This window comes from Epargyreus clarus, unplaced genomic scaffold (assembly GCF_041222505.1).
Source record: "Epargyreus clarus isolate Ecla_fem2 unplaced genomic scaffold, WU_Ecla_fem_2.2 ptg000005l, whole genome shotgun sequence".
Classification (NCBI taxonomy): domain Eukaryota; kingdom Metazoa; phylum Arthropoda; class Insecta; order Lepidoptera; family Hesperiidae; genus Epargyreus; species Epargyreus clarus.
Window position 1 is genome coordinate 15,918,714 of NW_027332213.1, and position 235,645 is coordinate 16,154,358.

Sequence of the window (235,645 nt, forward strand, 5' to 3'; positions counted from 1 at the left end):
TAAAAAAACCTAAAGTTCTTAAAAAATATAGGCTGACAATTACGATGATCGAGACGTCTATGAACGACCCAAATACACAGGAAAATAATGCATGTAATCATACAATCACCACATCGTGAGTGAGACGTTTATACTGTTATATCATACATACTTTACATATCACAAATTTAACATTTACAGTTATTGTTAGAGCAGTGTTCCCAAGCAAGTGGTCAGCGGCGGCGTTAAAATCAAGTGGACCACTCCACGTTAAATGGTAACATAATTGTTAAAAAGTTTAAGTACCATTGTGATAGTGCTTCACACGAAGCTTCATTTTCGAAAGGTCTTTCCTGTAACATTATATGTGATTGGAGGAAATACACCAATAGTTATACAATATCTTTACGGCGCGGTCATTTTAAACAAATTATGAAATAGCTTTGTCATTGCCCGTAAAACTAATGATTAGAAATCAACGATGATACAACACGACAAGTAGGTATAGCCCGCGCCAAACTGCTAGTCCGCTCTGAACTACTCTGAAATTGTTACGACCAGGAGTACAATTGCTGTGGCGACGCGATTCATTTCTATATTCAGAGCGGACTAGCAGTTTTATGCGGACTATATCTATACGATATATAATTATACGAGCGCTAGTAAGCTAATACGCAAGCGACATCCCGCACCAACGAAAGTTGCCGGCTATCGTTGGCAGTCGCTCACAAAAGGCGATGAAAGTTGGCGGCAGTCGCTGACGACAGCTAGCGACAGTCAGTGACGTTTATCAACGCCTGCGGGAGACTTGCGCCAACTGCCAACTGTCTTTAGCAACTGTACCCAAACGTAAGGACGTTCAAAACCTAGAATAGTATATTCTAAGACCATAAAAATAGGAATCAATGTTGCATAAATTGCATTTGATTTTGAACCTGTCCTGTCATTGATTATTGTTTTATTTATTTATATCTATAATTTACACTAATACATTAGTTTACTGTTTTCCTCAGGTAGGAATCTTATCTGGGGTTGATTTTAAATGTCCAGGTTACCACCAGGTAAAACGCATGCTCGCATACTATTATTATACTAGTTCTAGGAAAAAGGCATAAAAATGATATATCCGAAATCTGTTATTGAATTAACTGAAATAATTTATAAAGATAACAAAAATACACAGGCCGAATAAACTATTTAGTTCACTCTATTTGTGTTCAATCGAGCGCGTTTTCATGCAAATTGGGTTGAAGCCAAATAAATATGTCAAATTGTTTTTCAGTTGGTTAAATAATCGTCGTCGCTAACACAATATTAATATATCAGCTGGGTACGTATCTCTTTTCAAAGTAAGAGGGGCGTAGCCCACTAATAATGAGAGAGTAGTAGATAGACTTCACACATTCTTGTAAAAAAAAGTTTAAGAATTCACAAAAGCGCTGCTTTCTCATAATTTTTCTCTTCACAGTTTAAGATGATGAAGATGAAGAAATGTTGTAGACTCAAATTATGATTCATTTCTACACATAACTGAAAATTCAGAGGTGCATGCCTGGGGTCGTACCTCGAACCCTAGATTGATGGCCGAGTTTCTAATCACAAGGCTATCTCTAATTTTTACTATATGCTCTACACTACCCTACACACTCTCTAGACTCACTCTACACTGCTCTAGACTTATGAATCGTAATTAAATAATTTTATAATTTACTAGCTGACCCGGCAAACGTGTTGCGATATAAATAAAAAAATGTTAAGGGTGAACAACCCTTATTTTTAGGGGTATGAAAAATTGATAGTAGCCGATTCTCAGACCTACTGAATATGCATATAAAATTTGGTGAAAATCGGTAACCCGTTTCAGAGGAGTACGGTAACTAACATTGTGACACGAGATTTTAATATATATAATAATACAAATAAAATACCTATTATATTTTATTATTTTTAATAACATCTAGTGAACTGACAATAGGGTCAATCATGAGGTCATCTATCTGGGATCGCAAAAATTCGGACAGAAGCAATTCCAATCACAATAAACATTACGTATCCAAATTACACAATTGTTTTTATGGACCTAACTTTCTATAAGGTGTCATTCAAGATTGCCCTCCAACACCACGGTGTTAACACGGTGTCGTCATCGATGGCTACCATAAATTACATAATAACACACGTTTGGCATTAAAGGGTAATTGTCAAATTTCGTGTTAAAGGAATTGGAAATGTACTACAAGAAATATAAAAAGTTATATATTCAAAGGTTAGATTCCGGAGGCACCCCTGCCAGGCCTATTTCTGTCAAATAACAACAGTGTTAAGTGCTGCTGTGTTTTTATGATTTAACGAATGTGGTAAGGAACAGACACTTATACGAGGTTTTCAATTTAAAGAGCTACGGACGACAGATCATATCGACAATCATCGCCGACTGTATCCTTCTATCGCTAGCGACCATTAGAGAGGTGACACACAAGAAACAATATGCCGGCGACAGGCAGAGACCTCCGACAATTGCCGCCGACTGTCGCTGAGACTCAAATGTAGACCTCAAATGTAGCAACGCATCTATTCTACAATAGGATACTAATAATATTCTACAATATTTTCTAATATTACTTAATGCCCACAATATTTCCTAAACCTTCATATAGATGGACCTATATACTTCATAGAAAATGTACGCATTTTATCCAATGACAAGGATAATACAATTACCCTGTAGTTAAAACCCATTACATTTTTTACACCATTCCATAACAGTGCAATCATATATGAATTACCTAGAGATTTGCAGCTTTTTTACTATTGATTACTACACATCCTTTAATTAACCTGATGCTACTAATGAAGCACTTTTAGGCCAAGGTGTCACTTAACTGGTACAAGTTCTGATACAAATTAAGGACAGCATGTAGAACGTTATAGAAATTATATCTATTATTTATCATTACGGTACGGCAAAGGAAAATATTATGAAGATTCCTAAGAGCTTTAAGAGTTCTTTAAATAGAAATAGTTCTGAAAGGTGTGTGAAGTCTACTCCGCATATGGCTACAGTGGACTAAGACCTAAATTCTTCTCATTCTAAGAGTGCCCATACACGCCAATGAGACAGCAAACACCAGATGAGCTTGAAACCGACATTATTACAAACTATTTAAAACAGGAATTTATGTTATTATGTCTTTTTATGGAATCTCCGTAACTCAGTGGGTGACGCGAAGTTTCCGATTAAATATAATATTCCGATTAATAAACAGTAACGTTAGGCATCATAGACGAATCTTACTTGCCGTATTATATTCATGAGTTTGTAGATACATATCTACCTAAATATAATCAGTCCTACTAATATTATAAAGTTTGTGAGGACGGATGTATGTTTGTTTGTTCTTGTATAAAATAAATCCAAGTTGCTGTGAATCATACACATGTTACCTCCACAAAGTTTATATTTTTAACACACTCATACGACACACCCACGCCATTTAATTTATCAACTCGTATTACATAAGGTTCAAGAACTCAAGCGTGATATATGATAACCATGAACATAAGTAAATATTAGTTTTAGTTGCATTCTTACCGTACGCGTATTCAAAGCCTTCAACCATGTAAAAACATTGTGCGAAATCGTAAAGTTTGTTTTAAGTTCCTTTTGAATCTTTGAGATCTATTCATACTCTCAGTAACATGTTACTTAAATTCAATTCAATGTTTGTTAGTTTTCAAAGAAAACAGACAACATGCCAAGTGACGTCATGTAATTGGAAGTATTCAGAACCCTTACCATGAGTTTTTACGTTTTGACAAATATTACTGTTTTGGTATTTGTTTACGTATTGGCCCATACTATTTCCAAGTTATGATATAATCCGCTAAGGGCGCTGATTGGAAATTGTATGGGCAAATACGTAACTCATGGTAAGGGTACAGACCACTGTTCCAGAAATAATATTCGCTCATAAGTAGTAAAAGATTTTGTTTAAAATTTTTTTGGGTGCAGAATTTTAGGGCACTTTGTAAGAGTTTTAGTACATATCAATGATAGCACTTAAACAAATTATCTGTACATCTGCACGCACAACATCCGTCCCCCGCTATAAATATAATTTGATATGTTTTCCCAAATGCGTAAAATGGAATACATTTCAAAAACACGTGTCGTTTGAAGTCACTTAGATTTTCTTGTATTGATATGACATGGCTTCTAACGCCATTGAACATCTATAATCAGCCTCCGATAAGATTAGCTCCCTATCTGAGGTTGGCAAAAGATGCGGTGCTGCCCCTGAGGACTAATTTCAACCTCGGATAAATATGTCCCTTACCACAACCCTTAAACCAGAACACAGCAGCGCTTAACACTGCAGTCATTAGGCAGAAATAGATGTAGCGGTGGTGACATCCCACTTACCATCAGGTGGACTGCATGCTCGTTTGCTACTCACGTCATAAGCGAATCATTTGTCAGCAAAACTTATTAGCTAGTCGTTTTACTTGTAAGAAAACTCCCAGTTCTAGGTTCACATATAGTTTATTTCCATAAATACACCTACACTGATCACTTAAACTATTCCAACACTTTCTAATTAAACTCACAGTAATTTGTTACGGTATAAATTTATCTTTCGTTTATGGTATAGGAGTAGCAGTTCACCTGATGGTAAGCATACCGCCTATGGACATCTGTAATCAACCCTAGATAGGATTAAATATTTCTCCCGGAAGTCGGCCACAGATGCGCCGCTACCCCTGAGTACTAAGCTGGAACGTCTCGGAAAAGTCTGTCTCCCTTACCACACCCTTCAAACCGGAACACAGCAGCGCCTGTAACACTGCTGTTATTAGGTAGAAATAGGTATGGCGGTGGTGCCGCCGGAGTCGAACCACAAAGGGTTCTACCTTACTACCTTCGTCTAATGTGAAACTGTTAAAATTTTAAATAAAAGAACATACTGTAAGTGATGATTTTAAGGTGGTAGAACCCTTTGGGATTTGACTCCAGAGCCTAATTATACTCCCTAACAGAATTATGAAACGTTACTATGCTCCACTTTGAGGTAGGTTTAATAAGAGAGAAATACTTGTATGAGACATTCTACCAACCTTGAATTGAACTTTAATCGTATTTGTAAATGATAACATGTCCATGGGAAGCAATGGCCACTTGCCAACAGATGGATTCTCGTTTCTTACTTCATTTTCACAAAAACTTACGTGTAACATTGTCATTAATGTTTGCAAAAACAGTTGTAAGAAACTTATCTCTATCGTACCAAAGTACAGTCAGCTTCACTAATACGTCAAAAGTAGTTGGACACCGTAATTGCAAAATGGCTAACGTCACTAATATGACTTGTCACTGTTCAGCTACTTTTGACACTGTAGTGTTCATCGACTATTGAAACTTTGAGACGCTCATCTAATTATGGCTCGTTGTGTTGAGCTACTAATGAGCGCTTGGGTTTATAAGTATTTTTGAAACCTTAAACTGTCCATCTACTTTTGGAGCTGACTGTACATATATACAAAAACTAATTCAATTATGCTCGGCGATCGTCAAAGACATATTTGCGAGTAAATATCACTAATTTAATATAAATGAGGAAGTAAAACTCATTTTACGCCGTAAGCTCCATTAGGTTTTTGTTCAATAAACCTACAAAATTTAACCTTATGTTAAAAGGTGGTAGACGCAGAATAGTTCGACTGAGGAGGTATAGACCGCGCCAAACTTCTAGTCCGCTTTGAAATTGTTGCGCGCAGGTTTAGTTAGCATATACTCCGTATATTGAGGGCACACTAACGCAGCTATGTACCTTAATTGCAGCTATGTAAATTAAAAGAAATTAAAAAACGCATATCGTGAGTACCCGTTACATAATAAAATGTCTCAATTCCGCGGTAATTTTAGTCTAAAAAATTGGTTACAGATGTCCATTGGCGGCGGTGACCACTTACCATTAAGTGGACTGCTTGCTCATTTGCCACTACTAAAGAAACATACCTTCATTAGAATACCGACCATCTCCAACAACTCACCCTTCCTATAGATATTTGCAGCATTTATCGCAGAATGAGGAGCATCACCTGTTTTAAAGAAGATCATATTTGCAACATTTTAAAAAACAATGAATTAATTATGAATATAAATTATTTATTAATTTATAAATATTTTTATTAGTATCTAGTTTAATTTATTTTATTTTAATTCCTGTTTAATTTCATGTTTAAATATATTTAGTAACACTGTAATATTTGTATGTAAATAAAATATAAAGTAAAATATACTTTATTTATTTGTGTAAATAAAGTATATTTTATTAATTAACGTAATTAGCTTTCAACCGATTTTTATTTAATAATGCATTGTAGTTGTTGATTGATAGCTTTAATCTAGATTACGTCCAAGCTTCAGGCTAAATTCAATTATATTATACAATCGGCCAAAGCTTATGTATTTCTTTTGACGTCTGCCTGACCTATCCGCCTGCCGCATGTAGAGGTCTGGCATTACAACTAAATTATCTGCTTATAATAATGTGTAGGGTTGGCACTGCTTACGAATATTTATATAATTTCATTTTTTTACGTCTGCTTGACCTATACGCCTGCCGGCACATGTACAACACTGGCATTACAACTAAATTATCTGCTTATAATAATATGTAGGGTTGGCACTAGTTACGAATATTCATATAATTTAATTTTTTGACGTCTGCTTGACCTACGCGTGCCAGCCGCATGTAGAGGTCTGGTATTACAACTAAATTATCTGCTTATAATAATGTATAGGGTTGGCACTCGTTGAGTGTGCTCACATAATTTAGTTTTTTTACTGTGAAACTTAGATGAATAAAATACATAGATTGATCACTCCTAACAATAAAGTGTAACCAGTTTTGAGAATTGAAATTGTTGCGTAAATAAATTTTGTCCCTAAAATGTCCCTAAAATGTTTGAAATACTTATTTATTTATTACGAAAATTACGTAGTATTAGTCCATCTGTGGCTTAATTCAATTTCAAGGCGGTGAAGTATCTTTCTATTTTACTTATGAAAGAGATAAAACAGTTATTTTGTTAATGAATATGGTTCTAATACCATCTTAATTATTCTCATGGTTGCATCGTAAAGTACTGACTTAATTTTCGGAGGATTTTTTAAGTGACTTTTCCGAGACATTCCAGCTTAGTCCTCAGGGATAGCCTTATCTATGGCCGACCTCAACTAAAAATTAAATCGTATCTGGGGTTGATTACTGATATCCAATTGCCCATGGTCTGCTGTGGGCACTTACAATCGTACATGTAGTTAATTCACTACTCTATCAGTTAAACTCATCTGCTGCTCCTATATTATAAAAAAAGCACGACGTAAAGATATAAACAGAAGCCCTAGAGCAAAGCCTCCGAAAACTCAATTTCCATGCACGCTAAGCCTCATTTCTATGCACTCCCTCATTACGGTACTCTTGGCCAACGGTGGCGATCACTGGTAATAGCAGGGCAAGTGTCGTACAGAGAAGTCTTGCATCATTTTTGTATACATATTTGACACTAATTGGCAATGAAACCAATCTGTTCTATTGTTTGATGTACGAGTACATTTAATGTTATTAGATTGGCCAATAAATCTTATCTGTTTGATATAAGAGTATGATTTGTGTTAGAGTATATAGTTGTCGTGCTTGTCTAATATAATCAGCGTAAAGTGTGAATCAATGAAGAAGGTTGGTTTACTTCGCAGGCTCTACCGCGTCACCTGTTTCTGCCCCATAGCAAATTTTAAGCGTTAATGTGTGCACTTTTGAAGGGGATGATAAGGGAGATCCATTTATATGAGGCATGTTAAGTTGGTTCTCAAGAGTAGCAACACTTTTGTAACCTTAGCTAAATTAGTACGCACTCACAGAATATTAAAACCTTTTAGCGTTTAATTGTAAGATTTCAACGTGTTCAATATCCTCAAAACATCTAAAACATGATATCTAAAACCAACAACACTAACCACACACACCACAAACTTACACCACCACATATAACCATGACATTTACTAAGTATTTCCTTGTCAATGTAACCACATTTAAAGATATAAAAAAGTTGATAACAGTTCACATGTTGAAGAATGGCCATTTCTACTAATTATCGATTCTGTGGGTAATTAAGGTTTCGTAATAGAATCGAATGTCGTACTTGTACGACACACGCACTATACAGGGAGAGACCGATGTTCAGATAACTTCGTGCCTCCATTCCCAACCATGGCACGAATTCACGCCAAATCCGCCTCTAATATAATAGGGTGGCAGCCTTTTTTTCATTTCGAGGGGGAAACCTTCAAAAGGTACCCGACGACGTGGGAGCGACGCCGGGTTATGTGGGGTTTTTACCGCACAAAAACACCCCAGGTGGCCGTCCTCAGCGCTTGTTGGAGAACTACGGGATCTCCGAGGCAACGAAACCTGGAGTCCTCCAAGCGCGATGCCCAGATTGGGCTCTACCCTGGGGGAGCGTTCGCTCCTCCCATAACATCTGGTGATTATGCGACCACACATACCGCCGTCCTTCCCGAGTTCGCTGGCGGTTCGAGCTCCCACTCTTGCTGCCCGCAACCCCGGAAGCCCCCTTTTAGTCACCTCTTACGACAGGCAGGGGATACCGTAAACCTATTCTAGTCCCGGAACTACAGCGACAAATAGGTTGTCAGCCTAGGTGTCATAACATAGTTGACATGAACTTACATCATAGAAAAGAAGTAGTCTAGTGGGAATCGGTGGGTTGGAGGTTCGAATCCCTGGCACGCAAATCTGATTTTTGAAGATTCATATATTAGAAAGTACTGATCACTGGTCATCAATAAGAAGGCGCGTGTATTTAATGATTAGTTAATTCGTTTATGAGGAAACCCACACGCAAGTATTAAATTAAAATTTAACGTTAACTTGCTTGTCACTTATAAGGGAACCTACACGGCATATTTATAAAAAAGTTCTTAAATTGTCCATTCAGGTGATTCTTTTAAATATATGGTAATTAGGTATATGAACCATGACTTAAAGTAACTTTCTTCAATTTATGCATAGAAAATTACAACAAAATAAAAACTATAATAGTAACACAGCAAGTTAATATAATCAACTTGTAAAAATGTTTCATTAAAATTTTTACTTTTCATTATCTACTTTGAAAGAAATTTTCCTGTTTTAATAAAAAGCTCCGGCGAAGTACAATAGCTTTTATAGCGCCAGTAACTACAGAAAGCTTTTATTCTTATCCTAACGAGCTAACTTAACGATATTAGAGTCTGCAGTGGTCAAGGAACAGTTCTATTGGTAGCGATAAACGAGTGAAACTAGATTTTGTATCACAAACTTTTATTTAACTCACGCTTTTTACACTCACGGCCCCACACTAGGATTCCCTGTGTCGTGGGTGCTATGGACACACATACGCAAACACAAACACCCAGACCCAGAAACAGACATCTAAATCATTTTTATATTTGTCTGGCTGGGGATCGAACCCGGGACCCTCCGCACGTCAGACGGTATTGTGACAGCTCCGCCACGTGGGTTCCACACGCCATCTTAAAATTATATATGTGAGGTAATCTTACACCTGAGTTTTGGTTTTAACTCCAATCGATTAAGCTGAAACTTGGCATATTCGTTTAATTTGGATGAGAATATATGGTTAGCTTACGCCATTCTAAAATTGATATGATGGACACCCTAATGATATGGCGTACCAGTATTTTTAATGCGCCCATATTCGCTCATATTTTTATTCGGGTGTCAAATGAAAGAATTTTTGAGCAGTATACGACAAAAACTTGCATTTAAAATCTTTTTTGAATACAAATATATTTTAACTAGACATTTTATGTAATAGAAGATTCAGTACACCTAAAGGTAAGTGGTAACTGGCGCTCATGGACGTATAATGTACCATAAATAGGATTACTGTAATACTTACTTGGGAAACGTTTCAGTTGAAACGTCTTGTATAAGTGCGTTTCCTTACCACACCTTTCAAACTAGAGATATCTCATCGCGCATCGCTTGTGTTGAGACAAGTGTGCTGCAAACCACGCTACAACACCCAGGGGAGGTCTGCTTGCACTGGTTCATAGTTTCTTACTCCTTACAACAATCCAATATTCTTAAGTCGTAAAATTTAATTGGTCAAGTCGAAATTCTATACCTACTTCAATGCGATGTAATGAACAGGTAAATATGATAAAGGTATATAGAAGTAACAGTGATAGCCTCGTGGTAAGTAAATCAGCGTCTCAATCAGAAGGTTAGAGGTTCGAATTTCACACGTGCACATTTCCTAACGCCTGAGAGTGGGGAATGTACCCAACAGTGGGACAGTAATAAGATTGTTTTAATGATAATGATGATGATAACTTAATTAATGCGCAAATCAATTCCTGTGTTTCCCTGGAATGGCGCTTAATACTGCAAAAATAGTTAAGGCGGTAGGACTCCAAAGTCAAACCACTAAAGATTCTACCACCCTAATACTAATTCAATTACTTTAACATAGAATTCTACTTTGCTGTAACAATAATTACACTGGAGACTTAACCAACTTAACTGTATAAAACTTTACAAAGCATCTACTAACCTCTAATGGATAAACTTTTCATTTTCTTATAACATAAAAGGATTTTTTCTATGCTTTCATTATTTTATAATGAAAAGAGTTGAAGTAGGTAGTTTATATAAATCTTAAAACATTTTTAAAAATTCTTAAGGATATACTTATTCATCATATTTTTATTAAACAAGAGGAGTAATATAAGAGAAACTGTTTGATCTGGTGCCTACATCACCCTTCCTACATCGCATCATTCGCTAAAGGATGAAGTTCCATCCACAACAACTGGACCCGTGACGGTACTCTACGGTTCGGTTTGCACGGTTATTTTGCAAAATCTGGAATGAACTTCCTCCTGAGGTATTCCCGGAGCGCTATGACATGGGGCTCTTCAAGAGGGGTACAAAAAGCCGACGATGCATTGGCGACTCTTCTGGTGTCGCAAATTTCCATAGGCGACGGTGACTGCTTTCGACTAAGAAGCCCGTCTGCCTTATCGTTGGGTATAAATATAAAAACTAAATATGTGTCCCACTGCTGGGCACAGGTCTCCTTTAAGAATGAGTGCAGTTTAGGCCATATATCATCGTTCTGGTCATCTGCGGGTTGGTAGACTTTACGAACCTTTCAGAACCTTATTTAAAGAACTCTCAGGCGTGTAATATATCTTCACAATGTTTTCCTACACCCTTATAATTAGCAATAAGTAACTTCAATACATAATTACATACATCACGAACTCGAGTTTCGAAAATAAACCACGATTGAGAGATCGAGTGTCTACTTATCCTGCGCTACTATAACTTTTGCTTCGCAAACGCCTGCTAGAAATGTCTGCCTCGCCAAACCTCTAACTTTACATACATAGCTAGAACATAGCTGCCTTTAACATTCCTTTCATAAGCCGAACCATTGAGGCACATTCCAGTATTCAAAATATATTTCCTAGCAACATATTAAAAATAACTACAACAATAAAAGTCGGTACATTGTTTGATGTTTTTCATGTTAAAAGCAAGATGCAAAGCGGTCATGTTAACCGGGCGATGAACTAGGGAATGTGGTTATGGTGTAGAGGAAGGATATGGCTGCCGTGGCCGCAACCTTGCCCGCGTGTCCATCTGATAAATACATACTTTGTAGTGTGGCCATAACGATTCTACATATCGGACATTCGGCGTCAACCTATTATTGTCCCATTGTTCGGCACGGGTCTTCTATCAGAGTGAGAAGAATTGGGTCATAGTCCACCGCGCTGGACAAGTGCGAATTGGTAGACTTCACAAACCTTTGAGATTTCTTTATGGACTTCCTCACGATGTTCTCCTTCACCATTTTAGCAAGTGATTACTACTTTTCAACAATAAAGTATATATAATATCATGAAATAGTATTATGAACATTAAGCGGTTTTTAATGCGCAATTAATTTGACAAACACTGGTGCGTCTGCGCGCGTGTCTGGAATTCGAACCTCACCCCCACCGATTGAGAGGCCGAGTTTCTACCATTAAGCTACCACTACCTATGTCGAACATTGCATCTTATTTTATATTACATTGTTTTTAATATACTTGTTAAGTTTCGTACATTATATAGCTATGACCTTTATGTTTATAATATTAATTAAGTTCTTATCAATATTTTTGTAATCATTTTTTATAACATTGCATAAGGATGTAAATCTAATGGTGACATAAAAGTTATATTGCAGAGAACCGGCATGATATAATAAACCCAAGACATATTTGAAAATTATTTCGAAATAAGGTATTTCTTTTATTACTTATATCCTTTTCAATTGACGGCCCAAATATGTTAACAATTGTTAATAAGCGTACTTATTAATACACTAAAACTGAGGTCATGTAGGTCTAGAAATGTAACATGTCTTTTTTCATGTTCTCCTTTCTCCCTTTTTTTCATTTTATTTTATTTCCTATTTATTATTCTTTTTTTTTTAGTATAGTTGTACCGCCTTCAATTTTTCTGCACATCCCTAAGGTTGACTGGGAGAAAATGCTATTTAGCATTAAGTCCGCCTTTTGCACCACACTGTTTTTAACATGGTCAATAAAGAGTAAATAAATAAATATTTTACGCACATTATCCTTACCTATATAAAATATATGGTTGAAAGGTGACAGGACCTAAATGGTCGACTAAGTACTTGTAGGAACCACATACTTCTAGTGTGAAGCAGTTCCGTATACAATAGTGTGGATGCTGGCTGTTATAGACATCTAGCTTAGCCCTTAGTATAACGCATCGATCATTATCGTCGTTGTCTATCCATTACTGTACCCCTGCTGGGCATTGGTGTGCTCTCAAAGTGAGAGGGGTTCAATCCACCGCGCTGGCTAAGATATTGAAATCCTATTCTATATGGAGTTGGCTTCAAATGACTTCTGACTGTATTTTTTTTTATAATATTGGAGTAGCAGATAAGTGGCTACTGCCGCCCATGGACATGTGTAATGTGATAGGATTAGATATTCCTACCTGAGGTCGGCCACAGAAGCGCCGCTACCCCTGAAGACTAAGACGGAACGCCTCGGAAAAGTATGTCTCCCTTACCACACCCTCCAAAACCGCACACAGCAGCGCTTAACACTGCTGTTATTAGGCAGAAATAGGTGTGGTGGTGGTACCGCCGGAGTCGAACCACAAAGAGTTCTACCACCTTCTATCTATGGCACATCTATCAAAATAAATCAATATCGGGAATGTCCTAAATATTACTAATAGATGTGGATTCTAGCGTCATGGAGTCAAAATCCTTATTGCTGTTAAGGCAACTCGTGACTCATAATTACAGAGAACAATATAAGTGCCTGAAAAATATGTACATTACTTTTCCCTATATGTACGGGAAAATTAAAAATTATGTTATTACACCTCATTACTGCGGCAAATTACAGATATTGACTGCACATCCGGAAAGGCAGATGTCCTCAAAGATATGAAAGAAATATATTTTTACGTTAAATCGATAATACTGGAAATAATATTAAAAGAATACGTTTTAATACTATTTTTAAATTACTATTATAATTAATATATTTTACAGAACTTCAGTTCTTAAACCACATTTCCTTACCTATGTACCTACCTATAGTGCCTACTATTTACGCGTCTTGTATATTTTAAGTTCTTAATAATATTTTCAAATGGGACTTTAACTATCTATCACTATTACCATTATTTTGTTACAAAACTTTTGATTGACTTAGTTACCCAAAACCCTACTCACACTCATATATTATGACAGACAATTTAATTGTACTATAATTAAAATTTAAAACCTGTTCCCTACTAACGTCTAATAAATTTCCCGAAGCTCCATAATGTGAAACTTTACAAAAGAGCAAATAAATAATTGATATGTACATTTTAATGCAACAAATAGCAATTTAGTCTATTTAAGTCTTTTCCATAATTATATCTATATAATGTCTTAACTCGTTTTATACAAAGCCGTATCGAAACCATTGGTACTTTGAGAAAACTTAACTAAACACCTTCACTTTTTAAGTCAACTATGTGTCATTATTTTTTATATGAACATAAATTAAACAATTTAGATGCTAATGCAAGTATAACGCTAATTTCGCTCTGTTTATTTAAAATAATTCAATAAATAATTAAAGCGTATAATTTTGACGCACTCTATATTAATTAAGAGCATTCTTTTCCCGCCGAATACTTAAGACACTTTCACGGCGTTATTAATTACCAAACAGTACATTAGGATATGCGAACGTTCAGTTTTCAGCATCCACGTAACTTAATTGTTCGGTTTGTTATAAAATTAAATTAGAACATAATTATATGAGATGGTGCACGGTATCGGTTAGAGGGGGGCCTACATATATAGAGAAGACGCGACAGCCTAACAGCAACAGTGCCAGACGCGCATCACGACACATTTTACTTTAAAACTTATCGCACAACCGTCAGTGGATTTATTATCTGTGTTTCGGATTCTGTGATTTTGACGGTGAGTAATTCGCGCCAATGTGCATTGGATAATACGAGAATTAAATTTAAAAAATAATATTTCATTTTTACAATTAATTTATTTTTAAAAATAAAAAATAATTTCTGATAAAACAATTATTCTTATTTGTGCGTAACAAACAACTGTTATTAGAAGCACCTAGCAATTTTCAAATCGTGATTTATATAATTGTGGAAAACCAAACAATTGTCTATGGTTTTCAGAACTAATTTACTGACCGCAATAAAAAGTTTTTTATAGAATTTGATTAGAATAAATAAAGTTGTACGAGACAATGTGGAACTAGTAAAGTAACGAAAGTAATCTTTCACAGACATAATCGTCGGAGCAACGATAAGATGGCTCATATAAAACTTGTGGTAAGTTTTTCATATTATAAATTAACTCTACGCTTTTTTATTTTTATTAACCCATTAAAATTAACTATCGCAATGCTAACGGGTTTCTTATCAAGATAAAAAAGATAAAGATAATAATATTTTAATCAGTGGAACCACTGGTGTAATTTTAAAAATGTTAAATTTTAAATAATAAAACGCAATTCCTGTACATAACGAATTTATTATATTGCTTATTAATCTATAATTAAATTATTACGCAATGGAGGGAAACGGGAAATAAATGTATAAGAATGCTTTAATGTCCAAAACATGTTTAATCGTCAGACATAAATTATTAAACGTATTTAAATATAAGAATTTAACACAATTAATATATAATTACATATTAATTAAAACATTGAAATCTAAACATAAATTTGCCAATTGTCTAGAAACCCTCCCCAGTACTTGTCTATGAATTATGCCTAAAACTTTAAATATTTTTGCCACAGTAATAAACTTTGTTTATAATAAATTAATATATGTATAATGTATCCCTAACGTGCACTTCCGGGTCTGGTAACACACTCCAATTAATGTTGCTGTTAAAAACTGAAAGATGAGATAATACGGCTGTTTAAAATGCATGTATTCATACAATCTGCATGTATGAATTTAAAAATGTACTAAAACGGCAACGGGCGGAACATACAAATTATTTATGTAAATCTTGTAAAGGGTTTAATTAAAAATGGATATGTGCTTTTTATCATTAAGATATATTATTTTTTATATAGTTTATCTTACTATTACTCATATATGTATGTCAGTCGGTTTTTAAAAGGCTAGGCTAGTTCTCAGAGATGCCTTAGACTAAACAGACCTTATTGCTTATTTATTAATTGTTGAATTTCATAAAACACTGGTCAGTTAGAACAACTCAACCTATGGGAAGGTCCGACGTTCGAATCCAAGGATGCACGTCTAAATTTTAAAATTATATGCGAATTACAAATGATTTTCACTTGCCATAACAGTGAATAAAAATATCTTGAGGAAATCTATACTCATGATGAATCTTTAAAAAAAATCTTAAGGTTGTATGAAGTCTATCAATGGACTATACCCTTAAACCTTTTCAAAATAAATGGAGACCCGTACCCATAAGAAGGACAGTCATGGTCGACAAAGAATTCCATGCCCTATAGTGATTAATTAACACATAGTCCTATGTAACAGAAACCATGATCGTGTATTAAGATCAATGGCTTCCGTGACCAACAAATTGCTATGGTGGAACCACACGCACTTACACCATACTGTGCACGTATTATTGTTAGGAAATTAATATAAATAGCGTATACCGCATGCGGGCTACTCTGCGCTACTTTCGCAACTGCATCGTTTAGAAACTATTTTATTTATCACCTCACTATCATTCTATTAAATACATTTTAAAATTTACGTAAAGTATGGTTATGTAGTTAATAATGAAGCAAATTCGAAGTGCCTTAACAAATTCCTATGATTTTTTCATGAACATATCTGAATGAAGGTACGATAAGAAGGTTTACGTAAGAGTTGTAGTAAGTTGTTTTTAATACTAGACAAGCTCGATTTCTTATTTTTATTTCCAACTTGCTTTTTGCATACCTCGATGGAATATATTGGACAATATTGTATTATTGTAAGAACTCTTACCTAGCTATATTCATGCAAATAAATAATTCATTGATCGAACTCTACTCTGTCCCACTGCTAGGCATGTCTCTGCAACTTCATTCTAAAGTCATGTATGAATTTTAGAAAATATCTTTCAGACACAACTAATGTACAATTCCTTTGTAGTTTCTTAACATGTAAATGAATTTTATGTAGAATAATGTTGTTTGTAATCATTTAGATATGCTCCATAAACACACAATGAGTATTGTTATATAAATCTTAGAAGGCACAGAATAGCGCTCGGAATAATAATAAAATAAACAATCAAGACTTAATTAACAAGTGTAATTAATAACTCGAAGCCTGTTTATGTCAGGTTATTTTTAATAGATACTAACATATTATAACTGTAACACTTTTTTAGAAAACTCTTAGACGTATAGTTTAAAATTAAATTTTCTTCACGTTGTTTTCCTTCCTTGATATAGTAAGTGATACTTAATTAATTACTTGGGATTTGAACCTCGGACTCTTCGATGTAGAGGTTGAATTTCAAACCAGTCGACTGCATTCCTCCTCATAAAATTACTCCAAGTGACGAGGGAAGGAGGTCTCATAAAATTAATTTTATTTCGTAGCATTCCATCATTGTAAAACAACTACCACTTACTTAAATATGTATTGAGTACCCATAAAAGGAAAAATGCAGAAGTTTCTGCCATAATCGTAGTTACTCGAACTTAAACCTTGGGTAGATTAAAGCTCACTCGAGAATATTAAAGGAAATGTTAATAATATGTCGGAAGCTCCTTCATAAGATAGGAATCTGGTATTTATAACAACAGTATTAATAACCAATAAAAATACTCTATAAGGTTAGACATATAAATATCAATTGTTATTTTATGTGAGAATCTGCAACATAATAACAATTACAATTATACAGCACATACCTACATTAGGTAGCTTTATATTCCTTTCTTACAATATGATGTGTTTGATATTACGAAATGGGAAGAAATATTTTATCTGAGTCAGTCTGCAGATGAAATCTCGAACTTATCTATGATCATTATCATACCATATATATTAAAATACAATCTTGCGAACTCAGAACTTAATAGAATACAAATAATATACATATCATCACGTTTTCTATAAAATACTTAAAATTATGAATATGTTACATACATAGAATTGAGGTCACTATGCCAAGTTTCAAAGTAAGCATTTTTAAACTCATAATTATATTATTATTACATCGCAAAATTTATAAAAATACAAATATTTTAAAATTATAATTTTACACAGAGCTAAAGAAATTTTGATAGTTTTTATGTAGTGTACTTAGATAACTTTATTTAGGGTATTATAGGGTAATAACCCAAAAATGTGTATGGGCCTACGAATATTAAAAAAACTACATATCATACAAAGATTCCGGCATACGTCCTCGCGTAGACAGGCGAAGGGTAGACCACACCATGATTGTCAGCGTACACAATAGCAGCGCTAAGTGCCGAGTGGCGTTGCATCACACCAATTTGTGGCGTTGCGTCACGCCACCACGCGGCGACGCCGGGTCTTAGCGTACCTTAGGTCGAGATCTGGAAACTGTTATAGTATCTAGTCCTATTGATGTCTTACAAATATTTTATACAAAAAACGACCATAATCAGAAATTTTCCATTTTCCATTTATGATCGTATTAAACCTATTGACTAAGCTACCAAGATAGTTGAAAAATAAAAGTGAATTGGGTTTTGTGCTATTTTGTATTTATCTATTTATAAATAATTACATTTCACGAAGGTCACACAAAGTATAGATTTAGTTTGACAAGTATTTATTTTTTCCTAAAAAAAATCCAATATTTTATTTGCGTTTTTACGAGCACTTAAATCCTTGTATTATTTTATATCATTGTAAAGTAAATTGTAATATAATATTTACCCACTTTATCAGACCCCAATATTATGATGGGTAAATTACAAATATGAATATTTATACCTCTATTATCATATTAATAAGTCATATGATATTAATGGAAAGTTGTGGCAACGTATAACAATACATTACATAATAATTGCAGTAGGAATAGAATTTGCTGTACATAATAATGTGGAGATAAAAGTCTCTAACTAATATGGTTTTTATTTTTAGCCTCCGATGCAATGTGTTAAAAGGTTTTGTATGTCCGCCTTTGACATCGTAACTTTGAAATAGTTTGATTTTAATGCCTTCTCTACTCAAGGTTGTATTTACTAGGAGTAGATTATATTCTCAAAGACTTTTTAGCTGTTTTTCATTAAATAAAATACTTAGGTCTTATAATAGCGTGATCTATGTTTTAATATCGTTTTGTTCTCTACATTTCTTTATTTGTTCTTTGTATTTTTGGACTCCGTAAACTGGTCAAAATATGTAAATATTTTTTTAAAATAAGTCATGAGCCAAAAGTTGTCGACCCCTGCCCTACAACTTGACCCTATTGGCAATGTGGAGCACGCCGGACACTCCGCGCATCGCGGTCCGACCGAGAATAAAGCCTTCTTTCTAAGTTAATAGCCCTTCATCGTTGAACATTTACCAAGTATAATCGTATATATACTATTGTTAGCTATTTTTACTTCTATTAACAATATTCAATAACATAATCTAATACTTAATCTTTAATACTAATAATACTGATTGCCGCTAAGTCCTTTTGCCAACTACTTTTATCCGACAAATATTAATACATAGTTATTAAATAAAATGTTAATAAACTCTATTATTAATTCGTGCTATATAAAATTTTTCATGTAATTAAAAAAAAACTAAGCAGACTTACTCTTTTAAACCTTACATAAACTAATAGAAGAATATAAACTGCAAATAGTAAAGCTGTAGTAGTTTTATTACAACGAAAAAGTAGAAAACATCGTAAAAAAAAATATCTTCAAGCGTAGAGGTCATCCTCGTCCGTTATGTAGAACACGTGTCGGACAAAAAGGCAGTACCTCGTTAAACATGAACAAAGGCTTCAACGGACTGTCATTAGCATAAATCATTAAAAAACGAAAATGTGACAAAACTAGGTTTAAACTAAATTCAAAAATATTTGTTGTATCTATGTAGCAATCATGTTTCTTTTTCTAAAAAATATAAATGATTAATGTCATGACCTCAGATTTTCTTCTTTCTGCTAAACACGATCTGTCTAACGATAAAATGTCAAGAGACGCTTTATACTTTTAATGAAACTTTAACTTTGATCTCGTACTTACTTTGACGTCATAACGTTGTCTTTGACAGTGTTCAGAGTTAATTGAATTCTTGATATGAGCTAAAACTCCATAATAGAATAGTAGCTATGATACATATAAGTTAGTAACATTGACTCTGCTGTTTTCATGTTTCGTCGACTTGCTGCGTTTGGTCGCACTATCAAACCCACACGTTTTAGCAACTGCATTAATGCTGCATCACATATTTCATATTTTGCATATTTCGCAATGAAGCATTAATGCAGTCGCATATTTTAGTAGCTGCATCGAGTGTCTAAAAATAGTTAACGGCGATCAAACGTGCGCAGGGTGTAACATTCAATCTTTGCTTCTAGCTTACGAAAAGCAGCTAAAACGTTAATCGGTGAAGCATATCTGCTGAGGTTTATTTGCAGCTAAAATTAAATTTTTCATTCTCGAGGTAATAATAAGCAATAGAAAGTAAGAAGGCCAAGGTCATACAATATTTCCGCGGTGACGTAACACAGATTGCGTGGACGTTTGCCCATTACAGCACGCGCGGTAAATTCAAATGGAATAGCAAAACTATGTAAAACCTCCGGCTATTTACTGTTTTGTTTGCCGAAGTTACTTCATGTTAGTATTTGGCCACTACGTGCATTTTCTCTTCTATTTAGCACAACGGAACACATTTACTTAGGCCTTATCTGTGCTTTCTGCGTTATAACGTCAGAGTTTAAGCTACCGTGTTTTGGTTTGAAGTTTGTGGTAGAATAGAGATGCTTATACAAGACTCCAACGTAGTTATTAACTCAACTGCGGCCGATAAATTAAGACTCTAAATTTACCTAGGGTTGATTACAGATGTCAAAGCAGCCTCGTTTACAACTTCTATAATAACAAAAAACGTGTAATGCATAAACTATTGTTTTATCAATTTTATTTTACTAACTAAAAGCCACTAGTTCGTCAGGTCTGGCGCGTTATCGCTGTGTATAATTAAATTATCGAAAATGCATAATAAATAATCACTTTATTGTAAAAGGTTATCTGTGTAGCACTAATTTTATGAATATTTTAAATGGCAAAAATGCAGTAGCTTATACATAATGGGAAGCACATTTAAATCATATGAGATAAGCACTAAAGAAAAATAATCAACTGTAACGATAATTAAACTAATCTTTTCAATCGAATCTTAATGCTCATCAAAGCAAGTTACTTCAGGTTAAAAAGTACTCGATTCTTATTAAATCTTTTCTCACGATTAAGATCAATGTGAAAACATACATAGATTAAGCCACTTAAAGCTTCCTCCTATAGAAACGTCGATTCTTTATCTTACCGCAGAAAAATACAAAGTTCACTGTATGCTCATTATCGAAGCTTCCTAGATTCATCATTAAACCTAATGGTTACTTTACCTCGTTGATTCTAAAATTGTATAATGCACATACTTTTGTATTCGCAAATAGCTTTTGACAAAATGTGACTAAAAGTTTCCGCGTTTCTGATAATCAAATAGTTCTTAACAAACAATTAGTGTAAAAACAATTAAAGACAAATGTCTAAAACATAAACAATTCGATGTATATGTTAGTATGCGATAGTTTTATTGCCAAAGACAAATAGGTCCGCCAAGGCGGAACTTTGGGTCCTGTATTGTTTAATGTATACAGCGTGACAGTTGCATAATGAACATCATTATACGTGTATGTATACAAATTATTAAAATCCATCATGTGTTCTGATAGCGTGATATCATTAATTATCCCACCTAACGCCATTGTCGCAAAACCTAAGTGTTCTCATTCACTCGCATTAATAATTTGCGTTTAGGCAGTTTCTCCACTTTCTTACAAGCACAGACAATGTAGAGGCGACAATTCTCTAATGTGCCATTGTCGGTGTTTTGGTGATCATCATTAGAGCTGGTGCGTTGACATCGATGCATAGGCTAGTGCTTAGATCGTTTGCGGTTTCGTAATTCATTCGTAAAAGTGGAAGTTCACTTTCGATATTAAAGTTCGTTTGTGAGTCTGAAAGTGAAGAGTCTGACATTTAGTTTTTTGCTTTGACTATTTAGATTACAATTTCGTTCTCAATGTTTACACGTTTATACCCGTTCCGTTATGCATAAAACTTTCTATTTAACAAATTAGTTTTATGGTGCTCAAATTACAATATCAACTTACTATTATAATTAATTTAAATGAAATATTATGCGTGTTGTTCTTTTTAAAATCTATGAAAAGGACTTAGATAGCGTATCGTGATACTTTCGCAATTAAATTTATTGAAATAACAGCACAAGATGGATAAAAAATTAACATAAAATTATATTAAATACGACGCACTGCCGCAAGTAACAGCCTAGCTCTTTTCAATAGCTATTTTCTAACATACATATTGATAAATACATAAATCGCAACTACTTTTTATTTTATTAATGGACCAGAAAACCATCAGTAAGATATTAACTCTATGGGTTCCTGCAGACTAGCTACTTTTAGCAGCCACGACGATATAGCTGTTTATCGAAAGCTAAATGCAACGATCCAAAATAAATTAAAATATAATCATAAACACCGCAGATATTAAAGTCCGTTATTAATATTCAATCTATCCAACGTTACCTACCAAAGACGGAAATTTTATCATTTTAGTAGGCAGCAACTGTGAACCTAAAAATGCCTACGAAGGAAAACATTTAATAGAATAATTAAATATAAAGACCGTAAAACGTAAAAAGTCGCGGTGACCGGTGATCTTACTCACTACTTCGAAAACGATAGAACGTAAAAATGCGCGTTTTCTACCACAAACGCACGCACATAATCGCCAAAACATGCTACTTCATTGCAATCGCTAAAACGCGCTAAAAGTATCTAGTCTGCTATAACCGTAACCAACGTTCCTCAATGCGGCCGAGATCCAACAAAAGCTTCATTTATAAAATGCTCTTTCATTTATTTCTCTCGCCGACGCTTTCATCCCCTTTGATCTAACATCTCCGTAAAATATTACGGAGATGAGATCACAAATATGTGATGTTTTGTGTATCTGTATGAAATATCAACTAGAAAGGTCGTGTTATTACACTCGCTAGCTTCAGATTATCTTTCGTGTATATAGAAACGGTGGAAATGATAATTTGTTTCGCGTTATGTGACAATAAATGTTACACATGTATGATAAAAATATTTTTCTGTCTTTTTTTCTTTGTGAGTTTGTGGCAATATGTTTTTTTTATTCAGTGATGTTATTTCATGTTTTAAAACAGTCAACCATAATGCGCTCTTTCCAAAATTATGACTTGAGTTATTATAATAAAATTTGCATAATTATAATAATTTGTCTCTCGATTGCTTATTGAATCTTCATAAAATTTGGAATAATAATTTTATTTATTCAAAGTCTTTACAGGTATTCAAATTGATTTCATTCTAATTTTATGAGTTACGTACGTAGTAACTATTTATTAATCTGTGGTTACGTACAACTTTAATTAAAAATTACATTACTAATTTTCTAAGTGTTTCGGTCATTTTAATATTTTAATTAAAAAATAATATAAAATCGTAAATTGCAACAGACGAGTTAATAAAACCGTAATAACCACATTTTTGACCACAACAACCTATTACGTCACGAATGAAAATGTACCCTTAACGAAGTAATCCATATTGATGAGCAAGAGCCGAATTTATGGCTTATTCCGAGAGAAACTTCACGCTCGCTGATTAAAAGAAAGTGGCGCATGTGACAGTACGTCTACCGAGTACCTAGAAACAATACTAGGCCACGACATAAAACCTGGGTCATAGTTCACACAGCCTATTTACGCGCATAACTTTATGTAATGTTTATCTACGTTAGAATCTCGCGTGTGCAGCGTACATTACTGGTTGTAATTGGCGGTAATTGTAACGCGTGCGCAGTGACCGGCAATGGATGGCGGGCTCGCTGTCACGGTGCGCCGACACTTTTACTTTCGCCGTGTACAGTACGCACGTGACTAATGTTATGTCATTCACATTATTCATATGTTTTGCGTGAATTTAAAATGTTAGAATTTGTCTTACTTTTTTTTGGAATTATGTATGTCGTTTCGGTTTGTGGTTTTGCTGCATGTTATTAGTAGAAACTATTAATATTCATTGTTCATTATGAGTATTACGACCTAATTTTCCGTTTTCATTATAACCTTTTGAAACGTACCCAAAATTAAGACATGCTGGAAGTAACAATGTTACAATCCATTTGATTCTATGTGGTATGTATGTGTGGTTGTACATAATCAACCTATGAACGGTTAGTTTGGTTGCTACATACCGTGTTACATTGAAACATTTCTTCATTACACTTAATCAAAGATCCGAATATAAAAACAGCTTAGTCATAACTCAATTTGCAGAAAAATCATATGACCTTTTAACATTTCCTTAAATCTCTAAAGTGAAAAGTGTCAGAAAAACGGCGCAATTTCATAGGAAAGTGCCGGCGGCATTGTGCGCGGGTTCCGCGAGAGACGCCGCGCGACTTACTTCCTGTGCACGGAAAAACTATTTCATCTTTACCGATGATTGAATGGGTGAACTTGTGAACCTTATACGAAAACGTAAACAATAAATATCACAATACATTTGGCAAGCTCTAGGATTTTTTTAAAGGATAATAATAAATAACTTTTAATGACTATCTTTTTGACGATTTTTGTAGTGTATCTAATGTAACTAATGTTACTTTACCATGTATCCAAATCTTAAATTTGCAATGATAACAATAGATAAAAAACATATCTATTCTAAATCACGGCTTATTTGCAATTTTGACGACTTTTCGGAAAACTAGACTCTATTTGGATATGCACAAGGTAACGCCAAACATATCTTTAAGAAAATCAGTCATTTCCAAATGACAATACAATTTTCATAACCTCAATCTAATTAAATATAGATAACTAGCTTCATTGTTCATCACTCGCATATTTTCGCAATAAAATACGAACTGAACACAAAAGAATTAATAAATAAGATGCTTCGTAATATCCGTCCTGTCATTCGTGGATTGTATCTGAAAATAATTAGAATGCGAGGAACACGGTTGCAAATTGGATTTGCACAATTTGGAACAATACGGCGCCGTTGCGCACTCTGTTCCCATGTGTGTTCCCGTGAGACGTCGCACATTCTAACGTCGGTTTGATGTATGGGGCCTTTGCTATGGGTAGTCTTGCCAAACATTGTGTTAAAAGAGATAGGAACAAATAAACAAAGTATTAAAATAGTATCGTCTATTTTATATAGGTCTTTGTTGGTAATTGAATCAGAAACTACATAACGGGTTCATAAAATAACTACTTTTTTATACGCATTGTTAATAATGATGATTTTTGTTTATGTATCGGACTTTTCAGTTATTAGTTAGTAGTTAGCAAATTTTATTTTTATTTTATCTTTCTACCATACTGCACTAGATGTAAGTTATGTTTAATTTAATTCTATATATAGAAGTGACCCCGAGCGAAAAGTCATTTTTGGTGTCCGATCATATCTGCTAATTGCAACCGGAAATAATTTACTCAGTGTGTTACGAATGCACTTTTACTCATAGCATTTTTTTACTTGTTATGACTTAGTAGAATATGCAATGCAATATAAGGTTTAAAATATTAGATACTAGTCATAGCCCACCGCGCTGGCTAAGAGCGAATTAGGAGACTTTACACTTCTTAGATTTTTTAAGAACACTTAGTTATGTTAATATCCTCACGATGTTTTTGTCATCGTTAAAACAAGTGATAATATATTTCTAACACGAATGTCGATAGACGATCCAGAGGCTGAGTTCCTTCCAACTAGGCTATCACTGCTTTGTATATCCATTTCTCATCAACCTATCACTGTCCCATAGCTGGGCACGCCCTCTCAGAATGAGAAGGATTAGGCATAGTCCACCGCTAGCCAAGTGCGTATTGGTACACTTCACATAGCTTTTGAAAACTTTTTTTATATCCATTACCTACATATTATATAAACAGATGCCCGTCTCCATTCCGTTCTATTCCGTTTATTCCCCGCTGAATCATCTCATCTCGCGCTGACGCAACAAGATGCGTTTACACTACAAATGTCAATGCTCACTAACTTCCGCCTCTCCTCTGAGGCTTTAACGATTTATGGTTATGTGCCTTAACTTTATAGCTTATATGAGTGACATAAAATCATAGTTATAATAGCGTTTTGTGAATCGAGTCATTGAAGTATGTTTGGCGTTTTTGGTTTTGACATTAGTGCTACAAGGCTAAATGCTCACTACTTATCCTGTACGTTAATCAAATAGCTATTACGCCTCTATTAGTACCACTAAGTTCAAAATGAGTTGTGGAATTATCGTGAGACAAATAACACATGAATGTGGTGTTATACTTATACAGTAACATAAAAGCATCAATATTATTTCGTGAATATTTTAGAAGGGCAACTAAGAGATAAAATTTGGAACTATAACAGCCCTGCATGATAACTTTATAAAGCCTCTTTCCAAGGAAAGGTTTATGACCAAGAACGCAGATAGATATGTACGAAAACTCCAAATACATTAAACACATTTTAATATAAATTGATTTTACGTTATGTAACGTTACCGTATGAACGTAACAACAAAACTACAAACTCATTATGAGCGCCCAAGCTTACTAATGACTATTTAAAGAACAAAAACTTACAATCACTTACAATGTACAAATAGTGCTTAGTAAAAAAACAATTAAGGACATTCCGATTCCCACTGTAAATATGGCTACACAATCGCTACAAAGTAATGTAGCGAAAAGAAGTGTTGCCAGTCCACGAAGGGATTTAAATAAATTTGCATGTTCTATCGCTGTACGCCTCCGCCATTGTTCTGTTGCCACACGATGGCGCAATCGACTCGCGGTTTTGCCTCGCTTTTTGGTCACTTTGCCATGTTTAAGGTTTTTTCAAACTTAGTATTCATTTTTTTAGATTTTATTTAAAAACTACATATGCTACTTAAAGATACTACTTATACTACTAAAAGAGATAAAGCAATCAAAAATCCAATAATAAGCTATCTAAAAAAAACATAAAAGATAAAACATATTGACATAAAAATACTAAATAATTTTGACGTAAATACAAAAAGAAGAAACCCCATCTATATTTACGTACAAAATGTATTTAATTCAATTCAATTTAGTAGCTACCATTCATATCTTTTGTTTCTATAAAATTACCTAAGTCTAATACAGAAGCTTGAAAAAGCAATTATTTTAAGAAGACATTAATTTCATTTATGGCTTCTTGAGACTTCCTTACAAACCTTAAAAAGCTCTATTTGCAAAAGCCCTTAAGTCATTAACAGTAATGATTCACGGTCTTTATTTGCGAGTGTTAATGTTCCACTAATGTACTTCTTATCTGAGAGCTATATCATTGTCGCTTGCTAACTTGTAAGCAAATTCATTGTTTCGGCTTAACTGGTTTGTTTTACCAAAGCTTATGGTCATGGCTTTTGTTTATAGTGTTGTACGACATCATTATTGTTGTTGTACATCATTATTAGTGTTGTATTTCATTCGCTTGTTTAAGGGTTATTAATTTTATATTCCATCCACATAACGAATTTCTTTTTAATGTATTTATTTAGTGATGCTAAAATAACATTATCAAATCGATTACTGACATAATTATATAGTGTGATTCCCCTTTTAATACCTTTTCACCTTTTAATACCTTTCAATTTTTAGCGCGTAATTTTAAGAGATCTGCTAACTTATTTATTAAATTCATCCTATATACAAACGATGTATGTATTTATTAACTATTGTGTCTTCACAATTACACAACACTCAACAACTTATTGTAATAAATGCCTTTTTGTTTTTACATGCAATAACGACAAATAATCGCAATACTCGAAAACTTTCCAAAATACCTTCAAATAAACAATACCAAACGGACATCCGTGATGACCAAATTCCTTTATTCTCCTTGATGTAGAGATAAAACAAGTAAAATATCCGAAAGTGAAAATTTACGACATTACAATGCACGCATCGCCTACGAATGTTCGCGTTAAGGTAAAATTCTCGATTTTGGAGTAAACATAAAAAATTTCACTCGTCCGTTTGATCTGGAGACACGTGACTGGTATGTTGATGGTGTAGTAAAAGCGTTGCTCTATTCCTTTAGAAAGTTCACAAGATGCCGCCATCTCGTAAATGGTGAAGAATACTGATTTAAATGAAATAAGGTAACTAAACATGCAGTCCACCTGATTGTAAGTGGATACAGCATGGACATCTTTAATTAACCCCAGGTAGGAGGGTCCTACTTGAGATCGGTCACAGATGCGTTGCGACCTTGACAACTAACTTAGAACGCATCATATCCTACCCCATACATTTACCAATAACGCAATAATGCTGACACTACTGTTATAAAGCAGAAATGGATGAAGTGGTGGTGCCCAAAAGTCTACCTTCAAAGTTACGAACTAAACACAAATATCATAGTACAATAACTTTAATCCATGATTAGTTAACTAGTTTGTAAAGTTTGTCGGTTATTAGTCAACGTTTACGATCAAACGAAGCCTGATCAAAGGGCTCCAATGAGTACCTGCTCAACTAATTATGTTAAAGGGGAACGCGTCCAAAATTCAAAATCGCTTAAAACGATGAATACTAATGCGAAATTACCCAGTTTAATTTGGCTGTCAACTCTGTTTTGTAGTTAAATTAGGCTTGAGGGCTCGTAAATAAAGTTAAATATTGTATTTTTGTGACGTCATCTCTTCTCAACATATTTTACTGTACCCCGTAGTAGACTGAGTAATTATTATATCGGTATTTTTAATAAAATAAAGTCAAAATGGAGCATACTGTCCAACTGATAGCAGACTGACATAGACACTACAGCTCATGTTTATGGTATAAGCCCCAAATAAGATTGGAGTCCTGCCTCTAAGGAATAAGTTAGAACTTTTATATACATGTCTTTGTAATACCACACTACCCACTACCCTTCAAATAAATAATACAGCGTTTAATATTACTGTAAGGTAAATATAATACCAGCATTCAGGTGACTAATAACTTAAGAGACATAGATATCTATTTCGAGTCTTTAGCTTCTTCAATGTAGAAAATATCTTAATCTCAATTGAGGTAATTCCCTTTCAATGAACCTTCATTGATTCAAGGTTCGAACCTTTAACCTAAGGTCCCTGCGGTTAAGGCCACAAACACTTACATACACTCCAATCCTACCCCTTAAGTGAACGATTTAGAAGCAGATGGCAGCGCCGCAGCCTCACCTTGGGCCTGTCGCAACGGTTTGCGTAAAGTCATTAGAAGAGGATAATTGTCGCGCCAGGCACGCACATTCGGCTCGTGACCAAAACTTGGTGCTGCTCGCAGCTCGGTGGGAACTGGGTGACTCGGTCATGTTTCAGAATTTAGATGCGACAAAACTAATTATAACTTAGAGAGGCGCTCTAAATGGAACGGAATATAACGGAGTATCTGAGGTATCACGCATAGACCATTTTAATTACAATGCATGATAAATTAATGATTCCAAGGACACCTTAAATTAGTCGCAGATAAAACGCCCTATGTACACAAAAATACTTGATACGTGTTATACCATCCTTTAATATTAAACATAGCAACGCTACACTGGTGCTCTATGAACAAGAACTCTACCAAGTCTAAACTATAAGTTTGATGGACTTGTTAGGTATCGATTTCTTCAAAAATAGCTACACAGTACGACTCCTTATGCTGTAGTCTCTCGAAATACACATGTACGAGACTCGTAAAACTTAGAACGGAAATCTTATTTAACTGCCTGCCTGGCCGAGTATCAAAATCGAGACCCACTACGTGTCAAACCTATATAGTGATTGAATCAAGCGGGTTATTGTGATAAACCTTTCTATTATTATTACCATAAGTCCTCACAAATTTTCCCAGCTATAAACAATGTCATATGTCGTAATCTGATACCTCATTTCTCCAAGGTCCTAATTCAGAAAATCTTGAGGTCAATTTATTCTTGGCTTGAGTGTAAGTGGCAATTTGCCAATGTATTGTCCGCCGTGCCGCAAAGAAAGGACTCCTTATTGGTGCGAACCTTGGCATTCAAATACATACCTAATATCGGTCTTGTTGGCACTAAATGTTTGCTTTTGGAAAACCCGCTCAACAAAATGTATATAACAATGATAAAGTAACCAGAGTGATATTCTGTCAGATCATTTTATATTCTTTAAGTTAAAACAGTCATTAAATGTTAAATTCGTTATTCTTAAAATCAATAGTGCCGGAGGCGTCATTTTCATGTGTAGAGATGAATGAGATATTTTTAAGGAATACTAATATTATACAAGTAATTCTATATACGACATATTGCTATGACTAATCTTCTTAGGATTAGCGTCTCGAAATTCGAAGTATAATTTTTCGAAACCTGAATTTATTTGTAATCAGTCTTATCACAGGTGCCTATATTCGAATTTGTGTTTCATTTTCGAGTATTTCACAAAATACTGTTAAATTAACTGTCTAAATTTTATTTCTAATCACATGACATTATCCGGCCTGTCCATTTTGTGGGAAATCCCTGTGGAGCGATATATTCTGAACCATATCGAATTTAGCGAATACAGAGTTAAATGTAATTTTTCCGAAATTTAATTTATACCTTTTTCGAATTATACAACGTTATTTATCAAATTGGTCGCTTTTAGAACTACTGTTATACATATCACTATGCCTAACACTGAAAATAATATATTAACTAACTCTACATTTTTTAAAATTGCTTAAAGGTGCTTAAAATAGTATTAATGTTATTTTGCTTGATTACCTACCCAGATTAATTATTTTTATGATGGTTAATACATACTAGTGTATGATTTACATGTCTTTGTACTCGAAAGAAATAACAGTTTATGTACCTTACCTAAATAACAATTTGAAATCGTAACCGACATTTCCGTTTGACTCTTCCAAACACTAAAGTTTACCTTTTTTTTTAAGCTGAAGTATTCTAATGTATTAATGTTAATAATTGTGTCTTTTCCAGTTGGTGGTGACGCTGGTGGCGTGCGCGCTGGCCGCCGCCACTCCTCGGAAGCACAACAAGCGAGATGGTAACCACTCTACACTATTTGTCTTTCACTCAGAAACAACAGCTATCACTCACAAAACATACGAGTACTTTTAATCCTTTTGCCAGTTGCTTTCTAGTGCTTAAAAATAAACATTAAATCGACACTACGAAATCTTAAGTTATGGTGACTCAACACAAAAATTAATACGCTTCTTTTCTATAGCGAAACGAATACCTTACGAGCAGTACCTACTGACGTTCAAAAAAGTGATATCTTAATCAATTTTTATTGAATGAGATTTAAATTTGAAATTACCGTAATAATACAAGTTAATAATTTCATTTTTTATACTTATACCTATAACGTAGCCCTTAATGTAGCTTACTATGTCCAATCATTATCATTTTGACATTGGAAATGAAAGAAACAAAAACAGAAATTGGCACTGATCATAGTGTATGTTTCTGAGTGAAAGGTCCCTCCGGCAGCCTCCGCTACGATCTCGGTCACTGCATGTAAACATTATGTATGTTTGGCCACAATTCATATGCGCACATTATTTAAATTTTGCATTATTGCTTCAAAATTTGCAAACATTTAGTCATTTAAGATTACATGGGCTAAACTTTAAAGTGCTTTATGTAATTGAATATCAATAGCCATTCAGGTTTAGGAGACAAAGTGAAGATTATAAGGCAGACTTGAGGTGTTCCTACTATGCTTGGAAAGTCATCACCACAAGACTCCTATTTGTGGATGATAACAGACGTAAATTTACCGCGGTGATCACATTATCACAACTATAATAATTTGTTTTAAGAAATAAAGACACCAACAAAACTTTATTAAATTTCGTAGCGGAGGACATAGAATTAATTGTTTACATCATAAATTTAAGCGCCGATACCTTTGTTCGCAGCGCCCTTGAGCTCGTCGTACCTGCCCCCGTCCAGCGGAGGCCACCCCTCTTCCTCCTACGGTGCTCCGTCTAGGCCCTCCAGCAGCTATGGCGCCCCCAGGCCCTCGTCCAGCTACGGCGCCCCCAAGCCCTCGTCTAGCTACGGAGCCCCAGCCCCATCATCGAGCTACGGAGCCCCATCTTCAAGTTACGGTGCCCCATCATCTCGTCCATCATCCAGTTACGGAGCACCTAGGCCTTCCGGCTCCTATGGCGCCCCCGCACGACCACCCGCGACCAGCTACGGTGTCCCCACTGGACCCTCCACCTCATACAATGCTCCGAAACCATCGGGTTCTTACGGTGCTCCTAAGCCTTCCAGCACATACGGTGCCCCATCTTCCGGCTCCTTTGGAGGTGGTTCTCTCTCGAGCTCTTACGGTGCTCCAGCGCCATCTAGCTCGTATGGTGCCCCATCATCCGGTGGCTCGTTCAGCGGCGGCTCCTTCGGAGGCGGAGCTCCTTCAAGCTCATACGGAGCACCATCATCCGGCTCCTTCGGAGGTGGAGCTCCTTCAAGCTCATACGGAGCACCATCCTCCGGCTCCTTCGGCGGAGGTTCCCCTTCAAGTTCGTACGGCGCTCCGGCCCCATCTTCCTCCTATGGTACCCCTTCGTCATCTTACGGCGCCCCTTCTTCAGGACATGGTAGCTCCGGCTTCAGCTCGGGCGGCAGCAGCGGTTTCGGTAGCTCCGGCCACGGCAGCAGCGGCTTCGGAAGCAGTGGATTCGGTAGCAGCGGCCCCTCCTCCAGCTACGGCACTCCCGCCATATCCGCTCCCTCCAGCAGCTACGGCACTCCCTCTGGCTCGTACGGCGCCCCGGCCCCATCCAGCAGTTACGGTGCCCCTAGCAGCGGCGGTTCAGGTGGTCATGGCTCTGGCGGACACTCATCGGGCGGCTCCGGCGGATACTCCTCTGGAGGACACGGTTCCGGCGGATACTCGTCTGGAGGCAGTTCCGGTGGCTACTCGTCTGGAGGCGGTTCCGGTGGATACTCCTCCGGAGGACACGGTTCCGGCGGATACTCGTCTGGAGGCAGTTCCGGTGGCTACTCGTCTGGAGGCGGTTCCGGTGGATACTCCTCCGGAGGTCACGGTTCCGGCGGATACTCGTCTGGAGGTAGTTCTGGTGGCTACTCATCTGGAGGCGGTTCTGGTGGATACTCGTCGGGCGGCTCTGGTGGACACGGTTCTGGTGGATACTCTTCAGGCGGACACGGTTCCGGTGGTTACTCGTCGGGAGGCAGCTCCGGTGGATACTCTTCGGGCGGCTCCGGTGGATACTCGTCCGGCGGTTCCGGTGGATACTCTTCGGGTGGTTCCGGGGGATACTCGGGAGGCCACGGCTCCGGCGGACACGGGGGCTCGGGCAGCCATGGGGGCTCGGGCGGCTACTCCGGCGGAGTGCCCGCCACCATCAGTCAAGGCTACGACTCCAACGGCGGCTATGTGTATTAAATTCCTACATTCGATATTCCCATAAATTCCATTTACTGGCTATTAATGTTTTCTACAACTACCGACAGTATCCAAAAGTAATTCGATGACGAATGTATAAGCTAAATCAGAGTTGTTTTGATCAATATTTATATTAGATAACTATAATGTAAGCAAGAAGTGTAAAAGTATCTAAGATAACCATCAAGTCTCTCTATTTATTTAGTCAGCTTCGAGACGCCGGCACGCTCGTACGTTCGTTTCTGAACGATAAGTATTATTATATTATTATTGTAATAAAGAACTGTACAAAATTAGTGTAAGTACGAAAATATTTTGTATAAATTAAAATTTTGTAAATAACAATATGATGTCTTATTTAAAATTTCCTTCTCTTAGTGAAAATAACATGCACTTTACATATTCCATCCATTTAGTAGTAGGTATTGTATCTACTCCACCATAAATTTCTGAAGTAAAACTTTTGAAAAACTGAAATGCTATACTTACCAAGATTAATATTTAACCGATTTCGAAAAGGAGGAGGTTCTGTATTGCCTGTATTTTTAGTACATATTGATGACACTACACTAATATTTATTTCTAATGCATATCATACCGACTAAAGGGGAATTTAGGAAAAGAATAGGCCAACATACTATAAGTTTATTTACGTCGCAGAGTTCACAACATTACACATTTTTACACATTTCAAATATTCAACAAGAACTAGGTATAAGTCAATATAGGTATATCTACTGGCTAACAGTGGACCGATCACTTCCCAAAATTATTGCGATGACTAAACTGAGTTATTAACTAAACTACAGTAAATAATGGAAGATAGTTATTTATTCTGTATAATTAAGTTAATAAAATACTGTGCAAGTATCCATTGAAAAAAATATAATTAGTATTTTTTTAAACGAGTAACTTTTTAAATTTTAATTGTAAATATATTGGCAAATAATCTTTAAATTATGTAGTAAAATTCACAAGATAAATTTGATTTATATTTATTATAGTAGTAATTGAAAGTATGTTATAAAAATATACTATTTTAATTTAATATATTCCTTTTTAATAGTTATTTTAATTTTAAAGAAAGTACATGAATAAAGGAACATACGAGTAGAGTAGTGTCCACAATATATTTTAGGAAGCGACTCCGAAGAACAACAACGATACTAGAGCTACGCTTAAAAATATCTGATATGTATCCAATACACTAGATACTATACATATAATATGATATGTTTACATTTACAGTAGTCACAGAAACATGATATGTATCGGTTCAAAGTCTTAGCGAAGTATATACGAAGTAGGCAGGTGACTAAGTATCACATTAATCGTTAAATATTTGCAATATATCTATAAACTTTCGATCTAAACATTAATAATGTCTATGCATAATATAACGACATACAAATTCGCAAAAGCTAACCATCCAATATAATTCAATACTGATTTTACAAAGAGATTCAAAACACGTCATAAAAGCGTTAAATTTTGAAAATACACCGATTATGTGAAAGAGATGGAGACACTCGGGGAGGATATACAGATAATATACCAATTGAACACCAATACACATTAACCTACTATATTTAATTTCAAAGAAGTGGCACTGGCCAGTGTTCCTGCTTCTGAACTATTATCGACCGAAGACTAAATTCGACCATAGATTACAAATTCATTTGAAAGTGCGGGATCCTTGTATAACACGTACAAAAGTTGCCATCGCATACAACACATCAGGGATGACCGTTATTAGTTGAGTTTTTTGGTAAATCGTTTTAGACTTCGAATCTATTTAAAAATCGATGGTTTACGAAGAATCGTTTGCGTGTATTAGAATAACAATCATTTGCTTATTGCGTGCATTATATTACGACTACATTGATATATAATGTAAATTATACATGTTCAAAGACCTGCACTCTTAATATACTGTCAGTCTTACGCCCATTCGCACGAGCGTTTAAAAAACTTTGCGTTACCGCCGCCCTTGGCGACTTTCTTTATGTATTTGATGTATTCGAATAAACATTTACCGTCCAGAGCTTAAAATCCGACACAAAACTATAAAAGAGCGTCGCGCATTAAAAGCGCAGCGAATTAATTACTCAGACACGTATTTTTAATTCCAACGCTTTTTAATACGCGTTAATAAAACGCCCGTGCGAACGGGGGTTAAGGAATAAAAGTCGCACATTCTTATGGGCGAATTGTTTCTACCTTCAAACTGCACAAGCAGTATAATTGATACATATTACCCAAAGGTAAGAGTAACACGGGAATTGTAACCACCATACTGTTATCTATATAGATATGCAAAGATAGATCCAGACTATCAGTGACAACGCGACACCCTATATATTTAGTAACATTCATTTGAAATACACATAATGTATCGTAATTTTCCCATCAAAGCTCCTCCGATTAGTTACGATTTTACACATTTAAGTTTAATAAAGTTATATTATACGATAAATATTTTATTCTGATAAATTTGTCTAGGAAATAACATAGTTATCAAATTTCCAAATTTGAGAACAGATAGGAATTCCCTAACAACAACAATATATCATCAAAAATCACCGATAATGTGAAACCACCTCTGAGGAATTTTTTTCTTAAAATATACATCTCGTGGAACTAACACTAGCCAAGCGTCCAAATTCGAGATCTGAACTAAAACTTTACCCTAAATTCATAAGGTGGATACTGACCATGAGAATCAAGTGTAATGTAACACGAGTGAATCGACCGAGCGTTACAGGGACAGTGCGCATGCACGTTACTGAAACTCCTCATGTTCACTCAAAATATTAACCTCGTGTAATATGAAATATCGTGTAACGAAGTCGAACTTAAGACGTTCACATTACACTTAAAAGAAGTCAGTGGCCACCTTAATAAATAACCTTTAAACTCATAAAAAATCTCACAAAAATAACACCTGCCACTAAATTGTACTCAAAGTGCATCCTATCGCAATCGTTGCGAAAAATAAGTACATTAATTTGTAACTTAACAATATCAAAACGATATCTAAAAGCAAAATAAAACGCATATTTCGATTAATTAATATACTTAACACTATGGTTATGCTTCTGAAGCGTTAGATTCACTCAAATATTTAACACGTATAAACACCGTTCATACTGGTGCTGCCACAGACCTGACAGGTCTGTGTGCTACTGTGCTCATAACATGATCTATGAAGCACGTAACATACTTTAATATGTGCTCTCTATACTTTAATTGACTTAAATAAGGAATCCTCTTCAGTATAATATAAATAATTATATAATTAGAATATTTTCTCTAACAACAAATATTAATGCCACATTTGATATGTATGAGTTGCTTAGTCAATAGTACATAGTCACATTTAATATCATGATCGCCTACAAAATAAATTCTCTTAAATTCATTAGTATAAGTATATCTACTAAACTATATTGCTTGATGGCTTCCTACAGGTCGCTACCGTAAGGATCCGGCCTCTAGCAGCCTTCGAAGGACCTTCACCAGCCCATTGGCGCATACCTCGGAAACTGTTTAAAAACTTCTCGTGGAAAATCTAATTACTCCTTTATTAAAATCGATGTCAGTAACACTTCATGCTATGAAGAATTATTGCTTAATGGTCGGGAGTGACAGATATTACGTTTTTATGAGTATCTACAGACAGGATGGTGAAGCTCCGAAACGCTTGAGACTAAGGCTTAAGCCGCGTACTCATCAGCGAGTTGTAACCGTACCTGTTACTGTAACCAAATAGCGTGTATCTGTCGTTCGTGGCTCACGAGCAACTCGCAGCCAACCTTCGAATGTCACAAATGGAGCTCGCTGTACCACTCGTGGTTACGGTTCTAATGTGGTCATCGAGTACACATTAGAACGTCATTACTATATCTGTTACAGTTACAACTCGTTAATGAGTACCCGGCGTTACATGTCATTGTGCACTGTGATTCTCGCAACCATATAAAACTGTGCTGTAGAAGTGTCCGTCGACACTCCGAAGTTGAGCCGTCTACAACATTTAATACCCGTTACACTTCGATGTTGCAGTATTGAACTAATGTCCTTTAAAATACTTGAAAATCTCCGAAACTGCTACATTGGTGCAGTTCTACGTAAAACGTCTAAACACTCACATTGGCCGAGCGGAGTCTATGGGATCTAATATAGATACATTTCATACTCGTCTCAGAAAGCCGTTTGCTTGCCGAACGGCTGCACCGGCGGGGGGGCGCTGCTGTTGCCGAAGAGGGGCGTGGGGCCGTCATTGGGGTCGTCTAGGTCGTCGTCATCTGTCTCCAGCGCCGGGTTTATGCGACCCGACTTCTCGTCGGGGCCGACCAGGGTCTGCGCAGCCCCATACAGGCGGCCGGGCACGCCGCCCAGCACAGACATCTGCTCGCCCGCTTCAGACGGCTCGTCCACGCGCCGAATGTCCTCAGGTATGTTGACCACGCAGTTGAAGTAGTCCGACTCTGGGCTCAAGTATCCAGAGTTGAAGAGGAACCTAGAGAGAATGTGCGTACGGTTAAATAAAGTTACGTACACTGCATTAATTAAATAAATACTCCCATTCCAATTCAAAGCGACTTTTGTATTAACCTAAGGTTGACCGCCGTCTGGCTAATGTTGCTTGAGCAATTGCTAGCGATAAATTTCATAGTAGTCAAATATAGCTCATAGTAAACGATAGTAGCCAGTGAACGGTCAGGCAAAAGAAATATCGATAGGGCTTTAGGTACCTGTAATGGGCGCCGCTAATAATGCTAAAGCAGGATGAAATAACACTGATATGTTTCAGACCAAACAAATGCACCAAACACGTCTAGCTCTATGCAGCTCATTACACCTCAAGTAAAATATTTGTTTGTGCAATAAACACAGGATATAAGTAGCCGCCATATATCAATCAGGTATATGAATAAATCTCCGAAACATCGTGGCTCACAAATTGCTTCGCTCCACATTGTTCCTCCCTCGTCACGAGCCTCGACCAGACCTTGCACAATCTCCTTACGAATTTACAATTTTACATGAATACACAGAATAACTATAGACGAAATGGCGAAATAAAGAAGTCACTTGAACTTCGGGCAATTCTGTGAATTCGCGAAGTCGGCAGATTGCTTGCCGATTGCGCGACCTTTGCGCGTCATATAAAAATAAAAAGATCATTAATATTTCTAGGCATTGATACCCAATCTTGCATTAGAAGACTATATTTTTGATTTGATCTTGTATATAAGAATATTTGGAAATCCATCAGCGGTCAAAAATTCGGCCTTCCGAAATTTTTGCATAAAAAACATTACAATCTCATCTGTTTTTGGCTAAAAATATCTTTCTTTTTATCAGAATACGCTAGATGGAAAGTAATACTGTATTTAAATGCCATCTTATTGCGTTTATTTTTACATAGTAAGTTGTGTATGTAAAATAAACGCGCCTTACACACTTTAAGAGCACAACCGACAATTTACAATCAAATCTATGTTTTTCCGCCAATAAAAAGAATAATTGGACTTAAACCTGAGATCCAGTGAACGACTGTGAATTTGGCGTATTCGACTACATAGCTACCACCGTATGCCAGGTTTAAAGATTAACGACAAATTAACGTGAATTATATTTCAAAAATTTGATTCATGTAAAATTGATTAATGTAAAATTTGATGTTATAGTTAGGTAAAGTGGATCCAACGTTTCAATATAAAAGCTCCGTTTAACTAGAGCCCGTCAGAACCAAAAATATCCACTTGTCTTACGTTGTACACTCGAACGTACCTGTACCCTTACCAGGAGTTTTTACGTTTCGACAAATATGACTGTTTTGGTATTTGTTTACGTATTTGCCCATACAAATTCCAATTAGCGCCCCTAGCGGATTGTGTCAGAACTAGGAAATCGTATGGGCCAATACGTAAACAAATACCAAAACAGTCATATTTGTCGAAACGTAAAAACTCCTGGTCAGGGTACTGAGTTGCATCTCATGTTACATGATAGTTATTAGACGTCTGTAACGGGCAGTCGTGCCGCGCGCGCTCTCGCCACTCGCTACCACGTACCACCCTTCACCGCAGCGAATGTACGTGATGGTATAGTCGTGTATAACGTTATGAGAACACAATTGCCGTGCCATCTAAGTACTTCCTAAACTTCCTTTCCTACATATTTCTTTAATATCTTTAATAACACAACGAGGCTACGACGCAACCGTGATGGATGTTAGTTAGTGTTTTTTGGGTATAGTAGATGTCACTCATTTAAAATTTTTGGGTATAATAGATGTTACTCGTCCTTACTCCTTACTAATATTATAAATCCGAAAGTAACTCTGTCTGTGTGTCTGTCTGTCTGTCTGTATGTCTCTTCTTCACGCTTAAACCACTGATCCGATTTTAATGAAATTTTGTACAAAGATAGTCTGAGGCCCGAGAACGGACATAGGATAATTTTTATCCCGGAAATCCCACGGAAACTAGGGATGGCGATCTAAGATCGATTAATCGGAGAATCGTTCTTTTGGATCTTTTGGAAAACGTCGATTATTTTAATCGATATCAGTAAGTATTTAATCGTAAACTATGCATTTGATCAAGTGATGATCTTTAACAAAGTTGTTGTCCATGAGTCAACGAAGGTTTCAGAGTTATAGTTATAGTTACGACCAATATTCGACAAATGGCGCCACTGTCATCCCAATAAAGGTACGAATTTTCAATTTTATGTTATGTTAGTATGTCATATTATTTTGTTTTAAACGCGGGCGAAGCCGCGGGCAAAAACTAGTAACTAAGTAACTTATTAATAAGCTTAACCTAACTTATATAATACAAGGCTCAGCTCTACACCACAGTAGAACATAAGATTTAAACTCTACCCTTGAGAGGGATGCTAGATTCATAAATAGTCGATAAAATATAACGTAATGTTTAATTAGTTATACTAAAAAGGCAATTTAATGAAAGAGCTAAGTACGTGTGTACGTATAAGTACGATAATATACATGAATACTTAAACATCGTTGAGAAAATGTATTTGGATCATGTGCGAAGGCAATTTGCACAAGATGGCGCCGCGATCAAAGGAGAGGAACAAGTACCTCAGACACGTCTCACCGGGGAGTATGCTACTAACTACATAATCGATAATAAGAGATAAGTGCCTACGTCGCCTTTCCTTCATCGCACCACTCGCCGAAGGATGAAGTTCCATCCACATCAACTGGACCCGTGGCGCTCCTCCACGGTTCGGTTTAATAGATCATTTTTGCCGCGTACGTGCAAAATGTGGAATGAACTTCCTCCTGAGGTATTCCCTCAGGACTATGACATGGGGCTCTTCAAGAGGGGTGTAAAAAGAGCTCTCCTTTAAAGCCGGCGATGCATTGGCGACTCCTCTGGTGTTGCAAATGTCCATAGGCGACGGTGACTGCTTTCCATCAGGCAGCCCGTCTGCCTTATCGTTAGGTTACATATAAAAAAAATATATATATATATCGCTTACATAAAGAATAAATTACTTGTAAAGCCATAAGTTTGAGCCATAATTTTGGTAGATCGAAAATAAAGGTATCAATTACTTATAGCTTGAAACAATAATGTTTAACAAATTATAAAATTCTTCCTTATATAGTAGGTGTTTGCAGTACAATTAAAAATGATAATCTAAATGAAAAAAAAAACATTTCAATAATTATTGATTGTAAATTACATGGCTCGTAATGAAACTAATCGCATCTAACATCACACTATTCATGTAGAAAGATAATTATCGCAAATCGCTTTATCGCTAGTAGTGAGTAGGCTTCGAGGGCTAATTGTGTTAGAGCGTACACGAGTACCGCGACAGAGATTAAACAGATTATACATTGTAATGTCAGTTTACATTATATTACATAACGCTATACACAGCCAGTAATTGAAATTAAATCAACGTGAACATTATCAATTTTGCGTAGAGCCTCGTACGCATTTAATTTTCCACTGGATTGTATTAAGATGTTCTTGGTTGTTCAAATTAAATTTATAATCTTAATTACTTACATACTTGCTTATTAAATTATTTGATGTCAAATTATTTGTGTTTCATGACAAATTTTAACAAGTTACTCTAAAACTGTACACTGTAATATGATTTGGAAAAGTAGGTAATTAAATATCGTTTTTAATTACAATGTATTTCTCATTTTCACATAAAAAAAACAAACGAAGTGCTTTATAAAAACTCCTGCGTAATGGAATATTACTTAAAAAATTATATAATCTTTCAGAAGATAAGTGAAAAGATATAATTAAATCTGCTTTCAATTTAACTTACCGTGTTAAATAGAATTATTTTGTTGAAAGAAAACAGAGCTCGAAAAAGATGCTCAAATAAATAAATTATGGGCCGTGTTTGGCGAGATTAAAGGACATCTCGTATTTCTGATTCAAATTAGGCCAATTGGAGCAAACAGAAAATCAAATCAAATTGTGCGATTTACCAAATATTTGATCTCGTTCAAATTTACTGTATATTTATTTGAGCTTTAAGCAAAATTTTCAATAGTATGTCACTTGTCCCAAATTTTGTCAATGCCAATACAGAGGGGGGTAGATCCTAATAAGGCGACATTCGTGTTGAATCTATTATTTCTGTGTCATAACGACAGAGTTAAAAACATGCTAAATCTTTCATACTTACATGGTACACCTGACGTTCAACTAAGGAGTCGGAAGTAACAACGCATACTAGCCGACTTCAGGTAGAACTTCAATCATAGTTGACTTACCATCAGCTGGACTGCATGGACATTGGACATATACCAATGTCAATTCGATATATATATCAATTCGATAGTCTGATCTAAAAAAACTTAATCTTTCATACTCAGTCATTGTGAAGATACGTAATCCTCTGCTAAAACTATAACAATAAGTTCGCATAATAATTACAACTACAGATAGAATCTTTGAACCCCGTTTACATCAGTACCCAGATTAAACAACATTAAGATTATGACCATAAAATGTAAATGTCTTCATAAGACTACATTACCCTTGATTGCCCTTTCCTTACGTTTACTTACCATTTGTTGTAGTTAATTAAACACAAAGGTCGTCACTGACCCTTATTTAAGATAAACAAACCGTAACTTCCCTAATATTACCTTTCCCTAATCTCTTACAATAGGTATACCAACTGACATTGTGTTCTTCTTATCTTCGTATGTATCTTGCCGGGTAATTGAAGCCATATAACAGCAAATAAATTAATTGATGTCTGGGGAAGACCTAGATTACACTCTACCAAATTGTTCCAATGTGGATCAATGGGATACCTATCCATTAACGAAAAAAAAAGTATTAAAAAAAAAAAATATTAAAAAAAATTAAAAATTATACTTACCTTTTATAAAACTTTACACTTTATTACTTAGAATAAAATTATAGAAGTAGCAAACCGGCATGCACTACCCCTGATAGTAAATACTAGCTACTGCCGTAAGATTAGATTCCTACTTGAGGTCGCCCACAAATGCACCGCTTACCCTGAAGACTAAGCTGGAACGCTTAATTATGTCTCGCATAAGTATGTCTCCCTTACCACACCCTTCAAACCACAAAATAGGTGTGGCGGTGGTGCCGCCGCAGTCGAACCGCAGAGGATTGTACCACCTTCAGAATTAACTATTATTAACATAGCCCACTTAGAAAAAACACTTACACAGACAGCCAGGAGATGAACGCGAGCGTGAAGAGCGACATCACCATGGCCATGGTGCGGAAGGGGAAGAGCTGGACCTCTTGCTCGGGGTCCCAGCCAGGGTAGTGGATGAGCGCAGGCAGCCCCAGCAGCTTCTCGCCCCCGGAGAGCCGCACCAGCAGCGCCACGATGTACGCGGCGAGAGAGCCGTACGTGTTGCAGTGCTTCTTGAAGTGCACCACCATCAGCAGTTGGGGGAACAGGATCACGTACACCAGGTCCGAGCACATCGACCTACGACAAAAGGTTAGTTAGTCTTCTTCACTCGCTCACTTCGTTAAATTTAAGTAATCGATTTATAAGTAGTATAACGACACATTTAGTAAGTGCCTTGTAGAACCTATTAAATTAATATAATACAATTAATTTAACAAACAATAAGTAGTAGGTGTGATGTGGTGTGACTGGAATTAATTTCAACCATTCACACGAGGTACGAATCCCAAAAAAAACCCACGCACTTGTTATTTATTATAACCCTATACTTATTTGAAATAAATTATCACCTTACTACAAAAACTACTTACAAAGATGAAAAATTACCGTCATCATGAAGCAATACACTCACATTCGTTGATGTATTAAAAAGTATGCTATTTCCAAATAGAAAAATAGAATAGAATAATAATTTATTCACGGCAAATAAAATGAAAGCAAATAGCACAATTCTCATTCCTATTTATAATGTAAACAGCGATTAAAGAAAATTGACAGCCACGTCTGCCTAGAAGTTGGTACAGCACCTACAGTGGTCATCACTACGTATAGTCTAGCACTATGACTCTGAAAAACACCCTCATTGTAAGGGCGGCATGTTTTCTAGAAGTTAATTTAGTTATTGGGATATAATACTCTCAACCTGTTTTCTAAACCCTTATCCTTGGATGGCTGAAATACAATCATAGGACAATTCAAATGAACCATGTGGAAACCCGCAAAGATAATGACAGGCCCACGTTTCACAACGATATTTGCTTTGTGGCACGTTTTGATGGCACCGATCGCTCATAAACAGTAATGAATGAGTTCAGATTAGGCAGTCGTGAACCAAGGCCCAGTTTGACTGTTCTTGATATAACTCGCTCACGACCAATCATTGTACCATCAGATTCCATGTAATCAAACGTTTCAATTGCCCTAATAATTATTATTTTAATAGTTCTTAAAATACATACGATTACGATATAATTATGCAAAATTCATCATTACCCTGCAATTTGCTTATAATTATAATTGTAATCACTGGTATGCAGTAACGATAAGTAAAACAGTACTATCTATTCTTTATCACAACTTCTTTAAACAACGTAATCGATAGTGAAATATTACCTATAATTTAACAGCTGGATGAAAGAAAGTAGATTACTTTGTTAAGAGAGTGCACCACGTTTATTTCATACATTTAATTTATGTTATACGATTAATCGAATGTTGTAAAGGTCATCAAATCCAATGAAGCGACGGCCAATAAGCGTGACACACCAGCATTAATTAATAGGCCTAGACCAGGCCATGAGAATACTATCTCAACACAACGATCAAATACCGGTAAATGTTTGTCCAAACGAAGGAAATTAAACGAAGTATAAATTATGAAACGCAGAAAAAAGATCAAAATTTGGAGAATTATTTACATTTCAGATCTTATTTTCATTTAATTTTAAGTAGTTTCACATTTCTAAATCGTAGCGGAATAATTAAACACAATACAAACATAAATAACACTTCTTCATCTAATATTCATTGAAGGTTTGTTCTTGGCGGACTACAATAAGAAAACGATGAATAAATAAAGCTAATAATGCCATTTCGCAGATGATTTGCATTTTGTAAAAAAGTCGAGCTAAGGTAAACATGCCTTATTTTTCATACTCATAATTTATTCGCTCGATATTCAATGGATATAAAGAGGCAAAGAAGACTAGCTATTTTTTTGTTCGGCGATCGACGATTCACGGCCGTTAGTAAGAACTAATAATTAATCAATTTTAATCAATTTTGCTTGTCAAAGTTTTGCTTACTTAAGGCAAACTTTTCGATGCTCGATGCAGCTACTAAACGCACAAATCGCAACGCAACCAAACGCACCATTAATACAGTCGCTAAAACGCGCGTTTTTTACTGCAACCGAACGTAGATAGTCGCCAAAGTACAAATCAGCATCGATGCAATCGCCAAAACACGATACCACTGCTAGTAGCTAGTCTACTACGACCGTAAAAGGGACATTATAGTCCTAACATGCGTCTCTATGACGACAGCAATTACACTAATGAGTCACCGGGCGTTACGCATAGTTCTACTAACATGAAACAAGAATCCATTAACACCAGTAACACCTCTTAACAAGCCCATTTCCAGCATGCAACGTTCCACGTACATATTTTCATTCACAAGTGACGTCATAAATGCCCTACGTCATACGGCACTCGCGTGTTACCCCTACACCATATGCTGCTAACTGGGTTGATTGCTAACTGCCTAACAATTCCCTTATTCCGAGCTAACTAGTCCGTTGGCAAGTAAGTAATGCGAAATAAATAATGAGGTTATATAAATTAAAATATGTAGGTAACATAGTTGACATTCATATTTTATTGTCACGTCTTACTTTTTACTGGATTATGAAATTCATCACCAACGTCAATAACATAAATCTTTTTTTTAGATAAATGTAAGGCAAGATACTGGAGCTAGTGCTTCACACTTATTTCCAATATAAATATTACTCCAAAATATCAGTGAAAGAGTACGATTTGAACCCGGACTCCCAGCATGAGAAGCAAATTTCAAACAACTATGTTTGCACAGCCGTGATCTTGTAGAACCGTCGATAGATAAATTTTTAATTCACGTTCAACTTATCTGTATAAGTTTGAAAATAACCCTTCCTTGGTAGTCGGGTAAAAATATAAAGACCAATAATATTTTCTTTTTATATAGAGTGAGCACTTAATATATTTATAGAGCAGTATATACCCCCAGGGTAAATTTACAATTAACAATCGTGCTGGAACAAAAAATAAACCTAGTTTCTATTGAATACCTATACTTATTTCAGTATCCGCACGTAATTGAAATATGAGCACAGTATTTGCTCTCAGTCGAGGATTTTAATTAATCATGCTAGAGTCCGGCTTATGGAGTGTTTGTATAGGGAATTGCCTATCGATTCGTTTTAGCTGTTTAATTATTAAGGAATTAGAAAGAGGGCTTGGATCTCGTTATTTATTCCAATCAACGATAGAAATGTTGGATATTCCACCATGAGCTGCTGAAGTTGTCGCTATTACTCGCTTCCTCTCATGTATATTAGTATTTGTATATTATCGCCTGTTACGACAGGCAGGGGATACCGTAGCCCTATTCTGGTCCCGGAACTACAGGCATAACCTTTATTATTACCTATCCTTATTACATAAAAGTAGACAAGCTGAAGGTGGTAGTACTCTCAGTGGTTCGACTCCGGTGCCACCACCGTCTCACCTATTTCTCCCTATTCACAGTACTGTTAAGCGCTGCTGTGTCCTGGTTTGAAGGGGACATACTTTAACGAGGCGTTCCAGCTTAGTCCTCTGGGGCAGCGGCGCATCTGTGGCGGACCTCAGGTAGGTATATCTAATCTTATCTGGGGTTGATTACATATGTCCGTAGGCGGCAGTAGCCCCTTCCCATCAGGTGGACTGCACGCTCGTCTGCTACTCCTGTGTTCTAAAAAAACGCTATGATTTACGCCAGCGAGTAAAAACATTTAGCGGCCATTATGCGAGAGAGCAACACGACACAATGGAACTATGTCAATGGGCTGGAATAAGTTTCAACTTAAGGCTCACTGCCCATTGTTACGATAGTTGCGTTGGCTACAAGTTTGTCGTTTAAGCTACTAAACAGTCACCTAAACAGCTGCCACTTAATCTAATTTGTTTTTAAGTCGACGAACGATGAAATTATTAGAAAAACCTTTACTTCTAAGTAGGGCCTACATAAACCAACTTTTTAAAAGTCAATTAATTTCATTGCATTACAATGTTTCAGAACAATTTATGTAATACTAATAACTATTTCTACTAACACTACTCGTAGAAATAAGTCTTTTGCTAACAATATGAAACTTTTTAATCTGAAAAATAAATTAATTGTCTTATAAAACACAAAGTAGTTGCTGAGCTTCTCCTATCAGTCGCATTGCAATAATAAATCGTGCGACCAGTTGCTTAAACGATAGTGTCCAAGAGGCGGTCAACCTTAGAGTCATTAGATCATGATAATGCAACACCATTAGTTTTATATGGGATCAACGCACCACGGACAGTTATTTCAACAGCCACTGCACCTGCCATAGCCGAATGTCCCATGTATTGATATGGTGTTGAAGGATAAATGCATGTCATCGTTTATATTAAGACGTGATGCGATGTTGGTGGTTAGATTTTAGCGGCACCGATGTCACACTTATTTCTGTTTTTATTCAAGCCGGTCTGCGCTGTTATATTCTGGCTTGGGTGTGGTATATCAAATATTATAATGGTCGGCGTTACTACTACAGCTACGTGAGCTGAGCTGAAGATTTTTTACCTTTAAGTGTTACATAGCAAAATTGAATTCTAAATTGAAATGAAATGAAATGAAATATATTTATTTGTATAGGCCAACGGCGACATTTACAAATTGTACAGTTGTACGACAGTTACAATATTTTCTTAAACTACTACCGGATCGGAACGCGACCTCTACTGAGAAGATCCGGTAAGAGACTCGTGGGTTTGTCTTTTTTTTAATAATAATTATTCTCTTTTTTTAATGCCGTCTTTTTTTTTGTACATTGAATATCAGATAAAAAATAGGCCACCGTTATTTTTGTGTACATGCTCCTTGTAACTGGTAACAAATATAATGAGAGGTTACTTAGACATGCATTATTTAAGTTTAGAATTATCGGACATTAAAATAAGTATTCTAAAAAAATAAGTAAAATAACTTTTATTCAAAATTAAAATCGTTCTATGCAAATTCTATATTAAATATAAGTAAATCATATATCCAACGTAATAACTAACATTATTTCTATTAACAAGCTGTTGCACTTCAAGTATATTATTTAACTAGTAGTTTCCTTATGGCTTGTTATGAATACTTCGAACAGCTAATAGTTGATCGAAGCCTCATCGACAACTCAATTAAATACTTCCACATATACACACGACATAATATATACCACATCTTTATTTATCATACAATGGATCTGTTCTATCAATAACACTAGCACAACAGATAAGCATCCACATCTATTCAATACATTAATACGAACCCAATCAAGCACGTCATTATCACAAGAATCGATAACACTTAAGTACTTACGGGAAGCGGCAGGTACAGTAATTACTACCTTCCTGATTAAATCTGTCATCTCTGTTATCGACGTATTACCACATAGGAAGGCTCTATTTACATTATAAAGTTCCGTTGAGCTAACTAGAGTTACTTACTGTTTAAATACTCATCTTATTATCAAATCTACTCATTTTACAAATGGGACACACTTCAGATTAATATTGAGTAGTTTTGTGGACAGCGGACTTATATATGATGCGTTAGAAGCTTCCATACAAGACAGTAACCACTTATCCTCGTGTGAACTGCATATTCGTAGATTATTTTTATATAAAAAAAAACAAAAGCTACTACGTAGTCATAGATTAGTAAAGATTACTCACTCCTAACAAGAAAATGTACCCAGTTTTGAAAAATGAAATAGTTGCGTAAAAAAGTTTTGCCACGTCTCCGTGCTAAAATGTCCCTAAAATATTTGAAATTATTATTTATTTATTACTTAAATTACGCAGTATTCGTTATTTATTCGTAAATTTTCTCTAAAATGTTTTTATTTGTCAAGAATTAAAAAAAGAACTTACTAAAATAAGCCGTTTGTGGCTTCATTCAATTTCAAGGAGGCGAAGTATCTTTACTAATCTATGTACGTAGTATAAAAATATATCAGGTTATTTGACTTTCTCCTTACTTACACTATTTCTTTTCCTTTTAATAACCATTCTTGTTGTTATACTAAGAAATACTATCGAACAAGAATAATTAGCATAGTAGGTACACGGTGTGAAACGATGATCATTTCGTCACCACATAACAGCGTACAACGGTAACGACAGATTTTCACGCACGATTGTATGTTCTCTGTATTACACGAATAGAATTGTCAGATCTTAATTATTACGTCAATACATTCCACTTACGTAATTCATACTCAAAATACTGGACAGATTCTTTAAAATATACACTTTGTCATTGTTGGAAAAGAATCGAATAAATGTTTTTTTTTTGTCCCGAACTGCTTGGGTATTGAGACCAAAAATTCCTATGCTACCTCCATAACCGTGGCATTTAAAGTTAGAGTATGGGAAATCCCTCAGTTAATCACCTAATTCACACAAAGCGATGCCTAACTAATTACCAAGTAAAATCTAAACCAACTAAACTATTCCAGAAGTTTGAATATTTTACTGAGGCTGACTCTGTGACTTCTAATTTACATAATTTATAATTTCTAAGACACGAGCCGTACCAATTTAGTCCTCGAACGTAGCAACGCATCTGTTGCTGACCTAAGGCCGGAATCTTATTATATTTGGGCTTGATCACCGATATCCATGACCACTTAGTATCGAGTGAACTGTATTCGCATTTCCTACTTTTACATCATAAAAAAAATTACGCGTCAAAGTTGTTACCATGGTGGTCCTTTGACAGCCCTATTTTAGCCGGCTTGCGAAATCCGTATCACGAGGCGACCATTCGCAGTAATGATCCATAAAGCGGTGACGGGACGAGCTCAGGGTTATTATCGAATGTTACACAACCACAAACATTCACGAGCCCTAACATGGACCTACCAGATATGATCTACACGCATCTGAATATGGAGAAGGGATGAGACAATCACCATACAATATAAAATTATCGTGAGGTTAATGTAATTCGGATATCAACAGATTTCTTTCTTAACTGTCAGTTCAATGTAAGTAAACATACTGAGTTAACGAAGTAGATATGAGAACATGTTTTTTTTTTTTTTAATTTACACTACACTACTCTATTTGAATAGGTAATCGTAAGAAATATTCAACGGTATAAATTCTATGAGACCAAGAGATTAAAAATATATAAGACATTGTCAAGATTTTCATTCAAAAAATTTTTGCCGACATTACACTAACTCTGTAGGTACTCATATTAGATTAGTTAGTAGTCGCCATATATTTCATCTATACTAATTAAATAACCAATTGCTATCTCATAGTATCTCTAAATAGTGGATGACAATTTACTACGAGTATTATAACGTAATTATATATTACTTGTATAAAACTTATACAATGTTAAAAGTTAACGATGTTATAACATAAACAAAAGCATATAGTTGGTACTCACCAGAGGCCGTAGATGGAGGGGATGGTGAGCGCCATGATGGTGGACAGCACGCCCACCACCAGAATGGAGACGCGCATCACCCAGATGATCTCCATCTCCGACGCCCGCTGTCTGAAGATCAGCTTGTACACGTTCCTAGACAAACAATAGATTATAATACATACAAAAATATTATTTCATTATGAAAACTTCGTATTTAAAATAATACAATAAATTATTATTAATTGCTATCAACAATGATATCTACTGTTTTATAAAATAATTTTATTTCCGATTAAGTAATCGCTGATCAGTCTAGTAGTAGCACTTATATGTAAAGTTCATGGTAAAGTATTAGAAAGTTTACATTTGTGGTAAATTTCCAACGAATATATTTTATCCGCCATTGAGGAAAAACGACACGATCACTGGAACGAGATGCCATCGGAACATCTGCAGAATAAGCAACGAGGAAGATGTATCTATCCACCCATTTATTAATACATCATTTATTCAAACGTGGTTTGACTTCGAATGCAATGTCATCATATGTAGGTATTTCTGCGTGAAAAGGGTGAGGTAAATAACACTCTTAGCCCTCAGAGGTAGTCATGCATTTCTGACCGACCTCAGTTACTTCCAACACATACATTGGTAGCTGTTCAATCAGGTATTGTATATTACGTAAGCACCTATATCTATATACATTTTATACAAAATATCACAAATTCGTTGCTTATATCATATAAAAAAATCAAGACACAGTTATTTACCTCGCGAACATAGAAGAAGCGCTGAGCACGCTAGAGTCAGCTGAGGACATGACCGCGGCGGACACGGCGCCCAGACCGAAGAAGGAGACGAAGTCTGGAGTCAGGTGCTGCAGCACCAGGGGCAGGATCATCGACGTCTGGTCGGAGGTCAGCTCGCCGTTCTCCGTCAACGGCCCGTGGAAGTCGGTCTCATTCCACGCTGTCAACAAAAAAATCTAATAGAACCGGCGGTAGCTTGACTTTGGTGTAACTACTACCACTACCGTGACCCCTTATACCGTATCTAAGGTAAATGTATATATGAAAATATATTAAATAAAATTAGATTAGAATACGTTCTAAAAAGTAAATTTGCTATGAAACAATTAAGGACCTACTCAAAGATTCAATTTACGAATGAGAAAACTGTGATTACCTTGAAACTTTCAGTCTCGAAAACTTTTTATTACAATACTACGACTTTGAAGAATAGCAAAAATACTAAGCAGGTTTTCATTATAACTAATGATGCTACACGAAAAACCTGCTTATTACGTTTATTAATGATTAAAATGAGATTTCCGTTCTTCTTAGTAATCATTAAAAAGCGAACACCTCTTCAATCTGTTGTAGATTTGTTTGGAAGGACGCCAACTCGGTCCAGAATTCGTATAACGCCATTATTTGAAATAACTTGAATGTGTTTTTATATTCTGGACGTGATATTTTATGACTATTGATAGCTATTAAAATAGCACTTATCGTATTAACAATTCTAGGGTTTTGACTTTCTTTATTTAGCATTAATCATTACCGACATTCAGTTGTTTTTTTTCAATTTTTTATTAGTTTGCTTCCAAAAACTCATCAAGCATTCATCTATTCTTTATTCATCTACTAATATAAATTACTCATATAATTATTTTCTATACTGAAATGACTGAACATTCAATGTTAAGAAATATATATAAATCACAATAAATAAGATATGTGGCTACTGCCGCCGATGGACAGCTAGGCAGTAGGCGGTAGGCAATCCCAGATAGAATAATATTCCTATTTGAGGTCGGCCACTGATGCGCCGACCTCAAATATCTCACTATCCCTGAGGACTAAGCTGGAACGCCTAGGAAAAGTATGTCTCCCTTAACACAGCCTATAAACCAGAGCACAGCAGCTCTTAACACTGTTGTTATAAAGTAAAAATAAGTGTGGCGGAGGTGCCGCCGGAGTCGAACCACAAAGAGATCTACCACCTTAAGATAATGCGTATTGACTAACCAGTGGCCTTAGCAATGGCACCGATGAGCACGGGCGGTATTGCCATGAAGATACAGCCAATAGCGGCCACGTAGGACAGCACCTGCGCGCGCCCGGCAGTCTTGCTACTCAGCACTCGTTGGAAGTATACCTGGACGACAATACCCGCTCTAGGTTAACCCGAAATAAAGCTTCGAGCATAAGGTTAGTTATAAAAAGCGCATTTTAAGAAAAGGCAACAACCTATTAATTCACTTAAACCACATAAAATGTTGTAAATTATGGAAAAAAGTTACAAAACAATACATACACACTTAGTCAGAGAGAAACTACGAGAATCTTACGTACTCCGTATATGGAAGAATTTATAAAAAAAAAAAGATATATATTTAAATATAGATGCCACTATATTTGGACCATATCATATAAAAAAAACATTGCGTTCTTAATTATCATTGACATTAACTATTTAAATATAAGTCACAAGTAATAATCCCACTAACCTGCCACGGAATACCACCGAAGATGAGCAGCAGACCGTAATCCAGGTAGAACCAGTAATACTCCGAGTCAACCTTGCCTATCCAGTCCACCTCCATGGAGCCGAGCGGCTTGACGTGGTCGTTGGCCCAGGCGAAGGGGATGCACATCCAGAGACCGATGAAGATGCAGAACAGCTGGATGACGTCAGTATACGCGACGGAGTACAACCCTCCGAACAGCGTGTAGAAGACCGCCACGCAGGCGCTGAAGATGACAGACGTACGGTGGTCCATGTCGATGATGACGGCCAGGGTCGCGCCTGTGGACAAGACATCGTAAGCCTATGGAATCGATCCTAATTCTAAAAAAAAATGTAATTTCTTAAGTGCTGGTAGAAAAATAAACAAAAATTACACATTATTATTGTTCTTGCAAATTGTCATATGAAAATTGAGATTGCAGAATATTTACGAAATTTGGTATACATAATACGTGGAGAATTTCGCTTATGGTGACATGATTGTCGTTAGAAGATGCATAATAATAATTAAATAATAAGTATGTTCATCACTTGTGTCGGCCTCCTGTTATTAAATAATGATATTGGCCAAACTTTTGACGCATAAATTTTCTATAGATTTTTTATCAGAGGAATGTATACTTACTGAGATTAAGTTAGATCTAATTTGATATAAGAGTTACATGGTATTCAATTCTCCTCGTTCTCGTTCATATTTCATGAAAATATTTATATCAACAGTCAACACCTATTTCCAGTTCAAAGAAAATATGAAGTAGTTTTCCGGAAGGCGTCATAATAGATTATTTAGTTGAATAGTTCCCGGAATAGCGTCCCCGCCGAGCGCACGCAAAGCTTCGCCAACAAAAGCTCCCCCAGCTTACAACTTCGGGTTAGTATTAAAGCTCGCTAAGTTATTTCTGCCAATCAATCAAACGCAACTTTGTATAACTTTGATTAAAAGTTCCTGCGGTGTTCATATTAGATTGGTATTGGCAGATTCATAAGTGAGTGAGATGAGATTGCAGGCTTTCTCAATCCATGTAACGTTATCATGAATATACAAACAGGGTAAAAATCTCTTCTAAAAGAGTTTAATAATATTTATTAGGATAGATTTACGCCCAGAAGTGGAATAGTGAAGGATCAATAACGATGATGAAAAAATAAACGCAAATAAAATAATTTAATATTTGAGTAAGAGCGTAAATGACCATATCATAATGATGTCCATTATTTGTGTGAAACGTTTTCAAAATGATTACTATCTATATATTTAACTAGTAATAACTATTTAAAACTCAAAGAACTCATAAAGTTCACGGAAAAGAAATAAAACGTTAAAAACATATTTTCAAAATATATATTATAGAACTAAGATGTGTACACCAGTATCTACTTAGATGATTGATAAATTTATATTATGTTGCAAAAGCAGACCAAAGCTAACTCAAATAGAAGCTGGCTCTTTGAAATGCTCGCAACTTGTATGCTCAAAGACTCTCTTCAGTCGTATACGTCACAAATGTATCCTTTAATTAACCTTCAACCAACTGTAGCCTCGATGTTTTCTTTAGAGATAACATCTCTGAAGTTACTCTAAGGGTAAAATTATTTCATTTGAGTTTCAGCTGCAGTGACGTCATTTATGACGGCATTTATATGTCTACCTTAAAGCTGATGTATCATATCCTGATGGCAGTAGCAGTAGTAGATACCACAGCAATATAGACTGAAGGGAAGAAATAAAACACAAAATAATTATAACATAAAATTCTTTTTAGCCTTGCTACAGTATACCATATGTAGATATATACAGATGTTTCATAAGACTCAAAGCATAATAATATCATTAATTCAATGTTTTATAGGTAGGTACATCAGATACATAAAGTAGACCAAAGCGCTAGAGAAACAGTGTTGATTAATTCGCAAAGTTTGCTAATTCAGTGCTTAGATCGGCAATTTTGTACGGCACGAAGCCCCTAATGATCCTGAGTTTCCACCTCATTTGCCGCAAATGAGTTTACCACACATTCAAAATGGAGAATTGTTGGCACAAAGTAAATACCTCAAATACCAAGAAAATCAATAACCAGTTACTTAATGACCTGTGACCTAAATATATTATATTTCTTACTGTATTTTATATATAGTAGTAGCAAACGAGCATGCAGTCCAGCTCATGGTAAGTGGCTACTGCCGCCCATGGATATCTATAATCAATCCCAGTTAGTATTAGATTCCTACCTGAGGTCAGCCACAGATACGCCGCTACCTCTGAGGACTAAGCTGGAACGCCTCAGAAAAGTACGTCTCCCTTACCACACCCCTCAAACCAGAACACAGCAGAGCTTGACACTGCTATTATTAGGTAGAAATAGGTGCAGTGGTGCCGCCTAAGTCGATCCACCAAATGACTCTACCTTCAAATTTTGAACACGATTTTTGAGCAAAACTAAACTGGACATGGACATGGTATACATGATTATCCAGAATCGTTCAATTGCGTATGAAAGCAGGAACTGCTCAGGGTGTAAGAATAGGGCTGAGTAAGCAAAATAGGCTACGAAAACTGTTTATATCAGCACTCTCTTTTGCGTCTTCAATTTTATTCAATAACAACTCCTTTAAAAGTTTCTACCTCAAAATACGGTGGTAATACGTTCTAGATCAACTTACAAATTTTTCAACGTCATCATCAACTTTCGGTACTTCAAAAAGCGTGGGAAGGTCTCGTGGTATAACTGCGTACAATAGTTGTACAAGTCGAATTTCAGCGCTTCTGAACGCAACCTTTGCCCTTTACCGCCCACCCACGCCCACGCGGCGCTACATACAAATTTATATGTATACTGGATACTTTTTAGACTAATTATGGATACTTCTTAAAAGTAAAACCAATATAATAAGCGCAACAAAAGAATGGGAAATCGTTTTAACAATCAGTAATAATCACTGGTAGCTCTATGGCATCTCTATGGCTACTCTATGTGTCACATATTATTTCTCATATCACGTATAATATCTTCGGTTCCTGGTAAGACGAACCTTACGCTTCAAACGGCATTTTGAAAAATTTACCTATATTGTCGTAGTAGAAATATTTTGACCTCTGTATAAAATATTTGATGCTCAGAAGCATTAGGTACGTCCGTTTCTTTGTAAATTACTATTATAGTTCTTGTTTTAAATCGTATTTGGATCTAGGGCGCTCGGGTCGGGACACGACCCTAAAAATATCACATATGCTATACTAACACACAGCGGACCCTGTTTGGGTATGATATGAATTTTAATTTGGCAAAAACCTAGCTACAAAACCTCCACAAATAATGTTCTGGGCCTCTCTTAAATGTAGGCAACGACTGACACAAGAAGCAAGAATTTGAAACAACATTTTCCGTAGACATTAAAGACAAAATTTTAACATTTTTCATGCACTACGATAAAGCAGTTGCAGATGCTTGTAAAAATAATCTCGTGAGTAGCTCTCAGATTAAATATAACGTGGAGTGGCTCCTCTCCGATGTAAATGGAAGTATAGTCGCCCCAGACCTCGTCGGCTCTGAATATTTTACCACCGACTACACTAACCCGACCTTATTCTAACCTTCCAAATATACTATACTTGCATATTTATAAATCATCCCTGAGAATCAAGTGAGCCTTTTGAACTTTCAGACGTGCTTAAGAAATAATTGGTATCAGATGTAAATTGTTGATGTCATTAAATAAAAACATACATATTTAGGTTGTCGTTGAAACGTGGACGACGTGGTGAAACGTTGAAGCATGCAGCTCAACTGATAATAAGTGGTCACTACCACTCCTCTCCCGAGGATTAAAATTAGAAGAGTTTCTCAATATAATCATAAGAGTTAATCAAAATTCATAACTCATGTTACAATGTACCGCTGAGGCTCTAACACGTCGTCCATTACAAAAACCACACGACAGAACGTCTGCTGCTGAATCAATATTGGTCGAATAATTTACTTTCGCAGCTCAACCACGGGATTATATTACCAGTAGACCGAAATTTGCGCATCAAATCTAGAAATCCCTAATTCCCTACCATTACGGTACCTTTTTCGTCATTTTGTTCATAGAAAATGTTAACACTTTTGAAACAAATTATATTTTTACGTCTGCACCTAAACCAGAAAGTACCAGTTTTATAGCATCGAATATTCCATTAGTCAATTCGCAATAAGGGAACGTAGTACAATTCCGAGAAACTAAAGATGAATATTCATTTGTAAGTTAGACACTTTTCCGATACTTTCTGTTCTATTTCACAAAAGACGCTAACTTCGTATTGTAGGAAGATGTCAGAAAAGTGGCGGAATAAGACGCTTATTTGTTATTTGTAATGTTAATGCCAAGAGGTACGTCGGCTCTATTCAATTCTATTTTATCTTGTTTTCTACGAAATAAGCGCACAAAGATATATTACATTCTAGCACAGCGACCGCGACTTTGTCAGTTTTAACTCAAATTGAAAAATGAAAATAATTTCCCGCAAATTAAAATAAGATTTTAAAAAAAAAATTCAATTTGCGCCAAATTATAAACAACCTATTTTTTTTTCAACGTGCCCAATTTCTTGAACAACTAAAATAATGATCAATATGCGACGATTCTTTCGTTACATAATTTTTTTGTTTATCTTGTGATAGATTTTTTGCTACTACAGTATGTCTCTATAGACATACCTATATTTTACCAAGTTCATTATTATATTTCATAAAATAATTTTATCATAATTTATCCCATTCAGTATATTTTACCAACAAACAAATCTTTTATTTTTACTAATCTCAGGAAAATTCGAATCCTCGAAGTTATGCTATAACTATAAAGGAAAGATGAAGCTATGTCTTACAAAAGTGGAGGAAACTGAAAATAACTAGCTTGTAACTCTAAAATAAGATAGATTTAAAAGCAAAGTTCAGCTGAGGGAGGTTGTTCATAAGAGCTGTGCGGCCGCGTAGCTGGAGGGCAGCGGGGGCACCAGGGGTGAGGGCGGGGGTGCCGAGTGACAGCTCAGTAGTTTAGTACAAATGAAAAATACTTAGGAAAAAGCTATTTCCCAAACTTATAATATTGTTATTAATACAAGGTAGATTGTTGACGAAATTCAGGTTAGAGCTCGTGCTACTTTTTCCGCGAAGAAGGAGATAAAGGTCGCTTACAAGAGAAACATAAGAAAGCAAGTTTAATGATACTTAACCATTTTTGCTCCCCCTACTTGTCTCTTTTAGGTATAATTTCTTACCCAAAATCAAGAGTACCAAGAGCTTACATATAACGCGACTACGATCTGCATTGTGCAAAAACATAGAAGTTGTTGTAGATTTTCAAAGAGATGAGTGGCAGATATTACTTACCAATCACCATCAGTTGAATTGCATGATTCATGCTATTTCAATCATATAAAAAAGACTTCACTTACCCAGAGCAGCAAGGATACCCGCCGCCCAGAAAACCTCTCCACAAAGGGCAGGCAGGAACAGCAGACCGCCCATCCGGCTGCCGAAAGAGTCCTGCAGCGGGTCCAGCATGGTCACGTAGCCCTGTTTCCGCATCGGGTTCGCGAAGAATATACCCCCTAGGAACAACAATAATCCTTCAGAAAAATAATAATCTAAATCTAAATTCATAAAGTGGCTTCTTAAATACATCTTCCAAAATTGGCTGATGACCCTTGTAGCGATCACCATACCGGTCTCACGCGCAATGGGTTGCGGATACGAAATAATCAATTTAGATTTCCGTTCTGAGTCCATTTGTTTGTGTACTCATCTTTGTGTTTATCTATAGCACCCACGACACGGATCATAATCCTGGTGTATGAATGTAAAAATCGTTTCATGTCGTATTACCTAAGCCTTAATTGTCTTAATAAAAGTTTAAATTCGTACAAACAAAACATTGAATCAATTCGTTCCACATATCGAGAATAAGTGCCAATGCATGTAAGTTATCAATGTAGAGCTGAATGTTGAGATATTTTCGAAACAATAGACCAACCCGACAAGAGGTTTATGCACAAGAGCCGTCGGACAAAAGGTACGAAAGTATACAATTTACAAAATCGTACAGCTTGAAACAATACTTGCTTGAGCTTCAGTTTGAGAACAAAACAAACTTAAATTAATGCAAACTCAAATGGGGAAGGATATGTGCATTTATAATAATCCTTGAAAATATGGAAAGTTACACTTTGTTCATCAAATTTACAAAAAATATTAAAATAATATACACATACCAAAATATTGCAATTAATTTACAGTTATGTAGTACTGCGGTGGAATATATTTCTATCTATTCCTTAGCCCTTAAACCCCAGTAAACTTTTTCTTGAACAATTTTCTCCTATAATAAATAATTTATAATTTCCATGCGCATATCTATTCTAGAAATAACAACAATTAATAAACATAAATTAACATATTAGGTATACAACTTAAAAAATATTAATCCTTATTAATCCTTACTAATATTATAAATCCGAAAGTAACTCTGTGTGTTGTCAAAAACCACACTGTCTGTCTGTCTGGTTGTCTATTCTTCACGCCTAAACCACTGAACCGATTTTAATGAAATTTTGTACAAAGATAGTCTGAGATCAGAGAAAGGACATTGGTTTTTATCCCGGAAATCCCACGGGAACTAGGGATGGCGATCTAACAACGATTAATCGGAGAATCGAACTCGTGGGCCCAACACATCGATTATTTTTATCGATATTAGTAACGATTGAATCGTAAACTATGCATTTGATCAAGTAATGATCTTTAGCAAAGTTGAAGGTACGAATTTTCAGTTTTATATATGTTAGTATGTTATGTTTGTATATTATTTTCTTTTAAACGCGGGCGAAGCCGTAGACAAAAACTAGTGTAAAATAAATATTTAAATGATCTTCTTCTATTTAGTTTAGATTTAATTTAACTTGCCTAATTTAAGCAATCATAATATGAAACATCAAGAAATCCCCGGATACTATACACATATATAGAACAGACTAGAAATCATATTAATTATGAAACTGCAATTATGTCTGTCAATAGCAGACGAGGCACGTATTCAATCAACACAACATAATTATAGTTACATTCTACATACTATTCGTATACTTATGGCTGCAAATAATTAGCGTGTACTGACCTAGGTTAACTAGAACTAATTATGGACACGTTCTACTGTAGCGGAGATATTATAAGACCTACTCAGATTTTAATATGACGAACTGTGTTGTGCAGCGATCACCATACTTGTGTCACACGCAGAGTGGTAGTAACGGTATGTTCAAACTATTATATTTGATGTACTACCGCCATCTATTTATATAAGGCGACCAAATTAATTCTCAAAGGTGACAGCGCATCAGTGATTGTTTTCAGATAAAACCCCTGTTCAATACGGACTCGAGTATAGATGTCCATGGACGGCAATGATCACCATAAGGTAGAATGAACGCTTGTTTGCTTCTACAGTATTATAAAAAAGGCTCTAACTTTGATTCCCGTTCTTGGCAGACATCCTATTATTATTTCAACCTTAATATAATGATGACAAATATTGACCATTCAGAAAATCCTAGAGTTCGGCTATGAGCGTAGAAAACTTTATAAATTTATGTAAATGTAAAAATACATAAATAATAACAAGTTCATAAAAGAGTCATCAAGTAAAATAAGGTAAAAGATAATATCGCTCCTCCGTTAATTATATCAGGGATTAATTATGAAGATGTCTTCCTCATCTCGTGGTCAATATTAAAATGATAAAAGACTTTCTTGGGATATTTCTGGGCGGCGGAAATCCTATTAGGCACCGCTAGGTACGTTTCCTTCATCTGACAGCGGTATAAAGGACTTAGGATAGGGATTAAGAAGTCTTACAAAGTTCTAACATATATGAATAATATTGAATAATAAGGGTGGTAGAGAACCTAGCTTGTTGGTATAATATATGTTTTATTAGCAAACTACCATCTTTTCCTTAAAATGTCCTTAATACAAGAACAAAGCAGCGATTAAGACTACTGTTATTAGTTTGAAATAGGTGTAGAGGTGGTGCCACCATCATAAGATGGTCATTATATTATGTTTAATAAATAAGACTCCTTTAATCAATATGAAGTGACGTAGCCAATTAACTGATATGTTATATATTAACTGCCAATTAGGAATTTATAGGCTTCAGTGACGAATTATTCTTTCACATAATTTGGTTTACCCGGGGAGGTACCACCGCCACACTTATTCTAACGTGAAGATGGCTGTGACATCAGGTGAACTGCAAATTCTTTTTTTTATTGTATAGATTTCATAGATTTTAAAAATTGTAGAATGATAGTTATGTGCAACTATCATCATATTATTCCGTCTACGTATATTAGATTTGGATATAATATCTACCAATATGAACCTCCCCAGATATTGGTAAGCAGATGTAGAGACTTAAGGGTAAGGTTCCATATCGTTATCCATATCGTGCATATCCATGTAATTACTATTCCAATACTTACCAAACACTAAGGAGAGAGCGTATCCAAACGGTGCCTGGCACCAGACCAGCCCGCTCGTGTAGATGGCCTCCGCTGTGCCGTTGATGTAGCCTCCGCCCACCCATGTCGCTGCAAACAATCAACTTTGCTTAATGCTTATCTAATTCTGTTCATTTTAAATATTCATGTTCAGTTTCTAAGTTTCAGGTTCGAAAGAATCAATATTGATTAATGATTCACTATTTGAGTTTTTAACGAATTACTTTCAGAAATTGACAAAACATCTATTAGTCAGAGATAATACATTCTTAAATGAGGCCTTCTCCATACCTGTCATGGTAAATATGCCGACGAAGAGGCCGATGGACCTCCCGGCCAGCATGACCTCCTCCTCCGAGTCATTGCCCGCAGGCTTCTTCCGGCCCGCCCAGATGCCCACGGCCAGGATCAGCACGTAGAACAGGATGATCGAGATCACGCCCGCTATGTTGATCATCTTGACTTTTTAATGTACCTGCGACAAATCGTAGGAAATACTGTTTAGTAAGATATAAAAGTAATTTTCTGAATGTCCCTCTAATAATCAGAGTAATGAACTATTGACCCTAGGAAAAATGGGTATGTGCCCACCTACTACGTCACTGAACATCCAACGATCTTTGTGGAAAAACAACGATATTCGTTTCAAGGCGATAGAAATTATAGAGTCAAGTAAGAATGACACGGTAGCGGAAGAACTAGATAAGTAGAAAAGTAGCCCTTTATCGTGTTAGTCTCTTGGTCTTTTATGTAAGATAGTATTCGTTCATTCGAATATCTTTGTACCGTTATATTCCAATTTGTACCAAACAGCTGACCTTCATCTCCACTATTGATTTAATAGTGTCCCGCAGTTGTATAAATAATAAAATTATAACATCTCACCTGTTTAGACTTTTTGATAAGCTCTTTTAAGCCCTCCGCAGCCTTCCGCACCCTGCCAACGACGTTTTGCCAGATTTCATTCGCACCAAAGAGCAGTAGAAATACGATCCATCATAAAATATATTAATATATTACTTTAAATATAACACTACTGATATGTCACTCGTATAGTTGTCGCTGTGCCCTATCGAGACGGTCCCGGGTCGTGTCGACGAGCCCTTACATGTTAGGCCTGGTGCGAGCGCAGCTGTCGCCCCACCGAAGGGAGGTTTTCTGCGAGGGGCTATTCCTGGTCCTAAAGCTTAGCCCGCACATGAGCGCGCGTTCCCCCGGCCACAGACATCAAAACCAGTGTCGTTTGCCGCGTTACGTAACCCGTCGTGTCCACATTCCACGAGCTCACGTGTGAGATGTGACAGGTCGTGGCGGGCCGAGTCGGGCGGCGAGGTGCGCCGGGCCGAGCCAATCGATCCCTTGACGTCATTGGTCGCGGCCCGCCGCCACCGCGCATGCCCCGAACCTCCCACTCACCACTCCTACCACGCGACCAGCCACCCTAGGAGTGTTCGTCGTACATTTCGCACCAAAACTAACTGTATCCAAAATTCTCCCGCACGATTTCCGCCTTGTAAGTTGTTCTTGGAGAAAATGTTGCACCCCAAACGGGATGGAGGCGTTGAAATCGTAACGGAATGGTACGGACTCACAATCCCATTGACAAATTGATTGACGAGGGCCACCGTAATGGCTCCGTCTGTGGGATAAAAATAGTCTCAGGGTCCAAAGACCATTACCCACCAAGGAGACCCTGAAGCCACCAATTCGTATACATCACTCTGGCCTATAATAATATTATATTCTTCAATGGTAACCTTTTAGAACCAATTAACCTTTTGTTGGCACTTGGTACATTTTCAATTACTACTAGTTATACGTTTTTCATTGCAGAATCTAGTTTATAGTTGTACTAATTTCACTTTAGGTACTTTTATTTGTGGCGCTTATAAATGGCATAATATAATTATTGCTTTCATACTTTTTTCTTCCTACGAGTAACTATATCTAATCCGCCCGATGATTAATAATGTACCGCAAGCCATACGTTGCGAGCTCATTTGTAATACGCCACATACCCACACATCGTGACTATCATGACCAAAAGACCAAAATATAAAATGGAAAAACAATCTACATCTATGTGAAAAATCAGATGAGTCGCTGTTCCAGAACCTTGCTACTGATTACTTTGGAAGTGCATGAACTTAATTTAGATCAACATTGTACTCTTATGTCTTTTTTCAATCATCCAGGTGTACTTTTTATGAGACTGAAATAGCACGCAGTTCACCTAATAGTAATAGGTCACGGCCATCCATGAACATTTGTAATTAACTCCATATAAATCAAGGGTTTTACCTAAAGACTATCACCCACACGTTACCACTTCTGAGGAGTCTGAGGACTAAGTTGGGCGCCTCATATGTAGAAGATATATCCCATGTTCCAGGCTTACACTTATATTCTACGTCATGGAAACCATGAATACACAGTAGGGATGTTATGGTTATGAACTTTTATTATTATATGATATGATTAATGATTTATTAAAAATATTAGGTATATCGGTTTGGGATTATCCAATAGTTTCGGATACAGCTACGGAGTTCCAAAACATACCAAATACACAACACGGGAAGCTTCAATATAACATAGATCGGAAAAACGTGTTGTGACCCTAATCATTATCAAATAGAATTAGCGAAAGAAATACACGCACACCATATAAAACTGCAAGTGGCTTCCTCATAAACACGTTCGTGGCGACGTGGTTCGTTAATTCTGAAGGGCTGCAACAAGCCCTGCATAAACTAAGCCAAAAGATACCAGTCCTAGTAACACGTAAATCTAGACTTTATACTAAGAGCGAAGAGTTTCGTTTCATATAAGTCGTGTTTGAATTTCGAATCTTTTTAACTGATCTAGTAGTCTGATGATTCTTGATTTGTAGAAATGTACAGCAGCCTATCGCATAAATTAGAATTACAAGCTTCGTATGATCTTGCTACAGATGTAGTATAATGGACGCCATTACTCTTAATAGCAATCCATTTGCAATGTGGTAGAGCCAATGTGGTTCGACCGCGGACGTGCACCGCTACACCTATTTCTATCGAAAAGCAATTCTGCGTTTTGATGGGAGGATGTTCGTCCGTGCGACCATAGTACTCCTCAAGAGTGGCAATTCATCTGTGATTGACTTGAGGTAGAACCGGTTGTATAGTAGTTTGTCACGCATTTAAGCACGTTTGCTACTTAAATATTATGAAAAAACGATCTATGATGGACCCGATTAAGTTACTCATTTTCATTTAATAACATCTGATCGAGATGGAATAAAATGATATAGAATTTCGCACCTAATGGATTTATGGAACGCTTATCATAACACTCTTGAGGTGTGACTTAATTATAAAATAAAGTAAAAAAAAAAACTAAGACAATCCTAAATAATTATAGAGCTAGCAATCAATTTTTAAATTCTCTTGAAAGACGCAAATTTAAAATTGTTGAACGTAATTTTATTCCGTATTTTTTTTATTCAATTTATAAATATTAATTAATAATAAATTATATGAAATAAATTGAAACATAACATGTGCATTGTGCAGTTTGGATAAACCAAACGAGTTGGAGTTCGTTCCATTTTCAAATAGGCCGCAATTGTTGCAATATCTTTCATTTATCTGTCAAATTCATTGTCATTTAGTATTTAGTACGCACGAATTTTTAAGAATTCTCTCAAAATTCCAAGAGTAATTATTAAAAAATACAAAGGTGTTTTTGGTAGAATTTTCCCGAGAAGCACTCACCAAATAATCAATTAACATGCATGACACGGTTAGTTCAATCATACATTTTTAGTTATGAAAAGTCGAAAGGCAATCAACGAACCTGAGTAAATTAAAAATATGCAAAGCAAAAATAATTTAAGCTTAATAAATTTGTTTTTTAATGGAGTATTAAATAAATAGAATTACTAACAAGGATTATGCTGACCGTCTCCATAACTATTAAATGTTTATTTTTATCATCTTCGGATTTTATTACTGTATTCATCATTTACTTGTAAGCTCTTAAGTTCGAACTTTACAGAATGAATTGCCGAAAAGCTCGATTCTTATTAACTTTGTGTCATTAAACCATCATTACCCGCATGGCGAAGCGATAACTATACTGATCGTACACGAAGTGGGTTTCGGGTTCCATCTCCGGCCAATCACGATATCTGTAAATAAAAAATTGTAATTTATTTTCTGGGTCTGGGTTTTAGGGTTCTTGTATTTGTGTGTCCACGTCACTACGCAGAAGAAATTCTTGTGCAGATGAGTATAGAAAGCATTATCTTTTATTTTTTTATTTGTCATCCAGATAGTACGTCTGGCGGATGTGTGGAAGACGTGCAACAAAATCCGCGCGGCGGCGTTCCGCGTGGGGCTCAACCTGTGGGACTGGTACCGCCCGCTCGACCCCGACGGCAACTCACTCATCTCCGGTATGACTCCAATCCAACCTCATCAGCATTGCCAATCATTGATTCATTGCCTCACTAGTATTTCCTCTCGGAATTAGAAGTATTTTAGACTGTAGTTCAACACGTGAGCCAGTGTGAATTGGTAGCAGTGTTGGTAATTTAACAGAGTTTGTGCCTAGAAATTACGAATTTGATACGTCTTAACGACAAAAAAATTATCGCTGAAGGGAATTTTGCGATTTTCTGTACAATTTGGGAGTGCAAAATTGGGTCTTTTTAAATGTATAAATACGGAATTTTAATCGATAATCAATAATCGGGATAATTATCATAACATTCCTGTTTTTTTTCGCATTCGTGTTTCTGTAGAATTAGTTTTAGCGATATTTGATGTTGATCCCACTTATTAGTAGACTTGATATACTTTTGAGAACATTTCATTACAAAATAAAGCGTATAATTAGCACGTAAGGTTTCTTACAAAGGCTTCCCATTTTCATTTCGTTAGTTAATACGACCACAATTAAAAAAAACAAAAGTGTGTCTCGGTTTTAAATCTCGGACCTCAGCATGACAAGCTGAATTTCAAGCCACCTATCTACCACCACCCATGAACCAGCCATCGTCTATTGTCGCAGAGTCAAAGTTCGTGTCGGTGCTAGCGGGCCCCTTGCGCTCGGTGGTGGGGCTGTCGGACGCGGAGATCGCGCAGCTGGCGGACTACTTCCGCGCGCAGGACGGCCGCGTGCTCTACCACCAGCTCTGCCAGATCATACACGGCGAAGGTGAGTTGTTACCACCAGACTGTACATCTGTTAAAGCGGCGACTAAAGGCGGTGTTAAAGGTTACTTATTCCAAATACAACACTACTGTTCTATTGTTTTATTCAATAACCAAAATTGTCAATAAGTAAATAAAGAAATTGACAAATTTCGATAGAGTGAATTTTAAATAATACGCGTTAACTCTAGATAAGTCTTCTCCTACCTTAAGTTTATTATTTGGTATCAGCTACTCGGGAGGAGCAGAGCTACTCTGGAACTACACGTTAAAGCCAAATCTTGTAACTCTTGATACGTACTCTAAATGCTATAAGAGAAATTAACATTTCCAGATTATTCGAATACTATATTAATTTCAAACTATCTACGTTATAATATTAAAATGACCGTGCAACGTGCACTATTACTAGTACGTTACGTCACCATCATTTCTCTAAAATCATCGTTACAAAATGATGTCAAATCATTTCTATTAGATTTTTCGGTTAAGTAGCATTTCTTTGTATAAAATGTCATAAGTACGCATCAATACTAAATTACTAAATTGTGAATGAAATTGTAGATGAAAATTCTCACTGCTATGGAAGTCAATAAAGAAAAATTCCAACTCCCACAGTTTTACACCGGAAAAACTCCAATAATTGTTTTCTAATAATTGGTCTGAAATAAACGAATATAAAAATATTGTTTAATTTCTGTTTTATATATTTTACAAATATCCCAAAAGCAAAGTCTGCATGATTTCCACTCAAAACACTTGCGAGGGTCAACTCTACATAACGCCCCTTCAGCATCGGAAAACGCGCTGCATCGAGAAATATCGAACACTTCAGTAGGAATGAGATGAAAATAACAATGAATGATTCAAGTATTTTGCCTGACGTATGATTATAAGGCGCATTAGGATTTTCACTTTATTTTATATTTGTCTTACATAAATTAACACTAAGACTATTGAGTATTCTAATTCGACTGCTTTCGACTGAAGGGCGATTGCTAAATGGAGTTAAATTATTTTTTATGTTTATAGAAGCTACCTATACGTTGATTTTTTTTTATTAGTATGAATTGGTTTGTCTTAAGGGTACATTTCACAATTATTGTTCTTTGATTCACTTCAAAGAAGCACTTTGATTCACATTGGCTTCAAACGCGACACGGGACCACGATAATATAAAATAAATTAATGAATAAATGTAAATTGTGATATTTAGGCTGTGTATTTTGGTAGGTGAATAAACTGCAGTGATTACACAACCCAACATATAAAATAGAAGAAATAAATACTATAAAAAAATATAATCAGTACGGACTGTGCATGATCTCTAGAAAAGAATTAAGAGATCATGCCCCATCGCATCGCGATTTGATACGGTACGATGGGACATGTCTAGATCAATGCACTTTATGCACAACAGGAACAAATGAAATAAAATAAGATATAAATATTTATAAATACAATAAAATAAGATACATATATAATGTGCATGGATGGTCAGCACAGATTCCCTCAGCCGGCTCTTACGGCACCCACGGGAAGAGTGGGGGAGGCCCTATTCTACAACGCCGGGGCCTCACGGCGGCCTATACGGTGATTAGGGAAGCAGTAGGTCTAACATTGCAGTAATAGTTAATAGACAAATCTAAAACTATTTAAAAAGAGCATTCTAGTATCCAGAAATGTACTCAGTCTGTGAAATAAATAAAAACTGATACAATCGTTCCTTATTGAGCTCTGGCACATCAGCAGTGTCTAGCGTGTGGTAAACCAGAAGTACAACCACTTTGGCTTAATCCGATCTCAGCTGGAACTTTAATCGTATATCTATGACCATTAACAATTCTCATGTTCGTGTGCTACTTCTGTAATATACAGAGTCAAAGTCAGTCCAAGTTTGGGTTGTTTTAAGCTATACCCAATACTTGCGCATTTGACTTTTCACGGCCAGAAATACGATCGAAAACCACGTTTACCAGACGCGGGCGGTCGCGACAAGACATCAGCGGAGTGCCTGCTGGAGGCGTGTCCGCCGCCGCCCGAGCCCGCGTGCCACACGCTGGACGAGTGGCAGCTGCGCCGGCTCTGCTGCCTGCTCGCCACCATCGCAGAGAGGAACATACCGCTCAAACCCTACTTTCAGGACTATGAATTGGTTTGATTTTTTCTTTAAAATTAGAGTTAGCGGGCTTGTACGCGTATATTTGTAGCGATGTTTTTAAGAAATGCCTAAGTAATATTTTGTAATTGAATTATATTCTATACAAAACGTGATCTTTAATTAATAATGATGTTTTAATAATGCGTATAGGTACCACTTGATTGATATCGATTGCACATTAACTTTTTAAAAGAATCGTGAACTATGAATGATATGGAGCATGAGGTAAATGATGAGTCAGCAAATTCTATGTGCTTGCTCGTAATGCGTGACACAAAGTAAAAGGTACCTTAAATAGTTCATATCAATTCAAAAGTAATTTTTAAATGTTACTTTTTAGATACATCGTATGCAAGATGCCAGTATTTTCCTGTAGATTATGCGCTTCTTTTAATGCAATGTGTGTTTTTTTAATCTACCTACATATTCATCGATAATTATTAATAAAAATCTTAAATCATACAAAGACGTAAACAAACATATAAAAATAATTAAATCGGTCTAACACCGAGGCATTATACATTTTATTTTTCTTGAAAGATCCAAAGTTTTGAAAAGCATTTTCCATATTCCAGGTAGCAAAGAATGACGGTCGCATAACATTCGCGCACTTCGCCCGCATCCTGCACTTCATCGGCATCATCGTCTCCCCCGAGGACTTCAACCTGCTGGTGCGGCGCTTCATCAAGGACTCGTACACGCTGGACTACGTGGACTTCCTCAAAGCTGTGGAGGCTGTCAAGAAGGAGGGCATTCAGGGATTAGGGCCGGTGAGTGGGGCAAATGATAACATAGCATTAAATTTTACACTAGTGTTATTTTTTAAATTGTTGCTTCTTTTATAACAAGTAATCAGGTGGACTGCATGCTGATATGCTAATTCTATATTTGAACATAACATTTTGATATCGTGCAGCTTTTACCGTCTAATGTTTACAGTCTAGTTTTGTTCAATGCAACAAACATTTTTAGCCGTATTTTAATTTTACGAACTTTTTCTTATGCAGTGTTTTTTTTACTCCAACTAACCAATTGCGCTGATATTTGATAATAATGCGATATGATAATATTCATTTATATACCCAATTACTCAAACAAAACATTCTCGTTGTTTGTTGTTAATTAATCTCGAAACGATTCTGATGATGTACCCGGTATTTAATTCGTTTTATAGGAAGAATTTATATTTATTACCTTGTAATTGAAGGAAGCCATTAAATGACTCAAACGGCTGACAATTTTGTCAGCCATTTAATGGCTGTCATGGTGTAATTTACGCGGAACAATGCCGTTATGGGGAGCAAAAACACAAAATCGAAGAAAAAGTGTGGAGAAATATCGTTTCGTTCGTAAATGATTTAAAAACTACATTTTTTTTAATATTTTTCAAACACGAAAATAGATGACAGTGACAATTTCAAATGGTGACATTTCTTGTTAGGAGTGAGTAATCTTTACTAATATATGTGTTAAACGTGTCGATTCCAGGCGTACCAGAACCCTAGCGCGGTGATCGACACGAGCCTGCCGAAGCTGGTGCGTCCGGAGATCGCGGCGGGGCGGCCGGCGGCGGCGCTGGGCGGCGCGGACGTGTTCCACCCCGCGCTGCAGCCGCCGCCGCCGCCGCGCGCGCTGCTCGACCTCATGCTGCGGGTGCAGGAGTTTGTCATGCAGCGCCGGGTGCGACCGTCTGAGTTCTTCAGGGTAAGTGGTGGATGTGTGTTGACGTCCGTGCAGATGGTGCGCCAGATATCTTGAATCACGCTATCGAAGTTTTCTGAATGTTGAAACTTGTATTCAACATGGAGCACGGTTGCTTTTCATAAATATTCTAACCAGGTTAGGCTAGATGTTCTTGAAAAGGATTGCGTTCAACTGTCTTTATTTCCTTAAAACTTTTGTACTAAAATTCGACTTCGTACTTCATTCGACTGCTTCATACCAAAACCTTCTACCGTTTGTCTCATCGTAAAACTTATCTAGCAAAAACTTCATTAAGACGGTTTTCCCCTAGTGATCATAAAAAGACTTCGTTCCAATCTTCGATCATTGATTGAAGGTTTCAATTTGCTATTATTTTCCCAAACTTTCTTATTTAAATTTTGTTCAAGTATTTTTCTTTTTCTAAAATGTATCTAGTAATGACTTAATTCAACTCTTTTTTTCTCCTTACACCTCTCGTAAACAAAAACTTTGTTCAATCTCTCTCCGTTTATCTCTTCTCAAAAAATTCCCAAGCAGTTTTCAACAGGTTTTCTCTGTATTTCTCCTGATGTTTGTCACCAGGATCCCAAGCAGTCTTTAACACTTTGTCTCTGTATTCCTCCTGATGTTTGTCCACCGTCCCCAGGACTACGACCCGCTGAACAGCGGTCGCGTGTCGCCGCAGCAGTTCCGGCGCGCGCTGGACGCGATGGGGCTCGGCGCGGTGCTGGCGCCGCGCGAGGCGCTGTGCGTGGCGCGCCACTACACCGACCCCAACGACCCCGAGCGCGTCTGCTGGCGGACCTTCGAGGACGACTGCGACCAGGGTGAGCTTGCTGGCTTAAGGAGTGACAACGTATCGAAGGAGTAGTATGGGAAGATTGTTAGAAGAACGGATTAGTAAATTTGTGTTGTATAGCAGATCATATTTATAAAAGTAAGAAAAGTATTACACACACTTAGTTACACAGTTGACCTAAAATAGTTGGAAATAATTATCATCAGATAATTAATTTAATAAACAGTTCCTCTATCCAGAAATAGAATTAGTTAATTTCGAAGAAAAAGCACACATGTATTATTGCGCCCACGCCATGTTAACCGTTATAAGGATCAAATACTGGAAAGTAAAAATGAACAATCTTTATATTATTCCTAAAGTAAGAAAAAAAAGCATAGAAAAAAGACTATGTTGTAAGAAATATTCTTAATGATTTTTTTATTTATACTTTATAATTGTTGATACATTTTCATACTGAACATTAGATTAAGTAATCCTTTAATATAACTGTTACATTCAATAGTTGTAATCTACACTCAAAGCATTATAACGCTAAGTCTTAAGTGTCGCATTCTCTCGTCAGTGTTCACGCTGAAGGAGCTGGAGAAGCATCCGTCAGCCGTGGCGGGCGCGGCGGCGGGCGCGGTGGCGGCGCTGCCGGCGCGCGGCGCGGCGGACGAGCGCGGGCTTGTCGCGGACCTCGACGCCGCCGCCGCCGCGCTGCTGCGCCTGCGCGCCGCCTGCCGCGAGCGGGCTATTGACTTGCGACCCGCGTTCGGTGATCATGATCAGTGAGTACACTTGATATATTAATAAATAAAAGAATAATAAGTGTACACCATTTGCCGTGTATTTATTTATGTAGGAAACGAACAATTCACAATATCCTATCATCATCACAATATTTGTCTTATAAATGCGCATAAACGAAAAAATACAATTTCCAATATTAAATGGTACAAAAAAAGTTAAAAACAAATTTTACATGATTTCCTTAACTAGCTCGTTAGTTAATAGATTTTTAGCAATAACTATTACTTTAATTCTCTACCATACGAATTAATCGTGTCTGTCTAATAGCCTCAGATCTGAGCTTGTTCAGTTTTGGGCGGAATTTCAAATTTTTGAAAAACTTCACAAGAGAAATTTAAAAATATTACTTGCGCTATAGCTTGACGAGTTTTGGAAAGAAGCGCCACGTATTTTTGAATCACGCTATAAAAGTTTTCTCAACATCTTGCGTATATACGAGCTTCGACCTAGTACTGTCAACGACAGCGTGATCACCTGGCCCGGCAGTAGACCAGGGTGTACAGTGTTTTGTCGTCCGCAGACACAACAACGGGCACGTGTCGCGCGCGGAGGTGCGTCGCGCGCTGGCGCGGGCCGGCGTGCTGCTGGCCGCGCCGCAGCTGCGCGCGCTCGAGGACCGCTACCTCGACAGCTGCGGCTTCAACTACTTCGCGCTGCTCAGAGACGTTAGTGTTGCCAGTTCCTATTCTCCTTATCAGGATCGTCAGGAATTAGCATTAACGATTTTAGTGCGATTTCAGCGTGTATTTTAGTTTTTAAACTATAATTTCAAATCAAAACCCACTTGCAATGTTGTTTGAGCGTTGTTGTCGTTGCACAGCTGGAGGAGCAGCCGGCGGAGAGCGCGCACGTGTCGTCGCGCGCGGCGCCGCGCCGCCCGCCGCCCGCCGCCGCCGCGCACCACACCGACATCGTGCAGATACTGGCCAAGATCAAGGGGAAGGTACGCACGTACAGTGTACACGCACTACATACACACACACAGACACACACACACACACTACATACACAGCGTCGTAGCTAGAGAAATTGACCGCAGCTGCCAGGTATTAATTACTAACTTGGTATAAATTCAAAGTTGGCGACAAAAAATTATCTTTGCAGAAAATAATTCAAACGCGCAAAATTTAAATCATGCCAAAAATGTAACTCTAACTACAACGCTGCTTCGATACTCGGCACATACCCACATGCATATCAAACCATGCAAATCAAAATGAAGACTATTAAGTCTCCAAATAGGAAATATAAATCAGAATCAGTCAGCAATATATTTTATCAAATTTAAAACTAAACTTAAAAGGCGTCATCCACTCCTCAATAAATTAAAGTCACTCATTCACACATGGTACGCGGTGTCACAGATGGTACGCGAGGGCGTCCGTCCGCGCGAGTTCCTGCAACAGTTCGACCCGCGCCGCGAGCTGGTGATCCCGCGCGCGGACTTCTACCGCGGCCTCGCCGCCGCCGGCCTCGCGCTCGCGCCGCTCGAGATGGACACGCTCTGCGAGGTGTACGTAGCGCCGCCTTGTCACTTTGTGCAACTAGGCGTTAGATGGCGCTAGTATTCTGAATCATGCTAGTGAAGTTTTCTAAACATCTTTCATATGTACAAGTTGTGATTGAAGTATTTCTTTTGCCATTGTTCTACGTAATATTCTGCCACTGCTATGCTTATTATCCGAGGATGCCGGCTGACTTACATACGAGACGATTAATTAGTCATGAGTGACAACGCATCTGTCTACCTACAAAGCAAAATCAAAAATATAATAATAATAAATGTATGCGTGTGTATCCATGCTAATATGTTAGGGTGTCAATACTTATGAGTATAATACGTCAATATCATCTACTTATGTTTGTGTCATGTAACTTGTGTGTAGGTTCTGCGCGGCGGGCCGTCGCCGCTACGTGGAGTACGAGCGGTTCTGCGCGACGGTGGGCGAGGCGCTGACGTCATCGGCGCTGGAGCGCGCGCCGCTGCTAGCGCCGGTGCCCCACGCGCCCACCGCGGACTCGCCGCGCAACTTCCTCAACTACGAGGAGCGCGCCGTCGTGTCCGCCGCGCTGGCCAAGCTCGCGCACTACCCCGACCAGCTCTCTAATATACTGGAGGTGTTTAAGGCGAGTTGTCTAATCATAACATTTTTAAGGATATCACCAAGGGGGACAAAAGGGGCAACTAGGGCCTTCCCTAAAGATTCAAAAGATGTCTTAACACTATTTCTATTATGTATTTGGCATCACCACGGGGAACACATCTCACCCTGACGACGCGATGCCCTTTATTGTTTTATATCCCAAGTCAAGTACTTACTTACTAAACTTTTGACTATTGCTTTGCTCATTTATAAATTGTTAAATGCATCCGTAACATAAACAATAACAGCCTTGGAGACCAGTTTTAATACCTATTTGTATTAAAATTACTAAAAGCGGTTTGCGCATTTGTTTTTTAATTTATTTATTCAATTCAATTTTACTCACTAATTATTATACTTTTTTCTATTTTTTAATACTTTTAATCTGGACCTTCTGAGCGCAGACATATAGTAAGTGGGTAAATAAGCGGCCTCTGCGCTTCCAGGAGTGGGGTGTACGAGCCTCGAGGTGTCCCTCTTTACCCGGGCAATTCTCAAGGGATCGACTGCCCCCGGTGTTATGTTCGGCGAAAATTCAGAATAAATGCTAGGGGAGGGGTATTCGCGCTACCCCGAGTGGGTTGAGGGACTCCCCTTCATGGTCACGGGATCCGAGCCCAAGAGCTTCCTAGGGAGCGGGCGCCCGTCAGGAGGACGAGCGTGTAGCGGCGCGATGCCCGTCAGGTGGGAGTGCGGGCCGTCGTCTGCTTCAGCGAACATTCGCACCGACAACGCCCTCACAAACTCCCCTACGATCGAAACCATGAGGTCTCGCGCCACCACATCGTTCCTTACGTGTGGGTAAATGAGAATAAATGTGTATGTGTGTGGTGCAGGACGCGGACGGGGCGCGGTGCGGCTCGGTGAGCGCGGCGGCGGCGGAGCGGGCGCTGGGCGCGCGCGGCCTGCTCGCGGTGCTGTCGCCGCGCGAGCGACAGCTGATATACAAGTGCTTCGGCTTCCCGCGCGGCTGTCGAGACGAGGTACATTGGATTGCTCTAGCTCTCCTGGAGTTAGGGCCTGTCACAGGAGTCTACATAACTGCAGTCTCCTCCCAACCCGCGTGCGTGTGCCATACATGACTGGAAAAGCGTTTATGAACCCATATGATGCAAGTAAAGTAACGAAAATGGTTTCCGAGGTGTTCCAGCTCAGTCCTCAGGGGTAGCGGCGCATCTGTGGCCGACCTTAGGTAAAAATATCTAACCCTATCTGGGGTTGATTACAGATGTCCATGGGCGACAGTAGCCACTTACCATCAGGTGAACTACAAGCTCGTCTGCTACTACTATATTATAAAAAAGAAAAAATGCAACATACAGAGTGCGGATCAAATCCACACGCAGCCACAAACCCCTATAATGACTTAGCAATCCACAACTTGATTTCACTAATTTACAATTAAAATTATTACCTTTCTTTATAAATTATTACAATATAATAGCTTCTTCTACTGTGTGTCTATAAGAGCTTATTCTAGCCTTATTCTACTGTGTTCTAATAAAACACAAATATGAAGCGTTCTTAATTTTTAGATTTGGGAGTTTACTACAACGTTCATAAACGAAAATGACAACTTGCTCATAATTAGATTACATAGGTAGATACTAAATACTTAGTACTCGTTACAAATTTCAACTTTTAAAAACCCGATTGTATGTACAGGTGAACTATCGAGCTTTGTGCAACGCACTAGACTTGTTACACGCCACAGCCAGAGGACAGCCCTGCTGACAGAAACAAGGAACAACAGTACATCCTGGATCGTAATAAAAGTTTTGTCGAGTACCTTATTGCTTGCTTTTTATCTATTATCCTATCCAAAACCCACACACAACACCCACTATCCCTCTTATATTATTATCTTCTAATATTATTAAAACAAATAATTTTAAAGGCAATATTAAAAAAAACAAATACATTTTTGCTACAAACAAGTTTATTCCATTATCAGTAGGCAAAATAAGAAATCTCGGTAAGAAACGGCAACAGCTAATGGTGAAGTAGACTAGGGGATGATGGGTACGCGGGCAACGCAGCCGGCGACTTCGGGGTTATCGCAGACGAGCAGGTGCGGGTTGAAGTGCAGCTGCGCGGGGCACTGCCGGCAGACGGGCTCCGCGGCGCCGTCCACGCAGTAGTAGAACAGCTGGCAGTCGTCGGGGTGCGGCAGCAGGCTGTGCGGCGCGGGCCGCGCGCACGACACCGGCGTCACCGACAGCGCCGCGCAGCGCTCCGGGATGTCCTGCTCTCTCCACCTATAGTTATTGTGGTTAGGGTTGGACAAGAAAAAATCGAAGTAATAATCGATTTTTCTATTTTTACATAAACCAGTTATTAATCGTTTATTTTAGAAGTAATAGATTTCTGAAACTGAAATCTAAATTGGCCGACGTAACGGTCGAACGGCAAAATAAAAAAATCTTATTATGGTTACGACATCTAGTGTGCTATGCATTACCTACCACGTATTCGATTTAATAAAACCGAATAATGCCTACATAAAAATAATCGATTATTACAAAAATCGATTATTTGTTCCCATCCCTAGTTATGGTAACACAAACAGCATAGGAGAGACAGACGCTTACGATATATCGACACATACAAGCTTCGTATTGTGTGCGAGATCCGACAACAAAATAGTAAATCTCTTGAGATCGAAGTAAGAGTTGAAGGTGGAAGAACACTTTGTGGTTCCACTCCGGCGGCACCACCGCCACACCTATTTCTGCCTAATAACAGCAGTGCTAGGCGCTGCTGTGTTTCCGTATACTTTTCCGAGGCGTTCCAGCTTAGTCCTCAAGAGTTGCGGCGCATCTGTGGCTTCTGTGGCCGACCTGAGGTAGGAATATCTAATCCTATCTGAAGTTGAGTACAGATGTCCATGGGCAGAAGTAGCCACTTACCATCAGATGGACTGCATGCTCGTCTGCTAGTCCTATATTATAAAAAAGTATGAAACTGAACTAAAAATATCTTAGGGTTGAAGGCCAGTAGCAATCAGATCTTTACGCATATCTAGGAGCTCGTCAAAATAACTTTATTGGGCTGCATTATTATACTAATACCAATTGTCTATTAAAATTATACCGGACTGGATTTACGAATAGACAAACTTTTTAATTTCCTTTATAATAAGTGTAATATTTACTTACGCATGATCTTGAATTTGTCTACCCTCGACGACACTGCTTGCAAGCCCCGTCACAACTAATATTACCATGAATACACGCATTCTTGACCTGACGAGTTTCCCCAAAGGATAAAAGAAATATTAATTCGCAGCTACGTGTGTTCACAGGGGTGAACTCTTTCAGAGTGAATATTATTCAATTATTAATATTAAATCAGATGATACTTAAACCCACTTCACAATAAACTATTTATGTTGTTATATGAAGTGCCATATTTTCCCTATACCGTTTATTTTATCTATTCAGTAAAGTACCTGCCTTCTTAAGTACAGCCTATGAGAGCATTACCAGGAAGTTATATTGATAGGCTGAATATTAGTATATTTATAAAATATAAATACCTATAACATTTTTTTGGTAAAAGAAATACGGATATTACCTATAATATATCTAGCAGTGGAGTGCACAAAAGTTGCATTGTTGCCTCTTAATCAAGATAGTTAAGTTAGCTAGTTAGCTTGACGTCAATGTAATATTCCAACCATTTTATAGAAATAACATAATTTAATTAGTAACATTACATAACGGGCTCATTAATTAATTGACAAGTTTCATGGAACCATATTTTTAAAACATCTTGAAATATAGCCTAGTTAAGACAGATTTAGACAAAATTAACGACACCTCGATATGCTAAAATCCGTCAGCGCCCGGTTATTAGCTGTTGCCCAAAGCGATTCAGGGCATTGGTTACACGCACTCCCGTCCAACAATATTGGCACCGTGCTGGATCCTATAACTTTGCGTATTTCCATAGGTCTCCGGCTCGGTGCCAGGATTTACGAGCCTCATTTTTGTCCGTGTGGGGTTAGGAGGTGGACACGTTGGGTCGGCATGGCTTGCCCTGTACCAGGAGTGCCGGCAGGTTGTATCGTCACGGGACTCTTGAACAGTTTGATTCGTCGGGCACTTGCTACCGTCTCTATACCTGCGACGTTAGAACCTCCAGGCACTCAAGTTCCATGGAGTCTCGGACGACCCCTGGTATGGGACGCGACGTGCGTAGACACCTTGGCCCTATCGCACGTAAGCAATACATCTGTGTGTGCGGGGGCCGCAGCCGACTATGCCCACTCTCAAGCGCCGTAAATATTATTATTTGTTTGCGGCGCTTGCAATAGAGACAATGGGTCCATGGTCATCTGACATGAAAAAAATCATGTCAGATATGTCGACCAAGCTTGTAACTGCTTCCGGTGACCAAAAAGCTGGCGGGTACTTTTCTCAGAGGCTAAGCCTTGACGTTCGACAAGGAAACGCCGCCAGCGTTTTGGGAACCATGGAACACGGCAATTTAAGATGGTTTATTTTATTTATGATTTTATCTTTTTTACTCTTGATTGTATATATTGTGGCAGAATGATTTTTAATGTGGTGCGGTGAGGCGCGGTGCGGCGGGAGAAATTGAGTTTTGGCGGGAAGCCAATTGTCATAATCGTCATTGTTATGTATTTATTAAAATACATCATCTTCCTCCAAATGTTTCTTTTATTGTGATACACTCAAGAAATATAGCTTTATAACAAGGATTAATTATATTTTCAATAAAATAACGTCAATTAGAATTCCGTCCAAAAAAGCACTAAAAATCCGTCAACACATTTTAAGACATAGGTAGACATACGATCAGGATCAGGCAAAGGAGTCTTCCCTTGAGGAAGGTTGTAGCTGCTTACCCCCTACATTAAAGATAGTTTTGCAGATTTAAATTCTATCGTTTGGCATCATGAAAAGTCGCAGGAAAATAAAATTCAGAGGGTGATTTCCCTTAACAGTAGAGTAAAAATATTATATGCTATTTAATCCTTGCTGTAGACACTACATACTATAGTAATAAACTAATAACTTTTAGATTAGATTCAATATAATACATACCATCTTACAACAATTTTAGCACAAGTTCAAAGTTGTCTAGAAAACTTCGTTCGAACTCCGGTAGCCGAAGTTGTCAATATCGATTATTACTCGCAGGTGTTAATCATTTCGTTAATAAATAATAGTGGGAAAGTAGTGATTACTGTTTAAATTTTATAGTGTACCTATATTATTATTTGAAAACCTTGCAATCAACTTTGTTTCATATGGACCCTGAAGTAGGTTCGACTCGGGTTCCTACTTTTATGGTGAATAAACACACAAAAAACGACCATTTTATTTACATATTTGTTTATTAAGACATACACAACTTGGTATATCTCCAGAGGTTTGTTCATGTCCGATCACTTAATCTAATTTCATCCCTACTCATTGGAAGAAACAGCTAGTTTTATAAAATACATGATTGATTTGTTTGATTACCAAATTAAAAAATACAAATCTACAACATTTCTGCGATGAGATCCAGAACAATCAAGTTGAGAGTGGAGGGCGGCGGCACACACTCGCTCGCGCTCGCTACAAACACACACCACGCACACACGGCTCGGCGACGGCTCGCCGACACAGGGACACTTTATAAACCTATTTTAAGCTCTGTATAATAATTATAACTCTAAGAATTCAGTTCAAAAGGTAAGAAGATTTCGATACTATTAATGTCAAAATTGAATCTAATCGGCAATAATACTCAGTGAAATCTATAATCCATACTATATTATAATAAAATTATGTAACGGCCGCTCGGACGCTGCCACGTCGCATACGACGTACTTTTATCCTTAAAAATCTTCTTAACAAGATTACTTTCTTAAATTAATGTGGAATGGAATGACGCGCCCCCAGCGCGGCGGGACACAGGCGCGGGGGACGCGCATGACCGGTGACTTAACCTGAAACAAACACGTCAGATTAAACAGCAACTCTTATCTACAAAATTCATGGAAGAGCATGATTCCGGTTTGTAGCAATCTTATCAGAAATTAATAATAATCAGAGTTATTTCAAGTGATTGACTCACTTGTTATTGTACAAGATTAGATAGTGTCGGAGAAACAACAGCGACCCGAGTAGCGTAATTACTGAACTGACCTTACTATTGGACTGAGATGACTATCGGCAGGTACTGGAGGAGTCTAGTAGGGCTGGTGCCTCTGGTTGGTGCGGCCACCGCCGCCGCCGCCGCCGCCGCGCTGCTTGCCGCCCTGGTACCCGGCTGTCGACACATTCAACAATCTAACTTCTATATCCAGAGCGCCACAATCACAGACTGGTTGTAATACAATCCACTACAAGCACTACCATGAATTGCTTCCGTTTCATATAATTATAGTCTCATCTCACTTTGTTTGCATACAAGTATTTTTTTAACCATACTATTATACCGCTACTACATTATAGTGTACACAAATAAAATTTCGGTGTCTGTTCCTTCCATCTGCTATATACGTCTGTCAGTTTGTCTATCGGCTAATCTTGAAAACTACTAAACGTGGCCAATACTTTCGATATAGATAGTAAATTTAATTTCTATCCCAAGAAATATTTGAAATTCTCTAAAAAAAAACCGTGTTGTCGATGAAATATCGTCAGAGAAAATATAATTATAATGAACTTCATGAGACTGGTGCACTACATTACAAGTGAATGATAGAAATCGTTAAAACAGATCTGCTCATTTCCTCTATAATAAGTTGTATGATGAAATTAAAAAATATATACTTGTACAAAAAGAAATAAAATAGCATAAACTTGATATGAAACTATTCCTAACAATACATAAAGGTGATGTGCGAAAATAAATGATGGTGAAGTAACTATGATTATATGAAAATACTTTAAATGAAGACTACTTGAAATTAATGGACCGCGACATGAACTCATGCACGGGAAATTCTAGGGCTCATAATTAGTTCTAGATGACTAGGGCTAGTGATCCGTTAGTGACATGCAGGGCGAGTACGCAACAATGGGTGGTGGCGGGAGAGGACGGCAGTACCTTTACCGCGAGGAGCCGTGCGCGCGCCGTAGCCGCCCTCGTACCCTCCGTACCCGCCGTAGTCTGCCCGAACAATAAGCCAGTTTAGTGCGGGCTCACTTCTTAGTCTAGCCTTGACTCCTCGCAACCTAACAAGGCGTGGCCCCTACACTATCATATTGCTATTGGCTTTCTTCACAAGTCTACATCGAATCTTTATTATTTAATAGCCCTTTTGATTAACTTATTTATATATTTATATAATTACAATAAAACTGCTGTAAAAAAGTTATAAATTTGACTAGTGTGTTATGATTGTAGCATAGATACATCAGACTTAATGTGCCCTCATAATTAATATATACATAATGTATATCATTTAAAGTAAAAGTTGACTAATTGCACCTCATTTGAATTCCAACTCTAGACTCCACAAAGAATAGTGAGATGGCTATATTTACATCCCGTGGTGATGTTGTAGAATACCCATATGTAGTGCATGCATTGTTAGTTTAAAACCAATAATTGAATCAGTAGTCAATGAAGCATGATAGCAGACGGTGGAAGTTAGGGATCGGACTAGGGTTATATATGGAAACACATTGAGATTTTTGTAACAGTGCTTTATTCAAAAGCTTCATCATATCTTTATCACTTTCACAATGTCTCTCCATATATTACCCCAATTACCCAGATGTAGCATGTGGCAAGAGTGTCATAATGTAAAAAAAATGCCAGAACAAAACTCTCTAGCTACATTGCTACATATGTCAAAAGTGGTATTACAAATAAACACTTATAAAAACGTAAGGCAGGTAACATATATGTACAGATAATAGTACCCAGTGACACAATGATAAAGAGTGATCTGTAGCTGTGAGAGCACCTGCTACTTCCGCTAACAGATACGATGGCGACTGGCAGCAGCGATGCAAATTAGTGGATAAAACAATGGTGCAAATTAAAATGATAATTTGGAAACAAGTTAGATATATGAAATGATTACTTCTAATTACGCAAACAGATTAGACCGACCCGATGGTTTTAATCAGAATATATACTGTCTCCTCGACAACATTCACTACACATTATCTCGATAGAATATTTAATGTAAATACGTAGTTATTATAGAAAAATAAATATTTTCTACGCACTAACTCATACACCTAAGGTACACGTGATGTCGATTTCTTCGCAACATAGATATACATCAGTTACAAGGTAAATAGGCATCTCAAGGACGGAAGGTCGCCCCGCTACGCTAACCTAGCGCGGCGGCCGGGCGGCCGGCCACCGCCTTACTCTACGTTTACATCCTAAGGATCAGGTAACATCAGTCGAGGTAATGTGTTGGTGAGCAGCCAGCGCGAGCTAGCTCAGTAGTGCTGCTTGCCGCGTTTACCGTAATTGGGATAAGCGGAGTAATCGTAACCGCCGTATCCGCCGTAGTCGTATCCACCGTAGCCCCCGTATCCGTAGCCGTCGTAACCGCCCCCGTAGCCGCCCTGCCCGTAGCCATAGCCGCCGTAGCCCTGGTTGCCCCAGGCGCCCTGACCGCCGTAGCCGCCGCGGCCGCCGCGACCGCCGCGCGCGCCCCGCCCCCCGCGCCCGCCGCGCCCGCCCATGCCGCCGGGCCCGTCGGGCTTCGGAGTCGCCCTCTTCACGTCCACCTGCAATTTATCAAAACATTGTTATCAATGAAAAACAAAAACAGAGTAACCATTGTTTTAAGATCAACAACAAAGAACAATTTTGAAAACTAGGACTTCAGGCTTAAAGTAAGTCTCTTGTTAAGAAGGGCTAACTAAATATGAATATTGAAACTCTGTACTCTAATTAATTAATTAGTGATTTAAAATTAAAATATTAATATATCAAATATATCTTACATCCTTTCCTCCAATACTCTGTTTAGGAGTCTTAAGTAGTTCATTCACCACTTGTTCAGACTCAAATGTAATGAAGCAAAAGCCTTTTCTTTGGTTCTTGGTTTTGTCAAAAGGCATTTCGACATCAATAATCTGAAATAAAAAATAATAATATAAGCACAATATGTAAACAAATTTGAAATATGTAATGCATAATTAAAATTCAGTGGCCCGGATTCCTCTTCACAAAAATTCAAGAAATTATATTATCTCACCAAAACCGGAGTTGTCATCATATTATATAATTCACATTATTATAAGGAAATATTAATTTTTTTTTTAATCTTACCGTGCCGAAATTCCCAAAGAATCTTTTGATTTCATCATCTGAGATTTCACTGCTGAGGCCACCAACAAATATCTTGCCATGTCTAGCTTTAGCTTTCTTTGGATCAACTTTCTTATTGTTGATGGTGTGTTCGCCCGCTGCCATAACCTTATCGATGGAGTCCGGTGCATTGAACACGATGAATGCAAATCCTCGTGACCGGCCAGTGTTTGGGTCAGTTTTCACATTTATGCTCTCTATTTCTCCATATGCACTGAAGTGATCACGTAATTCCTCTGCAAAATAATGATTTAATTAGCATCCCCCTGAATAATTAAAATATAAGCTTAATTTAATATGAATCTTCAGAAAAGTGGGTATGGCTATCTTCAAAAACTATTCAGAAGCAGAACTGAAAAGGTCATCATATTGAGTCAAAGGTATTTAATATATAAGCTATTTAATATTTAATACTTACTGTCTGTTGTCTCCCAGCTCAGACCTCCAACAAATAGTTTTCTGTAAATATACAGCACAAATGTTAACATGTATTATAAATAAAGACACACTTGTCTCGAATCAGAATCAGTTTGACTTAAAAATTACAATTAATTTAACATTAAAACTATGCAGTACTTGTTATCAGTACTTTACAGCTACTTTTTTGTTCAAATCAAACTCCAAGCACTGCAGCAAAACAAATGAGAACCTGTAAGTTACAAAAGTAAATTGCAAAATTTTACATTATCAAGACAACGAGAAGTGAAACAAGAATGTTACAGTGATATCGCAAGATTTGAAATTGGCAAGTGTGAACGAGGGCCCAAAGTTAAGTGGCCGAGACAATCTGTCAGTTTGGTCCTTTTTTACTTTAGTGTGAGCCCAGCGGATATATACCATGGCGTCCTCGGCGGCGGCTGCGGCGGCGGCGCAGGCTCACACCTGCAGAGAGACAGGGCGTTAGTAGCGCTCCAAACTGACGGGACACCCTACTACGCACTACCACCGATTTAAAATCTTGCAACTACATACTCGAGATCGATAACTGCTAACGGGACGGTGGCTCGCCCGCTCCCACCGTAACATTCGAACCACTCAACGAGTAAAAAACAAGCCGATGTGAAAATCGATAACGGGACCGCGCCGGTCGCATTGCAAAAGAGACGCGCTAAATGACGCCATTTTACTTCATGCGGCTAACGGATCGAATTTATGTAAATGTAACCTGGAATGAACTGTGGAATTAAAACTATAACACTGAGAACTAAATTTTAATCGCGAAGAACCCACTGGAAACGCTAAAAAGTTAAATTTTGAAAAGACTCCGAGGATTAAAATAGATTAGAATGCCGATAATGAAAATGCCGGATCGCCGCCGCCATTGCGCGGCTTGCGGCGGAGGCTTGGATCTAACTGTAGAAGCAACTTTATCAAGCTACTAAATATGTCACGTATGAAATAACAAGCTACTTTTAACAGTAATTAAAGTAGAAAACGTTTGGTACCATTTATAATCGGAAAAACAACTTTACCTGTCGTCATCGCGCCCTGGAGCCTCGGCACTGTTATGTTCCTGCTGACCATCGCCGCCTCCATTCTCTGCGTTTCCGTTAACTTGACTATCCGTAACATCTTGTGCAAAATTGTCGTTATTGGCCATGACTTATATTTAGGCTAAAATTAACAAAACTAAAAACTAAGGTCCACACGCGACCTTCAACACTGAACGCCAAATGCAGAAGAATGATGAAAGGAAGCGTGTGATGAGTCGGCGCGAAATAGTCCGGTATGTTGGTACAAAGCAAAGCGACGCGCTTTTTTGCAAGCATTCATATCCCCACTACCAAATCATCCAATAGCAGGCGAGAGTCAACAAGAGGTCAATGGCACTTATTTGGCTGTAAACAAGGACAGCTTATCTATTGAACGAGACAAAACGAGATAGATATATCCGGGGTGAATCAATACTACTACCAACATAAAAATAGAAAATACCGCCATTTCGTTGAATTGAATGTCGGTTTAGAAATTATTATTACGCTATAGTTCACAATTCAGATGCAGCTTTAGTTATATATTTAGCAGAAAGGCAATTAAACATTAGAGAGTATTTATTTTCAAATAATTTATTCTAACGCGACATTATGAAAGTAAATGTAAAGTGAATTGTTTCTTTCTTAGTAAATATTTATTTTTACATTGTTTTACATAATTATTTTTGAACGTAAAGTGGAAACGGCCGCTAGAAGACAATAACAATTATGTTTTTAAGATTTTTATATTTGTTATATATTCATTATCGTTACGACATTATTTGTAAATTAATAGAGATGAGCCTAACAAACTGTAAGGCAAGCTCTCTTGCATAGGCATTATCTCTTGCATAACATACAGAGAGAATTAATAGTAAAACTCAACATTATTTTATCTACCTAAATATGACTTAAATAATAAAAATAAAAAAGTGTAGTATTTTTTTTGTAGAAGAAGAATAACTAAAGAATCCGCTTTATGCACCTTAAAATCGTAAATTCTTCCCCTTAAAACAAAAAATATACTTGACTGATCGATCGAGTTTTCTGCAAGATATACATGTAATATACCTATTTAATAATTAAAACAAATTTGATATAACCCCTCATGACGCCTCTGAATAGATTTATCACATCTAAAAATTTAATTACACAAAGCAGGAATGTACTTAGTTTTATGGACATCAGTATTAAAATGTAACTCTTTTTTTCTGTAATTGTATATAAGTATGTCCCAAACGCGTCTGTTGAAACCATAATGGTTGAAACTTAATTTGTTGAAATCCCTAATACATCCACACCCAATATCTTAATAACGTTAACTTAACCATCTAACTTAAAAATCAGCCCATAAACATAATACTAAACGAAATTGAATAAAATCTTAGATAGTACCTACCTAAATGACTAAATCTAAAGCAAAATGAGCATAAGCAATTTACAGATGATCCTTTATTCTGATCAGTGAGCAGGTAAGAATACGTTTTTTGAGGCATATGATGTCGACCACGTGGGTCAAATTTGTGTCTTGCTTTAGAATAGAAGCAAATTGATGACGCTTACACAATAATTTAACAAATAACTGAGTATCTGCTGTGAAGATTTGAGTTTTCATCAATCTTCAGCGTCCTTTCATAAATTGGAGTAAATGGTAACTTTTAGTATGAGTATAATAATTAGGTAAAATACTTCTAGTTCTATTCGGTTAGAGCAATTAGCTCAGGAGCTCAAATAATAATCAAGTCATCACATAATTATATAAATTATGTTTTGTTATCATAAAAAGCTCGTCATCCTTCATGTTAACAAATTATACATACGTACACGTAGGATTAACTACGTGTATAAGTGTATAAGCATATAAAAAATGAGCGACGCGTTCAATGGCCACCGGCTCTGCCGGATCAAACCCGATCGACCTGCCCTAGCTAGCGGGTTCAGCTTCCGCTATCCGCTTTGCTTTAACTAGTGGTTCTATACTCTTTGGATCAAATCAAATCAAACCAATAATTTTATTGAAAGGTGTAATGCCAGTCAAGACTGTGAAACAATATTGTTATAAATATTTTAAAAAATCTGATCAAGTATTTTACACACCATGATGAAACGAACTAAATTGAAGGCATGTAAATAACCATTGAAAATTCTTTAAACTCTTAATATTCAAAACTCAAAATAATATTGTGATAACATTAAAATAATCAAATTATTAGTATAATTTATTAAAATCTTGGACAAACGGTTATATAACAATGATTATCTTCGTTATATTACTTAATAACTTGCGATGCGATTGTAATGCAAAAGACAAATATACTGATACTGTGTTATTTTAATAATAATTTACTTATTGAAGAAGGCTTAAATTATAAGTAAATTATTAACTTTTCTTAATTTTTGTTTTTCTTTCAGCATAGTAAAATTATATTCTGACAAGTGGCAACACCGTTACCGATTGACACCGAACGGTGAGGTAGCTTATTTTTTCTGTTTTCAATTCTTATTTATTGTGAAAATTACGCGAATTTCTAGACGATCCGTTACAGATTACACCATTTTGATGCCTAAAATTTACTGAGGTAAGAAATATTGTATATTTATTTTGCTATCTAGCTACTAACTCAATATTTTGGTTGTCGGCAGACGAAATCCTTTCTATAGGTTAAATCCTGTGTTTCTGTCGTAAAACAACTGCCTAGATACATAAGTAAGAGTAAAACAAGATTAATAATTTACCTATTTTAGTGCGTTGTAAATATTGTTGAGTGGTATTTACGCCGGTACTGCTAAGAGTTGACGATGGTTCCATCAAATGTCGCCATGCGTGCTTTGACAATAGCCATCGCCAGTTTATTCGCCTGGCGTGAGCGTGTCTCCCCAGTGCTCCGATGATAGCAGCTACATGTAGGAAGTTACATATGTATGTTGTGTACATGCGCCGCGATAGCTTTGCAGATGTGCACTGTGTATACCACTGCACAACTTTGTTTACAGAGGAGATTAGTTCAGTTGTCATAATTTTCAGCCTTTCTTATATGCCCACAGGTGAACTTCTCCTAAAATTATATCATTAGTAGTCATTCTAGTGAATGCATAATACACAAAATATATTTTGTACTAAGTGTATTTTTTGTAGATTTCAGATCTTACTGTTGAAAATTTCTAGAAACTCCGAATTATTTGCTATTTGGATTCACAAATGTTGTGCAATAATGAAAAGGGGTGGTTATACATTTGTTTCTTTTTAATGGATATGTTTTATTGAGTCCTTGAGTATGGACACAACAAATAAATAGTGATTTATTACTATCAGTTATTAATTTCCTTATTGATAATATTATACAAACACCTATAAATTTAATCAAATGTATTACTTCAAAAAAAGTATTATACAACTGAAAACATGATGTCATTCAAAGCCATAATGCATAAATAAGTGAATTAAAATATTATTTATGACATTAAATATATTTTATACTGAATTGTAAATGGTTAACATAGTAAGAATATGGAGATGTTGCATTTTACATAGTGTCACTATGACTTGCCCATTCCAAAAATGATAAATGTGATACTGATTTATGCTACTATGAAAGCTGTAACATGTTCAGTTCAAAATTGAGCTGCAGCTCAAAATGTTTATAAGATCTGAAAATTTAAACCAATGAACTCCACACATGTTAACTTACTATGCCATGTTACATCATACCATCATTTACCATATTCCACCAATGTTAATTTAATGAAGGATTAGTATCCTATTACTATTATAGGATACTTCAATAGAGTTCTAAAGTGGTTTCCCTTTGTGGTTCACTCCAGAGGCACCACTGTCACACTTATTTCTTCTTTATATCAGACAAGATGTGCCTCTGTTCTGCTTTGCAGTACCCGTTAAGTATAATAAAACTTACATCAGAACTGGTCATGTAATTTTCTACACTGATCTACTTAAAATATAACATTTTTTTTTCTTATCAGTTATAAATGTTTATGCACAATCATATAAAGTTAACAATAACTGATGATTAAGTTATGTTCCTAATTGTTAGCATGTAAGATTTTTTGTATTGCTTTTTAATAAAGTCCAATATAAACATGATCTAGCACCTTTACTCTTTCAAGCCAAGGACACTGTGCCTTTTGGGTTATTATATCATAAATGTTGTTGTTTCCAGGGCAGTGTATAGCGGAGGGCTGTAACAGCGCAGAGTTAGCAACAGCAATGGTAATGGAGGCGTCCCCGTCCCCGCAGAGCGTCGGCCGCGAGTTTGTCCGCCAGTACTACACGCTGCTAAACCAGGCGCCCGCCCATCTGCACAGGTGAGTCCACACTCACATTCACACAAAACTGAAGGTGGTAGAACCCTTCGTAATTCGACTCCAGCGGCACCACCGCCACACCTATTACTGGCTAATAACAGCAGTGTTAAGCGCCGCTGTATTCTGGTTTGAAGGGTGTGTTGAGGGGAACATACCTTTCCAAGGTATTCCAGCGTAATCCTCAGGAGTAGCGGCGCATCTGTGGCCGACCTCAGGTAGGAATATGTAATTCTGTCTGGGGTTGATTACAGATGTCCATGGGCATCAGTACCATCATGTAAACTGCAAACTTTCTACTAAAAAATCTGCCCCACTTGTGTTTTATGTATAGATGCTATTTGTTATTCCTACTTAAACTAAATCCAGATATTTGAGTATGTTATTTCCTCGCATAACATTATGACAAATAACATTACAAGATTTCTCATTACTCTTCTTCCCTCCTCCATACAACATATTTATTAAATTATGTGCCCAAATACTTAGTGTATCTCATAGCCCTGGGACCTGTGATAGATATTTGCAATATTCGGGATTCTATTAAATTTCTTACTATATTAATGAATAGTGAATAATTTAGCAACTCATACAATCTGCCACTTCTGCAGTTTGTATAGCTTTTTATAGCATCCAACCACCACATCAGTCATACTCATTTCTTCGACTTTCCATATGGCCGACATATTACCTATCACAATAGCATCTAAATCATGCTAAATCTAATAATAATTAATTCCCATTGGAATTCGACCCTTTCAAACAATTTCTTTGTTGGGCATCTAAACTACCAGGAAGGATCAGCAGTTCAGTTAAGAGTAACAAAGTGGGCATAATTATCATCAGATAGTGATAATGACTTATTTTTTCAATATTTCGTGTAAACCGGATGACACGTGGCACCACTCGCTATCGTGTTAAATACTCTGATTTTACCTAACATTTTAATGCTATCAGAACTGAAACACCCGGCGTTAAACGTGCTATTATTATTTATCCTGTTAATATACAAATATAGATGTATGACGTAAGAATACGTATGACGTGTATATAACTATTCAGACGAATAACAATTATTGATAATTTGACATAGAATAAAATACCTCATAAGTGGTATTGGGAGGAGGCTTACGCACTTACAAAACAATATATTAAACTAAATTACATTATAAATAATTCTTTAAAACTTATTTTGGATTGTTTCGTGTAATCGCAGTAATGTCCATGTAGATTATAATAGTTAAATTAGATTAACACTCTTATATCATCGTATATTATAGGGTAGAAAGAGGTGTGGTTCGAAATTCTGATCACCACAGGCAAACTAGTTACGCCCTTTTTGAAGACTTTTTTATGTTTTCTAAATATTCCCTTTTTTCATTAGGTCATTATCTATTTTCTACCTTTCATCCAAAATATGTATCAATTTTTGTCTAACAGCACAGAGTAAATTGTGTTCTTTGGCGCATCTTACTGCTCAAACGAGTTGACGGATTTTATCATGTCAGGTTTCATTGGATTCGTCTAAATTTTGTGTAACATAGTCTATATGTTTAGCAGTCGGGTTTTTGTGTTTATAATATTTATCTAATTTTAAAGTATAATTGCCGTAAATAATGTTTTACAAATTTGTGTATAACCATTAACCAATAACAGTGGTCTTTAATCAGTAAATATCTTATCGCCTATCAGAAAAAAATGTTTTGAAGTGTAATACTAAATCTTTATGTACTATGTAATAACTTATAACGTCATTGCAATACTTCCAAATTAATAAAAAAATATTATTAAATCTAGCTAACTTGGTACTCAGGGGCGGCTCTAGCTCGTGTAGCGCCCGTGTGCAATGAAACCATGGCGCCCCCTAGGCCTGACCCCCCAAGCGGCTAAAACTATTAACTTTGCTGTCGTAACAAAAGTTTTTTCATATTACAACAAACTATTTTATAAGTAGGTAGAGCTTATACAGTATAGTATTAGTTACGGCCTTTCTTTTCATAATGGTCCAAGCACGATGCTCTTAAGCGACGGCGGCTCCCGTGTGCTTGCACACCCAGCGCTATAGGTTAAGCCACCCCTATTGGTACTTGAGGCTATGACCGCGAATTCGCGCAATATTTTTTACAACTTGAGCTGCAAGTTTCGTCTACAACTTAGGTTACAATTCTTACACAAAATATTCAATATTTCTATAATACGTATATGTATAAAATGTATACATTATACAATAACAAAAATGTATACCGTGTTGATCTGATGTACATTTTATTACACTGACTTGTATAATAATAAAGACTGAAATGATCTGTTGAAAATAGTAAAATCAAAACTTAATAATGACTAATACATAGGTTTGCGTCGTAATGCGTGCTGGAGTGATATCGAAATCGTCGTGCGATGTCATCGACACAAATTACCTTTATATACTTAGCTAACGTGAAGAAAATTGCGCTGAAATAGAAAATTTGTATATTTGTATTCAATAACTAGTGTATGGGCCCCCACCCATATGATATGTAAAGGATTTTCTTGAATACAGTACAAATAAAAAACAAAGATTATGCGTCACACGAGCGTTTAAGTAAATCTAATCGAACTAAAGAGTAAGTCCAAATCTACACGTTATTAAATGAGTGAAAATGTTTGTAATGACGCTTATGTAACAATGACTTTATCTTGTCCTTAAATAAACTTTTAAAAACAATCATAAGGCAGATCTTTGAGCCATTGTACCATTTTTTTTTCTTATTGCACTTTTCAGACGTTTTTGTGCTCAGATCTAGAGTTCATTGGTTGCAAGGTCAATGCTTATCAAAAAGAATACAAATTACTATCTGCGTTCCGCAGTTTCACACGCGGTAACGTGACCAATATAATAAAGCCTATTTTACTTCTAGATTATGTACCTTTCTATTCGTAAAATAAATTTTAAAATCGGGTTAATAGTTTCACAGTCAATCGATAACATACAAACAATAAAATCTTTTGTATTTTTATTATTATAAGATAATAAGCGCTTCTAACGATTCCTATGCGTAACATAGTACATCGTTTTACAAAAATAAATCTTATCTAGGATTGATTACAGCCTTAATTTTTATCTCTTGAGCTTTTATACAAGCTCCATTGTACAAGTGTTAGCGCGATTCAGGTAACAGGTAGCGCCATCTAGTTTATAATAATACGAATAGATAAACATTGCTACAATCAGAGTAAAGCAATGCGTGTGTTGTGTGTCAGATTCTACAACAACTACTCGTCGTTCGTGCACGGCGGGCTGGACGCGCCCAACCGCGAGACGCTGCCCGTGGTCGGCCAGAAGCAGATCCACAACCGCATCCAGCAGCTCAACTTCCGCGACTGCCATGCTAAGATCAGCCAGGTAATGTGACACTCATTTCTTACTTTAGTGTTATAGAAAATGTTCGTATTAAAATATGTGTTACATGGGCGTGTGATTTTTTTAAGAGATTGAAATGCATGCGAACCGTGCAGTTCATCTGATGACATGTAGTCACTGTTGTTCATGGACATATTGTGTTGCTCCAAATAGAACAAAGATTTTGCCTGAAGCTGATTACATATGCGTTACTTTTTCCGAAGACTGAGATAGTTGCTATATAAGCAAATTTGCCGGTATTAACAAAAACTTTATTCCATGTTGAAAATACACGCCAATCTCTTTCCCAAATACGCCAAAAGAAATATAACTATAATTATCTTAAAATAATAAAGAGTAAAACTCTGTGAAAGTTTCTATATCAATTTTGCAATGAAATTATAAAAAGGGTTTTAAGAAGTTTAAATTAAAATTTAATTTCAGGCAGAGCTAAGCCACGTTATACACTTAGACGATTCATTACCAATTTATAGTCTATCTTAATAACATTACTTCCAAAACTGAATGCTCTGTTACAATCATAGATAAGTATAGATATCTCACCGCCTTGTAATTGAAGGCAGCCAATAAATGACTTAAAAGGCATTCTGTCAGCCGTTTAATGGCTGTCATGGTGTAATTTACGCGAAATAATACCGACATGCGCAGTTAAGACACGAAATCGAAGAAAATGTGCAAAGGAATATCGTTTCATTCGTAAATTATCTAAAAACTACATTTTTTTAATATTTTTCAAACACTAAAATAATTGACAGTGACATTGTCAAAAGGTTACATTTTCTTGTTAGGTGTGAGTATCTTATTAAAGACTTGGCTTGTGTTTCCATCCAGGTGGACTCGCAGGCGACGCTGGGCAACGGCGTGGTGGTGCAGGTGACGGGCGAGCTGTCCAACGGCGGCGCGCCCATGCGCCGCTTCACGCAGACCTTCGTGCTCGCCGCGCAGTCGCCCAAGAAGTACTATGTGCACAACGACATCTTCCGTTACCAGGTATGATCGAACTGATCTCTTATTGTTAACATATTTATTATATCATTAGTGGTATGACGAGGCGCGAGGCGGAGCTGTCACCATACGGGTCTGAAGCGCAATGAGATCCGGGATTGATTCCCAGTTAGAATAATATCTAAAAGTGTTTGTGTCTTGTGTATATGTCTTGTATGTATTCATTGTACTCGTGTATTCATGAACGACAAAAAGATACTATAGGAGTAAGTGTAATTGTTATAAAAAAATAAATATTTTTTTTTTTTTTTTTTTAACTCCTTGTATCCTGCAATCTGCCTCTCAAGGCATTTAGCTGGAGGTTATGTGGTTACTAGTAGGCATGCATGGTTTACGCCCAGTGGCGCACCCATTTATAAGTGAATCCTTGTAGGCAATTTCTAAGAAGGGAGAAGGTCCTGGGGAGCTCTCCTTTTGATGCGCTTAAAGGTGTGTGTGGACTTCATTAGCTCACTGGCAAGCACATTGGGGTGTCTCTTTATACGTTGAGAGTATGATTTGAGTTTAGTTGTAACATCCTCCTTTACAGTTGTTATTTTTAGGTCTCTGTGTAGTTGGGAGTTCGTGATGTACCATGGGGCACTAGTCACCATGCGAAGCATTTTTGATTGGAAACGTTGTAATATGTTCAAATGTGTGTTTGCTGCAGTACCCCACAGTTCGGATCCATATGACCATATTGGTTTTAATATGGCCTTGTAAAGGAGTAGTTTGTTGCTTAGAGACAGCTTTGATTGTGTAAGGAGCCAATAAAGCTTGCGCAGATGTGTACTCAGAGCCTTTCTCTTGGTAAAAATGTGCTTCCTCCATGTTAGGCGTCTATCCAGGTAAATTCCCAAGTAGCGCGCGTCGTCCGACTGGGGAATTGTTATACCGTTGAACACAACCGGGGGACATGTTGCATGTCTGAGAGAAAAAGTTACTTGAACCGATTTCGTTTCGTTGGCTTTTATTCTCCAGTCCCTTAGCCAGGCCGAAACCTCATCTAGACTTCTTTGCAGCATAGCTGATGCAGCCACAGGACTGGCATGAGATGATATTAGGGCGGTGTCATCAGCGAATGTCCCCAAGAGGACCCCATCTGTGGTCGGTAAGTCAAAAGTGTATATTAGGTATAGGATAGGACCCATTACGCTGCCTTGAGGGACGCCCGCCGTGATTTCTCGAAGATTAGATCTGGCTTCTCCCTGCTTTACATAGAAATGCCTTTGTTGGAGGTAGGACTTGATGATAAGAAAGAAGTTGATTGGTAAAGCTTTTAGGATTTTGTACAGGAGTCCCTCGTGCCACACGCGATCGAAAGCCTGCGATATGTCTAGGAAAGCTGCTGAACAGTATTTCCTGTTTTCAAATGCATCGTTTATCTTTTCAACCAGTCGATGTACTTGCTCAATAGTCCCATGAGCTTCGCGAAAACCAAATTGATGATTTGGTATCAATTTGGATTTTGTAAGTTCTGGAGTCAGACGTTTTAAGATAAGAACTTCCATTATCTTTGAGGCAACCGGCAGGAGGCTTATTGGACGATAGGATGAGACGTTTTGTGGGTCTTTGCCAGGCTTTGGGATGACAATGATTTCGGCTACTTTCCATTGAGCAGGCACGTATTTTCGTATAAGGATAGCGTTATAAATTGCAGTAAGTAGAGCAACTGCATTGTGGGGCAGTTCTTTCATTACTTTTGTTGTAATAAGTTCATAACCAGGAGCCTTATTTAGTTTGAGCTTTCTGATGGTGGATTTGACTTCTTTAATGGTGAACTTTTCTATTGGAGGTTCAAGCTGGTATGGTTCTGCAAGTGCATCAAGTACTTCATTTACTTTTGTCGAGCCCGAAATTGGATTTGGAGTGAACACCCGTGACAGGTGCTCAGCGAATAGTAAGGATTTCTCTTCATCACTTTTAGCCCAAGACCCGTCGTCTCGCCGTAGAGGTGATTGAAACTCGATTGCTCTTTTAAGAGATTTGGTTATTTTCCACAACGAGTAATCTGTGGCAGTTGTTGCATCTATTTTTGACAAACGATCCTCTAAGACTTCGGTGTTTATGTTTAGGAGGATGTTTTTCACTTGCTTAGTTAAGTTGTTAAGTATTTCTTTGTCTTTAGAGTGTCGAGTTTGTTGCCACAGTTTCCTGGCTCTTCTCTTTTTTTGTATTAGATCAGTTACGATTTGCGGATACAAAGGAATGGTTTCAGGGGCTCTCCCGGGCGGTGTGGCATCCCAAGCAGCCGATTGGACACATTTGTTAAAGATCTCAACTGCTGTTGTAATGTCCTCCTCAGATTTAAGAGGAATATTTTTGTCCAGGGTGTTTTCTACGGCTTCTCTAAAGCGTTCCCAATCTGTCTTTTTAGAGTGTAGTTTGCAGGGTCTAGTGACTTCCACAAAGCCGTTTTGGAGTTTGGCTATAATAGCTGTGTTATCCGAGGATAGGTCATAAGTAGGGTAACAAATCAAGGCAGAATTTGCAAGGCCCCTGGTGACAAAGAAGTCTACCAAGTCAGGTTTCTTTTTTGGATCAGAAGGCCAGTATGTCGGACTCCCAGTAGATTTGAAACCTAATTTAAGCTGATGGATAGTTTTCATTAGCTCACGGCCCTTAGTGGTGGTAAGTCTTGAGCCCCAGTCGGTATGTTTGGCGTTGTAATCGCCTCCTGCAATAAACTTGCTACCAAGCTGTTTGAAAAACGACGTATACAACTCGGTTTTCAAATTGTGCTTAGGTGGAGTATAGAGGGCCGATATCTGCATTGGGCCCGAAGAACTTTCTATGGTGATAGTGGTCGCTTGGATTTCTTCACTGCAAAGGTGATTGTTTATATAGTGTTTAATGTTTTCTTTTACAAGTATGGCAGATCCTCCGTGTGCAGCCCCGTCGGGGTGATTTGTGTGGTACATTTTGTACTTTGGTATTTTAAAGTAGCTTTTTTCGGTGAAGTGTGTTTCAGATATTAGCATGAAGTCAATTTTATATGTGTTCAAAAAGGAGATCATTTCTTGTGTGTGGTTTGTTAGCCCGTTTGCATTCCATAAGGCGAGGGTTAGGGGCTTGAGGGAACTTAATAGCGGGGGGGCAGGGTGGGCCTCCTGCTTCCCGCCTTGGTTAAATCCTGCTCGTTTCCTGGATGAGCTGGCTGCGACCGCAGTTCGGACATTAAACTTATTAGTAGGTTTGTCATATTAGTCATCTGTTGCATCATTTGTTTGAACATTTCGATTAGTTCCGTAAAGTCGTTATTGCTTTCAGAAGATTTTCCTGGAAGTGGTTTGTGAGTATCAACCTTGATGGGTGCTTGTATTTGAGCTATTTGGTTTTGTTCTTTTCCTTTTTGTGTTTTGGGCGGCAGTGTCTCCTTCTGTTTAGGGCCATTGCGAACAGCATCAGTGTAGGTGTGGCTAAGCTGTTTTTGTGGGACTGGAGTAGTATTATTGATAACTACCAAATTAGGTTTGACTACTTTGCTACGCAGGGGGGGATATTTCTGCTTCTGCAGCTCCTTATAAACGGAACAACCTTTATAATTTGCAGGATGATTTCCGTCACATAGAGCACATCTGACGTCGTCAGATCGTTCCTTCCGTGAACACGCAGAGGATGAGTGACTACCAGCACATTTGATGCATCTTGGGTTACGACGACAATAAGACTTTGTGTGTCCATAAGCTAGGCAGTTAGCACATTGTGGTATTGTGCGCTTTGGTCTCGGGGGCTCTACCTTTACCCGGCATTGTAGAAGGGATTTAATGTTGTAGATCTCTTTATTGTTTGAGCTTGGCTGAAGTTCGATCACAAACATGTGCAGTGGTGTTTTGGTTGATGCTTGTCTGATGTTCCAGATGTTGTTAGTGACGTGTCCAAGCTTTGCCAGGGCTTCTCTTATTTCTTCAACCTCTGTTGACGGATGCATATTTTTGAGGATGGCCTTGAAGCTCCTGTCCTGCTTGGGCTTATAGGTGAAAAACTCAGTTCCTTTAGCTTCCAAGTCTTTGACAATAGTGCGGTAAGCATCGCTTGTTTTGGGTTGTATTTTCACTTGGTCTTTAGGTAGGATTTTAATCTCAAAGAGGTCTGGCACAGTTTCATTGAGCAATTTAGTTAAAGGACGGATGTTTGTAACTTTGTCAATGAATATTGGTGGTGGCCTGGGTATTTTTTCAGCTGGTAGAGGTTGAGTATCCTCTTTGTCTATTTCGTTGTCAAGGACAGAGAAAGAGTTAGACGTTGATACAGGCTGGCTTAGCCAATACGTGTTGAGTTTGGATTGCTTTGGGCTTTTGTTAAGTTCAGGGCTGTTTCGTTGCCTCTTGCGGTTGTGGACTTCGTCCCACTTTGAATTTACATTGTTTTGATTGCCATGAGTTGCCACAGGAGTGACAGGGCTGGTTACATTATTTGTGTTACGGCTGCAGTCAGATAATGACTGCGATCTGGGTCTGTTAAACAGTCCAGGGTGAAAGACTTGTTGCGTCAGTTTGTTGTGTGTGTTTTGAGAAAAAGAAGTGGTTTCCATTGTTATTCCCACGAGTAGGGCAGATATAAAGGTCGCACCACCGGGTTACTCCCATTCCGGCAGTGAAGGCTATATACTTCAACGTTCGCCAGGTGCGTAGAAGTTGGCGCTAGAGACTGTACTTCCCAACAGCCATGCATCCTATCGACGCGTTCCCATCTTAGGATTTGGGGTGATTTATTTTAGAGAGGATTTCTTCCTCGTAGCCTGGGCGGTAAAGCCGAGGCCACCGTTCCTGTGAGACATGACCACGGGGTTACGGGTTGTGAAGGTCATTTCCTACCTACACTTCACAGACGGGTTAGGTCTGGATTGGTCTGGTTAGGTTACCGCCGCCAGAGACTCGGCGTTGTCGCTCGTTTAGCACCACCCAGGGGACACGTGTAGGGTGGGCCTGTGAAAAGGTGGTAAATCCTACGGACGCGAGCGACTATCGTCCCCCAAAAAAAATAAATATAATGTTAATTATATTAATTATTTTTTTATTTACATCCATTTCTTTTTTATGTGTTTTACTAACTGTATCCTAGTTTCATTAGAGTTAAAAACAGCGTCTTATGAGGATCATAGTACAACTTTACATTGTTGATAACCTTTCTCAATATAAGATTTATCACATTCATATATATTTATTTCCTCCTTTGTTAGCAGATACTAGCATGTTTATACAAACAAATAATCTCTTTAGTGTTATAAAAAAATATAAGACATGAATATGTATGCAATTAAAAAGTTGCAGCAAATGTATTACTTCAATATTATAATGTAGAAATTAATTGGTAATTCGTATTTTTTGTATTACAAAAGAAATACGATTTCTTTTCTTGATTGTATGTAAAGTGAAAAACTCGCATAACAATGAGTAATACTATTGGTGCATTTGTGGTCGTTAATAGTGTGAATGAAATTTTGTGAAAATAGGGTAACTAACTAACGTATTAGGAAAAAATGTAAAATTGGGAAATAAAGGGCTACTATTATTATTATAACAGTGTGAATGTGTTTGCGTAGGACATAGTGTTCTCGGACGAGGAGGGCTCCGGCTCGGGGCGGTCGGAGGGCGAGGAGGAGGAGGCGGTGAGCGCGGGCTACTTCCCGGGCGGGTTCGCGGCCTTCCCCGCGCCGCCCGCGCCGCCGCACGCGCTCGTGTCGCCGCCCGCGCCGCTCGCGCCGCCGCACCTCAACGGACACCCGCCGCCGCACGACATCGTCGCCGCGCTGCAGGGTGACACGAGCTTCACTATTATATTTAAGAAAGTTCATCGCTGTAAATGATTATTGCCGCCTGTGCACATCTACAGTCGACCTTGGATTAAATTTGAATCCTATTTGTGAATCCGTTGCTGCCTCTGTAGACTGTAGGAACACCTAATGAACGTTTGTATTCCTTATCATATCCTTAAAACCAGAATACAGCATGGCGCATTCCTTTTATAAGGCATAAATAGGTGTGCCGATGGTACCAGAGTTACGCATGACAAGATGTATCACCAAATATTGTTTGAAAAATTTTGAATCATACTAAATTACAAAATCTTATGTCATTGTTATTTTTATGTTGATTTATCAATTAAATAAAAAAGCAATGTTGTAATTTTTATTTTTAAATAAATAAATATTCTTTAATTCTTGTAGCGACCACGGTTTCGGGAGGCGCGGTTTTGCCGAGCGAGCGCGAATTGGAGCCGGAGCCCGCGCCGATGCCCGAGCAGACTCAGGAACCCGAGCCTGAGCGGGAGCCCACGCCTCCGCCCCAGCCGCAACCCGGTTAGTACCACATTTTATATCTCGTATACATTAAAATTATATTCATTTGTGGCGCTAATTTGTCAAGGAATAGTGTCACTAGTATTTTGAATCACTATTCAGTTTTCGTTTATAATTTACACATTTTAAAGCTAAAAATACTATCAGAGTATTTCCACTTCTCAGACAATATCGCTTTACTTAGTGATCTGCCTTCACTGAACATTTTATTTCATCTACCTGCAAATTGTCTCAGAGAATTCTATATATTTATTTATTTATTGTTTAATGTTAAAAAGAACGGTTATGTAACAATTACACTTAATGACAATCATTATAAATACATTTCTATAGACAGGGAAAAATAAATTATATAAATTACTTTAATAATCGCAATAAAAATAATGTTAATGATGATAACAGGATATGAAAATATAATAATCATGTATTATTTTTAATATTTATTTTTTTTATACGTGTTATTGAAATTTTATTTTGACCCTCGATACTAGATGTCTATTTTGAATATGTTTCATTATGTTAGCGTTAGTCAAGGCCTGGCCACATAGAACGTGTAATCTAGCGCCGCGACAAGCGTATGCGTACCCGCTCTGTGTGACCGCTCAGTAGTATTTCAGTACAATACAACTAGGCACTAGAGCGCGGCGTCAGGATTTTCTTCTACGCCGCGCTAGGCCTTAGCGCGGCGTCGAAATACGCGTTCTGTTTGGCCGGGCCTTTAAGATAAATAGGCAATGAATATATTAGTGTTATCGTCTATAGCGCTGCCGGCGGCGCCGCCCGAGCCGAAGACGTACGCGAACCTGCTGAAGTCGGGCGGCGCGGCGGGCGGCGGCGCCCCGCGCGGCTCCCCGCCCGCCGCGCCGCCCGAGCCGCGCGCGCGCCCGCCGCGCCCGCACGCGCAGCCGCCCGCCGCGCCGCACGCGCCGCACGCGCCGCCGCCGCACCACGCACACGCCGGTAACTATAATAACGTCCTAGAATAAAATGTACAGGATGAATTTTTCAAACTTTTCGATTCCCGACTAGGGAAAAAGATATTTTAAAAAACTAATGATGCAGTTTTAGTTTTTATCAAAATCGGCCTCGTAACTCCTTTCAGCATTTTTCGCTAATCATAATAGTTGCGGATTTGGTCCTGAAGGCCCGTTTGAAAAATTCACTCTGTATAATATGTTAATGTATGAGTGAACACAAGGACGATGAACATATTACCATTATTGTGTTTGGATACATATTATATGAATATGAAGTTTTAAGAAAACATATTACTATGTGACTTATTTAATATCAAATGTAGACATTTGCAATAAACATGATTTTGACAGTAAACCAAATTAATACCGTAAGTATAGTTAAATGTTGTAATAAAATTGGTTTTTAATGTTAACATAAAAGTACTTTATTTTTTACTTTTTATATTAGTATAGAAACCTTGGTTTTTAACGGCTATAGTATCTCATGTTATGTGCTGGTAGTTAATGGTTGTGTGTCTGCAAAAATAAGTTGCAGCTATCGAAAAATTTGTATTTATTTAATTAATTTTACAAGCTATCGATGTTCTCCCGTTAGCGAGCGGCCCCGCGGCGGAGGCGGGCGGCGCGGCGGGCGGCGGCGGCGGCGCGGCGGGCGCGCGCGAGCCGCGGCGCTACTCGGACGCGCAGCAGCTGTTCCTGGGCAACCTGCCGCACTCCGCCACCGAGGACGAGCTGCGCGCGCTGTTCGCGCGCTTCGGGCCCGTCGCCGAGCTGCGCGTGCACAGCAAGGCGGCCGTGGCGGGCGCGCCCAGACACCCCAACTACGGGTTCATCACGTACGAGAGCGCGCAGGCCGCCGCCGACTGTCTCGCGCATGCGGTAAGCAAATATCTGATTATTTTTATATATTTTATATTAAGTTAGAATCCTTTTAAATACACCGTCATCATGTCATTAAGTTTATTTAATTATAGACAGGAATAATAAAATTAACGGTTCTGAAAAACAAATATCAAAATCAAAAATCAAAATATTTTTTAAATTCAAAAAAGAGTTTTTTTTTTAATATAATATACATAGGAATAGCAAACGAGAATGCAATCCACCTGATGGTAAGTGGCTACTGCCGCCCATAAACATCTATTCGAGGTCGGCCACAGATACGCCGTTACCCCTGAGGACAAAGCTGGAACGCCTCAAAAAAGTCTGTCTCCCTACAATATGGAACATAGCAGCGCCTAACACTGCTGTTATAAGGCAGAAATAGGTGTGGCGGTGGAGCCGCCAGAGTCGAACCACAAAGGTTTCTACCACCTTTAAAGGTTCTTTACATAGCACTTTTTGAATGTCATCACAAAGTGCTTTGTAAAGAACTCCAACACTCCACAAGGTGTTTCGTTATGGAGAAAAAGAGTCACTTTTAAGACCAAAAGAAATACTTAATTGTATCAGGTGTGGTCGATAAGGTGGTGTATATTTTTATTTTTTTACATCTGCACGCATCCTTTGTGGGAGGGAGGGTGGTACATACTGCATGGTTTAAAATATTTACTATCATACATATTTGTAGCGGATTGTTATCAAGTAGTTTTAATCTTAACTTAATGAAAGAAATACATTCACTGCATCTCTTATAATGTCGTGTTAAGTTGCGATGGCAAGATGCCACAACGCTTTGCCGCGTCACGTGAGTACAATGCGCACGCTTGCCCGGTTGCAGCCGCTGTACTACCCGTCGGACGGGCCGGACGCGGTGAAGCTGAACGTGGAGGAGAAGAAGACGCGCGGGCGCGAGGCGGTGCGGCGCCGCCAGCTGTCCTCGCACCGCGCCGCCTTCGCGCCGCGCGCGCCCTACCGCCGCTAGCGCGCGGCCGGCCCCGACCACCATCCGACTTATTAATTTGCAGACCGATTTTTGTTAGTTTGCCTCCTTCCTTGTTTACATAATTTTCCTGTACAAAAATATTTCGAACGAGCGAGCGATGTAATCTGCAAATTAATAATGAGTCCCGTTCGGTGTCGCGAGTCCTTTTAGTATATAATTTCAGCAAAATGTGTGCAAAATTACAAAAATGTCGCATCGCCCGGCAGGGTGGTCCGTTCGAGTGTCCACGAATATAACATTGTGTTAATTCATACTATTTATTTTATAAGTTCTGTCTTTTAGTTGTATGGCTTACAGGCTTGTAATTTATTACAATATAATTATGCTTGTATGTTATTTATTTAATATTTCAAAATATATACTGAAGTATATTTTGAACGAGCCTGTCATTCGCAGCGTCAGAATTTCCTTAACATTTCTCAACTAATACGAATGGAAGACGTTTTATTGACGATAATTTATATTATTAAGGTCAGACTATGGAGCGATTGCTTTGAGGTCATTTACTTTTATGTGTGTATTTTGTTTGGTCGCAAATGGTGATATATATAAATGCATTCTAACAATAATATCATTGCAAAAAATATATAAAAAAAAAATATGTTCAGTGATTGTGCAACATACATATTTTTTGTAAATAATCACAAGCAAATTATTTGGTGAGTGATTGTATCATATACTTCAGAAAATATTGTATTACAGTGCAAGTATATCTCAGTATTTGTTTAAACATTATATTTTGAGTCCTGAGTACGCGTTACGCATGTACTACGAGTGGGATGTACGAACCCGCTAAAATTTTAACTCGTTAAATTTTAGCGATTTTATTTTACAGCTTGAACTGATAAAATATATCGCCATTTATTTCTCGCTCTCATCTAGCTGTTTAATTAATAACCGGACCTTCGCTTAAATAAAAAAAAAACTGGAACTACAATCCTGTAATTAGCTTTATTATTGACAGAAAACTACATTCTTGTGGTCAAATGCACCTGTAACTGCTGGGGTCGGGTGGTCGCAAAAACTGACCCACATGCAGCCCGCTGTTAATACTGCAAGGCGCTCGTTGTATATTCCCATGCAATGACAAAAGTCAATTTTTACGCTAATTTGTCATTGACAAGTATGACGGTAGTATAAAAATCTCCAGGTTCATATTTCACCAAGCTATGTCAGATCCGAATGAACCATTCTTACTGTTCGATCCTTACCGGTCCTCTCGGTCAGCCGCAGACGGCAGGCGATACTCGCGTCCTGTTTAAGGGCAGGCTGCATACATATTTGACGCTTTAAATTATCAAAAAAATGTCGGTAGATCAGAACCGATAGTATATTCGTGTAGTATCTGATTATTTTTCGCTCGGCCGAAACTAGCTGGAATGTTTCGTTTTAATTTTCTATATTGAGAGCGTTGTGGGCTGCTGTAGGTCGACATATTTGAATTCTCTGTAGCCTACGTCGCCTTTTACGTCTGTGGCGTCGGCCGCTAGTTAGCCACGAGAATGTTGGGCCGAGACATGTTTCCGATTGTGAGTCAGTAGTTATATATCTGTTGTTGAATCCTTTATTATGTGTAGAAGTCAAGTGTCACGCCCCATTCCCGAACTGGCGTGTCGCATGTTCTTTTCTTATATTATAAATCAAAATTCTTGTTTCATATACAGTGAAACTTGGTTAAGTGGGACCTGGATAAGTGAGAAACCTCCATAACTGGAACTCATGCTGAGGTCCCAACACTTTGGCACTGAATTACCTCTGTTAGTGGGACGAGGTAAACCTCTATATCTGGGATTTGTTCTTTCGATTTATCATCATAGTTACCTCTATAACTGAGACAGCGAGTAAATTTTATAGGCATAAACCTCTGTAACTGAGATAACATTGTTTGTTTACTCATTCTTATTCTACCCACAAATTCCACACGTAATTCCAAGTACGTAAGTACAAATTTTGAGCTTCAATTACCTTCAGTTTTAGTTTCGCTTTACTATCATACAGATGTTTATTTGAAAAATGTCAAAACGAAAGCTACAATCGTTATCATTACGTGAAAAACTGAAGTTAATACCCGTTTATGAAAGTGGGAAGACACGCGAAGAAGTTTGTGCCGAATTTAATGTGCCTGTATTCTCACCTCTATTAATGGAACCCTCTGTAAATGAGACAGATATTTATTTATACCTGTATATCTGAGACACTGGGTAAGTGGAATACCTCTATAAGTGAAACGACATTGCAGGTCCCTTGATGTCTCACTTAACCAGGTTTCACTGTAATTAATTACAAATTTACTATTTCGAAATTTCCTCTGTTATTGTTAAGCAAAAATTCCTGGCGTTCGTCTTTAATCAATTTCCCAGAGGTTGTCAATTTGTCCTGTTTATATTATTTGATTCACGTCACTTCGATTCCATGTTGGAATACCATAATCGTGTGTTATTTTTTTTTATAACGAACGTTCGGTAAGAACGAAGCTACATCATAATGTACGTAAATAAAATAGAAAAACGTACAATTAAACATTAAAAGAATAGCAATAAATTTGCGCGCCATATGAATACAGGCGCGCAGAGTGATACATCTGGATAGGTATCTCATGATTTCTAGTGAATAGATACTTGCTAGCTAATACTATATACTTCCATACCATGTAATTTTGCCTACGTCTATCATAAAGCAAAATTTCAAAAATGTTTAAATAGGTTATTGTACCCCTAAAAATAAATAATTACAATTCTATATGATACACCCGTAAACGATTGGAGTAATTTGTGATACGCTCCATTACCATCGAAATCGCCCCTCCCTTTATTTAGAATTGCTACGAATCCCAGCCTACGGAGACGCGCCGTGCGTCGTATCGAATATCGCAGTAATGTACGTCGTAAGAGAGTCAGGCTGGAGACAGACTCACCGTAAATTTCCAGTGTAGGATGTAGTAGCCGGGGCTCGCTCGCCACACCTGCGCCGGCCACACCGCCGCGCACTGCAGGGGCATCGAGTAGATTCAATCAAAATCAAATCAAATGTTTATATCCAAAATAGGTTCTTTACAGAGCACTTTTTGAAAGGTAATACAACTACCACTACTTCACAAGATGTTTCGTTATGGAGAAGAAGCGGCGAAAGAAACTCCATAACACACAATTTTTTTAAAAAATAATTGTGTTTCGATTGCGAGTCTTCTTCGTATGCTACATTCGCACGCTCGCCAGGTGGCGCTGCGGGTGTATCGCGCGAGCCTCCATATTATTCTGCTCGGATTTCGGTCTAGAACGCTGAATTGTTTCGCGAGCATGACAAAGTTATTACTTTCTGGCATAAAATTCGATCGAATTATTCGTAAAGATGTTCAATGTAAGTTAGGTTTTCCGCCTCGGGACGTTACCGCCGGCTTCTGACATCCGTTTGTCGCTTCGCAACGTTATCCTAACCCGATATTCTGACTTATTAAATATTTGATAATGATGTTAACTTAACCCAGTCGACGCCGGCTAGCGTCCCGAGTCGGTCGAAGTTAATTAATACTAAAAGATAAATAGAAATGTCTTCACTGTATGTAAATAGATATTCGCGGAGAACGCCCTCGGACGCCGGCCGCGAGGCGTTCCCACATATAAATAACATATTTGTATTTAAATTGTGTATGTTACGTGTCGGTCGCAATAATTAGATGTTGATGCAATGTCCTTATGCATTTAGTGTGTGCGGTAACTGACGAGTGGCGTGTATGCAGTAGTCGACACGGCTCAACCGCCCCGCTGTACTCTATGGAAGATGCTCGCACGGAAAGCTCTCTTACCTATATAACGTTACAAACTTAATTATTAATTATTCGATTTATTTACATTAAAACCAACATTAGACTTTAAATTACAATATGGCACGTCAACGTCCGATATTATTTAAAGTAATCCAAGCATAATAAAGGTTATATTGCCATTATATAGGTGGTGAGCTTACCGTGCGTAGCGATTGCTTGTCCCTTTGGTACGTAACACCACCTATTGTTCGTCCCGGGGAAAGTGTTGATGTTATTTATATGATTACGTTACTCTATTACTGCGTACAGCGTCGACAACGATCCGAACTGTATTATATTGTAAGGATTAGTTCATTAAATTGGCAGTGACTAGTATTTTTTATTCAATCTTTGTCATGTATTTATATCGTCTTCTTTTTTTTATTCGGTATGATTATAATTTTTAATGATTATAAGTAGATTAACAGAATTATGAATTGTAAGGTTGTAACGTGGCGGCGACGCGTCTCTCGGCACGTCACTTCGGCTTCCAATGTAACAAGGTCTTCTACCTCCGAATACATTAAAATCTAATTGACAATAATCTTCCATTTTTGTGTATCTCAATAATATGTAACTGTTCACGCCCGAGCCGTGCCGGGGCGCGCCGCCGGCGGATTTAGTAAGCTCTCGTTTTCGAAAAATTACATGTATGTACTTATTTATTGTAAATACTCCCAAATGGAGGACGGACATCGAGTTTACGTTCGCAAACTACATCCCTCTCATCCGTTCAAGGTAAACATATTACTGAACAATAAATTAAGGGCTAGTTACGGTGCAATCTGTGTAGTACTCGCGGCCTCGCGAAGTCTGATCTCGTTGCCACGACTTGAATATATGACGATCATGAAGTATATACCATACGACTTTTATATACAATTTTAAAAACTTCATATTTTATTCTTATTATGGAGACTAGTGCACTATAGCTACCTCATGCCAGGGCCTTTGATGAGTTATAATATGTATATTAACATAGTTTTTACGTACATTGTTAAATTGTATATATTCTTATTATATATAGATATATATTCAACTATAACTTGTAAGTCTTTCTACATATTGGGACATTAATTATTACGAAAATCGCTTACAATTTTGTTTACCCAGTTTATACCAGTTATACGTGTAATCAAAGAATATTAAATCCTCTGTCGGGTCGGTTCTCACCCTTATAACACGTATATCAGATAACTATAATAATAATAATTAAAGTGATATCCACCATAGTAAACATAGAAACCATATTTATAATTTAAGTACATAATATAACAATATCAATGCCTTGGTAACTGAGCACAGATGTTGCCACCGTTCATTTATTAAGTTTATGAGGCGAGTGTACAGAGATTGCACCGTGCCGGCCGCCGCAGCCGTCACTGCCAGCCGGCGCCGCCGCCGAGCCCGCCAGCCTGAACGATCCACCAGTCGATTCGAGGCATTCAAATGTTTATAGTGTAATGCGTTACACACACAAACTAACCAAATAGACTCCTAAATCAACACTTGTTCTCGTTTGTATACTAATCGATTTCACGCCTACAAATATATTATTGTGACCGTAAACGAACCGAGCCAATCAGCGCGAACTTGTCCGCTGCCTATCGCAGAATTCGCAGACTTATCGTGTGGAAAGCTATCGGTTATTAGAAGTCTATTTAGTTAATTTGTTTGTGGTTTTACACGTACGTTATACATCCGTCTGTATTTTGGTTATCGTTATTTTTACATAAAATTCCATAGTAAATGACGTTTAGTATTAGAATGTTGACTAAACGTGGTCAGTGATCTGAATTGCAAACCATAAAATCTTATGAATATATTCTAGTTACTTTAATAGTTACACCCACGTCAGAAACCTAATTGATACCTATTATTTAAAATAATTTGTATTTGTGCTACAATGAATGCACAGTTGACCACAATGTTTAGTGATCATTCTAGTGAGATCGAGGGCAGCATCCCGTGCCGCCCGCACCCCTCGGACTCGTGTTATATGTTTATGCCATCCTACGAAAGAATTTATTTTTACAAACGAATCGTTCGAATGGGGTCTAAGGTTTGTGCAGAAGAGATTTTTTTCGATAAAGTGTTATCAAGTGCAGTGAGCGGCGGAGGCGCTGCCGCGGCGGCGCCGACGCGCACGTACTGCCCTCTATAATAGAGATGTACTTTTTGTAACAGCCATGTGTTTTATTTACAACAAACCCTTTACATAATCCTTTTCTTATGATATAACATACATACATTCACCTTATACATTATAAACCGAAGAATATTCTATCTTAACAACATTGTCTATTTACACATAAAATACACATTTATACTGAATATTAGTAAATTAAAATTTAATTATGCTTAATACTTAAAGAAGTGAATGCTTAAAGAATAAGGTATTGAGGGCAAATCTTTTAATTGCCAAAAAATGACTGATATGCGAGTCTTAACTGTGGGATAGTTTTTTTACCAGCGGTTGTAGGTTAAGTGATAGATACCAAACAATTTTATCAATAAACTTGTTATAGAATATGGTTATAAGTCAATTAATATAGACACAGACAATGACTCTTCCATAAAGTATCCATACGCATTGAATTTTATTAAAATTTTAGGCATTCACACTGGCTAATGTCCTCCCTCCATCCTAATCTCTGTTAGTGGGATTCAGATTCAAATGACACACATCCGGCACTAAAGGGTTAAAGTAATTTGAAACATTTTAGGATAGTATATAATAAGAATATATAAAGTCCCTTCAATTACTTATGCTTTAAAAACCTGCTCTATAGAAATAGTCTTGGTCTAGCTGTATATCACTAGGTAGTGTCAAGTGTCATACTTACCACATACAAAGACAAGTGAGTAGGCAAACAGTTATATTTGGGTACCCGGATCAATATATGACATTTGATCCTCGAATTTGTTGGAATACTACGACTTCTTGAAAGCATCCCTTTACTAATTTTAGTAAGAAAATTGGCATGTACAAGACCAAAAATGAATAGTTTCAACTTTTAATTGTTTCATCACTGTGGCTTCAATTCATGTATAAATTTTGTTGCTAGTAATTAATTACAATTATTAACAGTGATCTATTATCATCTTATATGAGGTAAGAAGTCCAGACTTTATTTAGCCTAAAAGTTAACCAAAGTAAATTCATGAATTACACAGTGGTATGTACTGCTGACACAGAATAGCGGTGAGCGATAGTGTCCGCGCGGGCGCAGGCGGCAGTCGGCCGCGCGACCCCGACAGCGGAGCACCCGGCGTCCAGTCCAAAGCAGGCGCGCTATCGGTGAGTTACACGTTATTTTTTTACAAATTACATCAATCACTATATTATATTTTATATACTGATAAGATGTTTAATTGTCGTTTAAAAATAACCGATTATTATTTAGGTACAGAGATAATTATACAAATAAAATTTATTGAATTAATGACAATTATTATTCCAAATTTTTGTAAAATATGTAATAAGATGATACAAAAAATGTTTCACAATACTCACTTATATAATAAAGTTCGATGCATAGAAAAGCTTACAGCTCGAATACGATCGTATAAAGTTCCACGATTTAACTGCGTTCATTGCACTTCCGTTTGTAAGCTCATAAAAAAACTTTATTTTGCATACCATATTTGTGTTCTGTATTTTAGTTTTTTATAGATTAAATATTGAAAAGACTAAATAGGATTAGTACTTGTTATAAGAATGCATACTATTAGTAACAGCAGTATGCATTTTTAATAATTATAGTAATATGCTGATCTAATTTGAGACTAACCATTATTATGGAATGTTGCGTATTCCAAAAAATGTGAGTCCGATACATGGCCGATACCCCAAAAGCAACATCATCTTTTGTTTATTCTTTTTAGTTATCTTACGGGACCGGTTTGAGGAATTCCCGTTCCTGGAATTTCGAAAAAGGACCAAAAGTTAATGTTGGTCTAACTCATATTCCGAGCTTATGTGTTGTGCCGCGTGGTCTAAAATATTAAAAATTTACATTATTTTACAAGCATACATAATGTTAATGGTAAGACCGGTTCAGTTTAGGTATGAAAATGTTCTGAAACCTAGCTTATTAAAGAACAATAAAAATGTACCTGAATGGGAAACAGTTAAAAAATAAATTGTAGTCTTGGTTAGAGCAAAATAGGTGGATATGTTATTTATTTTATTATTTATGTAAACTACGGCTAGTGGTAAGCGACCATGCATTTTTACTAATGTAAAAGAGACACTGTCGCCCATGGATACATTCATACATATTCATAGGTCTAGAGGACATGTACGTATTTAGGTAACTGTCTTATCATGTCATTTATCTAAGAACTCGGGAGTTTATCGTTGTTGCTATAAAAGCAATAATTGGTTTGAGTCGTACCACAAATAGTTCGAGCACCTTCAGAATTTATTATTAAAACACGCTAAGAAGTTGGTAGATTGTTTACTTAAGCTGTACTTGGCGAGTCGTCATCAAGTGCTACGTCGTGCATTCTCCGGCCGCGCATTGTTACCACTCATATCTTTAGGCATTCTGGTGTTTCATCGATAAATATTTTTGATCGATTTTATCATTCCTTACTCATGCCCACGAGGTAATTTGTTGTAAGATTTTAAATACCACCATAAAAACACCCTCTATAATCCATAATAGGTACCTATCTATAGACATAAAACTTTAGCTCAATCATAACGGGCTCATGGACATGAGTATATGAGTATAGACATACTGCCATACATTATTGGGTGCGACAGCATCGCAGTCATCACATCTAGAACAAAGTTTTTTGTTGTAAGCTCTCCTTAACATTTTATTTAATACTCTTCTTCGAGTATGCTTAATTCATTACTACTGTTCGGATATCTGTGAATTCAGAGACCCACCTTCCATTTCCTAAGAATCTATGTTATGCAGATTAAGCTTTCTAAAGATTGATGGAAATCATCTCCGTATTTGCAACTTTTTTAAATAAACTTTTCTGAGAACTTTATCACAAATTGCTTCCAAATACAAATATGACCTTTGACATAATAATCTTGGGCTACATTAATTTGATATCTATGTATAAACATTCAGATTCGAATTATAATTATAATTACATGCAATATCTAAACCGAGAAGCAAAACGTGACACAAAAAGCTGTTTTTTATATTTTTATCAGCGCGGGGTCGCGGCTATCGGCGGACACGATAACCGCCTTCCGTCCGCGCGAATACGTTGCGTTGCTCGGGCGATTCGCAGCCTCTGCGCCCTCTCTATGTGACCCAATTTTGAGGAGATTACTGATTACTATGCGGCTAACTGCCTCTGGTATCTTAGCGAATTGTTATTTGATATTAGGAATGGGGTTGTAGATAACGAGGTTTCTTTGTTAACCAGTCTTTAGAGATCATTGACATCTCGGAGCTCCAGGAAGCACATCTGAAAAAAGATCCTTTTTGCACTATGCTTTGCTCAACTCTTAACCTTTAGGACTCCTATACTGATTTGTTTTGTTAATAGAAATCAGTAATTGGCAACGACTTAACCAATTATCATGAGTACCTTTTTTTTTTTTTTTTTTTTTTTTTTTTTTTTTTTTTTTTTTTTTTTTTTTTGTTACGAGGGGGAAACCTTCAAAAGGTACCCTGTGCCGTGGGAGCGGCACGGGGTTATGTGGGATTCTTACCGCACTAAAACCCCCCCGGTGGCCGTCCTCTGCGCTGCGTAGAGGACTCCGGGATCTCCAGAGGAACGCAACCGGAGTCCTCTTAGCGCGTTGCCCCATCGGGCTCCTCCCAGGTGAGCGTGACGCTCGCCACACCGTCTGGTGTGCACAACGGTATGCGACCACACATACCGCCGTCCTTCCCGGGGTCGCTGTCCGGGCGGTTCGAGCTCCCACTCTTACGACCCGCAACCCCGGAAGCCCCTTTTAGTCGCCTCTTACGACAGGCAGGAGATACCGTAGCCCTATTCTGGTCCCGGAACTACAGGGACCCCGCGCCGGTGGGCGTTATGTACGCCCGCGGCGACTCCTCCTCCGAGCGGGTTCAGCGCGCTCCCTAGCTCGCTCGGCGTCTTCCTTCGCGGACATGACTATGTCGCAAAAGGTGATCATGCCCTCCCAGGCTTCGCTGCGCTGAACCATCGCCCCAACAATGGCCGCTGGAGACAGGTCCGGTCCCACTTTTGACACGAGGATCCGCCGCTGAGACTCCCACGCTGGGCAGTACTGCAGCGTGTGCTGTGCGGAATCCTCGTGGTGCCCGCAATGATGGCACTGGGCCGTCTCTTCCCTCTGTATCCTATTCAGATACTCACCGAAACAGCCATGTCCGGTGAGTATCTGGGTCAACCGGAAGGTGACACGACCTTTGGCAATGAGCCAAGCCCGAAAGTTCGGTACGATAGCATCGACCACCCGTTGGCGTATGTTACGTGGTTCCATTAGCCGATCTCGCCAGCACCTCAGAGCGCGCCACCTGGCTCTCCTCCGAAGCACTTCGACCGTTTCTTCAGTGAAGGGTTCAGTCCTCTGACGGAGGACGCGGATCTTATTAAAGACCCGTGCATCCATATCCGCCAGAATGTCCAGGGGCGGAAACCGCCCCAGGACTGTCGCCGCCTCGTACGATATGGTGCGATACCCCCGGGCGACTCTGATCGCGATCTTACGTTGCGCGGAGTTAATTTTCCGCGCAAGGCGCCGGCAGCCAGACAACCTGTCCGACCATACCGGCGCACCGTAGAGCGCGATCGAGCGTATCACACCCGCGCAGAGGCGGCGGACCTCTTCCCTTGGTCCCCCGAGATTTGGCAGCAGTCTGTGCATTGCACCCGCTACCTTATGAATCCGGGGGACGAGACGATCAAAGTGCTCGTTGAAGCGCCAGCGGCCGTCCAGTGTTAGGCCAAGGTACTTCATGTACCCGCCTATCCGGACGTCCGTATCACCGACACGCACTGAGGTCTCAGCTGGTACGACACTCGGCCTGCGGCCGTGGAACCACATCGCCTCGGTTTTATGGGACGCTACCTGCAGGCCCAACCTGTGGATATTCTCTATGACGCGTGCCACCCCGAGCTCTGCTAGCCGAACCGTCCTACTGAAACACTCCCCTTCAGTAAGGATGAGGGTGTCATCGGCATAGCAGACGATGTTCACTCCATCCGGGAGCACCGTTCTCAGCACCGCGTCATAAGCGATATTCCACAGCAATGGACCCAGTACCGAACCCTGCGGTACCCCACGCACGACGCTCCTCTCGCGAACGCTCCCATAACGGCCTGGGAATCTGATGCGTCTGTCCGACAGATACGCCTTCAGGACATTCCGCAAATAGGAAGGCACCTGATGGACAGACAGCCCGTCTATAATCGAACTCCAGGGTAGAGAGTTAAAAGCGTTGAATATGTCAAGGCTAACCGCCAGGACTACTCTACCCTGGGAGATGGCCTGCTCTGAGAGCGTGCGGACACGGAGGATCGCGTCGACAGTCGAGCGCTACTGCCGGAAGCCGAATTGGTTTTCAGACAGGTCCGGGCCGTGGCATGCAAGATGCTGGCTAATCCGAGCGGAGATGATCCGCTCGAATAGCTTGCCCGCCTCGTCCAACAGGCAGATGGGTCTGTACGCTGATGGAGTATCATGAGTACCTAATGAAAAAGCATTGTCATGAGTACCTAAATGAAAAAGCAAATGGCTATTACAATGGGATCATTTAACATGGGAAATAAAAATAAAATAAAATTTTATACAATAAAATTATCACTAACAAAAGCCAACATGCAATAATGTTATATGTGTAGGTCCGATACCACACATACGAAATTGGACGACGATTCAACGATGGAAGCTAGTTCCTAACTAAGTAATGACTAAAATAGTTTAAAAACATTATTATATTCTCGTTACAATCGGGTTTAGGTATGATTTTCAGAAGTCGTAAACGGCAGGTTTACAGCGGCCGCCGGGGCCCGCGCGACACACATCGCGGACTCGGTCACGAGGCCGCTCGCCGGGTTATCGCATACAATATTCGATGTTTAAAAATATTCGTGACGTCCATCTTAATTATTCATTGTATCATTACACAGAGATTATATTCTAAAATTATATAATACGCAATAGGTACATAGGAATATTAACCATAGCTTTATTTTTATGTAGGTATGTGCACAAGATATAGGTAGTTATTGTCCTCTGTGGAAGCTGTTTTAAATTTATTAATAAAGTTTGTGGGTCGATTTTAATCGGAAGAGCTTGTTTTAACTGTATATATTGATATGTATAGAGAGATTCAATTCAGAAAAGAAAACCTTTAAACACTCGTCGAGGAATAAAGACCCTTCGTGCGCGCAGCTTTACAAAGCTTCGTTCGCAAAGCGCAGGCAATGTTTATTCATTGGCCAGCTGCGCACGCGCATTAAATCACGTTCAATTGCAACAAATAGTCCACTAACTTATTGAATTATTACTTTGTCACTGAACGTGTTAACTAGTCTGTTATTGATATATTGTTATGTTTTAAAGTAGATCAAACCATTTGTCACTATGCAGAAGTCATGGTGTTTTACAATGTTAACATAATAATATAAATTGAATGTGACTCGGAAATGCTTACACATTAATATAAATACTTATTACCTTACATATTACAGGTGATGTCTACTTATAATTTGTTCCTATATGATTCCACTAAGATCATTGTCCTGCATATTACGTATGGAGATACGTAGAGTCAAATTCTATCAACTGTTCTCATATCCAATTTCATCTTAGATGAACTATTTTATGCTAGAAGCATCGAATAGGAATTTAACTTGAAAATCGCTTAGGTATATAAAACTTTTTCAAAGTATTTATAGTCAGCAAAGCCGTTGGCCAAAGCTGCTGGAGTTGCCAATATCCATATGAAAGGGCGTTGAAGTGATCACTTAGATCAAGTCAGACAGCTTATTTGTTAGATAATTTTAAAACGTGTGACACTTTCCTTTAAAATGTTGTCAATGTCGGGTCATAGTATAGAAGCAGAACTGTAGCGGGCCGTGACTAACTTGCATCGTATTAAAATGAGGTAACACTTGAGCATATTTAGGTCAATAGAAACGAATGGCCGCAATATTATCGGTCAGTGCCATTAATCGCCGCCAATTTATCGCGAACAGATCTTCTTTCTTCTGCACGGAGGACTAGATAAATAGGTCGTGAATATAGATGCTATGATGATTGGACTAACAATTAGTCCAGTCCATATTTGTGATGCGCTTTTTTAAAATATACTTACATTTAACAATATCGTACATGTCATTATTATGAGAATGTTGCATAACATCTACTGTTATAGAAAGTATTGTGATTTCAAGAAATGCCTACTGTAAATTTTCTTCACAATTCGTTAAAAACGAACATTGAACGTAGTTTAGGCATTTTGTTACCTAGATCTAAAGCATGGTATATAATTTATTAAACTCCTTATATATTTACCGCAATTTTACATGGGCTACATAAATTAGGTATTACGACGTAACTGACAGATTGAATTGAAAGAAACATTGTGCTCTTCGCCACCGGTGTCCTCGTAGCTTCTAGTAGGTACATACGGATGATGTAACCATCCTCTTAAATATTCAGTGATAAAATAACGCTTAATTATTGATTTTGGTTTCAAAATTTGCGAATGAAAACTCGTGTACCTATGTTATATCACGTTTACACGCTGGCCAAACTTCTAGAAACCCTCACAAATTCAAACACGTGTTTGTAGAGTAGATATTTGTAGAAGTCTGGAGTTTGCAGTAGGTCCTTTAATCTTCTATTAACTACTATCAGATTAGCATAGTGTTACCGTATTAGAAAAGGTAGCTGTTATAAAATCGGAAGATTCAATTTTATTAATACGTGGTAGATATAATGTTTATGGACACAGCATATCCTGGCATATACGTTACATTCTACGAACGAGATAAGCAGATGTAGGATGAAGTCATCGTCGCTGATGGCGGGCGCAGGCGGCTCCATTCGCACGTTACTGCTCCCGACTACTGGGTGTTACAAATATTGCAACTCTGCAAATGTGCCGTATTTATCAGGATTCGCTTAGTCATATGACATAATGTCATGAACCTCGCATCAAGTTACGCGTTAACGGCACTGTAATGTAGGTATTACATTACAACATCTTAACATGGATTGACATTCCATGTATAATTAGAACTCAGTTCAGTAGATTTAAACATTCCAGAGATTGTTGTACAATATCAAATTAATATTACTTAGGTCCGTAATAAGTGATGTATTACATACGTTCTTAGATGCTGAATTAGTATAATTTCAATACTAGTATGCATATGTATGCAGATGATACTTAAAACAGAAGTTAGTGTAGGTATAGGTATGTACCTACACTAACTTCTGTTTTAAGTAAACACCTGTATCTACCAAAAAATAATTACCAGAAAATAAAATTATTATTTGGGTATCTCCTCCATCATGATCGAACCCGGATCGGGTGCCTGATAAGGACGTTATGAACAATCTAGAGTTGGTAAATTAAATTACCAGGTGCATTAAAATATCTTACTTAGTAAGTTTCTACTATTCAATATTTTCTCGATACGTAGGTAAGTATCGAATAGCGTTGGCGCCGCATGCTCAGTGTTGTGTTACAGATTCATTGACAATTCCATGAGGTTGGTTGTCGAGAAGCGCGCAATCAGCAGGTCGCCAGGTCGTTGGCGGGGCGATGCCCTCACGCGCCGGTCGCGCAGGGAAGCTCCGATAGAGCCTGCCCTCCTGAATGACATGCGATTTATGCTTTCGCTTTCGAATGCCTTACTTCTACAGAATTCATAAACTGAAACAAGTAGGAATCTCTTAAGCGTGGTCTAACTGAGTTTTACGAGTGGTTTGAAATGTTGTGTGCAGTTACTATTATACTAGCCTAGTTTCTCGGACTTAACTCTATAGTTTAAACAAACATAGCACCATCAAATATCGGCTTTATGGTTCTGAAAATAACTGTACGTGGTTACGGATGAGCTTTTCATAGACTTAGAGAGTTTATATGCTGGCTGGGTTTAATAAACCTAATGCAACATAATCTTGTTCCAGACTGGTTGTGAAGATGAGGGGAAATTTGTTGGTGCTGGCCGTCCTGGCCGTGGTGGTGTGTTCCACTGAAGCGGTGGTAAGTGTATGACAAGAATTGGTTTTAGCACATAAAAACCTCGTTTTAATGTTCTCATCGGGCGCAAATTTCCTGGCATAGTTTGAAAACAGTATCGATCAGCGCTATTGTTGATTGAAACCATCATAAAAATGGACAATGGACATTTCCTTTGTTTATAAAATGCGATTATTACTCACCATCTTTTCACCATTTAAATAAATAATTAATTGTTTACCAAAACTTGTACAAATTTAAATAAAATTATACCTATATTTCGAACTGCCGATGCCTACTACCCTTTCATACAAATTCATAAATAAATAAGTTAAATATTTCAATTCAAAATTTGAATACGTTTTGAAATATGATAAATTGCAATAGGAAACTTATTTTTTGTTACAATAGGCCTAATTAATTGCGTATATTTGTTGATACGCTATTTTTTGGTTGACGCGGTTGTTATAAGCAACTCTGGGAGATTGAATTTGCATAAAATTAAATATATCGTGATTTACTTCGCTGACTTATCTCAGAACTTAGGAATCATCAATAAATGGGTATTTGAACCCTCAATGAAGCATAGAAGTAAAAAAAGAATTAAATGAAAAAATGCCTTGTAGGTACCCAGTTGGTAGTTAAATACTCAATGTGGTTACAGAAGTTAATATCAATGGAGTTACAATTTTTTGTAGTTTATCAAAAAAAGCTTTTCAATTTTAACATTTTTAACACTGGTAGTTGTAAGGTCCCGCAAAAATAAAAAAAATGTAAACTAGGACAACCATAGATATATTATCCTACTGACGTAGGGACAACAGTCGGCATGACGTTTTCTGCGATAAGTTCCCTTTTAGCTCAGTAGTTGAAAGTTTAATTTAAGTAATTTGAAGTCATGTTTTATTTCCGGCGCGTCCTCGCAAACATGGTTGCATAGAACGATCGCCAAGTAATTAACCGTTGTAACCGCGCATTATGTAGTTTTTGAAAGTACCATGCATAGATAAGTAAAGATTACTCCACAGACCTGTATTTGTTGTGGATTACTAACTCCTAACAGGAAAATGTAACCAGTTTTGACAATTGAAATTGTCACTCTCATCTATTTTCGGCTTTGGTAAATATTTAAAAATTGTAGTTTTTAGATCATTTACGAATGAAACTATATTTCTCCGCACTTTTTCTTCGATTTCGTGTTTTTGCACCACCAAATGCACGTGTCGACATTGTTCCGCGTAAATTACACCATGACGGCCATTAAATGGCTGACATATTTGTTAGCCGTTTAAGCCATTGAATGGTTTCCTCCAATTACAAGGCGGTGAGATATGTATACTAATCTATGATACAATGCAAGCATCCTAAGCTTAGGTTGTGATTCGTAGCGTCGCCGCCACCGTCGGCCGCGCGTGACGACGACGACGGAGCCGGCCATGCTGGCGGCGGCGCGGCTGTTCCCGCCCGCCGCCGCCGCGCGCCGCGGGGACGTCGCCGACGAGCAGCTCGAGATGGCCATGGCCGAGCGACGCGACGAGAAGAGATACCAGGTTACCACGTTGTTTACTACTAATTGAAGATGCTAGAACACTACGGAGGTTGACTGTGGAGGCTCTACCGTCACACCTGTTTCTGCATCATAACAGCAACGTTAAGCACGGTGTTCCGCTTTGAAGATTGGGGTATTGTAGACATATCCATCCGGTGTGTTTCAACACTTAGTCCTCAGAGGTCAACGAATACGTTTATGTAGTCAACCTCAGATATGTATCGAATCTTGGCCGGACTTGATAGCAAATGTCAGTGGGCAGCAATAGCTGCTTACCATGATTTTGACCACATGCTTGTACTTCAATAAAAAAAAAGAATTGGTCAATCATTACAGAGAATATGAGGATTTGTTATTGATGCGACCTTAATATTATCAGCAGCTGCTTAAACCGCTACCGTTCGAGCGACTGATAGTGGTTGGAACCGTGTTCTTATAATTTTGTTTTCTTGCAGGAAGCAGAAAAAGCTCGCGTAAATGAAATTTTAAATGGAAATGATGAAGATGGCGGTGAAAATGATTTCTTAGATGGTGAGAAATAAAGTAAATTGAATTCTTACTACCATACAAGGGCATATATTATAATGACGGGGTAGAGACATCTGCATCCCTCCTAGCATAAATCAAAAACCTTTTCTCTCGCTGAAAATATTTCAACGCTACTACTATAGAGTGGGAGCCTCCCTTAACAATGTTGCATGTTATATGATACTCCGCTATTGTGATGCCGTGATCATAACGTGATGTGTTCTCCAGACCCGTGCCTGAAGGTGCACTGCAGCGCGGGCCGCGTGTGCGAGATCGACGAGCACGGTGACGCCGTCTGCAACTGCATCAAGGAGTGCCCATACGAAACTGACTCCAGGCGCAAGGTCTGATTCACGTTTTATTTCTCCTTCTAATTCTTTGTATTCTCATAATCATCATCATCATCATTATCATCAACCCATTATTGTCGCACTGCTGGGCACGGGTCTCCTCTCAGGATGAGAAGAATTGGCATCATGACAAATTTTGAAAACCCGTTTTAATGTACGTACATGTCTACTGATTCCAAAAATCGTATTATATCTACAATAAATTCAGTACCTATTCACGAAAATAATAACATATTTATATACTTATTCAGCGAGAACACGCTTCCGGGTGTCATGGCGTCCGTTGGTGACGTCACATTAGAACATCCCATACAAAAATTCAAGCAATTCAATGACACACCCAAAAATGACGTCATTCGCCGATAAGCGTTTCAGACAAGATGGCTGACTGCAGTATTTTATACTTTCACTTTATTGAAAATATAATAAATCTTAGTGTTTTTTAAACTGGGTCTTTTTTGAGATTCCTTACAATATATTGTTTTTAGTCAAATCATTTATTCTTTGTTTTTTTAATACTGTCATCATGCTTATTAGGCCACAACTTAGAAATCCTTTATAAGGCCAGGCCTTTATAAATCTTTCAAGTATACAGGTCTCCTCACGATGTTTTCCTCCACCGTTTTAATGCAAATAATAATTAATTTCTAATACGCACATAATTTTGAAAAATCAGAGGTGCGTGTGCTTGGGATTTGAACCTCGGCCCCCTCGATCGAAAGGTAGAGTTTCTTAACCACTAGGCTATCACTTTTGCTCTCTTCTTACTCATAAAGCCTATCGAACCAATCTTGGTCACCATTCTCTAATGCCTAGACTAAGTAGATTATATAAGGAATTAACCTTGAAGGATCAAACTATAGATTTGTTTAGTGACAATCTATCTGAATTTAAAGTTAAAATTTTAAAAATACTTAATAATACTACTGTGTAAACACTACATTTATATTATGTAGCATATTAGTCTCCATCATCATTTGTAATCAACTACTTGTAATTTCTTTTTATTTATTTTTGTATAAAATATAATTAAACGCTAAAAGCAACTGTACTAGCTACCTATTGTATAAGCACTTACTATTTTGCATGTTGTGACTACCTGTAAATGGAAATATGTGTACTAAGCTATATTACTTAAGAAAATAACATTGTCAGTCATGAATAACATATAGTTCTGTTGGTAGTCCTTAAAATAAATAAATAAATAAATAAATAAATAAGTGTTTAGGTTAGAATTCTTATACTAAGCTACTAATCCTTTGTATTCTGTACGACCTACAACTTTTTTGAATGACAGAATCTCAGGTTTCGCGTAATTATATGTTAGGATAATCTCGCCACGTTCAATCAAAATGGTTCCTGTGAGTAGCTAAGTACTCTACGACGACTTTACCTACCTAAAATGTATATTAGTGCGCGTAAAAAGTTTTATTGCAAGTAAAAGCATTGCCTACACTGTCACCTCTCTCATTCTGTGTTTCCAGCAGTTAGACAGTAATGTGTTACCGAAAAATCATAACACTTGAATTGGTTTGCGCAAAAAGTTTTAATGACAGTGTTGTATTAAAACTTTTTGCGCTTTTTGTAGATACATAACACACCGCCGTTGTTGTAGGTGTGCACGCACGACAACGAGACGTGGACGTCGGACTGCGAGGTGTACCGGCAGCGCTGCCACTGCCTGGACGGCTCCGACCTGTGCCGCGGCCCGCAGTACCACCACGTGCAGATCGAGTACTACGGCGCCTGCAGGGAGATGCCGGTGCGTCACCGACACTTTGCTCTAGCGTCACCAAAACTTTACACTCGCGTCACCAAAACGTTACTCTCGCGTCACCGACGCTTTACCAAATCGTTACTTTCTACAGCTCCATTAGATTCGGGAAAATTTGATTCAAAGTTTATAACTTGCATATAAGATTTAAATTTCTGATTGGGTTGTCATTTTAAAATGTTTAGAAAATATGCTGCCGGTGGGTTTTTTTCTTTTACATTTTTTTTTAAATTATAGGGAGTTATAAATAATAATAATAATTACTTTATTGACATAAGATTGTAAGAACATTTCAGAAGTTTGAAGTATCTGGTTCTTAACTTAGTCGAAACTGTTTTAAGAACCAGCGTCTTCTCCCATTTTCGAGTAATAATATATCACTTACATCTGCAGACACATTACGTTTAATTCCCATTCATTTATCGATAATCGAAATGTCGCACTGAGAAGTTTCACTTCCCAAAGTATTTAGTCACAACATGTTTATACACGTTGTGACGGTGTGTGTGTGTGTGCGCAGGAGTGCTCGGAGAGCGAGATGGCGGACTTCCCGCGGCGCATGCGCGACTGGCTGTTCAACGTGATGCGCGACATGGCGGAGCGCCGCGAGCTGTCGCCGCACTTCACGCGCATGGAGCGCGAGGCCGAGAACAACCTCACGCGCCGCTGGACCAACGCCGCCGTCTGGAAGTGGTGCGACCTCGACGCGCACGACAACGACAGGTACGCCTCGGCCGCACGCTCCGCGCCAAGCTGCTAGTCCGCTCTGAAGTTGTTGCGAGCAGGTGTAGTCATACAAATTCCTATGGCGACGCGATTCATTTATATATTTAGAACGGACTAGCAGTTTACCCACTGGTATAACAGATAGATTGTCTTCTAAATTCCTAAGTAGTATAACAGGTACATAAAGTAGTACTTGTGCTTCCGAGGAACGACGTGTTTACCGATTCGTTTATGTACCGTTTCTGTCATACACAGGTCGTATGAGCCGTCCATCTTAATTTTGAAAAGCATAGTAAAAATGGCAACACATTTGTGATCGACTTTAGATAAAACCCCTATTTTATAACATGTTTATACAGATCCATGTCTGTCAGTCAGCACTTAACATCAGATAGACTATTGTTGATGGACGTGTTTATTTGTTACCTCAACCTAAAAAAATACTCCCAGTAACACATTTATAGCCAATCTCAGGTGGGACTCAAAATCGTGTACTCAACAGTTATGAAATCTTTATATATATATTTCTTATGTGCGTATGTATGTCACTGAAAAGGTTTATTTAATTATTTTTTAATTCGTAAGTAGTTATAGAATCGGAAACTATGCACATGATCAAGTGATGATCTTTAGCAAAGTTGTTGTCCAAGAGCCCACGAGGGTTTGGGAGTTGGTAAGACCAATTTTCGACAGATGGCACCACTGTCATTCCAATGCAGGTACAAATTTTCCGTTTTATATATGTCATATTATTTCTTTAAAATGCGGGCGAAGCCGCGGGCACCGTTTTATTGTAAAATCACTAATATCGATTAGATCCCTAATACCTTAATAGGTATTCATTAATATAACTGCTTACTCCTCAATTAGTGTGGTTCCACGAATGTATTGTTCAATGCGAAAGTAACCAGGTGTTACTGGAATTTCCGTTGAAGTGACCTTAACGACGTAGTTTTTAATTACAATTATAAGATTTCGGAGAAAACTGTTCAATTGACAACCTACCTGGTACATTTATAACAATTACTTATTATTAAACCATTTGCAGTAATTGCTTGTACTGTAGTCTGTAAGTAATTGTGACTTAAATTCATGATTTTTGAACATACTTTAGTTGAAGAATTAGATTTTACATTGGGCTATTTCTTATACACATACGAAGTAACTATACAATTAAATAGATAATAATAAAAATATTAATGTGCCAATATTCAAACCTTGACTTTACAATGTAAAGCTTATACGCTACAAGCACGCCCTATATCGTGTGCCTACTCCGACTGAAGCGTTAACGTTTCCTGCGCAGGTTCGTGTCCCGGCACGAGCTGTTCCCGATCCGCGCGCCGCTGATGGCGCTGGAGCACTGCATCGCGCCCTTCCTCGACCGCTGCGACGCCGACAACGACCACCGCATCACGCTCAACGAGTGGGGCGCCTGCCTGCAGCTGGACGAGGTGACACACACACGCACGCACTGACACACACACACCCGCGCTGACACACACGCACTGACACACACACACACCCGCGCTGACACACACACACACACGCACTGACACACACACACCCACTGACACACACACGCACTGACACATACACGCACTGATACACTTATGCACTGACACATACCCGCACTGACACACACACTAACTAACACACACACGCACTGACACATCACATACGCTCTAGCAACTTTTTGCCACTCCAAACAGATGGTGCCACATAATTCTCAATCACACTATCAACGTTTTCTAAACATCTTGTTTAAATCGAACGTAACATGGCGTAATACTCCCCAGTCGTGATCACCTAGTCCAGTCCTAGCCTAACGAAACAAATTTGTACGAATCGATTAATCTCTTACGAAAAATGACATGTATAAAACAATATTAATGAAGGAAATATAGAACTACACTGAATTGACCGAAATGCTAAAGGAAATGATTACTTATAAATATATAAATGCTGGCTATAAATAGTTATGAAAATAAATAATCCTGTTTGTTTCAGTACGACCTGGAGGACCGCTGCGACGAGCTCGTGGACGACGCCTCGTAGGCCCGCGCCGCGCGTCATACAAATAACTTCTTACAATCTATTTATCTAAGAATAGCGAACAATTTAGATAAACCTAATGTACTAGATTTATTTTTATACTAAGAAGTTTTACAATAATAATATACGATGGGCTGAATTTGTTTGAATAAATATCTCCTCATCGGGTTTTTCAACTCGTACCAATTGTAAAAGATATTAATCCTTACTCATTACTATTATTGTTTAAATATAAATAAATATATTTTTCCTATAAACTTCCAATTATTTGGTATTAAAATTAATTTTGTAAATGGCAATACTGTGATCATGCAACCAAATATTGAAATAAATACTTTAGATATACTTAATCGCTTTTTTCTTTGCCTCTAAACATTTACAAGATGACTGCTATTTCATTTGATTTAATTACATGATAGCATACCATTGGCGTCGAAATTGGGAACAATGGGACATAAATCAAACTATAGATACTGATGACATACTTGGGATGAAAATATATTTCCTACAAACAATATAATATTGCAATACACTCCATAAACATACTAAAATTTTGAGAATCTTATCGTACGTTATGGCTAATCTTAGAGTTTAATCAGGTTAGGTTTGTGCACACTAGAAAAAGTTACATGAGCACAATCATCATTCATCATAATAATCAACTCATGACGGGGATCAGGGTCCACCATATTAACCAAGTGCAAATTAATTCAATTAAGGAATTTAATACTCACAAAACTTCAGTTTGAAGTACAAGCATAGATACACTACTAATAAAGACGGTAGTATATCTATGAGTACAAGCCTGTGACCATCCTGTGATACGACAAACTGTTTATGAAACACATAGATTAGTATTAGTACTAATCTATGATGAAACAGTGAAGAGTATTATTCAAACCATAGGAAAGTACCTTTTTGCGTGATCATTAAATCCGTAACATTGTAATTCATTTTCCTTTATTTTGATTCCGTACTAGATAGGTATGGTTACATTTTTTAAACGTGTTACTATTTCGCGCTAAAAATCCGCCAACAACTATCTAAGGACACTTGGGTTTTTTTGTTAATATGAATTTAATTCACAATACGTCATAGGAACGCGAATGGATACGATCCAGATGACGCAGATGTTCTCGGGAAATAGATAATATAGATATTTCAATGAATGGAAATAAGAATAATGATAGTTATTAAAGCTGTGTATTTCGATTGAATAAAATTAAATATAGGTAATATATTTCCTATAAACTATGCATGATACCCATCAAGAGATCATGACTCATCACACCGCGATTTGATACATACGTACATACAATTCAATCCAAATTTATAAATACAATAAAACAAATATATATGCAGTGTATGGATGGTCTGCACAGGCACCTTCCGCCGGCTCTTACGGCACCCACGGGAAGAAAGGGGGAGGCCCTATTCTACAACGCCGGGGCCTCACCGCGGAGGAGACTTGGGTTATGAGATGAATATAATCATCTCAGATATTTTTGCTCCATTCGCTCATTTTTGAGGTGCGCGCAGAAACACCGCTCGCGCCACCTCGAAATATAACGACACCATAACTAACGGCATGCATAAAAAAAAATAAGAACAACATTGGTAGATGCAAAAGACATAGCCCTTCCTTGGAACTCTTGGCAGTCGGATAAAAAACATAATAAAAAATATAAATGTATGCTTATAAAAGGTCGCCCAATTACCGTTATAAATAGATTACAGTAATATAGTAATTAGGGACACAATCATAACAAAATTGTATATTTCAAATCTACCTATTAGCTAAACTATCAATCGCTATATATTTTAAATTTGATAAGCCAAACGTAGAATAGTACTAGTACTAATCTATGGAGCCAAAGTAAAAAATCCAAAAGGTTAAATCAAAAATGTATCGTACAGTTTGTCCTTCTATGTTTCGTGGCTCGAGGAATAAGCCATAAGGACTATTCCTATTAAAAAAAATACAATTAAATTCTCTGTCGGGTAAAAACGAAATTACTTTCCGAACAACCCAATAAAAACGGCGGCTGCGCCTTTGTAGCTTGCCTAGTTTCTACCAATTTCTATATTTACTTTAATGCGGTTTATTTATCAATAATATACATGGATATTATTCTTTTTATACAAAAGTACTCAATAACGTAATAGCTTACGTAGAATAACATTTTCATCATAATAAAAAAAGTAAAATAAAATCAATAAATCGTTTAAGCTAAAACGGAACGTTAGTCTAAAGTTACAAATATCGCCGCTGCTTGGCTTGGCAGCACCATAGCCACCCGCCATTTTGGACTACGCCGATTGGCTATGTATATATCGGTGTTTGTTTTACGACACTTCCGCTTATACGCAGTTGGCTAACCTGTACGTGGCGCGGCGCTGCCATCTTTGTGTCTGTGTCGATTTGGCTTGGCGCCTTTCCTGTGTTGGTTGTTCACTGTAGTGGTGTAGTGTGTTACACGTTTCAAAATGGTGAGTTTTGCAAGATTTCGTGAAATCCAATCAGTGTTGTGACAATTTTATTGTGTATTTCGGTGAATTACGATATGATGTACTACCTGGCGAAGTTTCAACTCGGTTGGACAAAAATTAATAGGTATTTTCACGATTTTTAGGCTGGTGGTAAAGCGGGTAAAGATTCAGGCAAAGCCAAGGCGAAAGCAGTTTCCAGATCAGCTAGGGCGGGCTTACAGGTATGTTAAATAGTTATCATAATTTATTTAAAGATTTTACAAAATGAAAATATTGATGAAATCGTTACGAAATACAATTTCATAAAATTGAATAATACGCATGACCCCCGTTAGTATGGCGGCGGCCAACTTCGTAAAGGGAATTAATCAATGAGTCCGCATAAATAAGATGATTATTATTTCCAGTTTCCTGTAGGAAGAATTCACAGACATCTTAAAAATAGGACAACCAGTCATGGGCGAGTTGGAGCTACCGCAGCTGTATATTCAGCGGCGATCTTGGAATATCTCACCGCAGAGGTAAGCTTGTGCGACGCCTAGCAACATGGCGGCGTTTTACAGTATAATTACGCTAGGAAATATCGTGTTTTCTTGAAAACTTGCGGATTTCGGGCTAATTTTAGACGTATTTTTTCCTACTACAGTTTCCGTAAAAATTTGTAAACAATATTTTACTTCAATTATGATTAAATGTTTTGGCGGGAAACAGTTTTTAAGGTTATCAAACATAATAGAATGTCTTCTACTTCAATTTTAAATAGGCATTTACTTAGCGTAATTAATTAATGGGTTAACATAATCTATTTTTTTCTTTTTTCACCTCAAATGGTGTAAATTTTATAATTTAATTCTGTACGGGGAAGCTAAGTGTACGTGTTTTGGCGGGAAATTTATAGTACGTGTCATGTTATTCCAAATTTCCAACTCTGGAGCATTACACCTTGTGTTATGTGTTTGTAAACATTCATTCTATTAAATTCATTAAGTATCCCCGATATAAAGGATGATAGTTGAAGCATGTTCCAGGCTCTTCAGTTGTAGAGTTTGTGCATAGAAGTAGCAGCCAAGATTTGTTTTGGGTCCTTTAAATAAAAGACATCTAAGAACATTGTATACAATAGATTTACATTACAATAAACTCTATGGTAATGATAATATTATACCTTATATACATGACGTTATTGCTTATTTTAAAATGATATGAAAAAAAAGGTTTGGGAACATTAATAACATAAAATTTATAAAATTTGAGAAGTTTAATTGTAGGATAATATTTTTTTGATATCAGGTATTGGAGTTAGCGGGCAATGCGTCAAAGGATCTCAAAGTAAAGCGTATCACCCCCCGGCACTTGCAGCTGGCCATCAGAGGAGATGAAGAGCTGGACAGTTTGATCAAAGCCACCATTGCCGGTGGTGGTGTTATTCCCCACATTCACAAATCTCTCATCGGGAAAAAGGGAGGACCTGGTGCTCCAGTCTAATTTGGGTATGGACATAACATACTACAATAATAATATTGAACATTGAAGAAATTCTATATAATTTAGTCTTCTCTTCCAGTTACAAGTAGAAAATATATTTTGCTATATTTATAGAAAAGTTTTGCCTTTATATTGTATATGTATATATCTCTATATTGTATGTTTTTTATATTACATTATTATCTTCTAAAACATGAAAATCTATTATGAATCTTTTTTATTTAAAACTCAGTCAACTTGGTTCTCTATAACATCTGTGGGACTATGATGTTGTTGGTCTACTATTTTTTAATTCCTCCATTAACATTGGAGCAGTATGGCACAATTGTAAGTGCACAATCAGGGAATATTGAAAGTGATTATAGCAAATAATGAAGTGAAATCAAATTAGAATGTCCTTATTCATAGATTCTCAGTTTTTTTTATATTTTATTAATAAGTATTATATTTAATAATTATTTGCTCAGGTGTTCTTCATAGGAATTAAGCTATTTATAGGTTTATTTTATACACACCTTTATATTCCTGATAGTTTATTAGTAGAAATTTAGCAATTTCCTGTCAAGGATCTTTATACCTCATATCAATATATAATTTGTTTACAATCTCGTATTAAAGTAATGAAACATACTATGAAATGGGACTACAGACAGTCTTTATTTAACTTGGGTAGAATTCATTGTTCATCTACTATGGCAACATCACTGTCACAATTACTTCTTTCATGGTACAACATTGGTTATATTATCGTATTCTGCTCCAAAGAGAGTCAGGAACTCCAAAGTAACACTGAAATCCTTTTTTTTAAATTTCAAATTGATTTCACATGTCTAGATTATAATTTTTGTATATTATTTATCAAAGAAGTTGAGCATATTTATCAAACTTATAATCATTTTGACTTTTTAAACATATAAATAAAGGTATTGTAAAATACTCTGGTTCTGTTATAGTTAAACCACTGTCACATTTGGTCTTATAATAGAAATACTGTGATATAAATATTTGAAGATGTTCTTTGACAATAGTAACCAGTTATCACTTTATCTGATGAAATTACATAAGTCATGTATTCTGTAGTCCTTCTTATAATAAGGGTAAAAATTTAGATTATGATCTTAATAACTTTCTATTGTTACAGGTAAACTTCACACATCAACGTTGCATTTGACCCCGGCTAATATATCAGCATTGTAAAATTCATCACCCAATCAGTAAACATAGTTTTCTATAAGGTAGTGATGTGGACAGTGGAATGACCATTGGACTGGTGGTCCGGACTAAACTTGTAGCTAATAAGTGCTAGTAATATTTTAGCAATAAGGAGATTTATGATTGCATTAGAATTAAGTTTTATTTCTTGGTTCATTACATTTTTATTTTGCTAAACATTGTGTTCAATAATAACCACTAAAAATTATTTTGCTGCCAGCTTCCTAGTAAGGGCGCTGCTCACTGTACTCGATCCTGGGCTCAATAGGCTGCAGCAACATAATTTTATACATTATGAATGGTTACAACTTTATGGTTTGTAAGCTATAAGCTGTCTTATTATTTGCAGCATTTTGTATTTCTTTATAAGTGACTTAAATTGTATTGCAATGGTATAATATTGTTCAAAATTGTAATTTGGTATGATTGAACTGTTAAAAGTTATAAGAAATGTATTTTGATCTTTAAAATATATTGAAGAAGCACTGATGTTTGTTTATTCTATAACTTGTTTCATTTCTTCCCTAATTACTAAACATGAAAATGAATGTAATTTCATAAACTTTACGTTAGCGCAGAGCAAATTGAGTCTAAAATTTGTTTGCTGACTTGAATTAGATTTGACCGAATTTATTTTGTTTATGATATAAGATTAGAAGGTATATGGACATTGTAGGTCATTGTATATGTTTGGTTAATTCTACCAAGTAAATTATTAACATACCTTAAAGCGAGTAAAGCTTAGAAAGAAAAAAATAAGAAAGAAGAAAGATTAATATTCAATCTGATTATCAAGTTTAAAACTGGTGTTGACCCACTTAAAAAATCCAAATGTTTTAATCCAAAAATTTAAACAAGATTAGTACTATAAAAGCGTGTTGTTTCTGTTTAAACGATGATATATCGAATTTCAATAATTTTCTATGGGATCTTATTACATACATAATATATGTGCTAATTTATTTGTTTCGATCTCTAGTTTTTTGGTCGATTAATTTTGCTGGATGGCATGATTTAATGTTAAATTACCAGGCAGCAGTAAATAAATCGTAGAAAGATTCGTATGTTGAATATGAGCAAAATTGAAAAATCGGTAATGAAATGAAGCAACAAATAAGTCCAAAATAGTCCTTTATTATCATTAATAATAAAAATATAATAAACATAGCCGTTTTCGAAAAAGTTACAGTCACTGAAAAGTTTGTGAATCTACATTCTCTGCTTCTATCATTATAATTCTATTTTATCTGTGACAATTCTCCATTTTCTTTCATGTGCGTCAACCATCCATCATCGACACTTTGTCTATGTCTATCGTCCATGTTCTTGTCATGTTATGATTTTAAATTGAAACACTTTTTGTCATGGCGTTAAATAGTTACCGTACAACGAATTTCATTAAAAGTGATTTTTGATTATCATAAATATTAATTCAATACATATCGTCCATAAACGAATTCACTTGCAATTAACTTGACAATTAGCAAACAGCTTGACATTGTTGTGTAAATTTTTGTGTGACTAAGTAAAAAAATGAGCTCGCGCCATCGGGACAGAAGCCGATCCAGGTCGCGCGACCGGGACCGGCACAAGGAGCGCGACAAGGGCCGCGACCGCGACCGGGACCGCGAGCGCGACCGCGACAAGGACCGCGATCGCGAGCGGGACCGCGACCGCGACCGCGACAGGAGCGACCGGAATCGCGATCGCGACCGCGATAGGGACCGCGACCGCGACCGCGACCGCCACAGGTCCAAGAGGTACGGGCTACCCCTATCATCTTCAATCCATCGTTACACTTGGAGCTTCTAGTAGAATAAGCAGGCTTGTAGCGAGCTGTGCATATGTCATCTTCATAACAATACATCTGTGTTATTTATTTTTTCCCTACTATAGAAGTAGCTATCAAGTATGCCGCAGCGCTTAAGTAAGTTAAGGCTAAAATAGGTGTATTGGTGCTACTAGAGTTAAACCACAAAGAGTTTTATGACATTAATTTGTTAACTCCTCAAGATATACCCAGCCATCATGGTCATAACTGCTGTTACTGGCACTGCGATTATAAAACAGATACAGGTGTGGTATTGCTGCTCCTTAGTTGAACCACATAGGCTTCTGCCAAATTAATTTGTAGACTCAATCCTAATGATTCTATTTTCAAATATGGGAAAATATAAATATTTTGTATAGTCCACATCAAAGCTCTGAAGTTATTGCGAGGAGGTGTAGTCATACAATTCACTATGGCAACACAATTCATTTCTTTATTCAAAGTAGACTAGCAGTTTTATGCGGATTATACCTAACAATTATGTTAAATACACGACAATAGTGATTATACCATCAAGATTTAAATTTTGCCTGATATGGGGCCCTGATAAGTCACGTGTGATGATTATTATTATAAGAACATTTTGTGAAAAATAGTTGTTAAACTTTGTTGTTATATTAAACTTAAACTTTTATTCTGCTGAAATAATTGGTGGCCAATATTGTAATAACAATCTGTATTTATTTACATGTCAGATTCTACATGTCTCTATTTCATGTCAGAGAATTTTTTTTTATTAAATAAATTATAGTTTAAAAACTAAAAACCACACTAAAATCGCACAAATAAAATCGTTAATCTTGATTCCTGATGATCCTGATAAGGAAAATGGGATAAAATTATTAAAATCATGTATTGTCATTGGTTCTCGATCATTGTTAAAAATTTTAAATTAATTGGACCATTCCAAATGGGTAAAAATAGAGTTCAAAGATTCCATTACATACATACATACAACCCAAGCTAATAAAAGTGTGGTAATAATGAAACAAAGATGACTTTTCTTCAATATTATGTGAACTGAGCAATTACACATGGATTTTATTAAAATGTTTTGAATGTCACAAACATAGATTAGTAAAGATAACTCACTCCTAACAAGAAAATGTAACCAGTTTTGACAATTGAATGAATCATCTATTTTCAAGCTTGAGAAATATAAAAAAAAAATAGTTTTTAGATAATTTACGAATGAATCGATATTTCTCCGCACTTTGTTTTCGATTTCGTGTTTTTGCACCATTCATTGCACATGTCGGCATAATTTCGCGTAAATTACACCATTAAATCGCTTCCTTCAATTAAAAGGCGGTGAGATATCTAAACTTATCTATGGTCACAAAATAGAAGTTTAATCCAGTGTTTGTGTTTGTTCCAGGGACAAAGACAGGGAGCGCAGCCGCAGCCGCGACCGCGACCGCCACAAGGAGAAGCGCCGCAGCCGCTCGCGCTCGCGCAGCCGCAGCCGCGGCAGGAAATCTAAAGACAGGTCACACCAATTTCCTTCACTAAAATGTCTTGTGGTACAATTAGTTGACTATGGTGTGGTGCAGTGGCAGACTAAGATCGTCGGAGGCCCAAGGCAGAAAGTTGAATTGAGGCCCCCAATGTAAAAAATTCGCCTGTGATTATGTGACCTTTTTTTTCGTTGACTGATCGTTCCGGTTCTGACAACCTTTTTTTAGCAACTGTGTTTGGAGGCCCCCAGGATCGGGGTCCCGGGCCGGGCGGCCCCTTCCGCCCACCCCCTTAAGCCATGGTGTATTACAATTTTATGATTCCACTGCTACTAATTTTTTTTTTTGGCTGTAGTTCTTAGCACACATATAGATATAAAGATAATAGCACTGTTAGTTTATGTATACATGGCGCTCAGGCTTCGGAGTCGTTGACTGCCGTGGTAAGGCAGAGGAGGCACATAATGACCGCCAACGCCGTCGGAGCCTAGTCGATCCAATCTACGAGCATGATTGCATGGTAGTTTCCTCTCCCTATATTTGAAAATCTATCATACAGTATGGTAAACGGTAACCGTGTTGCAGGGACGGCACCATAGCGCTGCTGGACCAGATGGTGGGCACGACGACGAAGGCGACGGCGCGCGCGGCGGCGCCCGCCAGCGTCAACCCCGCCGCGCAGGCCGCCATCCTCGCCGCCGCCGCCGTCGCGCAGGTACACCCATACCCTTGTTTAAACTTCCTGCTATACCTTTTTTTATAATATAGGAGAAGCAGACGAGCAGGTGGTGAGTGCCGCCCATGGATATCTGTAGTGAACCTCAGATAGATTAGATATTCCTACCTGAGGTCGGCCACAGATGCGCCGCTATCCCTGAGAACTAAGCTGGAACGCCTCGGAAAAGTATGTCTCCCTTACACCCTTCAAACCAGAATACAGCAGCACTTATTACTGCTGTTATGAAGCAGAAATAGGTGTGGCGTTGGTGCCGCCGAGTCGAACTATAAAGGGTTCTACCACACCTTCATTACTTCAATACCTGCTAATGAGTTAATCATGGTGCTATATCACACAGTTTTCTGGTCCCATGCATAATAATTTAAAAAAATAATAAAATCTTTCTACATAATTGTAGTGGGCCATTTTTATTTTGATATAGCTTATTTTTTTGGAATTTAGCTAAACTTAAAATAAATGAAAGAAAATTCTTGTTTCACATTTATCAAGTAGTAGGTATGAATTGTTACCTAACTAATATTACTGTTGCCAAATGATGTTTATATAAAGTTGTGGTGAACATACGTTCAGAGAAAATAGAAGGATGCACGTGAAACAAACTCGCAGGTTGGTTGCACACTGATTTATTCACTTCTACCTACGACTTGCGGGACGCAGCCCGCACACTTACATAACAAAAGTCATGTGATTTGTCTAGTATAAAAGAGGAAAGAAAGATATTTCAAAAAAGTAATTACACTATCTCATTTCAGTATTTTTCGCTAATCCTTATAGTTTCGGATTTAGCCCTGAAGCTCAATTTGATAAATTCATACGTATCTATTTTGAAACAATAAATGCTATGTTTATTACACAAATGTGTAACAGAATTGCTTTTATTACATTTTCTTTTTAGAAATACACAAGTTATGTTGTAAGCGTGCATTTTATTATTATGTTATTTTCTTTGATTATTCTTGTTTTAGACACTTACTTTCCGTTATTATTTTACTTTTTTCGGTTATTTTATGTTGTTTTATTTTATTATAAGCGGCGAGTCAATCTCACACGAAGCCCCTAATGTTGACCTAGTCGGTCGCCCGTTGTATCCAGAGTTGTTAAAATATTTACGTACATATTACGCAAGTACAAGTATACACTAGTAAATAGTCACGTATTTGTACTGTGCGGATTAGTTTTTAACAGTTCAGTCGCAAAATTGACGTGTGTTCCGATACGGTTCGTCGCTTAGTTTTATTTAGTTTCTGTTGCTTTATTTTCGTTTGGTTATCGTTTATTTCCACGCGTCGCGCGGCCTCGGCGCGGTAACAGACGTTTGTGGCGCAGCGGCGCATGGCGGCGCCCGTGCAGCCCGCGGCGGCGGCGGCGGCGGCGCTGTCGGCCGCCACGGCCATCCCGCCGCCCACGTCCGTGCAGCAGAAGCTGGAGCAGCTGCAGGCGCGCACCGAGTCCCGCTACCGCGACAAGCCGCCGCACCAGCACGCGCCCGCGCACCCCCACCACGCGGACTACCACCCCGACGACGATAAGGACGACGGACAGGGTAACGTCACACTATTTTATAACAACATTGAGCTCATTTAAAACTACCCATTAGGTAATTAAAACTATAACCTATAAGTAATAATAAAAATCTTATAAAAATAATAAAATAATAATCGATGATTTTGAATTGAATTTTTATAAAGCTCGCTCCACATTCTCGCGAGAATGTGGGGCGGGCTTAAGAATTAATACAGGAAATAATTAATGAGTATGTGTGTATGTGAGATTATGTAAATAATCGAGAGCGTTCGGTCGTGTCAGGTCCGCCGGGCGAGACGGCGGCGGAGCGGCGCGCGCGGCGGCGGCGCACGCGCTGGGTGGGCTCCGAGCACGACAAGACCTTCATCCCCGGCCTGCCCACCGTGCTGCCCTCCACGCTCACGCGCGACCAGGAGGAGCAGTACCTGCGTGAGTATCGCACCGGGAACCTGTCACGCTCTCTCCGTCGCCCCTTCCTTCCTCCTGTCGTCCCTCTCCTTTCCTTCTTGCTACGTAGCTACGTAATGTGTCCCTTTTCGTCTGCCGTTATGAAAATTATTAATTAGAGATAAGATTTTTTAATAATCAACTGATAATACTTAATTTATTTATTTCAATAATATTTATTTCCAGGATATATTCTAATTTAATCACATCTGCTTTTAATAATTGCCTAATCATGATTAAAATTATGTACCTTATTTAGATGGTTAATTTTTCGTCATCGGATTTCAATTTATACCTGTACCGTTTCGATGTTTAATGTGTGTAAGGAGAAACACGTTCACGCCATTGCTAAGTCCCAACCGGAACCGGAAACCGGCTCCCGGTGCGGGGCACGTGCGGACGATGAACGTTTTTCTTTTTGAGCGACGCACCGACCCGCCATCGGCTCGCACGCGCGCGGCAGCGGCGGCGGCGGCGGCGACATGTTCTAATGTGTGGTTGTGGCCGCGGCGCCGCGCGGGCTAACCCCTTCCCTTGCAGTTCAGCTTCAGATCGAGGAGGTGAGCCGCAAGCTGCGCTCCGGCGACCTCGGCATCCCCGCCAACATCGAGGAGAGGTCAGCACCGCGGCCGCGCTCGTCGCGCCGCCCTTACTGAGTATCGCAGTGGCCAGGTTTCCCCAATTCATTCTATACACGGGCACCCCGCGACGGACTTCACTGTAAAACTGCAAATTTAATTGCACCAAAATTCAATTTGAATTAGTGGAAAAAGTTTTTTAATATTTCCACGCGTGCGTTGGACGCTCGCACCGACGGATTCGAAAGTTACGTATGTATGGGGCCCGGTTGAATTTATCTTTTATTCCATTGAAGTAGCATTTATTTAAATTAATATTTAGTCATTTTAAATAGTATTCCCATCAATTAACTTCATGATAATTACTTTACATGTATTTTTTTTTTTTAATAATACTTCAAAAATATTTTGCGACAAATTTATGTCACGATGACGACAAAGGACTGTTCTATAACTTACGGTATATAAATTAACGGCGCCGTTTACTTTTACATGACGAATGGTATTATTTACAGAAGTTTCCGGAAAGCAAACATTTCATGCTCTATGATGTTTTATAATGACATTTAATTATTTTTATACATATTATTACTGTAAAAAAATCTAGAATACTTCCACTTACGGTAAGTTTAAATAGCTAACATCTTTTTAACTTGAAATAGAACATGTCGCGGTGGTTAAACGTGCATTACCTTAAACAGAATTATCAAATAGACATAAAAAAATTCAAAGTACTGAACTGACGCTGAACGATGACGTCATACGCTAGTACTATATCTGGAAAGTGAATCAAATCGATCTTTTAATGTCTATACAATTTCGGAACATCGTATGTATTATTTTAGAAAACTTTGTAAGAGTATTACAAATAAAAATAAAGAGCTTTTACAAAGTATCGATTAGACTTTTCTTAGTAGAGTTTTAAAAAAGCAGATTTTTCTGAAAGTGTAAACAAAAGAATTCATAAAAGCGTATCTAGTTACTAATTTAAATCAGATGATAATAATTTGATTAAATAAAGAACGAATCCATATCTAATTTGGCATGGAAGGCAAAAAACACACTTAAAAAATAATTTTTGTGGAGCAACCTGGCAAGTTAGGCAAGCGAGCCGGCAGCGGCCGCCTCCCCGACCTACTAATGGGCGATTTTCTTCATTTTGCAGGTCGCGCACCGACCGCGCCATTAATAATCCAATTAAAATAATCTAATCAATAATTAAGATGACTGTTTCAGCGTCGACAATGTAATAATCAATAATCAAATTATTTTCAGCACTAATGACGTTAACTTTCAGGGCGTTATGTTTAATGGAATAATTTTTTCTCAGGGCGTTAGGTACGGTGTAGAAGGTAGAGTAGGCACCGGCGGCCGGCGTGCCGCTCGCCGCCCGCGATCTCGGGATATTACCATCGCCGATCGGCCCCCTTTCATTATTGATTTATTAATATAAACCGACAAGCGACGGGCTGCGTTTTCACGATGTTAATTCGATTCGTCCTAATCAAAAGCAAAATAAGTATGAAATGAATGGACGTGATGACGTGAAAACGGAACTCGTCGCGTCACGTAGTCACCGCGAGCCCTTGCCGCCCGCCCCGCCGCGCCGGGCGGTCTGGGCGGGCGGCGGCGGGCGGGCGGCGCTCCGGGCGGGCGGTACAAGCGTGCGCGTGCGCAGGTCGCCGTCGCCGGAGCCGATCTACTCGACGGACGGCAAGCGGCTGAACACGCGCGAGTACCGCACGCGCCGCAAGCTGGAGGAGGAGCGCCACCGCCTCGTGCAGCGCATGCACCAGATCAACCCTGACTTCAAGCCGCCGCCGGACTACAAGTGAGATATACACTTTTTTTTAAAATGAATCTCAAAACAAACACGTTAAACCCAAAATTCATTTCAGTAATATTTTATGACTCAGTCACACACATCTCCTTAAGGATTTTTTTAATATCATTAAAAATATGAAAAATGTCACCTACACTTGGTTATATTTGCGATAATGGACTAACCTTGATATTATTTCAAATAATGATTAATTTGGTATCCCCAACAGACCGCCAATCGTACGCGTGCACGACAAGGTGATGATCCCGCAGGAGGAGCACCCCGACATCAACTTCGTGGGGCTGCTCATCGGCCCGCGCGGGAACACGCTTAAAGGTACGACGACACCGCAATCTTTCCTCTTTTATTTCTTTTTTTTTTTTTGTTGACGAGGGGGAAACCTTCAAAAGGTACCCGACGCCGTGGGAGCATTACCGAGTTATGTAGGGCGTTTAGTGGAGAACTCCGGCCTCTCCAACGGAACACAACCGGAGGATTCCTAACGCGATGCCCTTCTATCAGGGTCTGCCATTGGGGAGCAATTTATGCTCCTCTTACATCCACTGGTGATTACAACTATATGCGACCACACAATCTGCTGTCCTTCCCGGGCTCGCTTGTTGGACGGATACCGTAGCCCTATTCTGCTCTCGGGACTACGAGGACAACTGCAATCTTATTCTAGATCACCTCAGAATTATATCACGTTTAATCTTCGGAAAGTTAATAGCTATGTTGTGTCGTTTAGCTATGGAGAAGGAGACAGGCGCGAAGATCATAATCCGCGGCAAGGGGTCGGTGAAGGAGGGCAAGGTGGGGCGCAAGGACGGGCAGCCGCTGCCCGGCGAGGACGAGCCGCTGCACGCCTACATCACCGCCACCAACGCCGACTGCGTCAAGAAGGCCGTCGAGAAGGTGCGTTACTCTGATATCAGTCTCAGCTCAATCAAGCCAACTAGCGATTGGAATGTCTACTAAAAAGATATGTGATATAACCTTTATTGCTTATTATATTTTTACTAGCTGTTGTGCCCCGAGGTTTTACCCGCGTTAGAAAGTGAAATATCTAACGCGGGTGAAACCGCGTGGCACAGCTAGTTCTAAAATATAAGTAGCCTGTGTTAATTCATATTACCTGCCAATAATAGTCACGTCAAATTCAGCATTTTCAGAGATTAGCAAGAACAAACAGGCAGACAGAAAAAAATTGTAAAAAATGTTATTTTGGTGTATGTATATTTATATGCATGTAGTATAAAGCGGTTATTTCAATATTAAAAACAGATACTCCAATTTTATTTATATGTGTAGATGAATATACCAAAAAAGATTTTGAATTTTTTTTTTGAGTTGTAAAATATTTGTTTTAATATATGCTGTAAAGCACTAAATTATGGAACACTCCCTTATATCGAATATCGGCTGTGGTGCAATCAGTGTTGCTTTTAACTGTTGGTATTATTATTTTTAAGAATTTACTTTGTGTTTCTGAAGTGTAATCAAAATTTTTCTAATGCATGTACTGTTCACTTCTAGAAGGACTTAAGTTTTTGGAAAGTAGCATATACTTATGTTTGTTGTGATGTGTTATGTCCAGTTAAGTGAACTAATAAATAAGTGAAGTAATAAAAAAAATAACCATTATGGATGTGTGCGTCGTGCGGCAGATCAAGGAGGTGATCCGTCAGGGCGTGGAGGTGCCGGAGGGGCAGAACGACCTGCGGCGCATGCAGCTGCGCGAGCTGGCGCAGCTCAACGGCACGCTGCGCGAGACCGACGCGCCGCGCTGCGCCAACTGCAGCGCGCACGACCACAAGACCTGGCTCTGCCCCGACAAGCCCAACGTCACCAGCGCCATCGTCTGCTCCTCCTGCGGCGGCGCCGGCCACATCGCGCGCGACTGCCGCGCCAAGCGCCCCGGGCAGGGACACCCGCACCACCACGCCAACAAGGTAACCCGCACCAACACGCCCCACATCCACACATGGATTAACCCCACACGTAGATCATAACATTTTGAAGTCAGTACAGTCATACAGATTTATTTGCAATAAGATAAACGTTTTTTTTTAAATACATTTACCTCCTTTTCTTCAACTAATTGTATCGGTTACGTGTTAAAACATAGGTCAATCATTATCACCGAAAGAACGACGATCATACTGAAACAAGTATGAGCAAAGTATATCCTGTCCTTTATACGTCGTACCTACACATGAAAGTACAGCAGATTTATTTAAATTGTCAAAAAATGTGTTTATTGCAGTGTACGTGTACAATGTGCGTTCATTGTAGTGTTGGATCATAGTCGCAAACAGTATAAATGTATGTTCTTCCCCCAGGCTAAGATCGATGAGGAGTACATGTCGCTGATGGCGGAGCTCGGCGAGGCGCCGCCCGCCGCCCCGCGCCGCGCCGCCCTCCTGCCGCACGCACACCACGCGCACCACGCGCACCACCCGCCGCGCGCCATCATGCCCGCGCCAGGTACCCCCCGCTCTCCCCGCTGCCGCACGCGCACCACGCGCACCACGCGCACCACCCGCCGCGCGCCATCATGCCCGCGCCAGGTACCCCCCGCTCTCCCCGCTGCCGCACGCGCACCACGCGCACCACGCGCACCACCCGCCGCGCGCCATCATGCCCGCGCCAGGTACCCCCCGCTCTCCCCGCTGCCGCACGCGCACCACGCGCACCACGCGCACCACCCGCCGCGCGCCATCATGCCCGCGCCAGGTACCCCCCGCTCTCCCCGCTGCCGCACGCGCACCACGCGCACCACGCGCACCACCCGCCGCGCGCCATCATGCCCGCGCCAGGTACCCCCCGCTCTCCCCGCTGCCGCACGCGCACCACGCGCACCACCCGCCGCGCGCCATCATGCCCGCGCCAGGTACCCCCCGCTCTCCCCGCTGCCGCACGCGCACCACCCGCCGCGCGCCATCATGCCCGCGCCAGGTACCCCCCGCTCTCCCCGCTGCCGCACGCGCACCACCCGCCGCGCGCCATCATGCCCGCGCCAGGTACCCCCCGCTCTCCCCGCTGCCGCACGCGCACCACGCGCACCACCCGCCGCGCGCCATCATGCCCGCGCCAGGTACCCCCCGCTCTCCCCGCTGCCGCACGCGCACCACGCGCACCACGCGCACCACCCGCCGCGCGCCATCATGCCCGCGCCAGGTACCCCCCGCTCTCCCCGCTGCCGCACGCGCACCACCCGCCGCGCGCCATCATGCCCGCGCCAGGTACCCCCCGCTCTCCCCGCTGCCGCACGCGCACCACGCGCACCACGCGCACCACCCGCCGCGCGCCATCATGCCCGCGCCAGGTACCCCCCGCTCTCCCCGCTGCCGCACGCGCACCACGCGCACCACGCGCACCACCCGCCGCGCGCCATCATGCCCGCGCCAGGTACCCCCCGCTCTCCCCGCTGCCGCACGCGCACCACGCGCACCACGCGCACCACCCGCCGCGCGCCATCATGCCCGCGCCAGGTACCCCCCGCTCTCCCCGCTGCCGCACGCGCACCACGCGCACCACGCGCACCACCCGCCGCGCGCCATCATGCCCGCGCCAGGTACCCCCCGCTCTCCCCGCTGCCGCACGCGCACCACGCGCACCACGCGCACCACCCGCCGCGCGCCATCATGCCCGCGCCAGGTACCCCCCGCTCTCCCCGCTGCCGCACGCGCACCACCCGCCGCGCGCCATCATGCCCGCGCCAGGTACCCCCCGCTCTCCCCGCTGCCGCACGCGCACCACGCGCACCACCCGCCGCGCGCCATCATGCCCGCGCCAGGTACCCCCCGCTCTCCCCGCTGCCGCACGCGCACCACGCGCACCACGCGCACCACCCGCCGCGCGCCATCATGCCCGCGCCAGGTACCCCCCGCTCTCCCCGCTGCCGCACGCGCACCACGCGCACCACGCGCACCACCCGCCGCGCGCCATCATGCCCGCGCCAGGTACCCCCCGCTCTCCCCGCTGCCGCACGCGCACCACGCGCACCACGCGCACCACCCGCCGCGCGCCATCATGCCCGCGCCAGGTACCCCCCGCTCTCCCCGCTGCCGCACGCGCACCACCCGCCGCGCGCCATCATGCCCGCGCCAGGTACCCCCCGCTCTCCCCGCTGCCGCACGCGCACCACGCGCACCACGCGCACCACCCGCCGCGCGCCATCATGCCCGCGCCAGGTACCCCCCGCTCTCCCCGCTGCCGCACGCGCACCACGCGCACCACGCGCACCACCCGCCGCGCGCCATCATGCCCGCGCCAGGTACCCCCCGCTCTCCCCGCTGCCGCACGCGCACCACGCGCACCACGCGCACCACCCGCCGCGCGCCATCATGCCCGCGCCAGGTACCCCCCGCTCTCCCCGCTGCCGCACGCGCACCACGCGCACCACGCGCACCACCCGCCGCGCGCCATCATGCCCGCGCCAGGTACCCCCCGCTCTCCCCGCTGCCGCACGCGCACCACGCGCACCACCCGCCGCGCGCCATCATGCCCGCGCCAGGTACCCCCCGCTCTCCCCGCTGCCGCACGCGCACCACGCGCACCACCCGCCGCGCGCCATCATGCCCGCGCCAGGTACCCCCCGCTCTCCCCGCTGCCGCACGCGCACCACGCGCACCACGCGCACCACCCGCCGCGCGCCATCATGCCCGCGCCAGGTACCCCCCGCTCTCCCCGCTGCCGCACGCGCACCACGCGCACCACGCGCACCACCCGCCGCGCGCCATCATGCCCGCGCCAGGTACCCCCCGCTCTCCCCGCTGCCGCACGCGCACCACGCGCACCACGCGCACCACCCGCCGCGCGCCATCATGCCCGCGCCAGGTACCCCCCGCTCTCCCCGCTGCCGCACGCGCACCACCCGCCGCGCGCCATCATGCCCGCGCCAGGTACCCCCCGCTCTCCCCGCTGCCGCACGCGCACCACGCGCACCACGCGCACCACCCGCCGCGCGCCATCATGCCCGCGCCAGGTACCCCCCGCTCTCCCCGCTGCCGCACGCGCACCACGCGCACCACGCGCACCACCCGCCGCGCGCCATCATGCCCGCGCCAGGTACCCCCCGCTCTCCCCGCTGCCGCACGCGCACCACGCGCACCACGCGCACCACCCGCCGCGCGCCATCATGCCCGCGCCAGGTACCCCCCGCTCTCCCCGCTGCCGCACGCGCACCACGCGCACCACGCGCACCACCCGCCGCGCGCCATCATGCCCGCGCCAGGTACCCCCCGCTCTCCCCGCTGCCGCACGCGCACCACGCGCACCACGCGCACCACCCGCCGCGCGCCATCATGCCCGCGCCAGGTACCCCCCGCTCTCCCCGCTGCCGCACGCGCACCACGCGCACCACGCGCACCACCCGCCGCGCGCCATCATGCCCGCGCCAGGTACCCCCCGCTCTCCCCGCTGCCGCACGCGCACCACGCGCACCACGCGCACCACCCGCCGCGCGCCATCATGCCCGCGCCAGGTACCCCCCGCTCTCCCCGCTGCCGCACGCGCACCACGCGCACCACGCGCACCACCCGCCGCGCGCCATCATGCCCGCGCCAGGTACCCCCCGCTCTCCCCGCTGCCGCACGCGCACCACGCGCACCACGCGCACCACCCGCCGCGCGCCATCATGCCCGCGCCAGGTACCCCCCGCTCTCCCCGCTGCCGCACGCGCACCACGCGCACCACGCGCACCACCCGCCGCGCGCCATCATGCCCGCGCCAGGTACCCCCCGCTCTCCCCGCTGCCGCACGCGCACCACGCGCACCACGCGCACCACCCGCCGCGCGCCATCATGCCCGCGCCAGGTACCCCCCGCTCTCCCCGCTGCCGCACGCGCACCACGCGCACCACGCGCACCACCCGCCGCGCGCCATCATGCCCGCGCCAGGTACCCCCCGCTCTCCCCGCTGCCGCACGCGCACCACGCGCACCACGCGCACCACCCGCCGCGCGCCATCATGCCCGCGCCAGGTACCCCCCGCTCTCCCCGCTGCCGCACGCGCACCACGCGCACCACGCGCACCACCCGCCGCGCGCCATCATGCCCGCGCCAGGTACCCCCCGCTCTCCCCGCTGCCGCACGCGCACCACGCGCACCACGCGCACCACCCGCCGCGCGCCATCATGCCCGCGCCAGGTACCCCCCGCTCTCCCCGCTGCCGCACGCGCACCACGCGCACCACGCGCACCACCCGCCGCGCGCCATCATGCCCGCGCCAGGTACCCCCCGCTCTCCCCGCTGCCGCACGCGCACCACGCGCACCACGCGCACCACCCGCCGCGCGCCATCATGCCCGCGCCAGGTACCCCCCGCTCTCCCCGCTGCCGCACGCGCACCACGCGCACCACGCGCACCACCCGCCGCGCGCCATCATGCCCGCGCCAGGTACCCCCCGCTCTCCCCGCTGCCGCACGCACACCAAGAGATTATTTACAAAGAGTATAATTATTTTAACTAAGGATCTAGTCATTAAGTGCAAGTATTCTGGTCAACAATGCGTAGAAAACTGTTTGGTATAGAAACCTAAAAATGGCTAACCCGTCGAAATTTTGATATTTTTTATCTCTATTACGAATGCGCCTCTTTTGTGGAGGAAATAAGATTATTACAAAAATACTCACCTTACAGTGAAACAATAACAACTTATAGAAATTAAAAACATAGATGGCCCCGTCACCAAGTTTGTATGAATACATGAAGGGACAGAACAATGCTACTTTCTTATTCTCAAATTCTATTTTCAATTCTTTTTTTTTTATTTAAAATAGGTTCTTTACAGAGAACTTTTTGTATGTCAGTACAACTACCACCACTCCACAAAGGTGTGTCGTTATGGAGAAGAAGCTTTAAATACAATATAATTTACCACTACAAAATTGACATACATTTTATTGTTTTACATTATGTTCGCAGGACCCGGCGCCTTTCCGCCGCCGCCGCCACCGCATGCACCGTGGCTCGGTATGTTGCCTTTATATCTAATGTATCTTACGTCCGTTATTTTCACACATGAAAGATACCTATTGCTAAACACCAGTATATTATATTTCAAATACAATCTCAACAAATGTAAATCTCGTCAAAATAGTAAAATTATTTATTTATTAAAAAAAAATGGCAAACCAACTAAATACAAAAACAACATTATAACGAGACTACACAAAGCTAGTTATTATATTGTGTACTTAAATTATAGGTGTGCACAGAATTGCAAGAAACATAGTTAATCACAAAAAATAATTAATTTAAAATGGATACAAGATAAAAAGGAACTTAGAAACGGTAATATTTTAATAGCCTAGAGCAATATGAAGTTTTCCTTTAAATTTATATAATGATTCTGAAAAAATATCTATATCAACATTACGGAAAACATTGTTATAATCTCTTAAGGCAAGGTATAAAAGCGAATTGTATGCATATTTACATTTATTGTAAAAGGTATAAGAAGGCTTGTGATTACTTATAGTCCGATTCATAAATAGTCATGCAGGTGTAGGTACATGAACCGTGTCTACTACATTACTGACTGAAGTATAATACGGCAGGAGTGGCGAGCAGCCAGCCGCCGCCGCCGGGCGCCGCGCCGCTGCCGCCCGCCTACCCGCCGCCGCCGCAGGTACCGCCGCACCGCCCCCTGCCCCGCTCGCATCCTAGTGCTGTTCGCAGCTAAACTCTCACTCTCCAGTTCACAAATAATTGGATTATCTGGATTATATTTTTGTTTAAAGTTTATTTATTGTTATCGGTATATATAGTTTAGTTAGTGTCTCTTTGTTATTTAGTACGTTATTTATTCAGTTTTTACTGTACTGTGTGTTAAGACAGCATCAAAATGGGGAAAAATAAGTCTATTCGTAGCAGAGAGCGAACATTGATATTTCGAGTTTTACGTTTCATATTAATTTTTGTACCCAATTAGTTTTCGTAATAGTCTTAAAAGTATAAATTATAAGAAATAAATTTATTAAAATTTACATTTCATAGGTATAAATTAACATTTCAACAGAGCTTTTAAGTGACGTCACGTTTGACATTTGTCTACTTGCCTTGGCGGAGTAGTACACTCCTAATTATTATTCTCATATATTAAAGTGATACGTAATATGTTGTATTTAATTAGTACTGATTACTGATTCATCATAATGCCGATTTCCTACACAATATTTCGAATTTATTTCTATGAACTCTGGTACACACAAAGCAGAACATATTTATGAAATTTGGTTTTAGGCCATGTTGAGAGTATTGTGATAGATGTTTCTCCAAATTGTAAAAATGTTATTTATCATAATGTTATTATCATGTAAATTACAATTACAAGATTTTGTGAAATATCGAAAATAACAATATATCAAAATATTGTAACGATATGAATTCATTAATAATTGTAATAATATATATTCTTCAATAATTATTAATATAATGTTGCTTACAGGGAGACGCACCGCCTGCGCCGCCGCCACCGCCTGGTAAGATCTTGTTGCATTTTATATTATCATAAAGCATATTATATGTTTTATAAAATAAGAAGCAAATAATATGTTTATATATGATTCATTTGATCTAAAATATATTACGATAATTTGCACTACATGATATGTACAATGTAAGATGTGCATTTACAAAGTAAATCTTTTAAGTTAAGCATTTGCTGAATCATGAGTTACGGATGTCCTGGGCATTTTCGAGACTTCGATCGTAGTCTATCTATCGATATTAGGATCGCAGATACAATGTATTTCGTGTAATAAGAATAGTGACATATAGTCACTGTCGTCGGAAATGGGCGACGCGATTAACTGTGGGGAGCGAAGTGAAGCGAGTTCAGCCTACCCTAGAGGGTAGAGTGGAGTCGCTTACAATTGAACTAGCACGTTAGCCGGCGTGTGTACGAGAGTGTGGTGGGCAGTAAAGATTACTCACTCCTAACAAGAAACTGTAACCATTTTTGACGATTGAAATTGTCACTGTCATCTATTTTCGTGTTTGAAAAATTAAAAAAAAAAGTAGTTTTTAGATCATTGCGAATGAAACGATATTTTTCTTCGATTTTGTGTTTTTGCGCCATGTTAATGCGCATGTCGGCATCGTTCCGCGTAATGATAGCCATTAAATGGCTGACAGAAATGTCAGCTACTTAATCTATTTAATGGCTCACTTCAATTACAAGACGTTGAGATATCTAAAGTCTGATTTATAATTAGGTGTCCAAAATGTAAACAAAGAAATGTCATTGTCAGAATACGATTACAGGTATTATAAACCTTAAAAAATTAACAAGAAACAAATGACTATCAAACTCACCAAAAACGGAAATTTTAACAACTACATACAATTTACGAAACTTAAAAATGTAGACACAAAAAATGTTTTGGATCCCGATTGTGTTACCATTATCATAGTTTAATTTTCTACCATAAAACTTATTATTACATGGGAGGAAACTGAGTTAATATAAATATTGGAAAATGTGAATCTTAATTTATTTATTTAGATTATTATTTTATTATCGTTCTACTACTTTAATTTCGTCAAAAAAGGAAACTACCACTTGAAACGTATTTTCTGGCTAGGCAACACCTTCGTTAACATGTCCCCCCGCAGGCATGCTGGCGCTGCCGCCGCCGGGCTGGCGCGGCGCCTTCCCGCCGTGGGGCGCGCCGCCGCCCGCCGCCTTCCTCGCGCCGCCGCCGCCGCCGCCGCCCGTCTCCTCCGCCTCCTAGCCGCGCACGCGCCATCCGTGTATTCCTTGTAATAATAAATACCTGTCCTAGCGTCTCTTTCGTTTTACTTGCCACCGAATCCCAGGCGAATAATTCTATTACACGTTTGTTATTTGTAAAATCAAGTAAACCTTTTACACTCTTGGGGGCCTCCATTCGACTATTCGCCCCGGACCTCTGGCGTCCTTAATCCGCCGCTGCTTCCGCGTGTTTGTACACTTAGTCGTTGAAGTGTGACGTGAACAAGATTTTGGTCAATTTTAACCTCCCTCGCCTTTTATCCGAAAGGAAGCAAAACTGTCTTCTCTCCTATGCTTATGCAAGCAACGTAAGGAATTCAGGCCATTTGCACCGGAGTTACTTTTATGAAAATGAACATTATATAATCTGAGGCAAAACCATAAGACGACTCATGAGCATACAGTCCAACAGATCATGAGTGACCATTTCCACTCCGATATAATTGAATTTCTGTCTGAATGAAACTGAATTTGAAAGCCTGGTGTATACCTAATACATTTTTATATCAAGTTTAGTCTTTTACCACTGCAAACCAGAACACAGCAGTGCTGGTATCATAAGGTAAAAACTAGTTTGTTTTACTTTCGAAGCACTTGGATTTTTGGTAACGTAACAACTGCAAAGAATTTGCAAGCGGAAGACTTCATATAAAATTAAACTTCAAATATATAATTTTCATTACATGTTTATTATTTGCATCATATTACATGGCTATTTAAATAAAAATAAGTGTCAGTCGCACACGAGTCAGATGTAATTCGACACAAAAATCAACAATTGTAAATGAAATGCGCAAAATATATCTACAATACTTAACTACGAGAGATTACAGCGTTAAATAAAACATTCCACCGACACGTCAAAGTCATCGGATCTAGAAATATTACGCGAATACAAACGTTTATGGATAAGTCATCACAATAAATAAATAAGGAACTTAACATAACTAGCGTCGCCGCCGGCGCGAGGCGGCGCAATGATATTCTTGTCAATAAATTCGTTTAACTCTATTAATATAAAATGCTAATCCTAGAAATGCACTAATCACGCGATGGTACCATTTACGCATCTCTTCGGTTCAATAATAGGCACTTTCCGTCGTTTACGAATACGGTTCTTAATTTCTACTCCCTGAGATTGCATCTTCGCTATGAAAAGCTAAGTCGTTCGTCGTACAAAAATAATACCACCTGCCCCCGAGGTCGCCCCCGGCCCGCCCGTGCGACTGTCGCCGGGATGGCAACTCCAAAGCGGTATATAAACATCGCTGTATCAAATCTAAAATCCTTCTCGAAGATATAAATTGCATCTATTAAACTTATACAATAGTGGAGGGCTAACTTTAATACGGAAACGAGTTTTAAAAAGTAGGTTTCAATATTATGATCCTGATGATGTGGTCGACACGAAAGCGGGGCGGGCCGGCCGCAGCGCGAGCGATCCTTGTAACGGTTCTCGCTCCACGAGAGACCCGTCTCCGAGTAGTATATCACAAGATTTTACATCAAATCTAAATACATTAGTTATAAGAATTCACAAACAAAAATTGGGGTGTGATATATAACACGGGAAATAACTCTGACTTAAATCTACGATGAATGAATGCCATCGTTTGAAAATGCATTTTATAAGTTACAAATAATTATTTAAACAATCATTTACTATCTTATTTGAGGATAGTGGACCATTCGATCGATTATTCTCATGAATAAATGTAAAAAGGACGTTAGGCCTCATAAAACCAGCATCGTTGGATTACAAAATTATTATCATTATCTACTTTTCACTATTTGTCTTGAATTGTGTTCTTACACAATGATTATATTGCATATCATGTGAATGATATTTCCGCACAGCATACATTGCTATGTGGGCTTGTAAACGTAATACTTCGGAGGCACACCGCACGGATCGCAACATCGCGAGAGTGCGAGAGTGGCGCTCGCGGCGGAAATGGAATCCTGACCGCAGCAGCCGGATACAAGTTAATTAATATTTCGAACGTAGCCACAAACATTCGTTAGCCGCTTCAAAAGTCACTACTTGTTTATCACAACAGAACGTGGATGCTATTATAAGTAAGATAGAAATAAAATACTCATCATCACATATAAAAAGATTATTGCTTTATGATTCGAAGTTCTAAATGGTCCTATCGTTGCTATGATTCTGCCGTATTTCCCGATCGCGACCGAGAAATTGTAGAATGTGTCTCCTGAAGTATTAGCGTTAAAACAATCGGCCGAGGTTGATAATTCTAGAAATACTCGTAACACGTTTGCCGTGACAATTTAGAAAAAAAAAACGTTACAAAGGTTAATATTAACGTACGCAACTCAAGTACCCATCGCGAATGTCATATCTAACAGCGGGCGCGCGGCGCTCACCGCGCCTCCTTGGCCGTCAGCTTCTCGATGAGCTCCTGCAGCGGCGCCAGCTCGCGTCGCTCGATTAAGTTGAATTCCTGTAAACCAAATATATTCATTATTTCATTTCCGTAAACAATAAATGGATCGATGGAAACTACAGAACGAAACAACGGCAGGCTTGCAATAAAGAACAAAGGATGAAAGATATAACTCATAAGTATTCGAATTTTAATTCGAATGTTTTATCCACGTGCTAAAAGCGCAGCCTGTGAGCTTCCTTCGGGTGCAGCGTGACGAGCAGCGAGTGCGGGGAAACGCACCTGAACGAAGAAGATGAAGTGCTTGAAGGAGGTGTTGAGGTGCGCCTCCTCGCCGAGCTGCACCACCTCGGGGAAGTGCTGGTGGTAGATGTGCGCGTACACGCGGAACAGCCGCTTCAGGATCGTCTTGGCCATCGACAGGAAGTTCTTCGGGAATGGCACGCCTGCAATGGACAATGTACAATCAAAATAGGTTGGTAACTTGGAGTATTAACTTTCAGGCTAGGTTATCAGAATTTTATTAAAAAAAATTACTCTGAAGTAGTATAATTTTATTATTGCCTTTTTATAGGATTTCGAAAATCCCGTGCATAATCTAAAAGACAGTCAATATGTAGTTTTAAATAAATAAGTGAGAATATAATATATACCTATTTTGGAGGGAAATAATGTCTCATCGTCGAGTTGGTCCTGCGCCCAGGTCATGAGATAGTCGATGTATTTTGGCGCGGAGCATTTGATGGGCTTCTTGACGGTGTGGCCGTCCGCCCAGTGGTACTCGTACTTGGGACCCGCCGACATCACCGCGCACGACTCCTCCGTGCAAAACTCCGTAATGGTCCCATATAACATATTTATCTGGTTGAAGAAGTCCACAGCTGGAAATAACATTTTAAATATGTGAATATTTATCTATTATTATTTTAGCAGTTTACTTAATTAATATCCGTCAGCTTTATGACTGGATGTATATACCCCTTTATGCGAACTTTCTATCTTACAATTCTCCCAAAAGGTTTAATCAAATGTTTATGGATGTCTGAGTAGCAATATAAGGTCATCATCCACAAATAGGTACAGCTCAGATATGCAGCACATTGCTATAAAACAGTTTAGAAAATCAAGATACATTTTTACACTCATGCTAACTCAAAAAATCATAAGGCAATAATAATAACAATAAAGGCAACATATTCTTACAAAAATATTTTCATCAATAAAATAAAACTAAATGATTTATTAAAATAATACTAATAGAGGATAATTTGAATAATTTTGTAAGAATTGCTACCTGAATTTCATTTATGTGAGGCATATTGTAATGATAATTCAATACCATTTTGGTCGAAACAATACTCTTGCACAATGGACGCATGTACATGGAGATATGACATGTGTCACAGGAACAATGGTGCTTTATTATTGCTCACACCACTCACAGATATGATAATAAGCTAATTTTAATATAATCCTATCAATTCCTTACATATAACCATTAAGTGTTTTAACATTGACCCTTAAGTAAAAATTAAATATTGTGTACCAAGTTTTAAATAAAAATATTTTCATACATAGTATTATAACTGTAAACCCTTAATGTATGTACAATGACAGGATTTATGTAGTATTACTCAGCGTATGACAAACCAGTATCATCTGTTTCCTGTACCTTATCACTGGCTACAGTTACTACAGGATACTTCAACACCACAACATATTGTGACTCATGTGCTTCAACAAAAAATATTCTTAGAATGTAATAATTAATGATGTACAAATGAGTGGCAAACTTTTAATACTGTTTAAGAATATTATAATTATCATGGAGTCCTACTGTTAACTGCAACCCATTCGTTGAGGTCCTCGCCCTCAGGCAGCATGACGGCGAGCCGCAGGTTGCCTGAGCCCAGCGTGGCCGCTGCATGCCGCATCAAGTCATACTGATGTGTTCCTTCTGGAATGTTCTTCTTTGGCTTAAATGTCTTGTTGGATCTGCCTCCGCTGCGTAAAAATTGTTAATAGTTTAATAAAACTCGTATTTGCTGCAATTCTTTTTTCAAATTTTATTTAATGAGATAAAGCCAGTAAATATTTCAAGAGTAAATATGTACAGGATTTTTTAATTTGTCTCAATTCTTATCTTTACAATAAGGAATTTAATATATGCTGTATATGTATATGTTTTATATATGAAATAAATAATCCTTTTCTTATTAAACAGTATACAATATGTATGTATATATGAATTTTTAATTTAGCTGTCATAAAGCATACTCAATATCTCGCTATAATACAAGACTTCTATTTGTAATCAACATAACATTTACAATATAGCGCTGCACCTTATATTAATAGTTATTATGCTTATTTAATGTCATTAAAGAAGCTTCTCCAACAACGTAAACAAGACGTCAGAAACGGAAGACGTTCAGTTATAAATAGACATGCACTTCGCACGGCGTACTCGTGTAAATACTTACAACAAAAAGCTCATCGTAATAGAATATTGATTGATATCTTTCAACTATCTATACTATCTCCGTGTAAAATAGCACCAAATCATTAAAAATAGGTTATGATACTAAAACAATAAAATATCTTGACTCAAGCAGCACAGGCAGCTGTCAAACATCTGAGACGACTAATGTTGCTATTGTTGATTATAAATTAAGTGAAAATCATTTTAATAAGACTATGCAGTGTTTATTGTTTAATGTATGTGTTTTATTGATATTCTGTCATTTTTATACTTTTGATTATGAGGATAAATAAATAAGGAAAATATAATATTGGTGGAAGTAGAGGTGGAATTTTTTAATTGTTATTTTTTGCGATGGTACTCAAAAATGTTTGGAGTTATAGATAATTTGACATTGACATTTTTAGACAGAAGAGATTTTTCTTGCGCAGATACTAAATCGATCAATTTAGTAAAAGTCTGCATTGTTTCCTTGTTAGCGTAAGCAGTATCATTGTAAAAGAATCAGCAAAATGCAAGGATTAAGTTTTCAGAGTTTGAAGAAGCACAAGGCGGTAAGTAATTCTGCTAACTGAAACTTCTGCGTCTTTGCTTACATAACTAACCTATACATGCTTATCTTTTAGTACTCTCATATGAATTTTGTGCAATATTTCTAAGCGATTGATATTGTTGCATAATCTATCGTTGTTTGAAGTTATATTTTCTAGGCCAGGAAAACTTGAATATATCGCCTTATTCGCCATGAACAAAAAAAAATCACATAGGTGCTTAATCTTTGATTATTTTCAAAAGTAAAGCAGATGTTCATTCGTAATAAAATTTATAATGAATAGTTATTTTGATACTTATTGCTTTATGGAAACTAATCGTTTAAAATAAAGACACAAGTTTTGAATCTTAAAGTTTTCAAATGATAGAAAATTCATTTGCCTAATTCGGATATTGTTTTTTTAAAGTTATCCTGCCGTTATGGCTTTCTGTTTCTTTGCATACTCATGTCAAGGAGTCATAACATATTAATGAGCCCTAGTATTTCACGAGAAACAAAAAGTAGATGGTCTAATCCATTATTTATCTATGGTTACACTTAATCATATCAGATAACATATATGTATTTTATAATATGAGACAATAATATAACCACTTTAAAAACAGCTCATCCCCTTATACGTGTGCACGGCCATTGGAGCTACGGGAGCCGTGTTCTATGTGTTGAGGCTGGCCACGCGCTCCCCCGACGTGACATGGAACAGGCGCACTAACCCTGAGCCCTGGCAGGAGTACAGGAACAAGCAGTACAAGGTGAGTCATCTCCCATGCATCTATAGTAGCTATATGGACAGATTGGAGAGCAATGATGCACTAATTTTCCTTATATAACAATATTTATTTATACCTCCTAAGATACTTTTATGTTGAATCTAGATCTAGAAAGTTTCCATTGTTTAAGTTATACATAATTATGTTGTGTATGTCATACATACCTACTGATACATCAATACTGTTTATTGCATGTTCATGCTATTTAAGAGTCAATATTTACTAAAGTCGTTACTGAACAGTCAAGAAGGAAGAGCTCTTGTTAATAGTATTATATGTGGTACAGCTCCACATAGGTCATATTTTACAACAATATTCTAAACCCAGAATTACTTAGTGAAGGGGATTTGTAAGAAAATCAATATTGTCAGCATTGCCAATGATCATAATTAGTGCTTTCAGCGATCATACCTGAAATATTGGAACCATTAATAACACCTATGAATTTTTCAAACAAATTATATGGCATTATTAATTCTGTATATTTTATTTCAGTTCTACTCCCCCATCAGGGACTACTCCAAGGAGGAGTCGCCTGCACCCAAATACTAAAGATTCTGCTCTGTTATGTCTACAGTTATTCAAACTAGAACACTTTTATTTAATAAATAGTATTATGTGATCGAAGAAATGTGTTTTATTATTTACAATTATCTCATCTACATGATAATAATGTTATGTCTACACATAACATAATTGATTAATTACTAGTGTGCACCTTAAGGTGAACACAGCCTCATTTGTGTCTTCAGCTATCAAAGATATAAGCAACAATAATTACAAATTATAGGTATAATCTGCGCCAAACACTAGTCCGCTCTGAAGTTGCTGGAAGTAGGTGAAGTCATACTATGGCGCGCGCTATGGCGATGCGACTCATTTATATATTCAGAGCGGACTAGCAGTTTGGCACGGACTATAAGTAGGTGAGTATAGTAAGTTTGTTATAGAAATGCCATGTAGGTTTGAAGTTTACTCATTAGTGGATGTATGGGGTTAAACAAGTAAAACATTTTATATTAATATAAAACATATTTATTAACTACCATATTACAATATTGCGATTACTAGTAATGATAAGCAGTTTCATATTAAATTCCGTGAGATATTAATACTTTTAACAACCCTATTTTATAATAAATACAATTATAAATAGACATTAGAATTATTATTTTGTTAGGGAAATAAAAAAGACATGAAACTATAGGAGGAGGTTCAAGTGCAAGCGACGGAGAAATCCCCAAATACCATGTTCAAGTAATATCTTGTCACTATTAAGTATTAATAAATAATAACATTGTTGCAAATTTTTGTTAAATTAATGAGAGAGGGTAATATTTTTAGATGCAAAAAGGAAATATAAGATAATGTCACATAGAATGTATGTTGTAATTGCAACCGCATCCTAGTTGGACATGTTGGGACACCAATCCAGATGATGATGTTTTAATAATGAAAATATGTTAATGATGATATTATTGTTAGTTTAGTAATAGTGCAACTAGTGCCTAATTTATATGAAGGTATTAAATACAACAAAACAAGAGGTGCTACATCATAGAGTTTGCATAAGGGTTTTGATGTAAGAAATAAATTATTTAGTTTCTTTTTTAAAGACTAGTAAACTATCGAAATTTGATTCCAATTTGCACAAAGGATATTGAAGTGATAAGTTACAGCACAAGTGAAACGAAGGTATCTAATCAGTTATGAGGATGCCACCAAGTACCTTGAAATTAACATAACACACTTTTAAGGGATTCCATATATAAATTGAAAATAATTTAAATCATGTTATTCCATCGTTTACATGGGACTGGCGATGTGTACTTGTTTACATGACCGAGTCGACTTTTCTCTCACCGGTCGCTGCTAACGCCGTCGCTGCCGTCTCGACGCTCCTCATTCGTGTAACAAATTCGTGGATTCTATACATTATCTTTTATTAGCACTATTTCGTACCTATATTAGTATAATACAATAATGATTTCGATTTTTAAATCTATCACAACTTTTGTTAATTTTTAACCTCATTTATTTGATTATTATTTTGAGCCTTATCATACAAATGCATTAACAATAATTATACTCCAAACGTTAGTAACAGATCGTGCACCTCTTTCTTACTCTATCCCCCACCTGTACATTTAATTATACTATTCCGTAAAAAACAATAATAGAAGAATTATATTCATCATATTTCATTTAATTCAATTTATGTGATGTAAAATTACTACCACACCAAAATAATACTATGGTGTTATTTTGTTTTAATTCACATCTTACAGTCGCTCCGCGGTTCATACATGAGTGCCGTGTCGCGAGCCCGCGGCGACGCGTGCAAATCGCGCAGTCGCCCGACAAACTACACGAGATTCCGTCTAAAGGTACTTCCATTTTGGTACTTTGGTATAAAAATCATATATATTCATCATGTATTGAGTACGTAAAAATATGGCTGCCCTCACAATTTATAGGCATATTGATTAAATGAACTTCAACATAACTTTGCACTTCATGTTAAACATATCATTGATAAAAGAAACTTAATAAATGTGCGATTTACGTTTCCGTCGTACACGTTTAAGCAGTCCCCTACAGCCCGCGCGGGCGCTCGCCGGCTGACTGTCAGCTTACTGCCATCTCGCTTCACAATACTGTGAGTTGAATTCCCTGTTTTATTCATTGCTTCGTTACTTTACGTATTTATGTTACAATGATGCATTGCTCAATAATGCATTATTTATTTCTTAAATTGCAATCTATTCTGTTAGAAGCCTTCAACATGTATTAGCATAATAAATAATGGACGCTACAGGCTACTCACACGTGAAGTTGGCTGTTCTCCCATCTTATAACTATCATATAAATGTAAAGGAATTAATATATGAAGTTATTTTGACATGACGAATTATTATCTTATATAGAAAAATAATATATTATTTTCACATATAAACTTATTTTTATGCTATTATTAAAAAGGAGACAGTAATGGCTCCTTTATGAAAGCGAGATGTGCTGCCTTCAGGGGCATTTCCCTCGAGATGTTTTAGTTTAGGCCGGCTCAAGTTTCACTTCCTGATAATGATGAGACAATTAATATAAAATATCTTCAAACAGTATTCGGCAAATGCTTTAATAAAAACTTTTAACATGTATAAAATGACAGACCCCACTCGTATTTTGAAAGGGAAAATAAAAGTATATATCGCTATCGAGACCCAACGAGAGCTAGAGCAGACCCGGACGGGACGAGTGGTGGTGGTGGACAGATTAGTAGCATTCGTGATAAAAATTACGCTCGATATTAATAATCGATCTGTCCAATTTTTTGGCTACCAAAAATCGAACGATGTCCGCGTACTAGAAATTGTCAAATTTCGATTTTATTCGGTAAATATCAGAGAGATTGAATATTAACAACGAGCGATAGACACGACGTCACGATCTCAACGCCTTTAATTGATCGGCGACGAGATCGCTAGGATAGCCGGGCGCGCGGGCGCTACTGCGGCGGGTAGGGCTGGTAGCCGGGCGGCGGCGCGGCGTAGGGCGAGGGCTGCGCGGGGTGCTGGTAGGGCTGGTAGCCGTAGGGCGCGGCGGGGAAGCCGCGCGCGTGGTGCGGGTAGGGCAGCGTGGCGTAGGGGTTGTACAGCGCGGGCAGCGGCGCGTACGCGGGGTAGGGCGCCGCCGCGCTCGCGCCGTACGGCAGCGGCATCCCTGCGGACAGCGCACGCACGTCGAGATCGCCGAAATGTGGAATAAACGTAGAAGCGAATGGGTTACCTTTTAATGCTTATTACGACTGGATTACTGGGCTAAATAAATAATTTATTTTCGTACTAAAACTGAGACATCAAAAATAATAAATGGCTGGAGTTAATTAAAAAAAAAAGGTCACGTCATTAAATTGTCGTTGAAGACCTCGAGAGGGTTTATTTTTAAATTAGAAACGTTACCTTGCGGCTGCGTGGGGTAGGGCAGCGCGGAGGGCGCGGAGGGCCCGGCGGCGGAGGGCGGCGGCGGGCGCGGCGGCGGCTCCTTCTTAGCTACCACAGGCGTCTGCAACGAGAGCGACACCGGTTACAATTTATGCCATTATATTACTTTCTACTACAAAGAATCGGGGAGTTTCAATTTTTAAATGGAATATGGGAAAAACAATTAGTATATGCGCATGTAAAGTACATTCAAGAAGCATTCATTCTCCGTAACTTGCCAACTACTCCTAAGAAATAATACTTTGGTGATTAAAAAAAAATAAACTAATAAGCTAATAATAAAGTAATAAGCATGTGCGAATTTAGAGTAACACTCGCCTCGGCGGCGGGCGCGGGCGCGGCGGCGGGCGCCGAGCGCGACGCCTCCTGCGTGAGGTCCTTCAGCAGCTCGTCTTTCTCCGTCTTGCGTGCGAAGCAGAAGTCCGACACCTTGTTCTGGAACGCCACCAGCAGCTGCGCAAGTAAGGGTCAATATTACTGTGTGTAAATTTTACTTCTGTATCGATACATGATCGGATTTATTTCATTATTTATAATGTATGAATGTATTGTATTTCTGTAATATTTGAAATTCTTTAGAAAGAATTATTGCTACTCTATTATGCTAAAGTATTTCAATATCGAAAAGAAAACTGCATTTTTGCTTCGTAAACTAGGAACTAGTAGGATTAAACTCCATTGCAAGGGACGGCCAAGTTATATATCCTGTAATATATTTAAATATGCTATCGGAGCGTACGTTCGTTCATCGGCGGGTCGACGTGTAAAATGCATAAGTAATTAGGGGGAGAGGGGGGGGGGGGTGGGGGGTGATCACCTGCGTGAGGTCGTTGTAGAACTTGACGCCCTCGCGCAGGTTGCCGGTGAGGTCCTGGTAGGCGTCGTGCGCGGCGCACAGGCGGCCGAGCGCCTCGTCGCGCGCGCCGGCGCCGCCGCGCGCGGCCGCGTGCTGCGCGTGCGCGGCGCGCAGGCGCTCGGCCAGCGCGTCCTGCGCGCGCAGCGTGGCGGCGGCGCGGCGCTGCAGCGGCGCCAGCGCGGCGCCCAGCGCGCCCGCCGACAGCGCCGGCTCGTCCAGCGCGCCGTCCGCCGCCAGCGCCGCCAGGAACTGCTCGCGCAGGTCCACCGTCGTGTCCTTCAGCTCCGCCTCGATCGCGTCGCGCTCCGCCTTCAGCGTCTCCACCTGCCGGCCGGATCGTCGCCGAGGTTACTCGCTGTTCTTTTTTTTTAATAATAATATGGAAGTAGCAGACGAGCATGCGGTCCATCTTATGGGAAGTGACTCGTGCCGCCCGTGAACATCCGTAATTAACCCCAGATAGGATTAGATAGTCCTTCTCGAAGTCGGCCACGGATGCGTCGCTACCCCTGAGGATTAAGCTGGAACGCCTCGGAAAAGTATGTCTCCCTTCCGACAACCTTGAAAACGGAACACGGCAGCGCCTAACGCTACGGTTATAAGGCCGAAATAGGTGTGGCGGTGGTGTCGCCGGCGTCGAGCCACAATGGATTCTGCCACAAATTTGAGTTGTACGTTGATCTCAAAAATTGGAATTATAATCGTCATTCAATTTTCACTGGGAGAAACGTGAAATAAAGGATAAAGCAGCACCTCCTCCATGAGAGCGCGCAGCGTGGCGGCGGCGTCGCGGTCCGCGCCGGCGCCGGCGGGCGCGTCGGGCACGCCCGCGTTGATCTCGCCGTCGCTGCGGCTCAGCAACTCGATGCTCTGCAATACGAGGTTACGTTGTGATCACTCAATTATTAGCGTTATATCGCTACCATGAAGCATGTTAAAATCGATGTGGTATTGAATGGAACCGTTTTGGATCCTGTGGAGTCGACTGTTTTCCTAGACGTTACTGTTGACGTCAAATTGCAATGAGGTTACCATATAGATAAATTGCCGGGTAGACTCCGTTCGGCGGCATATGCTGTTAAAATTTCATAGCATTATAACATAGTTTATTGCTATGGGGGTGCTCGTCACACCTAAATAAATAATATTTTTATATTGCAAAAGAGAGCTATCTACAGCATGCCTCCAAGAGCTTCACTAAAAGAACTGTTAAAAGAAATAAATATTCTAACTGTTATATCCCAATACATATATGAAAACCTAATGTATGTAAGGAAAAATATTAATAAATTTGTAAAACGGTATAACACGTATAATTCAAATACAAGGAAAAAACATGTTACTCTACACATGTTACTCGTCTCCACAAAATAAGTAATTCTTTTATGGGTTAATGTATACGTTTTTATAATAAACTTCCTACCAAAATCAGAAATTTGTCAATTAATAAATTTAAAGCCATAATCAAAATCAAACTTAGTCGTAAGGCTTATTATAAAATTTCTGATTATATTGACGATAAAACAACTTGGGACTGATCAATAACAAAATTATTAGTTAATTAAGAAAATGTCAAAGTGTAGCATATTTTGCTGAACGAACTCCTTTTTAGATAAATGTAAAGCAAGATACTGGAGCCAATGCTTTATTAATTATATGTAAAAATGATGGCATTTAAAAAAAAGAGAATAGTTATTATTAAAAAAAAAGACAAACCCACTGAGTTTCTTACCGGATCTTCTCAATTGAGGTCGCGTTCCGATCCCGTAGTAGTTTAAGAAAAATAATATTGTAACCGGCAATTTGTACGTGCCGCCGTTGGCCTATGCAAAATAAATATATTTCATTCCATTTATGGGACGTCGCATGAAAACTGTACATTTTTACTCGACTGCCAAGAAAGGGTTATGTTTTTTATATAAACGGTAACAAATCAGTCGCTCTCTCCCACTCCGGCGATGTAGACGTTTTATCCGTCGCCTCATCCACGACACACAAACACCCCCCAACATACGCTAAACAAGTGCGCACCTCCTTGTGCTGGTTGAACTTCTGCTGCACGATGGCGTCGGCGCGCACGGCGTTGTCGATGATCTGCGCGTACTTGGCGGCGTTGGCGCGGAAGGCCTCCGTGAGCTGCGGCGACGGCGTGCGCGCCCACCGCGCGCCGAACTGGCCCCGCAGCGCCGCGTCCGCCTCCGCCTCCTCGCGCAGCATGCGCTCCGCCTGGCGCACGAGCGATTGCCATCATGACCGTATTCAAAAATCAAAGAATGAATGATTTAAGTAATCATAATGTTTTGAAAGGATTCTCAAAAATTACCTAATTTAAGAAAAACTTTGAAATTTATTATATTTTCAATAAAATAAAAGTATAAAATACTGCAGTCGGCCATCTTGCCTGAAACGCTAATCGGGGCGCGAATGACGTCACCAATGGAGGCCATGACACTCGCAAGCGTTTTCGCGCTTAATTCAAAGTAGGTATAAAAATATGCTATTGTTTTCGTTAATATTGAATTATTTGCCGAAATAATACGATTTTTGGAATTAGTAGACATAGAAGGGGTTTCCAAAATTTGTCATCATGCCTATTATACTCACACAGTTCTACGCGTATGATTATTTGTGCGATTTCATAAAAACTACTTTTAAAATATTTTTGGGTCTTACTAGTCGTATAAACAACTATTTCATAGTCACTTTTACTTGTGACAGCCTGGGATAGCCCATCAGATTTTTTTATAATTGATGTTTTATGGTGGAGAAAGATATTGTAATGCATCTGAAAATTTTTGGAACAGAGATTCTCGAAGGTGTGCTTTTTTGTAATATAGGAGCAACAGACGAACATGCAGTCCACCTAATGGTAAGTGGCTACTGCCACCCATAGACGTCTGTAATCAACCCCAGATAGGATTAGATATTCCTACCTGAGGTCGGCCACAGATGCGCCGCTACCCCTGATGACTAAGCTCGAACGCCTCGGAAAAGTATGTCCCACACTGTCGTTATTAGGCAGAAATATGTGTGGCGGTGGTGCCGCCGGTCGAACCACAAAGGGTTCTACCACCTTCCAAACGCGTTCGAAGCGTATCGGTTCCCACCTCGTTGAGGATCTCCTTGTTCCGCTGCAGCAGCTCGGGCAGCTCGGCCATGAGGCGCTGCAGCGCGGGCAGGCCGCCCGCCGCCCGCAGCGCCGCCGCCTTCTCGCGGATGGAGGCGGGCAGCGCGTCGCCGCTCGCCTCGATGCACGCCGGCAGGTTCAGCGACGCCAGGATGCTGCAATGTTATTGCATCGTCGGATGGCTAAACTTCACACGTGATTAATGCGAGGTACCTAATAGCAATAATATATTAAAAAATAATATACGTGATTATGTTTCGGCACTCCTATTAGGTTTTTTTTTCATAATATGGGGGTAGCAGACGACCATACGGTCCACCTGATCCACGGTCCACGGTAAGAGGCTCCTTCCGCCCATGGACATCTGTAATCGACCACAGATAGGATCAGATATTCATACTTGAGGTCGGTCACAGATTCGCCGCACTCCGCTCACATTCGAAACACAAGATTTCCTTAATTTCCATTGAATAATTATACTACTTTATTACGGAAATTGATCTGTTGCTTCTTGCCCCGTGACAGTACACGAGACTGCATATATAATCGTAAAGCTTAAGTACTTGTTATTTCGTATAATAACACGCACAGTACAAACCAACGGATAACGCCGCTTAACGCGGACCGTCGGTGTGTCTTATCCGCTCGTGCGGGGGCGCCAGTCGCAGGGAGTACCATCTGTAACGCTGTGTGTCTACCGCCACCGAGCCGATATTTAATTAACCCGAAGGAGCGTATATACATTTACTACAGCCGCTCGTCTACCGCACGTCCGTCACCCGACCATCGTCATCCCGGCCGCCGATATTTCGAGTAGAACGGCGACAAACTATCGCCGTCACGAGATATTAAAATCGGCTCCGAAATAATCTCGTTCTCGGTATCGGGTCGGTGCCGGTGCGTCACACGCGTGGTCACCTGTTGAGCAGCTGCGTGGCGTCGCGCAGCTTGGCGATCTCGGCGGCGGCCAGCTCGGCGCGCCGCGCGTCGCTCGCCTGCAGCGCCGCGCGCACCGCCAGCGGCACCAGCGACGCGAACACGTCTGCACACGAACACAGTCTATATCGCGGGGCTCTTGTAGCTTTCTTCGCTGATGGTGCATATGTTACAGCCGAAGTGACGAATTCTGATATTATTCATAATACCTAGCCATTATGTATAATATCTACTCAATTTGATCAAAGTGACAAGTAACACTTCAGTTGAGACTGAGATACATGGAATAGAAAAGTTTAGCTGTGAGACGAGTTCCGGGGCATCGAGCGGTCCGTTTGCAAGCTTATAAGAAAATAAAAAGTCGAGCATTCGTTTTCCATTCAATAGCGATGTCATGTTAAAATGTTTCAGCTGATTGGTATAGCTTTAAATAGTTTGGGCTAAGTTGCAAGAGTAAGAAGGAAGTGTTTTTGAACACTTTCAAGTTTCTTAATATAAACGTCATAAAAGGGATTCCATGCTATGTGTAGCATTTGAATTACTACGTTTTCATTAAAGTTCAAGTAGTAAAATTGTTTTCTCCGTTTATGACGTATTACCATTTTACTAGAACTTTATTTAGCAATCGCAGACGTCCATGGCAACGGTGATTTCATTAAATCACATAAAAGCTAAACATCGCACAGACGGGGGGATATCTCGTACCTCTGGGCGACTGCGACCAGCGGTCGGGCGGCGGCAGCGGCTTGGCGACGGGCGCGCGCGGCACGGGCTCGAGCGCGCGCGGCTCGGGCACGCGCTCGTGGTAGATGAAGTCGTTGTCGCGCAGCGCGGCCGCGCGCTGCCGCGCCGCGCGCGCCGCCGCGTCCAGCAGCGGCGCCACGCCCGCGCCCGCCACGCCGCCCGCCAGCCCGCCCGCGCCCGCCAGCAGCTCCGTCGCCAGCTGCAACCGCACACGTCGCGCGACCGTCATCCTCCGCGTTAAACTGCCAGTCCGCTCCGAATATACGAATGAATCGCAGTGCCGGAGCAAATTGTATGCCTCCACCTGCTCGCGACGACTTCGGAGCGGACTAGCAGTTTGGCGGAGACTATACCGACATCATTGAGATAAGGTTTACAGTAATTTATGTTACCACATACCAGTTGTATCTTTTTTTTAAACTTTAAGTGATTAGAATTGAATTTGACGACAGCATCAACTCGACTTTTGACTTCAAATAGTAATGAAAACAGCAGTTTTTAAATATTTTGAAAAGATATAACGTATACAAAGGATTCCTTTTTTTTATAAAATTATTACAAAAGAAAAGATCCTGTTTACCGTGAGGCGCGCGATCTCCTCGCCAACGGCCTTGTTGGCGCGGCACACCTGCGCCTGGTAGTACTGCGTGAGGCCGCGGAACGCAGACTGCTTGGCCGTCACCTGCACAACAGAACAATACATTCAAATATCCACATTACTTTGTGGGATGACGCCTGTTCACAAATTTTGCTTAACTATATGATCATCAATAAACATTGCAAGGAGCAAATAATGTCAATTTTAATATACTTACTTGATTCGATTTAGTTTTAGAATTATGTTTATTCAGAATACTAATAAAAGCTTAAAATATTTGAAGGTGGTAAAACCCTTTGTGGTTCGACTATGGCGGCACCACCGCCACACCTATTTCTGCCTAATAACAGCAGTGTTATGCGCTGCTGTGTTCCGTTTTGAAAGGTGTGGTAAAGGAGACAACTTTTCCGAGGCGTTCCAGCTTAGTCCTGAGGGGTAGCGGCGCATCTGTGGCCGACAGATGTCCATGGGCGGCAGTAGCCACTTACCATCAGGTGGATAGCATGCTTGTCTGCTACTCCTGTATTATAAAACAAAAAAAGAGAAACAGCGCACCAGCGGGATCCAGTCGCGGTCCCACAGCGGCTTGACGGCGTCCTTCTGCAGCGCGCGCAGAGCGTCCGTGTACAGCTCCTCGCACTGCGAGCACACCTTCGCCACCATGCTGTCCTTCATCTCATCTACACACAGTTTACCATAGATTAGTGAACATTACTCACTTCTAACAAGAAAATGTAATCAGTTTTGACAATTGAAATTGTCACTGTCATCTGTTTTCGTGTTGGAAAAATATTAAAATAACGTAGTCTTTAGATCATTTACGAATGAAACGATATTTCTCGGCACTTTTGCTTCGATTTCGTGTTTTTGCAACATAAATTACACCATGACAGCCATTAAATGGCTGACAGAATTGTCAGCCGTTTAAGCCATCTAATGGTTTCCCTCAATTACAAGGCAATGGCATATCTATACTTATCTATGCAGTTTACATTCAACTTCAACTAATACCTGAACACAGTAACTTGTCGCTATAATCCCCATAATAGCATATTACGTACCTAGAATAGCTTTTGTTAATCTTAAAGTTAAGCATTGACACTTAAAAGTTACATGGGTGAGAGCTAGTGGCTGAAATTTCATGTGCGCTCCCTATTGTCATATTATTTAATGTAGAAATGGGTTAATATGTATATAGAAAGATGAATAACCTCCCTACCAACCCTAAATTATAAATATAAATGTTTACGGGGCACTCTAATTATAAGATGTAGAATATATTTTCAACTCAATAATATGGGGAAAACCAAAACCATCATAGTTACAGGAAATGATTCTTGGAAACCATTGACTCATTATCAATAAAATAATTGGGATAACTAAATTTTTGTCCCAGTGTGAGTTTTCCTTACATGGTGAATTAATAATTAATATCAAACTTAATATTGATAGCTAAAATATCTATGTAACCTTTCCTCCACAGTACAGTTCGATAGTTAATTGTATCAGGCGTTACTTTGCAGAAATCCATGCTATTAAGTTAAGATTAAAACTATTTATGGTTATGGGGGTGGTATGTATGGTGGTGTATATTTTTAATTTTTTTCATCTGCATGCATCCTTTGTGGAAAGGTTGGTGCGAAGTAGTTTTAATCTTATCTTAATGTTCATCGGCACATCTCCATAATGCCATCCTATCACTCCAAAGAATTCTGTATGCTTACAAAACAATTGTTTATTGATATTACAATTTTGGGCTTTTCACCTCTGATACACTTGTAGGCGATGACTTCCTGCGCCTGCGCCAGCATGAGCTGTGCGAGCGCGGCCAGCGTGTCGGGCGCCAGGTCGGGCGTGGTCTCCTGGTGCACCGCCGTCATGATGTTGGCCTTCATGTACTGGAAGATGCCTGCCGCCTGCTGCTCGCCCGCAGTTACCAGCGCGCATCCGCCATACGTGCAATTTATTTACAAGGGCTAAGATATCTGCTTTGTGTTCATTTATTATGCATTTCATTAAATATTTCTCTAAACTGTGAATTCAGCATACACTAGCAAATATACATTGACATTGTAGATTATGCATTACTAAGGAGAGTGTAAAAGTACATGAACACAAACATGAGGCTGACTCATAATTCATTTGGATTACTCTTTGCAGATAAGATGGTTGTTTATCCAATTGAAGAATATTATGAGGATAACTTATTTATCTGTGTAGGTTTAATACAACAGTTGGATCTTGTTAACTATGTAACCTTTAATTAAATATTGTATTTGTAGTTCTCACACATGGTAAAAAACATAATACATAACAGCTTTATAAAAAGGACTAAATTTATATTTGTGTAAATAAGTGTTAGATTTGAATCCATAGGATTTCTCCAGGCTGGTAAAGTAAATATTGTAATAAACTGGTATCAAAGCAATCAGAGGATATGTACACTACCTGCAGCAGCTTGGCAGCTAGTTTGAGAGAGTCCTCTGTGTCGATAGGCTGCTGTGCTGCTATGGAGCTCTGCATCGCTGCTATGTTGAACAGGATGCACATCTTCTCATACGCCAGGGAGCTGATAGCTGCCACCAAAGATTATATTGTTGATGTGTTTGCAAGTTGTCATTTCATGCACTTACTGATTATGACAAAATTATGCAATAATACTGATCTTTATTGTGTCTATTAGAGAACATACAATAATATGACAGTCACATTGTAATTGGAACATCATTAAATTAATAGAATTAACGAGAAAGAAGCGGTGATTTGATCAATGTTAAGTAAGAAATTACAAATTGTATCATTACCAAAGTCAATTGATCAGAGATTGTTTAATTGAATGATGATAATGACACTCACTGAGACTCATCCTGCCCCCGAACAAGGAGCCCCTGTCGAAGGCATCCTTCCACTTGAAGGGGATCTGCACCTCGTGCGGCGGCACCTTGCTCTCCAGCGCCGCCAGCTGGTCGTAGTAGCTGCGGACAACGGACACGACACCGTCACGTACATTCCTACAGTCGCTCCCGCGTTCGCCGACAATGACATCACTCTTTTATTCGTGTCTATTTAATTTAAATCAATATCGAGATGTTACATTACTTTCGTATAAAATACAACGGCTATTTAGCGGTTCGCTGCGTGAATCAACTCGTGAGTCATCATCGGGCGGCGAGCGGCTCACCTATACAGGCCGTCCAGCGACGACTTCTCGAACACCTTCCATATTGCGTTGGTGCGCAGGCGGCTCAGCTCGTTGATGGCATCGCTGTAGTCCTCGGTGCTCTCCCCGGAATTGTACGTCGATTGGATCAAGTTCTTCAACGGTTTCACGATATCGACATCGGAGGACTTTTTAAACGGCACAGACAGCAATTCAGCCATTTCTGTGCACGCTTATCTCGCTTGTTATTGCAGTTGTTTGTGGTTTGTGGCAGGTGAAAATGAAATCATTAAGTTTATAGAATAGACTCAATATTCATAGATTGACAGACAATGACACTGTGGAATGTGACACTTGACAAATGACAAAAAATTACAACATAATTTCGTAACCATAGATACGTGTCCTTAGGTTCTGGGATTTTGACCTTTTTGATACTTGGCTCATGGAACCACGAATCTTGATCACGACGATCGACACTATAATGTTGTGTTACCTTTCTCTTCAAGCAAAGAAAATTTTAACTATAAGTAAATTATAACAGTTAAGAAAAAATATTTTACAGCAGAAAACACACACATTATGAATAACGCTGTCTTTATTAAATGCTAACTGGAATAGCTGCAACTTGTGTTATTTACGGTTTTTTTTTATATAATATAAGAGTAGCAGACATGCATGCAGTCCACTTGTCCTAGTCATTAGTCCTTGGACGGCCTGGACTTCCTATATATATTACTATACTCTTTGGCTTGGACCACTTTATTTTATAAGGCCAACTCCACACTCGTTTGTTGCTCTTATTGACTGCAACACTATTTGTATCATTTATTAAGCACGATCCCCGCTTCCACTGTAGAAAAAGTTTATATCGGTGGAATACTCCAGCGCTGGCTGGTAGAAGATACATCAAGGTTAGAAGCCAACTCGTTATATGTTTTAAATCCACCCATAAGACCTCTGAAAAAGAAGCAATGATCAAATCCAAAACTGATGATTTAATACGGTATCTTCCAAAAAATAAAGGACTTAATTACTTGGTTGTATCGACATAGTTTCGAGAGCAGCTACAATTTAATTACCTACATACTTATATAAATAAATAATTATTGAAATTCCATATGTCGTTGATGCACGTACACACATAAGTTTCACATCCAACCAAACTCATCAAGAGTAAAAAAAATCAAGTTAAATTTATTATTTTCATGTTTGAGCTAATAGGGACCGAGCGCAATTTTCTGTTCGGAGTGAGAATGGTTAGGGTCAGGTGGGCTACAGTGAGCCAGTGGTACACAGAGAATCGGTGTTATTATATTCAAAACTAGTAGTTACCGGATCATGGAACCGACACGTAGCAACGTCTTTCGTTACGTCTCCCTCGCTCCCCAGTTGAGGGCGAGCGCCCGTTGTAAGCGGTCGTGTGGTACGAGGATTTGTGTTTTCCCGCGCGAAAAGTAAAAAATAGGTAAGTTTTGCTTTTCTTCTTCAAACTCATGTTTTCTGAGCTTTTCGTACCGTATTTTACATACATATTAAGTCACTATCTAGCAATAATATGGTAATTATGTTTTAAACATATTCCTTGATCAATTACTTTTTCTCAACATCAAATGTCAAATAATGTAGGTGGTATACAGTGACTCAGTATTGCAGGGTACACAGTGAACCGTGGGTCAGTGTGTACCGCTTGATGGTTCATTGTGTACCAAAGTTACAACGTCATATTAGTTAATAGATACAACTTTTTATTGCTTCAGGATGGGTCGAACTAAGGCAGTGAAAAGAAAGATTGGGGGGCATAGCAAAGATGATATGATGCAAGCACTTCAGCTTATAAAAGATGGTGCAAGTATACGCAGGGCCGCTAAAGAGTGTCACTTGGCGTATCCTACGCTACGGAGATACGCTAAAAAAATCCAGTCGGATGAAAACACTAACTTAGTTCCTAATTACGAAGTCAATGCAGTATTTTCCCAGGACCAGGAACTAGTGTTAAAAGATTACATAAAACAATGCGCCTTAATGTTTTATGGGCTCGGGGCAAAAGAAGTTCGTCAAGTGGCATACCAAATGGCAAAAACCAACAAAATTAAAACACCAATATCTTGGGAAGCAAATGGAATAGCTGGAAAAGACTGGTTGCGATCATTTAGAGCACGCCATCAAGATCTTAGCCTTAAAAAACCTGAGCCATGTAGCTTAGCGCGAGCCACAGCCTTTAACAGGGACAATGTTGAAAAATTCTTTTCAAATTTAAAAGAAGTTATGCAGCGACATCATAGCTTCGGTAATGGCATGCGAGTATATAACTTAGACGAGACATCAACAACAACTGTCCAGAAGCCACAGAAAGTGCTAGCACCAAAAGGGTTTAACGTCTGTAAAATTACCAGTGGTGAACGAGGTGTTTTAATTACGACTTGTGCCATTATATCCGCATCTGGACAAGCTTTGCCTCCTGCAATGGTATTTCCTCGCAAAAATTTCAAAACTCATATGCTGCATGGTGCTCCGCCGGGTACTCTGGGCTTAGCCGCGCCTTCCGGATGGATGAATGTAGACCTCTTTGTTGATGTGATGAAACATTTTGTTAAGCACACTTCATCCTCAAAAGACAACCCATCACTTCTAATATTAGATAACCATGAAAGCCATTTATCAATACAAGCTCTGGATCTGGCAAAAAACTCAGGTGTTACCGTGCTTACTTTACCTCCACACACAACTGCAAAACTCCAGCCATTAGATGTTGGCTTAAACGCTCCGTTTAAATGTTTCTACAACGCAGCTGTTGATTCATGGCTGCTTCGTAACCCAGGCCAAATGCTGACAATATATCACGTAGCTGAATGTGTTGGACAAGCTTATCTAAAATCAATGACGCCTGTAAATATCACAAATGCTTTTAGAAAATGTGGAATTCATCCATTCGATGACTCGATCTTCACAGATGTAGATTTTTTGCCAAGTTCTGTCACAGATAGACCTGATCCAGAATTAACGATTTCTGAACCAACTGAAGAACAAGATTCTCGTGCCTGTGCCTCACCATCACTCTTAGAAATGACTCAGGATAATTCAGAAATTATATTATCCCTTTTTGAGGCTCAGGAAAAAACACTAAAACACGATGGTAATTGCTCAGTCATAGACACTGCTCCACAGAAACCTTTATATGTCCCATCGATTGCTACAAGTGACACCGTTGCTCAACCACAAAAATATGATAATCAACTGGATATACCGTCAACTTCTAGGGGACAAGGAACTTTCATATCGCCAAGTGTGTTTAGGCCACCAATCAAAGCTGGACCACGTAAAATCAAGAAGCGCAGAAAGCTAGGAAGAAGCATGATCGCAACTGATACTCCTGAAAAGAATGAAATAGAAAACAAGAAAAAGGCGTGCACTAAGAACGTGAAAAAAAGAGATATTTTTAAAGAGAAAAAAACAACTTCAATCGATTGCGATAGTACTAGCACGACCGATGAGGAGATTTTCGTAGCTAGTGGTTCCTCTTCGGGAGGAGAAGATTTTATCAGTGATGAAGAAGAAGGAGAAATAATTTTAACTGAAAATTTCTTGCCTTTACCTCGGGAGCCAAAAGTAGGAGATTATGTAATAATTTTACTTGAAACAGAGAAGAAAAATAAATTATTTTATATTGCTAGGATTATAGAAGAACCTGATCAAGATGACTGTGATTATTATGTGTCGTTTTTAAAATTAAAAAGTAAAGTGTATCATAAGTTTTCCGAGCCTCTTGAACCAGATTGTGCAGGAGTCCGGAAAATTGATATCAAATATATCTTGCCTAAACCAAAAGTGGATGGAAGCAGTCGTCGCCAAGCGACGTTTAAATTCCCCGTCAATATTTCACTTCTGAAGTTCACTTATTAGAATTATTTTTTGATTGAGGCTGTTACCGCAACTTGGAGACTGATTTTATAGTAGGGTAGCTAAGTAATAAGTTGATAATATAGATCTCAATGAATAAAAACCGCTTTAATTGTATTTTTTTAGAATATTATAATATATTTTATGTTACTGTTCTACAGAAATTTAAAGGTTCTTTATACCTACTTAACAATAATTTCTAAATAAATATTGTGCTGTGTTTGTTCGTGATTAAGTTATAATTTTATTTTTTGTTTTTTCTTGACAGTATAAGCAATAAACCTTCTTGAATAAATGAAAAAACTATTGTTTTAATGATGAATTTTGATTGATGACCGATTTACCCCAATTAGTCCAGTTAAAATATAACTTAACTTCGTTTTATTCTGATGTGGTTCACTGTGTCCAACGGTGGTTCACTGTGAACTTCATCATGGATCAGTGTGTACCAAAGAGTGTACACAGTGAACCAATTCCCATTTTTTTAAAAACACTTGATAATGTCTAACCTATCAGTTTTTGAGCGTAAATTTGTAAAGAAACCTTAAGTCTATTAGACACTGAATGGTATGTATGAAAAAAGAAAACGAAAACTTTGAATTCAAGTACATGACAAAAGTTTGAATTTTTTGTGGTTCACTGTTGCCCACCTGACCCTACGCTATAGTTTGGTAGACGACACACACATATTATAAAAACTTACAACCTATATAGGTCCTCTAAAATTTGTCTACGGAGCGTCGAGGAAGGCCACCGGGGGGGTTTTATGGTAGGCACGGGGTTATGTGGTATGAATCCCACATAACCCCGTGCCGCATCCACGGCATGAGATACGGCAGACCGTTTCATGACCCTTACTACTTACTGTGTGACTTATAATTTATTCAATTGTTTTTGTGTCAAAAAGTCAAAGTCATAAATAAGTACAATATTTTCGGTAATAAATTTAATAGTGATAAAATATATACTAAAAAGCAGAAGTTTAATTTTTTTTGTGATATATTAGACATTTTTAAAGAACATTGTCATGGTAGTGAAGACGAAGTCGTTGCTGTTATCTAAATTGTAAGTCATTAATATCGCGGTATTTACATTCTTCTTATGTATAGCAAATTTTATAACATATAAAATAAATGTTAATAATTATATGTATATGGAAGTAAAGATATCAGTCCCAACACTGTTAATACTTATAAAATAAAGGTAGTAGGTAATTTTGAGTTTTGCAACATATTGCAGACATTATTTTACATTGGGCTATTAAGATACTCCTATTGATAGTAAAAAGGTTTTCGCGGACCAATGTGGACCACCTTTCGCTATGTAAAGCTCGGGTGAGCCTCCACAACGAATACTGTTCGCATCACCAATTAAACCTATTTATTTTCTACTTATTTAAATAGGTTCGATTGCCTCTGGTTTGTAAAGGATGATGTTCCTTAACATAAAATGTCCTTCATAGTTCCTTTTCCGCCTTCCATTTCTACTGCGTAAGCACATACGTTTAAATGTAATGTAAAACGAACTTCCTCATGAAATATTCCTAGAATACTGATATCGCGTTTTTCAAAAATAAGGAAAAAGAAGTAAAGTTAAAGTTGCAGATAGCAATGTTTGTAAAGGACGGTGACTGTCTTATAATCGGTTCCCGGTTGTGATATAAAGTAGATAGATTATCAGTTTCATATTTATCGTTTTATCGTATTCATAGTTGAATCATATCCGAATAGTCCCAGAACAAGAAGGTCATGATATGTAACAGTAAACATCGGGAAATACCTAAAACTATTCGGCGTGTCTATCGCGGAAAAAAATCGTGGAGCAATTGTGATCACGGGATAGGCGATGCAAGATTAACATACTTCAAACAATAATTAAATAGATAATATGTATAAAAACAGATAGTCGGCGTAGCATCGTTCTACTAAAAATAGCAATGGATGAGGAGAAATCGTAGCTGTGATTAAAAATTCATAAGATTACGTTCAGCCTTATAATATTGTAACATCGCATGGAAGTGAAAAAAAATCAGGTCAGGCTCCTGCAACTCAGAATTACAATGGTTTGACATTTGTATTTATAATACGTAGTACGTCGAGGATTCGTCGAAGAGCCAACCGATAGTGGCCGTAGTAGTGAACTTTAGGAGCATGCGCAGTACTGGATTGCGTGCACCCCGCGGCCGTCAGCAAGTCCGCCGGGGGAGGCCGCCGGGCGCTCGCGGGTCGTCAGCTGTCCGCGTCCCGGTCCCGCGCGAGCCAGCGCCGCAGCACCCGCGTTGCCCCGCGCCACGCCGACGCGGTCGCCCGCTCCGCCGTCGCCGCCGCCGCCGCTCGCAGTCGTCCTGCCGTGCTAACTGTTGCTCCTACGATCGATATTGACTGAAGTGTGCTTTTGTTTTGGTCGCAATTCGAGTGCTCGCATTTGACGTGCTCTCGGAGCCAATTGAGTGGGCACCTGGCTTGTGCACCGAAACAGAAAAATTGTTAACAGTAAGTACGTAGAATTTTTTGCATTGTTATCGATTTATATCAATGTTGTGAACCAAAACTGTAAGAATTGTAAACAAACAGAATTTTCTGTTAATATAGATAATGAAATAGAATAATTTAGTATAGGTACTAAGTCTTTTGTTGAATACCAAGAGGAAAGGATTTTTTTAATCGATTTAATTAATGTCAAATATTATAAACGCATTGTCAGTGAAAGTGCCCATTTATGCATTATATACATGAAGGTATTCCTTCTGTGGGTTCTGTGGGTCCTTTCTGTGGGTTATACCGAGAACGTTGGAGGAGCCCGGCAGACGTGTCGGGACCATATCGCGCTAGAGGCTACACACTCGGGGCTACTAGGTACTACAGCTACTAAATAATTCTGTTATTTAATAAAGTAGATAATGTATTCATGAAAACACGACGAGGCGACACTGTACAACGACTATTACATGTACCTATTGTTTTTAGGACATAGATACCTGTTTTCGATGATGCTGATAGACAAAATGTGTGTTTTAGTAAATCCGATATTGGATGGGCAGATGCCTTTATTTTAATATTCAATGCCGGTAATTGTGATATACATAGTGGTAGTAGTGTTATTAAGAGTTAACTTATTTTTTATCGGTTAACTTTGAACAGTATTTCACATAATAAATTGAGTTGCTTGCTGAATGTATACATTATTTACATTGTTATATTAGACATGGAACGTTCCGCCGCTGCTGCCGCTCACACGTGGCCCGTTCAGCACTATATCGTCAATTGTAAACAATTTGTCCCGTATTTTTTTATTTAAGACACACCAACAGCATTACATACAATATATATCATACAAACTTATTCTAAACACGTAGACTGGTATGCATGCCAGTTACAGGTGCGTACATCTTTGTTAATCCTAAATATAGATGATCACAATATAAAGAATAACCATAGTATAAAGTTTATAGACCAAATAACTAATATAAAGTATCAATAAATAACGAATATAAAGTGTCAATAAATAACTAATATAAAGTGTCAATAAAGTATTGTTCTGTAATTCATTTGCAGAAATGTGCAGAAAGAAAAAAGCTTATTTCTCAGGCTTGCGCCGGAGTCGTGGAATATATCAATTTCGTTAATAAGTGCAGAGAGTCGATTGTATTCACAGCACATTCGTGGCAAAGGAGAGAGTTTAAGGACATTAAAATTTGTTCTGCATACAGTAACATAAAAAATGTTTTTAATGGTATGTCGAGGGTACCTTTACGGTATTATGTTGGATATAGGTTTATGTTGGATGTTATCTCATTACAGTCTATTTCGCCAGACAATAGTTTTTTTTTAAATGTGACATCTAATAATATGCGACGATTATAGAGCGAAATCATGTTGAAATGTTTTAGTCGAAGGTCGTAAGTGGCTTTATGAGAGATTCCAGTGGAATAAAAAGCAAGATGTATTGTAAAAGATCTTTGTAGTTTCTCAATGCGTTGTGAATTCACTGTGTATTGTGGATTGCAGACCGTGGATGCAAACTCAAGTTTGCTGCGAACCAGTGAGTTAAATAGTATAATTTTAGTTATAGGTGATAAAACCTAGCATTTTTGCAGCTTGCTTAACAATGACATCCACGTGTACTTTAAATTTTAATTGTGAGTCCATCATCACACCAATTTTTCAAGTTTTAGGTATATTTTTTTAGGTTTTTTCAAACTTCAACAAGAATTCTATTGTTGTCGTCTTACTTTAGCTGTAAAATCAAATTTAACCAAAAGAACACTTTAAATAAAGTTAGGTCCTTACTCGGCAAACAAAATGAGCCTTTCACTTCCACTGCCACTTCAACTTTTGCTGACAATTGTCCATCATTTGATCGAAAGGAGTAGTTTTGCTACTCCTTTCGATCAATCAAAATTTCTTTTAACAAACAAGTTAATGGAAGCAGTAATTTTTTTACATTGGTTTTCTAAAATCTAAACGTCGCCGTCTGTTTTATCTTAGGTATACTTAATACGTGTAGATATCAATACAAAAGTTTGTAGATTTTATCATACTTGACAAGAATGTGAAACTAAACAAAAATATTACTATTTAATTAATATTTAAGTCGTGTAGGTACTAAATGAATACTAAAAATAGAAAGTTCCCCCCGTTGAAACTGTAGATGTAGTTGGAAACGCCACGAGAATCTGGAACTAAAGCAATTAATAGTATTCGAGTAGCGCTCCGTCAGCCGCGATCTCAGAGAACTCGTCTAATAGCTTTTCAAGCTGTTGAGAAGTCAACAACTGACGAAAAGATAACTTAAACTATTTATTAATTCTTTTGACGTTCTCCAGGCAATTAATATATTACTTACAAGTTGACCTCCATAATATCATAATTCTTAATATTATTATGCATATAGAAATTACATGATTGATGATATGTTCGTATCGTAGTCGCTAATTTCTCCCATAAACCATAATAAAGTGGTTAGATTTTAAATGTTTTGAAGGTTTTAGAAATTAAACCACTGCCATATGTATTTCTGCGTAATAAAGGAGCAGACGAGCATGCAATCCACCCGACGTTAAGTATCTACTGCCGCCTTTGAACATCTACAATCAAACCTAGACTAGACCGGATTACCTCCTGAGGTCGGTCATAGATGTTCCGCTACCTCTGAGGATTAGCTGAAATGCCACAGAAAATTATGTGTCCCTTACCACTCATTTCAAACAAAAAAAAAGTGTTAGGCAGAAATATGTGTGTCGGTGGCGTCACCGGAGTCGAACCACCTTTATGTAAATAAAATACATAAACGAAGTAGTCAATCTTAATCTTCTGAAGCTGACTTCACAAACGTCTCTAATCCGATTTCGGGTGTTTTTCTATAGGCGACAGTGGCAATTTATCATTACGTGTAATGCTACTTAGTTTGTTTATTACGTTAAACAAATCTCCTTGCTTGCTTTATTATTATAAGTATAGTATAGCTTGCTTTATTATTATAAGCATAGAGCGAAATGCAACGTGATGTTGGTTTTAAATAAATGTTTGATCGAATGTGGGTTAAGAGGCCGATATGCCTCTACGAAAGCTCTTCGGCATCGGGCGGCTACGAGCGAGCTACGCGCTACGAGATAAAACACGTAGCACCGCTTCACTACAATTTCGTTACTATGCATTTCTTTTTAGGTCGGCCTCTTAGTTTTGGAGGAGCTCAATATAAATAGAACAAGCAACGAGCACTTTTGAATCGCTTTATTTTGAATACTTTTTATATTTATTAGAGGTTACTGATAATTAAAATAAATGATAATAAGAGTGTATTGTCCGCAGCCGCGTGCAGGAGGGCGCGCCGGCCGCCGACCCGCGCCCGCAGCGCCGCACCGCATCTCGCACTCCAGAACCAACTTCTCCACCACTTTTTGTGTATGTAATGCATATCGAACACGTACTATTCTAAGTTCTATCGATGTAAAGTGTAGTTCTGTTATCCTTGTTCATTTCTAAGGTGGCATTTATTACCTGTGATAAAATTGAATTTGCCATACCATATACCCTTCACACAATGACACTGACACCACTGCATAGTGGTGGTGACGCCGCAAACGCTCGTCAACAAGTTGTACCACCTAAACTAAATATAAAATAATATTAAATACAACATTTTTATTTAAAGCTACTTTGATCGGGTCAATATCAACCAAATATGTTGGTAATATGTTTGTTTGATATTTACCCGATCCGATATATTAAGGACGCGTAAAGTAGTCGAGAAGGGTTCCGATAATAGATATGGAAATTAATGCGTCTATAAGTAGGTATATCTGAAAAACAAATGCGTGATCGATTGCATCCCTTTTCTTACTTATTTCGAAATCGGTAGATAGGAGTGGTAAGACTTACTTATTTTTCTGCCTAGGCACCATACTAGGTAGAACAATATTTATTTAAGAGCTGTGACCAATGGAATATACTTACTTAGCGCCTAATGCTTTAAGAAAATGGTGTTCTGCTGGTTGTCTATAAATATCGACCAGATAGGTACGTACGGCTGTACCGTGCTGGTTCTACACCGAATCATCAATTTCAACGTTCAATGAAACGTGTACAATTAATTACACGGTTGTCTACCGACGATATTGCATCGAGCAAATGTGGTCTGGGTAATTAAAACGTATTTGTAACCAAAGTTAAATGTACTTACCTATATCACCTGTATTTTGTAGAAGTTGGAACTGAGATATAAACTAATTAATACCTACTACCAATTACGTACTCGTATTTAATACCAAAATAATCATATACTTACTTCAGTCTACAAATATATACAATACCTTTACCATATAGAAATTAAATAAGATATCTTATCGATTAAAAAGTATCTTAAGAAGACTTTGGGATAGCCATCTCCAACTGTGATATGTGGACCGTTTATTTTGAAAGTGGTGTAAGTCCATTTTCTTTTGTTTCGAGAAAATTAAAGGTTACTATATTTGTTGATTTAAAAATACATGCAAATCATATGAGGTCTGGCATAGTTTCTATTGTTTTATCAACATTTAATTTGTTTATATAAATTTGTTTTTGGCTAATTAGACTACGATAACACATATTTATGTGCTGTAAATGGACTTCACCACTTTCAAAATTAGACAATTGTAAAAATCGTTTAATTTCAATTTTGAAAAATCAAATATCGCTCAAAATATACTTCATTTTAACATAATTTTGTTTACAAATACGCATAACAACACATAAAATTTTATTTTAGACGGCAATTAGATTGTCATTACAAGATACTGATTACAAGAATTTACTTATTCTCTGCATGTGGTAGTGTTTCAAAATATGCATGATGCACCGGAGGTATATAGGGTAGTAGCTGCTTCATGTTTTTATATTTTTCGTACGTAATAGGTCTGGCATTTTGGTATTTGTACCAAAATGTCAGAACTATTACTATTACGGCTCCAGGGCGATTTTTTCAAATTTTATCGGTCTTCCAGGACGTAGAGGTAATATATTGATAATTTTACATTCTGCGTCCGTCATCGTTGTTTTATAAAAAATGGTACCTATATGGTGCAATTTTGAGGAACCTCAACCCACATATTTGCAACCAATTGACCTGTTCCCCATTAGTATTTTTTTATCTGTTTTTTAATTGCATATTGGAGATTTTTTGTTGAAATGAATTCTTCCGTTTCATTTCATATAAAATGAATTTATCTTGTTTTCTACATTGCGCTATTACATTATAGTAATCTTGTGGTGTGTACACAAAATTCATTTTTCTCAATGCCATTTCTATGATGCCGTAATCGTAGTAAGATTGCGGATTTTTCTGCAAAAAGATGGCGCTACTGTTGTTTTTTTTAATTCGCCAAAATACAGGCAAAGATACGGAGTCATACAGCCTTGTCGTATTTATTTTCTTCTCACAGGTTATGCGCTGTACATTTTCTAATACATTTCTCTAATTTTTCTAACAAAACACTGATCGGCATCCATCTGCTATGCCACCTACCTCTGTCAATTCGACTTACACCACTTTCATAATCGATGATTATGCAATTTCATTTACCGACCGATTTTAAGTTGTACAAAACATGGGATTATTTTGAGAAATTAAACACGGACTAGTTATACATAATAAAATACATTAAATTAAGCATGAATTACGTGATAGCTCATATTTCGCAAAAATGGACTGACACCACTTTCAAAATAAACGGTCCATGTATTGCGTGCAGGGTACCGCACGACGCGGCCGCGGAGGCGGAGGACGTGATCGACCTCGGCGCGCCCCGTCGCACGCGCGGCTCGCTCGCAGGCCACCTCGCCGCGAACGCGACGCGCAAGCGTCGACCCTACACTCCGAACCCGCGCCTGTATGCTACTCGCATTTATTTCGCTTTACACGCTCGAGCGGCCAAATCTACACAATTGAAGATTTATCGACCGCCTCCCTAGGTATCCGGGCCCTCCTCCCCGAGTGCGACCCAAGCGCAAAAAGGAGGAACGTTCCGGCGGAGACGTCGCCCGGCGCCGCAAGCGCGTGTACCGGCGGCCCGTGCCCAACTCGCGGCTGTACCGGCCCGCGCCCGCGCGGCCGCGCGCGCCGCCGCCCGCGCCGCCCGCCGCGCCGCGCCCGCGCGCCGCCTGGCCGCCGCCCGCCTCGCCGCGCGCGCTCGACACCGCCTCGCACGCCGCCCTGCGCCTCGCCGAGCGCCACTTGCCCGTCTCGGCGGCCCAGGCGCACGGTAAAGCATATTAACTTTTCGATCCCCCGCGTCGACGACCGATCTCGTCCGACGTCCTTCCTACGTCCGCGGTCTCGACGTTTCGTCGATGACCGGGGATGACGTTTTAGACCGAGAAACGGTAGAATAGAAACGCCGTACCGGGACCGAGTACAAACATGAGACTGCATTTGTTCAAAGCCTCGATTGAGCGTCGATAACTGCACGCAGCCCGCGGCGGCAGCGCGGCGCGGCGGCTGGTGGTGCGGCTGCCGGGCTCGCGCGCCATGGACGCCGCCAACCGCCACTCCACGAGCCCCGACTGCTCCGACGGCAACGACGCCGCCTCCGCGCCCAGCGAGTTCTTGGCGGAGGTACGAATCCTGCCGTTCGCTGTTACGTTTTACATTTATACTAAGTATTTATTGTAGTCTTGTTCATGCGTTTTTAACATTACGTTCTCTGGTAACAGTTTTTGTCAGCGATAATGCGTCGGCAATACGCAGAAGCCCTCAAGTATTGCCGCTTAATCCTACAGTACGAGCCGCACAACGCCACAGCGCGCGGTTTTTATCCCCTTTTGCAACATAAGTTGCAGAAACATAAATCTCTAAAAGGTTAGTGAAGCAATAAAAACTTATGTTATTTTTAATTAATGGTTTCGATGTGTGCTATTTGGCCGTAAGGCAATGTGATGTACAGATCAACGTTTGTTTAACATTTTATAACAACCTATGATGACTAGATATTATACATTTTCAGAAGATGCCAGTTCGAGTGAGGATACGAGCTTACGTCGAGATCACGTTGCAGAACCATGCGTGCGTAATTATAATTATACCTACCTATGTCAAATTAAACCTATAATCTATAAATTAATATGTATAAGTGTAAAATGTGGCATTAGTAATTAAAGCTTATGTACAGGTTAATAAAAGTTATGTAAAATGCATGTTTTAAACATACAACTTATATCAGAATATACACTTAATCAGAAGTAAAACATAATCTATTGAAATTAAATTCAACTTTTACTTCAGTGAATCTCCAGTTAAATTTTTCCTTGCAAATCAGTTAAATTACCCCTACGAAGGGAAATTAGTTTTTATAATTAAATAAAGCCATAAACAATGCAACAAGAAGAAGGCCGGCATTATTATCAAAGGCTCGGCGCAGCTTACACGTATTTACAATTAGTAAGTATTTGCAGCAACTCAGTAGCGCGTTTCGTGATCGCCCGTCTGCATCGCTAAATTATCATCGCGCGACTTTTTGAGCGCCGTGGTATAGAGTGCGAGACTATGCAAGACTTTACTGCGACCTTTTTGAACCGATACAAAAAGTCGCCGTGAGTTAACCGCGCATTAATTTGTGAACTTTTATATGTTGAAATTAATTTTGATACATTTTTAAATGTACTGTAAGTAAATTAACATGACTCGTTCTTTAGTTTATTAAAACATATAGGTACCTCTATCACCGCCATATACCACTAGATTATAATTATGATATTTATATCAGTACACTTCATCAATCATATTATATATTACAACTTCAGGAAGAGACGATGGAGCAGGAGGCGGACGAAACTGGATCCGAAACGTCTCGTTCGTCTGGACGATCCGAGCGTTCCGGCCGGTCGCGGTCGCGGTCGGAAGAGGCGTCGTGCGCGTCGCAGTCGTCGCTGGAACTCGACTCGTCCGAAGCAATCGTGCACTCCTCGCCGAGTGTCTCGCTAAGCCGACGGACAGACCCCACGGATCCCACGGACCGCACCGACCCCACTGACAGTAAAATCATTAAGAATGTCGAATATTTCTCTTTGTTTTTTTTTTATAATATGGAGTAGCAGTCGAGCATGCATTCCACCTGATGGTAAGTGGCTACTGCCGCCCATGGACATCTGTAATCGATTCCAGATAGAATTAGATATTCGTACCGGAGGTCGGCTACAGATGCGCCGCAACCCCTGAGGACTAAGGTGAAACGCCTCGGAAAAGTATGTCTCGCTTACCACAACCTTCACACCAGAACACAGCAGCGCTTAACACTGCTGTTATAAGGCAATAATAGGTGTGGCGGTGGTGCCGCCGGAATCGAACCACAAAGGTTTCTACCACCTTTTAAATCGGTACCACGTTTTAAACCATTCCGGTAGTAATCGTTAAAGTGATAGGCACATCCGGCGGGTCCGGCGACTCGGGCGGCTCAGGCGGCTCGGGCGGCTCGGGCGGCTCGGGCGCGTCGGGCGGCTGCTGGGAGAGCAGCGCGTCGCGCTCGGAGCCCGACGACAACGGCAACGCGCCCGCGTCGCGCCTGCTGGCCGCCTGCGCCGCTGACGTCATCGCACCCGGTACCTTACTATATTGTTATTTCTATAATCTTTGCTTGATTGGAGGCTTTACAATCGAGATACTAACCAGAACAAGTAACCGCTATTTTTCGATGTTTTTTGCTTTATCTTTTAAACCTTAAAAAGTAGACAATTCAATTTTTTACAATGCATTTACTTTTTTACTTCTATTACAAGAACAAAAATAAAGAGTAATGAAGATTTGTGTGTGAGTTCCACTCGCACTTGGCCAATTATTTTTTATTATTTTTATTCCTTTTAAACCTTTTTTGTTTAGGAGGTTGTGATAGTGCCGGGCTGTAGTGTTAGTACTTACCTAGATACTTATCTATGTATAATGAAATGTGTAAATAACAGCTTACGGTTACCTGACCACAGGTGACGTAGAGAACGACAACGCGGCTGGCGGAGACGAGCCTCTGGCGCCTCTCACTGCGCATGTGAAGGTCTGTAAAATGCTTCATCTCGCCACTCTTACCGCATATTTTACAGGTACAGGTACGGCAGTTATTATCTCGTTAATTGCATTATAGCCGTATCAAACCATCCACTGGAGTACGCAAACGACCAAGAGGCCCGTATGCTCGTTATTAATAATAAATATATTCATTTTTTTTTATCTAATATAGATTGAAATTCAATTCGTCAAAACGTGGCGTCCCAAGTTATAGGTAATAAATCACCATAAGGAAATTTAATGTGAACTAAGACTATCGAAACACAGTCGCTCTCACAGAGTCGCGGTCGCTCTCCAGGCATCAGGCAGGCAGGTCGCTTCCAAAAACATCATTAGCGGGATTCAAAATATTATAGGCGTCATACCCAATGAGATTAGTAGATAGTTCTACGAGGGTCAAGCTGAAAATCAAAAACTAAGCAAACTACAAGTTATTTATTTTATTATAACTTTTCAAAATGGTGTCCGTTCACATCAATACATCGCTGCATCTTCTCTGTCCCGAGTAAGCCATATATATTTTGTTTTGTTATTTTTCATATATATGTAGTTAATGTGTTTAATACCTTTTTTCTTTTACAATGACATGTCTCCAATTTGGCGATTGTTGTACACTCCAGTAAGTGGCATGCATACTGGCTTATATCTTCTGAATGTTACTCATATGAATGTTTGTATGTTATGCTGTTGTTGTGTCTAAAATAAATAAAAAAAAATAACTGTTGTACCTGTAAAGTTACCTGTATCTTCACCTACTAAATCATATTATCACAAGCACAAATGGAATTATATGATTATTGACACTCGTAAAGATGTTATGCATATGCGCAGGGCGAGTCTGCGGCCGCGACGCTGCGGCGGCTGCGCGCGCAGTTCGCCTGCTCCATCAAGTGAGCGCCGCGCCCGCCCCCGCCCGCCCTCGCCCCGCCCTCGCCCCGCCCTCGCCGCACCGACAAGCAGTTGCAGACTTCGGATGTTTTTCATTTCGTATAATTTCTTTTCTAGAGAAACGTGACATGTATTTAATAATATACCCCCCATATATTTGAATAACATAAAATTTAATAAATACTTATAGTTCTTTCTAGTTTCTTCAAGTTAAGTCCGAAAGACTATTTCATTCTTACATTGCAACGGTGAAAGGAGACCATGTACTCGTATATGCACGATCCTCACATTGCATCAGCTGGAGGTTTATCGATACAAGTTAAATGAAATATGTGTATTTTTAAATATATGTATACCAATGATACTAATAATTGCAACATTGTCGATATGTACATGGATTCGTCCGATCAGTATAGATGTCTGATGGCCCGATGCTGAGGACGCGCATTAATCAATCAATATCAATCAATATTACTGCAAAATTTACGTGTATCGGTAATAACATATCAACCCACCTACGTCGAAAAATAAGTTGTTTCATGTTACAAATTGTCAATCAGGCCCATATTATATTATATGTAATAATCAATTGAATTCATCTGAGTCATCTTCATCATTATTCCAAAGCCTTCAATGTGTATTAATAAATGTTCGTAAATCTATCTACTGGCACATGGTCACATTAGTCACACAGTTACAATTTGTAGCGAAGTTCATGGAACCCGTTCCACGTACTCCGTCCTTCAGCAGTTTCCAGAACACACACTTGTCTAGCTTACCTACTATATTATAAAAATATATATGATTTTAGGTAAATGCTTATATATTATAATATAAATTTACGTGTGAACTTGTCGTTATACATTTATTTTAGAAGTGGAAGGTTTAAATTGAAATTTAATTAAAAAGATCTACATATATCTAACGCTATCAATTGACTTATAGATGGATAGATAGAAACAGTCATTAAGTCAGTTGTTCTAACCGCTAATGTCTCATTGTCATACATAGAGTACGGGCGTCCGCTAAAAATGATGCGGATGTACAATAATCAGAAATTGCCATAAAATTGATGGTCATTAAGAGCCTTTGTCAAGTTTCAAATATCTTCTAAATAATAAAATATCTAAATAATCTAAATCAGATTGCAACACGATGATCACCGCTACTTTTATTTCTGCTTTAAGTATAAAAGCTATGAAGGTACCTACAGCCGCTTTATTGTGGGTTGCACCTATTAATAGGAGTAATAGGACAGACAGATGATAACACAGAGATACTGATATGAGGCTTTTCAAGTCGTCGAGAATGACTTAAATTTCTTCAAAATAACTGGTTTTATCACATATAAAGTATGTCTTTGCATAGCTAAAACAAATTGAGGAAAACAGCAAATAGGGACTAAATAATTGTGAAGAAATTATATTATCTAAATAAAATAATATTTTAAGTTTATTTTACGTACAAAAACGGCATGTTCATAGGTGTCGTTCTTAATACTATCAGGGAAAAGATGTGAAATGTTTGTCTACGAAAACGCGCCGTAGGTATTGCACGGAGGCGGGCTACGACGGCGCCTGTAATTCTCTAATTTGGGTATACCTGTACCTATAATCATCGCTATCATGCCTTTTTTATAAATCTATTTCTATAAACTATATCATGTAGACGATGAACAGAGCCAAGAAAATCGGCTATGATGATGTAGGTTAAAAACATATCGGACTTAATAATTTGAAGATACGTCATTCTATCTGATTTCTGAACATTGATTTCATTTAAATTAGCCGGTGACGCATCCGGCACGGACAAGATAGCCAAATAGACTTCAAATAATACAACAAAGGATGTTTAAAATAATGCAACAACTGGTAGCATGCGCTTTATCCCTTCACAAACTTTACACAAACTTTGTTACAGCTTACCAGTTTACGAGCTTTTTTATAGGCGTCGAAAAAAATACTTTTTTAGTAATCTTTTTGGTTACCAGGTCGCGATGACTTATAATCTTAGTCGATTTCGGTCACACGTACGTAAATGCGGCCTGGTAACACTAAGGCCTGCATTCTGATTCTAGTAGGTAATTCGAATGTATCGGTCTAAACGATGCTGAAAAAAATTCATGCCCAATAGGACCAAAGAGCATATCTGTATGTCACTTGTATTAATATTATCGTTGTTGTTGTTGTTACTGTTGTTATCCTCCCTTTGGTGTAGCCGCGTCGGTGTCATCTCTATACTTACCTTGACACCTAAAATTATGTATTCTATATTGAATAAGTATAACAATGTTAATGTTGGTGTTCGATTGTCGAATTGGGCAGTTTTTTATGGCTAAGAATTTCCTGAACGACGTCCTTCTACAAGAGGACACACACTTATTAATCGACGATCGAACGACTTGCAGACGAATCTACCGTGCTGTATGTACATTGATTACGACGACGACGACATCAGATTCACATAGATAGCTGCGACAGCTTTTAGGTAGGTTGTTAAGTCCATTTTTGAGTCGGTCAGATATGTACCTACCTATTTGTAATCATCATAACTTTAATGATGTCTGCAATCTGAATATCAAATCTTGAAATAATTATTTTAATGAGAAATAATTACATAAGTCTAAGTCTAAGACTTGAAAGTAATAGCATTATTAAAATAAATAAAATACAGCTCTCTTACGTGACAATAAAATCTAAAATACTGTCGCGTAAAGCTACATTGAATATATTTATTGATTTTAACAAATATTTTTCAATAAAAATGTTGAAGAGTTGTCGAACCAAACGACCTGGCCCACTTAGAAATTGAGAAGCCGGTTCAATCAATGTCTACAAATACAGTTTCTTACGAGAATATACCTATTATGTGTTTGTAATATTTATGATTGTATTCATTTGAAAACAAAACGCATCCTAGACCATGTTAGCTTTAGAAACCGTAGTATTACCTAATTAATAAATTACAGTAAGAAGCATTAAAAATGCTATTACGAGCGGCCGTTTCCAGTTTCTCTGATCATGCATCGGCCTATTCGTGACCCCGTAAATATCTATGTTCGTTGTAAGGGATACTTATCTTACTATACCTATACCAGTTTATAGAGTTTATAATGTTTTGTATGAGCTGAGTGCAACGAGAAGACTGAATGAAGTGTCGACTTGTATTTAGATACTTATATCGAGTGCAGACGCGCGCGCGCCGGACGCCGGTCTGTCTCGGCCGAGCGTCTCCTAGTCCTACTTCTGTGTAGTGAAGGATTTCAAGTCCTTTCGTGACTGTTGTGGTAGAAAGTTTACTAAAGCATGTGTATGCGGCGTAGCGCGCTGGAAATTAAATCTAGATTTTCAACAATTTTATTACTTCTACATCAAAAATAGTGTGTAAATAATCCATCACTACGTGACATTTTAATCGATAGACGTTCATAATTTTAATGAAACACTAATAATCGTGGTTCGTAAGCCTGATTTCATCATCGTGGTCATGAAGATTAGAATGTCACTTGGCGATGTAAGCTGCTGCGCCACCTGTGGTGTGTGGCCGGTGGTCGGCGCCGCGGCTCCCCACCGCTTGTGCTTGTATACTGTTTGTGGCACATCTTGTTTTAATAAATGTTTAAGTGTTACTATTACTATTGTTTCTATCTGACTATAGTTTCGTTGGAATTTCCGAAATGGAAGAAGCTGAATATGTACCTACCTAATTTAAATCAGTTTGTCAAGATTTAACAGACTAGAATAACCAATGTTTACATTAATTTTGATTTCAAAGAAAACGTTTAATCAATATAGCTATTTTATAGTACTAGAATATAATGGAAAGTAGAGTGTGAGAATAAATAAGCGACATGCCAGTCGGTCTATCAGATACTGATATCTGTCATCCCTCGCCTGGCCGCTCCCCGCTCACCCCGCTGTGGGCAGCGCCGCTACATTGTTCTCATAACTATATACCTACCTACTATTCGTTCTTTTAAATTAAATATAGATAATAATTGTGTGTATATTACATATTATTTTATTATGTATTGTAGTTAATAAAATTCGTGTGAAAATAATTTGTTATTTATTTTATGAAATCCACACATACACACACGCACATCCCATTAATATTGAATTTAAAGTAAATCCCGTAAAATTGTAGAAAGTATGGAGAATGATAAAATTCATTTTTAAGAATAAAAATAGGTTGTCATGGCGACTAGATAGTGTTAGCAATATATTCAAATTATTTAATTACGTATAGTATTATTTTTTATGATATGTTATTTTTATAATAATAAGTGCCCATTTATATAATCACTGGCTGTATGGGTTATACGATTGTGTGCATTAGCATAAAAAAGGGATAAGAATGCGCTTGGTGCGAGACTTGTATTTTACGCGGGAATATTAAAAGTTGTAAATTAGACCATGATTAGACCAAGGAAATAGTTTGTGTTATTAATAGTTAGATACATTACGTTATTAATAGTTAGATACGAGCATCGTTGAGACCTATTGGATTGTAGATTACATGTTAGAATGAAGAAAAGGTTATACGTTTTTGCTTTTAGCGATGGAGAACTTCTAGAGGAGAGCTTGATGTTTACCCTTGTTACGTTTCTAACCCTTACTCTGACGATTTAGTGAAGGGATTTTATTGTTCTGACGATTTGAAAAAAGTTGTTCGAAAATGTATGAAAAATAATCCTAATAATTAAATTAAATAAATTCCTAAAAAATACGAATTCTCTACAGCGTGTAAGGTATCTCCCATGTCTTAATCTGCTGCGCTCGAATCAATCCCGAAATCCCTCTTGGGCACCCCTACTATACGGGACGAACCGTATAAATGTAAAGAAAAAGTTTATTTTAATTTATTCTTTTTCTCTATGAACTATTTTCCTCTTGTCTATTTATTGTTGATGTTTAATTTAATGTCACAAATTTAAATCTAAAAATATTTTAGGGGAATAAAAAATGTTAAATGTCGTTTCATAATAGTGACCTTTCTTGTGGAAAAAAACGAATGTTGTTGTTCTGTAAATAGAGATTTCATTCTGTTAATCTATATTATATGGACAATAATAAAGACTAAAATGATATAAATGAATAAATAAATAAACAAACCTGTAAATAGAGAAACGACATTTAACGTTTTTTTATTCCAGAATAAATTCTTTTTCTTTACATAAATATAAAATTGCAATTACTAAATATTTCAGTTCAAGAGTTATAGATACATATATTATTGTATTGATTTGGGATCTATGGGTTACAATTAAGAGACACATTAAAAACTTTCTTAGATTTTATTGAAAACGATAAAACATTTTCATAATAGTTAATAGTCAAAAACGTAACATGACTTTACAATATATTATGTAAAACAGAAGGTGTGTCTGCGAGCCGGCGGCGACTGCCTCTCGCCAACAGCGATACATTCTCAAAGTGCGACCGCACATCAACAACTCGATTCTCAACAGACAATTAACTTCGAACACTAGACTCATAAAAATTTAGATGCCGCGCATTCGCATCCCAATGTATATTTATAACTAGATAATATATAATGTGGCGTCGACATTTGGCACCTTCCGCTCACGCGGACAGATCAAGTTATTGTCGGCGACCGAGCGGCCCCGAGCGCCGACGGCCCTTCGCTCGAGGGTCGCCATGAAACCGTATCTCTTACATTCCTATATTAGTAAAATGCGTTTTCAACTTAACATAGCGCCTATCTACGGATACGTAAGAAGAGAGGAAAATTATAATTAAGACTGGAACTCAACGATTCCGGATCTCCATCGACCGGGGGCTCATTTGCGTATTGAGTCGATCGAAACTATTCAAGAATGACAAATTTATACATAGAAGAGGAATAATGTTAAATCTAAATTTATAAAATGGCCGCGTGACAATCACGACACGGAAACACTTAGGGCGAAAGGCGGCGGCGTCCGCGCCCGCCGCCCGCTACATGCTACTTGTAACGCAACGCTTCCTTACGGACTAACTACGAGTATCATAAGATTCTAAAGTCGGGGTTATTCTACGAACGCCGGCTGTCCCGCGTCCGATCAACGTAAATCTATCGCGTCAAAATAAAATTACTTCGATAAAAGTACAACGCAGGCACCGTCAGGTAAATGCAAATCGTAAAGCTATTTTATAATTAAAAAATAACCGGCAAAACACGACCCCGACGGGAGTCGCGTTTCCGAATCACGTCCAGACGTTCATCACATTCGGCGCGCCGCGGGCGGGGAGCGCCGCCCCATCCGATATGTAAACGAGAACATTCACTCGCGACGCGCTCTGGGCGGGCGGCGCGCGCTGGGCGGGCGGCGCGTGGGCGGGCGGCGCACGCGGGCGGGCGGCGCCGCCATCAGAGCAACACGTCCATGCGGCTGCCGCGCCGCAGCAGCCGCGCGCCGCCCGCGCCCTCGCCCACCACGTGGAACGAGATCGTCACGATCTGTTGTCCGAAGTTGGCCTCGAACCTGCAACGAGCTCGCCGTGAGTGCGGGTGCGGGGGCGGGTGCGGGCGGGGAGCGGGAGCCGGGCGAGGGGACACTCACTCGGTGGCGATGTTGACGTGCGGCGGCGCGCCCACAGCGTTCTGCACGACGAGGAACAGCTTGGTGGCGAGCTCCAGCACGTGGCACGTGCGCACCACCACGTCGCCGCGCCGCCGCCACGCGCCCTCGCCCTGACACACACCGACACGTGTACTCGACCACTGGACCGCCGGATTGCATCATTTATGCAACGTGGCTCATTTTTTTGAAAAAAGCGTGGGGTGCTCCATTCCTCAGTTTTCGAAAAGCACCCTACACTTTTTCCACAATTATACTATTTACTATATACTATTTACTATTTAAAATTATATTCTACTTTTTAGTTGATTTTATCATAAAAGCGTGTTTTTAGTTTTTTAAACTATATTTATTTTATTAATTTTTAGTATTTGTTGTTATAGCGACCACCATTATGCATCCTCTATAAAAAAATCAAGTGTCTATCTACTACGGTTTAAGAGATAAAGCCCTGTGACACACGAACAGACAGCGGAGGGTTTCGTTTTACCCTTTGAGTACGGAATCCTAAAAATCATTCTACAAGAGAGCATTATAGATATGTTTTGGAACATTTGAGTTATAGGGAAATAACATTTTTATTTTCAAAACTAAAAATCACGCTATAAAAGTTATTGAAGCTAAAAAGCAATAATTGTTACAATCTAGTGTTAACTTTGCAATGAACTTTCTCTAAGGCGCTCGAACAATCTCGCCTCGAAAATAGTTAATCCTGAGGATGTTGATAAGGACAATGGCACATTATTATTAAAATCGTGTATTGTCATCGGTTTTTGATAATTCTTCAAAATTTTGAAATAAACTGAACGATCAAAATGGACAGAAATCTGGTTCAAAGATTCCGTTACATAGTTCCATACATACAACTCAAGCTAATAAAAGCGTGTTAAAAGGAGAGAAATATCGATGATAAGTTGATGTGTTAAGTAATATTTTTGCCGGAATAGTGAAGTGGGAAGTGGAGAGGGGGCGGCGGCGGTACCCCGAACAGGCAGCCTGGCGCGTCGGCCGCGTCGCGCGACGAGCACTGCGACAGCTCCTCGGCCGAGCTCTCCAGCGTGCCGCCGCACTGCAATAACACCATCACTATCAGACGAATGCTGACACAATAATAGATTAATCATTTTTTTATTATTATTTCGACATTCGAATGCATTTCAACTCGGACTCGAGTGGACAGGATGAACAGCCTGCATAAAAATATAGAAGAAATATGATATATAAGAAGGACAGAAACTGTTATGCAGGCATTTCGTTGCGAATACTGACCGCGCGCACGTGCACCACGAGCAGGTCGTCGGCGTGCGGCGACAGCGACAGGCGGTACACGCAGTGCGCGGGCACGCGGCGCTTCAGCCGCAGCGAGCGCGCCTCCAGCAGCAGCAGCGCGCCCGTCGACACCACGGCCAGGCAGCGCGACACGCGGCCCGACGAGCGCGCCACCTTGCCCACCACGTCCGCGAACACCACGTAGCGGTCGCCCGCCGCGCCCAGCCCGCGCCGCCACGCCGCCGACGCGCGCAGCCGCACGTAGTCGCCCACGAACGGGTGCGCCACGCTGCGCGCGTACGTCAGCTTGCGCTCCTTGAACAGCACGCTCGCCGTCACCTTCTCGCGCATGCGGTTGCGCGCCGTCTGGTCGAACGCGCGCCGGTACAGGTGGCAGCGCCAGCGGTGGTGCAGCCGGCGCAGCAGCGCGTCCGCGCGCGCCAGCAGCCGCGGCTGCGGCGGCGGCGGCCACGCGGCGCACGCGGGCGAGCGGTGCCGCGCCGGCAGCCGCGCCCACAGCCCCGCCAGGTAGCGGCGCCGCGCGCTGGCCGCCCACGCGCGCCACACCACGCGCACGGCGTGCTCGGCCGCGCTCAGCGCCGCCACCACGCCGCCCGGCACGCCCGCCGCGCCCGGCACGCCCGCGCGCGCACCCTCCGCCCGCCGCGCCGCGCGCCTCTCCACCGCCTGCTTCCTAGCCTTTATGTGCACACGTATTACGAAAATTAAAGCGGAAGCACTTCGTGCCACGCAGACATAATTACTATAGCGAGATCGTGCAGGTCACACCCTCACTAAAATAAATAACGTATACATGGGGGAGACGAAAATGAAACATCCACTCGCCCGTGGAACGAGGGCGACCGAACGCACTAGGCGTAAAAGGAGGCGTAGGAGTAGAAAAGGAAGAAAAAGATGTGCGGGGGAAACGCTCCCAGTACAGGTAGTAATACTGTGGCGCACGTACCCGGTGCGCGCGCCAGGCCCGCGCCAGCACGGCCTGCGCGCGGCGGCGGCGGCGCGCGCGGTGCCGGCGCCAGGCGCGCTGCGCGCCCGCCACCAGCCGCTCCACGCGCGCCGCGCGCAGCGCCTCCAGCTCCCACACCTGCCGGAGGACGCACCGTTACCCCTCGAGCTTCTCGCGTCTACGGTTTCGATGTTCGATATTGTACGTGCATCGGGTTCTCCTTTCGTATAATATGGGAGGAGCCGACGGGAGCTCGGGGAGCTTATCGCCCCCCGAATCGAATCGGAACCCGGTAGCGCTCGACGTTGCCGTCTGAAGGCAGAAATAGTGGTGTATCTGACCTCCTTTCCTCGAGAAGTCGGATCCTTCTTCTCCATAACGAAACACCTTGTGAAGCGGTGGTAGTTGTCTTGACATTAAAAAAGTGCTCTGTAAAGAACCTATTTTGAATAAAAAAATTGATTTGATTCGATTTGGTTTGAATGCATCGCTACACGGATTCGGATCGAATCGACGCCCGGGAGACGGTCGGGGGGCGACGACGCGGGGGAGACGGGGCGCTCACCGTGCGGGGGCTGCGGATGAAGACCTTGGTGCGGCCGTAGGCGAACTCGGCGCTGGGGATGGGCAGCGAGCGCAGCAGCTGGCGCGCGGCGCGCACGGGGTCGTCGCGCGCGGGCGCGGGCGCGGGCGGCGCGGGCGAGCCGGGCGAGCCGCCCGCCGCGCCGCGCAGCAGCCCGTAGCGCGCCACCACCGCGCGCGCGCACATCGACTCGCACCAGCCCGCGCGCCGCAGCAGCGCCATGTCCATTATGCTGCACACGACCACACCGCTCTCTTTACGTAATTCTAATTATGTTCATGAAATAACGAGGATTTTGCGATTACGTATCGATGACTTTCGAATGGATGAACCGAAAAGTACACGGACACGGGACGAAGTTACTAAAATCTACTTCGTCGTCCTCTCGACTCTCGAGAGATATAAAATGCGTAAAATGAGGTTACAGGAGGTACCCTTGGGTGCGGATCTGGTGGCGAAGCAGCGCGGGGTCGAAGCGGTGCGGGCGCAGCGCGGCGTCGGCGCGCAGGCAGCGCACGAGGCGCGGCGCGGCGGGCAGGCGGCGCACGAGCGCGGCCACGAGCGCGCGCTGCCGGCACGCCAGCGCCGCCGGCCGCCGCGGCGACCCCGCGCCGCCCGCGCCGCCCGCCGCGCCGCCCGCCGCGAACAGCGCCGCCAGCAGCGGCTCGCGCGCCGCGCCCAGCACCGCGCTGCAGCGCCGGCACACCGCGTCGCGGTTCTTGCCCACGATGCCGCGCGCGCTGTACACCACCGGCCCGCCGAAGTGGACGATCCTGCCGGCCGAGGACGGGAGGTGAGTGCCGCCTCGGGGAGCGAGAGGTCGGTCGGCGGCGGAGGCCGGGGACTCACTGGAAGCGGTCGGGCGGCAGCACGAGGAGCCGCGGGTGACGACGGCGCTGCAGCCGCTGCAGAAACACCGCGTCGCTCGCGCCGCGAGCGGAGCAGTCGCGTAACGCTCCCAGCACGCTCTCCGGGCCCTGTATCCGACGTTCGGAGTGTTAGCGACACTTTATCCACCTTTAAATTTATTCCATGAAAACAACAACGACTTTTGTCGATCGCGTCCATTTAAAAAAAAAACCGTAAAAGGCACAGGTTTAACTGGGCCTCGCAATCGAGGGGAGCAATCTCGAAGGTTCAAATCCCAGGCAACTACCTGTAATACGTGTATGGCTCGTTAAGTGTAAAAGTGGACGTTGTCAACCCGTTACTGTCCCACAGCTGAGCAGGGGCTTAGGGTTTCCACACGATTATTTTACTAATTAATTTTTAATACGCACATAAGTTTGAAAAATTAGAGGTATTAAAAATTAATTAATAAAATAATCGTGTGCAAGCCCTAAGCCCCTGCTCAGCTGTGGGACAGTAACGGGTTGACAACGTCCACTTTTACACTTAACAAGTCATACACGTATTCCTGGTGGGTGTTTAGGTGGTTAGGTTAGGTTCGTACCGCGTCGAGCAGGTCGGCGTGCAGCTCGTGGTCGGTGTAGGGCAGCGGCGCCAGCGCCAGCCCCTCGCGCGCGTACTCCTCCTGCTCGCGCCGCAGCGTGGCGCCCGTCACCGCGGCCTGCACGCGCTCCGCCGCGTAGTTGATCAGCAGCCGCTCCAGCCCGTTGTACGCCAGAGACTCCAGTCCGTACACGTCCAAGATTCCCAAGGAGCTGCGAAGCCCCGGAACCGCCGGCTGCGGACATCGTCATCGTTTTAATGTACGAGGCGACGGTTAGCTGAACGACGAGCGCGACCGGGTTTGCGACGATACGTACCTTGATGGCGTCGTTAACGGCGGTGACGAGCCACGTGAAGAGACGCGAGTAGAGCGCGCACAGCAGGCGGTCCCGTAACGCGCCCGCCCACTCCGCGCCCGCGCCCTCCAGCTCGCCCGCGCCGCCCGCGTCCCCGCCGCTCTCCTCCTCCACCGACCCCTCGAGCTCTGAAAAAAGTTAAGTCGCGTCACTCCGCGAGATGCTGCAACTCGAACGCGAGGCATCGAGGGAAAGTAGCGCGGAGTTACCGAGGTCGAGCGCGTCGTCGGCGGGCGGCGCGGCGCCCAGCGCCAGCACCAGCGCGTCCGCCTCCACGCCCACCAGCGCGCACGCCTCGCGCAACTCTGCAACAGACATGAGCTGTAGACCCGGCGACGGTCGGCGGCACGGGAGCGAGGAGGGGGAGGACGCCTCACCGTACTCGTGGTGCAAGCGAGTGCCGATGGAGCCGTCGATGTTGTGTTGCGGCTCGAACTGCACGTTCCCCAGCTTGAGGATGAACGCCAGCAGCCGCAGGATCGCGCCGCACTGCGCCGCCGAGAAGCCCAGCGTGTTCATCGCCGCCTGCGCACAGAGCGGAGTGAGCCGGCGCATGGCACGGGGCGCGAGGTGGGGCGGGGCGGGGCGGGGCGGGGCGGGGCGGCGCGGCGCGTACCTTGGTGAAGGCGAAGTGGTCGCGGTCGGCGTGCGGCGCGCGCGGGCCGGGCGGCGCGGCGGGCGCGGCGGGCGGCGGCGCGCGGCGCGGCGAGGCGGGCGCGGGCGCGGCGCCGCGCAGCACGCGGTACTGCTCCCACGACCGCTGCAGCTTCAGCCGCTCTGCGCACACACACGCCACACGCTACACGCTACCGGCGACGTGCGCGCTGGCCGCACGCCGCCGTTTTATTGTAAAAAATACAGCCCGAGCGGAACGGAGCCGATTCGCGCATGCGAGTGTAATAAAATGTAAAATGTAGTTAGCGATAGTTCGGAGTTTTCGCTTGCATTGTTTACGTGGTGGACTCACTGAGCAGGTGCGCGTCGGCGCCGGCCAGCAGCTGGTACAGCACGTGGAAGTTGCGCTCGCCCTCCAGCACGCCGCACACGCGCTCCTGCCGTATTAGCTTATATTACTAAATATTAAACATAACAAATATATGTCATAATTACGTTTAGCAAGGTAACGTTATGTTTAGTTAACAACTTAATCACATTTACACCTGAACCAGCGTGCTCTGAAAGCTGAGTGACACATCGGATACGTTCTTAAGACGGCGTCGATCGGGATGATCTTTTATTTATTTTTTTACCTGTTTATAACGTTTTTTTATTCAAAAGATCAAAAGATGTCATCCACTCAATACATATTACAGTACAGTATTGATTCATTTAAAACTAGTTATTGCGCGCGACTTCGCCCGCGTTTAAAAAAAATAATATGACATATTAACATATATAAAACTGAAAATTCATACCTTCATTGGAACGACAGTGCCACCATCTGGCGAAAATTGGTCGTACTAACTCTGGAACCTTCGTGGACTCATAGACAACAACTATGCTAAAGATCATCACTTGATCAAATGCATAGTTTACGATTCAATCCTTACTAATATCGATTAAAATAATCGATTTTTTTGGTCCAAAAGATCGATTCCCCGACTAATAGATCTTAGATCGCCATCCCTAGTTCTCGTGGGATTTCCGGGATAAAAACTATCCTATGTCCGTTCTCGGGTCTCAGACTATCTTTATACAAAATTTCATTAAAATCGGTTCAGTGGTTCAGGCGTGAAGAAGAGACAACCAGACAGACAGACAGACAGACAGAGTTACTTTCGGATTTATAATATTAGTAAGGAGTAAGGAAGTAAGGATTAGTAAGGATTATTGAGACTTACCTTCTCCAGGAGGTCTGAGCGTGCAACGAAAAGAAAACGTTATTTTTGTTTATATTTTTCACTGGCATGATGTCAACCGGGTCGGGTACTCACAGTGGGTTATATGTCCTCCGACGGGCTCCCCCTTGAAGTCGAACTCCATGTCGAGAAGCTTGCCCTGAAACACGAACGAGCCGTTGAGCCGCGCGGCCGACGGGAGAGGGGAGAAGGCCGCGAGAGGCGCGGCCGGCGCACGAGCCACTCACGAATCTGCTGGCGTTGTGGTTGCGCGCGGTGGCGGCGTTGCCGAACGCCTCGAGCAGCGTGCCCGCGGCCGGCAGCGCGCCGCCCGCCGCGCCCGCCGCGCCCGCGCCCGCCGCCGCGCCGCCCGCGCCCGCCACCACGGCGCACTGCAGGCACACGCGCGCCGCCTCCGTCTTGCCCGCGCCGCTCTCGCCTGCACACACAGCGCACGATCAGCGACACCGCACACCCCACGCCCCACACCGCGCCCGACGCGCCCGACGCGCGCTACTCGATCGGCGACTACCTGTGATCACGATGCACTGGCTCTCGTTCCTGTCACGTACCCATCTGTACGCGGTGGCGGTTATGGCGTACCTGCAACGTTCGGAAAGCGCGTGAGTGCTCATTTTAGGTTTCGATGCCATGGCATGAGCTCATGAGCCCTATCGATATCGTATTCGATCGATGTCGTAGGTCGACATGAGCCGATTGATCTTTATTCATTTTGCCTAGTCGAAATAATAATAATATTAAGAAAGTAATATCACGCGAGAGCGATGGGAGGATGAGATGGGAGTGGCGGATGGAGTTACTGGAGTACTGACAGGTGCGGCGGCAGCAGGTAGGGCGGGCGCGCGAGGTAGGCGCGCACCAGCTCCGCCGAGTACAGCGGCAGCGGCCGGCACGGGTTCACCGACACCAGCGCGTTGCCCACGTACGTCTGCACACGCACCACACGACCACATTTATTATATTACACGACAACTTATACAGGCAACTTATTAAGGCGTGACCTTTTAAAGCTTGCAATTTGTAGCAAACGAGAATTGATACCACACCTATGGCCTAACAATACTAGTATATATTGTTAGGCCATAGGTATGGCTTAAAAATATCGTGATCCTTATTATGGATCTAATTGTTACCCATAAAATTTTCTTCACAATTTATATTCGACAATAGAGTTACAATAAACAATAAACATATCGCGCGATACGACGACAGTGGGAGCATAAACCGACGCAAACACTCCGAATGAGTAAAGGAGCTTACGTATATAATGTCCCGTTTGTAGCGCACATGCAGGTTGTGCAGGAAGGAGTCCTCGGTGAGCGGCGCCAGCAGCACGGCGTCGGCGAGGCCGGCGGGCGGCTCGGGCTCCGCCATGCCGCGCCGCCCTCACCGCGCGCGCTGCATGCCCGCGCGCCACCGCCCTGCACATGCTCTCCTTACATAAACCTGATTTATCATGGGCACAAGTTTCAATTTCAATATAAGTAAATATTGGTTGTTTGACACCTATGAGAGGTAACTTATGAATGATTATGACACTTTTATGCGTATGTTATTACCATTACCTTTATTTTTGAAAAAAAAAATACAGTGCCAGCTTAAAAAAACACTCTTAATTACTTTTTTTTAATGTCATATACCCACTTCTTCTTTGACTTCATGCAAAGAACATTTTATAAACTAAAATATTATACACAATTAATTATAATAGGTGTAGGTGTGGATTTAGTAGTGTTGCTTCATATGCACATTCTACTGCAGAAGCACAACAGTTACAGTCATATATTCCTATCAGGCACTCACTTTATATCCATTAGTACAAAAAATAATAAATGGTAAATATATAATGGCTAATAAATATTTTGGTATTGTTTAAAGAAGTTGGCTATCATTCAAATAAATTTTTACTTACTTGATCAACACATCAAAGGATCCATGACCTGGTACAAGTAGTATCAGCATAAAAAAGGAAATGCTGGCAGAATCTTGGGTTTATTATATTCCAATTATTTTTTATGATAATGTCATGACCCGTATTTGTTTTGTACTTAACAGGTCTGTAGGTAATTTTTTATAGGTGAACTTATAGGAATTTAGATTTTTTTAAGAATGAATCTTTAACCCAACATGGGTAGTTACATTAACCTGACACCCGTCGCACGAGACTCCCAGAAGCCCCTGCTGCAGCAGGCATGTTGGGCTCAGCAGGATTCTGAACAGGGTTGGCTCATATTTATCTACATTGATCCATTCTTTAACTTGTACTTATTACTCAATAACCCCAAAGAAAAAATATCAAACCAAGAGCCGCGTATATAATTTCATAGAAGATTTTATTTTAAATTGTAATAATACGTAAATAACACGACAATTTTACATCAAAAATATCAATTTCATGGTCACTTTTCTTTGGTTTATACTAATATCAAATGTACAACACACGACACGCGAAATGCAATTAAAAAACTTGCTGTAATGTAGCATTACTTTTTATATCAAATGAATTTTAAAAATGAATGAAAATAAATATCTTTCAATAAATTCAAAAACTGGTACATACGCAACTGTTGGGGCTCTAAGTATATCGTGTAACTTACCGTAGCATATAATTTTAAAAATAATTTTGAATATCACAATAGTTTCACTATCATTATAACGTAATTATCCGCATATCAAAATATATAAATAAAGAATCTGCAATCCTTTTCACTACCAGCTGACAGATTTAACTCACACCAAGTGAAGTGATTATATTATCTTTGGCTAACAGTGCTAACACTGCTCACATGCATATTTCACCTCTTGACTTGACACCACACCATGTCACAGATAGAGTATTATCATTATCATAGACAAAAAACTATCTAATAAAAAAAAATACAAAAAATAGAAGCCTATTACGCATCCCATTTTTAACACGCTTTTTTTTTTAGCAAATAGTACAATATCGTGTATCGTATGAAAAGTGTAATATTTACTGCCTGTGTATACATTAACTGTAGTGTTAGTAAATATTACGTAACATTCATTCTGAGGTTACATAATAATATTCGTACGGAGCGGAAATTATTTTAAACTAAAATTAACTTTAGAATTTAGATACTAATTACCAAACAATATCCAGCAGCTAAACATATTATTGTAAAAAATATATATTGTAATTACGGACAACAGTAGCGACATTGTCAAAAAAAAAATACCGGGCACGGGAATATATAAAAAAATAATTTCTATCCCTGGTTTCTCTGATAATGGAAATATTTTTAATATCAAGCCGATAGGTATATTATCTAAGGCGATATAAATAGTTTTAAAAAGTAATCTGTGAACTTGGGTGACATTAAATGTAATAAACTAAATAAGTAAATACTAATAACTGTAATAAGCGATGCTGTGACAATGGAAACATTTTAATTCGCATAATAGTCTTAAATTTTTAATCATGGAAGTACAAAGTAAACAAAAGCTTAAGAAAAGAAGGACTCGTAAAAATCTAAACGAAATAAGAGAAAGATCACGTGTTGGAGTGAAAAATAACGTTAACCCATCAAAACTACATATAATATCTAAATGCAGCAATATTGAACAAATCACATCCAAACGCCTGACTTTAGCATTGTTTAATAAGACTATTAAATCTGAAACAATAACCAGAATTCCTTTATCCAGAGTTGATCACAATATCAGTGACAATGTTAACAATTTTCATAATGTAAAAGAATTTAGTGATATATTTCCTACATTTAGCAAGCACTATCAAAACTCAAATAATGCTACTAGTAACAGTGCCGCTGTCTGGAAAAAAAACAGTATAGCAACTCGAAGTTTTATCCCTCAAATACAATCGTCGAGAAGTATTCAAATTGATGAAAATAATACTTCCAACAGTCCAATTTTGTTAAGTCCCTTAAAAAAATTAACTGAAGATTCAGTATCTGAAGTTTCATCTGAAGAGTATAAGGAAGAATTTTTAACAGACTCATCTTCAACTTCAAATGAAGACTCTGAGAACTGTTTGTATGAAAATTTTATGAATGACTTGCCTACATATCTTACAGAACATTTTCCAGTACTTAGTAAGGGTGTTGTGAATAAAAACATTCCCTACCTTAGGAAAAGTTACTTGGAACATTGTCATCAAGAGTCCCAGAACAATACTTTGAACTGCATTAATAAAAAATTTACTATAAATAGCCCACAAAATTATCAGGATTCAATATTAGAAAAACCTATGGATTATATTCAGAGGGGATCTTCATGGCATCAGAATATGAAAAAACAACATAATTTATTTGTTTCAAGCAATTCTAGTTCTTTATTACAATTTGAATCCAACTCAAATAGTACATTTGTAGAAGATTCACCAGAATATTTATATTTTCCTCATAAATTAAACCAGTAATTATATAAGTATTTAATGTATAATGCTATAGAGAAAATAAAACTGTTGTTCATGTACAATATGAAGTTGGATTTAAATTTATTTCTTATTTCAGTTGTTACAATCCAATATTTTCCAGCTGGGTAATTAAATCCATGTGTTTAAAGGTATCCGGACATCTAGTAAAGTTTTCAAGAAGTTGCAATTTTCTGGAATCCTTCCCATTGTAATACATTTGGAATTGATTAGCAAGGCATTGTGCCTCCTTGCCATTGAGAACATTCTGAAATAGATAATTAATAATCCCATAAACACAAAAATAATCCACGGTGAGAATAAATTTCTTGACAGTACACAATAATGCAACTAACCCGGTCATATTCTCCACGCATTAGGATGATCCCTTTGTCACTTAGTTCTGTGTAGTGAACCATAGTCAAACACTCTGGTGCATTCTCTTTATGGACCTGTAAATTTATTCATTCTCTTATTAAAACGATCATTACATTTAAGAGTTTTATTTATAAATCTAATTTTATGAATTGGCACCTGATAAGCTAGCAGTGGTGTAAAATGTACAGTGTGCCCATATATCTGACACATAATGAATTCATAGCCTTGAGAACGTGGTAATGGAAAAATAAAAATTGGAAATTTGGACATTTTTTCCTGAATTTCTTTATATATCATTAATGGAATTGTAGCTGATATAACTTCTTTGTTTTTATGATACTCTTCCCAAATAGCTTGAATTTCTGCCCCGTCCTTGTTCTTGACCAGATCAATCTTAAATATAGAGTCCAATTTTTTATCTTCAGCTTCTATGTTACGTTCAACTGTTTCTTTAGGATTCAGGACAGAAGAGTATTGCCTGAAAGAAGATATATGTAAGTAAATAGTGTTATAAAGATATATGATGAAAGTACATATGATTACAGATGTGATATTATGTTTTAAGTAGCATAATGCTGGATCCTGGATAAGCACCTGGTATCAACCGACGCAAATTTAGTTTTCTTTTCGGCATCTTTCTGTTTTTTCTGGTTCTCTATTCTTTGAAGAAACTCTTCAGGTGAAGTCTTCTGAAGCGAAGCAATACGATCGGCATACTTTTCGAAATAGGGATTACTTTTTAAATCCTCCATTGCTTTCTCTCGTCTAGTCGCTGTAGTCGTAATTCTGCGACTAAAGATATACTTGAAATGCTGAAAGATAGAATTCCTCATAAAAATTGCCATTTATAAAATATTTAAATTTTCTATCATTTCTCACAATTCATGGAACTTTGCTAGAATTATAATGAAGTCAATACGATAACTAGAGTATTCGCCAATCAGTTATGTAAAATTATCGTAACTTTCCTTCGATGATCTCAAATACTTCAATCAAAATCATTTGATCAACACTGTCAAGTGTCATTAGTGTCAGCACAGTATCCACAGATTATAGACGTATATAGAATGATAATACGTAAAATATTGACCGATAATCATTATTTCTCTTCTTAGTTTTGACAACCTGGCAACATTATGATTGCCAGTGGCGCCCTACTACTGTGTCTGTGATGGTGAACTTAGCACAGCATTTGCCAGCAGAGTACTAAAAATGAGAGTTCTATTCGCATGCACATAAGTTCTATAGTTTTTGATAGTTTTCAGGAATAGTTCTGGCGATTTCACGGAGATAAAGCAGAATGAAATAATGCTCTGCTAACTTCACACAGCAGAGCATTTTCTAGAAAATTGAAAAAAAAACACTATTGATTAGTGTAATTAGCTAATATCTGAAGTTCCTAATAGGTTTCAGTGATAGTTCTCGCGATATAACCTGAAAAAAAGTTTACTGATAACAATTTAACCAAAAAAAAAAAATCTGCAAAAAGGTTATTTAAAAGTAGAAACTCGTCGATTTTGCAAAGCCTAGTAATAAAATGATACATTTGTACAATAACTCTCCCAGGAACTCACACGAAAGTGCCAGCACAGCATACTAGAATAGTACAAATCGGAAAGATTTTCGACAAAACTTTTTTAATATTATTTTCACGTAACCAGGGTTAGGGAACTCGTCGGTTTTACATAAGCTAGTAATATGGCTACAATTTAAAAATATAACCAATCCCAGAACTCACACTAAAGTGCCAGCAGAGCATACTAGAATAGCAAAAATCGGATGGATTTTCGACAAATATTTTTTTCAATCATATCCACGAAACCAGATGGCAGGTACTCATCGGTTTTATATAGAATAGTAACATAGCTTCAATTTAAAAATATAACCAATCCCAGAACTCACACTAAAGTGCCAGCAGAACATACTATAATAACAAAAATCAAATGGATTTTCGACAAATATTTTTTTCAATCATATCCACGAAATCAGATGGCAAGAACTCATCGGTTTTATATAAAATAGTAATATAGCTACAATTTAAAAATATAACCAATCCCAACCAACATCAAATTGTAACCACATTGTAACAAATAAAGATATTTCATATTTCAAATAATCATTTTTTAGTGCTCTGCTGGCAATTGATGTGCTAAGTTCACCATCATGCAAACCATAGAAAAAAATATTTTCACCATAATATGAGATATCTGTTACTTGACACAAGCAAGATGGGACTTCGTACCCACCGGTCACTCATATGCCGCGTCTGCGTTTGCAATATGGGGGGTGGGTAGGGATTATTCGGGTCTCGAAGGTACCCTCTTTGCCCGGGCAAATTCTCAAGGGAGTGAATACCCCCCGGATTTTCAATATTCTTTCATAATAATACAATATTATTAAATAATATTATAATATAATGAGACAACATTAAAATTATACCAACCCCGCTGTTTAGCGGGGGGTACGGGACTCGGTCAAGTTACCAAGCCGGCAGTCCCCCTCCTGATGGTCGGAGGAAGGAACCAATCCTGGGAGCTCCCGCGGGAGCGGCCGCCCCTCAGGTGGTCGATCGTGAAGGGGCGCGAACCCCTTTAGGTGGGAGTGTGGTCCGGCCTCGGCCCGCTCGTACATCGAGCGAGCGAGGCGAACCACAAACTCCTCCACGGACTGCCCTTTAAGGTCGCGCTCCAACACGTCGTTCGTGACGTAGCGACCCGCCCCCGCGATCGCTCGCAGGGCCAGGTTCTGCTGCGCCTGAAGACGCTGCCGGTTCGACCTTGAGACCAACGCGTACCATGCCGGCGCCGCGTAGGTGAGTCGGGAACGAATGTAGGTCTTGTAGATACCTAGTTTCGTTCGTAACGGTAACCTGGATGTAAGCACCGGTCGAAGCATCGTTCGGGCCACTCGGGCCTGGTGGATCGAGTGCTCCACCTGCGGGGTCATATGCAACGAGCGATCGATGCTACATCCTAGGTATTTAACTTGAGTCTGCCAAGCCACCTCCGTTCCCCGGAGACGTAGCGGCGACGGCATGATACGCTTGCGGCTGAAAAGTATTGCGACTGTCTTACCGACGTTGACAGCCATGCGCCACTTATCCAGCCACATAGGTAATAGGTCGAGCAGGCGCTGCATCCTGGCGGCAGCTAGCTCAGCTCGGCGGGATGACGCGAAGTACGCACTGTCGTCTGCGAACAACGCGAGCATAACGTCCCGTTTCCATTCCTACAGATGACCGCGAAGGGTGGGAACGTCGTTGGTGTATAGCGAGTAGAGCCACGGCGAGAGGCAGCTTCCCTGCGGCACCCCCGCACATATGGGCCTAGGCTTTGAGGCGACGTCCTCAACCGAAATATAAAACTACCGCTCACTTAAAAACGATGCTATCAACCGTGTCAGCCCCGCCGGGGCAGGTGTATCCATCATTTTGCATACGAGCCCACTGTGCCATACACGGTCGAATGCCTTCTCTATATCGAGAAAGACGCCGACAGTGTGACGGCCGTAATTGAGTTCGGATGCCAAGTGATGGATAACCCGCTGAGCTGTAGCGTTGTAGAGTGGCCGGCGCGGAATCCGAACTGCTCGTCCCTTATATTAAGGAACGGACACAATCGTTTCAACGCCAGCCTCTCAAACAGCTTGGCTGTGGTTGACAGCAGGGTTATGGGGCAGTAGCTACCCGGGAGACGGCGGTCTTTGCCCGGTTTCGGGAGGACGATTACCTTCCCTAGTTTCCAGATGGTCGGGAAATGGCCAGTGCGGAGAATGCCGTCGTAGACCCGGGTCAGAGCGACCAGGGCCCCTCGGGACAACATACCAAGCGCCATGTTGGGGATCCCGTCGTGGCCTGGAGCCTTACGCCTGGGTAGACGTGAGGCCGCCTTCCTCACCTCTGTGGGAGAGATAAACTCAATCCCTTCGAGTGCCGGTGTCGGACCTCTAAGGAAATCCCTTACTCTACCTTCTACCTGCTCATGGTGCACGGAGACGTACGGTGCGGGTGGGTGCGGTGAGAATTGCACTTGCATGTACTCCGCAAGCACCTCCGCGCGGTCCTTTGCTGCGTGGACCCGCCGCCCCTCGCCATCTAGGAGGGGGGTGACGGGGACCTTAGCTCGAGTCAGCTGTCTGTTCAAATGGTGAAGTGACGTCTGCGTCTCGCTCGCCTGGTCGATCCTCATCTCCCAGGCGGCACCTCGCAGCTCCGCCATCTCAACAGACAGCCGCTCGGCCAACGCATTGAGGTCACGCTTGACCCGGGGGCATCGTGTTACTTGACAGCAACGTTCTGAAGTGTAGTGAGTATCTATCTGGAGTATAGATATTCTGTGACAGCAACACTGCAAGTTGCAACAGACTTGTCAAATAAATGTAGTGACAGTGAGTTGTAGCGATTATTATTATTTCGTAAATTACAAAAAAATATTTATAAAACAATATTGTAATCTAATAAATATAACAATCCATGGAAAATTTTTCGAGAGTAGAGAAAATAGGAGAAGGAACATATGGTGTTGTGTATAAAGCAAGAGATCGAATTACAGGGAAGGAGATAGCTCTGAAGAAAATCAAACTTGAGAAGTAAGTTTTTCGCGCGAAAAACTGACAACGTCAAGTTTATTGCAATTCATAAATAAATTAGTAAATGGAATATTATTTTAATTTTAGCAATTTTAATAATCCTGTATCCTTTTTTTTAACGCAAAGGGTAAAAATGGAATTCTATTACGAATCCTCCGCTGTCTGTCCATCTGTCCCTCTTTCACAGGGCTTTATCTCTTAAATCGTAATATTAGTCGTATATTATAATTGAAATTTTTAAAGAGCTATATAACAGCGCCTGCTGTTACAAAAATACTATAAATAAAACAGCTTGAAAATAAATGATGGTCCCATACAAGAAACCGGTGTATATCTACGTTTTTCACTTTATCTATGAAACGGTAACAGGTGTACAATTCAAATTTTCACAATGCATTTACTTTTATGTCTGCTAGGGTAAAATACTAAAAACGTAGAATAAAAAAAATGATGGTATGGAACCCTCCGTGTGCGAGTTTTCCTCTCACTTGGCCAAATTAAACATTCCCAGAGAAAATTCTATGCCTGAAATAATTCTATAAACAACATTTACTTTTATTTATAATTATGTGATTGATGGTATTTAATTTAGTCTGGTAATGACAATAGTGAATTGTATTTGTAGTGAACCCGAGGGAGTGCCATCGACGGCTCTGCGCGAGATCTCCGTGCTGCGCAAGCTGGACCACCCTGCGGTGGTGCGCCTGCTGGACGTGTTACTTGCTGATACTAAATTATTTTTAGTCTTTGAGTTTGTGCACATGGATTTAAAGAGGCTAATGGACCTAACCAAAGGACCTTTACGTCTTGATCTTGTTAAGGTACTAATTTTGTTTTGTACATATTGCTCATATTCATTTCTTCAGTTCATCATTGATAATTTGATTATCTGGGGCTAAAAAAATATAATCATAAATAAAGTAAATTATCTGAAATTCCCGTGTGAGCCATGGTTCCGTAAATGCTGGCGGTGTGTCCTTGGTGTACTGCAACACTTAGTCTTTGTGCAAAATAGCCACCAGCTTTTCACTCACCGGAAGCAGTGACTTTTGTCTACTTCAGTATATACATACATATACTTAAACTATATGTAGCTTAAATTAAATGACTAATCGAAGTCTAAAGTAAAAAAAAAATATAAGTGAGGAGTTATTGTGTGTTATTGTCTGTTCATCAGAAGCACTGTCTGTATTTCGTCTGCTTGACTCTCTGTCTATTTATCACAGGGTTCTATCTTTCGAAATGTAATAGATATTCACATGAAATTTATACTGAGTATATGTTATTGTGGCTGCTATAAGAATAAATACTAAAAATAAAAGTCTGAAAATAAATGAGGGGCACTATGATGGCATAAATAAATAAAAAGTATAGTATCCATTCTAAAAGCAGTAAACACAAAAGTGGCATGAAATTAAATTAATTATAAACCAAGTTATATTGACTCATTATTTTATACTAGTTTCCCAGAATACTGTTTGACATTCAACCATAATTAAAGTAAATAGAAACTAAAATTAAGATTAATTTATCGTCATTTATATTCAAATTATGTGAAAGCATTTACGAAAGCATATGAGTGAAGATTTGTTTCGTCATTAGTAGGTATAGTCCGCGCCAAACTTCAAGTCCACTCTGAAGTTAACACTTGCAGGAGTCAATGTCAGAATGCCGGTGTCGGAGAACCAATGAACGAATCTTCGTCCCGCTAATATCAACAATTAGCTACTGCGACGCGACTCGTTTCTATATTCGAAGCAGACTAGCAGTTTGGCGCGGACTCTATCTAAATACTAAAAATGCCTCGATTCATAGTCATAGTCTAATAACCTGTCTTCTCAATGCTACAAATAAAGCATAAGTGTATGCAATGCAAAACTTGTGTTTCGATGAACACTTTGTTATCAAAGTGCATACTTAAGTACATCAAGATAAATCAAAGTACAAGGTACATCAAAATAACAAAAAAGATATTATTTTGCATTTCTATTGCAGAGTTACTTAAGGCAACTCCTAGAGGGGATCGCATACTGCCACAGCCATCGCGTGCTGCACCGCGACCTGAAGCCCCAGAACCTGCTTGTGGACGCACAGGGCAATATTAAACTGGCCGACTTCGGGCTAGTGCGGGCCTTCGAGATCCCCGTGCGCGCCTACACACACGAGGTCGTCACGCTCTGGTATCGCGCACCAGAAATTCTGCTCGGTGCGAAATTTTACTCCACTGCTGTGGATGTGTGGAGTTTAGCCTGTATATATGCTGAAATGGTAAGATTGTTACTGTTATTTTTAATTTTCATACCTATATTAAAATTTTATTTAAAATATGTGAAAGGTATCGTTTGTCTAATTTGGTAAGGTTGTTTGAGAAAATTAACATCTCCATTAAGTATGGATTTTGATACATGATGTTATGTTTCATGTTAATGTTATGTTTCCATGATAGACTTTTGGCCTTTCCAGTGATGATATAATATAATAATTTAAATGTGGTTGCATCATCATTATTCTTCTTAAGTATAAGATTTGGTAAAATTGGTTTATATAATGGACTGTATGTTACTTCTATATGTATGACTAAAAAAAAACATATGTTTGATATGGAGGACAGAATTTTAACCTACTCGATTTTAATCCGATATATTCCTTGCAGGCCAGCGGGCGGACCCTGTTTCCCGGTGACAGCGAAATAGATCAGCTGTTCCGCATATTTCGAGCGCTCGGCACCCCCGGGCACGAGGTGTGGCCGGGCGCGCGGCAGCTGCCCGACTACCGCGCGGCGTTCCCGCGCTGGCCGGCGCGGGCGGCGCGCGCGCTGCTGCCGGCCGCCGCGCGCGCCGCGCCGCACGCCGCCGCGCTGTTCGAGAGCATGCTGCGCTACGAGCCCAGCGAGCGCCTGGCCGCGCGCGCCGCGCTGCTGCACCCCTACCTGGCCGACGCGCGCCGCACGCCGCCCGACCTGCCCGCGCCCCGCACGCCCCGCTCGCCCCGCTCGCCCGACACCCTCGAGCCCCGCACGCCCGACGACGCCCTGCCGTGCTGACTGACACCTGAACGTCCAACATTTCTTACGATTTGTACCTACTCTTAAGATATATCATTATAATTATATTAATGTTACATAATATTTTCTGATATTCTTTCCTTGAATCTAATAAACTGTGTTTTGACAAACTTAATAGTAACATTTGTTTTGTATTATTTTATATTTTTCGGATGACCTTTCTTTGAGAATATTATAAAATAAAATTTAGGGGATGATTCGTCTAAAATCGTCTCTAGCGAAATCCCAATACTATTCTCCGACTGAACACGAAAGCATTGTGCAGTTAGTATTATTGTGCAATATAATTGCGCGCGTCAGCGCCTTTCAATCTTATTGTACATTAGAAAATTAGGAAATATTTTAAAATGATGAATATCTAAAAAGGTCTCGTGTACTATTAAAATTTCAAGTAGAAGTATGGTGTAAAACTCGCAATGTCAGTCCTGCTGTTTTAAAAATATATATTTATGCTGGGTTATGCACGCTTGTACAACTGCTCAGCAAATCTGGTAGAAAAATACCCAATATCGCTATGGCGAGGAGTGTCTAAGTGAAATAGACGAAGATGAAGAGATAAACGTAGAATTCTTGAAGACGATGATGAGAAACACATCACTAAAATCATAAATAACATAGAAGGTGTACAATTTGAGGATATTATTGAAAATTCTAATGCGCCAGAGGAAAGTATTGATGGAAAAAATGAGTTCCTATAGTTTTCCGAGAAAATTTGACGTATTTAAAAAAAAACAAAGAATATAGTTCAACCAAAATGATGAAGAGGAATACTATTGTTAATGATAAACAATGTTTGGCCTCGTATTTTATTCCTGTATAAGTTTTATTGATGTTTATAACCCCACAAATTAGACGCGTTGTACCCGCGATAATTTAATGTTGCACCCGCAATTGGGTACTTGACAGTTATAACAATAAAATATGAAATATATCCAATATGATAGCTTATAAGTAAACATAAATTATGCAGTATTTAGTTTAATTTTTAATACGTTCTAAGTATTTTAATTTTTTAAAAGAATTTTTTGATTTTTTATCTGTGGATTTTAAATCCAAAAACGGCGACAGTGCTGCCTTAAATGTCAGGTGACGTCACCACATGCATAATAAACAAGACAAATAAAAATGATATCGTTTGCTGTTAGAGTTGGTTGAATTTATGTTGTGAACCGAAATGAATCCACAGTATATTAAAGCTGATAGCGTGAATCTGCTTAAAGAAGATATACAATGCAATAAATAAAAATGAATACAAAAACTTCCATGAAATAACCTATGGAAATCACAAATAAACAACGTAAGTAAAATATTCTTTATATTTACATTTAATCATTTCGGACAGTTAAAACATTTCTTAACCGATTTCCGATAGAAGAAAGTTTGTCTTTAAGTGATTATCAAGCTTTTAAAACTATACTTATATTCTTATGTGAACTGCTCTAAGGTTATTTATTGGTTATATTTATATTTTCAGATCTTCGCGACACTCGTATAGTAACGACGCTATAGGGTATGTGCAGTTTAAGAGGCAGGCAAGTTTGTATTTCATGAAAAATAAAAGTTGTCCTGAATACAAGGTACATCAAAAGTCATGCTCAGTGTCCATGACTGTATATGAAAAACAAAGTATTATGAAATGGGATTACTGTCCTGCCTCCCAAGGATGCTGCAAACATGCAGTAGCATTTTTAATGTGGAGTTATAGAAGAAGTGTATAAACAGTAGTTCTTTACTTGCATAAACTACCCAAAAAGATGAAGGAAGGAAAACTACCATACAGTTGCTGTTATTGGACTACAGATTTAATTATGAAAATGACAGTGATAAAAAATATATTCAGTTGTTACAGAAAATAATTTTAGGAATTAAGAAAAGCATTAACGCAAGCAGCACACAAATTCAGCTTAGCAAGAGCTTCAATATAAACGAAGGAAATAACAGCTTCAGAATGCTTTGAGGTGATCTGTAGTAATTATTGTAACTGTAACATATGATGATAAATATATACAAAAGTTCTACTGTGTGTACTCAATAGAACCATATAAACCAAATAAACAAATAAAAGACTAATATTAGCAAATCATGTATTTTTAATTATACAGTCCTGTAAGTTAATCAGTGCACATGCACAAGCAATAATAGCACAGTCATGAAATATTTTAATTGTGTCCTATTAATTACAGAATGGGCCCTTAAAATAGAATTCTCATAGACATCTTATAATTCTATTCTTATCATAGACATCTATATATTATATTAAATATATGAATACTTCCACTTGCTGTTTTGTTCTGATTACGTCCAGTTCCAATGATTTGGAATTGATGAATCACTCGAGACTTACTAAATTTATTCCTTTTTCTCAATAATACTTCTCTTACATAAATAGTATAAAATGTCATTGCTTGCAAACAGAGGATTTAAACATATAAGAATCAGCAAGTTCTTTAACGTTTATGAGATTTGGGTTTAGGAACTTGTATAAGCAAATTTGTTAGGATATTTAGCGATCGTACTTGTACACATCGTCACTGCACACGCCTTGTAATTTGACATTCTTGCAATTGTACTAATAAAAGTTAAATAATTCCCAAGATTTCCCCTAAAGTATGTGTAGCGTCGAAGTTTATTTCTATATTTTCAATGTGATGACGTCACGCTACGAAATGACACTTGACTGCATGTTTTGGCGTAACGTTCCTTTTACCGTAATAAAAATATGTTTTTTATTAATAAATAGCCCTTTTTTCGAAAAAATGATCAATGAAAGGCATATATAATACGTATATGAATTCATTAAAACAGTTTCCCAAAAAGTGTCAAGTAGCCAATTGCATATTTTTTTACTTTTTTAAATTGGATTGATTAACTGATCTACGAAATGTGGAGTCATATTGTAATAAATATTACACAACAGAATTTTGTGTTTTTGTATCTCTCTCCTGACCATTCAAAATTTCAAATATTTGATTTAAATGCTTACAAGCAAATAAAACATAAATAAAGTAAAGTGTAGTCCTTCCAAGAATCATTTAATTAAAAATGATTTTTATTTCATAATTATGACACTTGCGACAAATGCGTCTAAATGTTGCACCCGCGCTAATGGAATCGCCAAGTATTGATTGAGAATAGTTGTCTTCATAACGAAACACCTTGTAAAGTAGTCGTAGATGTATTGATATTCAAAAAGTGCTCTGTAAAGAACCTATTTTTTATTTCAAAATGATTTGATTAGAGTAAAAATATTGCGCAATACTGACCCTACACGATGCAATAAAAAATATGGTGCAATAAAAATTAAACTCACTCAAACTATCATATAATCTTTGCGCAATTTTCAATGATAACCCTTCAATAATGAATCTGAGATTGTGTATCTTTGACATCTTGTATCCATGTATTATAGAAGGAATTATTGCCCTTATAGAAAAATGTATGACATAAATGTCAAACCTGAGATTATAGATGACATTGACATGTTTATAATTTTAATTTTGATTAGGCTAGAATCAATGCCTCGAGTTTTGCATAGTTTTCGTAGTGTAGTGTAATTATATATTGTTAATTAAAGGGAAATATTAACCAAAACGATTAATATTATTATATATATAAACACGTGTATCACGGTTATTAGTGAAAGAGTCATTTTCCTAAATCGCTATTATCGTTCGTTATTTATAAAAGCGTTCAACTGATAGCCAAGTTTTAAATACCCAATCCATACAAATGTCTATTGAGATAGAATCAGCGGAGTAAGTTTTTCAATAACTACACCATATACACTCGTAACTGTTTCAATAAAAATACGGTTGTATTGGCGTACCATTTGCCGCCAAACAGAGTGACTTGCTCGTCAGTCGCGGCGGGGAGCCGGCGCGCGCGGCGCAGACGCCATACGAGGGCGGGATTCAAACATTAATACTGGCTTTTGTTTGCAGTGTCATCCGCCTGATACAGCAGTATCTAAAGGAGTCCAATCTCACCAAAACATTACAGACTCTACAGGTAAATTGTCAACATGTGTAAAGTATTGTATATGTAAGTATCACAAGGATTCATTGAGCTAAAGATTATAATACTTAATTACGAAATGTAGGAGGAGACGGGGGTGTCTCTGAACACGGTAGACAGTGTGGACGGGTTCTGTGCAGACATCAACAATGGCCACTGGGACACGGTGCTGAAGGCCACAGCTTCTCTCAAACTGCCCGATAGGAAGCTGATGGATTTGTATGAGCAGGTGTGTTCATTATATTCATTGTGATAATAATAACAGAACAAGCCGTGAGTTGTTCAAAGAAAAATATACAATATTTTTATATTCTACCTAATAATGTAGAATATAAAAAGAATACATAATAATCCTTACTAATATTATAAATCCGAAAGTAACTCTGTCTGTCTGTCTGTCTGGTTGTCTTTTCTTCACGCCCAAACCACTGAACTGATTTTAATGAAATTTTGTACAAAGGTAGTCTGAGACCTGAGAAAGGACATAGGATAGTTTTTATCCCGGAAATCCCACGGGAACTAGGGATGGCGATCTAATATCAATTAATCGGAGAATCAATCTTTTGGACCCAAAACATCAATTATTTTAATCGATATTAGTAAGGATTAAATCGTAAACTATGCATTTGATCAAGTGATGATCTTTAGCAAAGTTGAAGGTATGAATTTACAGTTTTATGTATGTTAATATGTTATATTATTTTCTTTTAAACCCGGGCGAAGCCGCGGGCAGAAACTAGTGTAGAATATAAAAAGATTGATTATTACTTACTATTGTAACATTATTGCATTGTAGAATTACTATTGTAACATTATACTATATAATTTCAGGATATTATTATATTGAACGCTAATTGTTATTTATGAATTGAACATGTGCAACTGTGGTCAGGTGGTGCTGGAGCTGCTGGAGCTGCGCGAGCTGGGCGCTGCGCGCACGCTGCTGCGCCAGACGCAGCCCTGTCTGCTCATGAAGCAGCAGGAGACCGAGCGCTACATGCACTTGGGTACTCTTTCCGCATTACTTTCTTGCTTTTTTTCTCTTTCTATTTACTTGTATCGCTTAGGGTAGAAAAATGAGTAAGATATGTTTTATGTTCACATTAAGCACTAGGCAACTATTACTAAACGCTATTCTCACAGACGGGTGGACCGTACAGTCCTCTATGCCTTATTAGTCTCCCGGAGATGGAATGGTTCCTAATTAGTTGGTGGTTTGTTTAGAGAACTTGTTGACCCGGTCGTATTTCGACCCGCGCGAGGCGTACGGCGGGCCGCGCGGCGCGGCGGCGGCGGGCGCGGCGGCGGGCGGCGGCGGCGGCGGCGGCAAGGAGTGGCGGCGCGCGGCGCTGGCGGCGGCGCTGGCCGGCGAGGTGTCCGTGGTGCCGTCCTCGCGCCTGCTGGCGCTGCTGGGCCAGGCGCTCAAGTGGCAACAGCACCAGGGCCTGCTGCCTCCCGGTAACGTTGTGACTGACCTCCAGTCCCACCTGACTACTATGCTTTTGGTCGCAAATCGTGGATGTAGTTCTAATGTGCCCCGCTTCTTCTGTACGATGTACATGGTTCCGTGGTATAAGGTGTTTTGAAGACACATATTTCTTCTATTGCCATATTTGCTACTCCCATTTTTACCTTGCTCTCTAATTGTGGGGGCTATGGGTATAGCCCCTTTTACCCGTCTGCATTTCATCTCTTTGGATAATATTGTGAATAATATTATATTAACATGCAGATTTCTTAATTCATACTTTTGCAATCAAAAACTAATTTAAACTGTAAACTTTATATTTTTTAATCCATTGGAAATAATTTCAGGAACAACGATTGATTTGTTCCGCGGTAAGGCTGCGATCAGAGACGAGGAAGACGATCAATGCCCCACACAGCTCTCAAAGATTATAAAATTCGGTCAAAAATCTCACGTGGAATGTGCTCGGTGAGGAACTATTAGCTATAAATGTGTAATGTTTCCATAACTCTGTTCATTATTTGAATTTATTCCTTTTCCTATAGGTTTTCTCCGGACGGGCAGTATCTCGTGACGGGGTCGGTTGATGGGTTAGTGGAAGTATGGAATTTCACGACGGGCAAGATTCGCAAGGATTTACGCTATCAGGCGCACGAGGAGTACATGAGCATGGAGGAGGCCGTGCTCAGCCTCGCTTTCGGTCGCGACAGCGACACGCTCGCCGCCGGCTCCAACGACGGGAAAATTAAGGTACGATTCTTTATGCTGTCCATGGTACGACGTGAATGAATATCGTCCTACAAATGATTTATGGTGCGCAGGTGTGGAAGGTGTCGACGGGGCAGGTGCAGCGGCGGCTGGAGCGCGCGCACGGTGCGCAGGTGTGGAAGGTGTCGACGGGGCAGGTGCAGCGGCGGCTGGAGCGCGCGCACGCCAAGGGCGTCACGTGCCTGCAGTTCACGCGCGACAACACGCAGATCCTCTCTGCTTCCTTCGACCGCACCATCAGGTACGGCACTGCTACTGGGCACGTCGTATCTAACGGAAATGAAGGTCATCGCCGAATCTGGTACATAATGAGTGTCTGTACGTTCGCAGGATTCACGGATTGAAATCCGGCAAGATCCTGAAGGAGTTTCGCGGGCACACGTCTTTCGTGAACGAGGCGGTGTTCACGCCGGACGGGCACAGCGTGCTGAGCGCCTCGTCGGACGGCTCGGTGAAGGTGTGGGCGGTGCGCACGGGCGAGTGCACGGCCACGCTGAAGCCGCTCGGCTCCGGCGAGCCGCCCGTCAACTCGCTGCTGCTGACGCCCAAGAACCCCGAGCACTTCGTGGTGTGCAACCGCACCAACACGGTGGTGATCATGAACATGCAGGGGCAGATCGTGCGCTCGTTCTCGAGCGGGCGGCGCGAGCAGGAGGGCGGCGCGCTGGTGTGCGCGGCGCTGGGCGCGCGCGGCCGCCTCGTGTACTGCGCGGGCGAGGACCTCGTGCTGTACGCCTTCTGCGCCGCCAGCGGCAAGCTCGAGCGCACCATCAACGTGAGTGCTGTGCCGTTACCCAGACGTTAGGAACCACGATATGTTGGTGTAGTGATGGAATCCAAGTTTACGACTGTGCAATCCGACGCTAATTAGATGCATCTATCTTCTTTTTCAGATACACGAAAAAGCTGTAATAGGCATGACGCATCACCCTCATCAAAACCTCTTAGCTACGTACAGTGAAGACGGCCTTCTTAAGCTATGGAAGCCCTGAGTTATTTGACCACAATCGGTTTGATGTTTTATGTTAATATGATAGTTTTCATAATTGATTTTGTAATGTAATAAATAATGATAAGACTTACTCAGTGTTTTTTTTAAAGGAGAATGCCCATTCTTGGTACTGATTTTTCTCATGCGTCAAAATGAAAGTAATATTAAAATTATTTTTTAATTTTTTTAACATCATTTTTCGATCAGAATAGTTTCTTTGAACAGGGGATTCCATTTAAGATAAAATAAGACGAAATGTTGATTGTTGTTCTTAAAAATTAAAATGGCGGAATTTTATACCCGGAATTCATTATTTTAGGTTTTTAGGATTATTTTCGGTTTTTTTACCTACAACCTTTAAAAGTAAATGGATATATGTTAATCGAAGTACATTATATGTACCTACTATCAGTTAAAACCGACCATCAATCTATCGTCGGATATGTTTGATTTTGAGGTTATAACCTCAAAGGTTGGTTGGTTGGTTGGTTGGTTGGTTGGTTGGTTGGTTGGTTGGTTGGTTGGTTGGTTGGTTGGTTGGTTGGTTGGTTGGTTGGTTGGTTGGTTGGTTGGTTGGTTGGTTGGTTGGTTGGTTGGTTGGTTGGTTGGTTGGTTGGTTGGTTGGTTGGTTGGTTGGTTGGTTGGTTGGTTGGTTGGTTGGTTGGTTGGTTGGTTGGTTGGTTGGTTGGTTGGTTGGTTGGTTGGTTGGTTGGTTGGTTGGTTGGTTGGTTGGTTGGTTGGTTGGTTGGTTGGTTGGTTGGTTGGTTGGTTGGTTGGTTGGTTGGTTGGTTGGTTGGTTGGTTGGTTGGTTGGTTGGTTGGTTGGTTGGTTGGTTGGTTGGTTGGTTGGTTGGTTGGTTGGTTGGTTGGTTGGTTGGTTGGTTGGTTGGTTGGTTGGTTGGTTGGTTGGTTGGTTGGTTGGTTGGTTGGTTGGTTGGTTGGTTGGTTGGTTGGTTGGTTGGTTGGTTGGTTGGTTGGTTGGTTGGTTGGTTGGTTGGTTGGTTGGTTGGTTGGTTGGTTGGTTGGTTGGTTGGTTGGTTGGTTGGTTGGTTGGTTGGTTGGTTGGTTGGTTGGTTGGTTGGTTGGTTGGTTGGTTGGTTGGTTGGTTGGTTGGTTGGTTGGTTGGTTGGTTGGTTGGTTGGTTGGTTGGTTGGTTGGTTGGTTGGTTGGTTGGTTGGTTGGTTGGTTGGTTGGTTGGTTGGTTGGTTGGTTGGTTGGTTGGTTGGTTGGTTGGTTGGTTGGTTGGTTGGTTGGTTGGTTGGTTGGTTGGTTGGTTGGTTGGTTGGTTGGTTGGTTGGTTGGTTGGTTGGTTGGTTGGTTGGTTGGTTGGTTGGTTGGTTGGTTGGTTGGTTGGTTGGTTGGTTGGTTGGTTGGTTGGTTGGTTGGTTGGTTGGTTGGTTGGTTGGTTGGTTGGTTGGTTGGTTGGTTGGTTGGTTGGTTGGTTGGTTGGTTGGTTGGTTGGTTGGTTGGTTGGTTGGTTGGTTGGTTGGTTGGTTGGTTGGTTGGTTGGTTGGTTGGTTGGTTGGTTGGTTGGTTGGTTGGTTGGTTGGTTGGTTGGTTGGTTGGTTGGTTGGTTGGTTGGTTGGTTGGTTGGTTGGTTGGTTGGTTGGTTGGTTGGTTGGTTGGTTGGTTGGTTGGTTGGTTGGTTGGTTGGTTGGTTGGTTGGTTGGTTGGTTGGTTGGTTGGTTGGTTGGTTGGTTGGTTGGTTGGTTGGTTGGTTGGTTGGTTGGTTGGTTGGTTGGTTGGTTGGTTGGTTGGTTGGTTGGTTGGTTGGTTGGTTGGTTGGTTGGTTGGTTGGTTGGTTGGTTGGTTGGTTGGTTGGTTGGTTGGTTGGTTGGTTGGTTGGTTGGTTGGTTGGTTGGTTGGTTGGTTGGTTGGTTGGTTGGTTGGTTGGTTGGTTGGTTGGTTGGTTGGTTGGTTGGTTGGTTGGTTGGTTGGTTGGTTGGTTGGTTGGTTGGTTGGTTGGTTGGTTGGTTGGTTGGTTGGTTGGTTGGTTGGTTGGTTGGTTGGTTGGTTGGTTGGTTGGTTGGTTGGTTGGTTGGTTGGTTGGTTGGTTGGTTGGTTGGTTGGTTGGTTGGTTGGTTGGTTGGTTGGTTGGTTGGTTGGTTGGTTGGTTGGTTGGTTGGTTGGTTGGTTGGTTGGTTGGTTGGTTGGTTGGTTGGTTGGTTGGTTGGTTGGTTGGTTGGTTGGTTGGTTGGTTGGTTGGTTGGTTGGTTGGTTGGTTGGTTGGTTGGTTGGTTGGTTGGTTGGTTGGTTGGTTGGTTGGTTGGTTGGTTGGTTGGTTGGTTGGTTGGTTGGTTGGTTGGTTGGTTGGTTGGTTGGTTGGTTGGTTGGTTGGTTGGTTGGTTGGTTGGTTGGTTGGTTGGTTGGTTGGTTGGTTGGTTGGTTGGTTGGTTGGTTGGTTGGTTGGTTGGTTGGTTGGTTGGTTGGTTGGTTGGTTGGTTGGTTGGTTGGTTGGTTGGTTGGTTGGTTGGTTGGTTGGTTGGTTGGTTGGTTGGTTGGTTGGTTGGTTGGTTGGTTGGTTGGTTGGTTGGTTGGTTGGTTGGTTGGTTGGTTGGTTGGTTGGTTGGTTGGTTGGTTGGTTGGTTGGTTGGTTGGTTGGTTGGTTGGTTGGTTGGTTGGTTGGTTGGTTGGTTGGTTGGTTGGTTGGTTGGTTGGTTGGTTGGTTGGTTGGTTGGTTGGTTGGTTGGTTGGTTGGTTGGTTGGTTGGTTGGTTGGTTGGTTGGTTGGTTGGTTGGTTGGTTGGTTGGTTGGTTGGTTGGTTGGTTGGTTGGTTGGTTGGTTGGTTGGTTGGTTGGTTGGTTGGTTGGTTGGTTGGTTGGTTGGTTGGTTGGTTGGTTGGTTGGTTGGTTGGTTGGTTGGTTGGTTGGTTGGTTGGTTGGTTGGTTGGTTGGTTGGTTGGTTGGTTGGTTGGTTGGTTGGTTGGTTGGTTGGTTGGTTGGTTGGTTGGTTGGTTGGTTGGTTGGTTGGTTGGTTGGTTGGTTGGTTGGTTGGTTGGTTGGTTGGTTGGTTGGTTGGTTGGTTGGTTGGTTGGTTGGTTGGTTGGTTGGTTGGTTGGTTGGTTGGTTGGTTGGTTGGTTGGTTGGTTGGTTGGTTGGTTGGTTGGTTGGTTGGTTGGTTGGTTGGTTGGTTGGTTGGTTGGTTGGTTGGTTGGTTGGTTGGTTGGTTGGTTGGTTGGTTGGTTGGTTGGTTGGTTGGTTGGTTGGTTGGTTGGTTGGTTGGTTGGTTGGTTGGTTGGTTGGTTGGTTGGTTGGTTGGTTGGTTGGTTGGTTGGTTGGTTGGTTGGTTGGTTGGTTGGTTGGTTGGTTGGTTGGTTGGTTGGTTGGTTGGTTGGTTGGTTGGTTGGTTGGTTGGTTGGTTGGTTGGTTGGTTGGTTGGTTGGTTGGTTGGTTGGTTGGTTGGTTGGTTGGTTGGTTGGTTGGTTGGTTGGTTGGTTGGTTGGTTGGTTGGTTGGTTGGTTGGTTGGTTGGTTGGTTGGTTGGTTGGTTGGTTGGTTGGTTGGTTGGTTGGTTGGTTGGTTGGTTGGTTGGTTGGTTGGTTGGTTGGTTGGTTGGTTGGTTGGTTGGTTGGTTGGTTGGTTGGTTGGTTGGTTGGTTGGTTGGTTGGTTGGTTGGTTGGTTGGTTGGTTGGTTGGTTGGTTGGTTGGTTGGTTGGTTGGTTGGTTGGTTGGTTGGTTGGTTGGTTGGTTGGTTGGTTGGTTGGTTGGTTGGTTGGTTGGTTGGTTGGTTGGTTGGTTGGTTGGTTGGTTGGTTGGTTGGTTGGTTGGTTGGTTGGTTGGTTGGTTGGTTGGTTGGTTGGTTGGTTGGTTGGTTGGTTGGTTGGTTGGTTGGTTGGTTGGTTGGTTGGTTGGTTGGTTGGTTGGTTGGTTGGTTGGTTGGTTGGTTGGTTGGTTGGTTGGTTGGTTGGTTGGTTGGTTGGTTGGTTGGTTGGTTGGTTGGTTGGTTGGTTGGTTGGTTGGTTGGTTGGTTGGTTGGTTGGTTGGTTGGTTGGTTGGTTGGTTGGTTGGTTGGTTGGTTGGTTGGTTGGTTGGTTGGTTGGTTGGTTGGTTGGTTGGTTGGTTGGTTGGTTGGTTGGTTGGTTGGTTGGTTGGTTGGTTGGTTGGTTGGTTGGTTGGTTGGTTGGTTGGTTGGTTGGTTGGTTGGTTGGTTGGTTGGTTGGTTGGTTGGTTGGTTGGTTGGTTGGTTGGTTGGTTGGTTGGTTGGTTGGTTGGTTGGTTGGTTGGTTGGTTGGTTGGTTGGTTGGTTGGTTGGTTGGTTGGTTGGTTGGTTGGTTGGTTGGTTGGTTGGTTGGTTGGTTGGTTGGTTGGTTGGTTGGTTGGTTGGTTGGTTGGTTGGTTGGTTGGTTGGTTGGTTGGTTGGTTGGTTGGTTGGTTGGTTGGTTGGTTGGTTGGTTGGTTGGTTGGTTGGTTGGTTGGTTGGTTGGTTGGTTGGTTGGTTGGTTGGTTGGTTGGTTGGTTGGTTGGTTGGTTGGTTGGTTGGTTGGTTGGTTGGTTGGTTGGTTGGTTGGTTGGTTGGTTGGTTGGTTGGTTGGTTGGTTGGTTGGTTGGTTGGTTGGTTGGTTGGTTGGTTGGTTGGTTGGTTGGTTGGTTGGTTGGTTGGTTGGTTGGTTGGTTGGTTGGTTGGTTGGTTGGTTGGTTGGTTGGTTGGTTGGTTGGTTGGTTGGTTGGTTGGTTGGTTGGTTGGTTGGTTGGTTGGTTGGTTGGTTGGTTGGTTGGTTGGTTGGTTGGTTGGTTGGTTGGTTGGTTGGTTGGTTGGTTGGTTGGTTGGTTGGTTGGTTGGTTGGTTGGTTGGTTGGTTGGTTGGTTGGTTGGTTGGTTGGTTGGTTGGTTGGTTGGTTGGTTGGTTGGTTGGTTGGTTGGTTGGTTGGTTGGTTGGTTGGTTGGTTGGTTGGTTGGTTGGTTGGTTGGTTGGTTGGTTGGTTGGTTGGTTGGTTGGTTGGTTGGTTGGTTGGTTGGTTGGTTGGTTGGTTGGTTGGTTGGTTGGTTGGTTGGTTGGTTGGTTGGTTGGTTGGTTGGTTGGTTGGTTGGTTGGTTGGTTGGTTGGTTGGTTGGTTGGTTGGTTGGTTGGTTGGTTGGTTGGTTGGTTGGTTGGTTGGTTGGTTGGTTGGTTGGTTGGTTGGTTGGTTGGTTGGTTGGTTGGTTGGTTGGTTGGTTGGTTGGTTGGTTGGTTGGTTGGTTGGTTGGTTGGTTGGTTGGTTGGTTGGTTGGTTGGTTGGTTGGTTGGTTGGTTGGTTGGTTGGTTGGTTGGTTGGTTGGTTGGTTGGTTGGTTGGTTGGTTGGTTGGTTGGTTGGTTGGTTGGTTGGTTGGTTGGTTGGTTGGTTGGTTGGTTGGTTGGTTGGTTGGTTGGTTGGTTGGTTGGTTGGTTGGTTGGTTGGTTGGTTGGTTGGTTGGTTGGTTGGTTGGTTGGTTGGTTGGTTGGTTGGTTGGTTGGTTGGTTGGTTGGTTGGTTGGTTGGTTGGTTGGTTGGTTGGTTGGTTGGTTGGTTGGTTGGTTGGTTGGTTGGTTGGTTGGTTGGTTGGTTGGTTGGTTGGTTGGTTGGTTGGTTGGTTGGTTGGTTGGTTGGTTGGTTGGTTGGTTGGTTGGTTGGTTGGTTGGTTGGTTGGTTGGTTGGTTGGTTGGTTGGTTGGTTGGTTGGTTGGTTGGTTGGTTGGTTGGTTGGTTGGTTGGTTGGTTGGTTGGTTGGTTGGTTGGTTGGTTGGTTGGTTGGTTGGTTGGTTGGTTGGTTGGTTGGTTGGTTGGTTGGTTGGTTGGTTGGTTGGTTGGTTGGTTGGTTGGTTGGTTGGTTGGTTGGTTGGTTGGTTGGTTGGTTGGTTGGTTGGTTGGTTGGTTGGTTGGTTGGTTGGTTGGTTGGTTGGTTGGTTGGTTGGTTGGTTGGTTGGTTGGTTGGTTGGTTGGTTGGTTGGTTGGTTGGTTGGTTGGTTGGTTGGTTGGTTGGTTGGTTGGTTGGTTGGTTGGTTGGTTGGTTGGTTGGTTGGTTGGTTGGTTGGTTGGTTGGTTGGTTGGTTGGTTGGTTGGTTGGTTGGTTGGTTGGTTGGTTGGTTGGTTGGTTGGTTGGTTGGTTGGTTGGTTGGTTGGTTGGTTGGTTGGTTGGTTGGTTGGTTGGTTGGTTGGTTGGTTGGTTGGTTGGTTGGTTGGTTGGTTGGTTGGTTGGTTGGTTGGTTGGTTGGTTGGTTGGTTGGTTGGTTGGTTGGTTGGTTGGTTGGTTGGTTGGTTGGTTGGTTGGTTGGTTGGTTGGTTGGTTGGTTGGTTGGTTGGTTGGTTGGTTGGTTGGTTGGTTGGTTGGTTGGTTGGTTGGTTGGTTGGTTGGTTGGTTGGTTGGTTGGTTGGTTGGTTGGTTGGTTGGTTGGTTGGTTGGTTGGTTGGTTGGTTGGTTGGTTGGTTGGTTGGTTGGTTGGTTGGTTGGTTGGTTGGTTGGTTGGTTGGTTGGTTGGTTGGTTGGTTGGTTGGTTGGTTGGTTGGTTGGTTGGTTGGTTGGTTGGTTGGTTGGTTGGTTGGTTGGTTGGTTGGTTGGTTGGTTGGTTGGTTGGTTGGTTGGTTGGTTGGTTGGTTGGTTGGTTGGTTGGTTGGTTGGTTGGTTGGTTGGTTGGTTGGTTGGTTGGTTGGTTGGTTGGTTGGTTGGTTGGTTGGTTGGTTGGTTGGTTGGTTGGTTGGTTGGTTGGTTGGTTGGTTGGTTGGTTGGTTGGTTGGTTGGTTGGTTGGTTGGTTGGTTGGTTGGTTGGTTGGTTGGTTGGTTGGTTGGTTGGTTGGTTGGTTGGTTGGTTGGTTGGTTGGTTGGTTGGTTGGTTGGTTGGTTGGTTGGTTGGTTGGTTGGTTGGTTGGTTGGTTGGTTGGTTGGTTGGTTGGTTGGTTGGTTGGTTGGTTGGTTGGTTGGTTGGTTGGTTGGTTGGTTGGTTGGTTGGTTGGTTGGTTGGTTGGTTGGTTGGTTGGTTGGTTGGTTGGTTGGTTGGTTGGTTGGTTGGTTGGTTGGTTGGTTGGTTGGTTGGTTGGTTGGTTGGTTGGTTGGTTGGTTGGTTGGTTGGTTGGTTGGTTGGTTGGTTGGTTGGTTGGTTGGTTGGTTGGTTGGTTGGTTGGTTGGTTGGTTGGTTGGTTGGTTGGTTGGTTGGTTGGTTGGTTGGTTGGTTGGTTGGTTGGTTGGTTGGTTGGTTGGTTGGTTGGTTGGTTGGTTGGTTGGTTGGTTGGTTGGTTGGTTGGTTGGTTGGTTGGTTGGTTGGTTGGTTGGTTGGTTGGTTGGTTGGTTGGTTGGTTGGTTGGTTGGTTGGTTGGTTGGTTGGTTGGTTGGTTGGTTGGTTGGTTGGTTGGTTGGTTGGTTGGTTGGTTGGTTGGTTGGTTGGTTGGTTGGTTGGTTGGTTGGTTGGTTGGTTGGTTGGTTGGTTGGTTGGTTGGTTGGTTGGTTGGTTGGTTGGTTGGTTGGTTGGTTGGTTGGTTGGTTGGTTGGTTGGTTGGTTGGTTGGTTGGTTGGTTGGTTGGTTGGTTGGTTGGTTGGTTGGTTGGTTGGTTGGTTGGTTGGTTGGTTGGTTGGTTGGTTGGTTGGTTGGTTGGTTGGTTGGTTGGTTGGTTGGTTGGTTGGTTGGTTGGTTGGTTGGTTGGTTGGTTGGTTGGTTGGTTGGTTGGTTGGTTGGTTGGTTGGTTGGTTGGTTGGTTGGTTGGTTGGTTGGTTGGTTGGTTGGTTGGTTGGTTGGTTGGTTGGTTGGTTGGTTGGTTGGTTGGTTGGTTGGTTGGTTGGTTGGTTGGTTGGTTGGTTGGTTGGTTGGTTGGTTGGTTGGTTGGTTGGTTGGTTGGTTGGTTGGTTGGTTGGTTGGTTGGTTGGTTGGTTGGTTGGTTGGTTGGTTGGTTGGTTGGTTGGTTGGTTGGTTGGTTGGTTGGTTGGTTGGTTGGTTGGTTGGTTGGTTGGTTGGTTGGTTGGTTGGTTGGTTGGTTGGTTGGTTGGTTGGTTGGTTGGTTGGTTGGTTGGTTGGTTGGTTGGTTGGTTGGTTGGTTGGTTGGTTGGTTGGTTGGTTGGTTGGTTGGTTGGTTGGTTGGTTGGTTGGTTGGTTGGTTGGTTGGTTGGTTGGTTGGTTGGTTGGTTGGTTGGTTGGTTGGTTGGTTGGTTGGTTGGTTGGTTGGTTGGTTGGTTGGTTGGTTGGTTGGTTGGTTGGTTGGTTGGTTGGTTGGTTGGTTGGTTGGTTGGTTGGTTGGTTGGTTGGTTGGTTGGTTGGTTGGTTGGTTGGTTGGTTGGTTGGTTGGTTGGTTGGTTGGTTGGTTGGTTGGTTGGTTGGTTGGTTGGTTGGTTGGTTGGTTGGTTGGTTGGTTGGTTGGTTGGTTGGTTGGTTGGTTGGTTGGTTGGTTGGTTGGTTGGTTGGTTGGTTGGTTGGTTGGTTGGTTGGTTGGTTGGTTGGTTGGTTGGTTGGTTGGTTGGTTGGTTGGTTGGTTGGTTGGTTGGTTGGTTGGTTGGTTGGTTGGTTGGTTGGTTGGTTGGTTGGTTGGTTGGTTGGTTGGTTGGTTGGTTGGTTGGTTGGTTGGTTGGTTGGTTGGTTGGTTGGTTGGTTGGTTGGTTGGTTGGTTGGTTGGTTGGTTGGTTGGTTGGTTGGTTGGTTGGTTGGTTGGTTGGTTGGTTGGTTGGTTGGTTGGTTGGTTGGTTGGTTGGTTGGTTGGTTGGTTGGTTGGTTGGTCCTTATATGGTTCGGTTAGGTTAGGTTAGGTTAGGTTAGGTAATTAAAACCAAAAAGAGTAACGCGTTAAGCCCCTGGGGCCGCCCCGCACTGCGCCCTGCGGGCGCGATGAGTGGGTAACTCGTATTAGTTAAAGTCTAGACTTGAACGATTACGAGTTACTATAGTACACGGTGTACTAGTTAAAGTACTTAAACGACTACACCGTGTGGGCGGACAGTCCGACGTCGCTGGCGCCCGAGGGAGAAGGACGAACAACGAAGTAGTACTTTTCGTCTCGGACATGTATACATGTCGCTGGGACGCAACGTACTGTGAAACTAAAGTAAGGGTTGGATTAGGTTAGGTTAGTTACACGAGAGCGACCTAAGTTAGGTTAGGTTGGTTGGGTTAGGTTGGGTACCACTACACCCTACTACACGACGATACGCGCTCACACGAACGCACACATAGGCAGTACCTACCTACACACCTACCTAACCTATTTCGGGACAGTGAAAAGACTAAAAAGCCGTTACAGAAAAGGGGAAGGGATAGCCTTGACAGGAGGCGTATAAAAGGGCCGGCGCGCAAGGACAAGGCGCACACAATGGGCGAAATAGCGTACCACATCATAACGAGCATCAACGTAGTCGCACATTTAAATAGTGAAGAACTATCGTTACAACAACAACAACATGGAAGACGAAGGACTCTTATCACCGCCGCACCAGTGGAACCACCTAGATCATCATCAACGCCACGAACATCAAGACGACGAGAACGATCCAGAAGTAGAAGCGACGACGATAGAAGTCCAAGACGAAGAAATAGAACAGAACACACAAATGACGAAGGAAGAAATGAATTCGGAATACTCGCAAGAATGGACAACGGACGAAGGCCCTATTACACCCCCATCGACGACGAAGGACTACCAGACGACGACAACGAGGAAGAGGAAATTACATATGCTTCGAACGGGCCCACCGGGCCCAGCGGCAGCGGCGGGATACGTGAACGGCACCGGAACAAACAAAATGTTGGACCGCTCGTCAGTTACAACACCGACAACACCGAACAACCAGAAGATGGCAATGACGGATCCCCCGAGGGCACCAAAGAAAACGACAGCCCCCTTAGTATGGATTGCTCAATTCACACGAGACTGCATAACACCGGCCGAAATAAACCATCTCCTTGGAAAGTCATCGCTGAACATTCAGGCACACGAAGGACGCATTACCATATCATTTACATCAGCACAGCAAAAAACTGGGGTTACAATTCAAAACTTGGTAAGGCTATCCGATCCAAACAATACAAATGTAGTTCAATTACATGCGTTAAGTGCCTATTGGAGTACATTACTACCGGCCCTGATCGTACAACATTTAAAAATATTCTCACAGCAAGTGATTACAACGTTGCAAAGTGCGTCGCTCATAGACTTGGACTTGGAATTGACACCGTCGCACAAGGTACGAATGCAGGTGCCGAAGGGGGAAGTGGTGTATTTCAAATACAAAGGCCAACACGAACCAAGCCTGACGCACGACTGGATAGACGCAATATTAACGCCAATGAAAGTATACTATGGAATCCCAACGACGAAATGCCTCATATCAACGAACAGGCAAATGAACTTGGAAATGAACAGGATCCCTTTCAAGGGAGACACCGAAAATGGGGAAATAATTCTGGCAATTCGATCATTGCACAACAAAATCAAAACCTTGTGCTGCACCTATGTCAAAACAAGGCTTTTGACGAAGGAGAGGCTCAAAAGTTATTATGCGGAACACCTCAGGGGATTACCATTCAATTTACTAAAGGATTTGACGACCGACTTAAAACAGCAGTATCAATTGCAAAGACATTGGTATTTCAGGAATCAAACCAACAAAGACTCTTACGAGCAAAAGAATACTGCTTAAAGAGGAATCCGAAAGCGAACGAATACGCCACCAGATACGAGGGAATAGGAAATTTAGTCAACACTTTGAATAACAACAACATCAACATATACACGTTCGCGAGATGTACGAGAAGACATTGGTACGGATTGACGGGGAAAAAAAATAATCTATTTTTCCACGGACCACCGAGCACGGGAAAAACTATGATAATGAAATCGCTAGTGGAAATGCATTATAATTATGCAATATTAACCGGACTACAACCGACGTCACCGTTTAACTTTGCAAGTCTATACGCGAGAAACGCTTGTTTCATGGACGAATGCAAACTGACGGACAATCAATACGAACAATGGAAACTGTTGGCGGGACGACAGACTATGAACACAGATATCAAATACAAAAACCAACATTTGATAGAAAATTGCATATTATACACGGCGAGCAATTACGACATCGGTACATACATACAAGCGCAGAGCACAAACGAAGCGATCAAAGAGAGAACGATCCAATTCGATTTCTTACAAAAGGAAACATACTACGAACTGAACCCGTTCATATGGGAGGATTTCTGGAAAGAATATGCAAACACACTGATAGAGAGGCCAAACGACTTCGAATTGGACCATATCACGGACGACGTGAACGAAGATCCACTGTAGATATAAGCTGTAGTGTAGTGTATAGCATATGTATATAATATAAAAAACGGACAAGTGCCATCGATTAGATTAAGCAAAAAAAAAACAAAAAAAAACAAAAAAAATACTAACACCATGTACATATAACTGTAAATATTGTAAAAATGTAAATAAATTACTAACGACCGAAACCAGGTGACTCATTATTTATTCCCTTCTCACCCTCACCCCCAGGACGTATAAATATAAAGACACATTAAAAAACACATCAGTATGAGCGAGGACACGACCACGAACACCACCACTGGGTACACATTGCCGGGATACAAATACTTGGGACCGGGAAACGAATTAGAATCGGGCGAACCGACGAATCAATTGGACGCAATAGCGAGAGAACACGACAAAAATTACGACGAAGCACAACAAATATACTTGGAACAAACAAAAGATTTGCGAACGGAACAAGAGAGGGAACCATTCAAAAAGGAAGCGATAGAAGCGATCAAACGAGCCGATCAAGAATTCTTAAATCAAGTATCCGCATACGAACCGACACAAGGCTACGATAGCATAGCGAAAAGACTAGCATACATAGGAATAAAAGCGAAATATTTAGGAGAACGAATATTGGGACCGCTATATCCCAACTTTAATAAATTACACAAAGAATTCAAATCAGGAGGCACAATGGACAGCACACCGATAGGAGTGAACCCGAGCATAATAGGAACGGGAATTCACAACGACACGCAAATACAATCATTTCAATTCAAAAAAATGTTCAATTTTCACATCAAAAGTTCTCTATGCACATACAAATCAGAGTCACCGAGTTCTTCGAAAGCCAACGGAACAATACAAATAAAAACGTTCATACACACATTGCCGTGGCACAAACTATTCATGTATCTAACGCACAAAGAATACGACGACATATTGGAGGGAACGCACACGGGAAAAGTGAAAAGCGTATATATTAAAATCTACAACTTGGGAAACAGAACGCCGTTCGTAGCATCATCGGGAAACGTACAATACGCCAATGCCAATTCGCAAACAACGATAGGCATATGGGAGAATATGGACAAACACGGAATGATACAAATGGCGGAGAACATAAAACCGGAAACTCTGTACGGAAAAAAAATTGGAGAATTGAGTAATCAAGGACAATTTAGACAAGTAGCGGGAGAAGTACAAAGCGCAGCGTGTCAAGGAAGATTCATTGACAATAGAATGACATACATATACCACAACGGAATCTACGATTTAACGGATGGAACGTATAAAACACAAAGTTTAGAAAAGTACTCATATCTACCGGCGTTGATAGCGAGCGCGAAGATATATTACAACGCAACAAATTCGATCGGCAAAATCTATGAAAACGCGTACACTCCCGCAGACGGGACGTTTCACATGACAATGGACGCTTGGAGATTCCTGAACTGGGACTATCTGAAAAATAAAAATCCCATGCACAACATAGTGCTGAGAACGGGCGAACAGAGCGCAGTAGCACACGGCGCGTCGAGAGCTGTAAAATATGAAAATGCAACCGTAGACAATTACTTATACAACGGATGGAGGAACGAACCGTCGTTACAATTCATTCCACCCGTGGGAGTGGGAATCATTCCATTGCTGAGCAACGACGGCACCGCGGAAGCGAGCATTCTAAACATAATGGTAGAAACGGGAATCACAATAGAGACACAATCGCACGGCGGCAACATACTGTACACGGCGATGAGAAACGCTCAGCCTAATCCGTGCAAAATGGGTTACATGGCGCTAGATCACAAATTCGCAGAGATCATAATCGGCAACCAACCGCTCACATCGACAACGACGACAAATATGGAGTATCAGGCGACACCGACGGAGGAAAACGTAGAAGTGGCGAGCGGCGGCAGAAGTAAGAGACAGGAGCAGGGCACGTACGACGACACAGAATTGAGGCGTGAACAACAACTGTTGAGGCGTGAATTGGAACGAGACGAAAAACAAAACGAAACGGAATTGAACAATCTAAAAAGACAAGCGACGACCGCACTGAACGAAGTGAAAAAATTAGAAGAAGATTATAAAAAATTCAAAACAAACGTAGAAGAAAAATCAGCAGCAGCAGCAGCAACAACAACAGCACCAACAACAGCAGCAGCAGCATCAGCAACAACAGCACCAGCAGCAAAACCAGCAAAACCAGCAACGACAGCAAAACCAGCAAAACCGGCACAACACAAACCGCACATTACACCGGCATACGCGAACACAAGGAGACAAAGAGACCTAACAGACGAAACGGACGCAGCAGCAGCAACAACAACAGCAGCAGCAGCAACAGCAGCAGCAGCAGCAGCAGACACACAAGAATAGTACACGGTGTAATAGTTTAAGTCTAGACTTACGATTACAATTTTAGTATAAATAAACATGTTAAAGTAAAAACAAAACTGTGTTTCATTTGAACATATTATATATTGAATAAGAAAAATTATAAATCACTCACATATTAGTAGCAGTATAAGGAGGCGGCAAATCCACGACACTCATCACTGACGGAGACACGGAACGCGAACGTATAGGCGAATACACGGGAGAATAGATCTCATGGGTGACAGTAGCGGTATCATCGTCCATGGCGGCGACGGCGGCGTTCAATTCGGCAGCAGTGGGACGATGGGACGTCGACACACCCGTCATAGTCAAACGGCCGCGGGTCATTGACAAATTTCGGCCACCGCGATAACCGGACCGACCGCCGCGAGAGGAACTGCAAAAAATAAAACCAGTCTCAAAACCTGTCCGTGTAGTGTGCAGTGCGAACGAACGGCTGCTGCATTCCGATGCCGATAATCAAGGCCAACGACTTTCGAAAGGGCAACACGATCTCACGCAATGCACACTTAAGTGCATGTAATTATATTCGACATTTACGAGGCTATAATAAACGACTTGGCATTTAACTGACCTTTGCAACATTGTAACAGAATCAATTGACATTTGCAACATAGTTGCACGCGAAGAAGACCCACCGTCCTTATATGGTTCGGTTAGGTTAGGTTAGGTTAGGTTAGGTAATTAAAACCAAAAAGAGTAACGCGTTAAGCCCCTGGGGCCGCCCCGCACTGCGCCCTGCGGGCGCGATGAGTGGGTAACTCGTATTAGTTAAAGTCTAGACTTGAACGATTACGAGTTACTATAGTACACGGTGTACTAGTTAAAGTACTTAAACGACTACACCGTGTGGGCGGACAGTCCGACGTCGCTGGCGCCCGAGGGAGAAGGACGAACAACGAAGTAGTACTTTTCGTCTCGGACATGTATACATGTCGCTGGGACGCAACGTACTGTGAAACTAAAGTAAGGGTTGGATTAGGTTAGGTTAGTTACACGAGAGCGACCTAAGTTAGGTTAGGTTGGTTGGTTGGTTGGTTGGTTGGTTGGTTGGTTGGTTGGTTGGTTTGGTTTGGTTTGGTTAGGTTAGGTTAGGTTAGGTTAGGTTAGGTTAGGTTAGGTTAGGTTAGGTTAGGTTAGGTTAGGTTAGGTTAGGTTAGGTTAGGTTTTTTTTTTTTTTTTTTTTCGCTTTGAAGAAGCGGATTTTTTTAGAAGATGCGAACTGTTTTTGAGGCCCTCGCTTAGTTATACGGGCGGCTTCAAACAGGGTTTTATGTAAAGTTAATGTTTCGCTATAAAATGTTTTTTTTTTTTTTTTTTTTTTTTTTTTTTTTTTTTTTTTTTTTTTTTTTTAACGAATAATAGAATAAAAGAAATAAAATAGAAATTAAATGTGCCAAATAAAATGATTATACTCTAATGATTTAATTATAAATCAGGTATCATTCAGTTTCTTCAATTTATTTACAATATTATTTACGTGATTTAAAAACGATTTCATGCACGAATCCTTGGTCATGAGATCAGAAAGACTGTATGGATTAATATTAATGTTGTTGCAGGTGAATTCGTGCTCTAGACGTGTATTTGCGAAGACTGGGCAATGCCTAAGTAGATGTTCAATGGTTTGGACTGAATCTCCATCGCAGGGACATTTATCGCTACTGGATATTTTAAAACGGTTTAGATAGTGGAGATGATAGCCGTGGCCAGTTAACACTTGTGTGAGTTGAAAGGTTAGGTTTGTAGATTTATGGAGGTTTCTAATAAGATTTATGCTAGGGCACCAAAGTCGCGTATGTGCTCCTTTGGTTTCAGCCTGATATCTATTGTTAATAATTTGGTCGGTTTCTAATTTCCGATGGTATTTCATGTAACTGATGGGAAAGTTGCTGAAGTTGGGTGACGAGTGCAGACTGGCCGCTGCTTTTGCAGCTTGGTCAGCCGCCTCGTTTCCTGCGAGTCCGATATGTGATTTGATCCACATGAACCGAATTGAACCAACGAATTGAATTTTGTGTATATGTTTGTGAATTTGTACGGTCATTGCGTTGGTAGAGTTCCGATTCTGTAACTCCATAAGAGCAGACATGGAATCGGAAAGGATGGTAACGCTTGTTATTTCTTTCGTAACGCAATGCTCGCAGGCTCTCTGTATTGCAAGCATTTCTGCTTGAAATACAGAGCAGCTACCGTGGAGTTTAAGTTTCTTTGTTTCGATTTTGCCATTCGGATAATAGACAACAAAAGCGGCTCCGACTAAGTCGTCGTATTTGCTGCCGTCTGTGTATATTCTGGTCATGTCCGGTAATGTCTTTTCGTTAATCTCATCCTCTGTGCAAACGGTGTCAAAGGAAATGCTAATCCTTTTCGAAGGATGTAAGAGTTCGGATGGGTTGGCTGGACGATCACACGTGATGTCTCCTGGTAGAAATTTAGTAAATCCTGATCTTTTGGTTGTTTGAATTTCAGCTATTTCTGTAATTTTAACATCGAGAGGGACGAAGTCGGCCAGGGCAATGGCAGCAGCAGCAGAGACCGTTTTAAAACCCCTAATTGCCTTTATAGCGAAAGCTCTTTGAAGTGATTTTAAGTTATTAGTTACTATTTTATATTTGGTTGCGGAACTCCAAATTTCCGCAGCATATGTGATGGTGGGTTCGATTACGTTATTGTAGATGATAGCTATGTTCTCTGATTGTACTCCCCAAGTAGGTCGCACAAACAGACTTAGTTTTTGATAGGTTTTTTGAGCTTTGACTATTGCGTTATTAACATGTTTGATGAACTTAAGATTTTTATCGATTATGACACCAAGATATTTTATTTCATTGGAGAAGGGAATGCGAGTGCTGTTTACAAGTATTTTAGATTTACATGCTTTAGCTGTGAATGCGATTGCCTGGGTTTTATTAGGGGCAAATTCCAATTTTACTTTACGTCCCCACTCCGTGATGGTTTTTAATGCATTATTGGTATCGTTTTCCAACTCAGTGAGATTGTTCGCTGAAGTGATTAGGAGCAGGTCGTCGGCAAAGGCTTGGAGATGACAGCTAAGAGGAAGATTTGAATTCAGAACTTCGTCGATAATTAAATTCCAGAAGAGTGGTCCCAAAACTGACCCCTGCACACAACCGCGAGACAATGTCCTGTTTGCAGTGGAGTCAGCGTAGTTAAGAGTAACAGACCTGTCTCTGAGATAGCTCTGGATCAGTTTGTAAAAATTTGAAGGGCATTTGACGTCGTGTAGCCTGTTCAAAAGAGCAGGCCACCAGGCATGGTCAAATGCTCCCTTGATATCCAGAGATATCGCAACGACAAGTCTCCCACTATGTTTTGCGTTTTTTATACAGGTTAAAGCTGCGGCCAGTGCGTCGTTAGTTGATTTCTGCTCTCGGAATCCAAATTGATTTTTGTTTAAGTTGTCAGTGATGTTAAGATGATGTACAAGTCTTTTAGCAATTAATTTTTCTAGCACTTTGCCAAATACGTCGAGCAACCCTATGGGGCGATAAGATGAAATGTCCTTGAGATCTAATTTGTTGGGTTTCGGTATGGTCTTTACAAAAGCCTTTTTCCAGGCTGTTGGAAAGTGGGCAAGATGTAGGCATTGATTCATTATCTGCGTGATAAGTTCGGGAAAGGCTTTGGTAAATATATCGCAAATGTCAGCGGTGAGGTGGTCGGGACCAGGAGATTTGTGCGGACTCATAGAGGACATGCAATCGATGACTTCTTCGAGCGTAAAAGGTTCTTCATTTGCTGTAGCGGGGATTGTATTTGCCTTGAGTCTGAGTAGTCTTTGGATTTCTAGCGAGTCTGGAGTGTCAATTGGGTAAAATTTGTTGACAAGGGCTTTGGCTGACTCTTCGCTTGATTTAGTAAAATTGTTGTTACCAAGGCTGAGCGTAGTAGGAGGTGTGGGTTGAGGAGAGCACTTCAGCAACCTGTTGGTAAGAGACCATACGTCTTCTTTCCCTTGCATGCTACAGAAGTTCCTGAAGTGCTCGGTGGAGGCTTTGGATAAGGTAAGTTTATATTCTTCTTTAATGATTTGTCTTTCTGATAATATGTTTTGTAACGGTTTGTTTTTCCTTTTTAGGTCCTGGATGCGGTGGTGGTAGAATATTACTTTCTTCTTTAGACCCTCAAGCTCCTCGTTCCACCAAGGTATGTTTTTTATTTTATTACTTTTAGATTTTAAGGTTTTATTGCAGGTTTTTTGAATGTTTTTTGTAATTGTGTTAATATATTCATCTAATTCGGTGTTATTTAAGTTTTTTATTTCAGGTTCTGCCAGGACGGAGGTGCTCATTCCGCTGATTAACGACTCCTTCACCAGGTTCCAGTCGACGTTACGGGTGTTATAGGTTAGGTTAGGTTAGGTTAGGTTAGGTTAGGTTAGGTTAGGTTAGGTTAGGTTAGGTTAGGTTAGGTTAGGTTAGGTTAGGTTAGGTTAGGTTAGGTTAGGTTAGGTTAGGTTAGGTTAGGTTAGGTTAGGTTAGGTTAGGTTAGGTTAGGTTAGGTTAGGTTAGGTTAGGTTAGGTTAGGTTAGGTTAGGTTAGGTTAGGTTAGGTTAGGTTAGGTTAGGTTAGGTTAGGTTAGGTTAGGTTAGGTTAGGTTAGGTTAGGTTAGGTTAGGTTAGGTTAGGTTAGGTTAGGTTAGGTTAGGTTAGGTTAGGTTAGGTTAGGTTAGGTTAGGTTAGGTTAGGTTAGGTTAGGTTAGGTTAGGTTAGGTTAGGTTAGGTTAGGTTAGGTTAGGTTAGGTTAGGTTAGGTTAGGTTAGGTTAGGTTAGGTTAGGTTAGGTTAGGTTAGGTTAGGTTAGGTTAGGTTAGGTTAGGTTAGGTTAGGTTAGGTTAGGTTAGGTTAGGTTAGGTTAGGTTAGGTTAGGTTAGGTTAGGTTAGGTTAGGTTAGGTTAGGTTAGGTTAGGTTAGGTTAGGTTAGGTTAGGTTAGGTTAGGTT

General features: G+C 40.1%; 18 protein-coding genes, 1 long non-coding RNA gene and 1 other non-coding gene across 27 annotated transcripts; 12 read left to right on the plus strand and 8 right to left on the minus strand.

Moving 5' to 3' along the window:
• The first annotated feature begins 14,460 nt into the window (after positions 1-14,460).
• Positions 14,461-33,743, plus strand: Muc91C (Mucin 91C). 2 transcript variants are annotated; one of them, XM_073073356.1, is made up of 4 exons: positions 14,461-14,596; positions 14,931-14,976; positions 30,953-31,019; positions 31,879-33,743. In XM_073073356.1, the coding sequence occupies exons 2-4, from the start codon at positions 14,956-14,958 to the stop codon at positions 33,396-33,398; spliced, it is 1,608 nt and encodes a 535-aa protein (XP_072929457.1). In that variant the 5' UTR covers positions 14,461-14,596; positions 14,931-14,955; the 3' UTR covers positions 33,399-33,743. The 2 variants fall into 2 exon arrangements, with proteins under 2 accessions (XP_072929457.1, XP_072929458.1); XM_073073357.1 differs by having other exon boundaries at positions 31,900-33,743.
• Positions 33,744-37,280: 3,537 nt separating this feature from the next.
• Positions 37,281-62,978, minus strand: ChT (choline transporter). The gene is made up of 10 exons (XM_073073355.1): positions 62,545-62,978; positions 61,951-62,134; positions 61,642-61,749; positions 58,558-58,713; positions 53,101-53,399; positions 52,619-52,748; positions 51,359-51,557; positions 50,607-50,741; positions 43,125-43,397; positions 37,281-37,920 (listed from the first exon to the last, which is right to left on the minus strand). The coding sequence occupies exons 2-10, from the start codon at positions 62,114-62,116 to the stop codon at positions 37,602-37,604; spliced, it is 1,785 nt and encodes a 594-aa protein (XP_072929456.1). The 5' UTR covers positions 62,117-62,134; positions 62,545-62,978; the 3' UTR covers positions 37,281-37,601.
• A 2,297-nt stretch (positions 62,979-65,275) lies between these two features.
• Positions 65,276-76,253, plus strand: LOC140742421 (uncharacterized). Its single transcript, XM_073073358.1, has 14 exons — positions 65,276-65,442; positions 65,974-66,097; positions 66,715-66,861; positions 68,837-69,012; positions 69,594-69,788; positions 70,507-70,722; positions 71,369-71,549; positions 72,087-72,294; positions 72,837-72,981; positions 73,137-73,259; positions 73,681-73,829; positions 74,203-74,443; positions 75,297-75,443; positions 76,126-76,253. Exons 1-14 carry the CDS (start codon positions 65,431-65,433, stop codon positions 76,192-76,194), a joined length of 2,133 nt encoding a protein of 710 aa, XP_072929459.1. The 5' UTR covers positions 65,276-65,430; the 3' UTR covers positions 76,195-76,253.
• A 141-nt stretch (positions 76,254-76,394) lies between these two features.
• On the minus strand, positions 76,395-77,814 carry LOC140742423 (uncharacterized). Its single transcript, XM_073073366.1, has 2 exons — positions 77,619-77,814; positions 76,395-76,718 (listed from the first exon to the last, which is right to left on the minus strand). Exons 1-2 carry the CDS (start codon positions 77,696-77,698, stop codon positions 76,469-76,471), a joined length of 330 nt encoding a protein of 109 aa, XP_072929467.1. The 5' UTR covers positions 77,699-77,814; the 3' UTR covers positions 76,395-76,468.
• Positions 77,815-79,806: 1,992 nt separating this feature from the next.
• sqd (RNA-binding protein squid) lies at positions 79,807-85,473 on the minus strand. Of its 6 annotated transcripts, none has more exons than XM_073073360.1 (8): positions 85,239-85,473; positions 84,185-84,225; positions 83,728-84,002; positions 83,400-83,531; positions 82,913-83,180; positions 81,532-81,594; positions 80,630-80,748; positions 79,807-80,425 (listed from the first exon to the last, which is right to left on the minus strand). In XM_073073360.1, exons 1-7 carry the CDS (start codon positions 85,364-85,366, stop codon positions 80,669-80,671), a joined length of 987 nt encoding a protein of 328 aa, XP_072929461.1. In that variant the 5' UTR covers positions 85,367-85,473; the 3' UTR covers positions 79,807-80,425; positions 80,630-80,668. The 6 variants fall into 6 exon arrangements, with proteins under 6 accessions (XP_072929461.1, XP_072929460.1, XP_072929463.1 ...); XM_073073359.1 differs by having other exon boundaries at positions 80,625-80,748; XM_073073362.1 differs by lacking the exon at positions 81,532-81,594 and having other exon boundaries at positions 85,239-85,472.
• On the minus strand, positions 84,069-84,139 carry LOC140742442 (small nucleolar RNA snR61/Z1/Z11). Its single transcript, XR_012102283.1, has one exon. It is a non-coding gene; the product is annotated as a small nucleolar RNA snR61/Z1/Z11 (small nucleolar RNA).
• Positions 85,474-87,657: 2,184 nt separating the features above from the next.
• rin (ras GTPase-activating protein-binding protein 2) lies at positions 87,658-104,622 on the plus strand. Its single transcript, XM_073073368.1, has 9 exons — positions 87,658-87,817; positions 89,417-89,561; positions 92,799-92,940; positions 93,790-93,948; positions 99,488-99,701; positions 100,112-100,243; positions 101,006-101,203; positions 101,816-102,099; positions 102,941-104,622. The coding sequence occupies exons 2-9, from the start codon at positions 89,464-89,466 to the stop codon at positions 103,082-103,084; spliced, it is 1,371 nt and encodes a 456-aa protein (XP_072929469.1). The 5' UTR covers positions 87,658-87,817; positions 89,417-89,463; the 3' UTR covers positions 103,085-104,622.
• Positions 104,623-110,091: 5,469 nt separating this feature from the next.
• SPARC (secreted protein, acidic, cysteine-rich) lies at positions 110,092-125,402 on the plus strand. Its single transcript, XM_073073367.1, has 9 exons — positions 110,092-110,208; positions 118,024-118,099; positions 119,464-119,625; positions 120,080-120,155; positions 120,381-120,496; positions 122,118-122,264; positions 122,797-122,999; positions 124,309-124,456; positions 125,013-125,402. Exons 2-9 carry the CDS (start codon positions 118,037-118,039, stop codon positions 125,058-125,060), a joined length of 963 nt encoding a protein of 320 aa, XP_072929468.1. The 5' UTR covers positions 110,092-110,208; positions 118,024-118,036; the 3' UTR covers positions 125,061-125,402.
• Positions 125,403-127,392: 1,990 nt separating this feature from the next.
• His2Av (Histone H2A variant) lies at positions 127,393-130,751 on the plus strand. Its single transcript, XM_073073369.1, has 5 exons — positions 127,393-127,547; positions 127,691-127,768; positions 127,955-128,068; positions 128,838-129,037; positions 130,174-130,751. Exons 1-4 carry the CDS (start codon positions 127,545-127,547, stop codon positions 129,030-129,032), a joined length of 390 nt encoding a protein of 129 aa, XP_072929470.1. The 5' UTR covers positions 127,393-127,544; the 3' UTR covers positions 129,033-129,037; positions 130,174-130,751.
• A 744-nt stretch (positions 130,752-131,495) lies between these two features.
• SF1 (splicing factor 1) lies at positions 131,496-148,439 on the plus strand. Its single transcript, XM_073093741.1, has 15 exons — positions 131,496-132,004; positions 133,454-133,564; positions 134,118-134,247; positions 135,583-135,814; positions 136,078-136,224; positions 136,783-136,858; positions 138,499-138,651; positions 138,872-138,978; positions 139,391-139,557; positions 140,310-140,594; positions 140,985-141,161; positions 145,535-145,619; positions 146,207-146,277; positions 147,097-147,130; positions 148,266-148,439. Exons 1-15 carry the CDS (start codon positions 131,778-131,780, stop codon positions 148,382-148,384), a joined length of 2,121 nt encoding a protein of 706 aa, XP_072949842.1. The 5' UTR covers positions 131,496-131,777; the 3' UTR covers positions 148,385-148,439.
• Positions 148,440-149,074: 635 nt separating this feature from the next.
• Positions 149,075-153,457, minus strand: mats (MOB kinase activator-like 1). The gene is made up of 5 exons (XM_073073371.1): positions 153,296-153,457; positions 152,650-152,816; positions 151,466-151,693; positions 151,095-151,258; positions 149,075-150,869 (listed from the first exon to the last, which is right to left on the minus strand). Exons 1-5 carry the CDS (start codon positions 153,307-153,309, stop codon positions 150,789-150,791), a joined length of 654 nt encoding a protein of 217 aa, XP_072929472.1. The 5' UTR covers positions 153,310-153,457; the 3' UTR covers positions 149,075-150,788.
• Positions 153,458-153,679: 222 nt separating this feature from the next.
• On the plus strand, positions 153,680-155,248 carry ND-MLRQ (NADH dehydrogenase (ubiquinone) MLRQ subunit). Its single transcript, XM_073073372.1, has 3 exons — positions 153,680-153,848; positions 154,453-154,599; positions 155,113-155,248. Exons 1-3 carry the CDS (start codon positions 153,807-153,809, stop codon positions 155,167-155,169), a joined length of 246 nt encoding a protein of 81 aa, XP_072929473.1. The 5' UTR covers positions 153,680-153,806; the 3' UTR covers positions 155,170-155,248.
• Positions 155,249-155,629: 381 nt separating this feature from the next.
• Positions 155,630-168,387, minus strand: ALiX (programmed cell death 6-interacting protein-like protein AliX). Its single transcript, XM_073073370.1, has 15 exons — positions 168,061-168,387; positions 167,736-167,854; positions 167,328-167,455; positions 166,645-166,798; positions 165,435-165,559; positions 164,862-164,963; positions 164,243-164,480; positions 163,520-163,643; positions 162,582-162,756; positions 161,506-161,700; positions 160,228-160,344; positions 159,436-159,798; positions 158,937-159,071; positions 158,577-158,679; positions 155,630-158,337 (listed from the first exon to the last, which is right to left on the minus strand). The coding sequence occupies exons 1-15, from the start codon at positions 168,258-168,260 to the stop codon at positions 158,123-158,125; spliced, it is 2,493 nt and encodes an 830-aa protein (XP_072929471.1). The 5' UTR covers positions 168,261-168,387; the 3' UTR covers positions 155,630-158,122.
• Positions 168,388-169,349: 962 nt separating this feature from the next.
• Positions 169,350-172,592, plus strand: LOC140742431 (uncharacterized). Its single transcript, XM_073073373.1, has 2 exons — positions 169,350-169,507; positions 169,800-172,592. Exon 2 carries the CDS (start codon positions 169,801-169,803, stop codon positions 171,940-171,942), a length of 2,142 nt encoding a protein of 713 aa, XP_072929474.1. The 5' UTR covers positions 169,350-169,507; position 169,800; the 3' UTR covers positions 171,943-172,592.
• A 228-nt stretch (positions 172,593-172,820) lies between these two features.
• On the plus strand, positions 172,821-184,551 carry LOC140742432 (uncharacterized). 2 transcript variants are annotated; one of them, XM_073073375.1, is made up of 11 exons: positions 172,821-173,004; positions 177,750-177,842; positions 180,170-180,307; positions 180,390-180,679; positions 180,890-181,032; positions 181,131-181,275; positions 181,421-181,479; positions 182,217-182,448; positions 182,835-183,011; positions 183,390-183,457; positions 184,300-184,551. In XM_073073375.1, exons 1-11 carry the CDS (start codon positions 172,967-172,969, stop codon positions 184,360-184,362), a joined length of 1,446 nt encoding a protein of 481 aa, XP_072929476.1. In that variant the 5' UTR covers positions 172,821-172,966; the 3' UTR covers positions 184,363-184,551. The 2 variants fall into 2 exon arrangements, with proteins under 2 accessions (XP_072929476.1, XP_072929477.1); XM_073073376.1 differs by lacking the exon at positions 180,170-180,307.
• A 5,082-nt stretch (positions 184,552-189,633) lies between these two features.
• On the minus strand, positions 189,634-200,323 carry LOC140757871 (unconventional myosin-Ia). The gene is given in 20 exon segments (XM_083059036.1): positions 189,634-190,843; positions 190,922-191,052; positions 191,922-192,008; positions 192,209-192,985; positions 192,987-193,313; positions 193,741-193,990; positions 194,193-194,531; positions 194,608-194,735; positions 195,212-195,445; positions 195,528-195,871; positions 195,944-196,091; positions 196,183-196,343; positions 196,534-196,618; positions 197,408-197,421; positions 197,501-197,564; positions 197,653-197,843; positions 197,937-198,007; positions 198,238-198,353; positions 198,686-198,846; positions 200,023-200,323. Coding segments are annotated over 19 exon segments (3,696 nt in total). The 5' UTR covers positions 198,800-198,846; positions 200,023-200,323; the 3' UTR covers positions 189,634-190,728.
• A 1,373-nt stretch (positions 200,324-201,696) lies between these two features.
• LOC140742433 (ATP synthase mitochondrial F1 complex assembly factor 1) lies at positions 201,697-203,213 on the minus strand. The gene is made up of 4 exons (XM_073073377.1): positions 202,794-203,213; positions 202,356-202,677; positions 202,178-202,273; positions 201,697-202,089 (listed from the first exon to the last, which is right to left on the minus strand). Exons 1-4 carry the CDS (start codon positions 203,042-203,044, stop codon positions 201,925-201,927), a joined length of 834 nt encoding a protein of 277 aa, XP_072929478.1. The 5' UTR covers positions 203,045-203,213; the 3' UTR covers positions 201,697-201,924.
• Positions 203,214-206,544: 3,331 nt separating this feature from the next.
• On the plus strand, positions 206,545-209,960 carry Cdk2 (Cyclin-dependent kinase 2). The gene is made up of 4 exons (XM_073073378.1): positions 206,545-206,786; positions 207,412-207,607; positions 208,782-209,054; positions 209,440-209,960. Exons 1-4 carry the CDS (start codon positions 206,671-206,673, stop codon positions 209,827-209,829), a joined length of 975 nt encoding a protein of 324 aa, XP_072929479.1. The 5' UTR covers positions 206,545-206,670; the 3' UTR covers positions 209,830-209,960.
• Positions 209,961-210,928: 968 nt separating this feature from the next.
• On the plus strand, positions 210,929-211,930 carry LOC140742435 (uncharacterized). The gene is made up of 2 exons (XR_012102278.1): positions 210,929-211,147; positions 211,325-211,930. It is a non-coding gene; the product is annotated as an uncharacterized LOC140742435 (long non-coding RNA).
• A 1,365-nt stretch (positions 211,931-213,295) lies between these two features.
• Smu1 (Smu1 spliceosomal factor) lies at positions 213,296-217,182 on the plus strand. The gene is made up of 10 exons (XM_073073380.1): positions 213,296-213,605; positions 213,792-213,858; positions 213,950-214,093; positions 214,757-214,871; positions 215,089-215,322; positions 215,680-215,800; positions 215,878-216,082; positions 216,214-216,341; positions 216,431-216,875; positions 216,994-217,182. Exons 1-10 carry the CDS (start codon positions 213,580-213,582, stop codon positions 217,090-217,092), a joined length of 1,584 nt encoding a protein of 527 aa, XP_072929481.1. The 5' UTR covers positions 213,296-213,579; the 3' UTR covers positions 217,093-217,182.
• Positions 217,183-235,645: the final 18,463 nt, after the last annotated feature.

What these genes read in the sequence shown, in the direction of transcription:
- Muc91C (XM_073073356.1), top strand. Translation starts at nt 14,956, where the DNA reads ATGGCTCATATAAAACTTGTG. An exon ending in TGGCTCATATAAAACTTGTG is followed by an intron (nt 14,977 to 30,952) that starts GTAAGTTTTTCA and finishes TGTCTTTTCCAG; the next exon opens with TTGGTGGTGACGCTGGTGGC. An exon ending in GAAGCACAACAAGCGAGATG is followed by an intron (nt 31,020 to 31,878) that starts GTAACCACTCTA and finishes CATAAATTTAAG; the next exon opens with CGCCGATACCTTTGTTCGCA.
- ChT (XM_073073355.1), bottom strand. Translation starts at nt 62,116, where the DNA reads ATGATCAACATAGCGGGCGTGATCTCGATCATCCTGTTCTACGTGCTG. An exon ending in CGCTCTCTCCTTAGTGTTTG is followed by an intron (nt 58,714 to 61,641) that starts GTAAGTATTGGA and finishes TGTTGTTCCTAG; the next exon opens with GGGGTATATTCTTCGCGAAC. An exon ending in TCGGTGGTATTCCGTGGCAG is followed by an intron (nt 52,749 to 53,100) that starts GTTAGTGGGATT and finishes ATTGTCGTCCAG; the next exon opens with GTATACTTCCAACGAGTGCT.
- LOC140742421 (XM_073073358.1), top strand. An exon ending in ATGGACACGCTCTGCGAGGT is followed by an intron (nt 73,830 to 74,202) that starts GTACGTAGCGCC and finishes ACTTGTGTGTAG; the next exon opens with GTTCTGCGCGGCGGGCCGTC. An exon ending in ATATACTGGAGGTGTTTAAG is followed by an intron (nt 74,444 to 75,296) that starts GCGAGTTGTCTA and finishes TGTGTGGTGCAG; the next exon opens with GACGCGGACGGGGCGCGGTG.
- LOC140742423 (XM_073073366.1), bottom strand. Translation starts at nt 77,698, where the DNA reads ATGCGTGTATTCATGGTAATATTAGTTGTGACGGGGCTTGCAAGCAGT. An exon ending in AGACAAATTCAAGATCATGC is followed by an intron (nt 76,719 to 77,618) that starts GTAAGTAAATAT and finishes CAATAACTATAG; the next exon opens with GTGGAGAGAGCAGGACATCC.
- sqd (XM_073073360.1), bottom strand. Translation starts at nt 85,366, where the DNA reads ATGGCCAATAACGACAATTTTGCACAAGATGTTACGGATAGTCAAGTT. An exon ending in CCAGGGCGCGATGACGACAG is followed by an intron (nt 84,226 to 85,238) that starts GTAAAGTTGTTT and finishes GTATATTTACAG; the next exon opens with AAAACTATTTGTTGGAGGTC. An exon ending in CTCCGCTTATCCCAATTACG is followed by an intron (nt 81,595 to 82,912) that starts GTAAACGCGGCA and finishes TTGTTCGGGCAG; the next exon opens with ACTACGGCGGGTACGGAGGG.
- rin (XM_073073368.1), top strand. Translation starts at nt 89,464, where the DNA reads ATGGTAATGGAGGCGTCCCCGTCCCCGCAGAGCGTCGGCCGCGAGTTT. An exon ending in CATCGTCGCCGCGCTGCAGG is followed by an intron (nt 99,702 to 100,111) that starts GTGACACGAGCT and finishes TAATTCTTGTAG; the next exon opens with CGACCACGGTTTCGGGAGGC. An exon ending in CCGACTGTCTCGCGCATGCG is followed by an intron (nt 102,100 to 102,940) that starts GTAAGCAAATAT and finishes GCCCGGTTGCAG; the next exon opens with CCGCTGTACTACCCGTCGGA.
- SPARC (XM_073073367.1), top strand. Translation starts at nt 118,037, where the DNA reads ATGAGGGGAAATTTGTTGGTGCTGGCCGTCCTGGCCGTGGTGGTGTGT. An exon ending in GCGACGAGAAGAGATACCAG is followed by an intron (nt 119,626 to 120,079) that starts GTTACCACGTTG and finishes GTTTTCTTGCAG; the next exon opens with GAAGCAGAAAAAGCTCGCGT. An exon ending in CCTGCCTGCAGCTGGACGAG is followed by an intron (nt 124,457 to 125,012) that starts GTGACACACACA and finishes TGTTTGTTTCAG; the next exon opens with TACGACCTGGAGGACCGCTG.
- His2Av (XM_073073369.1), top strand. An exon ending in CAGCTAGGGCGGGCTTACAG is followed by an intron (nt 127,769 to 127,954) that starts GTATGTTAAATA and finishes TATTATTTCCAG; the next exon opens with TTTCCTGTAGGAAGAATTCA. An exon ending in TGGAATATCTCACCGCAGAG is followed by an intron (nt 128,069 to 128,837) that starts GTAAGCTTGTGC and finishes TTTTGATATCAG; the next exon opens with GTATTGGAGTTAGCGGGCAA.
- SF1 (XM_073093741.1), top strand. Translation starts at nt 131,778, where the DNA reads ATGAGCTCGCGCCATCGGGACAGAAGCCGATCCAGGTCGCGCGACCGG. An exon ending in TCAAGAAGGCCGTCGAGAAG is followed by an intron (nt 139,558 to 140,309) that starts GTGCGTTACTCT and finishes GTCGTGCGGCAG; the next exon opens with ATCAAGGAGGTGATCCGTCA. An exon ending in ACCGCATGCACCGTGGCTCG is followed by an intron (nt 145,620 to 146,206) that starts GTATGTTGCCTT and finishes ATAATACGGCAG; the next exon opens with GAGTGGCGAGCAGCCAGCCG.
- mats (XM_073073371.1), bottom strand. An exon ending in ATTATTTCCCTCCAAAATAG is followed by an intron (nt 151,259 to 151,465) that starts GTATATATTATA and finishes TGTCCATTGCAG; the next exon opens with GCGTGCCATTCCCGAAGAAC. An exon ending in ACTTCATCTTCTTCGTTCAG is followed by an intron (nt 150,870 to 151,094) that starts GTGCGTTTCCCC and finishes TTTGGTTTACAG; the next exon opens with GAATTCAACTTAATCGAGCG.
- ND-MLRQ (XM_073073372.1), top strand. Translation starts at nt 153,807, where the DNA reads ATGCAAGGATTAAGTTTTCAGAGTTTGAAGAAGCACAAGGCG. An exon ending in GTTTGAAGAAGCACAAGGCG is followed by an intron (nt 153,849 to 154,452) that starts GTAAGTAATTCT and finishes CTTTAAAAACAG; the next exon opens with CTCATCCCCTTATACGTGTG. An exon ending in ACAGGAACAAGCAGTACAAG is followed by an intron (nt 154,600 to 155,112) that starts GTGAGTCATCTC and finishes ATTTTATTTCAG; the next exon opens with TTCTACTCCCCCATCAGGGA.
- ALiX (XM_073073370.1), bottom strand. Translation starts at nt 168,260, where the DNA reads ATGGCTGAATTGCTGTCTGTGCCGTTTAAAAAGTCCTCCGATGTCGAT. An exon ending in CTGGTCGCAGTCGCCCAGAG is followed by an intron (nt 163,644 to 164,242) that starts GTACGAGATATC and finishes GTTCGTGTGCAG; the next exon opens with ACGTGTTCGCGTCGCTGGTG. An exon ending in TGCGCGCTCTCATGGAGGAG is followed by an intron (nt 159,799 to 160,227) that starts GTGCTGCTTTAT and finishes TCCGGCCGGCAG; the next exon opens with GTGGAGACGCTGAAGGCGGA.
- LOC140742431 (XM_073073373.1), top strand. Translation starts at nt 169,801, where the DNA reads ATGGGTCGAACTAAGGCAGTGAAAAGAAAGATTGGGGGGCATAGCAAA.
- LOC140742432 (XM_073073375.1), top strand. Translation starts at nt 172,967, where the DNA reads ATGGTAGTGAAGACGAAGTCGTTGCTGTTATCTAAATT. An exon ending in GAAACATAAATCTCTAAAAG is followed by an intron (nt 181,276 to 181,420) that starts GTTAGTGAAGCA and finishes ATACATTTTCAG; the next exon opens with AAGATGCCAGTTCGAGTGAG. An exon ending in ATCACGTTGCAGAACCATGC is followed by an intron (nt 181,480 to 182,216) that starts GTGCGTAATTAT and finishes TTACAACTTCAG; the next exon opens with GAAGAGACGATGGAGCAGGA.
- LOC140742433 (XM_073073377.1), bottom strand. Translation starts at nt 203,044, where the DNA reads ATGGCAATTTTTATGAGGAATTCTATCTTTCAGCATTTCAAGTATATC. An exon ending in TTTGCGTCGGTTGATACCAG is followed by an intron (nt 202,678 to 202,793) that starts GTGCTTATCCAG and finishes ATCTTCTTTCAG; the next exon opens with GCAATACTCTTCTGTCCTGA. An exon ending in TGCGTGGAGAATATGACCGG is followed by an intron (nt 202,090 to 202,177) that starts GTTAGTTGCATT and finishes TATCTATTTCAG; the next exon opens with AATGTTCTCAATGGCAAGGA.
- Cdk2 (XM_073073378.1), top strand. Translation starts at nt 206,671, where the DNA reads ATGGAAAATTTTTCGAGAGTAGAGAAAATAGGAGAAGGAACATATGGT. An exon ending in TACGTCTTGATCTTGTTAAG is followed by an intron (nt 207,608 to 208,781) that starts GTACTAATTTTG and finishes TTTCTATTGCAG; the next exon opens with AGTTACTTAAGGCAACTCCT. An exon ending in CCTGTATATATGCTGAAATG is followed by an intron (nt 209,055 to 209,439) that starts GTAAGATTGTTA and finishes TATTCCTTGCAG; the next exon opens with GCCAGCGGGCGGACCCTGTT.
- Smu1 (XM_073073380.1), top strand. Translation starts at nt 213,580, where the DNA reads ATGTCTATTGAGATAGAATCAGCGGA. An exon ending in CGAGCGCTACATGCACTTGG is followed by an intron (nt 214,872 to 215,088) that starts GTACTCTTTCCG and finishes TGGTTTGTTTAG; the next exon opens with AGAACTTGTTGACCCGGTCG. An exon ending in TCCTTCGACCGCACCATCAG is followed by an intron (nt 216,342 to 216,430) that starts GTACGGCACTGC and finishes GTACGTTCGCAG; the next exon opens with GATTCACGGATTGAAATCCG.